Here is a 288,358-nt window from a genome sequence, read left to right as displayed (position 1 = left end):
GCACATCCAAAGTAGAGCTTCAACCCTCATCAATCTTTGTTGTTTTTGATTCTTGCACCCTCTCCTTCACTTACATGTTGCTTTTGTTTGTTTGTTTGTTTGCTGGGGTATTTCAAGACAAATTCAGACATCCATGACTACTTCAGAATATATCTTCCTGCTTAATCTAACTTATTTGCTTTTCTGCATGACCAAATGTCCCAGGCTGGTTTTGTATTAGGTGAATCCTTTGAAAGTGCCAATATTCAACCATTGTGAACCTACAAAGAGGCAATTTCATACAGCCCAAATAAGTATATTTTATTCTCCATTCTGGAGTCAGCCATTTTCTCCAAGGAGCCCTGGTTCCTTTTAGTGGGAAATGGTATTTAGAAGCCATAGGTAGTAGGTGTGTTAAATGGTACTGGCTTGTCATTACTTCGATGTATACTGTTCAGAACAGAAAAAAATAATGAATTCATAAATCATTTTACAACTCGTGAAGATTATATGATTTGATGTTTATTAAAATTCTGACTTTATTTTTGTATTTATTTTCTCTTATGAAAATATTATTTCCTAATAATATTGACATAGCGTGTATTTTCTTTATCCTATTTTAACTAGTGTGCATATATGAAATAGTTTCTAAATAATAAAATAGCAATATTGATATTATTTACAGAACAAAATGACAGGACAAAATTGTTATAGACTAAAAACACAATATAAGATTTCTTTGTGTTTATTTTGGATATACTGGGTTATAAAATCACTTAATACTTATTTAAGTCTCTCTGCCTCCTACTTGGTATACTTTTGGGTACATTTATCTCCATTTTTTCTATTTTTGGAGATTTTTTTCTCTCTGTTTTTTTTAAAAGTATATAACCTTTCCATGGTTCCAAAGTCCCCCAGCCATCTTAATCATAACATCCTCTGAAGCATTTCTATTTTTGCTCTTATTGCATGTATAATATTTTGTAACTGTATGTTTTAATGACAGTGTACCTCACTTAAGGAACTAAGTGCGGTCAGGTTTTGTGTCTATATATAGCAAAATATTTGGCACAGAGCAAGTGTTCTAAATTTAATCATAAATCCTGTATGTGGGTATGTGTGTGTGTTAAGGAAAGAATGAAACAGTTATATATTGGGAGAGTAGTGTCTATTTCTGGAATATATGATGTCTGTGTTGATATCAGAAAAATTGGGGGATAAAGGTTACTATGGTATATTTGGAATCACTGGGTACACTTCCATGATGAGTAATGAGGAAAGCAATGCTGCATTAGGTAAAATAAATGCATCCAAATAGAGTGAAGATGGGATGGCACCTTTGCAGGGTTTGTTTTGTTTTGTATTTTTGAGTCTTTTTTTTTCTATCATCTTTATTGGAGTGTAATTGCTTTACAATATTGTGTTAGTTTCTGCTGCATAACGAAGTGAATCAGCTATATGTATACATATATCCTTATATCCACTCCCTCTTGCGTCTGCCTACCACCCTCCCTATCCCAGCCATCTAGGTGGTCACAAAACACCGAGCTGATCTCCCTGTGCTACGCAGCTGCTTCCCACTAGCTATCTATTTTACATTTGGTAGTGTATATATGTCAATGTCACTCTCTCACTTCATCCAAGCTTACCTATCCCCCTCCCCCTGTGCTCAAGTCCATTCTCTACATCTGCATCTTTATTCCTGTCCTTCCCCTAGGTTCTTCAAACCATTTTTTTTTTATATTCCATATATATGTGTTAGCATACGGTATTTGTTTTTCTCTTTCTGACTTACTTCACTCTGTATGACAGACCCGAGGTCCATCCTCCTCACTACAAATACCTCCATTTCATTTCTTTTTATGGCTGAGTAATATTCCATTGTATATATGTGCCACATCTTCTTTATCCATTCATCTGTCGATGGACACTTAGGTTGCTTCCATGTCCTGGCTATTGCAAATAGTGCTGCAATGAACATTCTGGTACATGATTCTTCCTGAATTATGGTTTTCTCAGGGTATATGCCCAGTAGTGGGAATGCTGTGTCATATGGTAGCTCTATTTTTAGTTTTTTAAGGAACCTCCATACTGTTCTCCATAGTGGCTGCATTAATTTACATTCCCACTGACAGTGCAAAAGTGTTCCCTTTTTCCACACCCTCTCAGGCATTTATTGTTTGTAGATTTTTTGATGATGGCCATTCTGACTGGTGTGAGGTGATACCTCATTGTAGTTTTGATTTTCATTTATCTAATGATTAGTGATGTTGAGCATCCTTTCATGTGTTTGTTGGCAATCTGTATATCTTCTTTGGAGAAATGTCTATTTAGGTCTTCTGCCTATTTTTGAATTGGGTTGTTTGTGTTTTTGATATTGAGCTGCATGAGCTGCTTGTATATTTTGGAGATTAATCCTTTGTAAGCTGTTTAGTTTGCAAATGTTTTCTCCCATTCTGACGGTTGTCTTTTTGTATGGTTGTGGTTTCCTTTGCTGTGCAAAAGCTTTTAAGTTTCATTAGGTCCCATTTGTTTATTTTTGTTTTTATTTCCATTTCTCTAGGGGCTGGGTCAAAAAGGATCTTGTTGTGATTTATGTCATGGAGTGTTCTGCCTATGTTTTCCTCTAAGAGTTTGATAGTGTCTGGCCTTACATTTAGGTCTTTAATCCATTTTGAGTTTATTTTTGTGTATGGTGTTAGGAAGTGTTCTAATTTCATTCTTTTACATGGAGCTGTCCAGTTTTCCCAGCACCACTTACTGAAGAGGCTGTCTTTTCTCCATTGTATATTCTTGCCTCCTTTATCAAAGATAAGGTGACCATAGGTGTGTGGGTTTATCTCTGGGCTTTCTGTCCTGATCCATTGATCTATATCTCTGTTTTTGTGCCAGTACCATACTCTCTTCATTCCTGTAACTTTGTAGTATAGTCTGAAGTCCCAGAGCCTGATTCCTCCAGCTCCATTTTTCTTTCTCAAGATTTCTTTGGCTATTCGGGGTCTTTTGTGTTTCCATACAAATTGTGAAATTTTTTGTTCTAGTTCTGTGAAAAATGCCATTGGTAGTTTGATAGGCATTGCATTAATCTGTAGATTGCTTTGGGTAGTATAGTCATTTTCACAATGTTGATTTTTCCAATCCAAGAACATGGTATATCTCTCCATCTGTTTGTATCATGTTTAATATCTTTCATCAGTGTCTTATAGTTTTCTGCATACATGTGTTTTGTCTCCTTAGGTAGGTTTATTCCTAGGTATTTTATTCTTTCTGTTGCAACGGTAAATGGGAGTGTTTCCTTAATTTCTCTTTCTGATCTTTTGTTGTTAGTGTATAGGAATGTATGGGATTTCTGTGCATTAATTTTGTATCCTGCTGCTTTACCAAATTCATTGATTAACTCTAGTAGTTTTCTGGTAGCATCTTTAGGATTATTCTATGTATAATATCATGTCATCTGCAAACAGTGACGTTTTACTTCTTTTCTGATTTGGATTCCTTTTATTTCTTTATCTTCTTTGATTGCTGTGGCTAAAACTTACAAAACTATGTTGAATAATAGTGGTGAGAGTGGGCAACCTTTTTTTTCCTGATCTTAGTGGAAATGGTTTCAGTTTTTCAGCATTGAGAACAATGTTGGCTGTGGGTTTGTCATATATGGCCTTTATTATGTTGAGGTAAGTTCCCTCTATGCCTACTTTCTGTTGGGTTTTTATTATAAATGGGTGCTGAATTTTGTCAAAAGTTTTTTCTGCATCTATTGAGATGATCATATGTTTTTTACCTTTCAATTTGTTAATATGGTTTATCACATTGATTGATTTGCATATATTGAAGTATCTTTGCATTCCTGGGATAAACCCCACTTGATTATGGTGTATGATCCTTTTAATGTGTTGTTGGATTCTGTTTGCTAGTATTTTGCTGAGGATTTTTGCAGCTGTGTTTATCAGTGACTTTGGCGTGTAGTTTTCTTTCTTTGTGACATCTTTGTCTGGTTTTGGTATGAGGATGATGGTGGCCTCGTAAAATGAGTTTGGGAGTGTTCCTCCCTCTGCTATATTTTGGAAGAGTTTGAGAAGGATAAGTGTTAGCTTTTCTCTAAATGTTTGATAGAATTCACCTGTAAAGCCATCTGTTCTTGGGAATTCATTTGTTGGAAGATTTTTAACCAGTTTCAATTTCAGTGCTTGTGATTGGTCTGTTTATATTTTCTATTTCTTCCTGGTTCAGTCTCAGAACTTTGTGCTTTTCTAAGAATTTGTCCATTTCTTCCAGGTTGTCCATTTTATTGGCATATAGTTGCTTGTAGTAATCTCTCATGATCCTTTGTATTTCTGCAGAGTCAGTTGCTATTTCTCCTTTTACATTTCTAATTCTGTTGATTTGATTCTTCTCCCTTTTTTTCTTGATGACTCTGGCTAAGTGTTTATCAATTTTGTTTATCTTCTCAAAGAACCAGCTTCTAGTTTTACTGATCTTTGCAATCATTTCCTTCATTTCTTTTTCATTTATTTCTGATCTGATCTTTATGATTTCTTTCCTTTTGTTAACTTTTGGGTTTTTTTGTTCTTCTTTCCCTAATTGCTTCCGTGTAAAGCTAGGTTGTTTATTTGAGATTTTTCTTGTTTCTTGAGGTAGGATTGTATTGCTATAAACTTCCTTCTTAGAACTGCTTTGCTGCATTCCATAGGATTTGGGCCATCATGTTTTCAGTATCATTTGTTTCTAGGAATTTTTTGATTTCCTCTTTGATTGCTTCAGTGATCTCTTGGTTATTTAGTAGTGTATTGTTTAGCCTCCATGTCTTTGTATTTTTTACTGTTTTTTTCCTGTAATTGATATCTAATCTCATAGTGTTGTGGTCGAAAAAGATACTTGATACAATTTCAATTTTCTTAAATTTACGAAGGCTTGATATGTGACCCAAGATATGATCTATCCTGGAGAATGTTCCATGAGCACTTGAGAAGAAAGTGTATTCTGTTATTTTTGGATGGAATGTCCTATAAATATCAATTAAGTCCATCTTGTTTAATGTATCATTTAAAGCTTGTGTTTCCTTATTTATTTTCATTTTGGATGATCAGTCCATTGGTGAAAGTGGGGTGTTAAAGTCCCCTACTATTAATGTGTTATTGTTGATTTCCCTGTTTATGGTTGTTAGCATTTGCCTTATGTATTGAGGTGCTCCTATGTTGGGTGCATAAATATTTACAATTGTTATATCTTCTTCTTGGGTTGATCCTTTGATCATTATGTAGTGTCCTTCTTTTTCCCTTGTAGTAGTCTTTATTTTAAAGTCTTTCCACCCCCTCACTTTCAGTCTGTATGTGTCCTTAGGTCTGAAGTGGGTCTCTTATAGATAGCATATATACAGGTCTAGTTTTTGTATCCATTCAGCCAGTCTATGTCTTTTGTTTGGAGGATTTAATCCATTTACATTTAAGGTAATTATTGATATGTATGTTCTTATTACCATTTTCTTAATTGCTTTGGGTTTGTTTTTGTAGGTCTTTTCCTTCTCTTATGTTTCCTGCCTAGAGAAGTTCCTTTAGCATTTGTTGTAAAGCTGGTTTGGTGGTGCTGAAATCTTTTAGCTTTTGCTTGTCTGTAAAGGTTTTAATTTCTCTGTCGAATCTGAATGAGATCCTTGCTGGGTAGAGTAATCTTGGTTGTAGGTTTTTCCCTTTCATCACTTTAAATATGTCCTGCCGCTCCCTTCTGGCTTGCAGAATTTCTGCTGAAAGATCAGCTGTTAACCTTATGGGGATTCCCTTGTATGCTATCTGTTGTTTTTGTCTTGCTGCTTTTAATATTTTTCTTTGTATTTAATTTTTTATATTTTGCTTAATATTTGTCTTGGCGTGTTTCTCTTTGGATTTATCCTATGTGGGACTCTCTGTGTTTCCTGGACTTGATTGACTACTTCCTTTTCCATATTAGGGAAGTTTTCAACTATAATCTCTTCAAATATTTTCTTAGTCCCTTTCTTGTTCTTTTCTTTTTCTGGGACCCATATAATTTGAATGTTGGTTCATTTAATGTCTCAGAGCTCTCTGAGACTGGCATCAAGTCTTTTCATTCTTTTTTCTTTATTCTGCTCTGTAGTAGTTATTTCCACTGTTTTATCTTCCAGGTCACTTATCCATTCTTCCGCCTCAGTTATTCTGCTATTGATTCCTTCTAGAGAATTTTTAATTTCATTTATTGTGTTGTTCATCATTGTTTGCTTGCTCTTTAGTTCTTCTAGGTCCTTGTTAAACGTTTCTTGTATTTTCTCTATTCTATTTCCAAAATTTTGGATCATCTTTACTATCATTACTCTGAATTCACTTTCAGTTAGACTGCCTATTTTCTCTTCATTCGTCTGGTCTGGTGGGTTTTGCCTTGTCCCTTCATCTGCTGTGTGTTTCTCTGTCTTCTTATTTTGCTTGTCTTACTGTGTTTGGGGTCACCTTTACACAGCCTGCACATTCGTAGTTCCCATTGTTTTTGGTGTCTGCCCCCAGTGGGTAAAGTTGGTTCAGTGGGTTGTGTAGGCTTGCTGGTGGAGGTGACTGGTGCCTGTGTTTTGGTCGATGAGGCTGGATTTTGTCTTTCTGGTGGGCAGGACCACGTCTGGTGGTGTGTTTTGGGGTGTCTGTGAATGTATTATGATTTTAGGCACCCTCTCTGCTAATGGGTGGGGTTGTGTTCCTGTCTTGCTAGTTGTTTGGCATGGGGTGTCCAGCACTGCAGCTTGCGGGTCAATGAGTGGAGCTGGGTCTTAGTGTTGAGATGGAGAGCTCTGGGACAGCTCTCGCTGTTTGATATTACATGGGGTTGGGAGGTCTCTGGTGGTCTAATGTCCTGAACTCGGCTCTCCCACCTCAGAGGCTCAGGCCTGACACCTGGCCGGAGCACCAAGACACTGTCAGTCACACGGCTCAGGAGAAAAGGGTGAAAAATATATAAATAAATAAATAAATAAATAAATAAATAAATAAAATTAAGTTATTAAAATAAAAAATAAAAAAATATTAAAATATAAATTTTCAAAAGAAATTAAAAAAAGAAGAGAGCACGATACCAATAAACAAATCCACCAATGATAACAAGTGCTAAAAACTATACTAAGATAAACATAAATATCCGATACTAGTCAGTCGCATACAGCAAACCCCAATTCTACAGTTGCTCCCCAAGTCCACCTCCTGAATTTGGGATGATTCATTGTCTATTCAGGTATTCAACAGATGCAGGCACATCAAGTTGATGTGGAGCTTTAATCCGCTGCTTCTGAGCCTGCTGGGAGGGATTTCCCTTTCTCTTCTCTGTTCGCACAGCTCCCGGGGTTCAGCTTTGGATGTGGACCCGCCTCTGCGTGTACGTCGCCTGAGGGCATCTGTTCCCCGCCCAGACAGGACGGGGTTAAAGGAGCAGCTGCTTCGGGGGCTCTGGCTCACTCAGGCGGGGGGAGGGAGCGGTACGGAGAAGGCGGGCCGAGCCTGCAGGGTCAGAGGCGTCGTGACGTTGCAGCAGCCTGAGGCGCGCTGTGCGTTCTCCCGGGGAAGTTGTCCCCGGATCACGGGAGCCTGGCCGTGGCAGGCTGCACCGGCTCCCGGGAGGGGCGGTGTGGAGAGTGACCTGTGCTCGCACACAGGCTTCTTGGTGGCGGCAGCAGCAGCCTTAGCGTCTCAGGCCCGTCTCTGGGGTCCGCGCTGATGGCCGCGGCTCGCGCCCGTCTCTGGAGCTCGTTTAGGTGGTGTTCTGAATCCCCTCTCCTCGCGCACCAGGAAACAAAGAGGTAAGGAAAAGTCTCTTGCCTCTTAGGCAGGTCCAGAGTTTTTCCCAGACTCTCTCCCTGCTAGCTGTGGCGCACTAACCCCTTCAGGCTGTGTTCACGCAGCCAAACCCAGTCCTCTCTCTGGGATCTCCCTTTGCAGGTTTTTAAATAAGCAGAACCTCAGTGGTCAAGTTCTATGATTTTAGAGTTAGATCTGGAATTAAATCCTAGCCCAGCTTTACCCATAAATAAGTATGCAATCTTGTAAAATTAGCTACACTTGCTGAATCCAAGTTCCCTCATCTATGAAATGAAGACAATAAAAATTCCTATCTTGTAAGATACTGTGGGAAGCCAGTGATAGAATAAACATAAAGAGCTTGTCAGGGGCTTGGAAAACAGGAATAGTTATCACTAAATAGCTACTATCCCCACCATCATCACGATCTTCATTATTATACTAGATTTACCACACCACTTTAAAATGTACTGAAATTTGTTAATTAAGGTAGTAGTTCTATCTTAAGTAGAACTAAATGTACTCCAAATTCCTTTCATGCAGTAATAGTTCAGTTTTGAGTGCTCTTGGAAGCAGGTAGGACACTTCAAAAATACTGACACCTGGGGCCATCTCCAGAAATTCTGAGCTAAGTCCTCTAGGGTGTGGACCAAGTGTGTAATAAACTCCCAGGTGATTCTAAAATACCGCTAGGGTTGAGGACCACTGCTTAAGATCTTTGGAGTCTAAGTGATCTAGGGCGAGGCTGTTTGTTGTTGTCTGACGTATATATTTATAATATATCTGTATATATATGTATACATATGCCTAGGCTATCTGAGAGAAGTCAAAATGCTCAAAATCAAGTCCCATTAAGAGGATCGTAAGATATGGGAAATAACTGATTCACTTTGCTGAACAGCAGAAATTAACACAACGTTGTAAATCAACTATACGCTAATAAAAATTAATTTTAAAAAAAGAGGATCATGCGTAGCTCAGGTAGACTCCCACGGCCATTCTCTTTAGTAGAGAGAATACATAGAAGTTTTCATTGTCAGCAAAGGACCTCTCATGTCTAATTTGAGCTAAAATAGCAGTGAATTCCATTCATGTCTTGTGAATAGAGGTAAAATGAATTAGTACTCTAAAGGACTAGCATCCTGAGGTCAGTGGAGACCATGCTACTCAGGAAAAAGAGATATGACACGTGTTACCTTCTCTCTCAGCTACTTATCTCTAAGTTTGTTACATATTAAAGATGGATATTTAAAAAGAAAGAGGCTTGCAGCTCTACCTATTCCACCAGCATGAGCTGAATCACCAAGTACCACTGTGCTTCATCTGTTCTCTTCTTATTCCACTTGATGAATGTAAGACATTTCTGCTCAGAATGCAGTTGGGGTAATAAATAAAGGTCTTTACAAACACCCCAGTCATTTTAAAGCTCCCCATAATTACAACAGCAACATAATTAAATACAAATTTTAAAAACATACAACAGAGCAGCAAAAGTATTACTATAGGACCTTCCTGGTCTGTTCCTAACTTTATGGTTCATTAACTTTACTTGTGGTTTTCACATAAACATAATTTTAAGTGTTGAGCAGGTGCACAGCCTCTCTGTGATGGATTCAGTGGGCTGTGACCATGCTCGCCTCTGCTCGCCCCGTGTGCATGGAAGAGAACAGCACAGAGTTGAGAAAGGAAATGTTTCAACTATTTCCTTCAGCCCTCTTTAAAAAGCATCCAAGTGTACTGTTTAGAAGGAAGATGTAAGCAATTCATGAAGCTCCTGTGCTCTCATGTATGTTTTTCAACTGCTAGTGCTTTTCAAAGTCTAGCTTTTGAGTTTTACAGATTCAAGGACAATACTGTATCATAGCTATTGAAGGGTCTGAATAATAAAAATAAGTGAATTTTATTCCATTCCATATAAATGGGTATAAATATATAGATATATATTTCTTTCTGGAATTTTATTCTCATATATATACATATATATGTAATATATAGTTATACAGAGAGATATATAGATATAATTCCTTCCTGGAATTAGAGCTAGGCTATCTATTAAGAAGGAACTGAAATAACAGTGTGGACAGGAAAACCTGAAGTGATTTCTCATATGAGCAAACATCAGAGAAGACAGTCCGTGACGTGGGAAAGGGTACCAGGAATTCAGGACTGGGCCTGGGTTAGTGATAGTGAATTCTCCAGGAGACCATTGACATTAACAAAGGTACCCATCACGTATGTTTTTCTTGTGTTTCATTAAAAACAAAACATCTTGGGATTAATTATGGATAGATAGGTGGATACGTAGATAGATATAGATGCATATATATAATATATATGTACATGTGTATATATATATATATATATATATATATATATATATATATATACATACATATGACATGTAAAAATGGTTGGTGAGTGGGAGATTGATATTGTTTCTTAGGCGTTCCTGACAAACTCTTCAGGGTGTTACACTGCTGAATCATTTTGGACTTCTCATTTGACAGGAGAAGCACCACGGCTCCCTGCAGACAAGATGAGGGCATGTAGTGGAAGGGGTGTCACTGAGCCCTGAATCCGTTTCCCGCTTGCTGACTTTCACGGGGCTTGATATGAAGCTTTCAGGTCTCCAAGGCTCTCCTCTTAAGACACAAATACTTGGGTAAAGAAATGGAAAAGGAAGCAGGAGGAAAATGGAACATACACATCTCCTTATCCAATTTCCTGCAGATTGAAGCGTGGAAACTCAGTGCCCATGTGTCACTCACTGGAAAATACAGCTGCCTTTCTGGACCTTGAACATTCAAAGTCCCTGGCAGCTGTGGTCATGCACTGCACTTTCTCGTATCCGTATACTGCAGTTTACCTTAACCACGTCTTCTTTTCCTGTAGTCCCATCCATCTTCCTAGGACTCTCTTCCTATCTCTGCTTTGCTAAGTCTCAGCTCTACTTACCTCCTGGAAGGAGGAATCCCTGAATCCTTCCCTCCTCCTGTGTGAGCATCTCCCCTGTCCCTCCCGGTCTGAGGTCGGTCACTTTTGCCATCTCTTTCTTTCAAGTGTGGGCCCTTCAAAGGTAGAGACAATATTTTTCTTGTTCAGGCTATAGAACTATTTATGCTTAAAACAGCAACGTTATACCTGCTGTGCTGTGTAGATCACTGTAGGTGATGCCACGGAAGTTTTACAGCAAGCCTGTGTGTCTTGTGCTCAATTTTCATGGGGAAAATTCAACCCTGCCTCCGAGTGTATGGTCTCTGCTGGGAGGCATTGTAGACCTGGGCTCACGTGCACCTTTCCCAGCTACGCTTCACTGAAGGACGTGTGATGGAAACCACGGGGAGGGTGTGAGTGCATTTAGCTGATGTTGGCAATTTGGAGGCAGTTTGATCTTTCCCAGTACCCTCAATTATCTCAGATGCTGTATCCCTTTTGCAAGATAACTTTTGTTCACCGTGATCATTTTCAAATGTAGGTTTCCTCCTGAAAATACTTCCTCTAGTGTGCTGAATATGAATTCTTTCACGTAATGAAGGGCAGCTTAAAATTTGCAACATGCCTTTCCTGAAAAGAATTCCCATAGATTTTAACTTTGCTGCTGCCAATCCAGAAAATGTGATGCTGTGTGTTTTGCTTTTGAAGCTCTGGTGCTCTCACTTATAGAGACGTCTTTGCCTCCAATGCACTCTGCATATTGAAACTCAGATGGAGGGCCCTGAGTTCACTGGCAGACAGGCTGACGTGTTATCTCACTTGCTGTTGAGCTCACACTCAGCGTGTTGTGGAGACTCACGGAGAAACCAAGGAGGTGTTTAACAGCTTGGCACTGTCTTGGCGTGAGACTTGACTGGGTGAGAGGAGGTAGGGGACTTGAATTCTGTCTGCGTAAATGTGAAAGCTCATTTCTTAGTTTTCCTGCACCAACCCCTACACCCAAAACATTGCATAGAATGATAAAGACTGTCAGTTCTTCATAAGTACATTTTAACTGAATGTTAGTCGAATGATAGGATTGCATTCAGCAACCATAGCGACTGGTTCAATGAGGGTCGTGTGACCAAAGCCAGGCCAGGAAGTCCTCCCACTGACTTCTGCTGAAAATATTGGGAAATAACCATTCTCCCTGTGCTGAGGCTCACTCACTTTAGAGAATGTAAGCCCAGAATTGCTGACAGCCATGGATGCTCTGCTCGGATAAGGTCTGCAGGAGAAGAATCTAACCCGCAAGAACACTAATGATGGTAGCTGAGTGCCCAGAGCCATTGAACTTCTACCTCAGACATCTCAGTTTCTTGGTTTAACACATTTCCTGTTTTGTTTAAGCCCAGTTGAGTTGTCTAATGTCATTTGCAACTAAAAGAGTCCTGACTAACACACTTTTGTTACACATCCCTCTTTTGAACCAAGACAAAGCCAACTGTGATCTGTCTCCAGTTCACAGTTCTTCTGTACCTTGGACTTGGTGTTAGAAGTTATGTCCTGATTTCTCACTGGGGATTTGGACTTGAACACAAGTTACTGGTTTCCATAGTTAAGTATATCCTGGAGAGTTTATTTTATTCTAGGCAGTTTCTTGAAATTCCAAACTCCACTCTTCTGGCTGCCCTATTCCTATGAAAGAGGAGGATGTGAACACATCCCAAATGCTCTGGTCCTATATTTTCATAATTAATTGATGTCATAGCTATAGAGTCTTAGAGATACGTGTTCTGAGTTCTCTCTCTCTTCGCTCTCTCTCCCTCCTTCTCTTTCTCTCTCTGCCGATTGTGAAGAGTGCCTTAGCTTTCGAATACACAAATGCTCTAATTGTACTTCTAATGCTGCAGGTAGCCCCTTAGCATGTAGTCTCTTTCCCTTACACATATATGAGGGCACACTCCCTTCAGTAACCCTGTCACGGAAAAAAAATAAAAGGCATACAGACTGAAAAGAAAAAAAAATAAAGCTGTTCTTATTTGCAGAAGGTATGATCGTCTATGTGGAAAATCTCAAGGAACAAAAAACTAAAATTATTCCTGGTACTAATAAGTGAGTTTTCAGGTTCAAGGTTTCAGGATACAAAATCAACACACAAAGGTCAGGTACATTACGATACACTAACAGTGAACATGTGATCTTCTCTCTGTCTGCCCATTCCTGGTACATTTCTGTGTCCTCATCTCTTTATAAAGACACCAGTCAGGTTGGATTAGGGCTCCCCTGACAACTTCATTTTAACTTTATCACCTATTTAAAGGCCTTGTCTCCAAATATAGTCACATTCTTAAACATGGGGAGTTAGGGCTTCAACATACGAATTTGGGAGGAATATGATTCAGCCCACAACATTAGTCATCAGGGCAAAACAAACTAAAACCACAGTGAATATTCTAAGAAAGTAGCTCTCAAATGTTTTCAACAAAACACACACACACACACACACACACGCACAAATGGTAACTATGTGATGTGATGGATATGTTAATTCGCTTGATTTTGGTTATTATTTCAAAATGTATATATATTGATAGATAGATATCTCAAAACATCGTTTTGTACACCTGAAACATATACAATTTTTATTTATCAATCATACTTCAAAAAGCTGGGGAAAGATCTCCAATGATATACTATTATACACCTATGAAGATGGCTAACGAAATAGCAACTACACCAAATACTGCATGGTAAAGATACTAATACATTGCTGGTGGGAATATAAAATGGCACATCCACTCTGGAAAACAGCTTGGCAGTTTTTCTTATTGTTGTTTGACTAAACATGCTACTACCATATGACCCAGTCATTGCATACTTGGGCATTTGTGCCAGAGAACTGAAAAGGTATGGCCATACAAAAACCCACACACAAATGTTCATAACAGTTTAGTCATAACAGCCAAGAAAGGAAACAGCCCGCATGTCCTTAAACAGGTGAATGGTTAAACAAACTCCAGTGCAGCTACACCCTGGAATCCCACTCAGCAGTAAAAGTAGCAGACTACTGATGTCTGTGACAACCTGGATGCATCCCCTGGGAATTGTGCTGAGTGGATAAAACCAATCCTAAAAGGATTGTAAGTAAGTTTTCATTTATATAACATTTGAAATGACAAAACTGTGGAAATCCATTGCCAGGATGAAAGAGGGGGGCAGGAGTGGGAAGGAAGTGGGTGTGGCTATAACAGGGCAACTAGAAGAATCCTCGTGGGGATGGAAATGTTCCCTATCTTGACCATGTCCATGGTAACATCCTGGTTGTGATTCTGTGTAAGAGTTTCCAAGATGTTACCCTTGGAGAAAGCTGTGGAGAAGGTAGAAGGGATCTCTCTATATTATTTCTTACAGCCACATGTGAGCTTACAGATATCTCAAAATTAAAAGTTTAAGGGGCTTCCCTGGTGGCACAGTGGTTAGGAATCCACCTGCTAATGCAGGGGACACGGGTTCGAGCCCTGGTCCGGGAAGATCCCACATGCCATGGAGCAACTAAGCCCGTGCGCCACATCTCCTGAGCCTGTGCTCTAGAGCCCACGAGCCACAACTACTGAGCTCGTGTGTTACAACTACTGAAACCCGCACGCCTAGAGCCCGTGCTCCGCAACAAGAGAAGCCACCGCAATGAGAAGCCCGTGCACCGCAACGAAGAGTAGCCCCCGCTCACCGCAACTAGAGAAAGCCCACGCGCAGCAACGAAGACCCAACGCAGCCAAAAATAAATAAATAAATAAAATAAATTTTTAAAAAGTTTATTAGAATATTCTTGAATATAAAAAGAACTACTAAAGAATATATTTCATCAAGAAAGAAATTGACCCCAAATAGAAGAGAATATTTTTTCTCTGTATTTTGAAATAGTTCAGAAATAATTTTTAGCAAGAAAAGTATATACTTATCAACTATGAATTTGAAAATAAAAATTTTGCTGTGGGAAGAATTTTGGAGATTACTTAAACACTTTTTCACCAATCACAAAAATAATAACCACTTAGAGTAAATAATTTTACCAAGATCACACAGTGAAGAGGCTGCCAAGCGGGTCAAGGTCCGCTAACTGCCTCACCAGAGTTGTTTCTATTGTTCCGCACCGCTGGATCTAGTTGAACTTGAAAAATTAACCATTGCTAAATCTAGTTAAGAAACATTTTTTCAATTAGCTGATTGCCTAGATAGTGGCTTTGTCTGAATCAAGCCTGAGATATTTTGATGGCGATCAGGGAAATTAAAACAGAAATTCCAGTCTGCCTGGTGGGGGCCCTGATGGGAGGTGTTGAGGAACGTACAGGTAAAGGGCAGATGCCACAGTAAGGGCCGTGTGGCATCACTGGCACGAGGTGCCGAGGACCCCGAAGGCACGTGGTTCCATGGCAGGAGAAAGCCACTCCTTCCCTGGGGCTTCAGCTCGCTCCATCCTGAAATGAGGGACTTGACTGAGATCTAAATTCTTGACGTATTTTCTTGTATCACACTAACATATCTTACTTCTCCACTGCAGACCCCAGGGAGAAGAGGGAGAGGAAAAAGGAAAGAGGAGAAGGTAGTCCCACAGCTGTTATCTGAAGGGAGCAGTAGATCAAAAAAAGGAAAAGGGGAAGTAAACTTTACCTGCCTGTGAATTGATGGTGAGTGAATTTTGACCTCTATAGGTTTTGACATAAGGTCAAGTTCTATAATTTTACTAACCTCTCCCGAATAAAAAATTTATACAGACCTACCTCTACCAGCTATAGGGAAAGCTAAGATCCTTATGACCTCTACAAAGGATGCAATGCCCACATTCAGTGGAGTAGAAGGTTCTGGGATTTATACATAAGCTCCAAACTTGGATGTGTACTTGAGTAGAAACTTGGACATATGTGGGATCTGTACAACCTTGGATTTGAAAATAAGTAGGATTTGTACACAAGCTCCAAACTTAAGAAAGACTAGCCTCCGTTCTTTCTCATCTCATAGTTGCTATTTCATAACTCTTGTTGGTGGGCAGTTTACTTCTGCTCATTTTTCCTTATCAGGACCTTGATCTCAAATAAATGGAGAATAGTCTGTTACTCAGAAGAACACACACACACACATGCACACATGATTAAGAAGTATTTACTTCTAAAATCTTTTATTTACTAAATGTGCTGTTCCAAACATTTAATGAACACATAAATTGAGGATGTAAGAACAAAAGATTGAAGAAGCTGATTAATATTTATCCATTCATGAGAACCAGCTCAGGAGTCCATATTAAGAGCATGGTAGGGTGAAATTAATTTTAAATACAAGGAAACTAAGACCTAAAGAGGTTAAACACATTTATTAGTAGTAGTATTATAAGCAGAAAGTAAGGGGTAAAGCCAAGTCTTGAACACTTGACCACCTGTTTCCAAGACCACCTCCTTCCACTCTGCTGTGATGCTTTCATAACACACACTGAATAAGTGTCTCATGTGTAGGCTCTATCATAGCAAATTACCTCTCTCCTACTTCAGCTATTATCTGAGCAATACAAACAAAATTCCTTGACTCTTATTTTCTCTGAACAAGATGTAAGTGGATAGGTTACAGAGATGAAAAAATATTTTAAAAATTACCTTCACTCTGTACTTTCACTTGCTGTATATGCATTGCAAAATGATAGTTTGTGACATAATTGTCTGTTTCATGATTGTCTTTTTGAGCATTAAAATTCTTTAAAAATATAGCCTTGTTCATTATCTTTGATTTAAGGATAAGTTTTCCATACCTTTTTTCCATTCTCTATCCTTTAATATCAATAAATAAAAAAAACTCAACCATTAATATATTCCTCTTATAAGAAAAGAGTGATAAATCTTTAAGTGGTTCATTAAATGGATATATAATGCTCCTTTTAGCTGTTTCTTCTCATTTTGGAATACATTGAGTATAAAATGCGTTTAAATGCTCAGTTTTATTGATTATGCAATATTGACACTTGAGGGAAGTGATGGGTTTTGTCATGGTGACTGTGACTCATTCACAGATCATAGTTTAGTGGCAGGTAAATGGGTATAGCACTTTTGGGGGGAAAACAAGCAGGTTAAGAACCATAGAGGAAAGAGAAAATTTGAGTCATATTTTGTTGGCCAAGGTTTGACTTGAAATTACCTAGTCCCCTGAGAGCCAGCTGAGTTGTACCTGTACTCAGACCTGTAGGTAACTTTATGGATTTAAACTAAATAGTCCTGTGAGGATGAGGGGCAGAAATCCCTTGATAAATATATGCTATTCGGGTAAATTTTTCAAGCTTTGGATAACCATCCTCAGAATGCTCTGTCTCATCTCCCACATTGTGAGGTTGATCCTGGCACAACTGTTCCTCTCCACATTTAGATTCACTGTACTCAAACCTTTTCTGGAACTTTCCTACCATCATGGCAATGCACAGGCTCTCCCCCCCACCCCTGCCTGAAATCCTCTCCCTCCTCGTCTACCTGGTATTTCCTACTCATCTTCCAAAACAAGCTCAGATTGTTCTTGTCTCTCTCTTCTCTCAACTCATCATCGCTCTTTACATCTGTCGCCTAATGAATGCAGACACTGTATTCTAGTGATTTTTGTGTGTTTCCACACTGATCTCTTTAGAATTCTGTCAATTCTTCAAGAAAAAGGACTATTTTTTTTCTTCTTTCCAACATCCGCAAGCACCTAGTAGAGGATCAGTTATTGTAAGTAGAATTTAATTTTTAGATTGTAGATTAGGACTCTGATCTTATTCTGCCCTGACACAGAAGTACCCACCACCCTATTCCCTTGTTCGTTTCAGTCGGCTTTAAGGAGACCTCTTCCTGCCCTCTGAAGCTTAACCGTCTCTAGGGAGGAGAAAATGGAAACCCCAAGCTATGTGCACTTGGCCAGAATGCTGAGGACTCCAGGAGAGCCACAGCAGGGCAGGACTTATCTGGTTAAGCCACACGAAAGCCAAGAATATCAATGGGCGGCCTGAGTCTTTGAGTGGGTGTTCTTATCTGATACAGGATGGCCAGCCGGGTGAGCTAATCAGCCCCTGAGTCTAGCTTATCTTCTAAGACAGTCAGAGCCCCTTAAACATCATCAGTTCACAGCTTAAAAATGATCTAGCAGGAAAGAAAATACTCCACAAAAATGCTCCTTGTTGATTTTAGTAAGAGTTACATATAGTCTGTGAGGGAGAATTAGGCAGATAAAGGAGGAGCAGCTTGTGCCCTGTGATTAATGTGGTTTTTGTTGGTGGTGTTTTTGTTGTTGACACACAGATCAGGAGGGATTTGTGTCCAGAGAATGATAAATGCAAAGGCCAGACATTTTCTGCACCTCTATCGTATTCACTTACACATTCTTTTCATAAACACACTAGAGGTTATGTTTGAAAGAGATCATTGAATGCAACCATTTATATATCTCGTAGACTATTCCCAGGGGTTGGTTTTAAATGTTTTGCTCTTATTTCAGAAGCCTTTAGAAAATAAATTAGAATGCCAAGGAGCTAGAAGGAGCCACAGAGTTCATCTGACTTAAACTTCCTCTCAAAAATGATGGCGTAGGTTAAAAATGATGGATTACAATATAAAATTCTTTCTTTTGAAAGTGGAGGAGAAAACTGCAGAGATGGAAATGCATGTGCATATTTTCTCTAATGCAAAAATCACCAATGTGTAATTCACATAATAGCCCGATTGCATGTTATAAACTTAGATGCCTCCTGAAAAGCTGTTTTTATGTATTTATTTATGTACTCAATTTTTTTCATTCTTTTTTTCTTGGAAAGGCATTTTATCTTAAATATACCAGTATGTACATGTCAATCCCAAACTCCCAATCTATACCTCCTCCCGCACCCTTCCCCCCCGGTAACCATAAGTTCTTTCTCTAAGTCTGTGAGTCTGTTTCTGTTTGTAAATAAGTTCATTTGGATCATTTTTTTATATTCCGCATATAAGCGATATACAATATTTGTCTTCCTCTGTCTGACTTACTTCATTTACTATGATACCTAGAGATTATCATACTGAAAGACTGTTTTTTATAAAAAGCAAAATGAACCATTGAATATGGCAAATAATTTTCTTCATTGATTTAATTTTTAATCTGTTAGTTAAAGAGAAATCCAAGAACACTTCTATGAGGCACATTTTGGATGATCAACTTGAAGTTAGAAATAAAGGGATGGAAACTAATACTGAACATCTATGAATTAGACTGTGTGCTGGATGCTTTTATATACATTACCTCATCAGGCATAAAGGATTCATGTAAATACAAAGGAATGTGGGTTTCTTTCTATAATGTTTATCCGTAGTCTGTATATTTTATAACCCAGATTAAACAGTCAAACTGAGGTTTTCCAATCTCACTTTGTTTAATATGGAAATTAGAGGCAGCCTCTAAATATTTTATTTTAAATAGCTTATTAATATTATATTGATTACTTACAGTTTGCCTTACAGCCACTATTTGGTAAGGAAATAAGGTAGAAAAAAATTTTCCTCCTTTATAAGCTACCTTGTTTAGACTACAGATCTTCCCATAAAAAACCTATGCCAACTAATTGTGTATTGTTTACATTAAGAATTTGTACTGATTACACAAGAGAAAACTTTGTATATGAAATAATTAGTGTTTGATGCACCTTGGGCTCAGAAACAAGAGTGATCTCAATATTCATACATGGAATAGGAATGGAATGAAAACAAAAACTAACCACAGGACATGGCAACGCTGCACCCGTGTTGATCCAACATCCTCCAGCCCTACAAACTGGTGCAGTTCGCAGCCGTATGGTAAACAGAGCTGTGTCACCATCGTGTTCTTATATGAAACACACATTTCCCGTGTACCCCTGTGTACCGATTGCTTTGTTAAATGCTATGGATGCGAATTCAATCAAGGTAAACATAAGTTCTGTGCTTTGAGAATTTACAGTATAATAGAAAATGAGTAAGAATTTGGGTGAAAAGTAGCTAAAATAATTGCTCTAATGGAAGTAGGTGCATATGCAAGAGGGCAGACCTGAGAGGCTTCATTGAGGATGCAGTGCTTGGACTTCAGTGACGGTTCACGCTCTCACCATCACCACAAACACCTCTCATTCCTGCTTTAATTTAGGGAATCCTCCTTAAGTCTGTGCAGAAGGCATCAAGACATCATCCTGAGGATATAAGTGTTGCATCTTGTGTAGCTTGACTTTCCTGGATGCATCTGGCCTCCCTGAGCTAACTGTCTTTGCCTCTTCCTTCCTGCCAAATTGACACCTCCTGTATACCTGTTCTCTTGCCTCACTTGAGCCTCTGCAGAACCATCACTGTCTATTCACTCAAGTGCTGCTTCTCACAAGGGCCAGATTTGAACCTCGACTGGGTTCTGAATCAACTCCACAGTATTTCCTGGGCAGGCAGTTTTTCAGGGCCCCAAGCTTCATCTCATGTCAGTGTCAGCTTCTGCAATTAGGCAGTTTAGGCTGACATCACTGCTGTTCTCTGATTCAATAAGAGGAATAGGTCTCACATCTGTCTAAGTCAGCTATTCTTGTTCTCAAAACACAAGAGAGAAATAATTTTGCTTATTCAATAACATGCATCCTGTGTACAGTAAAGGGCTATTCAGAGAGGTCCTTTCTCTTGACCCTGGAGGTTCTGGAGGAAGATACTTCCTGTGATTAGATGGTGTAGGTGTGTGGGCATATTTTAAATGACTGAAGCCAGGAAGCTGCTGGTAGGGGGTCAGATTTCTTCATGGATATCAAGATATGCTCCTGATGGAGCTCTGACCAGAAGACAATGGCTCATCTCCCAAACTAAGACATCTTGGGGAAAATAAACAGCCTTTGCATTAGGCGGGAGTATGGAAATTAAAAGGACAGGCCAGTGGCTAAGCAGTTTCTCCATGTGGACAGTGGAGCCTCTGAAGTGTCTGTAGGGAGTAGATAGCCATCGTGCATGCCCTTTAAGCACATTCGCAAACTGAAAGCCAGCAAGTTAACACAAAGGGATCATCATTAATGTTCTTTACAGAACTTGTTTATTTTGATCCTAGCTATATTCCTAGGAAACAGGTATTTTTAAAATACATATATTTTTTATTTTATTATGATTTTTTTAATTTTTGTTTTATATTAGAGTATAGTTGATTAACAATGTGTTAGCTTCAGGTATACAGCAAAGTGATTTAGTTATACATATGTACGTATCTATTCTTTTTCAAATTTTTTTCCTAATTAGGTTATTACGGAGTATTGAGCAGACACAGGTATTATAAATGCATTTTTAAAGATTTAAAAAACAGAGGAAAGGAAAAAAAAATTTACGTTATAAATATATACACTATATATCATATATACATGCTATTTATAGTGTATATGTAGCGTATACATATAGTATGTGTGTGTACATATGCATAGTGTACATATGTGTATATATACACACACAAACTCACGTGGCTGGTATGCTGAGAAGGCAGTATTTATCTATTTAACTGAAGGTCTGTCAGAGCCTTTCAGAACAGCACAAATTACACCAAAGGCCCCAACAGCCCTGAAATGTTTGGCACAGAAATGATGATGTATTTTGCACTCTTTTCTTCTATCTACTTGGGAACTGTTCCTAATAATCAAGATGTTAAAAGAACACTTTAAGTTGCCCTAATCTTAGAAAATATTTGATAGCAGCGTTTATTTTGAAATGTATGATATTCTTTAAAATTATAGATGATTTATGCCATTTGCTCATCTCATCGGGAAGAACACTGCTCCCAGGAAAGGGAATTTATGCTCTATGTTCAATTCTGCTTCCTTAGACCACCTCTTGCTTCTATGCACAGGGACGCTAGTCCCCTTTTACTCCGTTTCTGTCTATGAGATTCTGAGCTTCCCCACCCTCTGGCCGCCCGTTTTCAGAGCCAGCACCCACTGAGTGTACGTGTAGTATTTGGAAGCAGTTGCCTTTTTCCTTTATCTTGCTGAGAGTCTGCACCCAGCAGCACCATCCTACTTCTTGGATTGTCTTTCACTGCCATCTCCTCGTTAATGGATATCAATATATGCTAAACATATCAGCTAAATGCATCATCCTGTTAAAAAGATGTGATGTTGCTGGAAAGACGACCAGCTGTGTGCTACGTAGAAAGATTGCCCAATCCGTTATTTTTTGAAAATCCTTCTTTATTACCCAATAGGCAGATTCTCAAGTGCCAGCCTCTACCTCTCTTAACTACCTCTCTTAACATTTATTTCTAATAGCATCTTCATTTAGACACTCAAAAACACCCTTAACTCACAATTCCAAACAGTAACTCTTAACAACCTGTCAAAACACCTCCTTTTCCAGTTAGATAGCGGCTCCACCACCCATGCTGTCACTCAAATCAGAAGTCTCACTCTTCCTAATGTGTTCCTAAAGGTCCTCCCTTCTCTCACCTTTTAATAATTTCATTGTAGCCTCCCACTAAAATAATTCATGAGTATTATTCTACTATTTAACCTCATTTACTTATTAGTTCGGTGCTTCTGTACTTTTTTGCCTAATGTCATCAGCGGCCAGTCAACAACATTCCCAGTTTGTTGTTTTTTTTTTTTTTTTTGCACAGGAGTTGCTGTTAAAAATATTAAATTGAACATACACATCTCTTCTACCTAAAAACTTCTTGATTCCTCGTTGCTCACAGTATAAAGTTTAAACTCCTCAAAAAAAGCGTACAGGCCCTAATTTGCACATGTATCTCTAGCCACTCTCTCCTCTGAATATCTTATTCTTCATCCATCTATGGTGAAAAGCTCTTTTTCCTAGAAAATGGATAGCACTTGACCATCTCCAGAAGGAAGGAGACTTAGCAGAATTCTAGACATGGGGCCACTAAGTAAATGTTTATTAAGGTAAATGGTGTATTGGAACTCTCCACCACACCAGCTGCCCTTGACCTCTCTTTCTCAAATTCACACTGACTGTGGGCATCGGACCCTGAAGCTGGCAGAGGGAGAGAAGCTCTCTGTGCACCTTTGAACAAATGCTGGCCATTGATCCCTGTGGCAGGTGATGCCTGGTCTCTCATGAATGCAATGGGCTGACGTGATAAAACAACCAAGGGAGGAGAGGCCACGAAGGCAGATGTGATGGTTCAGAGCCCTCTGTGGGCCTGGGAGAGTCATCCCACCTTTTCTCAAGCACCAGGGGCCACTGAGGCCAGTAGTGACACTAATGAAACCCACATGGGCTCATGGACTCAGCCATATGTAATTGGTGGTAGAACCACCCTATGCTTGGAATCAGTGAAAGCTGAATATAAATCCTGGAATCACCACTGAGTTTAATGTAAGTCCTGGAGAACGCTCATTCTCATCCCGATTCCTAAAATGAACTTGGGGATTACAATCCTCATCTCACGGAGTGGTCATGAGGGTCAGCAGATAAAGCCTAGCACAGGGTAATCATGCAACAGATGCAAAAGACTGCTGCTTTAAAAAATTATTTTCTCAGGCCCTTGTGTATGTATATGTATAACTGATTCACTTTGCTGTACGGCAAAAACTAACACAACATTATAAAGTAAATATACTCCAACAAAAAATAATTAAAAAATAAAAATTTTTTAAAAAGAAAAAAATAATAGAATAAAAACTTATTTTCCAGAAATGTTAACATGAACATCATATTTTAAGAGCCAAATTTAAGCTATTGAAACCAATAACCATTTTAGTTAATGTGGATATTTTCAAAGACCCACATCAGAAGACGCAAATTAGATTCAGTGAAATATATCTAAGAGTATTTATATCTAAACTTGCATTAATAAGTTATCTTACATGCTAGAAAGTTAATTGTAATGTGTTTCCACAAATTTAATAGTAATTCAGAATTTTTTTAAAACATTTAGTCTGCTTTTTAAAGAAGCCAGTACAAAAAAAAAATAGGTTTAGAGTTAGAAAAATCTACTAAAGTTTTAAAATTTTAACTCTATTCCTTAGAAATATGTGTTTAGTCAAATAATTTAACTCATTTTAAAACTGGGGTAAGAATGCATTCATCAGTGAATAACTCTGGAAACAAAAAATGTGCCTGGGAATTCCAAAAGTGAGTATTGCCCATTTTTCTACCCATTCTGATTTACAGTTCTCAAACAGCTATTTATAGGTTTTCCTGGAGAAAGAATCTAGAAATATTTTGTAGAAAAACAATAGCATAGGCTTGGGCAATGGTAACTTTTAGCAGATACCCAAAATTTCTATAGAAATGTAATTAAAAAAAAAAAAAGTGTCTCTTCTGGATTTCAATATCTACCATTTAATTTTATCTATAATCATTTTTATTCCTTAGAACATATCTTTTCATTGTTTAGTTACCAAATTTTAATGTTATTTCAGGTAAAAACACAAAACCAAATTGATTTCTCCTTATCTCTCCCACTGTCAGGATGTTTACAAAAATCACTGGCAGTAAACATTTCTCAGACGGCACTTCATCTTCCCACGTGTTTTAGCGCATTGGAGAGTGAACATTCTACCTGGCTGTATGAAGGGTGTTTTAGCTCGTTTGTCAGACCGCCCTGACATAAATCAAATTACCTTAGTTCGAAACAAAACTACAGCAATGAAAGAGAAACGAAACAAAAGCTCTTCAGCAAGTGTCTGTAACTTGGACCGATTACTTGGGCTCTCTGTGCGTTGGTTTTCTCCTCAGTGGTTCTGTCTTAGGTTGTCCTAGAACTAAAGGAGTTCATTTCAAAGTGCTTAAAGGAGCTCATGACACCAAATAAGCATTTAATAAGTTTGAGCTAAAATACAACTTTGAGAGACATCAATTGAGAGAGATTGCTTTTATTTAAGGTTTGCTTTTGTCTTCTTTTTGGCAGTTTTCCATTAGAGGTGCTTTTTAACTGTGAGAGATAAACTAATAAGTAAGCTGATGGTGGGGGTGGAGTTTAGGCTCAAGATGAGAAAGGAGAAGAGGTCTAGGCTTCTATTCGCTATTTTAGGAACACATATGTAGATACTTGTTATCATAGAAATGTTATTTGTATTTGATGGGAAAACACCCTAAACACACAGAGGCTCGGAGGGTGAGTAGCATAGGGAACAGATACAGAATTTAAGTCCAAGTTTTACGGCGCTAAGTCAAGTTTTCTTTTACCCTTGACCATGGCTGCCTCTATATACATGACTGTATTAATCTGTGCAAGTATTGCATATTATTTTCTACCTATATAGGTATATTCTGGTGACTAAAAGGTTACTATTCAGCAGGCCACAACTTGCACAGTTTAATTCAGGTAAAAAAAAAATACAAAGTAATAAATAACAACATATTAATTAATATGATATACCAGAGGGAAAACTTTAAAAATTCTTGAAATGTAATAGAGTGGATGAGCTTTCTACTATTATTTTCTAGTACTTGCATGCATTTTAGATAAGGGAATTACATATGTTCTAAAAATATCCATTGGCCATGGGTGTTCTTACTTGCATGCATTGTGTTATATTAGTAAGTAGCTTAAATCACGTCAACGTGCAAAATCATGTCTATCCAGTTAGCTACATGATCTCTTCTATTAAAATGTCTAAAGACACATTAGTGATATATTTGATTCTGCATCCTCCATTCCCCATGTCAAATGGCAGACGTATCATTGACGTGCTCTCTGAAAGCCTGCTTCTTAATAAGAGACCTGAGGAAGCAGGCACTGTGTCAAGGCAGTGGAGAAGCATGCTCTCTCTTTACTTCCTCCAATCAAGAAATGGTAAGAAGATCAAGATGTAAGGGAATTTGATAGGGAATCTCTCTGGTGACGCTGAAAATAATCTGAAGTTAACCTTTTGGCAGGCTCACATTTTTGCATGATTCACTCTCCCTTGTTGAAGCATGCTCAGAAATGAAAGGTTCATGATAATAGACAGAGTAATACTTTCATGGTGCAGATCATACTTCACTCCAATTTAAACCTCTGCCAAAGGCTGCTTAAATAGAGATGGGCTTGAAAACGAACATCTCTCTCAAATGGAAAGTAAAATAAATCTGATTTTAAAGTTGAAGACACAGACGCTGGTTCGAAAATTAATCCCTAGTTTCTTTTCCAAAGAGACAGATTTAGGTGAATCAAAGCATGCTCAGCTTTTACAAAACTTGGTCTCGGGTAAAATGAATTGTCTTAAAACAGGTCCTAGCCCTGAATTTTTTTTCTTGTCTATTTCTTTCAGGTATTGGATTTGGAAAGTCCTTGTACAGAACTGACAATGAAGCTTGTATATTGAAACCTAGTACCTGAATGGGTTTCTAAAAATGGCAAGTGCCGTAGAGGATATAAATGCATAGTAGTTATTTACTACACACACAAATATGATTGTGTTTCATAATATTTTATCCTGGTGATGATGCTTACCTATGTAAAGTGTGGAAGCCAGATCCAAAATTTAAGTCATATTTCCAAGAATGAAAACAAAGCCCTGACAAAGATGAGCAGCTCAGTAGATGTGGTTACATTAGCCACCAAATGGCCTGATTCTAACTGGGCCATTAGGTTGCACTGAACAGCCACCAACCACAGAGTGACCCCCAGAAACCAATTCAAAAGCTACAAAAAAAGGTCAAGTCAGTATCCAGCTACAGACACAGATTAAATGACACCCAATCTTATACCTGCATGGTTTACTTTGTAAACATAACAATATTTAACTTTACCATTACTGAAAAAGAAAAACTCTATGGTTGGTTAATGATAGATTTGAGTAGATATAAATCAGTCCTGCTGGAAAGCAGTAGAGTTTCCAGGAAAGAATTTCTTTCTTTAAAAGCCAATGCATGGACATATATACACTACCAAACGTAAAATAGATAGCTAGTAGGAAGCAGCCGCATAGCACAGGGAGATCAGCTTGGTGTTTTGTGACCACCTAGAGGGGTGGGATAGGGAGGGTGGGAGGGAGATGCAAGAGGGAAGAGATACGGGAACATATGTATATGTATAACTGATTCACTTTGTTATAAAGTAGAAACTAACACACCATTGTAAAGCAATTATACTCCAATAAAGATGTTAAAAAAAAAAAAGCCAATGCAAAAGCATTATCAGCATTTAAATTGGACCCTGTGAACTAACCACGAGGTCTGAATTAATGTGATTATTCTTGGAATTCAGCATCTGTAAGCAGCATCTGGAGGGGGTAGGGTGGGATACCGGTGTTGGTGACTGCATTCCAGAAATAATGACTCTGTTTGCCTTTAATGATTTTGAACTTCTGTGCGGCAGGGACACTGAGAGAGAGAACAAAAGAAAACGATAAATGTAAGTGAGTTTATTTTACACTCAGCCAAAATTCTTTGATCTCAGGTAATTGCACAATATACAGTGATTAGCAAACACTTATCAGTTCATCATTTTGGGGTGTCTGTTGGTTTGTGTATATTGACTATATTTATGCACATCTATAAAATTCACCCATACCTGCAAACTAGTTTATCAACATGCTTAACTCTTCTCATATATGTTGTAAGAAGTTTTATTGGGATTAAAAAATGGCACATTTCAAAAAAGATGACAATGGCTAGAGCTCTGACAGATGGCTCACCCGTATTTACCTGGGATGAAGTAGCAGTCCTAGAAGACTGGCTGTAGATGCGCTCCAGAGCTTCCTGGTGATGGACCCCATGCATTTCTGTCCGTGTGCCTTGCAGTTGACGGCTGACCCCAAGTGACTTAAAGGGAAGTCTCTTCCTCCTGTCGCGTGAAAGCACTCGTTATTGAAAAGAATGGCCAGTTTCAGGCCTTCGCCTCCTGGAGAAAGAGGTTATAAAGTGAGTCCCCGTCTACTTTGTGCCATAGTTCACAAAGGCCGGGCATAGAATAACTTGATCTTTTCCAAATCTCCTTTCATCATGCACACCTGACAGGCACCCAGAAAACACTGATATTACAAAGCAAATTAAAATTAAACCCAGAAGAAGTAAGGAGCATTTCCTGTCAAAGCAGAGACCGGGAAAAGGTGCCTCCCTCAGGTCAGCACATTGGCTCCTTGGAGAGTAGGCCCCTCTGGGACCTCACAAGGTTGGACAAGGTTGAGAGAACTCAAGAAGGTCAACATGAGCAGAACTGGGTTGAGGCACGTTTTGAACCTGAAGAGAGAAGACAGTGAGATGAGCTAGGCCTGCATGGAGTTGGTGACACGGTGCAGCTCCTGGTCAGGGCCTGTGACCCGGGCAGGGCCCCGTTGTAGGTTCTGGATGTTAGTCTATCTCTGAGGGCTTGGAGCACTCATCTGAATCACATGGGAAGCTTTTTAAAACTAAGCATTTCTTCCTCCTTCTTAAATTCCCACCCAAAGATGTCTGAACTAGTATATTTCAGGGGGTGACCTGAGAATCTATCCTTAAATATTCTGATGTATTTTTTAATATTCTGATGTAACAATATTACATTGTTAACTGGGGCTTCCTGCCTCCAGTCTAAACCCCTAATTCCATGGTTCTCAATCCTGGTTCTTATTAGAATCACAACATAAACTCTGAACTCCACGGACGGCTGACTCCACGGGACTTCGGTTTCGTTGCTTTTGAAGCAGAGCCCAGGTATCAGCAAATCCCCCACACTGATCACCCTACACAGTCCGTGCCCAAAACTCCCCCCTTATCTGATTCATGAATTCCTTCAACAACGTACCAGACAAGAAAGTAGTTCCCCACCTATGAAAAGCCTCTCGTGATATGCAATCCCTTTCCTCATTATGAAGTCCACGTCAGTTTGCATAGGTCCCGTCACAAAAAAAAAAAACAGTTTTTGAAATGAATAAGCATCTGCTTCACTGTAACTCATGTTCCTGGTCCTGATTCTACCCACTGCTGCAATCTTCCCACCCTTCCTTGGATCACGTCATCACGTAAACGTGGAGAGTTTCTTCCTACAGCCAACATCTCTGAGGCAGGCTGGCCACGCTTTCCTTACACTTCTGGAGGAGAAAGCAAGGCTGGCAGATCCTATTCACTAAACACATACATATTTATTTGGTGTTTATTACCTTCCAGGTGTGCCAGGCTTTAGGAAAGAACAGGACAGGCATGACAGGCACAGTCCAAACCAGCCTGAGGTCCAAACCAGATAGTAGAGGATGTAGTTTGTGAGAGCATGAACCTGTAGTCAAACAGCCAGATGCCAGCCCCAGCTCTGCCACGTGTTACTTTGTCACCCTGGGCAAGCTATTTCCTTGAACTCCAGAGTTCCTATCTATAAAGTAGGAATAACAGATATTCTCCATATACCCATCATGTGCTAGGTAGAAGAAATACAAAAAAAGGCATGGTCTCAGTTTAGTAGAAAATTTGCACGTAAGCACACAATGATAAGGTATACAAAGTAGCTGGGGTATTCTGAGAAAATCAAGGAAGGGAAGGTCAGCCCTAGAATGAAGGAAACCTTCCTTGGGAGATGATGTCCCTAGACTTAGGGTCTCAGCACATGACATCAGGGGACCAATGGTTAGGTTGGCCAAAGGCTGAGCGCCATACCTGCTACCTCCTTACATATCCCTAACTTATAAAACTAAAAGAGATAAGTTATGAGAAACACATGCACAGGGCAGGTCAGCTATGTGTCTTAGTTCTCATCCTATTGCCATGATTGTCCTCATCCCAAAATGGGCAAGACTAATGACAAAGCCTGAGAGCAGAACAGATCCTTCCAAGAATGGCTAACATACCCCCAGCTGGAAGAACTAAACTGTAGGACTGTCATTGCAGGAAGTGCCACTGCAGGAAGTGTAGGACACGTGGGCACTCACCTGAGGAGGAGCTTCACAATGGCTTCCCCTATTTAGACTTCTAACACACAGCATTAGCCCTATCGCTCCCTCCCCAAATATTAGTGGCTCTCAATCCTCCATGAAATAAATCCACATAAATACACAGGTAGTCCTGACTCTTACAACAATAAATACCTTTATAAATGTCTGTGTGTACAGTCTTTTCAAAACATATTCACCTCTCCACTTCTTTTTATTAGGTAATCAATCTTCTGTGTTTAAAATACCTTCCTCCAAGTTTTGTTGATCACTCCTATCTTTCTACTACAATGGTGTTTCTTAACATGGGGAACATTACAAACTACTGCCACCACGGCTTGGGCATTGGGATTTTTAACAGCCACATAGTCGATTCTATTGTGTAGCCAGGTTGAGAACTATTGCTCTACAACTCAGGTGAAATGTCACCTCTCCCATGCAGTATTCCCTGATTGCACCACCAAGAGAAACGGCCCCTGCTTCTGAATCCCCAGAGCAATCACTTCCTATGAACATTGATCACAGACATCTTCACAACACAGCTATTCATGGAAAGAGCACCAGGTCAAATCAGGAAGTTTCCATTTTAGATTAGATCACTTCTACCAAAGCAATCTTAGAAAAGTTAATCTCTGAGCTTTCGTTTCTTCACTTATAAAATAAAAGTTGTACTAGATGATCCCTAGGTGACCATACAGCTCAAGTATTTTGAGAGTCAGCATCTTGTCTCCTAGACGAATCTCCAATTTCCTAGAGGATGGGGACCACATTTCATGTTGTGGTTGTCTCCAAACATGACTAGTGGAGTGATTTAGGCAAATCAGAGATCTTATTTCCTCTGCACCTGCGCCACTACAAGCTTTTTGAGGGAGCCTTTTCTCCCCATTTCTTTGGCCGTTACTAGAAGAATAATCCACCATTCTTCACTCTATTATCTTGTGAGGTAAACATGAGTAAGTACTATGCATGAGGCATTTTGGTAATCACTTCATCTCCATGACACAAGGTCAATTAGAATTCTCAGTGGTAGGCATTATGTCATCCAGTGTCTGCTTGTTGGTTGGTTTCCAAACTGGTCTTGTTTGCATATAATATATTTTTTCAATTAAAAATAGTCATCCCAGCATGATGACGGGAGGAGCTCCACTAACCCACTTCCCACCGTGAAAACTGTTAAACAAATATTTAAGGTCTCTGGAAATGGTACTAAGTTCAAATAGCAAATGAAGAAACATCTGTTCAAGAGCATTACAATAATTCAGTACGAAAGACAAGAGTCTGTGACAGTTGAACCCAGACTGCACCTTCCTCCCCATCCCAGCTCAGTGAGGCAGTTGGAGGCTCCAGACACTGCAGCCAAGAACACAGTGTCCCCTGGCCTTGGGCTTTTCTCCCCAGTTTCCTGCAGGAGGGCTTTCTTTCCTGGAGGAGCAGTATGCCAGCACTTCTCCACTGCCTTCAGTTACCTTTTGCAGGGGCTGAGTCCTGGGCCAGTACAGCACCCCCTCATGCACTGGATGACATGCTCTACCCTGGGGATGGCAGGCTGAGGCTGCTGGGTTCCCACAGTCCCTGCCCCCTCCCTAGGTGTGGGCTCCATGCTGAGATACAAGCTAGGAGGACCACATGCAACTGCTCCCCAGGCCCCACCAACCACTAAGCTGCTAGTGTGTGGTGCCCTCAGAGAGAAGCTAGCCACGGTCCTCAACGCGCCCCAAGAGCCCTGGCCCAGAAGGTGCCTAGGGGGAGAAACAGGACTTAAAAAAGGTATCTCCTGATCTCATCCCAAAGGAACTGCCTTCAAAGGCAACTAAGAATGGAGAGAGTCAAGCCTCAGGCGCTCGCAAGGATAGTGGAGTTGTGGTGAAGGTAGCTGGAAGCAATTAGTAAGTCCAATGATGATGCAGCCTCAGCTATCAGCCAGTTAGTTTGCAGAGAGACCTGGGGATAAAACAGCTGGAAAGGTCCTCCTGGGATGAGAACTAACATGAAACATGGACCTCAGAAAGGAATTCATTCACGGAGCCACAATCTCTGAAGATCTTCAAATGGCCAACAAGTACATGAAAAGATGCTTGGCATCATTAGTCTCCAGGGAAATGCAAATCAAAAACACACTTAGATAGCTCTTCACACCCATTAAGATGACTAGAATAAAAAATTCAGATAACAAGTGTCAGTAAGGATGTGAAGAAGTTGGAACAATTGTGCCCTGATAGGGAAGATGTAAAATAGTACAGCCACTTTGAGAAGCAGTCTGTCAGTTTCTATAATGATTCAACACTGAGTTCCCATATCACTTAACAATTCCACTCCTGGGTATATACACAAGGAAAATGAAAACTTATGACAACACAAAAGCTTATATATGAATGTTTATTAGAAAGATTATTCATAATTTTCCAAAAGGTGGAAACTGCCTACATGTGCATCAACAGATGAATGGATAAGCAGAAAATGATATATCCATATAATGAAATGTTATTTGGACCTAAGAAGGAGTGGAATACTCCTTATTCATGCTTTAAATATATGCGTGCTAATATGTGGATAACCATGAAGACGTTATGCTAAATGAAAAAGCCTACATGTCATATGCTTTTTTTCATATGAAATATCCAGAATACTGATCTTTATAGACACAAACAGCAGATTAGTGGTAGCCTAGGGTAGGAGCTGGAGAGGAAGGGGGTGAAAGTGTTCTAGAATTGATGCTGGTGATGGTTGCATGTATCTGTAAATATACTAAAGTCCATTACCTTGTATGTTTTGCATATGTGAATTGTATGGTATGTACATTTTATCTCAATAAAGCTGTTAAAAACAAGAGCATGTTGGACTTATGGACATTGAAAGAAAAAATGTTAATAGCTGTCAAGATGGTGTGAGAGACTTCCCTGGAGGTCCAGTAGTTAAGATTCCTCACTTCCACTGCAGGGGGCACATGGCTTCGATCCTTGGTCAGAAAACTAAGATCCCATATGCCACAGCCAAAAAAAAAAAAAGATGGTGTTAGAAGGGAGAAATCATCAGGGGTCATGCTCATGAAGAATAGAGGGAAAGGGAGCAGGAGTTCAGAGCATGGTGAAGACCTCAGCCCTGGGAAAGGAGAGAGCAATGGAAGGAGAGAGTGAAGGGTTGGGTGACAAGACCCTCAGGGTGCATGCAGTTCCGGGGAAGTCTCACCCAGTCCAACAAGGAACTTGGTACAAAGCTGCCTGTATATGAGTTGGGTAGAAGGGGTCCTCATATTACTGAACTCAGGTTCTGCTGCTTGTCACTCAAGAATCCAATACTGAGAGAAAAGTGTTGGTAAAAGGAAAGATAGCTTTATTGGGGAAGCTGGTAATCTTGGGGAGAGGGTGGACTCATGTCCCAAAGAACCAACTCCCCATTGTCATTCAGGGGGCAAGAGCTTTTAAAGGGGAATTTCAGGGGTGCCCAGGCAGGGGTGGGGGGTGCCACATGTAGAACAGCACAGTCAGCTCGGACAGTCATCTTGAAATTGGTCATGCTGTGGTCTGATCAATGTTATCTTGTTGTTTTAAGTGCAGTTCATCTTCAGTTCCAGGGTCAGTTTGTTCCTGTTTCCTTGAGGCCAGTTCTTGGAATTGTGCAAGATGGAGCAGCTTATGTCATGGCTACAGTCTGGTCATCATGCAGTTAACTTCTTCCGCCTGGTGGGGGCTTCAGTATCTGCAAAACTGCTCAAAGGATGTGGCCCAGACTATTATCTATATCTCTTGAGGAGGAACTAAAGGTCCTTGACTTTGTTTAACGGGTAAACTATTATTATTTGGTCTCCTTTGACTGTTTTCCTTTGTTTCTGTATTTACTCAATTATCTGATTAAACTTATTCTTTGGCTAAGGTTTTTCCACAGACAAGAGGCAGGCGGAGGACATGGGGGGGGTAGAATGGGACCTCAATTCAAATGTTGTGGGGGACCCTAAGGTGTAGCTGCTGGAGGCTATCAGCTACCTTCACTTCTTGCAGATGCTCAGCAAGTTCTTTTGTGAGGGGAGTTCTGAGCATGACACCTTCAAGTCTGCTACAAAGGATGTTGAAGAGAATCGTGGTTTGGATCCTGAAATCTTCATTGTAGTGGAAATACCAATACTCTGCTGGAAAATATAGTAAACCCAGTATTATGACTGTACTGAACATATTTCCTAAATCCCAAATTAGCATAAATGGCATGACCATGAATTTGTTTTTATTTAGCAAATCGTGTAACACTTACTCCTGTCACATGGATTAGAAATATTTCCTCCTAGCAAAGCTTTTGTAACACTCTAAAAACGCTGCCCTATTGCCTGGGCACAGCTAGTACACATTTTTGCTAGCCTTCTTAATGTAAAATAATGAAAAGGAACATTAGCTATTTGACAAGTCTGGTATGAATGCATGGCATATGAAAAAGCAAAAATCTCTCAAACTAATAAAACCCCCCAAATTGAAAGACTTTTATTTATGGCTGCTGACTCTAGAGGTCTTCCACTTCCAGATTGTCCACTGGTCATGATGATATAAAAATAACTGAGATTTATCAATTCCAACTTTTTATAGACTACTTGTGCTAGTGATTGAGCTATAATCTCCCAGCTCCAAATATTCTACTTTGGTTTGGGGTGCTGGATCAGGGCTCTGCAAACCATTTTCTCTGCTTTTCCAGCTAGCTTTCAATTAGGTTTTGCCAAACGACAGTACAAGAGTGAGAAAGGCTAAAGGAGGTAAAGACTTGTTTTCCTGTTTTTGGAAGTTGTCTTAAAACATGTAACTCTCCTTTCTAAACAACTTTGCTGAGATACAAGTCACAAAACTTACAAGTCACCCATCTAACGTGTACAGATCATCACTTCTTAGTACATTTGAAAATATGTACAACCATCAAACACCATCAATTTTACATTTCCATCACCTCAAAGAGAAACCCTGTGTTCTTTAGCTGTCACTCCCCTATCTTTGTGTCTCTCATCTCACCCCCAGACCTAAGTAATCACTAATCTAATTTCTGTCCCTATGGGTTTGCCTCTTTTGGACATTTCATATAAATGGAATCATACGTAGACAGACTTTTTAACTTAGCATAATGTTTTCAAGGTTCATTCATGTTACAGCATGAATCAGTACTTTATTCCTTTTGATGGCTGAATAATTTTCCATTATATGGACATATCACATTTTACTTTCCATTTGTCAGTTTATAGACAAGTTGTTTCTACCTTTGGCTATTACAACGAATGCTGCTATGAACATTCATGTACAAGTTTTTGTACATGACACATGTTTCCATTTCACTTGGGTGCATGCCTAGGAGTGACATTGCCAGGTAACTCTGTGTTTAATCATTTGAGAAACTGCCAGACTGTTTTTCAAAGTGGCTGCACTATTTACATACCTACCAGCAGTGCACAAGATTCTGAGTTCTCCACATCCTTGCCAATGCTTGTTATTGTGTGGCTTTTTTATTCTAGCCATCCTAGTGAGTATGAAGTGGTATCTCACTGAAGTTTTGTTTTGCATTTATCTGATGACTATTGATGCTGAACAACTTTTCATGTGCTTGCTGGCAAACCGTATGCATACTTGAAAAACTGTTTATTTAGATCCTTTGCTCATTTTTTAAAAAGTGGGTTATATGTCTTTTTATTATTGAGTTGGAAGAGTTCTTTATATATTCTGGTTACAAGTCCTTTGTAGATATATGATTTGCAAATATACACTGGGAAGTGTTCCTTCTTCTTCTTCTTTTTAAAAGTTTGTGAAGACTCAATATTATTTCTCCTTAAAATATTTGGTAGAATTTGGCAGTGAATCCATCTAAAGCTAGGCTTTTCTTTGTGTGAAATGTGTTATTTTGTGGTTAGAGATTACTGATTCAATCTCTTTACTTGTTATAGGTCTATTCAGATTTTCCATTTCTTCTTGAGTCAGTTTTGGTAGTTTGTGTCTTTCTAGAAATACGTCCATGTTTTCTAAGTTATCTGATTTGTTGATGCACATTCATAGGCTGCATCATCATTAGATCCGTGAGTCTCCTCACAATTATGTTCTACCACATCCTCCCTGTTCTTGAGGACAACCTTCACCTTGAACTTCTCCAAGCTCTGTTCCTTCAAGAAGAGATTAACAGCTATCTATTTGGTCTAGTCAACCCCCTCCCAAGCAAAATCCCTGAGCCAGGACTCTGAGGTGGGAGTAGGGATAGTGAAAAAGCTCTCTGTAATGATATTCTGCCCTGAATGCTGAGAGTCTGATGGAAAGGGGAGAAACAGTAACCTTGTCCTTTTAGATTCCTCTCCCAGCATGGACCTTCCCACTTCCCACCAAGTGAGGGGAAGGACTCTTAAGCCCCAGGAATAGTCTTGCCAGACCCAAGGGCGCCGGGTGAGGAAAGGCAGCCCCCCACCTCTTGACTGCACTTGCCCGGGACTCTTCTCCAGCAAAAGTCAGCTGGGGGCATGTTGAGAAACTCTCACATCCTGCTCCTGAAAGGAATAAAGCCTTCCAACTAGGAGCTCAGGGAGAGAGTCAAAAGCCCTGTGTGCTTGGCTATTGCAGTCTGGAGTGGAGTCTTTGCCTCACTGTGCTGGGACAGGGAACGATGGAGAAATCTTGGTTCAAATATCACAGACTCTTTTGCTGTCTTCCCAAATTTTGTAGATTATTTTGAATAGATATTTCCTCACTTGTTGTTTTTCTTTAGGACCATTTTCAGACCCTTTGGATGGTTGTTTTTAGAGCATTTTTTGGCAGTTCAAGTGGGTCAGTGTATTTCCTCATGCCGTCATGCTGGACCTTGATTTGCTGGCCACTGTTTCTTGGAGGACCCCAGTGACACACCCCTCCACCATTGTTCTTTTCCTGCAGCCTGGGAAAAGCATCACTGGGCACATGATTTGCATGAGAGGGAAGACATTTCAGTAGTAGTTACTGTCAGTTCATTTGACTTTGTAAGAATGTTTCCTAAGCAGCAGCCTGCCTTTATATATAGAAAAACAGCATTAACTGAGTGGCTCATTTCTCATAGCTCCTGACAGCCCCAGGGCTTAGCCACTGTGTTTTAATACTGCTCTGCAGATAATGATCTTCATTTTGGCAGAACCTTAAAATGACCTTGATGTTTACAACAGCAGGAAAAAAATGGTGAGACGGCTGATGGCATTAAAACCAACAATTAATGGCAAAGAAGAAAGAATTCCCTCTTCTTTTAATGCACACGTATTCTTTAGTAAAAGTAAAAATTCATAATCCCTTGCTTAAAAAATTGTATGCTACTTTCAACTTCTCATCTCAATATATTTTACAACACTGGAAAGAGTGTTTTTCAGGTTTTAAACACATAAATGATGCTCCTTTTTTGAAAATTGAAGTTGAAAATACAGAGCTAGAAAAATATGATTAAAAATATAATATTATATGTAGATTGTGCCATAGGATATTCATTTCATGACTTCAAAGCAAGGCTTTTTAAACCACCTTAAAAGCCTCCCTTAAAGCTTAACAAATAAATTTTCAAGTATTTCTTTAGAGTTTCTATTTAACTTTCTAATTTTATTTTTTATCCAATAAAAGAGATTCTTAAAACTACCCATAAATTACCCCATGAAGGCAAAACCACCATTAACCATATAAATCAAGTGAGAATTAAATCATGTTTGGCTATTCATAACAAGTTTTGGCTGTGCATTATCCAAAATGGAACTAACATACACTTTGACTTTTTTTCTGGTGTAATTTATAGAAATGTGTTCTTTTTATGACTTCCATAGCTTTTATTCTTTATTTTCTATTGATTATAAGTCAGCCCAGTTTGCCTTGGGACATGCAGTTAGCGATGATTCAGATTCAGGTCTGCTACCACTGTATTTAGCTAATGTAAAGAAAATAAAACAGATGACTCTCAAGAACTACTGGGAAAGCACCAGCTAACCTTAGCTAATTATGCTTGTTTATGATGTATTATGGTTTTGATAATAAAAGCCATTAACTAATGCCCACTCAGCTGTGATCACCATATATAACAGAACACATCTCAGAAAAGCTTGCGCTCTCTCTATGCAGGTCATGTCCTAGAAATTAGTAGAGCTGAAAAACAAACCCCTTTTTGTAAACTCAATAGGTCATAGATACCTATTTATAAAAATACTAACTGTATGTTATAGATTATATAGGTTGTATATGGAGAGATTATATAGAATATATAAAATTCATAGAATATGCTATAAACATTTTTTAATCTAGCTCTGCAGTATCTCAAGTGCTTGAAAAATCAAGATCAACACTTCAGTATCTCAAGCACTTGAAAAATCAAGATCAACAATGTTAAGGTAAGAAAAGGTAGAGAGAGAATCTGTGACTATATTGTCAGTTATGGTAGAATTTTGGGCATTAATTGCCCTAGCCTTTACCATTCTGAAGAGTTCAGGCAGCAAGTCAGTAATATCAGAATCTCTTTTGATCCTTTCTCTTGTGTGAATACATGAACATTATTAATAATTTCACCCACATAAATACAAATAAAACAACTCACTGTTATTGCAAAAGGGAAATGGAATAAGTAATGTAGTCCATAGCTATTTGAGTTTTCTCCATTTAAAAGATTATTTTTTTTTAAAATTGGTACTATACAAAGAAACTTGAACAATTTATGGCCCCTATTTTGGTAATGATACTTCATATGACTCTCCTAAAGAACAAATACAAATATAGGAAAAAATTATGCAAAAAATGTACATCTCACCTTCATGTAGATTAATAAAATATTGGAACCAGCCTATGGTTCCAACTGCAGGAGAATGACTAAGTATATTTGGATGTTTTCATTTAGTGGAGTAATGTGGAGAAATTTTTAAATAATATTTATAAAGAGTTTACAGTTGCAGAGAGAATGTACATGGTATATGTATGGAAAAGTGCAGGAAACACAAATCTTTAGACAAATTGATAACTGTCTAAGCACTAAAAGGATCATAAATCAATGTTATAGAAAAATACAAGAAAGAAATACTTGCCTTGGAGTAGTGAGTTATGGATAATTATTTTTGTCCCTTTCTGTGCTTTTCTGTGTCTTGCAAGATTTCAAAATGAGTATATACCTTTTGAAGGGGGGGTGGTTATAAGGATTTTGTAATTCCGATTAGGACATAACAAGCCATTTGTTCTAATTTAGAGAGCCACTTAAAGTCAGGGAAATCAAAGTGCCGCATGATTAAATTCATTTCAGTCCCTCAGCTGTTCCCATATACGATTACAGCTACAGTGTGGGGCCGTGCATTGTATAGGTACCACAAACTAGAAACTAAGAAAAATAAAGGAGGGTAGGAATGGAAAATAAAGTATGGGAAGAGATGCCCTAAATGCCCTTTTATAGCATTGTGGAGAAGGCTCTTACTGAAGGCATATATCCCATGGAAGACAATTCCAGACAGGAAAACAAAGTCAAGTGCCCTGATGTCAGAGCAAACTAAATGCAGGAACAGAGGGAATCCAAGGCAGGACAGGTTAGGTCTAGTCTGGAGTCTGGGAGCAGAGCTGAGACTAGGATAGCCTTCTGTGGAAGAACAGATTTTTGTGTTAATTCCTATAAAAATGAGTGGATTTACAAAACAAAGAGAGAGAGAGAGAGAGAGGTGGGTGTTCCAGGTAGTGGGTGCAGCACGTGCAAAGGCACGGGGCAGGATGCAGGCAGACCTGGACCAGCAGTCTTTGTGTGTGGCTGGGTTGTAGGGTCTGTGCAGGAAGGAGGAGAGGAAAACAGCGGAAGTGTGGCTTTAACCAGGAAGCTGAGAGTTTACCCTACAGGCAGTGGGAAAGCACTGAAGACCCATAAGACCACAGGCAGCAGCGTATATGATGTCGAGATCCGCTTCTGGAAGCAAGGAGAGGCAGATTCTGAGGTCAGCTTCACAGTGATACAGAGAAAGGTAAGAGAAGAAAGGTAACAAGGGCCAAACCCGGGTAGCACAGGAAATGATCTGAGAGTCATTAATGAAATGCAACTTACAGCTCTGAGCAATCAACTGAATACCCAAATACTGAGAATGAAGGAGAGGATGTAGTTCAAGAAAAGAGGGAGCTCCGAGGGAATCTGAAGTATGCCTAAGTTCGTCTGGAGAGCCAGTGAGCCTGAGTTATTTTCCTAAGGTGTGAGGGGCAGAAGACAGAGCCCACTGGGGGTGTCACACATAAGAGCATCTCCCATAAAGCCTGGACTCTTTGTGAGGACATATCAAAAGCAAACTTCCTCTGCATCTCCACACTGCGCTGTGACCAAAAGGAAAGCTAATTTTCACACTTAGACACAATCTTGTTAAAATGCAGAAAACCAAAGGCAAAGAGAGCATCTTGAAAGAAGCTAGACATATCTGGAAAAGGAGGAACAGTTACACTGACACAATTTTTAGTATCAACGATGAAACAGATTACTAAGAAAAAGCAACTCTCAACCTTTGGACAAAAATAATAAAAAAATCATTCCAAGGCAAAGAAAAAATGGGAGCATTTACCACCAGCAGATCTGCCCTAAAAGAAATTTTAAAGGTTATATTTCAGGTAGAATGACGGTAATCCCAGATGAAAGTTCAGAGATATTACAAGGAATAAAGAGTAAAGAATGTGATAAATATGTGCATTTACATATTTAAATGTAATTTATTTTAATATAAATAAGCTTTGACACATAAAATAACATTTTATCAGGTTAAAAGTGTAATGTAGATAAAATACACAAAACAATTACATATAATCAGGAAAGGAATAAAAGGGACTAAAATATTCTCGTGTCTTTCTGCTTTGGAAGGAGGATAAATATACCCACAAATTTTATGCTCTGAAAAATTAGGAACACGGGGAGTAAATTCCAGGTTAAGTGCTAAAAGAAGAGAAAGGGAAAGTAGAGATCCCAAAGTCAAAGAAGAAAAGAAAAGAATGATAAAAATAGTCAATCCAAAAACAAAATGAGAGAAGAGAAAAAGAAACACAGGGCAGGTGTGAGGGATGGTACCAGAGAAGATGGCAGATGTAACTCCAAATCATTAAATTGGAAGTAATGGAGTAAACACAGCAGTGAAAAGACTAATAGAATCTGACTAAATTTTAAGAAACCACTAAATGATTTTAATGAGAAACCTCTAAAAAAAAAGGAAAAAAAAATCTTAGCAATTTTCCACTGAGGCAAAGTTGGTATATAAATTATAATATCAGGCAAAGTACCCTTTATGGAAAATAATTATCATTATGAAATATACTTCCTAAATGATGCAGTGTTAAAATTACTGGAATGATATAACAATAGTAAGTGTGCATGTGTCTAATACTATATCCTTAAGGATATGGTAGATACTACTATATCTATATATCTATTTATCATCTATCATCTGTCTATCTATAGGCCGACAGAAATGCAATGAACATAGAAGTATAATTAATTAAATTCTGCACGTGAAAACCAATTGGAGAAAATAGGCGTTTTCCATCCTTACTGCCCTGAGCCTGGACGGTAAGGAGATGTGCCCTGAGAGAAAGCACATACAGTGGGAGCAGGGGGGCGAGACCCACAGGGTTCAGGGGGACTTCCATAGTAAAGGAGGAGGGAGTGAAATGCTCTTAAAAAATGGAAAAAAAGTCAATGAGGTCAGAGAAAAGCACCCACCACTGGGGGTGCTACGGGAGAATCCAGGCTCTCCTTCCCAGGGCTGCAGCTCTGTCTCTGCTCTAGCTGGACCCAAAGGGGGGCCCCCTTCCTGACCTTGGGCCTCCCCAGGGGTAGGCTGATTTTGCCCCTTCTTTGGTGCTGGCTCGCATCTGGGGACGTCTTGGACTGGGCAGTGTCCACCCTCCTTTGGCAGAAACAAAACCCATCGTAGCACCAGGACAAGGTCTATCTCACCTCCTCAGGGACAGACAGCTTTGCATCTGACCTTCCCCAGAAGCAGCAAAGGCGTTTCCAGTCTCCGGGCCTGGAGGTCTTCCCGCCCCTCCCCAGCCGCGAAGGAGCCGAGTGACTTCTGAGCGGTGTCGGATCGAGTCCCCTTCTCAGCAGCAGCCGATCAGCACCTGCACGCCTGCGCCACCAGGGGGTGCACCTGAGTGAAGCCCGCCCTGGCTCTGGGGTCCCAGGTTCTCTGCGCTGTGACCTCAGCCCACACTAGGCACCTCAGGACCCTGAGGATGTGTTGGCTGCTTTCATGTATCACTTTCCCTGACTTGCTAGGCTTTACTGAAGGCAAACGGGGTCCTGCATCCCATCTGTCCGTGGTGAGGCTTGTCAGTTCTGCAGTGGACTAAGGTTGTATTCTGTCTTGGATTAGACTTTTCTTACTCTGTGGGCGTGAGCCACGTTTTCTGGCTGTTTTCTACAGCCAGATCCCCTCTAGATGTTTTCTGAAGGAAACTTTTCAGACATCAGGTCCCTCATGCCTCATTCATAAATTCAGATTCTTTTTATTAAACACATCTGAACATCAAGACCAATTCTGTGCTGAAACAGGCTGTGTCCTGAGAGAATTACTGACTTTCCTAAGGTGTTCTATGCTCCCTCAGAAGAGCTGGAGATGCCTGGATTTCACCAGGACACAGAAATATTCTCAAGCCCACCTTCTAAGAGGGCCCCAGTTATGAAGTGCCCTCTTTGTTCCCGTTCCTGGCGGGTGAGAGTGGAGGTGGGAGCGAAGGGTAGCGTTTTCTCCTTTGCAAGTGAGAAAATCTTATAAACAGATTCTTTTGACTCAGAATCCAGGGTGGCTGTGTCATCTGCTGAGGTCTATACTGAGTCAAAAGTCACTTCGTTTATAATAACTCACATTCATTGACCCACCTGGTTGTGTCAGGCTCTCCACAAACGTTTTCTCGGTCGCAAGGAAAGCACAGTTGCAGCGACCCTTCTGAGACGCAAGGGTGTCAGGATTTGCACACGGATATCTCTGCCCAGACACTCACACCTGGTAAAGCCGCCCTCACTCGCTGCCCTGCCTTACGAGGGGGCACCCAATCTGGGGACTGAAGTGGGTAAGGGGCAGAGCTGAAGCCCAGCTGGGTCCATCTAAGCCATTGCCAGTGAAAGCTTGCACCGCTGCCTCTGCAAAAACCCTGCCTTGCCTAAAAATCGTAAAGAAAGAAAATGAAGCAGGTTGTGTTTTTCTTATAAAAATAAATAAATGGCCACAGATAAAAGGCTTTAAGCTCTGCACTTAAAAGCTAAGGGGAGGGAAAGGTTATATTTTTTCATACTCAGGTGTCCCCATGGTAACATGAAAAATCCTTTCTACTCTGCAAACCACCCTTGCGCTATCAAGACTCCCCAAGAAATGTTTGCCCGTTTGCAATCTTAGGTTAAAGGAAAATAGACCTATATATACAATGCTTTCGGAATGTTTACATTTGAGAGCTTTTATTTTAGGAAAATCAACTCTGTTATCTTGCTCCCTGCGATCTCTCGCAAGGGGAGATAAAGGAGCTGCTACAAACCAGCTGAGGGCCGGATGATTAACATCTGGAGGGCACTGGGCTGTGAGAGGCCCGATGGCTGCAGGGCTGGTGTTTGTCAGCTTTGGGTGTTTGCCCTGGAGAACCCTGTGCTACATCTCCAGTGTTAAAAATGAAAGCACCAACTTGGATGACACACAGAAAATGGGATTGCAATAATTCCGGGAATTATTGGGACCGATAATGGAAAAGGTGCATTTGAGAGAGACGTCCTTTTTTTCAGCAAGTGTCAGCAATTCTGTGCAGCCCAGACTCATTCTTTAGAAGTCCTAACAATCATGTTGTCTACAAATGCATAGAAGCTAACATAGCCGGCAAGGAATGGATAAAGAGGTATTACTTTTTGCTTACTTAAAAACAGGAGATCCAACTGTGTCTATCTTTGTGTACTTTATAAACCAACAATATATTTAAAAAAAATAAGAGTCAGGGGAGAATCTTCCCATGAACTGTAAAGTCCTGATGGTTAAATCTTTCTAACCTCTATCAGGGCTGTGCACTAAATAAATAATAGCATAAGGCAATAAAGAGACGAAAGGGAGGCGTATACAGTCAGGACCACACTCGTCCTAAGACGTGCCTGCAAATGAATGGCCCTCTTTGTGACCCCACAGACTCCACATGCAGAGGACCTGATGTGGACCACGCAACAACGTCATGAAAACCCCAAAGTCACAGGCTGCTCCCCGTTTATCTTCCTATGGCCAGAACTCGGCATGTTACCCAGAAGGTGGTGGTTCCTTGATAATCATAAACAGCAGTACGAAAGAATTAAAAGCAGCAATGAGAAACACAGGACACACAACCCTCTGAGTGGATTTTGGTAATAGGCACATCATATGAAAGGGAAGAAATTACAATTTCATGTCCTGGGCTCTCTGCAGACATTATACATTTAACCTGAACAGCCCTGTGCAATGAGAATTATCAGCCCTTTTATTAAAACGAGGAAACTGGGGATCAGAATGGTTAGGTGACATGAGACCCAAGATAAGTGACAAGAAGAAAGGGGATGGATGCGGAGGTGAAGACACACAGATGTGCTTCTGGCCAGTGCGCAGAGCAGCCTCTGAACGCAAGAATGTGAAGAGGAAAGCTTGAACATCAGCTGAGTTTGAATCATGGCTCGTTCACTTACTAACTGGGATTTCAAAAAGTTAAACAACCTGTGTTTTCTAGGCTCCCCATTAAAATAGAGAAAGTATTATTTACCTCAGAGGGTGTTCTGTAAATGAGATACAAAGTGTCTACTTGGTACATTGGGGCAAAGACAGTACTTAATAAGTAGTAAGGATTAGTCACTTGCTTCAAGCTGTTCTTATCATAGGGATGCCATCTAATCCACAAATGAACCAATCTACGGAATGAGGAATGTGGGGCAGTTACTGGTCTTAGTGCGGATCTTCACAAGAAAGGCATCTGTGTTGTATAATATTTGTAATGAACATTGTAAATTAACTCCCCAAACTCTAAATGTAATAAAATATCTGCAAGTCTACTCTGTCAACGAACCTGCAAATGTTCCCTTGTTTCCTGGTCTGAGTACAGGCTGATCATGAGACCAGACGTTTCTATGAGTAATTTTTATCGTGATGACACCAGGCGGTTCTTCGGGTGACACGACACAGCTCAATGCCTGTCGAATGACCTCATGGGGTGAGTTTCCAATCTTCAGGCTTTGCTGATTTGTATCTCTGCAGTCTGGCTTACATCTGCTTATTTCCTCACCAAACTGGCTATCATGACAATCTAATAATTCAACATTGATTTTGAGATAAAATCTTACAGGTCTGGGTACAGAAGTGAGAAGCTCACTTCTTTAACAATAGCAACTACGGTGGAAGGTGTTCCTAGAACTCCTGTGTTTAATAAAGTTACAGAAAAGGCTGCAACAGTGCCAGGAGAAAAGAGAACATCAGGCAGTTTATTATTAAAAACAAGGTAACCCAGTTTGCTTAAAGAGCTGTGTGTGCACTCAGAAGGACTTGATAAGTTCACACAGGTTTCTTGGAGGGCAACGCAGCATCCAAGGAATTATTGACGAGTTAGTTTGGGGCAAGTACTATGTTGGGTCCATGTGGCACTCTCCTTAGAATGTATAAGAAGAAATGCACCTACTACATTTGATCCCAGAAATGGGACCACTGCTGTCCATTCAAGGCATGGCAGGATGGGTGCAGGGTGCCTGCTGGGGCATGCCTCCGAAACTCCGTGCAAGCCTTCCTGCCCCTGGAATGCCATCCGCCCGCTGCCCTTCTCAACTCACATTCACCCTTTAAAACCAAGCTTCAATTTCATTTGCAGGTGGAAGAATTTTCTGACTTTCTGGAAAACATAAATCACACCACCTGTATTGTTTCATAGCCTTGTAAATATTATTTTTGACACATTTATCACCGTATTTTGACATTTATTTTTTTAGAAGTCCATGTGGAATATATAGTAGACACCCAGTAGCAACTTGTTGAATCAAAGAACACCTTTTCTCTCAGGTGGTGACATGATAAGTAGCCTTACATAGATGAATGCTTAGACATTGAGACTCAACTCATAAAAGATGGCTACTTTGTTCTGTATTCATTTATTCAATCATCCAATTAAAAAATTATGTGAGCATCTATTATATACCACATATGAGGCAAATCTCTGGAGCCAAAGAAATGAATTAAGCTTTCTTATTCTATTCATTAGGCTTGGTGAAGAAAAATATTCCCATTTTTAAAAATATTTTTGAGAAAGCATCACAGATTTTTCACAGGCAAGTTTTTCATAGTGTAGATTGACTAATATTTTTAATATAATTACTCCTCTAAATAATAGTGTAAATATTTTTTGTTTGTTTTTAGAAAGAGGTTCTAAGCGAGTTTATTCCCTTGAAAATGTAGAAGGCATTTCAGTCATTATGAAAATTAAGCAGCCCAGAGCCTGAGGACAGAATTAAATTCTCACCTCTGTTAACTTAGATTTGCGGTCCACTCTCATCAAGAAGTCTGAGTACAGAGCAAGCGGCAATAACAGCTGTTCTTTGCTTGGAGTTCCCTGGGTGAACAGCATGTAAACAGAGAATAAGAGAAACATCTCTCTGAGCCTTGGATTTCTCATCTGTTAAATAAATGGGTTGGTGAAGGTTAGATGCATCCGTTCACGTAAGGGACTCTTCAATCTGCGTCTTTGTCTCACATATACTGACACAACCACCACCAGCTTCGAGAGGTGGGGGGAAGATAGAGGACCAAGGAGAGCAAGGGAGAGAGGAGAAGAGAGAACGCAGCCACTATAGAATCTTACCCCACCTGGGGCCAAGTCTACTTCCATTTTGGCAGCTCAAGCAGGGCTCTGTTTTCTAAGATAAATAACTGATGTGAAGCTGAGATCCAGATCTATGTCTCTCTATATCTAACATCTATGTCCACATCTATGCCTATCTATCTATCTATCTATCTAGCAATACATACTGAAACTCAACAATAAAACACAGGTGACAGGAGAGGGTGATATAGAAACCATCACAGGTTGAGTCTTTGCTGGCTACCCCCAATCCTAGAGCTGTGTTGTGGGAAAGTGATTGTGATAACTCATATTTCAAATGTGTGCAGGGACCACACCTTGAGAACAAAGGATATAGAAAATGAGACCGAACTAAATGAGAAATGCCTGTTCCATGTCCCAATCCCCTTTCTCATCAGTAAAAATGTACCATAGCAACCAATTTTCTCCACCTAAATTTTTCATGTAAACTTTTACACGGATTGTTTTCCCTTGTGGAGTTCAAGCTTTTGTAGAGCATCTCTTCGTTAGGCTGTATCTATTCTTGGGTGAATGAAGTAAATGAGAAACAGGAAAAAAAATCTGTAAAAACTCAGATATACTCAATATGACTTTATAAATGACCACTGTTGCATTTATAGCTTCGTGTGTGAACGCTGTGTATGGGCTTTGCCTGAACCCCTTTTAGGTGCTAAGATTTTTCCTGATTATTTGCTTTCTGATCTCCATATTTCAGCTCATGAGCCACTCAACAGGCTTTGCTTTGAGAAGTGGAGACACTCACAAGGGTTTTACCGTGATATTTTGCCAACTATATTACGGGAGATAGCAAATCCCAAGAAAGCACCTTTTCAAATGTGTGTCTCTTGTCGGCCCTACTTTCGTAGCCTTCTCTAACAAATACCAAGGGATACTCCCCCCCTATAATGTATGAATTTCTTCCATGGTAGAAAAACTATATGTACAAAACTCTTGAATCGTTCTCTTAGACTAACTTGTCAATGTTGTTTAAAAATGAACTTTTTTTTTCTTAATGGAATAGTTTTGGCAGTAGATTGTTTTGTTCTTTCTCAAAGATCTAGTTCAAAGATCTTTTGTGTGATTCACTGTGAGTTCATAGACGTGAAGATCAGAGGAAAATCAGCATATACAAGCACCTAACACTCATCACAAAGCTTACAAGCACACCTTGTAGTTGGCATGTCTGGTCCCATTTCACAGAGGAGCAAACCAAGGCAGACACTGGAAGAGTAACTTCCAATTTCACACAGCCAGAGAGGATGGTTCAGGGATTCAATCTGGGTGCGTCAAGTTTCAAAGACTCCACTGAGTACTACTGTACAGGTAAATGTACAATGAGATAAATAGTATTCAAGGCACTCAGTCATATTTCTCTAACTTGATCCAGAAAAATTACCTCCCCTGCCTCCAAATATGGTTCATAATCTTTTCCATTTGAATTTGAAGATGCCTCTATTAGTCAGTCAAAAAGATGCATGATAACGAACTATCTACATCAACTAACTGCTAATCAGAGTTTCTGCATAAAAATCATGAATCCTAGCTCAGGGTTTCCCTCAGCACGAAAAACTGTAATACTCCTTTTTTTCCCTTAGTTGCATCCTTCAACATAGGGTCTCAAACCTGCTTGTCCTATCTTGCTATAATACTCACTGGAAGATTCAGCTCACTCTTTTATTGGCATTTGCTAAGGATCTTCCTGGTATATGATTTTCAGTTGGGTGCCATGGTGATGCAAACATAAATAGGAGAAAATTTCTGATCTTAGTAGCCACCAGATCAGAGGAGGGTATGAAATGACTACCCATGATTAGCAGTTATCACACATTAGCTACTATTACATAAAAATAAACAATGTCACAAATGAGATAACATAAAAGGCCATGAGACCTTAGAAGAAATGATTCAGGGTGGAAATATCACGAGCATCTTAATGGAAGAAAGTAGCACGTGTGCTGTACTTGAATGTTGTGTCCTTAAATGCATATGCACCCACTTCTGACATGTGCAGGGTGACCTACTATGTTACAGAAAGAAAATATTAACTTTACAATTCTCTTAATTTTTATTTAAAATAAAGAAAAACCTCTTTTTATTAATATTTGATTTACTATTAAGACTGGTACTTTCATCTAGAACCAAATGTCGTATTTGACACTTAAGTTATCCCTAGGGAAGGATGGGTTTCCAGGACACAGTGGGACGGAAGGAAACCTTGCTTCCACTGGCTCATCTGTCCTACCTGTATACATCACAGAGCACCTAGTTAATAAGATTTACACATTAGATTATTCTCTGTTAATTAACAGAGAAATGTAACAATATTACCATGTCCTCAGTAAGAGCATGGCAGAATCCAGATTTCTTCCACTCTTTGTTCAGGTTCTGTTAGGGTCCCACTGTAGACAACGACAGCCTAAAACCCCAACTGACCACTAAGACTTTTTAATTATAGATTTATAGCCCCAGTTATTCATTTTATGCTTCAACCTAAATGGATATTGTGAGCTTGTATATTTAACATGTAAGTATGTATGCGTAAAATGTATTGGTGGATGGATGAATGAATGGTTAAAATCTAGAATTTATGTTTTTTCTTTACAATCTAAGTAAACTGAGACTAAACGTTAAATGATTCAGGTCAAGAGACCAAATAGACTGTTATAGAAAAATCAATTTAAGAATACTAGGTCATAATGATAGTACATGTATTTATTTTAAAAATAAGTGTACGTAAATTACATGGTGTGAACCAAAGATTTTTTTTTAACCAATAAATTTACATGAAGTTTGGAGATAATTGCCTAAAGAGATGGGCAGTATTCCATACTGATCCAGAATATTCCATACTGATCCAGAATATTCTGCAAATGGCTCAGGTCACCCTAAAGCCTTATTCAACTCAGCATTCCTAGCATAGAGCATCACACCTAGCAAGAATGGCTGTTTAAAAATTAATTATCAAATAAATATTAAAATAAAATGTGTAGTTACATGATAAATATTTGAAATAGTTTATATTTTCTTTTTAAAAAAGATACTTGAGGAGAACAAAATTACTATTCTAGATTGTCAGTAAAATGAAAATTGAAATCACTTTAATAAAAAGAAGCAAGTATTAAGTCTTTCAAAACATATGTATATATTTATATAAACAACATAAAATATTGTCACTAGGTTCAACAGTTAAAATTTTATCAAGCACATTTTTGTATCTTCTTTCTTTTTTCTCTTACAGTCATTATTTAACATCAAAATCATAATGTTTAAGTAATTACTTATTTTAATTACTTTAGGTAATGAAAGATATTTATACTTTTTAACAACAAATTCTTAATTAGCATATTAATCAAAAGATGAATAATTTACAAGTTCAGTAACGGATATGAATTATTCTAAAAGAGGCCTTGTCCATAAGGAGCCTGGAAAGTTTATCAGTTTTTTGAATAGTTCCTGGGCATCTAACCAAGAGTACCACTAACTATTCAAAGGGCTATGAAGAAAAACGAGAGTAAGAATTTCAATGGATCAAGGACATTTAAAACATCACCCAAGTTCACTCTCTGATATCTCACTTGACTCTGTCTGAAATCCAAAGCAAAAAGGAGAAGCAATTATCCCCCACTTATCCTTGAAACCATGACCCAGCAGCACCCTGAGATGGTGAGATAGATGGTCATCTACTTCAACCCAATGTACACCAAGTTTAAGAAGACCAGGGTTGTACTCAAAATGAAGTTAGTTCATTTAGTGCCTGTGAAAGCTCACTCATAAGAGCTGAGGACAGATGTGGCTGAGATTTAAAACAGGATGTTTTCCCTGTGGTCCAGTGCCAAACTCTGCAGGGCCTTACAAGCCAGTAGGACAGCTTCTCATCCTAAGACGTGTTTTTCTATCCTTAATACAATAAAGCATCCCAAACAATTTATATGCAGTTAAACAGTAGCATGCAAGCCATGACTGTGAGTGTGAGAGAGTATGCATGTGTGTGCATGTGTGTGAGCTGAAGAAGAGATCTTTTCCCATGAAGAATTATATTTAGAAGCACAAAAATTAACGTAGAACAGGTTGATTTTGGACTGAACTGAGGGTCCAGCTATACCTCACCTTACACAGCCACACCATGATGGGTACTGGAATGCTCAGTAGATGTTAATATAAGCTGCACGTTTGACCCACGTAAGTGGTGGGTGCTTCTTTGTCCTGGTTCTAGCCCTCGCTCAGGTATTCAGAACGGACACCCGCTGACTTTAGAAGACTACTAGCCTTAGAACCAATGTCACTTAGAACCAACAAAGGCCCACTTAGCAGAAATTCTTATCCTGAAAATGGCAAAAATTCTTAAAAGTTGAGGCTGTGCTTGGGGGCAAAGTCACATTGTGAGGCCCTTGGATGACCCCACTAGCCACTGCCCACTGAATTCTCCCACAGAGGCAGGCTTCTTAGTGGTTCACACAATGCTGCCCGGCAGACGTGAAGCCCAGCCGGTCCTGGTCTCCACAAGACCAATGACCTGATGGCATGGGGTCCGGCTCTGTCCTCCCGCAGGACGGCTGAGACTGGTGACCTGCGGTGACAACTGCTGGAGTTTCTAAGAGAACCCTGCTTTGCTCATCAAGCCCAAGTTTCTTGAGAGCCATAGTCCTGAGTTTCTCTCCTCATTTTTTTACCACATGAATTTTTTTTGAATTATTGAATTTTATTTATTTTTTTATACAATTTATTTATTTTATAAATTTATTTATTTTTTTATACGGGTTCTTATTAGTTATCCATTTTATACATATTAGTGAATACATGTCAATCCCAGTCTCCCAATTCATCCCACCACCACCCCCCTGCCACTTTCCCTCCTTGGTGTCCATATGTTTGTTCCACATGAATTATTTTTGCTCTGTGCTCCTTGCCCTTGGACTTGGGAAGAAAACCCAAAGGAACTCTTCCTTCTCCCCTGTGCGAAACCCTGTGGCTGATGTTGGCTTTCTGCTCTTCCCTCAGCCTGGCTTTGAAGGTGCAGCTCCTTTCTTACTTTCCTGGCCACACTCGCTAAGAACGCAAGCAAGGGGCCTCCTCTCCATGACCTGGAGGCAAACGCGGAGTCACAGAGGAAAACGTTCTTGGGACTGGGCCCTCATGACGAACCAATGTGATGTCTACACACACCACACACAAACACACGACACGCACACACCACACACACACCACCCCCACACACACACCAGACACAAACTCTCTAGGAGATTTTTAGCCTCATGTTATTTATTCAGCTCTCATGGTGGGGTTGTCAAAGCGCATCTCCTTACGTGTGAGGTGAGAATCAGAAGCTCCTGCCCTTCCCCCTTGGATGTAAGATTCAAGTATTCCAGAAGTTCTCACCAAGGAAACGTTCCACTCCTGAACTCTTCGAACACTCTCTGGGTGTTTTGGGGGAATGTTCTCAGCCATCTTCCTTTAAAAGCTCTCCAGATGGCCCGTCTCGCAATTCATTTTGGTGTTTTCTGTCCTAGTGCCTCAGTCAAAGTTGGTAATCTAACATCCTGTAACAAACGTTGTGGGAAATGCACAAGTGGTAATGGAAGGGCAGAGGAGGGGCTGCTGCTGGAGATACGTCTCCTGCTTTCTAAACTGTTCTCTTCCGAGATGCCAAGAAACATCTTGCTCCAGATTTGAAACATGGTAGAGGAGTAAGTGCACTCAACTTGCTACCACCAGAAATTTCCTTTTTCAGAGAATGTTCATTAATGTACGCTGTCACGTCAAAACGAAAGATGACCCTCAGATATTTTGGACACAGGAATCGGCAAAGGGAAACTCAATTAATTCAGTAAGATTTTAGTGTTGAGTGTATTTATTTGATTACATTCTAATTCTTAGAAAACAGATGAACAATATGACTCAGTGAAACTCGAGCTCTTTATTCATGGGAGAGACTCACATAAATTTTAGGGCAAATAAGATAAATAAATACAAATTTACGGGCTTGAGGCAAAACATTAAGTGTTTTCGGTATAGGGAAAAAAATAATTTATTACATGAAGGAGACCCAATTTTGGCACTCCACTACAGAATGACATCTGTTTAACATGCATTATGTTGGTGACAGAATAGACAAACTATAATATATAGCAATTTAACCAAACATGTAAAGCAACATAAATCATTGTCTTTTACTAGCAAAACTCAAGCCAGAACAGACTATAGCCAGATACATCTGCCATTTTTCTTAACCAACATATTTATGAGACCTGATTTCCATTGTGATGATGTATTTAATTTCTATTCTGTGATTTGGAATAGATCATAATAATATTCTCAGTCATTGTTTACATAACAAAATACTGTCTCCACAATTAATTTTAGGGAAGAGTAAACATGAAATCTACATTCCAAATCCAGGGAAAAAATTCCAACTCAAAAAAAAAATTCTTAGTGATTCAGAAATATTTGGTCATTTAAAGTATATCTAAATGCCTTTTAAATACTATAGTGGCTCCAAATAACTTTAATAACAAGTGGTTCTAAACCTTGCCTTTCCTGACCTCTCATTTCTGGGCCTTCTAGGGAAATAATTATCCTCCTCACCTTGCTAACTTATACCTTGTATGTTCTGATCTCTCCTGAAAGGTAGAGAAGATAGGAACCCAGGCATGTACAGCAGGCAAGTGATCTAGAAGTGTGGTTCTGCATAGTCCCTTGGAATATCCTGGTAAAATTTCTATCTGTCTGCCTACCGTATTTCCATCTGGTCTCTGAGGTGCTCTACTCCCCTTCTCAGTCTGTATAGGGCAGGAAAAGAAAAAAGTTCCAAAGTTAGACCCTGTAGGTTTCTTATTTAGTCCTGACAACAAACTGGTACTGTGACCCTCAGATATTTTGGGATTGTGACTTGGGGTAGGAGGGTAATTGTTATTAGCCCATTTTGCAGATGAGGTCCCTGAAAGTGCTCTCTAGGTACATCATTCACTAAAAGAGGAAAATTTGGTCCCCGATAAATGAGAAATATTGGCCAAATTTTCTACTTCAAGTACAAATTTAAATATCCTTTGGATGAGCCTTACATATTTAAATTAAAAAATATGTACCTTGGGGAAAATGCATTTAATATTTTAGGAAGAGAATATTTCCTACTTATATATTCATCATTTACCACTTGGAGTGGTATAAATTTCATGAGTATTCTTAGGATTTGATCTAATATTTAAACCAAGAATCTAATACAAAGAAATACAGTGAATTCAATAATCATTAGGGAAAAGTAAATGAAAACCTCCCTGATGGCAAATACGCTTTTCAAAGAGTAGGTCTTAACTATATTTTAGAGATCATGAGAATGACAAGCATTTTGTATGATTATGGGGAATATTTTTTAAACGTTTTCATATACATAATTTCATGTTTTTCATAGTCCTATGGCATAGGTTGAGGTAGATTTGTATATTTCCTATTTCATGTGTAGGTAATGAAAGTTCAGAGAGGTAAAGTGACTTGCCATGGTCACACAGCAAGTAAAAGTTACAGCTGGGACCTGAACCAAAGTCCTGAGATCCTAAGGAATCTCCTTTTTCCATCTAAGACACTGTTCACAGACTATAGCACACCCTGTAGGAAGGAAGGAGAGATGGTTGCAAAGTAAAGAATCAGTTGAATTAGAGATTAGTTCTCAGATCCTTGAAATTTGTAAAGCTTTCTGATTCTTGGTATTTATTAATTTGTCGGGGAACAAGAACTTTCGTGCACTAAAGGCAGGTGTAGAGACTATTACAACATCTGCAAAATTCCCTTTGGACAAAGTTATTAACTGTAACATTTACACACCCTTCTTACCTAGAAGTGGAACTCTTAGAACTTATCTTGGGGATTTACTCACCTGCATTCTCAATGAGACATGTCCAAAAATGTTTATTGCAGATTTATTGTAATTGAAAAAGAGTGGGAAAAACCTAAATATCCTTTAGCAAAAGACAACTGCAATAAATTATACTGTATCTATTCAGGAGATTTAGTGAAAATGAATTAGGTGGACCTATGTGTTTTTAAAGAACTATACCCAGCACGTAGTCCTACATGAAAAAATATTTAGGCAACGAGATTTGTAGAATAATCTCATTTGTGCAAAAAAAGTATATAATCCATGAATCTGTCTGTATCTTGTTTTATGCCCAGTAGCTTCATATGAGTGAAAATGCTCTGCTCATATTTCCAGATGCTCTCTGTCCCCTCCTCCACTCTGAGCTTTGGCCTGGGAGGATGACCTGGGTGGATGGGGGCCCTGCCCTCTGGCTGCCAGGTGTATTTGGCCAAAGGGGATGTCCTGCAAGAGATGGGAGGGATGACGGGGTGGGAACGTGGAGGTCAAGGTGTTTGTTTCTCCAGCTTCCCTGACAAACAATGCTGTTCCTCTCTGTCTTCCTGCCCTCTGCCCCTTGAGCCTTGGGGGCTGTCCCAGCCTGTCTGGTTTTCTTATATCCCACCCAGACTTTTGCAGACAGACCCTGTATTAAATCCTCCTTGGAGGACCCTAGTTTAAGGGTTCCATTTATTTCCTGCTGAGAATCTGACTGCAACTATATATTTAGCTCTCTATGTGGGTTTATATACACACACCTGTGCTTTATAGTGGGGTGCATTGTGTCCCCCAAAAAGATATTGTTCATGTCCTAAACCTCAGAACCTGTGAATGTGATCTTATATGGAAAACAGTCTTTGCAGATGTTATTAAATTAAGTATCTGGAGATCAGCTCCTCCTAGGTTTAGGGTGCACCCTAAATCCGGTGACTGGTGCCCTTATAATAGAAAGGCAGAGAGAGATCTGAGCCACACGGAGACGGAGACGGGGAGACGGCCACGTGAAAACAGAGACCGGGGTGTGGCCATGAGCCAAGACACACCTGGAGCCCCCGGAACCTGGAAGAGGCGAGGAAGGAGCCTCCTCTCCAGCCTCCGGAGAGAAAGCGGCCCTGCTGAAATCTTGATTACAGACTTCTGGCCTCCAGAACTGGGAGAGATTAAATATATCTTATTTTAAGTCATTCTGCTTGTGGTAATTAATGTTTGGAAGCTATAGAAAATGAATATGTACCTAGATTTGTCAACATTTATGTATCTTTAATATAAGCATAGGAAATTTCTAGAAACATAGTTAGCACTTGCTATGTAGTTTTCCTCCAAGACTGGAAGCTGTCTGTTCTTCATTGTGTGTATATGTGCGTGCTTAGAATGTGTTTACTTTGGTAATTTATAAAAATACACTAGAAAAAAAAAAAGAATTAGAGCCTAAACTCCCCTTGGAAAAGTGTTCGTTGGGTGACACTTACACGCTCAATAGAATGAATGAGTCTTCTCACGGCCCTGAGAATCCCCTTTTCCTGCACACAGTGTGAGTGGGGTGTGAGCACAGAATAGAAAATGCATGATTTTCTTCTTTCCTTTCTTTCTTTTTTTTTAAAACATCTTTATTGGAGTATAATTGCTTTATGGTTTATCACATTGATTTGCGTATATTAAAGAATCCTTACATTCCTGGGATAAAACCCACTTGATCATGGTGTATGATCCTTTTAATGTACTGTTGAATTCCGTTTGCTAGTATTTTGTTGAGGACTTTTGCATCTATGTTTATCAGTGATATTGGCCTATAGTTTTCTTTTTTTATGGCATCTTTGTCTGGTTTTGGTATCAGGGTGATGGTGGCCTTGTAGGATGAGTTTGGGAGTGTTCCTCCCACTGCTATATTTTTGGAAGAGTTTGAGAAGGAGAGATGTTAGCTCTTCTCTAAATGTTTGATAGAATTCACCTGTGAAGCCATCTGGTCCTAGGCTTTTGTTTGCTGGAAGATTTTTCATCACAGTTTCAATTTCAGTGCTTGTGATTGGTCTGTTTATATTTTCTATTTCTTCTTGGTTCAGTCTCAGAAGCTTGTACCTTTCCAAGAATTTGTCCATTTTTTCTAGGTTGTTTTCTTCCATTTTATTGGCATATAGTTGCTTGTAGTAATCTCTCATGATCCTCTGTATTTCTGCAGTGTCAGTTGTTACTTCTCCTTTTTCATTTCTAATTCTATTGATTTGAGTCCTCTCCCTTTTTTTTCTTGATGAGTCTCGCTAATGGTTTATCAATTTTGTTTATCCTCTCAAAGAACCATGTTTTACTTTTATTGGTCTTTGCTATTGTTTCCTTCATTTCTTTTTCATTTATTTCTGATCTGTTCTGTAGGATTTCTTTCCTTCACCTAACTTTGGGATTTTTTTGTTCTTCTTTCTCTGTTTTAGATGTAAGGTTAGGTTGTTTATTTGGGATGTTCCTTGTTTCTTGAGGTAGGATTGTATTGCTATAAACTTCCCTCTTAGAAGTTTTAGATGCTTTTGCTGCATCTCATAGGTTTTGGGTCATTGTGTTTTCATTGTCATTTGTTTCCAGGTATTTTTTGATTTCCTTTTTGATTTCTTCAGTGATTTCTTGGTTATTTAGTAGTGTATTGTTTAGCCTCAATGTCTTTGTATTTTTTACAGATTTTTTTCCTGTAACTGATATTTAGTCTCTTAGCGATGTGATCAGAAAAGATACTTGATATGATTTCAATTTTCTTAAATTTACGAAGGCTTGATCTGTGACCCAAGACATGATCTATCCTGGAGAATGTTCCATGAGCACTTGAGAAGAATGTGTATCTGTTGTTTTTGGTTGGAATGTCCTATAAATATCAATTAAGTCCATCTTGTTTAATGTATCATTTAAGGCTTGTGTTTCCTTATTTATTTTCCTTTTGGATGATCAGTCCATTGGTGAAAGTGGGGTGTTAAAGTCCCCTACTATGATTGTGTTACTGTCAATTTCCCCTTTTATGGCTGTTAGCATTTGCCTTATGTATTGAGGTGCTCCTATGTTGGGTGCATACATATTTATAATTTTTATATCTCCTTCTTGGATTGATCCCTTGATCATTATGTAGTGTCCTTCTTTGTCTCTTGTAATAGTCTTTATTTTAAAGTCTGTTTTGTCTGATATGAGAATTGCTACTCCAATTTTCTTTTGATTTCCATTTGCATGCAATATGTTTTTCCATCCCCTCACCTTCAGTCTGTATGTATCCCTAGGTCTGAAGTGGGTCTCTTGTAGACAGCATATATACGGGTCTTGTTTTTGTATCCATTCAGCCAGTCTATGTCTTTTAGTTGGAGCATTTAAGCCATTTACATTTAAGGTAATTATAGATATGTATGTTCCTATTACCATTTTCTTAATTGTTTTGGGTTTGTTATTGTAGGTCTTTTCCTTCTCTTGTGCTTCCTGCCTAGAGAAGTTCCTTTAGCATATGTTGTAAAGCTAGTTTGGTGGTGCTGAATTGTCTTAGTTTTTGCTTGTCTGTAAAGGTTTTAATTTCTCCGTCTAATCTGAATGAGATCCTTGTTGGGTAGAGTAACCTTGGTTGTCGGTTTCTCCTTTTCATCACTTTAAATATGTCCTGCCACTCCCATCTGGCTTGCAGAGCTTCTGCTGAAAGATCAGCTATTAACCTTATGGGGATGGGGATTCCTTGTATGTTATTTGTTGCTTTTGCCTTGCTGCTTTTAATATTTTTTCTTTGAATTTAATTTTTGATACATTGATTAATATGTGTCTTGGCATGTTTCTCCTTGAATTTATCCTGTATAGAACTCTCTGTACTTCCTGAACATGATTGACTATTTCCTTTCCCATATTAGGGAAATTTTCAACTATAATCTCTTCAAATATTTTCTCAGTCCATTTTTTTTGTTCTTTTCTTCCTTTGGGACCCCTTAATTCTAATGTTGGTGCATTTAATGTTGTCCCAGAGTTCTCTGAGACTGTCCTCAGTTCTTTTCATTCTTTTTTCTTTATTCTGCTCTGCGGTAGTTATTTCCACTATTTTATCTTCCAAGTCACTTATCGATTCTTCTGCCTCAGTTATTCTGCTATTGATTCCTTCTAGAGAATTTTTTATTTCATTTATTGTGTTGTTCATCATTGTTTGTTTGCTCTTTAGTTCTTCTAGGTCCTTATTAAACATTTCTTGTATTTTTGCCATTCTATTTCCAAGATTTTGGATCATCTTTACTATCATTACTCTGAATTCTTTTCAGGTAGACTGCTTACTTCCTCTTCATTTGTTTGGTCTGGTGAGTTTTACCTTGCTCCTTCATCTGCTTTGTATTTCTCTGTCTTCTCATTTTGCTTAATTTACTGTGTTTGGGGTCTCCATTTCACAGGCTGCAGGTTTGTAGTTCCCGTTGTTTTTGTTGTCTGCTCCCAGTGGATAAGGTTGGTCCAGTGGATTGTGTAGGCTTCCTGGTGGAGGGTACTGGTGCCTGTGTTCTGGTGGATGAGGCTGGATCTTGTCTTTCTGGTTTGCAGGACCACGTCTAGTCATGTGTTTTGGGGTGTCTGTGAACTTATTATGATTTTAGGCAGCCTCTCTACTAATGGGTTCTGTCTTGCTAGTTGTTTGGCATGTGGTGTCCAGCACTGGAGCTTGCTGGTAGTTGAGTGGAGTTGGGTCTTATCATTGAGATGGAGATCTCTGGGAGATGTTTCACTGTTTGATATTACATGGGGCTGGGAGGTCTCTGGTGGACCAATGTCCTGAACTCGGCTCTCCTACCTCAGAGATTCAGGCCTGACACCCGGCCAGAGCAAAGACCATGTCAGCCACATGGCTCAGAAGAAAAGGGAGAAAAAGAAAGAGAGAAAGAAATAAAAAATAAAATAAAGTTATTAAAAGAGAAAAATTATTAAAAATAAAAAAGTAATTTAAAGAAAGAGAGAAAGGAAGAAAAGAACAACCAAACCAAAAAACAAATCCACCAATGATAACAATCACTGAAAACTATACTAAAAAAAAACCCAAAATGACATTCAGAGCCCTAGGACAAATGGCAAAAGCAAAGCTATACAGACAATAATCACAGAAAGAAGCCTACACATACACACTCACAAAAAGAGAAAAAGGAATAAAAAAAATATAGATTTATGTATATAAAATTTAAAAAGAAGAGAGCAACCAAATCAATAAACAAATCTACCAATGATAATTAGCTCTAAATACTAAACTAAGATAAACATAAAACCAGAAACATATTAGATGCAGAAAGCCAACCCCAAGTCTACAGTTGCTCCCAAGTCCACCGCCTCAATTTTGAAATGATTTGTTGTCTATTCAGGTATTCCACAGATGCAGGGCACATCAGGTTGATTGTGGAGATTTAATCCGCTGCTCCTGAGGCTGCAGGGAGAGTTTCCCTTTCTCTTCTTTGTTCGCACAGGTCCCGGGGTTCAGCTTTGGATTTGGCCCTGCCTCTGTGTGTAGGTCGCCTGAGGGCGTCTGTTCTTCACTCACACAGGATAGGGTTAAAGGAGCAGCTGCTTCGGGGGCTCTGGCTCACTCAGGCCGGGGAGAGGGAGGGGTACGGATGCGGGGCGAACCTGCGGCGGCAGAGGCCGGCATGACATTGCAGCAGCCTGAGGCGCGCCGTGCGTTCTCCTGGGGAAGTTGTCCCCGGATCACGGGACCCTGGCGGTGGCGGCTGCACTGGCTCCCGGGAGGGGCGGTGTGGAGAGTGACCTGTGCTCGCACACAGGCTTCTTGGTGGCTGTAACAGCAGCCTTAGCGTCTCATGCCCGTCTCTGGGGTCCGCGCTGATCGCCGCAGCTCGTGCCCGTCTCTGGAGCTCGTTTAGGCAGCGCTCTGAATCCCCTCTCCTCACACACCAGGAAAAAAAGAGGTAAGAAAAAGTCTCTTGCCTCTTCGGCAGCTGCAGACTTTTTCCCGGACTCCCTCCCGGCTGGCTGTGGCGCACTAGCCCCTTCAGGCTGTGTTCACGCCGCCAACCCCAGTCCTCTCCCTGCGATCCGACTGCAGCCCGAGCCTCAGCTCCCAGCCCCGCCCGCCCCGGCGGGGGAGCAGACAGGCCTCTCGGGCTGGTGAGCGCTGCTCAGCGCCGAGCCTCTGTGCGGGAATCTCTCCGCTTTGCCCTCCACACCCCTGTGGCTGCGCTCTCCTCCGTGGCTCCGAAGCTTCCCCCCTCTGCCACCCGTAGTCTCCGCCCACGAAGGGGCTCCTAGTGTGTGGAAACCTTTCCTCCTTCACGGCTCCCTCCCACTGGTGCAGGACCCGTCTCTATTCTTTTGTCTCTGTTTTTCCTTTTTTCTTTTGCCCTACCCAGGTACGTGGGGAGTTTCTTGCCTTTTGGGAGGTCTGAGGTCTTCTGCCAGCGTTCAGTAGGTGTTCTGTAGGAGCAGTTCCACGTGTAGATGTATTTCTGATGTATTCCTGGGGAGGAAGGCGAGCTCCATGTCTTACTCCTCCGCCATCTTGAAGGCGCCCCTTAGATTCTAAAGAATCTAATATTCTTTAGATCTTTGAAGACATAGGATTTTATAGGCACAGCAGAAAGCCAATTTTGCTCTTCATTTCTCAGTGCATGGGCCACTGGCACATGGGGCAGTGGCTCCTCCAGCTGGGAAGCTGTTGCTTGCGCTTGGGTGGCAGCGGTGGTCCCACTGGGGCTGCACTGGGGCTTCGCCTTCTTTCCTTTCTTATGTGTGATATTTTCAGGACAACTCTTCTCAGATCTTCAGGAATATGGGTCAAAAGAATCTGGTTCAGGTCTTGCAGTAAGAAAGTTCTGCTAACTACATTCTTAGAAATATCTGCATTTTTAACTAAAACAAACAAATAAACAAAAGGCAGATTGTTCATGTAATGACATATCAGAAAAGTAGATTATGCACCATTAGCTGCATTAAACACAGTCCAGCATGAGGTTGTGCTTCTCTGTTATCATCCCCCATTTTTATTCTAAATCAGTGCAAGCCTCTGAATTATTGAAGAATCAGTATTCATTGCCTTGTGGCTTTGTATGTATGATGGGTCTTCTTCACAAAAAAGGTCCTGCTGTGCAATTTTGCAGCAGACTATAATTTAAGGAGCAATAAAATGAAGTCCAACATTTTTATAAAAAACGAACACTGTTGTGTTCAACAGGAAATAGCTCTGGCACATTGTAGACACTTGCGTTTACTTACATGTAATAGACAGCCAATTTCAAGTAGAAGAAAAATGTCACACAGAAAGAGAATTGCACAACAAAAATGCTTTTCGTCCACTTACCTGAAAATAGTGCTAACATCCCTAGCCACTTAATCTTCCCCATGCATCCTCCTTCTTTCAAAACAACATTTTTTACATTTTTATTTCACATTATTCTAAAGAAAAAGACTCATTTCAGTCTATTTTGAATGGAAATTTACTTTGTGCTGGTGGTGCAAACCATATGAGGATATGGTTGGTATAGGTTTAAATGCATCATTGAATTGGAGATCATTAAGGAAACAGTGGTTAGAACATGAGGGAAACAGAATCCATTCCTGTAAAATTTCCAAACATGGGATTGAAGAGAGAAAAAGATCCATCCACTGGGTGTTCTTCTCAACCTTACGTTAAATAACGTCTTTGATATCTTTTCACTGAGTTGATTCTTTTTTGCTTGGTGGTTGTTTCTTTGTTTTGTTTTAATCATTCAATTGAATTGATGTTGATTTAGTTCATTCATTCCTTCACTGTTTTCTTTTTTAATCACCTGTGTTTTCTGGTTCTTCTGCCAGACACTGAGGAAACAATAGTGAGGCAGGATGAGCAACGTATCATGCTGTCTTTGCCAAGGAATTTGCCCTGTCCTGCTGCACAAATTACAGAATAAATGGGACCTTAGCACCAGCTCCTCAACTTCCAAAAGATCTTTCTCTGTCATACTCCCAGGCCCAAGGGTCTTTACCCTGCAGGCAAAGGAAGCCTCCCTTTTTTTGTTCACATAATGATCGTAGACTCCTTAGCCACAGTGAAACTCCTGCTAGTGATATAATAGAAACTGTTCCTACTCTAGGCTTGTTTTGTTTTAATAAACTTAAAAAAAAATTTAGAACAGTTTTAAGTTTCTAAGAAAATAATGAAAATAGTATAGAGATTTTGCCCATGCCCGACACCCATTTTTTCCTATTATTAATGCCTTACATTAGTAATGGTGCATTTGTCACAATTAATAGTAAGCAAATGTTGATATAGTGTTATTTACTAAAGTCCAGAGTTTATACATGTTTCCCTACTTTTACCTAATGCCCTTTTTCCTGTTTCAGGATTCCACACTACAGGTAGCTGTTATGTCTCCTTAGGCTCTTTAGACTGTGTAAAGTTCTCAGGTGTTCCCGTTTTTGATGACATTAACAGTTTTGAGGTGTACCAGCCAAGTATTTTGCAGAATGTCCCTGAATTGGGATTTGTCTGATATTTTTGTTATGCTTAGATTGAGATTATGATTTTGGGGCGAGGAAGACCACAGAGGTAAAGTGCCTGCCCTTCTCATCACATCACATCCAGGGTACATGTTATCAACATGACTCACCACTGATGATGTTGGTCCTTATCACCTGGTGGAGACTGTGCATCTCTCATCTCCCTCATGGAAGATGTGCCATATGCACTGAGAAACTCTGACTGGAGAAGGCTGGTGATTTTTCTACAGAGGAAACACTTTCTTCACTTTTCATTGTTTGCTTTGGCTAAGACTGAAAGTACCCCTTGGAGACTCTATTAACATTTAAGTTTGGAAAATTCAAATAGCACATTGAGAATAAGCAGAAAACCAGCCTGGTCTATTTTTCAGAGCAGTAACAGCACTGAAAGATGCCTACAGGTTTATCACTTAATGTTGGCCTTTCAATGCATTCTCTTCTACAATTATTTTACTTTTAATATAAAGGGGAAATGATTTTTATATCAAAATAATATGTAATGAAAGATTTGTGTTCATTATGTAAATAGAATAAGAGAAAATAATACCAGTGAGTATTTTTCCAAACTTTGCTTAATTTATTTGATAAATATAGGTATCAATTTTACCAAATATTTTTTTCTCTAAATAAAACCATGAAGTGGAAAACCTCATTACTAAATTAGATTGCAATCACGTTACAATCAGGGTATAATCATATTGTGATGTAATATGTAGCAAAAGATATAACATATAAACTTTAGTTGCATATTTTATTGGACCATTGATTTAAGTATACATTCATCTTACTAATGGCATAGTGTTGTTTGGAAAGAACCTCATAATAATTGTACATTGTCCTTTCTCATATCTAATGGTAAAGGGACTGTTATAGTAAAATCTCATGAAGAAAACATCTCTCTTAAATATCAGCTGCTCTGAGATATACAACAATGTAAAGTCGCTATGACATTTAATTAAAATCTGGGCACATTCTACTAAGACTAAAACTGTCAGAAGTGAATTTAAAAAGCTAGTTATCTATTTATTAGATAGACATTTGATACTGAGGTGGAAATTTGAAGCAATGTCGTATCACCCATTAAGGATGTTATTATCCCTATTTGCCAGAACAAAGACTTCCCTCCATTCCCTACAATAAAATGAGCCTTGGGCATCAGTATGTCCCACAGCCAGGTTGAGAAATCAGAACCAGGAGGGGTGACAGGACCCTCACACCAGCTGTAAAGGCAATGTCATAAGAGCTATCAACATTGTTTCAAGACATACCTATGTATCAGTATTTCATTTCACTAACGCCAAATAGTATTCCATTGCATGGATATATCATATTTTGTTTATCCTTTCACCAGTTGATGGAAATTTGGACGGTTTCCACTTTTTAGTTATTATGAATAATGATGCAATAAGTAAGTATTTGTGTACAAGTCTTTTGTGGACATGTATCTTCACTCAGTAAATTCTTGAAGTAGACTTGCTGTGACATGTCACATTTTTAGGAAACTGTTGCCAAAGTGGCTAAACCATTTTACATTCCACCAGAAATGTTTGAGGCTTCCAATCTTTTCAACAACACTTGACATTGTTTTACTTTTTTCTTATAGCCATTCCAATAGGTGTGGAGGCAACTTACTGTGGTTTTAAATTTCCCTAATGACTGTTGATGTTGAGCACATTTTCATACCAAGTCTTTTGTCCAATTTTTATTTTTGTTGTTTGTCTTCTTTCAAATGAGTTGTTAGCATTGTTTATATATTCTTCATATGAGGCTTTTATCTGATATATTATATGCCTATTGTCTCCCAGGGCTGCTGTAACACAGTACCACAAAACAAGTGGCTTAAACAACAAATTTATTGTCTCCCAGTTCTGTAAACTGGAAGTCTAAAATCAAAGTGTCTACAAGGTTGGCTCCATCTGAGGGTTGCAAGGGAGAATCATTTCCCAACTTCTCTCCTTGGCTTGAAAATGACCATCTTCTCCCTGTGTCTCTTCACATTGTCTTCCCTCTGTGTGCCTATGTCCAGATTTCCCCTTTTTATATGAACATCAGTCATAATGGATTAGAGACTGCTCTAATGACCTCACTTTAACTAGATTATCCCTCTAAAGATCCTATCTCCAAATAAGGTCACATTCTGAGCACTGGAGTAATTAATACATTGCATATGAATTTGGGTAATGTAATTCAATCCATAACAATATTCAAGTGTTTTCTCCCAGTTTTCTATGGTCTGAATATTTGTTTCCCCTCAAAATTTATATGTTAAATCTAACCCTTAATGTGATGGTATTAGGAAGTGGGACATTTGGGTGGTGAGTATTTCACAAGGGTGGAGCCCTCAAAGGAATTAGTTCCTTTATAAAAGAGACTCCAGAGAGCTCCGTCACCCCTTCCACCATGTGAAGTTACAGTGACAAGGGCAGTGGGTTCTCACCAGATACAGAACCTGCTGGGGTCTTGATCTTAGACTTCCCAGCCTGCAGGACTGTGAGAAATAAATATCTGTTGTTTAAGCCACCCAGTCTCTGGAATTTTGTTATAGCAGCCCAAATGGATTAAGATAAAGTATATGGCCTATTTTTCATTATTTTAATGGAATCTTTTAAACTGCAAAAGTTTTATTTTTAATTTTAATAAAGCCCAGTTAATCATTTCTATGCTTCTTGCTTTTGATATCTGGTCTAAGAAGATTTCTGCCTAACTCAAGGTCATGAAAATTTTCTCCTATATTTTCTTCTAGAAGTTTATATTTTGAGTTCAAATGTTTAGATCTATGATCCTTTTTGAGTTACTTTTGTTAATGAAGTGAGATAAAAACTAAATTTATCATTTGTAGATGTATTCTTGATGTATCTGTGGGGAAAGGTGAACTCCAGGTTCTCCTATTCCACCATCTTGACCCTGTACCTAAGTCAGACAGAGAAAGACAAATATCATATGATATCACTTATACGTGGAATCTAAGAAAATAAGGGTACAAATGAACTTATCTACAAAACAGAAATAGAATTACAAATGTAGAAACTAAACTTATGGTTACCAGGGGGTAAGGAGTGGCGAGGGATAAATTGAAAGATTGGGATTGACATAAACACACTACTGTATATAAAATAGATAACTAATAAGGACCTACTGTATAGCACAGGGAACTCTACTCAATACTCTGTAATGGCCTATGTGGGAAAATAATCTAAAAAAGAGTGGATATATGTATATGTACAACTGATTCACTTTGCTGTACACCTGAAACTAATACAACATTGTAAATCAACTATACTCCAATAAAAATTACAAAAAAATGAGTTTATTTCTTTTCTTAAAAGATATAGATATCCAATTTTCCCAGCACCATTTTCCAAAAAACTATGCTTTATTTCTTTGGACTGTTTTGGCACCTTTGTCAAAAATCAATTGACTTTAAATGCAAGGGTTTATTTCTGGACGTTCAATTCTCTTCCATTGATTCATATACTGATCCTCACGACAGTACGACACTGTCTTGGTTACTGTAGGTTCATAACATATTTGAAACTGGGTAGGACATGTTCTGCAACTGTGTTTTTCTTTTTAATAATTGTTTTGGATATCTAAGTCCTTTGCATGTTCATACAGATTTTAGGAATAGCCTTTTAATTTAGTTTTTAAAAAAATAGTAGGATTTTTAAAGATATTGACTTTGTAGCTCTTTTTGGGAAGAAATACCATTCTATTAATATTGTGTCCTCTGATTCATAATCATAGATGTTTTCTCCTTTTATTTTGTTCAGTTTGAAATTTCTCTCCTATGATGCTTTGTAATTTTTAATGTAGGCAGCTTGCTCTCTCTCTTTGCAAGATTTATCCCTAAATATTTTCTTCTTCATTATGTTACTGTGAAAGGACTTTCTTATTGAGATGGTCATGTGTTTTGTTTTATATCAGACTCCATTTATGTGGTATATTATATTGACTGATTTCTAGATGTTAAACTAACCTTGCATTCCAAAGGTAAATTCCATTTGATCATGGTATATAATCTTTCTTATGCTGCTGATTTTTCTTTGTTAATATCTTGTTAGAGAATTTTGTGTATATGATTATGAAGGATATTGGTCTGTAATATTTTTTCTCATGATCTCTTTGTATGAGGGTAATGCTGGCATCAAAGAATGAATTCAGAAAGTTTTTTTACATTTTCTATAGTCTGTAAAAGTTTGTGAAGGATTGGCATTATTTCTTCTTTAAATATTTGATGTAATATGCCAGTGAAACCATTCAGGTCTCAGCTTTTTGGGAGGGGAGAGATTTTTAATTACTATTTTATTATTTTCTTTGTTAATTATATATTCATAAAATTAAATTCTCCTTGAGTGACTTTTAGTAATTTGTAGAAATCTATCCATTTTATCTAAGTTGTCTCATTTGTTGACATAAAGTTTTTGACAATATCTCATTATTATTATTTTAATTCCTGATTTTAGTCATTTGTGTCTCCTACTTTTTCTTGACTAAAGGTCTTTCAACTTTGTTGATTATTCCAAAATATCAACTTTTGTTTTAATTGGTTTTCTTTATTATTTTACCTTTTGCATTTTATTGATTTTTGTTTTATATTTATTATATACTCCCTTCTGCTTATTTTGGGCTCAATTTGCTTTTTCTTTTGAACTTTCTTAAGATTGAATACTAAAAAGATATAAATTTTCATCTAAGCATTATTTTACCTGCTTCTCCTATATTTTGATATATTGTGGGGTTTTTTTTCATTCATCTAAAAGTATTTTTTTAATTTCTTTCATTATTTTTTATTTAACTCATGCATTATTTAGAATTAATATTTAATTTTCACATATCTGCAGCATTCCAATATTTCTTTCAATTATGGATCACTAAATTTAATTATGATCAGAGAACACACTTTGTAGAACTTCAATCTTTTTAAATTTATTAAAATTGTGGCCCAGCATATGGTATATCATGGAGGCTATTCAATGTGTATTTCACAATAGTGTGCATCATACTATTATTGGGAAGGATATCCTATAAATGTCAATTAATTCAATTTGATTGATTGTATTGTCCAAGACTTCTAAATTTTGCTTTGTTTTGATTCTTTTTCTTTTTTTTGAATTTTATTTATTTATTTTTTATACAGCAGGTTCTTATTAGTTATCAATTTTATACATATTAGTGTATATATATCAATCCCAATCTCCCAATTCATCCTACAACCATCATGCCCCCCACCCCTGCTTTCCCCCCTTGGTGTCCAACTTTTGTTTTCTACATCTGTCTCTATTTCTGCCTTGCAAACCTGTTTATCTGTGACATTTTTCTAGATTCCACATATGTGTGTTAACATACGATATTTGTTTTTCTCTTTCTGACTTACTTCACTCTGTATGACAGTCTCTAGGTCCATTCATGTCTCTACCTATGACCAAATCTCATTCCTTTTTATGGCTGATTAATATTCCATTATATATATGTACCACATTTTCTAATCCATTCGTCTGTTGATGAGCATTTAGGTTGCTTCCATGACCTGGTTATTGTAAATAGTGCTGCAATGAACATTGGGGTACATGACTCTTTTTGAATTATGGTTTTCTCAAGGTATATGCCCAGTACTGGGATTGCTGGGTCATATGGTAGTTCTACTTTTAGTTTTTTAAGGAACCTCCATACTTTCTCCATAGTGGCCTTATCAATTTACATCCCCACCAACAGTGCAAGAGGGTTCCCTTTTCTCCACACCCTCTCTAGCATTTGTTGTTTCTAGATTTTCTGATGATGCCCATTCTAACCAGGGTGACGTGACATCTCATTGTAGTTTTGATTTGCATTTCTCTAATAATTAGTGATGTTGAGCAGCTTTTCATGTGCCTCTTTGCCATCTGTATGTCTTCTTTGGAGAAATGTCTATTTAGGACTTCTGTGCATTTGTTGATTGGGTTGTTTGTTTTTTTTAATATTGAGCTGCATGAGTTGTTTATATATTTTGGAGATTAATCATTTTTCTGGTGACTTGTCTGCAAATATTTTCTCCCAACTGTGGGTTGTCTTTTCATCTTGTTTATAGTTTCCTTTGTTGTGCAAAAGCTTTCAAGTTTCATTAGGTCCCATTTGTTTATTTTTGTTTTTATTTCCATTACTGTAGGAGGTGGTTCAAAAAAGATCTTGCTGTGATTTATGTCTATGTGTGTTCTTCTTATCTTTTCCTCTAAGAGTTTTATAGTGTCCAGTCTTACATTTAGGTCTTTCATCTATTTTGAGTTTATTTTTGTGTATGGTGTTAGGGAGTGTTTTAATTTCATTCTTTTACATGTAGCTGTCCAGTTTTCGTAGCACCACTTATTGAAAAGACTGTCTTTTCTCCATTATATATCCTTGCCTCCTTTGTCATAGATTAGTTGACCATAGGTACGTGGGTTTATCTCTGGGCTTTCTATCATATTCTATTGATCTATATTTCTGTTTTTGTTCCCATACCATATTGTCTTGATTACTGTAGCTTTGTAGTATAGTCTGAAGTCAGGGAGTCTGATTCCTCCAACTCTATTTTTTTCCCTCAAGATTGCTTTAGTTATTCGGGGTCTTTTGTGGCTCCATACAAATTTTAAGATTTTTTTGTTCTGTAAAAATTACATTGGTAATTTGATGGGGATTCCATTGAATCTGTAGATTGCTTTGGGTCGTATAGTCATTTTCACAATATTGATTGTTCCAATCTAAGAACATGGTATATCTCTCCATCTGTCTGTGTCACCTTTGATTTCTTTCCTCAGTGTCTTATAGTTTTCTGAGTACAGTCTTTTACCTCCTTAGGTAGGTTTATTCCTAGGTATTTTATTCTTTTTATTGCAATGGTGAATGGGATTGTTTCCTTAATTTCTCTTTCTGATCTTTCATTGTTAGTGTATAGGAATGCAAGAGATTTCTGTGCATTAATTTTGTATCCTGCAACTTTAAAAGATTCATTGATTAGCTGTAGTAGTTTTCTGGTGGCATCTTTAGGATGTATACTATCATGTCATCTGCAAACAGTGACAGTTTTACTTCTTCTTTTCCAATTTGTATTACTTTTATTTCTTTTTCTTCTCTGATTGCCATGGCTAGTACTTCCAAAGCTATGTTAAATAATAGTGGTGAGAGTGGACATCCTTGTCTTGTTCCTGATCCTAGATGAAATGCTTTCAGTTTTTCACCATTGAGAATGATGTTTGCTGTGGGTTTGTCATATAGGGCCTTTATTATGGTGAGGTAGGTTCCCTCTATGCCTACTTTCTGGAGAGTTTTTATCATAAATGGGAGTTGAATTTTGTCAAAAGCTTTTTCTGCATCTATTGAGATGATCATATGGTTTTTGTTCTTCAATTTGTTAATATGGTGTAGCACATTGTTTGATTTGCATATTGTGAAGAATCCTTGCATCCCTGGGATAAATCCCACTTGATCATGGTGCATGATCCTTTTAATATGTTGTAAGATTCTGTTTGCTAGTAGTTTGTTGAGTTTGCTAGTAGTTTGTTGTTGTTGCATCTATGTTCATCAGTGATATTAGTCTGTAATTTTCTTTTTTTGTAGTATGTTTGACTGATTTTCGTATCAGGGTGATGGTGGCCTTGTAGAATGAGTTTGGGAGTGTTCTTTCCTCTGCAATTTTTTGGAAGGGTTTGAGAAGGATGGCTATTAGCTCTTCTCTAAATGTTTGATAGAATTCACCTGTGAAGCCATCTTGTCCTGGACTTTTGTTTGTTGGAAGTTTTTAAATCACAGTTTCAATTTCATTAATTGTGATTGATCGGTTCGTATTTTCTATTTCTTCCTGGTTCAGTCTTGCAGTGTTATACCTTTCTAAGAATTTGTCCATTTCTTCCAGGTTGTCCATTGTATTGGCATATAGTTGCTTGTAGTAATCTCTTATGAGGCTTTGTATTTCTGTGGTGTCTGCTGTAACTTTTCCTTTTTCATTTCTAATTTTATTGATTTGAGTCCTCTCATCTTTTTCTTGATGACTCTGGCTAAATGCTTATCAATTTTGTTTATCTTATCAAAGAACCAACTTTTAGTTTTATTGATCTTTGCTATTGTTTTCTTTGTTTCTATTTCATTTATTTCTGCTCTGATATTTATGATTTCTTTCTTTCTAGTAATTTTGGGTTTTGTTCGTTCTTCTTTCTCTAGTTCCTTTAGGCGTAAGGTTAGACTTTTTATTCAAGATTTTTCTTTTTTCTTGAGGTAGCACTGTATTGCTATAAACTTCCCTCTTAGAACTGCTTTTGCTGCATCCCATAGGTTTTGGATAATCGTGTTTTCATTGTCATTTGTCTCTAGGTATTTTTTGATTTCCTCTTTGATTTCTTCAGTGATCTCTTGGTTATTTAGTAGTGTATTGTTTAGCCTCCATGTGTTGGGTTTTTAACATTTTTTTCCCTGTAGTTTATTTCTAATCTCATAGCTTCATGGTCAGGACAGGTGCTTGATACGATTTCAATTTTCTTAAATGTACCGAGGCTTGATTCATGTTCCAAGATGTGATCTATCCTGGAGAATGTTCCGTGTGCACTTGAGAAGACTCAAATCATTGCCAGACTCCCAGGTTGGGAAGCCTGATGGGGATTCAGAACCTTCACTCCAGTGGGTGGACTTCTGTGGTATAATTGTTCTCCAGTTTGTGAGTCACCCACCCAGTGTTTATGGGATTTTATTTTATTGTGATTTCTCCCCCCCCTACTGTCTCATTGCAGCTTTTCCTGTTTCTTTGGATGTGGGGTATCTTTTTTGGTGAGTTCCAGTGTCTTGATTGTTCAGCAGTTAGTTGTGATTCCGGTGCTCTCACAAGAGGGAGTGAGCACAGGTCCTTCTACTCCGCCATCTGGAACCAATCAAGACTTCTAAATTTAAAACAATATACTTCAGCATCATACTGATGTAATTCTGGTAAAATATAGCAACTTTGTTCCAGTATATCTTCTTTTGCTTCCCCTCCCCTTTTTTTGTTGTTGTCATAGAAATTCTTAATATCTACATATGTCAAAAACCCAGCATTACAGTGTTTAATTATTCCCTTATATAATCTTAATACTTGTAAAGGAAACAAAGGAAGAAATGCATAAAATATATTATATATATTTTATAATATATCACGTATTTATAATGTATTTTATAATAAAAAGACTCTCTCTTATTTTTTTCTTTTCTTGTTTTTACTTTTAAGCCTGATTCCAGGGTTGCCCCTGTTTCTGCAAAGCTTAGTGTTCAGCCAAAGATGTCAAAGGTTGTGCTCAAAAATCTTGAACCAGTAAGGTTTCCACTCTCTGCTAATGAATCTATGAATGGGTTAGGGAGCACATTATGAATACATAAATAAGTCATCACATTTATACATAAATAAATTAAGCCTCAGATATTTTTGAAAGTTACCAAAGTCATATAGTTACCAATTGAAATAGGCTGCATTAAATTCCAATTTCTTAAAACTTTGGAGTTGGAGATTATAAAAAGATACACACTGATAAATTAACTCCTTCCCACTTAGCTTGAGTTATTCCTTCCCCATGGTAGAGGAGAAAATGAATGTCAAATTTCAGAATGACAAGATAAAATATTGAAAAATGTTCGGTAAAAGTGATTTCTAAAATAAAATAAATATGGATTATGACAATTGCAACAATGTGAAAAGAAATTAAACCAGAGAGATATTTTTCTATTAGGGTTGTGAGTTCATATGCATATGTGTGTGTGTGTGTGTGTGTGTGTGTGTATACATATGCAAAATACATTCATTGTTTTCTTATGTAATTTATATCTGCTTAATTCCAAAATAAAAGTATTTTAACATGCTAAAATTACAATAAATTATTTTAAAATACATAAAATACACTAACACATCATATTAAATACTTTTCATTGCACTAAGTAAGAAAATTTTTTTCTACCCAAATAACTTTAGAGGATAAGTTAGAAAATTGAAATTAAAAAGTAGAATTATGAATTTTTGGCCTTCTTTCCATAAATGCACAACTGATAATAAATGTAGACACCAAAATGTCAGTCATGCCAATTAGTCTAAAAATAATTGTGTGTGTGGTGTGTGTGTGTGTGTTTGTGTGTGTGTGTGTGTGTGTGTGTGTGTATAAGAGAGACAGAGCGGGAGAGAAAGAGAATTTTTCCAAAATTCATGATCAAAGAATTCAAGGTTTATAAATTAACTTTCCAATTTTAAATGTACCCAGAAGCTAACAAGCAGTGCAAGCTACTGAGTATGCAGTTCTAGTACATCATGTTCTAAATGCAGAGGATTTCAATCAGGTCTTGGATATATTTTCTATTAAACTTGTGCCTTAGGTAAAGCTCATTTCTTCAGTATTTCTTTCTTTACTTATAGATATTTAGTACATGTAAAAATTAGCTATAATTTCCTTTTGACACACATATGTGTCCTAGAAGTAGATTCTTTTACATTTGTCCTGTTCTTTAAAAAATATAATTACTTATGAAGATCACAAAGAAAAAAAAAAAAAAACAAGTCCATGAAATTAGTCACTTGGAAATATATCTAACAGAGAGAAACTATCTCCAAGAATAAAATATATGTCCTGCTGATCACAATGGTAAATGCACAAACTCAAATTTACTTGTATTCAGGTCTTAACAAAGCTTATTATTTCAGCAGTTTGAAAGGTCCACTAACTTTGGATTTTTTAAGTATTTCAAGAATAACTACCCTGAAAAAGAAGCAAATAAAAAATCATCAGTAACTTGTTCATTCCTTTGTCTGTTTTTCACTTGTGCTAAATGATTTGTGTGTGTCAACATATATTCATGATATTTAATACAGCATTTTTTTTCTCAGTTCAATGTGTGATTTGCAGAGGACAATCTCTGAGTGTGACAGTCCATGGAGCGAGCCTTCACTGTGGTGAGCATTAGTAAATATCACACCCTGCCTCTTATTTTTCTGTTGTTGTGGCTTAAGTTTCAGCATTCAAAAGTCTCTGATACAAATGCATATCTCTAAGAGATAGCTAAATCTTTAATAATCAACTAATATCACACTTATAAGAAACACCTTTGTGGAGATTCTAGAGAGATGAAAGCCCCAGACAACCCTAAGGACTGTAGCCCCTGACTAGGAGCAGGGCTTGCCTCATCTACATGGGAGTGAGTATTTCTACTGAAATTATCAATTAAACTCTCCACAGTCAGATTCTTCACCTTAGGAATAAATCAGGAATTGCTGAATAATGAAAGAGATTAACCACCAGGAGTTGAAAAGATAACTCTGTGCCTGACACCATGCTGGGTAATTTATATATGTCGTCACAATTATTTCCATCACCCTCTGGATTAGGTAAATTACCTCCACTTTTGTCCAAAAGGAAACTAAAGCTCTGAAAGTTTTATATAATAAGATTAAAATTCCACAGTTAATAGGACAAAATAGAATTATCTCGTGAACTTATTTGTCTTCAAATTATGGGCTTTATATTTTGCTATACTATCAATATACATATGCCGAGACCAAGCGTTTGCTTAGAATTTAACTGACACTAGAGAATAATTTACAGTTTACTAAAGAGTCAATTTACACACACACACATACTCACTTATATATGCGTATCAAGTACAAACAGAACCTACATCAAGATTCTGATGTTTGCTTTAATCTCTTCTTGCTGGTCAATTTGTCTGACCCTTGGCCAATTGTCTTTTGAATTCTCCTTTCAGAGATCATAGCATGTCTAGAAACAAACTCATAATATTCCCCAAATGGTTATCTCCCAACGTTCTCTATCTAGTGAATGATGCTGCTGTTTATTTAGTTATGCAGGTCAGAAAGCTTGAAGACATCTTTGACACCTATTTTTATTCTACCTCCTATGTCCAATCAACCTGTCACCAAATACTCTTAACTTTATCACCTAAATACTTTAATCCATGCACCCCTTTCCACCTTCACCACTACTACCCAGTCCAAACAGTAATTAAGTCCTACCGGGATTATACAATGTCACCAGTGGTATCCTACAATCACCCTGATCCCCTTAAAATGTCTTTTGTTCCCTGCAGCAAAAATGATTTTCTCTAAATGCCAATTAGCCCAGGTGACCACCAACACTCATCTCCCCACACATCCAGATCCTAATCCTTCAGTGCCTCTTGCAGCTTTAAGAATTGCTCACTCCTGACCCTTCTCTATAACCACTTACCACCCTCCCTAATTTTCTCTGCACCCCAGTCACACGAACCACATTTTGTTATTCACATTTGCCAGCTGTCCTTTTTCCGAATGGTTTTGGTGCATGGTGTGGTCACCACATTTAGGAGGCTTTTGCCTCATTTTAGAACTTTCATTTACCATCTTCACTTATTCTTCATAACTCAGCTCAAGCACTTAACTCATTTAGTCATTATACATTCATCAGTGTGGTTATTTGGTTAATTTTATATTTTTCACTAGATTGTACATCCCAAGTGTTGAGGAAATGTGTTTCTCGTTGTTAAATATTGAACTTTCAGAGTTTAGCACCTAACAGTATGTGTTCAATAAAGTGTCAAGAAATAAATAAAGAGAAAGATGAAAATGAAAAATAATTAAAAAGAGAAGAGAAAAAAGTAGAATAAAGGATATAAAGAAAGAAACAGAAAAAATAGTTTGCCCACCTTCTATTTGGATATTCTTCATTAATTATTAGTATTTTAATGTTTTTCTTCATTCTGCAGAGATCTAGCCATAAATCTATGTGAAACTTGGCAATTCTTTGTATAAAGGTAGATGTAAAATGCTCAGAAAACATTCAATTACCCTATCTGTTATTAAAAGCTACAGGTCCAAACCCACAACTAGTTATTCCTTTTTATATTTGTTATTAAACTAATTTTGTGCATATGTTAGAGATAAAACCTTCCACTCTGCACAATATACCTGCTGTCACTACTTCAGAGTTCCTGTCTCTCTTTCTCAAATGCTGTGTAGCTATGGCTCTCAGTGGAAAGAGATGAACATAAAGCTGGGGACTCTCTGAAAAGGGATCTCCCACTGTTTGAAGTTAATTTTCTCTATAGTTACTTCGTGCTTTACCCTATCTATGTCCATGCTATTCCCTAAAGTCCACAGACATGAGTAAAACCATTTACTTGCCCCCTCAAAAGGTGTTCTGCTGAACAATCTCAAATCTACATGTGTATGTCCTACTAAGGCACCTGGAGAAGAACAATGCCGAGTGGGGTCAGGCAAAAGACTAACTTCATAAACAGCAACTGGTGAAATGTATTAGGAGGGTTATAAGACAGGTATATACTTATTTTCACATTTTAACAGCTTATCTTGCTTCTTTCTATGTTTTCCTTGTTATTAAATTCCAGAACAGAAAGAAGTGGCTTCTCCAAATGTCTCTCTTCTCTCGGGCTAACAATGGAAGAATATAAGTATTTTGAGTTATACCATTTTCTCCCTTGGCTGGAAGATCTTGTTGAATGTATAAAATAAGTGCATTGTTAAGTCACAGTGGCTGCATTTGTTTAAATCAAATTTCATTTGAAAAGAACTGCACCTGAAAGGAGAATATATAGATCAAGTTGTTGCCTCCTCATATTTAAAGTAGCTGATTTATAGGCCTCAAATAGAGTTTTGGATGGGAACATAGCTAGGTCCTGCCACCTAGGAGCACTTCTGGGTGCTGCAATGATATATAGGAGCCTGAGGATGACCAGAAAGTCCACATAAATGTGTTTCAAGCAAACGGATTGCTTTTCTACCAGGTGTTGTTATTAATGCAGAATCTAAATATATACCTGTCAGGTGAGACAGATTGGGAACATTCACAGGAACTATGATCCAGTACAGAAGTGCTTCTCAGATTTTAATATACATGCAGAATACCTGGGGTTCTCATTAAAATGCAGATCCTCATTCAGTAAGTCTGGCATGTGGCCTGAGAGTTTACATTTCTAACAGGTTCTTAGCTGATGTTAATGCTGCTGGTCAGCTGGCAACACTTTGAGTAGCAAGAATCTAAAATATTACAAAGGTTTTCCATAGTAATTCATCTATGAAATCCGGTATCCATAGGGTTAAAAAAATGTACACTAAAGAATTTTGTTACCCCCAGTTAGTGAAATGGATGCATATCTACAAGATCTGTTACAAAGTTAACTATGCCAAGTTAAGTTGTTTTTTTCAATAATGCTGTTATAAAAAAGACAAATTTCTTGGGAGGAAAAGAAAGACTTCTTACATATAAGGAAATACACCAGAATTTTAGGAAAGACATTCAAAATTTTCATTTAATCTAAAAAAAAAAAGAAATGATAAAATATTTGCAATTTTATGCGATGTCTTAGCCATAGTTGATATATTAATAACATGGCACTCTTCTAATAAACAACTGAAAATATCCCACCAGTAAAAAAATATCTGGTATGGGTATTATGGTGCTATGGAAACAATGACAAAATTTGACAAAATATATAAAGAATTGTTTTTAGATATTGGACAACATGCAGTGCTAGACTGTAATTCCTGAGATAAGGAAAATTAATGATGTGAGACAAACAATTGTCCCAGCTTTCTGCCTGCAGGAAATTTCTGGGCAGGGCTTCAGGAATGAGGAATCCCAGCAGAGACTCATCATCTCACTGATGCAGAATTAGGAGATCAGTGAGGCTGTGGAACTTGGAATCTGCATGGCCAATATCAAAGACAACAGAACTACACAGAAAAAAAAGACTCCATAAATGTGCATAAGGTTCTTATGGTGTCTTGGACTAAATACTGTCCTGCTCACACATAGAGTAAAACTTCACAAGACCAGGCAAAGGGCCACTGCTGAGTGGGTGTGGGGAGAAGATGTTAGACTTTGTCACAATCAAACCCAGAGACTGTGTTGAATAGCCAAAGTCAGTAGATATTCCAGAATGGCCTGGAGAAAAAGCTACTGAAGAACTTCTCCAGCAGACCTTAAAAACAAAACTGAAAGGGCTAAGTCGATCTGAAAGGAACTTCTAAAGAAACTTTAAATCTTTAAAGAAAGACAGTAAAATCCAATCATTCAACCATGTTACATTCAAAATCTCAGGAAGACAACAAAAAATTCACAGTAAAATATCAGCTGAAAGTAACTCATAACTTGCAGAAATATCAGTCAATAGAATCAAACTCAAAAATCAGAGATAATGGAACTACCAGGCAATAACTTTAAGACAGCTACTATAAATGAGTTTATTAATTTTTAGAAAATGAACATAATGAGAGATAAAATGGAGGATAAAAACTGAATGGCACTTATAAAGTTGAAATGTGTAATATTTGAAATGAAAAATAAAACAAATAAAATTAGTTGCAGAATAGACACTACAAGAGAAAGAATTGGTAAACTTGAAAGCACAGCAATAAAAGTGAGCCAAACTGAAGAAAGAGAAAATAAATGGCTGAAAAACAAACAAAAAATGAACAAAACTCACGTGACTAGTAAAACACTATAAAAAGGTTCAACATCATTTAGTTGTCACACAAGATGAAGAAAATAGTGAGAAAGTGACACAAAAAAATTTTGAAGAAATAATGAACGCCCAACAGTTTTTCAAAGTTCATGAAAACTCTCAACACACAGATCCAAGAAACAAAACAAACTCCAAACAAAATAAACACAAAGAAAGCACCAGGAAGGTATATCATACTCAGATTGATAAAAATTAGTGATAAAGAGACAATATTTAAGAATGCCAGAAAAAAAAAGATGTATATAGATTGTCTGTACAAAAGTGTATAGTGTTTATATACAGGTGAAAAGCTATAAGAATAACTTTATAGCTTTCAGCAAAAGCAAGTCAAGGCATTTACAGACAGTTCTGGGTGTACTCTGATGATTTTGCAAATATGTTCCTATAAAAGGGTTTCATCTTCAAGAAATACATGGAAAAGACTCTGACAAGTACAGGTTTCTGGTAACGGACTGTACTGCAGAACTGAATGAATAAGCATTTTCAGAACTCTAATGAAAAACTGATGAACTCATAAAAGTGCTAACAAAAGATCAAGATGAAAAAAAAAATTAATTACATGGGACTGAGTGAACTGATGAGGATGAGTATAATTTTTGTGACTTTCTGTCTGAATTTAAAAAAAAAAAAAAAAAAAAATTCCACAAGGACTCAGAGGCAAAGAATATACAAATCAATTTTCACTGCAAAGTAAAGGAGCTGTTACAGTGGAGGATTACTGGACTGAATGTCAATACTATGACATAGTATGAGTGTGTTTCATGTTTGGTAATTGCAATCATTGTTGCTTTTGTTGTGGTCATCCATGTACAATGCTTGGTGTCAGTCGATTTATCTCTTGTAAAAATAAAATACAGTGTGTGTGTGTGAAAAAAAAAAAAAAAAAAAAAGCAAGTCAAGGAATAAGAAATTTGAATATAATTTTGAAGTGCTAAAAAAAGGATTGTCAATTAGAATTCTACATGGAGTGATAATATCTTTCAAAAATTAAAGATGCAATATTTTTTCATTAAATCAAATGTGAGAAAACTTGTCTTCAGCAGATCTTTATTTCAGGAAGTGTTAAAGAAAGGCTTTCCAGTAAAAAAGTAAATGATACCCAAAAGACACACAGATCTACATTTAAGAATGAAGAGCACAATAACTGGGAAAGGTGTACATATAGATGTAAATACATTTTCATACAAAAATATAAAACCATTTTTCAGATTTTAACTAAAAATAAATAATGCAAATTCTCACCTTAAGAAATCTGGGATGATGTTTAAGGTCAGAGCAAATAACTTTCAGAATAAGAGATGTCTCCAAAGATAATCATTAACATTTTATAATGTGAAATGGTTAATAAGTTAAGAGCACATTGAAATTCTAAATATATGCAACAAATAACACAGATACAAAATACGTGAAGTAAAACTCATAGAAGTGAAAGAAAAAATAGAAAAAAATCACCATTACGGTAAAAGATTTCAATATTTCTCTATCATCAGTGATTTATAGAACAAATAGATCTAAAAAAATTCTTAAAGGTACAAAAGATCTGTAAAACACTATCGACCAGCTTTACTTAATTAATATTTATAGAACACTGAACCCCAAAACAGAATAATATATATTTTTTCCTATACATGGGAAAATTCACTAAGATAGACTTTGTACTAGGTCAGAAAACAATTCTTTCTAAATATATACAAGTTGAAATCATAAAGAAAAAATTCACTGACCATAAAAATATTATATTAAAAAGTAATAACAAATAAATCTGGGAAAATGTCCAAGTATTTGGAAATTAAATACACACTTCTAACTAACCCATGAGATGAAAATGAATATTTAATAAAATAGAAAATATTTTGAATTGATTAGGACTCCAATGGAGTTGCAGACTGGAGAAGGTAGAGAGGTAAACATGAGAACAGTCACAGAGTTCTGATTCACGTGTTTGAGAATATTTGTTGTGACTTGGGCTGTGGACAATAATGCAGTCCATAAAAGCAAACCTGGAAAAGTGATTTGGGGTGAGTTCAGAGAGAATCTTGAAGTTAACAGTGACAAATGTGTGTTTATTCTGGAGGTGATGAGAATTACTGGCTTTAGAAGGGAGACATGTCATGGACCTTTGCAACTAAATTTCTGATATCAACAAGCACATTATTATATTATACCTTGGATGACTAATCTGTTTCCATCTTAATGTTTTCCATATTTCACCAATGATTGATATGTCCATTAGTGTCTTATAGAATACTCAAATTTTGCTGGTAAATAATGGTAGAGTAAAACCACAGATGAGTCTGCAGGGGTGTTTGTATCATAGGCATTAACTGATATTAGGCATGAAACAAAATAAGGATTCAAAAACCCCATCAAAGCTATAAACTAAGAAAAAATCATTTGCTTCAGTGGATTCATGTTAAGAAACAAATATTTTTTATATTAAAGAATCTTTGATTAAATATGTGTTATACTACACTTTCCATGTGGTAATCGGACATTAATTCAGCACATTCTATATGCCAGACATTATTCCTGGCCCTGTTTTTTAAGACTTAAGTTTAGTTGCTTCATGGAAATAACTTATAAACTTTCCAGGATTTATTACTATTGTTTTCTGAGATAAGAAGTACATTGTGTGCTATGTTTAGTATATGAATAATATTCAACTGTTTATTGACTTTCATTATGTCCAGAATGTCATAAGGGAAGAATTAACATTGGAAGGATTATGTTGAGTGTTTTCCAGTCTAATATCAAAAAGTTAAAATAAATAGAGCAGGCACCATCATTTCATTTCAGAGGTCTAAGGAAGGAAAACTCAGTTCTTACTATAACTTTCTGCCAAAGATTATAAATATGATTCACCTTTCTCCTTAAATCAATGTGGAATCTCTCCATCACCGTCACTGTTCTCTTTCTACCCCATTGAGATACAACTCAGTTTTAAATAGTAGAGATAAAAATATACAAACAGAGTTTGTTGACATTGATTTTAACTCTGCATTTATGGGGTAAGTAAAATCATGGATAAATATATATTTAGAAACATCCCTGCCAGCATAACCCAAATACATAGTAAAGAATCTCATTTGTACATTGTCAACATAGGAACATAGCTTATTAAAAGGTTTAAAACCTTACTGATCTTTCTTGGAAACAAATGTAGAGCAGATATTATATTATTAAGCTCATTAATTCCAAAAACCATCTTATTTGTATGGACTTCTGCCCTGTAATTCTCTAGTTATTGCTCTAGGAAGCACATTCCCATAACAAGGTGACACCTGGGGATCCTCCCCATAACGTTAGCAGTGCTGGTGAGACCAGAAACTTAGCATCCACAATCTCAGGGTTGGTACAGATTTTTTTTTTTTTTTCATTCCATGTAATTTCCCCTCACAGTGTAATAGAAAAAACTCAGTATTTCAATGAACCTGATATTCTCACCAAATTAACTTCTTTCTTTATCAAATGATGATTATTCTGTGGCTAAATTATAGGGAATTCAATCATTAACTAGCAGAAAAAATAAAAACACTGCGAGGATAATTTGAGTTTGAAGTTCTTATTAGCTTCACTGTGATTTCCAAGGAGACCTGCTGACCTATGAAGACGTGGCATAAAAAGCGTTGCTCAGCCAGTCAGTCATGACCTCCCCATGCTAGAAACAGCAGAGAGAACCCCTTCCCTCCCCTGGTCTTCCTTCACCACACAGAGCTCATTGAAATGCTGTCTTCTCCAAATCATGGCTCAGATTTCCTGGATGGAGCCGTCATCCACCCAGCTCACCACAACACATAAGACAATTGCCTTTTTTAGATTCCACATGTATCTTTTCGAATTATGGTTTTCTCTGGATATACACTTAGGAGTGGGATTGCTGGATCATATAGTAGCTCTATTTTTAGTTTTTTAAGAAACCTCCATACTGTTCTCCATAGTGGCTGCGCAATTTACATTCTCACCTATTTACAAAACAGAAGTGGAGTCACAGATGTAGAAAACAAACTTATGGTTACCCAGGGGAAAAAGGGGAGGGACAAATTGGGAGATTGACATTGACATAAACACACTACTATCTATAAAATAGTTAACTAATAAGAACCTGCTGTATAGCACAGGGAACTCTACTCAACACTCTGTGAAGATCTATATAGAAATAGAATCTAAGGAGAGTGGATATATGTATATGTATAACTGATTTACTTTGCTGTACAGTAGAAACTAACACAACATTGTACATCAACTATATTCCAATAAAAATTAATTTTAAAAATTGTCTTTAGTTCCCTCCTCTTTCACCCTATTTTCCTCTCTGTGGTAATTGTCTACCTCAAACACAATGTTCATTTCTCACTTTGCCATTGAAATACATAACGTCGAACACCAATGGCCCATAATGTTAGATCTAGCCAATGTACACATCCTAAATCTTCAGGTTACTGAATTGGCTCCCAGAAACTGCTTGGATTGATCTCCTTCAGCACTAAGGTGCTTCCTCAAGTCATTGAAATCTATGTTTAGTACCACACTAAGCTGTAGCATTTTGTTTATGTTACTAAAGCATATTGGTTTTTAAGAATGTATTAAAGTCTTACGTCACACAGTACAAATTTCTCCTAAATTCAATTTCAGGAAGTAGAGCTTGGATGACAAGTGATTTGGTCTTTTGTTTCTGAATCTAAGTCTAATTGGCTATCAAGTAAATTGACTTGGTTTTAAGCAAGTCAGTAAATCAAATGGTCTTAAGTGTTCAGGTGTGTAAAAGTGATGACTCATAGCAGTGATGTCCCAATGCATTTGATTTAAGAAAGTGTTGATGTATAAGTATTCTCTAGTAAAGTCATGCAGTACACACTTCTGCTCAATGATCAGTCATCAATTTTGGGAAGTATCTGTGATCTCTGAATTATGGAATATAGGAAAATCTTGTTCATGGATGCTAAAATATGGATGATTTTTGTAGCTGTTCTCCATGCCAAACAATGGGATATAGTGGGACAAAATAGTATAATATTTATCAAAAGACTGGATTTCAGTCCTAGATCTGACAACAGTTTTTCATATAACCATATTAATCAGAGTTCAATGTGAAAATCAAAAACATCCTAGGTACTCTTAACAAAAAGGGTTTTAAAACATAAGTTATGTATTTACAGAATAATTGAAGAGACTTGAGTAATTGAAATTAGAAAGCCAGTGCTTGAATGATTGTTGAATGAGACTATTATTCAAGAACCAGGGCAGAGGTTCCCATTGGTTCGTAGCAAATATGAAGCAGGTGACACTTTTACCATAAAGAATCCATCTCTACAAATGTCTATGGTTTCTTATATTTGTCTCTGGGTAATCTTTATTCTACTTCTGATGCAATTCTACTTCAACTTCTTGTGACCTTCAACTAAATTATGTTAGTCACCGTGGCCATGGTTTGTTCTACATAGAAATTGAAAAAGAGAGGCAACCAAAGAAAATTATTTGTGTGTGTGTGTGTGTGTGTAAAATATAACAAAGCATAGTGTATGGGACAGAGAGTGCTTACTCAATGCAGTGTTTATTGTGTTCTTGCATATTTTAGGCTCTTTTGACTTAGGTGGAGCCATATAACTATTTTATGGACAATGGGTTGTAAGCTGCAGTGGTGAGTTTCACTTCTAATCCAAGATACATGAGAGCTGGTGTGAGTTCCCCATATTCTTTCTTCTTTTCTTGTGGCAAGTCTGGAAGCCATGTGTGCCAGGTGCTTACAGCTGGAAGAAGCCTGACAGGCAGTTGTCTTGGTGAACTGCTGACATGCATTGAACTTGGCATCAGCCAAGTGATGTATTAAATTACTGAGATTTCCAGGAATGGTTTTGTTCCAACCAAACCTGGTCTGTCCTGACTAGGTCAATATTACAACTTTCCTATCTGCTACCAATCAGGAGGCATAGCTTTCTACTGTTACTACCTGTTTTAATGTGCCCTTTGCCCTCAACCAATATTTAGGCTGAGCAGAATTTTTTATCTGGTAAGAGGGAGCAAAACTTCATTGCTGAGACGTCCAAGTCTTTATTGGGTTGATACTGTTCCATGAATTTTTACCATTATAAAGTACCAAGAAGTGCAGACAATTACCCCAGCAGTTTCCCTGGTTTCCAGATGTAGACTTCCTTCTCTACCTTATATAGCAGCAAATTATTTCCTTTTGATAACCAGGATCAATAATTCCAGAGAACTCAGTAATCTCCTTTTAATCTCAAAATAATGAGATGGTAGTCCTAACTTCTAGTTTAATGAGATAGTTATTGTGTCTCTTGGTGAATGTATTTTTCCCATGAGCACTAAGATCTCTAAACAAGCAGAGCATGAAGTCACGGAAGAGGAATTATTGTTTGCAAGTGGATTATGAGGTGTAATTTTGAGAGATGTTAGGTCCATTCCTGCACCTTAGTTCTGAATCCATATAATATATCTGAGGAAGAATAAACATAACGGATTGGTCAACAGTTTAGAGCACATTACATAGCTTATGGGCGTCACTCCAGACATTAAAATGCTGTTTCCAACCAGCATTATCACTGAGTCTTCACTAGTTCACAGTTCTCTAAGGACATTTACATAGGGGTGATGGAAAATGTGGTCAGCAGTGAATCTCGTGACTTCTACCTACTACCTCCCTACTTTTGCAGTGAGATAAATCACTTGATCAGGGCAGTAGCATGTGGGATATTTGGTGATGAATAAGACATTCAGAAAGTCCACAGGTGGTAATATCGTTTGAAGTTCACCCCTGGAAGGAGTTCCCCCTTACTTTCCCTCAGGTTTGTGTAGTCTATAACCCTGTGTCATTTCATAAGTGCTAGCCTATTGTACAGGACTACTCATAAACTAGGCTCAATTTTTTCAATAATCATTCATAAAAGTATTTCCATGATATCATAAGTATGGGTTGAGAGAGAGAGATCTCAGTGCAGCAGAAGTCGACACAGTAGGTCTAGAAATTGGTGAGAAATCACGATGACTCAAGTCTACTCATCTATTTTAGCCCAAAAGACAGTTGAGTGCTTCCTCTTATCCTCTGAGACTTCTGGGTAAATCATAACCTAAAGATAAATACTAAAGTGTTTCTAAGGATAATGACTGTCCACCACTTACCCCACTTACCAACCTGCTTCTTACTGACTCTGTGAAAGAATGGTTATCTGTATCTCCTTGGGGCCAACATTACTGGGTGGATGGGTGAATCCCACCTATTCCCTAAATGGTTTGTGTTATTACTCCACAATGAAATGAGAATATCTGGCATCTCAACCTCAAAAACAGTATGTCTCCCTAGAGTCTAGGTTTCAATCAACAACCAAGAACAAAGTGAGAACACACCCAGCTGCTTGAACTAGTGTATTAAAACTCTAATCTCTACTGAAAACATCCCGTTTATGCCAACATGATCTCAAATTATGTTCCTTCTTCACTGGTGCAGAACATTTACAGCCCATTTGCACACGTGTTACCCAAGTTTCTGTGTGTGTATAGATACAGGCATAGATATGTGTATGTTTATGTATGCATCTCCATTTTATAGCCAAGGAGATATTGATGCATTGATCTAGATAGATAGATGATGATAGATAGATAGATAGATAGATAGATAGATAGATAGATAGATGATAGGTAAAGTTTTGGTGTGTTAACTTTCTTCTTTACTGGGTGAGAAGTTGTATTTTTGCCCTGGGGTCATGCTGAGATCTCACTGTACTTACAAGTCTGGAGATAGAAAAGGGGAGAAAAATATATTTTTGCAAAAGGATAATTGGCATGCCTCTCATGGTAACTACACCAGGTGAGGTCATTATAGGCTTTGAGCAATATCAGAAAGGCCTCATTAGACATAGGAAGAGGGCTGGCTTTGCTAACAAAGGGTCATCAGTGGAAGTGAGTGTTAAGAACATGCAGATTTATTTGAATCTATTAAACTGATATTATTGAGCTGAACTTGGGTTTGCTAGCCCAATGTGCAGCAAAGTCAACTTATTGACCCTGGGTTGTGGTGAAGGAAAGTACAGCATTTATTGCAGATGCCAAGCAAAGAGAATGGGCAGCCAGTGCTCAAAAGACCCGAATTCCCTGATGGCTTTCAAGGAAGGGTTTTTAAAGGCAACATTAGGGGTGTGGGTTGCAGGTTGCCTGATCTGCTCCTGGACATTCTTTTGATTGGTTGGTGATGATGAAACAGGGTGATGTTTTGGGAATCTCAATAACCAACCTGGTTCCAACTGGTCTGGGGTCTATGTGCTTGATGTCAGCAATTTCCATCTGCTGGGAGTCCAGTTTCTGTAAAAAACATCTTAGGAATGTGCACCAGACACTATTATCTATTGTCCTTCAGGGAGAAACTAAAGGTCCTGTGACTCTGCTACATGGCTGATCTATTGTTTAAATTGTTACCAGTTTCCTGGCCCAACAGCTATTCTTTGTTTCTACATGCTCTCATTTCCCTCATCGTTAACTCTTGAGCCAGCCTTCTGAGACTCAGGGGAGGCCTGAAGCAAAGCCTGTTATTTTAAGAGACAGGAGACACAGGGGTTGGGGAGCTCATATACCCAAGAGAGTCCAGAAGGGTCCTGCTCAGTTTCATTGAGTCTGTTCAAATTTCCAGTTTCCCACTTGTTTTCATTCAATGCACTTGACATAATGTGCTTGTGAAATCAATTCTGGACAAATTGATCTCTAAGCTGCCTTAGATGCTCCATGATATGTACTGTAAAATAAAGCATAAAAAGTGGAAATCATAAGGGCTTTAAACAAGAATACATCCCTAGGAGTTCTTTGTTTAGGTAAGACTATTTCATGCACGCATTTAAAAGTATTTATTTGCCACTTATTACATGTAATGAACTCTATGTAATATGCTACTTTACCAATTATCTGTAGTTTGTAGACTCTCTTATTTAGACAACTGTTGAAATATATCTCAGAATGCAGAAAAAATACATATTCAGGGAAGCAAAGGATTTTAGGAAAAATAATTCAATTTCAAGCAGATAAATAAAACATCAAAGTGTCACACTGGATGCAAATCACCAAACACAGTTGATAGAGTTTTCCAATTGATGATATATATCAAGAGGGCTCAGAGAAAGTGAAGTAGGGTGGAAAATTAATATTGTTGGATAATGTTGCTTTATATTAATGCATGTTCCTTTCTGTAAAACTCCATATTAAAAAATGCACTTTCCATGATTTTTTCAAGAATCTTCATACAAGTGTTTGCCCTTTATTGAAATATGAATTATTTTAACATGCTTATGAAACTTAGATTAAGTTGACTTTAACATATTGGAAAGTATAATTTTACATCTTTGCACAATATTTAAAAATAAAATTTCTTCCCATCTCCTTCACCTTCCTCCCTCCCCCCTCACCCCCCACTGGTAACAGATATTCACTTCCATGTTACAGGAATTATTCTTCCTATAATCTTGCTTATTTCAAAATGTAATGTTAGGAAACTCAACACTAAATAATGAGTTGCATGTTTAAAACCTGAAAACAAACAAGAATGTAGATTTATATGCACATTATATTTGGATGGTCTAATTTCAGCAAAATCAAGGAATATTGTTTAGTTAGTGTACACAAGGTGTTCAAAAACAAAAAATAAACAAATCCCTTTTAATGAGGGTTCCACATGCTATGTAATTTGCACATAATTAATCTGTTAGAACCTAAAGTCCCTTAAAGAAATATTTTGAGGGTTTAAAGGATATATTTAGGTAACAATCCTATTGTAATTTAAAACTTAGGATGTTGTATAATCAAAGTACTCTATGTTAGAACAGATTAGAGGCTAAACATTTTAAAAAGATAAAGGTCACCACCCCATTTTTTCTATTATGTTTTTATGTGATTAACAAAGTAGTATTTCATTTCATTCCATGAAGATCATTTGATTTAGGAAATTTATCCTTAATGATGTTTAAAATAGCATTTTAATTTTTCTTAAAGAGACATTTTAATCCAATAATGTTTACTGATTTGATGATATAAGTTAAATACTCCACAATTGTATTTTGCTCTATTATGATAATAATAAAAATAGGGAAGAAAATCAAGAATGGCATTGCAGTGTTTGAAAGAATGGCCATATGTGCTAGAATAAAACAACATTTTTTTGGTGAGAAACATAATCCTATCTATAGTTGCCTAAAAATAAAAATATCAAACATATGAAATATGCCATAAATATCACCTTGAACAATTATCAGTAAATTTAAGGTGAATATAGTAAAAGTTTTCAATAAATATTATAAAGAAAGTTAGAGATTATAAGGTCTTTCAGTAAATAGATCAACTTCCAGAAGCTGTATGGGATTAATGGGCTATTTTATTTATAAAGCAAAAAATAGAAAAATTGTTGAAAATAGAGCCAGAAGGGTTAATAAAATAACAGTGTTTCCTAAAGTGTGTGCCAATTTCCTTCCATGAAGATTTTATGCTATAGCTGTTGCATGTGAGACATTTGTGTATACTGACTCTGTACAATTGTAAAAGTAAAACGTGAATAGATAATTCACATTATTTTTTTAAATAGTCAGCACACTTGGGAAAAAAAATACTAAAAGTGATCTCAAAATGTCCCCTATTCTTAATGAACAGATACTAAGATCACAGACTTTCCTTCTTGACTCACATTATTTACTCTTAAAAAAAACATGTGTGACATACAAGGTCTGCAGTGCCCACTTTAAAATATTGTTATTATCTTTTCACAAAAATACATTGAGTTTACTGAACACAATATATGTGAAACACTATTTTAAGCATTTCAAAATGTATCATTTCATTTAATCCTCTCACTCTGAGTTAGGTATCATTATACCCAATCATCGACAAGGAGACACTGACTGGCTTGAATATATTTAAAAAGTTGTCCCAGGGAGTTCCTTGGTGGTCCAGAGGTTAGGACTCTGCACTCTCACTGCCGAGGGCCTGGGTTTAATCCCTGGTCAGTGAACTAAGATCCCACAAGCCATGCAGCGAACCAAAAATAAAAAGATTTTAAAAATTAAAAAAAAATTTGTTCCAGTTCACAGAGTGAGTAAGTCAGGGTGAAAGTCAAGTTTTAAATGTTTTGACTTCAGAATCCACGTTCTTTAGCATTATTGCTATCATCTTCCTTTCCTTCCTTTCCTTCATTAACCTAACAATTTTACCTGAGAAAAAACTTTATAATGTACTTAAAAGTTTTTGTTTTTAATTTTAATTTTGGTAAAATCCACATATATGTAATTTACCATCTTAACCATTTTTAAGTGCACAGTTCAGTAGTGTTAAGTCCATTCACATTGTGGTGCATCCAATCTCCAAAACTCCTTTCATCTTGCAAAGTTTAAACTCTATTTCATCTACATTTCATCTTGCAAAACTGAAACTCCATTAAACAACAATCCCTGTCCCCCACTCCCCCAGCCCCTAGCAACTGCAATTCTATTTTCTGTCTCCATGAATTTGACTACTCTAAGTTCTGCCTATAAGTGGAATCATTCAGTATTTGTCTTTTTGTGACTGGCTTATTTCATTTAGTATAATAGATTCAAGATCCATCCATGTCATCACATGTGTCAGAATTTCCTTTTTACTGCTGAATAATATTCTGTTACACATATACATTGTATAACGCATTTTGTTAAGCCAGCCATTTGTCCACTGATGGACACATAGGTTGCTTCCACATTTTGGCTGTTGTGAATGATGCTGTTATGAACATGGATGTACAATTATCTCTTTTATTTGAATCTCGTTTTCAAGTCTTTCTCTATACCCAGAAGTGAAATTGCTGTGTCATATGGTAGTTCTATTTTTAATTTTTTGGAAACCTCCATTCTGTTTCCCATAGAGGCTGCACTACTTTGCATTCCCATCAGCATGTATAAGTGTAGCAATTTCTCTACGACCTCACCAATAATTGTTTTTTCTTTCTTTTTGTTGTTTTAATTACAGTCATTCTAATAGGTGTGAAGTGGTATCTCATTGTGCTTTTGATTTGCATTTCCCTAATGATTAGTGATATTGAGCAACTTTTCATACGTTTATTGGCATTTGTAAATCTTCTTTGGAGAAATGTCTATGCTTTTAATGTAGCTGATGGTTGCAAAAATGATTTGTTTTTAAATTTTGCTGAAATGGTACAAGCACATAACTCAAGGTATGAGATTCCAGGGAAATAGTTTGATATTCACAAACAAACAAACAAACAAACAGAATGCAAATATTTACCAAAGATGCAACAAACTTTATAAAGCATAAATATATACATATATTACACCGAAATATAAATTTATTAATAATTTTTTGAGAACTTTCAGTTTTCACTCTATATATACTTCTTTATTATGTTTTTACAGTAACCACACCCTAATTTTGTCATCAAAATTATCAAAAGTAAAAGAAAAAATAAAAATAAAGGAAAAGCAGGAATAAATAAGAATAAAAATAAAATACACATTTCAGGGTTTTATACATGAGTTACTGAGTACAAATTTTCTATTGGCATTATAGTTTCTGCTTCCACAGATTTAAATTATCTAATTCAAATGGCCTTGGATCTAACAAATTGAAGGTGATTTTTCATAATGTCATAAAGTATTGCAGAAATACCTTTTGGTGAAGAAATATCATAGCAAAAGGCTTATGCTATTATGATAAGGACCTAAGACAGCAGAAAAGATTCACAAACCTTGAGAGAAATTGTCAGAGCATCTATGCAAACAGTAGCCTATTTTACCTCCTAGAAGGAGGAATAAAGAGAGAAGTAACTTAAATAGGCTGAAACTACTGTAGCAATGCTTGGAGCCTGATACGTAAATGGGAAGATTCTGTGGTTGGGCCATTTAGGGGAAACTGTAGTGTTTTTTGTGTGTCCCCACGTACGTATACCTTCTGCAAGTATACCATATATCTTGAAGCGAGGAAACATCTTCAAATAGGGTATTAACTTCCATAAAATCCATTTGATGGAGAGAACTTTAAAGATCCACATAAATCTCAGAGTCTATGATTTAATGAAAGAGATACTAATAACTACCACTTGTATTGTTTTACAGTATGCTTACATGCAGTGTATGTGTATATATATATATATATATATATATATATATATATATATATACACATACACACACATCTGTAACATATTTTCCAAATATGACCAAACAAATCCACAGTCAATGCTACAAGCTCTTCTTACCTTGGGACATTAACACTCCTCCATCAAGAAGTAGGGTCAATTTTTTCTACCTTTGAATCTGGGTAGAGCTTTGTTGTTACCTTGACCAATAAAATATGGCAGAAGTGATGGTACATGATGCCCAAGAGAAAGTCATAAAAATTATACAGATTCTTCCTGTCCCTTTGTGTCCTGGCTCTTGTACTATGAGAGCCCTATGTCAAGATGTAGAAAGTTTAGTTATTCTATAGACCCTCCATGCTGGAAAGATCATGTGAGGAATGGTACCGCATGAGATGGGAAGATATACCAAGGATCTCTACCTGTTCCAACACTGTGAGTCTTCTGGGCCAAGTCACCAGCTACATTAATGAAGAAGTCTTCAAGTTGACCCCAGCCCCAGCTTCCTCTGGCTGCAGCATCATGAGGTATCGCCCCTGCATCCAAGATTTACAGGGATTTGAACAACATTAACTGATATTTGTTGTCTTAGGTCACTAAGTGTTGGGGTGATTTATTACACAAAAATAAATTACCAGAACAGATTTTTAAGAATATTTTTGTATTTGCTTCCAATTTCCCTTTGTATGTATTTTTTTTTTAATTGAAGTATAGTTGATTTACAATGTTTCAGGTGTACCTCAAAGCGATTCAGTCATATATATATATATATATATATATATATATATATATATTCAGTCATATATCAATTCTTTTTCAGATTCTCTTCCATTATGGATTATTACAACATATTGAATATAGTTCCATGTGCTGTGCAGTAGGTCCTTGTTGTTTATCTATTTAGAACAGCTATTCCTACAAGATATGGAATACTGCCATAACAAAAATCTAAGGATATGGCTATTTCTTCAGGACCAAATGGCAGGCAGAAGTGGACACATCTTGTAGACACTGTTAGGGCAAGCTTGCTATCCCTTCAGGATGCTCTTGGTGATGGTTCAAAAGATAGTGAAAGAAGATTTACTGGGGACTGGAGAAGAGGGGATCGTACTATGCAGCAGTGGAAAATTTAGCAGCACTACAACCTGCGTTTATATGGGAAACAAAAAATATACATGGTATATGTATTTACATATCAGTGCATATGTATATCTTTCCTAAATGTGACCTCATGTAATTCTAATGATAACTATGCACAATAAATTTTATTGCATTTTACTGCTATCTAATAACAATTATGGGAAATAAATACAGTTGCATAAATGAGTACATGCCACTGAGCAGGAGTAAGAAACTAGACGCACAGTCAGTAGAGTTGAGCGAGGCACTAAACACAGATGTAGCTGACTTTGATGCCCATGTCTTGAACATTGTAGTAGAAATTCTACATGAATTCAAAATATATCTACAAGCTAAAATATTGGAAAAATAAAATGTGAACTAAATACTAAGGATTAAGAGAATGCTTCATAAGTGGAGTACACATACAAGTTTCTTAAAGATCTGTTGGAGACATTGGTCGTGATTGTGTTCATCAAACATGTAAATTCTACAGGATGTCCAAAGAGATTTCTCCCACAGCTTACCAGGCCCAGAATCCAAAGCAAGTTGTAGCATGCTAATAACATCTGGAAAACAGCTCAGTGCTCTGGGTTGCTACGTGCCCTAAGGCAGAAAGGTGAAATGGTGAAAATGAAATTGCTCAGAAACATATGCATTAATAAAATGCATTAGTAACATCAGGTATTTCTATAAGATGCGGCTGTGACTTCCAAAAGGACTCATTTTTTAAAAATTTTGTTATATCTCATTTCTGTTTCTGTTTTCTCAAAAATTTTTACTCCCAGACCTATTCACATAGAGAAATGAAATAACAGCCATATTTTTCCTTGTTTTATTCCTTTTATTTCTCCAAGTCTCCACACCCTTGATATATTAGTAAACCCTCATTTCAGAAAATGCTGGTCAAATATCAGAGTACAGTACTACTGTACTCTCCCAGTTAGACTACATTAAACCAGGAAATGGCAGTAAGTTTGGGGAATAAAGTAGGATGATTACAAGTAGTCATGAAAGAAATGATGTATATTCATCGTTTTTTCAGTGAATAATGTCATGGAACTCTGCTTCCCACTGTTAGAGAAATGAAATAAAACTCAATCACTAGCTTTTACCAAATGAGAACAAGGTTTTTTGAGCTCTGAATCTCGTTCTTTACTCTCACCCAGCCAGTATGTTTTCTTTTTCTTACCTTTCAATTTCTCCTCTTCACAAATCAGAAATGTCAAAATACTGTTATAGTTTATTATCACTGAATCTGAGAAAAGCAACTGTTTAGCAAGTGCTGAAAATAACTCTCAAGTATCTCTTGGTTTGACAAAACCCTTGAAGCATTTTGCAAAACCTTTGCTTTCTCAGTTAGAAAAACAAAATCTGTATTTTAAGGAAAATTTAATGTTTCTGATTGATTTATATTTACAAGTTTAAATAATATTTTGTAGGGGCCACTTGATCTAGTGAGGCCTTTATTTATTTTCTATGAAGACTATTTTTTTGTCTTTAAACACTGTTTACTGCCTTGAAGGAAAAGGTAACAACGCCATGCATTTTAGCAGATACACCAACCCTGAAAAATATGAACTAGTTATAAGCTGGGAAGACTCTGTTATAAACCTTAATAGACATAACTAGCAAGAGGAGGCGAGATGTATAGAGTAATAACTTAGAAAACTTAAAACAAAATAATACCATAGTTTCCACTATTTAAAAGTTTGTTAGCAGAAAGCTGTCTTCACTACTCACAACCTTTATTTAACCTTAGCTGTAACTGGAAATAATGTGAAAGGCTGCCTTTGAATTTTCTTAGGTAGCATGGAGCATTCTAAGTGTCTACACCTCTCAGTGTGTACAGTTCTCACCACCAGCGTGAGAGAATATACTTATTATGCCAAACAGGGACGCTTATACAAATATTCTCTCATGCCTTGTCCCCAGCCAATCATTCATTGTTTGAAACTTGAACAAAATCTTCCAGTACTGTTTCCCAGGATGAGCAGAAAACGTTCCGTCTCAGGGAGAAGTGTAAGAGGAGGTCTCCAAATCTCAACAGAGCACTTTCAGCCAGGCAAGCAAGAGAATGTGTTTTCTGGCATCGCAGGCAATTCTAACCCACCTGGGAGCCCAGCAGACTTCAAATCTGTGAGTGGATTCTGATACCGACCCCGACTCCGACCAGCTGTGATTTCATTTTAATAAAATTAAATGAAATGCACACATTATCTGTTCCAAAATGCAAAGCTTACCATCCAAAGTAATAGGGAGGAAAAATAAATAAAAGGAGTGTCAGGTGGAGCCTGTAAATCTAAAGGCAGGAGGTGGAGGCTGATAGTCACATCTGTGCAGGTGGGTGACTCTGGGATGGTGTGATGTACGTGCCCAGAATGAGGGAGCACGCCAGTGGAATGCCCCTGGCCCGTCGAATACTCGCCTCTGTGACTAGTTAGGAACTAATGTAACACGTTTAGTTACTAGTAAGTTTAGTTATTAGTAAGTTGTAACACGTTTAGTTACTAGTAAGTTGTAACATGCTTAGTTACTAGTAAGTTTTTGTCAGCCCCCAGCGTTTCTGACACCAAAGACAAGTGTTTTATCCACTACTCCATTCCAGCTCCTGATTAGGAATGCCCTGAGGTTGAAATACGTTTTAAGCTTGGTGAAGTATAAGCCTTCAACTCATGCTTGAACAAAGCTTTGTAGACTCTGTGAGGATGTTTTGCAGACATAAGCAGCGGGGCTAAGGCTCATTTCAAAAACAATTGCTTAAACAATATCTTTTAAGGGAGCTCCTCTGTCACCAGGAGTTTAAAATTTCATGCAAATCCTCTCTACAGCTTAAACCAATGGTGCTGAATTAAGAAAGCATTGCTTTCCTATCAGTATTATTTTATTTAATTGCTATGACTCTTTCTGTACGAGCTCAGCTGACCAATCTGGATATCACAACTTTCTCCTATAATATTTAACATGTTATACTATATATATAATATTTAATTCTGAAAGGACTATATTTAGAACCTCAAAGGTAGAAGAATTGCAGAGACGTGTTATGCTATAAGGAGAAAAGGGAAGGTGAACTAAGATTAGACAGGAACTTTCAATTCCCATCCAAACAAAGGAAACAAAATAAACACCATACGTGTTTTATCTTTTACTTCATTTTATAATTTATTTTACTTATTTTATTTTATATTTACAAATTTATTATATTATAATTGCCAAAATAAAACATAAACACAAAACATTAAATAAAGAGAATATCAATATTTACATGACCTCCAACAATATCTCTAATTCATCAACAATATTTCACTCTGTAGTTTGTTTATGAACAAATGTGTTTATAAATTTAAGGACAGCGTAGCATCCTTGATTAAGATCATAGGCCCTAGGTCAGACTATTTGGATTTGAATCCAAGATCCACCATTTACTGCCTATATAACCTTAGACAATAATCTGATTTCTCTAAGCTTTGTTTCACCATCTGTCAAATGTGGATTATTGTGAGGATTTAACATAAATAATCCACATAAAGGATATAGCTAATAACCAGATACAAGGTAAGTGATCTTATAGTGGATAATGTTACTATTAATTGTAGTATTGCCATAGAATGTGTTTTGTCTTGGAAATCTGGATGGCACACTGGATAGAGGAAAAAAATAAAGTGATGCAGGATGCATATTATCTTCAACCAAACAAATCTCTGAGACCATTTTGCATGTGAAAATGAGATGGTCCAGAAGCCTTTCCTCATTAGGAGTTGATGGAAAGCATATCAATTACAATCCAACCATGATAACACTTTTGTAACTAGAAGAGATTAGCAATTTACATTGGGATACACCATATGAATGTAATATAAGTGCTATGAGAGACGTGAGTGTTTATTGGGTTGACTAAATAATTTTATAGACACTCAACAAATATTTTGAATTAATTACTGACCCTACACTTGAATTGAAAACACGCTCAATGCAAAGATGTTAGGTTTGATCAGGATTTATTTGGTTATGACACCAATCTACTAACAATTATTAATGTTTATATTCTGTCTTAGTTTGTGTAGATACAAAGTAAGTATAGTTATTAAAATGGCTGAAGATTAAAAGATTGAAAGTGGTGTTTCCTCAAAATCCTAATCCAGAGTCACCATATGACCCTGCAGCTCCACTGCTAGACCAAGAGAAATGTAAACACATATCCCCAAAAAACTGTATGCAATTGGTCATAGTATCTAGTAACAACCCACATACCTGTCAACTGATGAATTAGTAAACAAAATATAGTGTGTATGTGTCTATGTATATACATATATATATATATATATAGTGTGTATATATATGTGTGTGTGTGTGTATATATATATACACACAATGAAATAATATCTGGCAATATAAAAGGATGAATAATTGACACATTCTACAACATGGATGACCTTGAAAACATGATACTAAGTGAAAGAAGCCAGCCATAAAGAACCACATATTACATTACTCTCTTTATATGAAATATCCAGAATAGGCAAATTTCTAGAGACAAGTAATGGTTACCTAGGGTTTTGGTGGAGGGAATAGGAAGTGACCACTATAAGTTTTAAGCTTGATAAAATTAGATTACTGTGATTAGATTTAGGTTTAAAATTTACTAAAGTATATAAAATCTACTTTATAAAAATTAACTTTATAGATTTCTTAAAACCCATCGAACTGAATACTTTAAATGGGTGAATTTTATAGTAAATAAATTGTATCTTGATTAAATTGTTTTTGAAAAGGAAAGGTAAAAGCATGTAAAAGTGTACCTTCAAAATCTGTGAAGCAGAAATGGACAGAGTAAAAAAGAGAAATTGGAAAATCCATCATGCCAGTGGTTCTTATAAATCTCTCAGTAATTGAGGGAATGGAATAATGCAAAAAACAGGAAGATATAGCAGATTTGAAACAATTTGATTCACTGTCTCATTATAACAAGTGTACACATTAACAAACCAAATGGTTGGAGAGGATGCTTTCTTCAGAGAACACAAGAAACATTTACGGAAATGGACTGATTATTAAGGCATGAATCAACTTTAAAAAGTCACTATCACTCAAAATATACTTCAAACAAATAACTACTTTTAAAATAAATAATATAAAGATTTGTTAGTGTACATCAGGCTCCACGGAGGGCTCTTTAGACTCAAATTTCTGTCCCCTCCACCATAGATTCTGATTCAGTCAGTATAAGGTGAGTTCCAGTGCATTTCCAGCAAGTTCCCACGTGATGCTACGTTGCTGGTCAAGGGAACATGTTTTAGGAATCACAGCTTTAAACCATGCACCCAGAAACTTAACAGCACACTTCTAAATAACATGTATTATATGTGAAATAATAATTAAAATGATAAAATACTTAAAATTAAATAATAATAAAGGTGATACCTACCAAAATCAGCTGGGTGGAGGTAGCAGATAAAGAGGGTCTTATGAGGATATTTAAAGGACCCGTGCTGATACTGGGGGATAAGAGAGGCTGCAAGCTAATAGGACCAGTATTCAGTACAGGAAGTAAGTAAAATAGCAACAGAGTAAACTCAGAGATGTAGGAGAAAGGACGTAATAATTATGAAAGCAGAGATTCATAAAATAGAAAACAAAGATGCAATTCAGAGGATTCACAATACTACATTTGTTGTTTTGAAAGTGTAATAAAATTGATAAACCTCTAGCAATGCCAGTCGAGAAAAGAAAAGAGAAAATGTGCAAATAACTAATATTACAAATGAAAATGAGGAATTATCATTACATGTAATAAAGACTAAAAAGATAATGTATCGTAAACTGCATGCATTTATTTTCTTGAAAAATCATCAAGTATTTGCTCAGGTTCCTAATGCAGACAGGAAATAAAATGAAATCTTTATTTGAATGGAAAAAATCATATTTAGCTCTATATGTTGATTTATCATGGCATACACTTCTAAGCAGAGACTTTTTTCTGAATTGTTGAAATGCATTATATATCCTACATATGAATTTCTTTGCTTTGCAGTATTATATGAGAAGAGTTAAAGTGTTATTATAGAAGATTGGATGTATACAGATGTAAAGAGAATTTCTCATCATTTCTAAAATGAGGTGTAATAGTACTCAGCCCTTATCCAAATTGTTACTTTAAAAGCGTATCTAAAATTTTCTCCCAATGCGCTCAATCATTTTCGTGATCATAATTTATCTCTGAGCATCATATATTAAAACAAGAGTCTCTGGGCTTCCCTGGTGGCGCAGTGGTTGAGAATCTGCCTGCCAATGCAGGGGACACGGGTTCGAGCCCTGGTCTGGGAGGATCCCACATGCCGCGGAGCAACTGGGCCCGTGAGCCACAACTACTGAGCCTGCGCGTCTGGAGCCTGTGCTCCGCAACAAGAGAGGCCGCGATAGTGAGAGGCCCGCGCACTGCGATGAAGAGTGGCCCCCGCTCGCCGCAACTAGAGAAAGCCCTCGCACAGAAACAAAGACCCAACACAGCTAAAAATAAATAAATAAATAAATTTAAAAAAAAAAAAACAAAAAAAACCAAGAGTCTCGGCACCCAGTGCAACTAGGCTTAATTTTAAAATACTTCATTAATTTGCAGTAATGAGATATAATGAATATTTATGGAATAATAAATATACAGATAATAATACAGATAATAGTTTTATCTGTAACTATTAATTTTCCATGATGTGTCACTGATAAACCAATCCTCTAAGCTGAAACCAAGAAATGACAAAGTGAAAAGCATATAAAGTAATGCCTTATAACCACCTCTTGAGATTGCAACACAGTGTAAAAGATGATATGTTTTCTGCAAATGAAAGCTTACTGTATAATTCACTGATACACCGCAGGGAACTAAGTAATTTTCTCTGCACTCACAGTTTATTACTTTTAAATATCATTGCTCTCTCCTTCCTCTCCCACTTCATCCATAAGGTGGAAAAACAATGTCTTTCTTCAGCAGAACCCATTGTCTTCACTTTTAGACATTGAATTAAAGATCATTTGGATTGCAGATCAAAGAAAAGGACATGTCTGAAAATCTTCAGCATGTTCTATTGAGGGGTCTGAGAAGGGTTTTCGGTCTAGTTCACCATCAGTTATTCAATGGTCTGAGAGCATTCTGCTGGGGTCATTGCACCTTCTCAGTAGCTGTAGCACCATGCATGGTCACTGGGCAGCTTTCACTGTGCACTTTCTTCATGGTACCTTCATTTGCCTCAAAACACTCCCACCAGTTTACTACAGTAAAGCAAATTTAAGCATGCTGGACATCTGAACATTTTCCTGGTTGATGAGCCACGAGGATAATTCCTTCTTACATGCCGAGGTCTTAAACTTATTAGCAGTTTAAAACTGACTAACATTTCAGCCCTATTCAACTTAATCATACTCTCAAGTGCAGTTTTATGTTCTAACCAATCATTGAGGTCAGGGTCAGAACACTCAAAAATTTGTAGTAAGACGCTGTAAAATTGTGATCTTCAGGACATAAACTAAACTTTTTGTTATAATGGGAACATTTTCACGTAAGTCAAAAAGATCTGAACTACCAGTTGTAAAGCGGAGATACTTTTTCATTGATTTTTAACTTTGCAAAGTAAGGAAACTATATGCTCATTTATTTTTATTTTTGATCAGGAAAATTTAAAACAATCCGAAGGGACTTAGTGTCAATTTTGAAATATTATTGTAGTAGAGTTAAAGCTTCATAAAGTTATTTTTTGCAGCATGATTAAATAATTAAACTGCCCTTATATTTTATAATAAAGAGATTAAAATATTGATTTAATTTAGACATTGACATAAATTGTCAAAGCTGGAATTTTAAAGTTAGTTTAATACCCAGTAAAAAGATAGAATTTTGGCAGAGACCACAGAAAACAATGAAGGGGATGGAATGAGGGAGAAGGTATCAATCCAGAAGAAGGCAAGATACAAAACAGGAAGAAAATTAGAACAAAAAGAAAATTAATTAAATTAAATAGGATTAACTTATTCAGTAATTATAATCTATGCACATGAACAAAATCTTCCTGTTTAAAAAAAAAAAAGTTTGGTAGGCATACCTAAACATATGAAGAAGAAGAAGAAGAGAGAAAGAGGAAGAAAAAGGGATGAATTAAAGGTATACAGGGCAAATGCAAATAATAACAAAACAAACAAACAAATATCTATTTAGTAACTAGCACTTTGGACATTGCAGCAGATAAACCACATGCAGATAAACAGGAAAATTTCCTCTGGATAAATGCTTCAGTAACACAGGAAGATATAACAATAATAACCTTGTAAGCACTCATAAAATATATCTTTTTATCACAAGGTAGAAAATATAAGAAAAGAGAGCACTTATAACCGCAAAAAAGGTTAAAAAATAAGAATAAAATTAAATATGCAAAACTATCGTGATGGAAATATAAATGTATCTGAAAAGAAAAACACAAGAATAAGCTAGAACCAATGGCAAGCTATCTCATATAACATATAAGAATGTAGGTTAAAATTATAAGGAAGTGAGATTTCCAGTGTCAAAGAGAAAAGCAGATGTAGACATAACGTCAGAGAAGTTAAGAAAATATCCTGCAATGTTGAATTGGAGTTTAAATATGACTATAAACTCAGGTTCTTTCATAAAAAGTAACTTTCTAGCTCTCTCTACCAGAAGGCCCTGAAAGAAATAAACCTTAGAAGCAGTGGGAAGCAATGGAATCTAAATTATTGTTTCTAAATACCATTTTCCAACAAAGGAAGTAAGAAACACTTGGAGAAATTCTGGGACAAGGAAGGGCAAAGTTAGCTTGAAATGACTTGTGCGAGAAAACAACAAGGTCCCCAAGACCAAGGAGGGTACATGTAGAAGACAGAGAAGTTAGGTTGAAATTGCTCTTATTGGCCAAATATGGGATAATTACAGCATGAAAAATGAATGTTCACTGTAGTTTATTGTACCATATTGAATCAATAAAAACCCATGTGTCCAGAGTGATGTGAGCTTGGTGTGGGGTGGAGGGAGCACATCATTTGGCATCATTATTGGTGACAAATAAAAGTTTTTCCTGCTTTTTTAGGCAGACCCACAGTAGTTCTTTCTCAGTGCATGAGAAGTCTCTCTTTTTACAAAGAACAATCCAATAAATGTGGAAGGAAATAGAAAACACAATGTTTCAACCCCAAAGAAAATAATTGACTCAGTCAAGCATCATCAATCATTAATGGATACTAAAGTCATACACTGAAGTTATGTTGGGGAGGATATTTCCAAAGTGCCAAAGGTCAGTTCCAGTAATCAAGGGTTAATTGGAAAGGAAGAACAAAAAAAAACAAAAGCAAGAACCAATGGAGCAGTGCAACCTTGACCAGTATCAGACTCAGCTTAGTAAACAGTGAGACATCCGAAAACAGGTGCTTTGAAATGTGATACAATTTCACATGCACAGCATTGTCTGCTTAGAGCATTAGTTTCCTGGGGCTGCCTTGACAAAATGCCATACACAGCTTTGCTGAAATGCCTGGAATCAAGGTGCCAGCAAGGGCAGGCTCCTTCCGACACCTATCAGACCAGCCTTTCTCCTCTCTTCCTAGCTCTGGGGGCTACTGGCAGTTCTTCGCATCCCCTGGTTTGAAGCTGCCTCCCGGCAATCTCTGATTTAGCATCACATGGCTTCCCCTGTGCGTCTTTGTCTTCACGTGGCCATCCTTTTATAAGGACACCAGCCATATGGAATGTGGGCTCACCCTACTTCCATATGACTTGATCTTAACCAATTGCATAAGCGAGGACCCTTTTTCCAAGTAATGGTACATTCTGAAGTACTGGAGCTTAGAACTTTAACGTACCTTTTTGGGGGGGGACACTCTTCAACCCATACCACTTATGAAGTATTCTTGTCCAACCTGTTAACTTGATCCTAACCAAATAACCTAACTTCCAGTTTATAGGAAATAGAGGGGTTAGAGAAATACCCACAAAAACACTCAAACTCAGGGTTAGATATTCTGTAAGGCAGTGGGTCTGGGCTCTTCAAACTACAATAGCATGCAAAAATAATTATAATTATAAATAAAAATGGGAGGTGTTCTAAGTTTAGTCTCTAAAGAGAAATAAAAATCAAATGCAAGAAATGAAATTTAGACTCTTGTTTATAAATATAAAAGCAGGCATAACATATATTTTTGTGTAATTGGAAACATTTGAATACAGCCTGGATATTGTACATTGTAAAATAATTATTCTTAGTATTCTACGGTTTAAGAATAAAAATGGGGTAACTGTAGGTAGCTATTTTATTTTTAGGCATTGGCTGTCATGATGTATATAATTTGATTTCAAATGTTTCAGCAAAAAAAATAAAAGATGTATAAATAGATCAATAGGCAGAACAAATACGGCCAAATATTTTGAGTCTAAGTCATAGGCATCTTTGTTTGCTTGTTCATTGGACTCTTTCCTCAACTTTTCTCTCTGTTTCTAAATTTCAAAATAAAAAGTTGGAGAAAAAAAAAATCATGATTTTAATGCGTGTGAAATGGATTTACGCTACATGTAAGGTAACTATGACTGTAATCCCAACAAATATGTGAGGGAAACACTTCTCTAGCATTAGGGTTCCTGAGTGTCATTCTTGGAGAAGAGACAGTCCACATGCCCCTAGAGCATGCCCCCCTGTCCTATCCTGCGTGGCCAGTTGCCCTGGTGACTCCCAAGAATATTTAACCTCAGGTTCAGAAATTACAGTCATAAATGTAAGAAGACATTTTTGGAGTTTGTTTGTTTGTTTAAGGATTATGAAATAATTTAAGACAAAGATCCTTATATATGTGTTTTTGTTTTAAAAGTTAAGGAAAGTAGGCCTATTGTAGTTTAACGTCCTGCTGTTTGAAAGATGTCTGTCTCCTTTAATTCATTATCTTATTTAATTCTAACAATTTAGAGTGAGGTTGATATGCTTTTTCATGCAAGAGAAACTTGAAAGAGAGAATTTAAGTGATATGGCAATGTTCACCACCTAGGATATGATAGACGTGTTCACCATTTTTGAAATCCTGGACCCTCTGGTTCCAAAGCCTCTGACATTTCTAGGGTCTGTGCTATGCAGCGACTGTCCTGCCATCTTTCTCTCCACTGTCACCACCTGCTACTTCCCTCTGTCTTTCTTCCCTTCATGTATTTCTGAGCATCTTTTTGTATTTAAATTTTTTGTGTTAAAATAATGAAACAAAAATCAGTCCTACTATCCTGTTAGCATGATTCATGTAGTTCTATTGATTATTTTAATTCCCCTGTCTTTTTTTTGGTAAATTTTATGTACAGATTTGATTTTTTCATAGTTTTAACTAGATTTTCATGATACTTTGTGCATTTGTTTTTGACCGAATTTTGGTGGTGTTAGTGTCATTACTTAGCACCCTGATTTTTTAATGTAACCAGGGTTTCACTATATGTCCTTTTCAACTGAAGTATGACATTTCATTAATACATTTCAGTATAGTCATTCATTTCTAGCTGTACATAAGATGAGGACAGATCTCATACATGGACATGTCTTAAATAAATGGGTTGCTGTATTTTAGAATTATAAAGATTTTTCATTATTGGAAAGTGTAATGGGGACCTTCTGCAGACTGTTTAAAACCAAAACCACCATGACACAGTTTTTATAGTGTCTGTAAATTTGTGATGTAATGGTCTTGTGAAGATTTTTACTGAAAAATACCATTAGCCAGTCTTTCTTACTGACAATAAATTATTAATAAAAAAAAAAAATTTCCCCTCAATCTTTCTCTTTTAACCCAAGATGGGGTCATCCTAATACACTACTATTTCTTGATACCTCAGCAATCATACCTGTCACTTCACCTAAGCATTGCAAGACACAGACACATAGCTACATATGTATGAAATGTTATTTGCATCACCAATAAGTAAGTGTATAATTATTTGCATAGAACCTGTTTTAAGGGAATGAATAATGCTAAAAACATATGGGCATAGGGTTGCATTCAATGACTTTAACAGCTCAATTATCTGGCCTATTCAGTAGACACCCTCCAAGCCAGGACTTTGAATTCACACAAATGTGGTCAAAGGCATGTGGAATTAGTCTTGCATAGGAAGGCAATGTTGTTAAGAAGGAAGGAGAGGTAGATCTCTAAACACTCTCAAGATTGATAAAATCATGTATTGTTAGGGACAACCCTAGACTGAAAGAGAACACGTGACAGATTTCAGAACTTCTATCTCTGAGAAGCAGAAGCCCTGGCCCTGTGTGTGCAGATTTGCTTCGCTTACCCACCGTCCACATGACATTCACATTTGTTACGCTAACAGACATTTTGAATATCTTCTCTGTAGATGTCATATCAATAAGTGCTGTGGGGCATAAGGGAAGGACCCCACTCTCAGAGAATGTTAGCCATTTTTTAATTAATACAAATTTATTGAGCTTCTATGGTATTCTGCTAAGAGTCCTAGCAAAAACCAGACGTGAATCACAGCATAAATTTTGGCATGTTTCTAATCTCTTCAAGCCTTAGTTTGCTCATTAATCAAGCAGGAATAGAAGCAACGCTGATGTCATGCAGTTGTCATGAAGATGATATGACAGAGTTGTATGCAAAGCCTGTCGCAAAGCACCTGGCTGATCAGAAGTCTTCACTCGATATCTCAGAAGGTAGTGAAGAAGAATGTGATGATGCCCATGATGAGGAGGAGGAGGCTGGAACGGTAACAACCTGTAGACTCTCTGCCATGTTCAGTGTTCCTTTTTGTGAGGTCTGCATAGTCCAGTGACGATGATGATTGTTCCGTGAGATACAAGGAAGAAGAGGCTACTGCGGAGCCAATTTCAAAACAGTGGCTAAAGCACATGTGGTCAGGAAAGTTTTCCTGGAGGAAGTGACACTGGAGCTAAATTTTCAAGGCTGGGTATAAATTAAGTTAGGTAAATGTATGTCCAGAGAATATGTTTGGGCTAAAGGTGTGTGTCCTCCCAAAACCATATGCTGAAGCCTTAACCCTCAATGTGATGGTATTTAGAGGTGGAGTCTTTGGGAGGGCTTTGATGGGACCCTCATGATGGGATTAGTGCCCTTATAAGTAGAGGTGCAAAAGAGCTTGCTTCCTCTCTCTCCCCCTGCCATGTGAGGGCACAGACAGAAGGTGGCTATCTTTAAACCAGGAAAACAGCCTCCCCGGACACTGGATCTGTGGTACCCTGGTCTTGGACTTCCCGCCTCCAGAATTCTGAGAAATGAATTTCTGCTGTTTCAGCCACTCAGTGTGTGATACCTCAATTTATCACACTTCTCTTTATAATTTTTTGCAGATTTTTTACAAATTGAAGGATTGTGGTAACACTGAGCTAAATCTATTGCTGCCATTTTTCCAAAAAGCGTTTGCTCACTTCATGTCTTTGTGTCATATTTTGGTAATTTTCCCAATATTTCACACTTTTTCATTATTATTGTTTTATTTGTTTTGGTGATCTGTGATCAGCGATCTTTGATGTTACTGTTGTAATTGTTTTGGGACACCACAAAACTTGCCCGTATAAGATGGTGAATTAATTGATAAATCTGTGTGTTCTGACTGCTCCATCACTAGCCGTTCCCCTGTCTCTCTCTCCTCAAGCATCCTTACTCTCTGAGACACAAAAACATTGCAATTAGGCCAGTTAATAACCCGAAGTGTTCAAGTGAAAGAAAAAGTCCAACATCTCACACTTTAACTCAAAATGGTTAAGCGTAGTGAGGAAGGCATGTCAAAAGTCGACGGGTCAAAAGCTGGCCTCTTGTACCAAATAGCTGATTTGTGAGTGCAAAGGAAAAATCCTTGAAGGACATGAAAAGTGCCATTTCAGTGAACATCGGAAGGGTAAGAAAGCAAAACAAACTTATTGTTGAGATGGAGAAAGTCTGAGTGGTCTGGATGGAAGATCAAACCAGCCACAACAGTCACTTAAGCGAATGTCTAATCCAGAGCAAGGCCTAACTCTCTTCAATTCTGTGAAGGCTGAGAGAGGCGAGGAAGCTGCAGAAGAAAATGTTTGAAGGTAGCAGAGGTTGGTTCACAAGGTTTAAGGAAAGAAGCCATCTTTATAACATAAACGTGCAACGTGAAGCAGTAAGTGCTGATATAGAAGCTGCAGCAAGTTATCCAGAAGATCCTGCTAAAATAATCAATTAAGGTGGCTGCACTAAATGGCACATTTTCCATGTAGACAAAACAGCCTTCTATTGGAAGAAGATGCCATCTAGAACTTTCACAATTAGAGAGGAGGAGTCAATGCCTGGCTTCAAAGCTTCAAAGGACAGGCTGACTCTCTTTTTAGGGGTTAATGCAGCTGCTGAATTTAAGTTGAAGCCAATGTTCTTTTACCATTATGAAAATTTTAGGGTCCATAAGAATTACGCTCAATCTACTCTGCTTGTACTCTCTAAATGGAACAACAAAGCCTGGATGATAGCACACCTGTTTACAAGATGGTTTACTGACTATTTTAAGCCCACTGTTGAAACCTACCGCTCAGAAAAGAAGAAGTTCCTTTCAGAATATTACTGCTCTTTGACAACGCACCTGGACACCCAAGAGCTCTGATGGAGAAGTACAATGATAGTAATGTTGTTTTCATGCCTGCTAATACAACATCCATCCTGCAGCCCATGGATCAAGGAGTAATTTCAACTTTCAAATCTTTTTATTTAAGGAACACATTTCAAAAGGCTATAGCTGACATAGACAGTGATTCCTCTGATGGATCTGGGCAAAGTAAACTGAAAACCTTCTGGAAAGTATTCACCATTCTAGATGCCATTAAGGACATTCATAATTTATGGGAAGAGGTCAACATACCAACATTCACAGGAGTTTGGAAGAAGTTGATTCCAACCCTCATGGATGAGTATGAGGGGTTCAAGACTTCAGTGGAGGAAGTAACTGCAGGTGTGGTGGAAGTAGCAAGAGAACTAGAATTAGAAGTGGGACCTGAAGATGTGACTGAATTGCTGCAATCTTAGGATAAAACTTGGAAGGATGAGGAGTTCTTATGGATGAGAAAGTGTGTCTTTGGGATGAATCTACTCCTGGCGAAGACACTAAGAATATTGTTGAAATGACAACAAAGAATTGAGGATGTTATAAAAACGTAGCTGACAAAGCATCAGCAAGGTTTGAGAGGATTGACTCCAATTTTGAAAGAAATTCTGCTGTGGGTAAAATTCTATCAAACAGCATTACGTGCTAAGGAGAAATCATTCATGAGAGGAAATCAATTAGTGGGGCAAACTTCATTGTTGTCTTATTTGAAGAAATTGCCACAATGACACCGATCTTCAACAACAACCACCCTGATCCGTCAGCAGCCATGGACATGGAGGCAACACCCTCCACCAGCAAAAAGATTACGATGCTCTGAAAGCTCAAGTGACAGTTAGCATTTTTCAGCAATAAAGTATTTTTAAATTAAGGTATGTATTTGTTTTTGATATGCTATTGACACTTAATAGACTATGGTATAGTATAAACATAACTTTCATATGCACTGACTCAATAAAGTGAGTCAACATTGTGTGATTCACTTTATTGCAGTATTTCCTTTATGGTAGTGGTCTAGAACAAAACTTGCAATATCTCTGAGGTGTGCTTAGATTCTGTTGTAGCAGCCTGAGCAAACTGAGATAGAAGGTATGCCAGGAAAATGGCCCAACTCACTCATGCATATGACTTGAGGTAAAAAATTAAAAAACACTTTTTGAAAGTGACCTAAGAAACAGCTAAGTGAAAATAAAGTTATACACTTACATAATAGAAACTATGGTTTAGACCTAGAAGATCACCCTCTGCTAAGCTAAACAGCTCAAGTTAGGTTGAAATATAAGATAGTCATGGAAGGACCCATGTCAAAAATGAAAATTACAGAATGCTTTTATTCCTTTAACTTTTATTTATTCCCATAATCTCAGACAATTTGTGTGAGGTGTACTGTTGCCACTGCACTATAATGTCACTGAGTTTGATGCATCTTTTTACTGTCTCCTATTTGTTTATTATCATGGACATGTTAGAGATATAGTAGCAGGATACAATGAATATCACCACAAAACACACAACAAAACTGACCATATAGGCAAAAGTAGTCTCATTGTTCTTAGCTCTGACTGTGAGGGCACAGCCTGTTTTGCAGGCAACATTGCCACATGGGTGATAGTTATAGGGAGTGACGAGGTAAGGAATTATAGACCGACCAAGGAACTTCTCAAAAAAGCAGCACCCTTTGCTTTGGCAGAAAACAGCTAAAGTGAAAGACAAAGAGGATTGTTACAGTTGAGCGGTCCGGTCCTATAACAGAAACGTTGGCTTTTCAATTTATTTAGTAATCAAAGAGGTCAGTCACCTCTTTGTTTCCAAGATATGAAGGTCTCCTTTGGCTGACAAACTCCTACAAAATCATAACAAAATAAGAAGCCTTTCCAGGCTGGAGAAAGGCTAAAAAAGTGAAGTGAGCTGGACATTTTGATAAGTTATAATTTTACGGCAGAGGGGGAAGCACATCACCTCCAGATAACTCTCAGCCATGTGCTGTTCTAGGAATTCTATCAAGAGCTCATGTGAAAATAGCTACATTTCCCAAAGTAAAAATTAAAGCAACTTCTTTGCAAAAAGAGCAAATGTTGAAATAAGGGGTTTACTCCTAAAGTGCCACACCACCTTGGTGGATATTGTATAACAAGATTCTCAGGGATAGTAAACATTTGATTCAGTTGCATTTCCACAGTCATGGTGTCTGTATTCTGATGTCCAGTTTGAAGCTGCAATATTTAACATTGCACATCCGTTTTGCTTGCCTAAAAAAAGAAAATTACAAAAGACTACATGCGTGAGTGAACTTATTCAGTAAGCAGGTGTGTTGAGATTGATCCTATTTCACTTGTGAACCACCTGGTGTGTTTGAGGGATTTGGCTCACATTCCGTACAAGGTGATTTTATATGCACAGGAATGCTCTTAAGCCCTGTAAGGCTCGCCGTGAGCAGATGAAGATGATTTATATGTTCCTTTGTGATAGTAAGAGGATGGGTCAGAGAACTTCAGAGCTCAATGAATCCTGCAAATTTAAGAGACAGTAGAAGCCTCCACATATGTAGACTAAACCACATGTGACGGGTAATTTTATGTGTCAGTTTGACTGGGCCACTGGACCCAGATAGTTTTGGCCAAATACTTTTCTACATGTTCCTGTGAAGGTTTTTTTTTTTTTAGACAAGATTAACATTTAAATATGTAGACTTTAAATAAAGCAGATTGCCCTTCCTAAGGTTAGTGGGACTCATCTATTCAGTTGAAGCTCTTAACAGAACTAAGATTGACGTCCCCCGAAGAGAAGAGAAAATGGAATCTTTTCAGCAGACAGCCTTTGGAATCCTCAAACTGTGACATCAACTTTTCCCTGGATCTTTTTTTTTTTTTTAACATCTTTATTGGAGTATAATTGCTTTACAATGGTGTGTTAGTTTCTGCTGTATAACAAAGTGAATCAGTTATACATATACATATATCCCCATATCTCCTCCCTCTTGCATCTCCCTCCCACCCTCCCTATCCCACCCCTCTAGATGGTCACAAAGCACCGAGCTGATCTCCCTGTGCTATGTGGCTGCTTCCCACTAGATGTCTATTTTAGCCCCCAGGATCACATGAGCCAATCCCTTAAAGTAAATCTCTCTCTCCCTTCTTCTCACTCTCTCTCCCTCTCCCTCTCCCTCTGTCTCTCTCTCTCTATAAGCATAAGTAGAAAGACAGATAGATAGATAGGTAGACATCCTACTGTATCCTATTGGTTCTGTTTCTCTGGAGAAGCCTGACTAATACATCACACACCCTATTTGGTTAAAGGAATGGAAAAAGAAGATTTTTGACAAGTGTATTTAGAGCAAACCCTCTCCTGTTGGATGTCAGTGGCCAGAGCTACTTTCGTATTTGTCTTTGACGCACAGGAGAAAATTTCACTGAAGCTGGGTCCTGGTAGGGGTCTCCTTCTGTGCAGTGTCCACAGTTCCATTTGCACAGACAACCTCCTTGCCCACGTCCCCTTCCCCACTGTTCTTGGAGAGGCTTGAGCTTTAAAGAAAACAAACACAGCAAGATGGACAGCTGCAGCTGGAGGTGCTCAGGCATCATTCTGGGAGCCATTTGAAGTAGGTGCTGCATGTTGGAACCCAACTGCCCTGGCCTGAAGTTACCAAGAATTTCTTTTTAAAGCCAATATTTCTGAATTTATCTCAGAGCCTGGTGGATCGGCCCTGAGGATAATACAAAGAACATTGTTTTCAAAACCCCCAGCCTAGCTTCCTATAGTCACATCTACACCTACTGAAAAGGTTCCACACTTGAGTTAAGAGTGCCTGGGGCCATAGCGAATTCCACAAATTCCAGCAAAATTCTATAAGCCTGCATTTCTCCAACCTCTGAGCCTGGGAGACTGTCTTACTTATTTCAAGTGAATAAAAAGGGAAATCTGTATTTAAAAGTGCATTTTTCAAAAAAGTTAGAAAGCTCAGTCTTTACATTCCTTACTAACCTTTATTGAAGGGTATGTTGGTGATATGATTAGAATGATGGCTCTAAAGAGGGCTGGACAATGAGAGCTAAGAAGAACAGAAGGATAAGTACTTGAGCTAGACAGCACCATCTCTGCCACTTCAGAAGGTTGACTGAGTTTCCCCATATGGGCCCATATAGTCAGCAGCATTATTTGGGGGAGAAAGCATGTGCTTGGGGTCCGATAGCCATGGGTTCAATTCCTTTACTGCCACTCACAGCCATACGATTAATTAAGACAAGGTATTGAAATTGAGCCGGACCCTGTGGGGCTCCTGGGTATAGAAGCCTTTCTGTCCCCCTTTTCTTATGTGTAGGGAATAGATTCCAGCCTCCATGACCTTCCCTGAGTTCCAAAGGGCAGATTCGAACAGTTGCTAATGAGGGAAGGCAGGGGATGGGGGAGGATGCAGAGACAAGGGAGGAGACCACCTGAGGCCAGATTAAAGGAGTGCAGACCCTGCACACACCCTGATCTTTATCAGCAACTCTGCCCTTGAACCATTGCTATAAAACTCCTCACCAAACCCTCCCGGGTTGGGACACACTGTTTTTGAGGCATGAGTCCTCTCTTTCCCCCTTCGCCAGACAAAGCAATAAAGCTATTCTTTTTTACTTCACCCAAAACTCTGTCTCGGAGATTCGATTCGGCACCAGTGCACAGAGACTTAGATTTTGGCATCAGTATCTAGAGCCTTGAGACATAGATTTTTCTTTTATAAAATGGGGATAATAATTCCAACATTAGAGGGTAGTGTGCTTATGAATTGAATTAGAAAATGTGTGCCTGTGACACTGAATGGTCAAGAAATATTAGAATCTTTCCACTATATTTCCTGGGGATGTAGGTCTTTAATAATAGACAACTCGATCAATAGTCTAATTTCCTGTTTATCGGCGAAACTTTATTCACACAATGATCTGGAGAAGGATGTAAGGTAGATTTATCAGCATAGATAAGTAGAAACAGAGATATTCTACCTGATGAAAGTAAGCTGATTACTTACAGAGGTATCAGGTCCCCATGATTCTTCCTCTATAAGGCTCTGTCTTTTACACCATAGGCACTAAAAGCTCTTAGTACATGCAAAGCACAAGGCAGGTACTCCATAAGATTGGTTATTAATAACTCATCCTTGCACAGAACTCTCCCATTTAAAACATGGGGTTCGGGTCCATGACCCTCAGAACAACCCCTGAAACAGGCGTGATTGCTGTGGATTCTGTTAGTTTCCTACCCAGTAGCCATGACCCCTGCTCTCATTACTTTCTCTTAGTTTCTGAAGCTGTGTGTTTCCTGGTAGGCTTAGGTAACCAGATCCCCAGGGGTAAATCTTGATTAGTTTAAACCTGTAGTGACAAAACCATTCCCTTCCTGTGGTCACTTAAGAATTGAGTATATTATGCAATTCTGGTGTCTTAGTATAGTCTATTCAGGTGGCTACAGCAAAATACCCAAGACTAGGTAACATAAACAACAGAAAGTTATTTATCACAATTCTGATTGTTGTAAGTCCACGATCAAGTGACAGCATGGTTGGGTTAGGGTTGTCTTCTGGGTCTCAGACTTAGTGAGTCCTTACATGGCTGAAGGTATGAGGGAGCTGTATGGGGTCTCTTTTACAAGAGCACTAATCCCATAAAGAAGGGTTCTACCCTCATGACCTAATCACCTCCCCAAAGCCCCATCCTTTGGCACTTTCACATTGAGGGTTAGGTTTCAACATATAAATGGGGGGCTGCACAGATATCCAGACCAAAGTGTCTGGTCAATAGCAAATTAGATAAAATTGCTGGCAACGAAAGAGGAGATGCTGATTCCTAGAACGTTTTGCTGCCCCTGCAGAAAACACACAAGGGACATCCTCTCTTCTTGTCTTCAGGTATTGCTGGGTGAGAATTAGTTTCCAGGAGGTGCTGCAGCCATCTTGTAGCAGTGAGAGAAAAACTTGAGGATAAAAGGCAAAACATGGAGGATGGCAGAGAAAAAAAAGACAGAACTCTGAAAATGCTACTGAGCCACTGAATTCACCAACCTTAGAATCAAGCTATACTGGGGAGCCTAGCGATGTAAGGTCACATTTCCTATAACAAAATTTCCATCTTTTTAAGTCACTTCTAGTTGCTGGTTTGGTCAAGAAAACTGTCTATCACATACACCATTCAGCATTCATTCTGAAAACATGAATTAAGCACCAAATGTGTGTCAGATGTGGAGCTAGATGCCAGGAAGTATGAAAATAGCATGTAATCCATATCCTGAAAGAATGCCGTGGGGTTTTACGTGTGTTTTACTGTGTGACTGCTGGGTGCCAGGAGCAGTGCCCTAAACTTGACTGGCCTCCATATCTGTAACCATTACCACCCACAATTAGCCCCTCACGCTGTTGGTTGAACCATCTTTTCAACGATTTAGGTTCCATCATGTCCACCTGATGCAAAAATTTGCTCCCCAAATTTATTCAGCATCAGAATCACATGGATGACTTGTTAAAACACACATTAGTGACCCCACCTCCCAAATCCCTGATTCAGCAGGTCTGAGGAGGAGCCTGAGAATTTGCATTTCTAATAAGTTCCCAGGTCATCCTGATGCTGCTGGGCTAGGGACAACATTTCAATGACTACTGATCAATAGGATCAAGTCCATATCATTTAGCAAAACATACTTGTCCCTGACCCATGGGTCAAGCTTCTGTGTGTTTTCATATATTTATCACTCTGGCTAGAATAGGTTTTTCCACCTTACACAAAAACTGATTTTTTCCCTAGCCTTTTATAAAGTCCCAGATAAAGCATATTTTACTTAGTGTAGATTTCCCATTCTCTTTAATCATATATACATATTTGTGGTTAATTAATAGACCCTTCTGTATTTTCTCTTGTTAAGTTTTTTACAGTTTCCATATCACATTGCTATGATATTTTGCTGTTTGGCTTCATCATTTGTGAGTAAGCTGGATAAGAAACCCAGCTTATTCATTGCATTAAAATCAGGCATTTATTTAGGTTATGAATCATGCAATCTATTTTTGAACCTCCATATCTAGACGCAATATATGACACATAGTCTGGCTTAATGTTTGTGAAATGTATGGTAAATTGTGTAAGTGACAGACAAGAGTGCCTTCATTTTAAATTCTGTTTGAAGATATAAGTGAAATGTTGAAATATAGTTTAGAGATATATTTTTAATAATAATAGACCACAAAATTGTTGCCTCTAGGGTAAATCTAATAACTGATCAAGAAATGAAAGGAATTAGTCTCTCCAAGCAGTATCAAAAACATTGAATTTAACATAAAAGTCTTTCTTTTACTTAACTCACAATATCTTTTTTAGCAGAGATTTTCATTGTAAAGGTCACCCAAAAGAATTTCAAATAAGCTGTTTTACTTTATTCCCCCAGAACTGTTCAATAAGAATGTGGAATTTGTTAAAACAAGATAACATTTTTATTCACAGTTCTTTTTTTTTTTCCCAAGGAATTAACAGTCTCCAAAAGTCAATGACTTCCGTGAATTTTATTAACACAAGTTGTGCTAGATTGACACATGCACATATTTGTCTATTTTGGTTATAATTCAATCTAATCAAATCTGTTATAATTTAATTACATTTAACCCTTGGACAACAAGGGATTGAACTGGGTAAATTCACTTCCTCAAGGATTTTTTTCAATAAGTACATAATACAGTATTACATGATCCAGGATTGGTTGAATCCCCGGATGCAGAACCACGGATACGAAGGGCTAACTGTGAAGAAAGACAAGCTCACACTGGGAGAATATATTCGCAAATCACCTATCTGACAAAGTTCTTGTATTCATAATACTTTAAAATATATTTAAAGTTGACAATAAGGAAAGAAATAAACCAACAGTAAAATGGGGGAAACAATACTAACCTCATCAAAGAGGATATAAGTTTAAAAATAAACATGGGAAGGATGTTTAACATTATTAACCATTAGGGAAATAGGCATTAAAATATAATCAAATACTACTATCTACCTATTAAAATGGCTAAAATTAAAAAAAGAAAGAAAGAAAAGAAAAAAAAAAATACCAACCAACAATACCAACTACTGGTGGAGATTTCTAGCAACTTTTAACTCCCATAACTGCTGATGGGAATTTAAAGGTATTCTGGACTAATTTTTCAATTTTGTAAAATGTTAAACTTTCACCATATGACAAAACAATTCCTCTCCCAGGAGAAATGAATACTTATGTTCACTCAGAAATACCTATACATAAATTATGAAGAAAGCCATATGATTTCATATATAGGATATTCTGTAAGTAGCAAAATTATAGAAATGGATAACATGCCATTGGTTCCCAAACTTATGACTGGGAAAAGCTTAACTACAAAGGGTCAGCATAAGATTTTTGGAGTATTTGAACTATTGTACATTCTGTTTGTGGTTATGTTTCCAGGATTCTGTGTAGGTTGTAATACTCATAGAATTGCACTAAAACAAACAAATCATATATGAAATTATTCATGAATATATACACATATATGCATTTTGTATAGTTAGTAAATAATACTTCAATAAAATTGTTCAATAAACCTCTTTGAGGCTATAGGAGAGCAACTAGAAATACAAATCCCAGGACCAGGGCTCCTGGAAAAAAGGAACCAAAGAGCGTTACATCAGACAAAGCAAAAATGGTAAAAAACCAACGAAAAAAGAGACAATCTTAAATTCAGCCCTAGCGGGGGGAAATAAATGCAAATCTTTGAATTAACAAAAATAAGATGGACAGATGAATTTTTACAGGAAGGATGAAAGACCAAAGAAAATAAAAGGTTTAAAGTGATGGAAAAAATGTAACTATCAATCTAAAATTCTCCACCCAGCAAAATTCACTCTTAAAAATTCAGATGAGGGAGTTCCCTGGTGGTCTAGTGGTTAGGACTCCAGGCTTTCACTGCTGTGGTCCAGGTTCAATCCCTGGTTGGGGAAGTGAGATCTCGCAAGCCATGCAGCATGGCCAAAAAAACAAAACAAAACAAAAAATCAAGATGAAATAGAAACATTTTGGATAAACACAAACTGAAAAAAAATATGTATCACAACCAGAATCTTAGAACAATAAATACTAGAGAGAAGTCTTCAGGCAGGAAGACAGTGTCTTAAAGAGAATACTTAAGAAGTAAAGAGCAATAGAGTGGGAAAGTAATTAGGTAACTAGTGATATCTTTAGGAGTTAAAATATGTGGAACTAAAATATATGGCAAGATTAACATGAAAATGTAATGGGATTAGGGAATTCTAATGTCCTAGTAAATATTATTAGAATGAAGGAGAAAAACTAATTTGCTTTACATTATAGTAAGGTAATGATGCATACTTCCATCAGTTAAGTAACACTTAGATGAACAGGAATGATCAACCTGGGGTCTGTTCCTGCTAGTGAAATCACTGGAACATACAATGTTTGAAATCATGTTCTCAATAGCACGTATTATTTTTTTATATATACTCATATAGTCAAGTATAGAAAGTGTTTGTTTTGCATGAGATAAATATAACTTCTAAAGTCATAGAGAACAATTTTAAGAGTTGATGGGTGGGAAGGGAGGTGGCCAAGATGACAGAGAAGGGAGACCCTGAACTCACCCCCTCCCATGGACACACCAAAATTACAACTACTCACAGAGAAATTATCTATGAGAACGACCTGAAAACTAGCAGAAAAGAATTTCCACAACTGAAAACATAAAGAAGGAACCACAGTGAGAAGGGTAGGAGGGGCAGAGATGTGGTATAGTCAGTCAGGACCAACATGCAGGGTCAGTGACCTACAATCAGGAAGAATGTCACCATCATAGAGGTCCTCCCCAAGGACTGAGGGGAGCATCAGGTCAGGCTCCCTAGCCTGGGGGTCCTGTACCTAGAAGACAAACCCTCAAAACTTCTGGCTTTGACAACCAGTGGGGCTTATGTTCAGGAAAGCCGAAAAGATATAGGAAACAGAGACTCCTAGTGTAAAGGGTGTGCAAAAAATCTTACATGCTCTGAGTCCCAGCACAGAAGCAATAATTTGGAAGGAACTTGGGTCAGACCCACTTGCTGATCTTGGAGAATCTCCTGGAGAGACAGGAGGCAACTGGGACTCCCCCTCCCCCCCAAGGATGGAGACACCAGTGATAGCCATGTCTGGGAGCTTGTCCTACTGCAATCGCCTGGGTGTGGGCAAGTGCCACTTTAGAGCCTTCCCTCTTTTTTCTTGTAAAATTCTGGCTGCAATTTAATCATACAAACTAGTGAAGTAAGTTCATATGTCTAAAATAACTTGTTCATTTAATGTCAGTTCACCTTTTAGCTCTCATTGCTACAACTGTCTATGATCCTGATAGCTCTATCAGTATTAGTAAACTTTACCCCTGCGTGTTTGTGCTGCTCAGCTGTCACTGTCACACACTGCTTTTTCCTGAGTCATCCCCCTGTGTCCGTGTGCAGCATCTTCACGAGTCGATGACACCTGTTTGAAGCACAAGCCATGCTTCTTACATTTTCAAATACCCTGTTATGCCTGGCTCAGTGTTTTATGAATAAAATATTCTGTATTAATATTTGCTGAAAGATTCTAAAATGATAACTTATTATCGGGTTTTAAAAGCCATGATATCATTTGGAATTTCGTTAGAAAAATTAAGTGAGTTCATTTCAGGAATGGAGTTGGATAAGACGTACTCTCTTGGGTTCTGTACAGTTCCACGAATTTTCACTTTTAATGTCCGAGGGTCAAAACTTTTGACAAGTTTCTGAGCCTATGCTTTTCTATTCTCTGGTTTCCTCATTTAACATTTGTTCAGATTAATGCTCAAATGGCTTTTAAAATATTCTAATTATGCATATGCCATGACCTTCCACAATTCTTGCCTTACCCTTTGTGTGGGGGAAGGGAAGATGTGTGTAGTAAGGATCTAGCCTAAAGCACATTTTAACCCATGGTAGGAAGAGGGAATTGGCAATTAACATACATTCTAATTCTTTCACTAAATTCTCTGAATTTAGCGAAGAAAGAATTAAAGCAAATTTCAGTGACATATGGGAGAGTGAGAGAATTCACGAACCCGCAGTTTGTCAACACAGAGCGAACTCTTGTGTCTCCAAGATTTGTTTCTTTCCTTCTCCTGCCTGGTCTGCCTTTTCCCCGATGTATTCTTAGCAAATTCCTTCGAATCTGTTCAGACCTACCTGAAATAGCACTGCTTCTCCAGATTCTACATAGATTCTCTACAACTTGCACCCAGCAGAATTAATTGCTCTCTCACTTGTGCTTTTTGGCCCCTTGAGTATATTTCTAATATAGCACCCAACACATTGCGATATTTTCATGTACTAGCTCACTGTTATTTCCACAATCTGGTGAACTATCCCTAAAGACAGGAACCCCGGCTCAGTGTAGTGTCCTTGGCACCCACACCATCCCTAGATCATCATGTGTCTCAGCAAATGCTTGTTGAATAGACATTTCACTCCTTTGAGGAAATTCTTATATACTCACTTCTACTTCCTTCTCAGGCATTCTCTGACACTGTAAGGTGTTTTTAGGAAGAGGGAAGCTTGGCTTTTAAGTACTTTAACACAGTTTATGATATACTACTCCTTGGATATCCACAGTAATAGCTACGCTTGCTGATCCAGATGATTTAAGGGAGTAGAGAATAAGAGAGTACAGATCAAACCATATTCACATCTGTTCTTCATCCACAAGACACTTTATCCAAACCTGATCAGCTCCCAAACTATTTTTGCCTACATTCAAAAAAGCCACGTACACGTATTTGAAAGTTTTTCCAGATAATCACTGATGCATAGGATTCTGTCATTATTTTAAAATGTGGCACCGGTGGACGTAAATTTCATAAGTAAATTTATAATTTTCTTTTTACGTGTCACTGAGGACAAGGTTGTTCACCTTGTCACCTTTGTAAAATGACAAAAGCAGAGAGTGTTACTTCTATGATTAAGCATTTAAAAATCAAGAGATCCTTAGGTGAAAGTCAATAATCCTTTTTTACAACATTAAAAAGGAAGTGAGATGTATTAGAAACAATAATTGTAAGATTGGAAATCAGGAATGTGGATCCTTGACCTAATTCTTCTGTAACTCTGAGATCTTGGTCAACTCTTTTGACCTCTGTGGACTTCAGCTTTTCCATCTACATTACTGGCTTTCTGCTGTACACATATGGTACATATTTGGTGAGCATTCTTTCTTCACCAGGCAGTTTGGACCTGTGCCACAGTGGATACCGATATGAATCCACCAGAGACCTTGCTCTCCAGACGCAACATGGCAGATGAAGCCTACATGTAAGTTACTACATAGCTACTATGAAAGTTAGTAAGTGCTACAGACCAGTGCAGATGACATGCTGGAGGGTTTCAGGGAAGGGAAGACTTTCTCCTCCTAGGGACAGAGGAAGAGGACAAGTTCTATAGATGAGCTTTTTGAGAAATTAGAATGTTACACTAGATAATCTCAAAAGTTCATTCCAACTCACAGATCCAATTCTGTGAACTCCTGGAAAATCTCAAATCAAGATTGCCCAATGGGCAAGTCTAAGCTGAGATAGTTGGTCTTTGAATAATGACATCCATTTCTTCAATTTTCAACCCCTCCCACTTTTGGAAAGCACTTTTTCTGTCAACAACAGGGACCATCATCGCAAAAGCATTGGCACTTGTTTACAATTCTTGAACGTAGGAATAAATAAGTACTGTCTTTGTTTTCTCAGGTGATAAAATGGAACAAGCCCAGTTGAAGAAACGTACTGTATTTGTGGATACAACTGTGTCACTGAGTTCATGTAGATGGAATAGGCAACTTACTTGCAAAAGAATATGGGGAATGCCTTTATGTAATTTTATCTTTCAGGGAATCTTTACACTTAGGTCATTTTAGGGGAGTTCATTAACATACTTCCTCTGTCTCTTCTCATAAAACTGTAAGCTCTAATTTCACACATGTCTAATGAAAATATCTTCAGCATTAGCATAGAGGAAAAAAATCACTACAGGGAATCTGGTTTTAGATGTAAAGTTGTAGATCATACTTAGTGGATTGTAGGCACTTAATGTAAGTTAAAAAGTGGGATATTGGAAAAAGTAGGCCACAAGTTTCACTGTGAACTAACAAGGTTGCAAGAATGTCAGAGGATCTAGCATAGGTGCAGACAGGTACAATTGCTGTCCACTGCCTAGAAATACTGCACGGCAAGTAGCTATAAGATCTGGTTAAGTCACATACAGAAAAGTAAAAAGATATTAAAGACTAACTGATGATTAATAATACAACATAACAATGCCTTTGTTATTCAGTTATGATTCTTTAAATTATTTGTTAACTGTTATACCTAATGAAGACTTTTGTAAGAACCCATAAATGAACACTAATTTGTTTGCTTGAAGGGGTTAAATCAGCTTAAGCTAGAAATTGAAAAGCACTATTTCACCCTGAGTGCTGTTCATTCTAGCAACATGTACAATTTTTTTTTTAAATGTAGTCCCCCATTACAAAAAAAAGTGATTTTTCACTCTACTGGTGCCTCACCATCACCACCATCATCCTATTCTTCAAGGCCAACCTCTTGAAGGAAATTTGATGTCTGGTGTTATGACCACTTCACATCCTGTCAACTCCTGATTCTGTTCCAGGCTGCTTTGCCCTGCACTTGAGTGTAACTGTGGAGAGGTTACCAATGCCCTTCTGCTCCTAACTCAATGACCTTTTGCAAGCCCTCCATCTCTTTAACCTCTGTGCACTTCTGTCCTCATTGACTCAGTTCCTCCTCAGGAAGTGCTCTCTTTCTTCCCTTTGTTTGACATAATGTCTCCTGGTTTCCTTCCTGAAGAGACTCACTCTCTTAACTCTTTCCTCCTTTCACAAATGTCTGTTGTGTACTTCATTCTCTTCTATTTGTCTTAATTCCATTCTTATCCCTAACTCAGCAACCACATTATTTCTCCCCTGAACTGCTGTAGAAACTTGCATGTAGATAAAAATGAAGAAGCCTAGAAGAACAACAAACTTGAGCAAAAATTAAGGAAGTGTGCCTTCCAAGTGTGATGAGGAAACTAGCTGGTTTTCCTCCTCTCTTCCAAACACATAATGGGTAACAGAGGAAATCTGATAATATCCATAGCTAAGTCCAGCAGCTCACATTCAGGACAAGGCTGATGCAGATCTGCAATCTATAAAGCAGGGAAAGGTGCTTTTGGAGCCTCAGACTCATTCTGTTTAAGACTGAAATGAGAACCATAGTCTCTAGAGTTTCTCTCTAATTCTAAAATAATATCACATTTTCCAAAAAAAAAGAAAAAAAAAGTAGAGGGAGAAAATGTTGAAAGAAACCAGAAGGAAATAATACCACTTTAAATGAAAAAATAACTGTTTTTGGTAACAATAGTAACAATGTATTGGGTGGTTTTATAAGAGAAATAATTGTGTAAGAAAATAGAAACATATGACAAGCAATATTACAAGGCATGGGAGGGAGTAATTAGCAATTCTCTGTTATAAAATATAAAAACATGAAACAGTATAGTGTTTTTTGAAGATGGATTCAAATTGTTAAAAAGTTAAATTTCAAACTCTAGAACAACCACTAAAATGCTTTTAAAAGAAGTACAATTGCTATGCTAAGGGATGAAGATAAAATCGAATCATATAAAATGCTCAGTTAAAACCAGAGAAGGCAGAAAAAGAGAGGTGTGGAAGAAAAAACCAAAGAACAAATGGAAAACATGTGCAAACATGGTAGCTATTAACTCAAATATACTAATAATCACTTTAAATATGAATTGTCTAAGTACACTAATTAAAAGACAGATTTTTCAGAGTGGACAAAACAACAGGAACCAACTGTGTTGTCCCTCAGAAATCTACTGTAAATGTAAAGACTCAAATAGGTTAAACTAAAGGGAAGGAAAAAAAATATACATGCTAACTGACCCAAAGGAAGTAGAAATAGTTATATTAACCTTAGGCAAAACAGGCTTCAGAATAGGAAAATTTATCAGGGATAATCAATGGCATTATGTAATGATAAAGAGGACAAATTTCCAAGAGGACATAATACTAAAAATGTAAGCACCTAACAATAGAGACAAAAAATGTAAAACAAAAAAAGTGGTAGAACGTCAAGGACAAATAGAGAAAGCCACTATTGTAGTTGTAGACTTCAACGTTTCTCTATATTAGTAATTGATCTATGAATCATGCAGAAAATAAAGATATGGTTGGCCTGAACAACAAAACTGATCAACTCAATCTAATTGATATTTATGGAATACAGCTTCCATTAATGCAGAATGCACAATCTTTTCAAGTTTACACAAAACATTCACCAAGATAAGCCAAAGTTTGGTCCATACAACATACCTTAAATTTTAAAAAAAGAGAAATCATACAAAATATGTTCTAAGATCCACATGAAATTAAATTAGAAATCAATGACAGAAAGATAGCTGAAATAGCCCCAAATATTTGTAGATTAAACAATATATCTCTAAATAATACATGAGTGAAAGAAGTTTCAAAATAAATTTTTAAATGTTTTAAAATAAAAAAAAATATAAAAATTTTTGAGATGCAGCAAAACAGTGCATTGAGGGAAATTTATAGCATCTTGGAAAAAAAAAAAGAAAAAAGAAAAAAACAGATCCATAAAGTTTCATTAGTCAACTATAGTAGAAGTTATTTAAAGAAGTATTGATAGTAATTCTCCATAATCTTTTCCTGAAACTAGAAATAGATGTAACAATTTTTAGCTCATTATCATTACCTTAATAACAAACCAAGCTATATACATTACAGGAAAGGAAAACTACTGACCAAATATCTCATGAACATAACTAATTGAATCTAACAATATATACAGATAATTCTACATCACAACCAATTTGGACTTATTCCAGATATGCAAGGTTTACTCAATATTTGAAAATCAATCAATGTAATCCAATACATCAATGGGCTAAAGAAGAAACATCATAGGATCATATCAATTGATCCAAAGAAGAGCATTTGCCAAAACACAACATCCATTCATGATCTCATCAAACTAAAAATAAAGGGTAATATCCTAAACTTAACAAGGAACATCTATAAAAAAACTGTAGTCAACATCATGTTTACTGGTGAGAAACTGGACTATCTCTTCCTAATTTGGGGAAAAGGCAAGAATGTTCTTCCTCACCACATAGATGCAACATCTCACCAGAGGTCCTATCTAGTGCAGTAAGGCAAGAAAGAGAAAGTAAGGAAGTACAAAGAAAACCCAAAAAAACCCAATATGGTGGGATATACAAATGGACATAGTAGTCCCAATGGTCAAAGCCAGAAGGAATCGGGCAACCATGTAAATAGTTTGTATTATAATCCAGAGTATAAAATAAATATCCATGAGTTAATACTAACATAAATAAGTAAAAAAAAAAAAAAAATGGGAAAAAAGGGACAAATCTCCTGTGTAGAAGAACCACAGCTAATTTATATAGCTACTTCACCATCAAGGAGTTGGAACCCCTATTCCTTACATGTGGACTGTGCATAGTGACTTCATTCCAAAGAGTGCAGTATGGAAAGCGGGGGGGAAAGAGTAACTGTACAGTGGAGGAAGCTGATAAACCTCACTCAGCCATGTCATCAATGTTAACAGTGAAAACCATGTTGGTAGAGTGTACCTGTGATATTCCGTGATAAAAAAGGTACTTTATCTATGTGGTCTTCCTCCTCAAACCCCATTATTCGAGTCTAACCGTGAGAAAAACATCAGAAAAATTCCAAGAAGGACATTCTACAGAATATCGGACAAGTGTTCCCCAAAGCTATCAAGATCATCCAAAACAAGGGAGGTTTGAGAAACTGAATAACCAAGGAGAGCCTAAGTAGACATGACAACTAAATGTAATGTGGTGTCCTGGGTGAGCTCCTGGGACAGAAGAAGTACAATGGTGAAAGCACAAGAAGTCTGGTAAAATATGGACTTTAGTTAGTAATAATGTATCAATACTGGGTCATTCATTGTGTCAAATGTACCATACAGATGCAGGATGTTAACACCAGGGGGTATTAACTGGTGCTGGGTTTGTGGGGCCCCTATATGCTTTTTGCAAATTTTCTATAAATCTAATGTCGTGGCCCTTCAGAGCACTTGGGAAAAAGTGGTCATTAATAAATGATGTTGTATCAATTGTATTTCCTTATGTTTAATAACAATGACAGCAAAAATCATCTTGGCCTTTACTTCACACTATACACAAAAATATATTCCAGTGGGATGGAAAATCTAAACATAAAAATTAAAATAGTATAGTTTTTTTTAAAGGATATTATAAAAGACTATCTTCTTGACTATAGGATGGGCAAAGATTTTCTTACACAGAATGCAAAAGCACTAATCATTAAAAAGTTTTGATTTTGACTACATTAAGAAATTTTGTTTATCAAACTTCACCATAAAGAGCATGAAAGAACACATCACAGAGTGGGAGAAGATATCTGCTCTCCACATAATGGACAAATGACTTACATCTAGAATATGTAAGCAGCTCCTACAATCAATAAGAAAAATTCAGACAATCCAATAGAAAAATGGGCAAAAGGCTAGAACAGGCATTTCATAAAATAGAACATCAAAATGGACAATAAGGAGATAAAAAAGTATTCAACCTCTTTAGTCAACAGGGAAATGCACATTGAAACCACCATGAGATACAACAAACACACAACAAAATGGCTAATATTAGAGACAATAATTGTCAGAGACTGACAATACCAAGTGTTGGCAAAGAATGTGGACCAACTAGCAGTTTCACACCTTGTTGCTGGGAGTGTAAATTGGTGCAAAGTCTTTGGAACTCTGAAAATATTTAGAACAACTGAACATACACAAATGCAATGATCCAGCATTTTTACCTCTGGGTTACCTACCCGACAGAATTGGCATTTTGTGTGTGTGTGCAGAGAATTGCTCATAAGAGCCCCGACTGGAAACAACTTAAATGTCCAGAGCAATAGAGGAAATGAATTGTCCTATATCTGTAAGCTTTAGGGATGACATACAGTTACATATGACATGATTTAATCTCACAAACTACATTGAAAAATAAAAGCCAGACACACAAAAAAATATATACTGTAAATTTCATTTACATAAACTTTAAAAACAGGCAAAACTAATTTACAGTGTTAGAAGTCAGAATGGTGGCTGTCTTTGGGGAGGACTAATCAGTAGTTACCAGGAGGGGGCTCATGGGGATTCTGGGGTGCTGGTAACACCCTAGTTCCTTATCTGGTGATGAGAGCAATCATGTCGGAGTCGATCCTGAAGTTTTATTGAGCAAGACGCTTCTCATGTGTGCAGTTTTCTTCATGTATTAAACTCCATTTAAAATTTCATTTAAAATAACATTAAGAAAAAACCTCCCAATGTTTCTCATCACACATGAAATTAATATTCACACTCAAGACGACAGCTTCACCAGCCCTGATTCCTCTGCTCGCCATTTGCCTGCCTGATGTTTGCCAGTTCATTTCTGAACATCCTAAGAAGCCTCCTTTCCCCTTCCATCCCCATCCCTTGACTCTCAAAACCCTCATCCTGATTCACTTGTCAGTACAGTACTTAGCACTGGAGGAAAATACATTACATCCTCTTTTATTCATGGTCCCTCTTCCTCTGCCTGATGCAGGTTACAGGAGAACAGTGGCTACACCCATCCTTTCCTTGCCCCGGGGAAGTGCCGGAAGCAATTCATTGAAAGGACTAAGTGGATGAAAACGATAGGAACACAGAGGAGAGAAAATCCATTCCAACCGGAGCTGATGGAGACAAACTCCCACGTGGAGAGACAAGTGAGCCAGGCCTTCAGGGATAAGTGAGATTTCATCGGTTGGGAAGTCCAAGAAGGAGCACACCGGGTGAGAGTTCCACGTGGACAGGACAGTGCCTGTGTGGGGCTGGTGTCTGCATAGCCACGTGCTAAGGAGGGCTGAGCATGGGGGTCTGAGCCGGCACATCCGTGCTCAGAGAGGAAACGTTAACAGACGTCCTCAAAGGACACAGTAATGACGGAGTCATTACGCATCTTATAGGGAATTTGTCAAAATGGGATTCCAAAATTCTGACTTTAAAATGCTCAGGAAGGAAAGTCTAAAGCCTCTACTGGAAACCCAAGAACACTTGAACGAGACTGTGAAAACCCTCCTCATTTCACCCATTTATGATAAAGTGGGGAAGAGGGTTTGCCGCCACCACAGGCTGCTCTCCAGCCCGAGGGACCCAGGGAGCTTATTTCATTTTCTGTACCTGTAAGCACGCTGCCACTTCTATAGCATCTTGATGTTTATCAGAAGATAGCTGTAAGGCATTTATAAATAAGCCTGACTCTAAAAAAGCTACATAGTTTAGAAAGTAGTCTATTTTTTTCTTATATTAGAAAGGAATGCTGTTGCTATTTAATGGTTGGGTGCCCTAGCAAAGCAAAGTCGTGAAAATATTACCAATTATCCTCACTTCAGGGGGCATGAGGAAGTCTGAAGACTTAAAGTCCATGACTCCAGTATGCCAAGTGTGGGTAACACATTAAAAGCTATTTTTAAGTGAAGGACAAAAGGTAAACCAATATATCTGGAGTCTTATAATCCTAGGTAAATGGCAATTATGACTATAAGCAATCAGAAATTTGAAACAAACCTTTTTACTTTCAGCACATAAAAATTCTATATGAATTACTTATTTTGATAATATAATCCTAATTTCTCTTTTATTAATAAAAATAATTCATAATTCTGATAAATTAACACCATATAATAGATCATGATTTCTTCTGAAGGCTGTTAAGAAAAATACAGATATGGTTTTACTGATTTTATTCCACAGTTCTGTGTGTATTACCGTAAATATTGCAGGAAGCTGGCCATTTAAGCATAACTCTACATTTTTTTTTGTTTATCATTTCTTTGCCAGACTGTATTACAGCATACTATTTAGTTACTGTCACAAAACTTCCCGAAAAAAAAAAACAAAACTCTTACCATGCAAACTACAGAAGGACAGGTTATGGAATGTATTACTTTTGGTGGCTTCTCAGGCTCCAGTTTGATCATCAGAATTCATAAATAGAAGCCAGAAGTTAGGTAGTCATGAAAAATTAAGTAGAGGTCTCTGCTAACTTCTGTTTGCTATATTCTTAGTCAGATAATTGTAAAATAAAATAAAATGATAGTTTTTCCCTCAAGTTGAGTAAAGGTTATAAACTTGACCAAGGAACAAGGAACTGGTCTCCTAAGGTTTTATACAAAGGAAGCAATGGTCCATAAGCATCATTTATTTACTTAATCTGATACATCTGCACTCTGCAAACATCAGTGGGTATGAAATATAAATGTATATATACACACATACACATATGCACGACTGCATGTCACTTAGAACAATGAAGTGTCCACTCATAAGCCCGAGTGTTGTAATTAATTTCCTTTAGGGCATGCCTAGGAATGGTTATGTGAGGAAAGTAGGCTGAGGGCTCCCATGGCCTCTTGCAGTGGGACTGAGGCCGAGTCCAGAGCATAGAGGGGAGCTGAGCGGTTAAGGGAAGCCCTGTGCCGGCTCCACCCAAGACAGAGGGTGTGTCTGCCCAGATCATCGTCCACAGATTGGACAAATGCTAGGCACAGAGTCTTACACAGGAAATGCCCCAGGAGGACCTGTGGAGCTGATTTGTGGGAAAAGACTGTGTGGAAGAAATTCAAGGAGAGAAGACCATGGAGCTGGAAGAGAGGCAGAAAAAAAATAGAAAAAAAATTGTAAAATTAGAAAATGTTCCCACTTTTTATTTGAAGAAAACATGGCTTACCATGTGCCAGGCCAGTGCTAAGTGCTGCATATAGAGAAATGTTGGTAGAAAAATAAAACAAGGACCTGTGGCATTTAGGACACAGCAAGTGTAAGACTTTGTTCGAGGAGACGTCCACCAAGTCACTTGCTAAAGCTGTGTAAAACAAGAAACTGGTTTCTTCACTTATAGTACAACATAGCTCACAGAAATTGTCACTGTTTTAGCAGTAACTTTGCTCACCAGCTACTGGATTTCCTAGGATACATCTCATTTTTTTAAAAAATGTATTTTTGTAAAAATTAACTCATCAATTTCAGTCACCAAAGGAATTTGCCACTTTTACTGACAAAGGGAAGCATGCCTTTAAGCTAAGTGATTTATGTGCACGCTCTAAACTGATTCTTGAAACAATCCTTTTCTAGACTCAGAGCCAGTTACCTTGCCTCCCAGAGTATTAGTTAGTGGGACAGCTAGATGAACTGAGAAGTCCCAAATATGCAGCATGTGCCACCTTACAGAATGACGACCAATATTTAGTGACATGGGAAAGGACTTAAGAAAAAAATCTGAATATAAGATTATAGAAAATAACAAAACATGAGCGAAATTATATAACAATTTATGAATTGTAAAAATCCTAGAAGAAACTACTCAAAATACTAACAGTAACTTGTTAGCTTTAATATGTTGAGAGTATAGGTTTTGTTTTATTTTCCAAAGTTTATGCACAAGAGGATATGACTTGTATTATAAAACTATACACATGCAATGTGCATGCACAGACACACATAAACACATTCACATGCAAAGACTGCTTGTTACTGTTGTTTGCGTTTTAACCTTTTATTAGACGTTATTTCACATTTACCGAAGTTTCAAGAATAGGACAAGGAACTCTAAACACCCTTCTTGTATGTGTACATACACAGAGACATATACACACATATGCCTACTCACATACATACATCACACATGTGTGTATGTCTCTGCATGTATATTACTTTTCTGAATCATTTGAGAATGATTTTAACCCATTGTGATCCCAGTACTGCAGTATGTATTTTCTAATAAGGATATCCTCATTCATAACCATAAAACAGTTACTATAAAACCCACGCATTGAATATTGAAACAACAAATATTTTCTAATCTTCAGTCCATTTTTAAATTTTCTTGATTATCCCAGGGATGTCCTTTTTAAAATATTTTTTATAGTATATTTTTTATATTATACTTTTTCCTGGTCTAGTATCCAGTGGTTGTTCCTCTTTGTATCTTCTTTAATCTGGAGCAGCAATTCACAAAGGCAGCTTTTAAGTAAACATAGCAGCACATGTGGGTTTGTATAAGTTTTTCCTCTTCCAAGTAATTACCCTAAAAAATTATATCCTTATACCAATTATGTTTCCTTTCATTTAAAAGTTTCTAGGATTTTTCTCAGAAAATCTCTGTTGCGGTCGTCTTATTAATTACACCATGGGTCCCCGACCCCCAGGCCACAGGTCTGTTAGGAATCGGGCTGCACAGCGGGAGGTGAGCGGCAGGTGAGTGAGCGAAGATTTACCTGCCACTCCCCATCTCTCCCCATCGCTCCCCATCTCACCCCATATCTCCCCATTGCTCCCCATCTCACCCCATCTCTCCCCATCTCTCCCCATCTCTCCCCATCGCTCCCCATCTCTCCCCATCTCTCCCCATCTCTCCCCGTCGCTCCCCGTCTCACCCCGTCTCTCCCCGTCTCTCCCCGTCTCTCCCCATCGCTCCCCATCTCTCCCCATCTCTCCCCATCGCTCCCCATCTCTCCCCATCTCTCCCCATCTCTCCCCATCGCTCCCCATCTCTCCCCATCGCTCCCCATCTCTCCCCATCTCTCCCTATCTCTCCCCACTGCTCCCTGTCGCTCCCTTTACCACCTGAACCACCCCCCTACCCCATCCGTGGAAAAATTATCTTCCACAAAAACTGTCCGTGGTGCCAAAAAGGGTGGGAACCGCTGAACTACACGACACGACTAGGTATCATTGCCTTCAAAACTCAAGTCCATTTCCTTCAGCTGTAATCACTCATCTTTTTGGCAGTCTTTGCTCAATGTCTTTTGCTGTTTCCAGAAATCATACCCATGCTTAACAACAAAAATAATTTGAAGATGTTATCTCCTTCAGACACAGAAATCATTCATTCTGATTTGAATTCCTGAAGAGGAGAAAATTATCCTGCAAAATCAGAAGAGACACAAAATGCTAGGAAACAATTCCCAAGGTGAAGCCTTTCAATTCTGTACTGTAATCTATGCAACTATATTTTCAGCAGAACCTATGAATTTCTATAGAACAGACTGTGAGAGGTTTAGCACCCAAACTTTGAGACTTTAGTATGGTTAAAAAGAGAAATCCAAAAAAACAGTTCTTGTAATTCTAAATAATATTCAGGCTGATAACTTTAATTTTGCTAATACTTCCCCCAAATTTATAAATTACTCTTCCTCTTTTTTTTTAATTTTTAGAGACTATTTTCCTGTCTTTGTTCTTCTTTTGCTTTATCTTCTTATTCATTGTTAATTAATTTTCTCTTTCATGAAGTGTAGGATGCTTTGTGAATTAAAATATTTGGGAATAAAATTTCATATAAATAAATGATTAAGTTAATCACAATGAAAGAGAGAACTTTTCTGGCAGCTTGCTCAATGAATGAATTTGACATTAATTTAATTTCTACATCTGTAATGTGTATTCTTGGCCTGTTGCAGGCATTCTTCTGGGGAAATCTTCTGGAATACTCTATCTAGAAGCTGTCGTATCATAGCTTGGCTTTGTTAAATATCTAGGCACATCTACAGCCCATTGTACAAATAAATTATATGATGTTGGAGCAACTTCCTTCTGTAGTTTTACCAGGAAATACCTACTCTTATATTCTTCATACTCTCTGTAGGTTAGAAATCTACTAATTTTCCAGACACAGGAAAAATAATTTAAACCATATGTTCAACAAATGTTTTCCGGACTCATAATCCTTGACTTGAGACTGAGATTTATTGTTACTGAAAACTGTCCAGGGGCTATGACAGGTGATGCCAAAATGTTTGAAAAATATGATGGGCGCATGGAAGCTGAGAGAGTCCAAGAAGGTAGAGAAACACAAATGTTGGGCAAGCAGAGCTGCAGATAATCCCCCTCAGTCAAGTTAATGGTTCTGGAAGTCACTGCAAAACAACAACAGGCTTTGGCTTGTCTCGACTAAATTCACTTCTATTCCTGGCTCTGGCCATTCATGATCTGTTATTTTTTTCAGTGATTAGTTACTCCATCCTTTCTAGATTCAATCAATCTAGCATTTCTGTTGTTCCTTCTTTTTTGTACTTATCCATTATTCTCATCAGAGTCTGACCAGTAGAGAGCAATGCTTACGCTGTCCTGGAAGGAAGAACGTGGACCCTCTGCTGCCCTCCCCACCTCCTCTATTGCTGGGGATATATCTGGCACATGTCAGGTGCTTCTTTGAGATCTGTGATTATACATTTCAAGCAAGAACAATTGAAATGGTTGTGAGAGTTTTCTCCAGCAATGTTTAGCTTCTTGGTATAAGAGGAAAATTAGGAGGCTTTGCATTGGCAGGAAAATATATAATCAGGAATGTGTAAGGAAGTTTAAGATGTTTTTAAGGGAGTGGTTTATGTTCAAACCACGAGGTCTCAGAGGGGCCAGAAAGAATGTGCAAAGGTAAGGATAATAAGAAAGTGAGGGATGAATGCATTGGGGATTGAGGAATAATCGGAAGGTTACCCCAGCTGGAAGAATGAGTTGAAAAATGACAGGTTCAAAAATGCAGATTTCTCAAAATGAACATTTCAGAAATGGTGCAGCTGCTGCTAACTGCAAGTCTGTTGTCTGACCTGAGACTGAGTTGCTGAGGTGGAATTGGGAAGGACAAGGGAGCAGAGAAGATGGAGACACAGGAGCCTAGTGTTGGGAGATCACGTGTCACATTGAAGCACTGCGTGAATATGTTTCAGTTTACGCCCTGCACGGCTGTACAGTTGTCCATGGTACAAAGACACCAGCCTGCTCCACAACTATTGAAAATGGTGCGTCTTCTGTCCAGAGGAGGAGCTAGCTTCCTCAACCATCTGAGCACAGAGGTGCAATTTTCTAATTTACACAAAGGTGATTTATAAGTTGTTTGTTTATTTAACCTTGTTTAAGTTTTATAAGTTTGACCTTACACAAGTATTCAGGAGGACATTACATATGAAACTGGGAGTACGTCTAAATTAAAGCATGACCTTCCACTCTTCTAGAGCTGTTGAACATCTTGTCTTAGACAATAAAACGAATATTTGCAATATTGGATATAGCCCATCATATTTAAATACACCTTGCTATTTTTATAGACTTTTAGAGCAGTTTTAGGTTCACAGCGAAAGGGATCAGAAAATACAAAGTGTTCCCATTACACGCACACACCCTCACCCACTATCAACATCCTACAAGAGTGGAACGTTGGTCATAAATGATGAGCCAATATCGATAAGTCATTACTAACTAAAGTTCATGGCTTACATTAGGGCTCACTCTTGGTGCTGGGTTTGGGCGAATGTGCAATGACACATATCCACCATCACGGCATCATACAGAGATGTTTCACTGCCTTGAAGATCCTCTGTGTTCTGCCTATTCATTCCCCCCTCAGCTAGTTGTATCTTGATATAAAATAAGGAAAACAGCAAATGTTTATAGAAAGAATCAAGAAAATTTTCTACATTTCAAGAGCACAGTCCTTTCACCGTATCACCTCGTTCCTCTTGTGGGACAGGACACGTGCTCCCAGCTCCCCTTCCAAGAGGGACCGTCTGGCTCTCAGCTCCTTCAGGGTTTTCCTCAGCTGCCCAGAGATGCCTTGTCCAAGGCACAGGTTCACAGGGCCACCCACATCCAGGCTCTGGTTGCAGAGGGGTATAGATGGCCAAATCACTTAGGCACAACTGTGACAAGTGATGTCTGCTACAGAAGTCCCAGTAGGCATGGCAAAGCCTTATGTTGCTTGCATGGATTTTCAGCTTCTTTCTCTGTCTGATCCTGCTTCCCCTACTCCCTGCCAGATGTTCACCTACAATAAATATCCTAAATGCCACACTCAGTCTCCACAGCTGCTGGAGAGAATCCAACTGGTGGAACATAGTGGGGTGGGAAGATTATCTCCCACTTCTCATATTTTATACATGAAGAAGCTAGGTGTCAGAAAACTTCAGTTAAAGATCAAGATTATGTGGTCAGCAAGTGGTAGAAGCATTAGTGGAAGCAGGAATCTGTGCTTCTTAAAATATCTTTAAAGGAAGCCTCTCCTGGAGACCTCAGAGCTGAACAGCAAGGCCAACATGTTGATATATCTTACACCTCTCGTGTCTTCCCTAGGAATTAATGGATACTGAGGACGTTGCAGGGTCTGGAAGAGAAAAGAAAAGCAAGCATGAAAGAGGTTGAAGACTTTGCATACTGTGACCCTGAGCCCCCAAAACCAAAATGTTGTTCTGAGCTCACCACTGTGGTGCAACCCATAGTGTGTGCATTCTTGACTTTCTGAAACATTCCATGAGAAAAAAACAAAAAAGCATAAACAAAAACATAGATCGGAATTGCTGCTATTTCTAAGACTGGTAACTAATCCAAAGAGAGGTTGTTTTCTAGGTTAAAAATGTTGTGCCACCAAGGCCTTGGAACACAGTGGTGTAGAGCTGGTGCTCTGCCTGCATTAGAGCGTAGTTACATTTAGTTACAAAGTTAAATCAGCCGCCTAAGGAACCCATTCTGGTGTCCTTACCAAAGATGACCGTGTAGTGGACAGAGCTGAGCAGACCATGCTGAGTTCTAGGGACACTTTATGACCCAGGTGATTCCTGCCTTCTCCTGCTCTGGTGATAATGGCTAAAAGTCTACTCCTGAGGACTAGGATATATCTATTCCACAAAGCATCATGAAACCCAACTTGTCGCACTTGAAATGTGTAATGCAAATCTACAAAGAGTCATTGTCACATAATAATGGTAAGTATATAAAATCAAGTCTCATACACACTCAGGAATTTATAGTTTGCAAAGCAGTTGCAATGATAATACCCTAAGCCTGGCTGAGAGCAAGACCCTGTAAAAACAGCCCACACAGGCCAGGCCAAATAGATAGGTTATGGCCAAAGTAGATGATTTCTTTGGCACAAAGAAGGTATGCTACCTGAAAATCCAAATTCCAGCATTACCAGACTTTGAAAGCTTATTTTCAATATTCTGGTAAATCCTATTGAAGTGCAAATACCTTGGAATGACTGAACACCTTAAGTCATTATATTAGCACGTATAGATAGCCTATCACTGCTGAACATGATGGAGCCCCACACACACACACCTACACACACAACACACACACACACACACACACACACACATTTGCTAAATCACAAAGAAGTTGTCCTAGATTAGGAAAAAGTCCAACATTAATTTAACAGTGCTGTTAAAAATCTAGATCAGGAATACTTGATATCAAGAACTTGGCAGCTAGATCAGGAACGTGACCAGATAAAACTTGGTACTCAAGATGCAAAAGCACGCAAGAGGGTTAGGACAGTAGAACAAGGAAGGTGACCCAAGACATAGATATAAACACCATTAAGGAATGGCATATAGAAATGTTTTTGTTTTCTCAGACATTGCAACAATGTTGGCAAATCTATAAATAACGTTTAAGAAAAATTATAAAAAATATTTTCATGGGGTCATTTCACCTACTGAATACCCAGGTGACCCTAACAACATGATAGCAACATGATTACAAGTACGATTTTAGTCATCTTTTATTTAGTTCCCCTCTTGAAATAGTAACACGGCAAAGGTGAAAATAATTCTAGCCCATGATTCAACTGACAAGAGCTGAACGTTTTTTTTCTAATAAAAGATATTTCTTATTTCTAAGTCTAACAAAATGTAAAAGAAAAAGAGCCTAACTTTTTTACATGTGTAAACACTTCAGTTGTGGTGTTCTCTCAATGTCTAAAATGGTGATAAGCATCATAATGATGGCAATGATGATAATAAAAGATGAGACATGCCCTCTGGTGATGCTTTTTCAGGTTTCAGCTTGTAATGGGCCCTCCCCTGGCGGGGCATGTGTTATCTGAGGGATCTGTAGTGACATGCTTCACAATAGATGAGCATCTAGGCTCCTCTCATGACAACAGCCTTCTAAACTCTTTTTCATAACATATGCTTTTACATTTATCACATTATTCTTATGGGCATACTCTGTTGGAATGATGGAAAGGTGAAAGACACTTGATGCAAGGTTTCAAAGCATGCTTTTCTTTGGATGTTGGCAATTTTCAAGACATTGTGTCTGCAGGAATTAAGGTTTCATATGTACAGAAGAAAATTCGATGGAATTCAGAGCTAGACAGGGGCAGTTCAGAGCCCTGGAGGGAAGTGCTCTGTGTCTACAAGAATTGAGGGCTTTATTTTAACTTCTGATTCAGAACCAGAGAAACAGCGGAAGTTGATTCATACACAGACCCCTGGGCCCGTGCTTACAGTGATGGCCACGGTGGGTGCAGTTGTGACTCTGGAGTCGAGAGCCCCCTGTAGTCACCTGTTGTCCCCAGGCACTATGATTTCAAAGAGCATGACCAACAGTGCTTGTGGCCTGACTCTTACCTTTTAGAGGAGGGTGAGATGATTGAAGTGAAGCTGCCTTCAGGAAGCGCTACAGAAGCAGAATCAGGTTAAGGAAGGTTAGAGAGAAATTTTTCCTCCTTCTCAGAAGGAGTGATTTGCTCATCCATCCGGAAGCAAAGTAGAGTTTCAGCCACACCTACTCACATGTATAAGACATGGTTCACAGGTGATAAATGTACCCTGGTGCCTTGGTGATAGAAAGAGAGAACTTTTTTTCTGGGGCTCCCAGGTTATTGATGGCCGTATTTAGAGAAGACTCCCTCCTAACTCTTCCTGGCTCTCTTCATACGAGGAAAAAAATCACTGGAATAAGGAAATTTTGAAAGTGGGAAAGTGAAATTAAAAAGAAAAATAAATCTTGGCAGTGGTATAGAAGAGGATGAAAAATGTTATGCCTTAACATTTCTTTTTTATTAAAAGTAAAAGAGGTGCTATGTATTAAGATGAAAAAAGTAAAATTTTAGCAGTAATACAAATACTAAAAAGTGATAGAAGTATTGGTAAATTCAGTATAAGATTGCTCATTTTATGGGCTTCTTCCTTCCACTAAGCTTGAGTAAGCCCACTGGTCAGTAAGACTTGACTAATCCTTCCAGGGGGTGATTTCTCTTCAGTTAACATGTGAGGCCAGTTCTACACTGTTTACTTAGGAAATGTAAGGTTGACTAGCCTCTGATAAACCCAGATTTCAGGAATAGTATGGTCAAATTTCTCCGGATTAGGAGACTCCTGTAAAGTTTTATACTAGCTGGATTCTCTTCTTAGTGTCAGTTGTTTAAAATGTTCATTTTCAGTGGACATTGCTTTATCATTGTTTCATTTTAGGCTGACAAGGGAAGTTAAGGAAAGATCCAGGGTGAAATAGTACCCAATGCTTTTGTATTTTCATGCTCTACTAATACTTATGGAATAAGAAAATTTTAAGCATATAATATGCCTTGGAGATAACTCAGTTCCACAGCGCTTCTCATACAGTTTTAGAAACTGAGGCTCAAAAAATTAGGTGGTATGTGTCCCCAAGAACATGTAGGGAGGAGCAGAATCTCATCTGTAATCTCCGGCAACAGATGGCTTCTGTGATGGGGACCTCCCAACATAAAGACCTTGTATGTGATCCTTCCACTGTCACATAATCCACTCACAGTGAAAAGAAGGTATGAAGCATTCTCTAAACAAATTAGCTAACAATATTCATGTTTAATATGAATTTGATACCCATTTTAATTCTAATAAGTTCGTGTATTAATGAGTGAATGAATGAATGAAAACTTCCTTAATGAAAATACCAGTTTAAGGTCCTAAATATATTTAAAAATAAGTTTAAGAAAACTTAACTCTAGCAAACCACAGTAAGCATATTTTTATTAGAAGGGAGTTAGGAATTTAATCATATAATTTCTTCACAAAGTCTACATATTACCTAATGAAATAACACTAACATAAGAGTAGTTGATATGAATAAAAGAGAATGGTGAGAAGAACAGGTGTATTTCCAATATTGTACCAGATCTGGCAATACTGAAATATCTAAAATAATGAAAATATCCAAAAATATTTGAAAAAGTGATATATCCCCAAAGGACAAATACGTGAAAGTGTAAAACAAGAAATGAAAATAATAATACATGAAGCGAAAGCTATCAACATTATGGGTCATTTAAAATATTATTTTAGAAGTGTATCACATAAGTTGATTTGTGATCATTATTATTAATTAAGCAATAGGCTAATGAGTACATAAAATATGGTACATTTATTCTCACCTTCCTACCCAACCCAATATCCTCATTTTTTTTTTCCTAAAGCCAGAACTTGTTTGGAGTACATAATATATTTACTTACTCAGTAACTCAAAACCTTCAAGTTTTCACTTTTAGACACTATTTCCACTTAAAAAAAGATAAAGACCTAAAGTCTTGTAAATGGGTTAATAATAATGTACTTCTAGGTCTCCATGTTAGGTCATGGAGCAAATCTGGGGGGGAAGTTTATTCAACAGGTGTAATGCACATCACTTCCACAGGGAGTGTTCTGGTCTTCTCTTTCCTAAGGCACTTTCCTGGCTCAAACATGATATGCTAACATTTGCATTAACAGAGATGACAATATTTCAAATATGTGGATTTTTTTTATCACTTATCTTCATATGAACAAATTGACATATTCTGGACATGACATGGTGCCCATTATTCTCAAAGCTAATTTTTACTATTAAAAATTATTTAAAAAGTTAATTTTTACTATTAAAAATGAACTAGCCCACATTGATTTTTAGAATAAATCAGCTTTCATTCATCTAATTTCTCATGAATGGGATGTGTCTTTCCCCTCATTATGGTTACTTTTAAGGTTTGCTCATTATTTTGGGTTCTCAGCAGTTTGAGCCTTATGTGCCAGGATGGGGTTGTCCATGCATTTGTCCTGCTTTAGCTGTGCTGAGCTTCCTGGATCTCTGCATCAAGACCTTTCATCAGAGAATACATAAAATTGTCATGATTTAGAGATGGCATAGTTGTATATTCAGAAAATTAAAATGTCTTGGAGGACCTTCAAGATGGCAGAGGAATAAGACGTGGAAATCACCATCCTCCCAACAAATACATGAGAAACACATCTACATGTGAAACAACTCCTACAGAACACACATTGAACGCTGGCAGAAGACCTCAGACTTCCCAAAAGGCAAGAAACTCCCCACGTACCGGGGTAGGGCAAAAGAAAAAGAAAAAACAGGGACAAAAGAATAGGGACAGGACCTGCACCTCTGGGAGGGAGCTGGGAAGAGGAAAAGTTTCCACAGACTAGGGAGGCCCTTCACTGGTGGAGATGGGGGATGGGCGGGGGAAACTTAAGAGCCACGGAGGAGAGCAGAGCAACAGGGGTGCAGAGGGCAAAGTGGAGAGATTTCCACACAGAGGATCGGTGCTGACCAGCACTCACCAGCCCGAGAGGCTTGTCTGCTCACCCGCCGGGGCAGGTGGGGGCTGGGAGCTGAGGCTCTGGCTTCGGAGGCCAGACCCCAGGGAGAGGACTGGGGTTGGCGGTGTGAACACAGCCTGAAAGGTCTAGTGCACCACAGCTAGCCGGGAGGGAGTCTGGGAAAAAGTCTGGACCTGCCTAAGAGGCAAGAGAACATTGTTTTGGGGTGCGCGAGGAGAGGGGATTCAGTGCACAGACTAAATGAGCTCCAGAGACAGGTGCAAGCCATGGCTATCAGCGTAGACACCAGAGACGGGCATGAGACGCTAAGGCTGCTGCTGCCGCCACCAAGAATCCTGTGTGCAAGCACAGGTCACTATCCACACCTCCCCTCCCAAGAGCCTGTGCAACCCACCACTGCCAGGGTCCCGTGATCCAGGGACAAGCTCCCCGGGAGAACACACAGCACAACAAAGGCTGTTGCAATGTCACGTTGGCCTCTGCTGCCGCAGGCTCGCCCTGCACTCCATAACCCTCCCCCCCACCCCACCCCCCGGGCCTGAGTGAGCCAGAGACCCCTAAACAGCCACTCTTTAACTTCCTCCTGTCTGGGTGGGAACAGACTCCCTCAGGCAACCTACATGCACAGGCAGGGCCAAATCCAAAGCTGAACCCCAGGAGCTGTGCGAACAAAGAAGAGAAAAGGAAATTTCACAGGGCAGGCTCAGGAGTAGCAGATTAAATTTCCACAATCAACTTGATGTACCCTGCATCTGTGGAATACCTGAATAGGCAATGAATTATCCCAAAATTGAGGCAGTGGACTTTAGGAGCAACTGTAGACTTAGGGTTTGCTTTCTGCATCTGATTTGTTTCTGGTTTTACATTTAACTTACTTTAATATTTAGATCTAATTATCACTGGTAGATTTGTTTATTGATTTGGTTGCTCTCTTCCTTTTTTTGTATACATATATGTATATATATATATATATTTTTTTTTTTTTTCTTCCTTTCTCTCTTTTTGAGAATGTGTATGTGTATGCTTCTTTGTGTGATTTTGTCTGTATAAGTTTGCTATTACCATTTGTCCTAGGGTTCTGTCTGCCCATTTTCTTTTTTTTTTTTTTAGTATAGTTTTTTGCTCTTGTTATCTTTGGTGGATTTGTTTATTGGTTTCATTGCTCTCTTCTTTCTTATTTTTTATTACTTTTTTATATTTTTTAATTTAATAATTTATTTTTTATTTTTTATTTTAAAATAACTTCATTTTATTTTATTATTATTATTTCTTTCTTTCTTTTTTTTCTCCCTTTTCTTCTGAGCCATGTGGCTGACAGGGTCTTGTTGCTCCAGCCGGGTGTCAGGACTCAGACTCTGAGGTGGGAGAGCTGACTTCAGGTCATTGGACCACCAGAGATGTCCTGGCCCCATGAAATATCAAACAGCAACAGCTCTCCCAGAGATCTCCATCTCAATGCTAAGATCCAGCTCCACTCAACGACCAGCAAGCTCCAGTGCCGGACACCCCATGCCAAACAACTAGCAAGACAGGAATACAACCCCACCCATTAGCAAAGAGGCTGCCTAAAATCATAATAAGTTCACAGACACCCCAAAACACACACTGGATATGGCCCTGCCCACCAAAAAGACAAAATCTAGCCTCATCCACCACAACACAGGCACCAGTCCCCTCCACCAGGAAGCCTACACAACCCACTGAACCAACCTTACTGACTGGGGGCAGACACTAAAAACAACAGGAAATACGAACCTGCAGCTTGCAAAAAGGAGACCCCAAACACAGTAAGTTAAGCAAAATGAGAAGACAGAGAAATATACAGCAGATGAAGGAGCAAGGTAAAAACCCACCAGACAAAACAAATGAAAAGGAAATAGGCAGTCCACCTGGAAAAGAATTCAGGGTAATGATAGTAAATACAATCCAAAATTTTGGAAATAGAATGGAGAAAATACAAAAAACGTTTAACAAGGACCTAGAATAACTAAAGAGCAAACAAACAATGATGAACAACACAATAAATGAAAGTAAAAATTCTGTAGAAACAATCAATAGCAGAATAACTGAGGCAGAAGAATGGATAAGTGACCTGAAAGATAAAATAGTGGAAATAACAACCACAGAGCAGAATAAAGAAAAAAGAATGAAAAGAATTAAGGACCGTCTCAGAGACCTCTGGGACAACATTAAACGCACCAACATTCGAATTATAGGGGTCCCAGAAGAAGAAGAGAAAAAGAAATGGACTGAGAAAATATTTGAAGGAATTATAGTTGAAAACTTTAATATGGGAAAGGAAATAGTCAGTCAAGTTCAGGAAGTGCAGAGAGTACCATACACGATAAATCTAAGTAGAAACACGCCAAGACACATATTAATCAAAGTATCAAAAATTAAATACAAAGAAAAAATATTAAAAGCAGCAAGGCAAAAGCAACAAATAACATACAAGGTAATCCCCATAAGGTTAACAGCTGATCTTTCATCAGAAAGTCTGCAAGCCAGAAGGGTGTGGCAGGTTATATTTAAAGTGATGAAAGGGAAAAACCTACAACCAAGATTACTCTACTCAGCAAGGATCTCATTCAGATTTGATGGAGAAATTAAAACCTTTACAGACAAGCAAAAGCTAAGAGAATTCAGCACAACCAAACCAGCTTTGGAACAATTGCTAAAGGAACTTCTCTAGGCAGGAAACACAAGAGAAGGAAAAGACCTACAATAACAAACACAAAACAATTAAGAAAATGGTAATAGGAACATACATATCGATAACTACCTTAAATGTAAATGGATCAAATGCTCCAACCAAAAGACATAGACTGGCTGAATGGATACAAAAACAAGACCCATATATATGCTGTCTACAAGAGACCCACTTCAGACCTAGGGACACATACAGACTGAAAGTGAGGGGATGGAAAAAGATATTCCATGCAAATGGAAATCAAAAGAGAGCTGGAGTAGCAATTCTCTTATCAGACAAAATAGACTTTAAAATAAAGATTATTACAACAGACAAAGATGGACACTACATAATGATCAAGGGATCAGTCCAAGAAGAAGATACAACAATTATAAATATTTATGCACCCAACATAGGAGCACCTCAGTACATAAGGCAAATGCTAAAAGCCATAAACAGGGAAACTGAAAGTAACACAATAATAGTAGGGGAATTTAACACCCCACTTTCACCAATGGACAGATCATTCAAAATGAAAGTATATAAGGAAACACAAGCTTTAAATGATACATTAAACAAGATGGACTTAATTGATATTTATAGGACATTCCATCCAAAAACAACAGAATACACAATCTTCCTTCTCAAGTTCTCCTGGAACATTCTCAAGGGAAGATCATATCTTGGGTGACAAATCAAGCCTTGGTAAATTAAGAAAATTGAAATCATATCAAGTATCTTTTCTGGCCACAACACTATGAAATTAGATATTAATTACAAGACAAAAAACTGTAAAAAATACAAACAGATTGAGGCTAAACAATACACTACTAAATAACCAAGAGATCACTGAAGAAATCAAAGAGGAAATTTAAAAATACCTAGAAATGACAAAGAAACCACGATGACCCAAAACCTATGGGATGTAGCAAAAGCAGTTCTAAGAGGGAAGTTTTTAGCAATATAATCCTACCTCAAGAAATAAGAAACATCTCAAATAAACAACCTAACCATACATCTAAAGCAATTAGAGAAAGAAGAACAAAAACAACCCCAAAGTTAGCAGAAGGATCATAAAGATCAGATCAGAAATAAATGAAAAAGAAATGAAGGAAACGATATCAAAGATCAATAAAACTAAAAGCTGGTTCTTTGAGAAGATAAACAAAATTGATAAACCATTAGCCAGACTCAACAAAAAAAAAGGGAGAAGACTCAAATCAATAGAATTAGAAATGAAAAAAGAGAAACAACTGACACTGCAGAACTACAAAGGATCATGAGAGATTACTGCAAGTAAATATATGCCAATAAAATGGACAAACTAGAAGAAATGGACAAATTCTTAGAAAAGCACAACCTTCTGAGACTGAACCAGGAAGAAATAGAAAATATAAACAGACCAATCACAAGCACTGAAATTGAAACTGTGATTAAAAATCTTCCAACAAACAAAAGCCCAGGACAAGATGGCTTTACAGGTGAATTCTATCAAACATTTAGAGAAGAGCTAACACTTATCCTTCTCAAACTCCTCCAAAATATAGCAGAGGGAGGAACACTCCCAAACTCATTCTACAAGGCCACCATCACTCTCATATCAAAACCAGACAAAGATGTCACAAAGAAAGAAAACTAAAGGCCAATATCACTGATGAACATAGATGCAAAAATCCTCAACAAAATACTAGCAATCAGAATCCAACAGCACATTAAAAGGATCATACACCATGATCAAGTGGGGTTTATCCCAGGAATGCAAGTATTCTTTATTATACACAAATCAATCAATGTGATACACCATATTAACAAATTAAAGGAGAAAAACCATATCATAATCTCAATAGATGCAGAAAAAGCTTTTGACAAAATTCAACACCCATTTATGATAAAAACCCTCCAGAAAGTAGGCATAGAGGGAACCTACCTCAACATAATAAAGCCATATATGACAAACCCACAGCCAACATCAGTTTCAATGGTGAAAAACTGAAACCATTTCCACTAAGATCAGGAGCAAGACAAGGTTGCCCACTCTCACCACTATTATTCAACATAGTTTTGGAAGTTTTAGCCACAGCAATCAGAGAAGAAAAAGAAATAAAAGGAATCCAAATCAGAAAACAAGAGGAAAAACTGTCACTGCTTGCAGATTACATGATACTATACATAGAGAATCCTAAAGAAGCTACCAGAAAACTACTAGAGCTAATCAATGAATTTGGTAAAGTAGCAGGATACAAAATTAATGCACAGAAATCTCTTGCATTCCTATACACTAATGATGAAAACTCTGAAAGAGAAATTAAGGAAACACTCCCATTTACCACTGCAACAAAAAGAATAAAATAGCTAGGAATAAACCTACCTAAGGAGACAAAAGACCTGTATGCAGAAAACTATATGACACTGATGAAAGAAATTAAAGATGATACAAACAGATGGAGAGATATACCATGCTCTTGGATTGGAAGAATCAGCATTGTGAAAATGACTATTCTACCCAAAGCAGTCTACAGATTCAATACAATCCGTATCAAAATACCAATGGCATTTTTCACAGAATTAGAACAAAAAATTTCACAATTTGTGTGGAAACACGAAAGACCCTGAATAGCCAAAACAATCTTGAGAAAGAAAAATGGAGCTGGGGGAATCAGGCTCCCTGTCTTCAGGCTATACTACAAAAGCTACAGTAATCAAAACAGTATGGTACTGGCACAAAAACAGAAATATAGATCAATGGAACAGGATAGAAGGCCCAGAGATAAACCCATGTACATATGGTCACCCTATCTTTGATAAGGGAGGCAAGAATATACAATGGAGAAAAGACATAAGAAAAGACACTTCAATAAGTGGTGCTGGGAAAAATGGGCAGCTCCATGTAAAAGAATGAAATTACAACACTCCCTAACACCATACACAGAAATAAACTCAAAATGGATTAAAGACCTAAATGTAAGGCCAGACACTATAAAACGCTTAGAGGAAAACATGGGCAGAACACTCTATGACATAAATCACAATGAGATCCTTTTTGACCCACCTCCTAGAGAAATGGAAATAAATAAAAACAAAAATAAACAAATGGGACCTAATGAAACTTAAAACCTTGTGCACAGCAAAGGAAACTATAAACAAGACGAAAAGACAACCCTTAGAATGGAAGAAAATATTTGCAAACAAAGCAACTGACAAAGGATTAATCTCCAAAATATACAAGCAACCCATGCAGCTCAATATTCAAAAAACAAACAACCCAATCCAAAAATGGGCAGAAGACCTAAATAAACATTTCTCCAAAGAAGATATACAGATTGCTAACAAACACATGAAAGGATGCTCAACATCACTAATCATTAGAGAAATGAAAATCAAACCTACAATGAGGTATCACCTCACACCAGTCAGAATGGCCATCATCAAAAAATCTACAAACAATAAATGCTGGAATGGGTGTGGAGAAAAGGGAACCCTCTTGCACTCTTGGTGGGAATTTAAATTGATACAGCAACTATGGAGAACAGTATAAAGGTTCCTTAGAAAACTGAAAATAGAACTACCATATGACCCAGCAATCCCACTATGGGCATATACCCTGAGAAAACCATAATTCAAAAAGAATCATGTACTACAATGTTCATTGCAGCACTATTTACAATAGCCAGGACATGGAAGCAACCTAAGTGCCCAGTGACAGATGAATGGATAAAGAAGATGTGGCACATATGTACAATGGAATATCACTCAGCCATAAAAAGAAACAAAATTGAGTTATTTGTAGTGAAGTGAATGGACCTAGAGTCTGTCATACAGAGTGAAGTAAGTCAGAAAGAGAAAAACAAATACTGTATGCTAACACATATATATGGAATCTAAAAAGAAAAAAAAAAAAGGTTCTGAAGAATCTAGGGGCAGGATAGGAATAAAGACACACAAGTAGAGAATGGACTTGAGGACACGGGGTGGGGGAAGGGTAAGCTTGGACGAAGTGAGAGCATGGCATTGACGTATATACACTGCCAAATGTAAAATAGATAGCTAGTGGGAAACAGCTGCATAGCACAGGGAGATCAGGCCTGGGCTTTGTGACCACCTAGAGGAGTCGGGTAGCGAGACGCAAGAGAGAGGGGATATGGGGGTATATGTATACATATAGCTGATTCATTTTGTTGTATAGCAGAAACTAACACAACATTGTAAAGCAAATATACTCCAATAAAGATGTTAAAAAACAATAAAATAAAGTAAAATGTCTCAAAAATTTGATAGAATTAATAAATGGGTATGGATGCAGGATGCAATGCCAAATACTAAAAGTAATGTTATTTCTGTACCAGTGACCAAAGACTGAAAATAAAATTTTTTAAACCAATATTTAAAAAAATAACATCAAATGTCTGTTCTGTATTTGAAATATTTTTTTATATTTATCCTTTTATTGTTATGAAAATGAATTTATCAAAAGTTCCAGTTTAGTTTTTTGATATGTCTAATTTTCATTTATGGTAAAATTTTTATTTCTATCTTTCAGAATGTATTATAGAAATCATGACATTTCACCTAGTTTTTAGGGAATTCCCAGAAAAAAAAAAATGTTTTTGAGATACAATGGCACTTCCTAGATAAAAATTTGATTGTTTAGGTCAGATTTTTTTCCATGTATGATATGTGTAACTCTGGTGTCTTATATGTAGTTAGTACGTTATTTTAATTTAATTTAAAAGTCATATATACACAGATAATCTATTTAATTTTAGTAGTTATAGAATTATATATAGTAGAAAAACATATTTATCACCTCAAAGTTATGATTTTTATGATGATATAAAATTTTCTTTTCAGAGTGAAAATTTTAAAGTAAAATAATTAGGTCTAATTACAGAAAATATTAATTAGATAAGAGTATTCCTTTCCCTCTGATATGGTGCCACTAGCCTCATGTTATTAACGAGCTGTTGAAATGTGGCTAGTGTTATATGTTGAAATAATATTTTTGATGTACTGGATGATATAAAGTTTCTAATTAAAATCAACTATCCATTTGTTTAATTTTTAAATGTCATCTTTTTTCTTTTTAATCATTTTTTTCCTTTTTTCAGCTTTTTTTAATTAAATTTTTTTTTGTTTAATATTTTTTAATGTGGCTACTAGGATTGCATATGTCACTTACGTTACATTTCCCATGGACTGCGCTGGTCTATGTGATTTCAACAAAGCACATGTTGTGAAGATGCTACACCAAAACCTAGTGGTGGAGAGACATGGGTCTAAGATACAGTCACAGAAAATCTATCATCACATGATGGCCACAGGACATAACCAGAAGGCTGGGGCTCATCAAGTCACTCATTCATCCAGCGTCTCAGGGGACGCTTCATGTCCAGCCTGGAAATAAATTCCTCCTGCCAAGCGTAATGACTGATTCTGGACTCTTCAGAGGCCTGGCTACTTAATTCTGCTTCTCGCCCTGCATCTGCCGGGAGTGTTCACTGTTACAAGGTTGCCCGTCGGCCCCCAGCTCCCCATTTGTACTGGATTTCCTGCCACCACGTAGAAACCCACCAGAACAGGGGATGCCGTCCGAACCCTGGCTCAAAGAACCATCCAGAAAACACCTTCAATATGCCTCCGCGGTTTTCTCTTATGGGCTCCCTCCGGCCCTCGAGGAGGCTGCTTCCGTTCTCTGCCTCCGGCTATTTTCGGGTTTGGCCTGTGTTCGCTACTTAGCCACGCGGGGATTTAGCAGTCCTGTGGTTTGTGGCTTCCTTTCTTGCTCTGCTCACTCAGATTCTTGGTTCTCTCACATGCAGAAATGAGTGAGAATAGGTGACAGCTCGAGTGTCTTCAACTCCAAAAGGAACAGTAAGTCTAACAGTGAGCAGTGCCTCGGTGGGACGTTAACACATTTGAAGAAATCAAGTAAACATCTGCAAAAAAGGTCAAATTGTAAGAAGGTTTTCTTCATTGTACACAATGGGTGGCCGTGCTTTTACTGTGTTTCTTTTTTAAAAAATCTATCACATCTAGAAAAAAAATGTCAATAGAAACTTTCATTGAAATACTGAGTTACTAAATTTTTTTCTCTGAAGTGTGGTGGTAATATAGCTTGATTGATTTAAAAGAAATTGAAACGTTGGAAAGAAAAGGACCGTTATGAATGTCATCTGTTTATTTTGAGACAAAATTCAACATGGCAACTTGCACTCATATTAGTTAAGAGTTCATCACTTCCTTAGTAGACATACATCATGTTCCCTCTTCAGACACTCAGATGGCATTTTCAATACCTGACACCAAATTCAGAATCTCCAAAAAACTTTTGAGGGGTTATCATGTCCAAGTGATTCATTTTTTCTCTGCATCACAGAGAGAGGAGAGAGAGAGCTTGAGATGTATAAATTATTGAAAGGAGCCCGTTAAAGAATAGTCAAATAGCAGCTTCTCAGGAAATATAGAAATACGTCATTCAAAGGTAAGCTTCAATGAAACAAATTAATATTTTAATGAACGAATTACAAACCAGGCATAAAAGAAAAGGGAAAGACCACTCAGCCCTTCCCTTATTTATAGTAAAGCACAATCTATGCTCAGAATAAGCAATTCTCCCCCTATTCACATCTTTTTTTTTATACATTTATTTTTTATATTTGGTTGCATTGGGTCTTCGTTGCTGTGCGTGGGTTTTCTCTAGTTGCGGTGAGCGGGCTTCTCATTGCAGTGGCTTCTCTTGTTGCGATGCACGGGCTCTAGGCACGCAGGTTTCAGTAGTTGTGGCTTGCGGGCTCAGTAGTTGTGGCTCGTGGGCTCTAGAGCACAGGCTCAGTAGTTGTGGCTCACGGGCTTTGTTGCTCCACGGCATGTGGGATCTTCCTGGACCAGGGCTCAAACCCGTGTCCCCTGCATTGGCAGGCGGATTCTTAACCACTGCGCCACCAGGGTTCACATTCACATCTTAATCACTACCAGATGCACTTTTAAAAAATGAAATGTTTAAAGTCCCAACATATCCTGTCTGAATTTAGAGGAGAATTGAGAAATATTGATGTTACTTTTTACTTCTGTGCAATGTATACATCTTAAATATCTTGTTTTACAACAAAAAATGTGATTTTTGCTTCAAAATTATCCTATTCTTGTGACACAAACTTAAATGAATATTTCATGTAACGTTGCTGTGACCATTACAGATAAATAAGTAAATAAAAAGCATGTGTTCCTTTTTTTACCTTCAGCTTTTCCAGATGTTCTGAGTGGTCTCATAGAAGTCTCTTTTATTATGAATAACAGGAATCCTTACATTTAGCCACTTTTATACCCGGAAACATTTTCCTCACCTTTTCTCAGGGCAAGTGAATTAAAATAAAGGACTGTTGCTATTCCTTTTTAGCTTAGAAGTATTTGATGTTTTCCCCAAATAAAATACACTAACATTTTCCTCAATAATTCCAGGTTCTTAACTCTTGTAGTTTCCCATTTGTCTTAATTTTAGATTCTCGTAGTGTGCTCAGAGCTCATACTTTACATCACACATGCACCCATAGATCCTTCAGCACTGTTTCTGCGGTGAGGACTCTTTTCATTCATTGGAGCGGGCCAGCATGATTTAATGAGGTTTCATGGTTTCTGCATAGTTTCAGCAGCTTCACATGCTGATCCTTCCATAAAGGGAAAGCCAGCTTCAGAGTTTACATACAGCTGCGGTAGGTCACTCAGCTTTTCATTTTATATCTCCTTCCTTAGAAGAAGAATTTGTTTATTGTTTTATTCTGTAAGTTCTAACCAGCCTGATGAGAATATTTGCCACTGAAACATGCACACAGTGAATACCATGTTACAAAACAAGCAACGTCACCCTGAGAGCGGAAAGGACGTCTTATCATGGCTTTCATGGGCAACTGGTAGCAGGCCCCCCAAATGCCCACACTTGTGATTAATCAGCCCCTACTCTCCTTCACCCCATCTTCCCAATTCATGGCCAGGAGACGCGTACCTTTCCTGGCATGCATTTCTCCCTAAACCAGGGAATGTGCCTGGGGCCAACCCATCTATCTGATCCAAGGATAATGAGGCATGAAGCTGCCCCTCGCAGGAGCTCTGATGTGTCAGGAGCTCCGATGTGTCAGGGGCTGATGGGCATTTCATTTGTTAACTCCCAGGGGCCCTTGTGCCTCTCTGGGTTCGTATAGTATTTATTTTAGGCGCTCATATTTCTCGTCTGTGATCTTCACACCGTATGTACACCGAGAAACACCATCCCGGTGAGAGTCCCTCGTGAAACAGAGAAGGAAGGAAACATTTCATCTCAGTTCAAAAGAAAAAAGAAGAAGAAGTGCAATCTCGTACTCTAAAAGGTTGACTTGAATATTGTAAGGATGTTGGGAACAGCAATGGCTTTTAATCCAAAAGGTGGTTCTCCATAGTATGACTCACTCCCCCAACATAAATGAGAGAAATGTTTCATTAGAATAGAAACCATTTTAATGTATTTTCAATTAATGTTAAGTCAAAAACAAGCCTGGCTTCTATCTAAAGTAATAGTAGAATGGTAGGGATGTTCCCTCAAATGCAAGCTTGGAAACTGGGTTATAAAAAAAATGTATGTTTGATCTAGGCAGAGCTCCCTAATTTTCTCAGTAATTAGATGCTGAGACAACTAATCATTTGTCCAGTCAGTAGATAGCAATTCCATCGGTTGTAGACTGCATCAAGATAACCTGTAGGATCCAAGGCTTCAAGACTTACCTTGTGAATTGAATTCACTTTGCCATCTTAATTTGTTGATTTATGATGAGCTAGCCCTCTGAAAAAGTATATGAGGAAACCGGTTTTTTCCAAATTGCTACAATTTCTATTACAGGTGATTCGTTACCAGAATTTAAAAACTTAAAGGAAAGAAGAGAAAATATCCTCCCTTTCTTAAGTATTTATTAAGTGAGAGGGTATTAAGAAAAACTATATAAGTATCAGGTTCCTACTATGTGCCAGACTCTACATAATGTTTTCTCAGATAAATCACCTACTTTAATCTTTACAACAGACCCAAACAGCTGAGATTTAGATCTCAGTCTGCCTCTAAATATGAGATCTTTGGAAGAATTACTTCTTAACTTTCTGCAAACACACTTATTAAGTGCCTCTTCTAGACACTCCTTTGTAATGTGAAAAGAATGTGGAATAAGATGAATAGTTTCTTACTTCTTGGACATAAACCTCAAGGACTTAAGACCAAGTCTATTAAAAACGTTAAATCTTTATCCATTTATAGCCAGATCTTTGAAAAATACCAGAAATACTCATTAACAATAAAAAAAACAGAATAATATGATTTGTGTTTATAATGGAGTGGTTGAGAGCAGAGAGAAGTTCTAACAGACATAAAAATATATTATAACGGTACTCTTGAAGTAATGATTCGGTACTAGTATATGAAAGGGGAAAGATAGTAATAACCTAAAATAGAAAGTTCAGACAGAATCCCACATAGAAATTAAGATTTAGTAGGTTTTTCAATGTAAAGGTGAAAATATATATTATTTGATAAGTGGTATTGAAAAAACACAGTAGATTCCTACAGGAAAAGTGATGAACATTTCATTGTAAATAATGAAACATGACAGAGATAAAGTTAAAAAATTTCCCTGCTAAATCCTGCAATCCCATTCCCTTAAGGAAGTTGGCATTGTATCCCAATGTGCCCTATTTAATAGCTGTCTTGATATGCCTTAAGTATATATACTCATGTATACATGAATATGTGGATTTGACTTTCATGTATTCTTACAATATTGTACAATACTCTATGCATTATTCTACAATTTGCTTTCCCAGTTTATATGGCTATGCCTTGAGATCAATAGGTACAGAGATAATCCGTCTGAAATACCTGCATACAATTACACCGTATGAACTTTATATACATGAACACATGTTTTCCAACCCTTTCCCTACTGACAGAGAGTAAGGATGCTGCTGCTCAGCCTCTGTGCACAATGCTGTAACAAACATCCTGGTGCACGTTTCCGGACATCCTGCTGCAATAAGGTCTATAAGAGAGCTTCCCAGAACGGAATTGCAGAGTCAAAAAATCTGTGTATTTTCCACTTTAATAGTTATTGACCTGAAGGAGCCAGTCCTCAGGGAATAAAATGGAACCTCATGATCTTCATGGATTTTTGTTTTGTTTCTTAATATCTTTGTGAGTACCAAGGGCAGAATCAACTCGTTCTTTATACTGATTTCACTGTCTCTTTACAAACGCCAGGACGCAATAGCTATTTCTACTACTATACTGTATAAATACTATGCTTTCACCTTCATTGCTTATTATCCCCTCTGGGTCAATCACTGAAATAAGTTTACTTTTAAAACTGACAACATTCCTATTGAAATTTCCAAATTTTAAATGTCCAATGTTACACAGCAAGTAAGGAGAAAACCCGATGTCAAGGTCCAGTCTTCCTTGATATACGGCTGCTCCTGTGAAAACGGGTCATCGTGGAAACAAGCCCTCACGTTGCCCCTCCCTGAAACAAAACTTCATCACACACAAAAAGATCCACAGAGTTTCCCTGAACGATGATGAGAAGGAAACCCTAATGCACAGAGTGACAGACGAGCACCATGGACAGAAGAAAGCAGATGTGAGAAGCCCCGGAGGAGCAGTAGACGTCGCCCCTTCCCAGGCAGACAGCGGCGGTGCGACTGCAGAGCTGGGAGGAGAGAGAGGTCCAGAGGTGAAGAGGGAAACTGGGATGAGGCTGGGCAGGATTTTGTAGAAGCCGCTAAGATTTTAGAAATGAATCTTCGAGGAAATGAAAGCCCTTGACAGCTTTGAGCAGTCGGGTGGTGTGACTGGACGTGAATGTCTATCCTGGGGTTGTTGTCTGAAGCATGACTACAGAGAAGAAGGGCGTGCAGGGAGCGGGGGGCGGGAGTTTGGGGGGCTTTGGGGCAGCCCAGGGGGACCTGCTGGGTGAGGGCTGCTTTCCAGAAGAGCGCTCTGGGCACTCTCAGCCTTGACATCACAGACGAAGCCTTTCTCCACAGATGAGATCCTGCAGGGCGGGACTGAGGGAGCACGAGGTATCTGTGAAGTCTGAGACACCGTCTACCCTTAAAATCAGGAATTGCGAAGAAGAGCTTAGCAACAGTAACGGGAAAAGAGGGGAAAGGACCGAGACAAAAGAAAACTGAACACAGAGTCAGGGAATCAGCCCCCAGCCTGAGCTGGCCTTACTCTGGTCCATCGGAATACATTTCTCTCCTTTTGCCTCCTGGCAAACTTTAATTCATCCTTCCGGGGTTGTCCTGCAAATCGGTTCCGTGAATACTTTCCTAAACCTACTCAAAGTAAGCTGCTCCCTTGCCTCTGCTTCTGTGCCATTTTTTTCTTAATTTAACTTTTTTTTAAACTCTCTAGGAGTTAAGCCAGTATTTTATTTAGTTATTTATTTATGGCTGTGTTGGGTCTCCGTTTCTGTGCGAGGGCTTTCCCCAGTTGCAGAGAGCGGGGGCCACTCTTCATCGCGGTGCGCGGGCCCCTCACCATCGAGGCCTCTCTTGTTGAGGAGCACAGGCTCCAGACGCGCAGGCTCAGTAGTTGTGGCTCACGGGCCCAGTTGCTCCGCGGCATGTGGGATCCCCCCAGACCAGGGCGCAAACCCACGTCCCCTGCATTGGCAGGCAGACTCTCAACCACTGCGCCACCAGGGAAGCCCCCTTCTGTGCCATTTCATACATACATCTGCTAAAGCGATACACCTCACATTGCATGTCCTTGTGACATGCGTCCATTTGTATTGTCGATTGCGAGTTACCTGAAGCCAGGGGATACTCTCTTACTTATTCCTATGCACTCAGTCACTGAACCAGACATTCAGGAAGTTTGTTTTGATTCGACATTTATTAAATCTCACATCCACACTTTGTCTCAGGCACCTAATATACCCTACATCCCTGGGGTCTGAGCTCTGTGATTTCCTATGTTCTCATGATAAATGGCAGGTAACATAAAATTGTCATAAAGAATGACACACAAGGACACTTTTATCAGAAACGTATGTCCTTGTGATTTACTTTCCTCAGAGAAATTTAGCCACACTCTCACGTTCTTCTCTCTAAGCCTAAGTGGAGTTCCGTGTAGATTCTGTCCTTCACGTTTGGTGACACACATCCAAGAATTCCTCAGGACGCAACTAGGGATTTACCAAACAATATCAATGGGTCATTTTCAATACACGGATCAAACATCGGTCCACTAGCTCTATGTGCAACATGGGGCTAGAAAAATAGAAAGTTAAAATGACTTTGTAAAAATAAATATAAAAATAAATCTGAGCCCAGGGACATTTCCAAACAGTAAAACCTATTTAACTATGAAAACGCTTTCCCAGAAGGAGTGAACAATATAATTTTGGAGATATTTTAAAGTACTATAAAATGGGCTTGTCCAAGCCAGAGCTGGTGAAACATCTCATCAAGTCAACTGCAAGTGAGGCAATGGAGAACGCAGGCAGACCTCCCCATCTGGTTTGGGCACCTCCTGTGCAAACTGTAATCAAGGCAGCAAGATGCCAAGGGTGATACTGACTTCTTCCTCATCCATTATGTAAACAGAAGAATGGAGTGTGTGAATGGGGCAAGGTGGTGATCAGAGGGAAAGAAAATAGAAGCCCGTGTTGCCAAAAGGTGAATCCACTAAGTGAAACTTACTCCCATGTCTTTAACAGAATCCCTTACTTAAAACAAAAAGAATTCTCATTTCCTTGGTTTTAGGGTAGCGGTTGTAAAGGGTATGAGTGGACAGATTGCAAAATACCATCAGAACCTGTAATTTGACAGATGTCCACTATTTGACAAAGCTATAGTGCTCAAATTATTTTCAGATTACCCTGCACATTGCAAGTAATAAAACAGAGTAATGACTTGAGCTCCGTTATTTATTCATCTTACACTGAGTCTGAAAAACCATAAACCTTGCACTGATAGATGTAAATCGTCTCAGCCAATTAGTTCCAATTGTCTGATAGCAAATTTGAACTCTCTGCAGTTTAATAATCAGAAAGCCTTGGAACTCAGATGGAAGCGAAGTCGGGGGAAGAAACCATGATGCTGCTTTGGAGGCGACGTGTAAAGACCAGACTGCGCCCGAAGAGCAGTGTTAGAAATATAAACCTGCAACCCAGGACATCTTACCGCAAACAGACGTTACAAACCAAATATAGACGGGAGGCTCTTATGTGTACTACTGGATGATAATAAAATCCTTGCTTTAAGTAAGCACAAGTGTTTTTTCTTCCATGAATGCCTCACCTAAGTTTCTTCCAGAAAGTAGAAGATGCTGCTTGTAGAATAAGCGTCTTCTGCTAGTCTTAGGAGCCTGTGAAACACAAAAATAAAAGGTCTCTGTGTACGTATCACATTCCCCCAGATGTGAAGCTCCAGTACGACCCTAGTGCAGATATTTTCCAGGGCGTTTTGCACTGACCAAAACTAATACATGTGTAAACTATGTAGGCTCACTTACGAGTAGCTTATGTAGTCACAGCATATTAGATGAGGAAAACATTTTAGATCTGGGTTGTTCTAAGATTCTGTTTTATAAGTGCAGAAAATGATGGCCTGAAGAAGTTTCAGAGTTTTAGATGGCAATGCTTAGACTAAACCCACATCTGAATCCCAGGCTGGTCTCCTTCAAAGCATATATACACTCACAGGGTTAAAAAAAATAAAATTTACCCACCAATGCATTGGGTTGGACTTACTAGATACAGTGAAAAACAGAAGGTGGAGAAGTAATCCCTGCCCAGGAAAATTATTATAGCACCTCAGTTTACAAGAACCCTAAGAGGGCATCCATTTCAACGCCCATTTTCTGTATAACTGATCCATAGCCACACACACATGCACACACACACACACACACACTCACACACACACATGCACACACAGGTACATACACACACTCTCAAACAGGTACCTGATGTTCAAGCACCCCTTGGTCCTCCCTGTCATCCGTGAACTAGCTTATTCTGAGTATCTTCAGTGACAGGAAGTTCATTTCCTCCTGAGACAGCCTAGTCCCATTCAGGAAGCACTAACTATTAGAAAATTCATTTCACTGGGAAAAAAATCGGTCTCCCTCTAGTCGGGGCACTAACCTCCAGGGCCCGGGAGAACTTTTCAACCCCATGCCTGTGACAGCCTTCGCAAATTTGAAGACAGCTCTCCTGAATTGCTGAATCTTCTATTCTCCAGGGTAAACTTCTCAGATGCTTCAGTCTTCTTAAAGCATGTTAACTCTTCTCTGGATACACCCCCAACTCTTCTGTGTCTGACACTGTGGCAGCCAGGAAGGAGTGTAAAATGTCAGGTGAGGGTGCCCATCAGAAAGTAGGGAGGGCTGATTTCATCCATCCATCTACTGGATTGGCAGAGTTTGCTTGCTACGATATGGTTGCCTCCAATAGCTATTTAGTCCTATAAATTTTTTTTAAATCTGTCTCTATCATGCCATGATTGTTTGGTATTTTAGAACCAAATATAAATATATGTATGGAATATATAGCATGGTATATGTATTATGGAAATACATACAATGTATGAGTATGTAAATGTCTATATTTGTAGGTACAGCTATCTATAGAGATGCAGATACAGATATATAGATATGGACTTTTCTTTGATTATCTAATTAAATCCTCCAAGTAATGCTATCCCTATAAGCTTAGAGTCATCCCCAAATTAAAGTCATGCCTCCCCTACATTCATGCAAACCACGATAAGGGCTGAACAGGACAAAGACCTTCTAAGTTTCTCTATAAAATTTTATTCTAAATTCACACTGATGTATTAAAAGTGAGCTTATAATCCTGCAGGCATTTCCCTCCAATGAGTATTATATTTAATAATGAATTGTTGCCAGATCGCCGTTTCCTTTTGCTTTGGAATCTGGCACACTGTGAAAGATTACAAATGCTGAGAAGTATTTCTGTGTCCTTCCAGGAGAAGGAGAAGCCAAAAACAGAGTTTTGATTTTGTGGCTTACCTTTGGCTGGGAAGAACTTGCCAGGGGAATTGTGGAGCAGGGAAGTAGGATCAAGCATAGAGGGAGGCTCCTTCGAGGGTCCATCTACCGCTCTGCTGATGTGGGGTTGTCTTTCCTGTCTCTGTCGCAGGGCAGCACAGACAGCCATGTGGAGCTAGAGCAGATGATGCCAGGAGCCGGGCGGTCAGACTAAAGCCGAGCGAGGGCCAGGGCAGCCAGACAGGGGGACAGACGACACAAAGAGGATACGGGCAGTGAAACCTGCAACTCAGGTTACTCAGATTAGGGGGAAACTCCTAGATCATCATCAGAAGAAAGAAAGTACCTGAGAAAATTAATGCAGCACTCATGGGCCAGAGGCATGAATGATGTAGCAATAAAAGGAAAATAAGTTAACAAAATCTGTCAACGAGAACAATAGCATGAAGGTTTAGTCACCTCTTTGACAATAATTTACATGGATTGCTCAGTGTGTGTGTGTGTGTGTGTGTGTGTGTGTGTGTCTGTCTGTCTGAACAGGAAGAAAGTGAGCCCCAAGCACTGGCTCAGGAGCAGGAGTGTAATATATGAAATTTGGGCACCTGTGTCTACCGAGATAGCCAGAATTAGTTAGAATGCTTTCAGCAAGCTATTTAGTGAAATGTGAATTTATTTAACTCATGCTGTGATTTAGTTATTCTTTGGTAATTGCTTTGTCTCTGAAATGCCCGTCTGAGAACTCTGCTTAGTAATTATCTAAAGTAATAGTAACTGAACCCAGGTGAGCCTCATGACCACCACATTCCCCTGGCAGGAGTCAGAGATGGGGACCAAGCTGGCACTCTAGCCATGGCTAGGGAATTGCCAGCCCACATCGAGAACATTCTAAACAGACCACAAAACAGGGAAGCAAGTGTACACATTGTACCTCAACAGGTATCTGCTGTCGATCGTACTGGTGTCAGGGCGACCGACCAATGACAGAATTACCCAACTGTAGGTCTTGCTTTCAAGACAACATTGCTGTAAGCTGTGAAATGGGTACCAGCTTTATGAACACACAGAACATCAATATGCCTAAGAAAGTACCAACTACACACACTTTTGAAATTATTCCCAGTCATGTAATTGTTTCAAGTGGGCTTTCCTCTCTCTGTTCGTTAAATGCCAATATGCAAAACGATTTTTCACGTGAAAAGGAAACACAGCCAATAAAATAACCCAATATTGTCTTATTTGCTTGATTTTTTAAAAAAAATTATTATTTATTTATTTTATTTTTGGCTGTGTTGGGTCTTCGTTTCTGTGTGAGGGCTTTCTCTAGTTGCGGCAAGCGGGGGCCACTCTTCATCACGGTGCGTGGGCCTCTCACTATCGCGGCCTCTCTTGTTGCGGAGCACAGGCTCCAGACGCGCAGGCTCAGTAGTTGTGGCTCATGGGCCCAGTCGCTCCGTGGCATGTGGGATCTTCCCAGACCAGGGCTCGAACCCATGTCCCCTGCATTGGCAGGCAGATTCTCAACCACTGCGCCACCAGGGAAGCCCTGCTTCATGTTTTGTTTAGGTTTTTTTTCTTTTTCTTATATAATTAAGTTTCTGCATTTCTTCAGGCGTGGTATCTAGAATATTTTGTCAAATAAATGAGTTATTGAATGAATAAATCACATTCCAATGTTTGTGTAAATGATTACTCGAGTGATCATACTGACTTCCATAAAGACAAACAGAAGTTATCAACAGACTACAACTGCCGGTCAAATACTTTACTAATCAAAAATTAAAAGGCATTACATTCATAAGGTAGTGTGAAGGGATTTGAAGAGTTGAAGAATAGCTCACTTTGAATTCTAGCTTGCATATTTGTACAGAGTTGCATATTAATTTATAAACATAGGAAAACTTGAAAATATGTGGAATTATAGATTATTAATTTTGAAAAGGGCTTTAAGGAACATGTCCTTTACATCAGTGAGAACACAGAAGACAGAGGTGTGCTGTGTCCTCCATCTCCAAGGTCATTGGCTCCAAAGACAGGACCGGACACAACATTGATTCCATCCTCTTCAGTTTCCTTAATTTCTTTTTTTTAATTAGAAGTGTCCTCTAATTCTTGGAAAATGTTTTCATTTTCCTCAAGAAGTTTAACCATAGAGCTTTTCACATCAAAGGGCAATCTTTCCCTTTATTTCCTAACTTGTCTGAGAAAATAAAAATGTCTGTTTGCAAATCCTGACAGCTGGGAGATAATAAATGAATCAATGGCTTTAGACTCCTTTCTGTACTGCCGAATGCACACAGGATGTGATGCACAGGCCTGAGTTTAAGCCCAAGCCCAGACTTTCTGAGCAAAGTGGATGTGACCTCAGGCCAGTGTCTGTAGCCGTGCTTGACTTCCCTTACGTATAAAACGGGGGTGGTAAGACTTCACTCACAGGGTTTTGAGGAACAATCAAATGACGTGATGACTGTAAAAACACTTTGTAAATAGTTAGAAGGTAGATACAGATTAGGTTCTGTATTTCTCTCGCCGAAGACCGGATAGAGGAGGCTCATTTCAGTTTCAAGCAATGACTCCCAACCTTCCTCGTGAACGCCCCCCGACCTTGTAAACAGCAGTTTATAAACACCCAGTTTTTCACAGGTTTTCCAAAGCAGACCCCACCATGTGACACAAATGTGGATTAATAGTGTCCCATCTAGAGAACTCAGACTGAGTACTATTTGGTGTCAGAGTGGTAATTAAATACAGCGACAAAGCGAATCAGGTCCTCTGAATGTTAACCTCATTATCGCCCTCTCAGAGCTACTTGCCAAAAAGTTAACAACCGTTAAAGCTGTGCTGCTCATCCAATCAGAATATGAAATTAATCAGCCTGGCCCTGACACAAACATCACGGATGGAGTTGATCCTTTGTGTTGTACATATCAAAAAGGATATGTGGAAGCTTTGGGGAAACTTGCAAAGTATTTTTCACCATTCACATGATTTCATGTGTTTTTAGAGGCAAAATAATATGACTTTGCTCTCCTCCCTTACTCTGCTGCTTTCCTCAAAAATCATTGACAAATTCCTTTTTTTGAAACCTATTTTTCCTTCACAGATGGAGATACTGCTTCACAAACCTTGATATGAATTAAAACAAGGAAGGCTGCAAAGTTACCATGAAGCAACAAGCGTCTATGTTTGGAAATCTCCCATTCTTGCAAAAAACATACATGTTGATGAATGCAATCTTTGCAAATAAAGAATACTGTCCAAAATTGCATCCCTTTTCCTGTTTCTATATCTACCTGTTGTAGCCATCTTTAGGCACATAGGGTACCTGGGCAAGGTGCAATTCTGCTGGAGAAAGTAATACACCATCTTCTATCTCTTTGCTAATAAATCACATTGCATTCTCAGGGAGGAAAAAAATGCCCAAGTGAACAAAACACTGTTTGACAGAGGTCCTTGCCCTGGTTCTGTTATGATAGTTGCAGCTATGTCATGACCCCATCAGCATTAATTATGCCTGAAAGATAAAACGTGGACACTCATCCACGGGGCTGTGCTTCTGTGCTTACTTCCATTTATTTATCTGGCATAATCTGCATTTGTTCATGTTGACTAGAATAGAATGGTTAGCAGTTTAGCAAGCCATGGAACCCTAAAAAGAGTGAATAAATATTTTCCTTTCATGATTACTTTTTCCTAGAAACCTTGTACCTGGCTGTCCATGAACTAACTTTGTAAGAATACCATATGGACGAATAATTGCTGCTTCCAATCTGTAGCAAAAGCCTGGAAAAAAAATCAGTTCCACAACTGTTCTAGTCTACTCATATTCATTGGCTAAATGTGCATATTTTCTGTTAATTGTGATTCTGAAGCTAGAGAGGGCTTCTTGGAGGTGACAGACAAACAGCAGGATACCATGAATATGTATGGTGTGTCTGAGAAAATAAATTAACAGGGGCCAGCCACTCTGGTGACCCACTTATGTTGACAGCAATGAGTGTGACAGTGAAGGTCTGTACTGCATGAATTTGCATGACAGAATTTCCTCCCGATCAACTAATTTACTTCATGCATTTGGATTATTTTAAGCACTACACAGCAGTCAGATAATTAATTACTAAATCACCAATACTGACATTAAGGAACAAGCAATACATTATTGCTGATTTTACCACTTAAAAGCAGAGCTGGTACAGCTACATCTCAGAAGATAGGAGAGAAGGAACGGGTCTAACACATGAATTCCCTTGAGGCGCATTGATCTGGGTGTTGTTGAGACTTGGACAAGCTGGTGAAATTCCTCTCCTCATCCTGAACCATCTCACTTCAGTTCTGAACCTTATCTTTTTTAAAATGTATAGTCATTCTAAATGAGACATATTAACCCAGCCTGAAGCAAAAAATAGAAATTGTCTTGATAACTGTGATAAAAATAATTAGTTAATACCTAGTTATTTAGGGTCAACATACTTTTTGGCCTGAGTCACCAGAATAATTTATATAAATATCCCCAAACATAATAGTTCTAGAGTTTAATGATATAAATTACATTGTCACCAAATTTGTAGAATAACCAAAATTGATATCTTATTTCTTATATGCATTTTTGATTTATAACTCTCTCTGTTATTCAGAGGGTAGAAATAATGTCTTATTTGCATTTCTACCTCTAGCATCTGGCCCAGCTCCTGGTGGCTGTAAGCATTGAACAAATATTGGTTCTATCAACTTTATAGAATCAAGAGAATTAGGAATAAAGTATATTATTCAAACCAAACACAAACTATTTGCCCACAGGAGGTGAGGTGATAGGACTAAGAACCTGCCAAGACTTTGAACTGAGAACTCTTTATGAATCACAGCCCCCAGACAAGGAACTTAGTTTTTTGGAGCCTAATTTTTCTCATCTTCTGAATCTCTGGACTGTCTTATCATCTGTAACACAGAGAGATTAATATTTGCCTGAGAGGGCAAACGCAAAATTAAAAGTAAAATGCTAGCATAGTGATTGGCTCATATTAAGTAATTAACACATTGTAGCTATTATTAGTAGACCCCTAAGTATAGAAAAGAGGAAAGGATCTAAAAAAATATTTGGGAGACAAAGTCCTTAAAACTTTGTAATTCATGGAATGTGGGGAAAACGAGACAGGACAGAGCCAACTGTGACCATCAGCACATCGGTTTGAGACTAGATAAATGGTAATTTTACCAACCAACATAATGACATAAGGAAAGAAAGACATTTATGGAGAAATATAATTATATCCAGTTTGGGTTGGACAAAATGTGAAGTGCTTAGAAAGAATGCAATGGGTGAAGACTGGACGTGAGTTGCATGTGTGTCTGCAGCCTGGGAGAAAACTCTAGTCTGAAGACGTATCTGAGAGACGACAACACAGGAAGCAAGCATGACAGTGGCTGTAATCACAGAGGACAAGGTATATGGTAGAGGAACAGGGGCTAATTGAGAACTCTGAGCAACGCACAATTAGAAGGATGGCTAGACACACAAGGGTCGCTAAATAAGCAGAAAAAATGGCTGCTGATATCCAACAGGAGCCAGCAGATGGTGGCACTCCAGAAGCAAGAAAGTTGAGCCTTTCAGAAAGTGGACAGACAATGGTATCAAGTCAGTCTCACAAAATAAAGACCAAGAACCATGCATTAGAATTGACAATAGACCATCAGTGACCTTGATGAGAACAGCAAGGCAGAGGTCAGATTTCAGTGGGTGGAGGTGATGGATAATAAATTGAATAGTGGACAGGTGAGAAGAGCTAGTTTAGAATGTTTGATGGAGGAATGGATAAAGAAGATGTGGTACATATACACAATGGAATATTACTCAGCCATAATAAAGAATGAAATAACACCATTTGCAGTGACATGAATGGACCTAGAGATTGTCATACTGAGTGAAGTAAGTCAGACAAAGACAAATATCATATGATATCACTTACATGTGGAATCTAAAAAAATGGTACAAATGAACCTTTTAAAAAACAGAAATAGAGTCACAGTTGTAGAAAACAAACTTATGGTTACCAAGGGGGAAAAGGGGGAAAGGATAAATTGGAAGATTGGGACTGACATACACACACTACTATATATAAAAACTATAAACAACAAGGACCTAACATATAGCACAGGGAACTATACTCAATACTCTGTAATTACCTATATGGGAAAAGAATCTAAAAAAGAGTGGGGCTTCCCTGGTGGTGCAGTGGTTAAGAATCCACCTGCCAATGCAGGGGACACAGGTTCAAGCCCTGGTCCGGGAAGATCCCACATGCCACGGAGCAGCTAAGTCCGTGCACCACAACTACTGAGCTTGCGCTTTAGAGCCCGCGAGCCACAACTACTGAAGCCCGTGCACCTACAGCCCATGCTCCGCAACGAGGGAAGCCACCTCAGTGAGAAGCCCGTGCACCGCAACGAAGAGTAGCCCCCGCTCGCTGCAAGTAGAGGAAGCCTGCGTGCAGCAACAAAGACCCAACACAGCCAAAAATAAAAAATAAAAATAAAAAGGAGTGGATATATGTATATGTATAACTGACTCACTTTGCTGTACAGCAGAAACTAACACAACATTGTAAATCAACTATACTCCAATAAAAATTAATTTAAAAAATGTTTGAACATGAAAATTGGTGAGAAACATGGGGTCAAGACTGGGGGGGATCAGCAAAAACTTTAGGTACCACCTTTGTGACCAGTGGTGTGCTGGGTTCTACTGGACTTCAGAGGAAAAAAGCTACATGAGGGGTTAGTTTTATATCTGTTAAAAATGCTTATGGAATGCTTACAGGATGCCAGGCCCTGTGCGACAGTGACCTCCACCCCCGAGGGCTTTTCTCATCATTAGTTTTTCTGCTCATGTTTGTCTTCATAGGCAAGCACGTTGCTCTCAGTGAGCACTGTGACTTGGGATTCCCATGTTTGGATGTGAATGATAGTATCTCCTTTTGATAAATTTACCCTATAACCCTGGCGACTTTTTAGCAAAGCATAATGAATAACGACATATAGCAGGTTCCACAGCCATAAATATATGAGAATCAGAAGCTGTGTTGAATATGGTTTAATAAATGGGGTTCTAATGGAAGTGGGCTTATAGCTGCAGCAAAGAAAAGTTCACAAAATTTTGTGCAGATACTATTTTTGGTTAATTGGTTTAGTGTTGTCATTTTACCTTTGCTCTGTGACTTTGCATTGCACTGCAGTGGGATGTACATTTCTCCATATCTTTGATGTTGGGCTATGACTTATGCAATGTTAGCAGCTGTGCTTTAGATGGAAGCTTCAAGGGTGCCCTTGTGCTCTGCCATTAGAGGAACACACCCCACGTAGCTTCTAGACCAAAGAAAACAGGAGGTCGGGGAGCAGACCTGGAAGCAATCCACAGCCAGAAACAAGACCAACTCATCCCAGGTAAGACCAGGGGAGCGCCTGCAAACCCACAGCACTGAGAAAGACCATCCATGTTTGTGTAGTAAACCATAAAGGTTTTTGAGGTTTGATGCTATGCCATAAAAAGTGATCAACACAGAGTTAATTACATTAAGATAAAATAGGCAATGTGTTGATGACTAAATACTACGGAAAGAGGATATATCCAAACTGCACTTACACGAACTTCTTGGCAAAGCAGGTTGTGATGACAAAATCATTGATAAGGCATATTGATCACTGCTCAGTTTTTAAATGTGGGACATAAATTACACTTTGTCCTAAAGGAAATAGGAGAGGATAACTTATAGCTTCCCCTTATCCACAGTTTCACTCACCCATGGTCTGAAAACGTTAAATAGAAAATTCCAGCAATAAGCAATTCATGGATTTTAAGGTGTGCGCCATTCTGAGTAGCATGATGAAATCACGTGCAGTCCCTCTCTGCTTAGCCCAGGATGGGGACCGCCGCTTTGGCCAGCACATCCACTTCCTAGCTGCATGATTAATATAAACGTGGAGATGAGGGTTGGTAAGGCTCTGAAGTTGATTCAGTGAAGCCTCTCCTCATTTGGCACCAGATTCCCTCCTATAAGGTCACCAGGTATCGCCCAGACTCTGCCAATTTGCCACCTTCCAAGGCCCTTTTAAAAAGTCCATCCTTATGTTTAAATGCAAACATGTTTCCCAGTGTTCATAACCCTTTTCCACCATTTGAACTCCCACTCGGAACAATTATTTAGAAACAACAATCATGAATTCTTGGGTCTTCTTTTCTTTAAGGTAAACATTCTCAAATTTCTAAAATATTTTTGTGGCATGTCAGTATTCCCAAGCCATTGAGTTTGGTTTCTTTCCTTTTTTTCCTGTTTTCAATATCATGTGATATTTTTTCAGATCTCCACCTTATTATCATATCTGTATTTATGTGAGGGTGATTCACGAGTTTTCCATATGTTCTGAGTAGCATAAATAAACTATGGAGTCTTTTGAATGTGGATGTTTCTGTTCAGTAAAAGAGCCAGCTGTTTCTCCTCTGTACACTTTTCCTTGCTTTGAACCGAGTTTTAAAAAACAAAAGTAGTATTGTGTTTTCTCTTCACTGTGCGATATACAGGGTTCTTTTTAAAGAATCCTTTGCATGGTCTTATAGTCTCTTCTTTTCTTGCACCCACACCCCATTCTTTTACAGCTGGTGACTGGTGTTACAGGTTTTGGAGAAAGCATGCATGAGGGTCAATCCAGCTCTCTCCTCACCAGCCACTGTGGTAGGAAACATATATGGGAGGTGCTTTGATGAAATTCAAGAACTATCACAATGATATGGCCTCAAAAATTAGCCTCATAGCATGTCATCTATATACTAAACAGATTTCGCAAGAAATGTCTGCTGTGCTGGAGTCAGGTCCTGCCAGTTTGTGAGACCAGGTTGCAGAAGCTCGTTTTTAACTCTTCAGGAATTTGGGAACCATTTCTTAAATAGTTGGTAGGCTAGCATCAGTCATGGTGGAATATTTACACCATGGAAAGTGGCAGATGCAACTATTCCAGGCCTTTTTTTCCTGCCACAGGGGATTGGTTTACTAACTTACCACTGGTTGTTGAAACAGATTTCAATAATTATAATCATCATCTTTCTCCACGAGAAAATTCAACCTAATGCCCTGAAGCATCCATTGTAAGTAAGGAACTGAATTCTCTCCCATGCACTAGAAAATTACTACCTATATGTCATGTTTGGAGAATTGAGAAAATAATCATTGAAAACATTTTTTGATGGCGTTTTGTTTTTTGTTTTTTGTTTTGGTAGAACCCTGGTTGAGAAAAGCTGATGGGCAGGTCAAACAGAGACTATAAGCCAGTGGTTCTTAACATTGATGCACGCTAGAATCACCTGGGTTTTTTTCTTTTTTTTTTTTTAATGCAGATGTCTAAGCCACACTCCAAACCAATAAAATCAGAATCTCTGAAGTAAGCATCAAAATTCCCAGCAGTTTTGAGAACTGCTGCCAAAAACACTTTGGAAGGAAGGGATGGCAGATCTGTATGTTTTCTCAAAGGATGGAGTGGGCTGTGGATATAGATGAGCATTCAACACGTGTTGAGTAAACACTGACCACGTGACAAGCTCTACTGAATGCATTTCTACAACAGTTCTTTGGAGCAGAAATGTCTCCCTTCCTATCTCACAGCTGCGACTCGGAATAGAAGCCCTGATTGGAATAGGATAACGAGTCACTGGCAGGTAGAATCATCCTCATCAGCAGGGGTAGCAGTTGACGTCTCCACGTCTCTGCAGAAGGTTCCCAGCAACAAGTCTGGTCCCAGAGCACCTCAGTCCTTCACACCAGGTGCCTTACACGTGAGTTCCTCTTCATTTCTCTTTTCTCCAGATCTGGTTAAATTCATACTCATTCCTCATGACTCACCTCCGGTGTCAACCTTCCAAAAATCTTTCCTACTTGGCCTCTTTTCTTCTGACTCAGTTAGAAAACTTTTGCATGGCTTTCGGGTTCCACAGTGAATATCCCGCTCATGGAATGTTCTACAGGGCTCTGTGCAATCCTTGAGGGTCAGGACTGCATTTTATCTCAGAAGCTTCAGGATGGAGCCTAAGCCATCCACAGTATGTGCTCACTAGATGTATGTTGAACAAATTAGTATTTGTTTCACTCTAAAGAGCTTATATTGATAAAGCATTTTTAGAAGGGAATATATATGTATATATTACATCATTACACTTATGTACATTTATGTATATTCATTCGGTAAAGAATGTTTACTATGGTAAAGAATATTTGCTTCATTGGAAAAAGAATGTGTGCAAACCATAAAGCCAACACAATAATGACATTTTCTGACAAACAAAATTTAAAACTCTAAAAATGTTTACCACAACTCTCATTAGTGCAACACTTAAAGAATATAATCAGGAAAAATAAAAATTGATCCCATAAGGGAGAATGTGATGCCAGAAGAAAATGTGAGTCAAAAAACTTGGCAAACATAAGTAAATGCAAACAAACATTGACTTTACAATGTTAAAATAATAAATTAGTTTTGTGGCTAAGAAAACACAATGGAATTAAAACACTGGGCAAGGATAACATTTTAGACAAGAAAATCAATACCGTACTGAATACATTCTCTTAAAAAAAGGTTATTAAATTAAAAATGAATAATATAAAGTCAAAAAACATACAGTTGCAAGTTTTAAAAACATACTTCTAAAAAAGCCATGGATCAAAGGAGAAAATAAAAGTTTTTAAATAGTAGTAATAAAGAGGATAATGGCAATACTACATATCAAATCTGTGGGATGTAGCTAATGAGGTTCATAGTGAGAAATTTATAATTATGTTTTCATTAGAAGAGAAGGGCTGAAAATTGATGAGCTAAGATTACAATTCAAGGGGTTTGAATAAGAACAGCAGTCTAAACCCCAATAAAGGTTAAAAATAATAAAGAATAGCAAACAAGGACACCATAATTGAAGATTCACGTAGCCTAAACCTCAGCAACTCAGCTCCAAATATTTAAGGAACAGAATTCCCCACAGGGGCTTCCATGCCTCTGTTCAGGCTACTCCTACCACCTAAAGTCCAACTAGGATCCCTACATATGTCTATATTCACATCTGTTTAAATATAAGTATTTTAGAGACAACATTTCAATATATTTATATATTTATAAATGAATACAGATTTTATTTTTTGTTATATATTTGTGTGCGTGTGTTTGTATGACAACTTAATTTTGCAGCACTTTAAATATATTGAGGTGATTAAAGACCAGGAGCTCCATTAAGGACTAGACTTCTGGAATCAGTCTTTGATAAGAGAGACACGATGTTTGCTCATTAGAGGACATGACTTTCCGGCTGGACATCATACCCTGACCTCAGGTGGAACTTGATGCCGTTGTGGTCTCCCATTGCAGGAGGTCATGGTCAGCAAGAAGTTCACGAAGAGGGTGGTCAGGCTGGGAAAGCACTGACTGTCTTGCCATCTGAATAAGCAGGGAAACTAGGAGTGTTCAACCGTGAGGTTAACCTCATAGCTGCCTTAAGATGCAAAAGTCAGAAGGGATGGTAGGCATTCCATGTGGCTTCCAGGTCACAGCTGGCAGTGATGATGAAAGTGACAGTGGGATTATGATAAAACTGAGAAGTTGGAGAAAGAAATATCTCAGGTTTACACTAACCAGCTTTAAGATCCTGGAAAAATCACTTAAATTAAGCCTTTGCTTCCTCTTCTTAATAAAAAGAAAATACTTATTTTGATGGCTTGTGGAGGGGTTGCATGATATTAGACATAAGATGTTTAGCACAGAAGCAGGTACCAAGTGATATTCCACATATTCCCCCTGAATCTCAACAAAAAGAACCTCATAAATTTTGTTTCTGCCAGTCCAACAGCATAGAATCAACTCTGAAAACTGGTACAATCCTTGTTAATAACCAGGTTTGAGATGCCTGTATGTCCAGTTGGTTTTTAAAGGCATTTATAACCTTGTTCAAAAAACCCTCAATACCTAACTTTTACAGCAAAACCATTGGGGAAATTATTGACACAAGAAACGTTTGTACTCTTCTTAACTCTTGAAATTCACTTTCTTCTTTGGCAATTTCTTACTGATTACTGCCGTTAACACCAAAACCAAGCTAACTTCAGCAAATACTGGTCTCCGTTTAACACTCTAGACCAGGGTTTCTCCATCTTGCTGCTATTGACGTGTGGGACTGGGTGATTCTTTGCAGTGGGTCTGTCCTACACATGTAGAATATTTAGCAGCAGCCTGTCCTGTACCCACCAGATGCCAGTAGCCCCTCTTCCAGATGTGACAAGAAAATTGTGTTTCCAGACATTACCAGTGTCTCCTCCTCCCAGGTGAAAATCATTGCTCTAGACTAGCAAGAACTCATATCTTTTTCCTTAATTCCTATCTGATATTGGGTTATACTGAGACTTTACTGAAAGTTTGGAGAAAACAAAATGACAACAGTCAAAAAAAAACACCATGGAATTGAGTTAATCTATTTTAAATGCACATGGTTTATTCAAGTCCATCTTGAACCCCCTGCAAGTTCAGGGAAGGAGACTTCTTTCATGATTCCCAGCCTAATTTTTGGAGTAGAGGCCATGTGTCCCTACCATGTAGAAACAACCTCAAAACCATCCAGACTATTCCCCAAATACTGGATCAAGAACCAACATGAGACAGTGTTTCCTAACCCACTTAAAGTCAGTTTCAAATTATCATTTTTGGTAAAGAACTTTCCTAATTGCCAGTGATCAATGCCAGAAAATTCTATTGGGTTGCCCAAAAGGTTCCTTCATATTTTAAAGTAAAAATAAAAGACACATTTTTCATTTTTACCAAGAACTTTACTGAAAAACATATTCACTGCTTTGTTCTACTACCTTCTGCCATTTTTCAGGCAACTTTATAATTCCATCTTCCCAAAACTTTTTGTCTTTTTGAGCAAAGAACTGTTCCAGGTGCCTTTTACAGTCTTCCAGGGAATTGAATTTTTTTCCATTAAGAGAATTTTGTGAAGACTGAAATAAATGGAAATCTGAAGGTGCAATGTCTGGTGAATACAGCAGATAAATCAGAACTTCCCAGCCAAGCTGTAACAGTTTTTGCCTGGTCATCAAAGAAACATTTGGTCTGGCGTTATCCTGATGGAAGATTATACGTTCTCCGTTGATTAATTCTGGATGCTTTTCATCGAGTGCTGCTGTCAGTTGGTCTAATTGGGAACAGTACTGGTTGGAATTAATCATTTGGTTTTCCAGAAGGAGCTCATAATAGAGGACTCCCTTCCAGTCCCACCGTATACACAACATCACCTTCTTTGGATGAAGACCGGCCTTTGGTGTGGTTGGTGGTAGTTCATTTCCATTGCCCCACGATCTCTTCTGTTCCACATTATTGTACAGCATCCACTTTTCATTCCCCATCACAATTTGTCTTAAAAACAGAACATTTTCATTACATTTAAGTAGAAAATCGCATGAAGAAATACGGTCAAGAAGGTTCCCCACCCTTGACCCCACTTAACTTTTGTGGAACCCAAACACCAAAGCGATTAACATAACCATGTTGGCGCAAATGATTTTCAGCTCTTGATTTGGATATTTTGAGTATATCGGCTACCTCCTGCATGGGATAACATTGATTGTTCTCAATTAATGTCTTGATTTGATCACTATCAACTTCAGCTCGTCTATCCAACCCTGGAGCATCGTCCAGCACGAAACTACTCAGATCACTTTTGACACGTTCGAGCAGTCACAGCACCTTCTCCATACACTGCACAAATCTTTTTTTTGCATTTCAGTTGCGTTTTTACCTTTCTAAATAATAAAGCATAATATGCTGAAAATTGCTTTTTTTCTTCCACCTTCAATATTAGACTGGCTTCACAAAAATTCATCAATTTTGATAAGTTTTTTTTAAATGCACACTGATATGACAGCTGTCACAATACAATCTAACGAAATTGTTTTGAATGAAGTTATAGACAACTAAGTGCTACTGGAGCCATCTTACCAAAAAAAAAGAATGGACTTTTTGGCCAGCCTAATATTTTCCTCATAAAAATTCCCCTTTGCTCTCCTTTTTCTCTATGACATCAGTGGGACAAATACTTGTGGACATTATGAGACAAGACTCTTTATTCTTTCAAGAAGTGCACCCTTAGAGAGTGACAGGGCTGAGGAGGAATTGTCTCCCTAGAGACCCTGTATCCCTGTGCTGCTGTACTGGCAGAACAATGGTACATGCTGAGTCACCTTCTTAGTCTTTACAAAAGTGTCACTTTCAAGTGTCTCCTGGTTCATATCAAGGTTTCCTTAACTGTCCAAACGAAAGTGTTTACTGTTACTGTATATGCCAGCAATCTTGGTTAACACTTTAATCATCATCACATATCTTGAATTATGAAGGTACTAACATTTTATGAACATGGCCCCATCCCAATACTGATGTCTTGAAGCCTCTGATCATAAGGTCCTCTGTTATCAGGTCCATCACTATATGAGGAATGTTAAACTGACAGATAGAGACCAACTTACTTTCTTTAGAAAGTGAGTTATTTTTCAACTGTTTTTCCAAACATGGTTAATCACTTTCAGACACACTGTTGTACTGGATTGAAGGTTGTGATGTTCAATTTGGTTTCTTAGTTTATGCAGGAAATAGAACAACCAATCTGAAAACATATGTTTCCCTTTAAAATTTTTTTAAAATAATATATTTATTAATATATTATTAATTATATATTTTTATAGAATTAATAGAAATTATATATTTTATATAATAATACATTATCTTAATCTAATGTATTATTAATACATTAATATAGTTAATGTTTGAAATAGCAAGCGCACTGAAGCCATTAGGAGCCAAATTACTCAAATGTTTTTCAAATAAGCTGCTCAGAAGTCTTTGCTCCTGTTAGCTGACAGCACAGTGGCAGCCATGGCGCTGGCCTCTTCGGACTGCGTGCGGGGAATCTGCTGATGCGTCCCACGCCCTGTGGCCTGGGAGCCTCCTTGGGCGCCGAAGTCAAACAGAGGCCCTGAAAGGAACACTTGGGCTACATTATAAGCCTGACATTGAAGGAGAGAGAAAAGTAGCCTTTCTACCATTTTGGATGACTGTTAGCCATTTGCTGAGTTAGCCAAATTCTACTCATTTTGGCCAAATCAATTCATTCAAAATATAGTGTTTTAGGAAAGCACTCTAACCTCAAAACCTAGATCAAACAAATGGTGCTGAGAAAAGAAGTTCTGACGCCCTCCTTCCTCTCCTCCCCTCATCCTCCCTCCACCCCTTGCCCTTGGCTGCCCCGCACCACTCCACGCACGCTTCTCCTGAAACCCCACCCTCCCCTGAGCCCCGTCCTCCCAGCGCCCGGCGTCCTCCTGCTCGGCACCCCCATCAAGGATTCCTGGGCCTGTTTCTGAGTCTCTCACGATCCTCTTGGACAGACTGGGAGGACCTCCACAAACCAAATCCAACCCAAAGTTAACAGCTAATAACAGATTAGTCTAGAAATTCGTGGTGAGAGTTGCAACTCTGTGGCAGGAAGGTGGGAAGATGTCACCTCTGAGGCATCCTCATGTAGGAACACCCACCTGCCTGCACGTCCCACCCAAACAGCTCCAATCCATCATTAAAGCTTAAAGCTTGCCCACCCAGGAACAGCAGAACTGCCCAGCCTACGTGGGCGGAGGTCCAGGCTGCAGTTTATCATTTGTCTGTAGCATCATGTCTTGAAATGCTGGGTAACATCCCAAAGAGAGTCAGAAGGACCCCCCTCAGCACGCAGTGCCCCTCCAGGGCATGTGGTCATTTGTATTTTATCAAGCAAACGTACCGCAGTGCGGGGAGTGTGACAGCGGCTCTATAACTCAGCTGGCTGCTGGTTTATCACAGCTCTCAGCAGCCCTCTAATGAATATTTCCGTATGCGTGTTTTTGACTGATAATAAGACTCAGAACAAGTCCTAACTGGGTTTTCCAGTGATAGAGAAGTGTCCATATTAGCCTGGCAGATGTCTCACTAATGTTAGATTAAAAGTACAAACATGGAAAGCTTAAAAATCATCCTACTTTGGTTGGGTCTTAAACATATACAGAGAACAGAATTTATGGATGTTCACATGTTCAAACAGTTTTTAAATATGGTCTGTCCCAAAAGGGTAAAGTCAGCAAAATGCCTGGCATGGGGCTGTATGTCTGACTGCTAGGAAGATGAAAAGTAATCAGAAATTTTAAGGGAAAAAAAAAAAACGCTGGTTACATTTATTTATTATTTTTAACTTTTCATTTTATATTGGAGTAAAGCTGAATATTTCCTAGCTGGGTGTGTGACCATTCTTGAATCATTAATGTAATTAATCAACCTCTTGTTCTCACTGGCAGCCTCCTTCTTCCATGGCAAGAAATTCTTCATAGAGAAAGCAGTTTAGGGAGCTTAGAGTAAAGGAAGAAAACGTAAAAATTGCATCTCTCCTTGCCCTTCACTGTGTCCTTTAAAAAACTTCACTCTCATACCTGTGATGCTTTAATACATTCATTTGCATACTTGTCTCCAGCAGCAGAAACTGGAAACGTTTTAAATTGTCATTGTAGCCCATGCCTATGGCACTCTCTGGCCAAGAGTATGGCCTCAAAAATGTTTGCTAAAAATTGAAGGAGTAAGTGGGACACAGAGGAGTTTGGAGGCAGCGAGACTACTCTGTGTGGTATTATAATGGTGGATACTTGTCATTATACATTTGTCTAAACCCACAGAATGCGCAAAACCAAGAGGGACCCTAATGCAAATTGTAAACTTTGGGTGATGATGGTGTGGCAATGTTGGTTCGTCAACGGTACAAATGTACCCTCTGGGAGGGATGCTGGTAATAGTGGAAGCTGTGCAGATGGCGGCAGGGGGTATAAGGGAAACCTCCGTACCTTCCTCTCAATTTTATTGTGAATCTAAAACTGCTCTTTTTAAAAAATATCTGGATAAAAACAATTGGCAACACTGAAAACGAATGAATTAACAGCAATTAAATCAAAACACAAGTAAATTCATTTCCATAGTGTACTTTATTAAATTTTGAAAAGCCTTTGATGAAATGGATGTGTCTATTTTTAAACTAACATCATAAATTCTCAGGTCTAAAGGAGTCTCAGACAACACGAGATTTAACATTCTCTTTTTATATACGCAAATTTGGGGCCCTGTGAATACTGACAATTTGTCGTTGGTCACACAGTGTGAAACTAGAATTCCTTCCCTGTTACTCTGATGCAGCATTCTTTCCTGTATCTGTCTCATGCCCTGCATAGCAACTCAGTCAGAAAACTAAGACGGGCCTGTGTGTGTGGACGTGTCCCCAAACATCTGTAGATCTTACCCTCAGGCCTCCCCCTCCAGTTGAGGTTGGTCTGAACAAGAAGAAAGTCCATCTTCCATCCCTTCAATTTATTAAACTCACATCCTTTTGTTGTTCATTCAAATGAGGTGTTGATTCTTCATTTACTGGAGGACGTGTCATCAGCTCTCGGAACCTTCCATAACCAGGAGTCTTTACTTCATCTTTACGCCAAACAGTTGAAAAGCCAATACCTCTCAGCAAAGCCCTGAGGCTCTCCTGCCCCATCCTTTCTTCCCCGGTCACCCTCCCATTTCATCCTCAGAGATAGAACCAAAGCAGAGGGGTGGTGTTCCCGGGACCTCTCCCCCCTCTGCCTGGCCTCAGAACTGTGGCTGATACCACTTCTCCTCTGAGGAGTCTTGGACCACAGCTCACCTCCTTCTGTGGAAACCGTATCTTTTTCTTCATACCCAGGACCCCACAATGAAGGCTTTGGGAAATGTCAGCAGTACGCGGTCTCTGCGACCCTGAGTATTTTGTTGTTATTTTGAGCCACTATTCCAGTATTTTCCTTTGGAAACTTTGTATTTTTTTACCTGAGTATTTATCTTTATCTCCATCACTATAATGTCTTTATAGACTGGAGAGACCCCACATATTCATTTACACAGGGCTGATTATTTGAATTATTTAAAAATGTTTTTGCAAGAGCAGTGAAATATGAACAAGCTCCTGGACAACCTGGACGGATGATAAAATCACCAAACAGATTCCCACCAGCTAAAGACCAGACCCGCTCCTCTCCCTGGAAGTGTCTAGCACCATGTATTTCCATAAAAGATCATAAACTACAGAGACAGATTTGTGATTGACTCTCTACAGTTTAATTTAATATGGCTGGATATGGCCATTGCAGATGGAGGAAACGTTATTTTGGGCTTGCTCTGGCCTTCAGTTGTATCCTGATTTCATACTTTATGATTCAGTTCAACACGTGGCCCCTCTGACGTGGGTAAGGCAAGCTGTGGACGGGCGGGCCATGGGAGGAATGTTAATCTGAAGGGGACACAGTGTCAGGAAGCCCAGCTGTGGGTCCACTCAGCAGGGCCGTGCCAGTCTCATGGATGAGAGGGCCTCTGAGAATGTGGGCAAAGCTACAAAATCCACTCCACTGCTACCCTCCGCGCATGGCCTGCTGAGGGTAACCAACAAACGCATGGAAGTCGCAGACTGGAAAGCTGGCTCCTCTCATGAGTGTGTGGATCACGTAGGGCCTGAGACTTGCCTCTCCCAGGCCTGGGCACTGGGAGGAGGTCAGTGGAGTCTATTTATCCCACGGCACCTGCAGACCTGCCCCTCTTCTCCACACAACCAGGTTGGCCTGTGTTCAACAAGGAGAAAAGGAGAGAGTCTAACTCTTTGAGTATTGTTATATTTTTTCACCAATAAACATAAAAAATAATGTGAGCTGCAGATGGGTTCAAGAAAGGAAATAAGAAAAAGGAATAAACAAGATGTAGGAGATCCGTTAGCGGATCAGAGTCTGGTAGGCACCACCTGGGGCAGCCGGCTGTCACAGGAAGCTCAGACCAAGGTCATGGGCTGCAAGTGGCCCTCCTGGCACTGTTTTGTCTGGTTTGGCCAATGTGTGTTATGCGTCTGGCTTCAGTTTTTATAACAGCAAATAGATATGTCTGGGTATTTTCAAAGGTTTCTGCAGGATAGATTTAATTTGATGAGATAACTTTTATTATTACTTCTAACAGAAACAGAAGGATACCTTGTCTTTATTCTGAATGGTGTTTAAAAGCCTTGAAAGCACGTATATGATCTGCCAACTTTGTCTTAAACTGCTCTCCGTACTTCATTGCATAACAAACATTGTAGAATCTAATAGTATAAATATGAAAATTAGTTAAAACCTGTTTTCTATCGCCAAGAAGAGACATCTTCTTCTGGGATATTTATTAAAATAGCCCAAGAAGAGGGACAAATTATATTTCAAATCACCACCACTTGGAACATGATTCGTTATTAGGAGTTCAGAGAACTGCTCTAATTAATAACTGCTTCGAGAGTGGCTCAGTACATCCCATGTCCCATGTGTGAGGCACAGATTAAAAGCCTACAGTAGCTTCACATTTATGATTTCTCTGTACTTGGAATACGTATTTTAAGCCACTTTGTCAATGTCGTCTAGATCAAGATCTAACTATTCATTACCAACATGAATTTTAAATATAGATCGTATCCCACATGCTGCTGTGTTCTGGAACACGTATGCCTTTTTCTGGCAGCAGAGGTGTTGGCCCCAGCTGCAGCACTGACGCTGAGCTGAGTTATTGGAGAGAATCACTTGGAACCACTTAGCTCCCTGCAGCTCCCCCGCTGAGAGAATCTTCTTATCAGCTTCTCCCACTCACATCTAATTCATACTGATCCATTTCAGAAGATAAGCCCTGCCTAGATCAACTCTGTGAATGGAATTCATAGATGAAAGCTTTATTCAAATTTTCTAATGTTTACAAGCAATGGGAGCACACCTGCAGAAAAGGTAAACCTCCAGAAAGGCAGAGAGAAAATAATATATCGTTGGCGAAAACGTGGAGGATGGAGTTCATTTTCTGCCTGGCGGATAGATTACACAGCATTATGTCTGATGAGTAGGGAAAGACAGTGCTCTGGGCTGCTTGGCAAATGCTGGGAATCTTAGCTGTGCTCTGTCCCACAGACTACACACCCATCAGGGTCTGCATTTCTCAGCGCCTGCCCTTGGCAGCCAGGAAAGTCAGTACTTCCCCAACTTTCCGCATCCCTGTACCCATGAAAGAATTAAAGTATTTGCATAAAGTATTTGCACCAGGTTAGCCAGGGACCTGGCTGCCCCATGAAGAATGAGAGAATCAGTACTTCTGTATCAATTAGTAATACTGATTGAAGTGATACAATTGATTGGAGTAACTTACCCTCTCACTGCATACCCATGTGCACACACCAAATTGTGAACCCAAGGAGTACCATGTAAATAATTTGTGTAGAGCCAACACACCTCCTGAGAAAATAATTGAAAACGAGCATTCAGATTCTGAGAGTTTTTAAAAATTTCTTTCTCTGTGGGGAATGGTATTTGTCCATCCTGAGACTTTTAAATACAACTGTCCCAACTCACATGATTGCACCAAATTAAAATCTCAGGGCTTACCCTGTAACAGCCCTGATGATACTTGGGGACACCGCTCTTCCCATTGGCATCTCCCTGGTCACTGGCACCTGCCTTGATGCTACTTCAGGCCCTCATCCTCCTGGCTGCCACATAACAAAGGATACCTGCGCTCCTGGCCCTGACCATGAACTTCAAGAACATTATGGCATCAACTTCACAAAACACCAAAGTAGCCTGTGCTCCCTCTTACAACCAAGGAAGCAGGTGCTGACTTGATGCCCTCAGGTTTATAGAGCTGATTGCTGGAGGCTGGTCAAACCCCAGTTCTGTTTGTTCTCCAAGCCTGTGACGCTAATTCGGTTGACTTCCGCCATTTTTCTACGTTGCCTCGTTTGGGCAGCGGCATCGAATGACTCTCCTCACCGCTCACATCCAGTCTTTCCACTTGCCTACAAGTTAACGTTCCCTTCTGAATTCCCAGGTAGGAGGTAAGGTGAATAATCTTACATAAGAGAACTTTTCTGTCGCTTCCATCTTGAGGGGACCCACAGAACTCCCTCCTCCTCACCTCAATGGAATAAGAACTGGTCAGTGATGTGTGTTTGCTGGTTTAGAGAAAGAAAGAAAGAAAATCACCAGTGACATTAGAAAATGAGAAATGTTCAGAAGCTCTAATTTGAAAAGATACATGCACCCCAGTGTTCACAGCAGCACTATTCACAAAGCCAGAACATGGAAATAACCTAAAGGTCCCTAAACAGAGGAATGGACAAAGAAGATGTGGTACATATATACAATGGAATATTACTCAGCCATAAAAAAGAATGAAATACTGCCATTTGCATCAACATGGATGGACCTAGAGATTATCATACTAAGTGAAGTAAGTCAGACAGCGAAAGACAAATACCATATGATATCACTTATATGTGGAATCTAAAATATGACACAAATGAACTTATTTACGAAACAGAAATAGACTCACAGTCATAGAAAACAAACAAGGTTACCAAAGGTTAAGGGGGTGGGGAGGGGGTAGGAGTTTAGGACTAGCAGATATAAACTACTATATATAAAATAGTAAACAAGGAACTACTGTATAGTACAGAGAACTATATTCATTCAATATCCTGTAATAAACCATAATGGAAAAGATAATATATATATATATATATATATATATATATATATATATATATATATATATATATATATAAAACTGAGTCATGTCACTGTACACCAGAAAGTAACAAAACATTCTAAATCAACTAACGTCAATAAAAAATAAAAAAGAAAGAAAAAGAAAATGAGAAATGTTCTGATTGCCAGTTATTTCAAAAATTAGGAGTCTACCTTCATTCAAAAATCACTTATCAGGGACTTCTTTGGCGGTGCAGTGGTTAAGAATCTGCCTGCCAATGCAGGGGACACAGGTTCGAGCCCTGGTCCAGGAAGATCCCTCATGCTGAGGAACAACTAAGCCCGTGCGCAACAACTACTAAGCCTGCGCCCCAGAGCCCACGAGCCACAACTACTGAAGCCCGTGCGCCTAGAGCCCGTGCTCCGCAACAAGAGAAGCCACCGCAATGAGAAGCCTGCGCACTGCAACAAAGAGTAACCCCTGCTCGCCGCAACTAGAGAAAGCCTGCGTGCAGCAACAAAGACCCAACGCAGCCAAAAATTAATTAATTGATTTTTAAAAAATCACTTATCAGGGGACCTATGTACTTAAGAATGTGCTTTCCTGTATATTACTCACCAAATCCTGACTACCACCCTAAGAAGAGAGTATTTTGCCTATTTTATGTATGAGGAAACTACATCTTAGGAGCATAGATTGTTAAGCTGGTGAGGTCAGTGTGTCCGGGGTGGGGATGGGCAGAGATCATGGATGTGTCCAGTGTAGACAAACCACCAGACAAAGGCAAAGGGTCATGCACACTATAAGCATTTTTTAAAGTGCATTGTTCTCAGAGATCTCATACAACAAACATTTATTGCATCAATCCACACAGATTCTAGGTAAGCACTCACAAATACCCCAAATCCCACTATTTCTCAATCTAATTTTGGGTTAATTTCTTTTAAAGCTTCTCAATATACGTGCACATTCTCCTAAGAAAAGGACAAATGTTAAGATGCGAAATGTTACTGTTTCTCTTCTTCTTCCTTCCAAAAAGCACTAGAACAGTGGGTGTGCCCTGGAGGCGTGGGCTGTGCAAGGATCCCTGGGTGTGGGCAGCCAAGAACCCCTGTCTCCTTGGGCATTTGCTCCGGGCAGGGGACACCTCAGGTCAACTGCTTGAGGGCTGCAATTGACAGTCATGTTTGCATTAAGAACGAGGTCAGATCCCATGACCTTCTGACCAAAGCAAGTACACTTGACTTCAGATGGTTACAACCTCTCCAAGGTGAGCTTCAGAACCCTCAAAGGTGCAGTCTCCTGCTGAGCCAGAGGTCTAGCCATGGCACCTGGGACAGGCCAGCAGATGTGCCCTTTTAAAGAAATGCAAATGCTCCTGCTGTTTTGCTTTGCCAAGTCCCAAGTTTCCTGTCACTAGGTCTTTCCAGGGGGTCTCGCTCAAGTCCCTGGTGCTATTTTCCTGCCCCAGAGTCTCATCTTTTTGTCCTCGTTTCTCCTGCAAATCTGCAGAGCTGGGGATTCCTACTGACATATACAGGGATAAATCAACTTGTTTTTTCTCCCTCAAATCACTGTGCTTAAACCCCATGCACATTTTCATTCAGTAAGAGTCCATATTTTGAAAATAATTTCAAATATGGAATTCTGGAATAGCCTTATTTGGGGTTTAGAAGGAGAATAATAAAAATGATAACTCAGATTCATATCGGTGTTTCCAAAAAATCTCTAGTCAACAGGATCTGATAGGTAACATAAAAACTAATAAGTCCCCATCACCAACACTGAATGATTTCCACTCAGGATGTACATCCTGGTGCCATACCTGGTCGTCACATCCAAGCTAGTTTCCTGTCCCCATACAGGTAGATTCTAGCATTAGAGCAGTGGCCCAGCTGTAAGTCTTGCAAAACAGAACTTACAAGTTAAAGTCAATTCAATCCCTACAAGGAGATCCCCACCCCTTGCTTGTGCCCCACAAGAAAACAGAGACAATTTTTTTTGTGTTTTGATACAATTTTTGAAGTGTCATTTCAGCAAGGAAATAGGATGCTGGACCAGTTTACTGCATCCCCTGGAGCTCAGTTTCAACCCAGACTGTCAAGAAATTGAAGGCACTTCAAAGTAAGACAAAATGAACCTCACCTCGGTGCAAGGCAATGCATCTATGAAGCGGTAAATCAGAGGTACCGGCACCTCGACATCAGACACCAGCACAGCCCAGGGTTCATCTGTGTCTGGGGCTTCAGGGCTTATTTTTTTCCTTTTTAAAGAAAGAACCACTTGATTAAAGATAAGATTTCCTTTACTGAGGAATATTTTGTTTAATATATTTTGAAATGTATTTCAAAGTTAGCTGCTGTATGTCACATAATTTGCAACTTCTAAAACATCACACCCTCTGAGCTGAATCCCTGAGGAAAAGATAGTGAAGGAAATCAGGATCTATCAGAAATGAGAGAACAAATCCATTCTTGACCTACCTCTGACCAGAGTTGTAGAATTTTAGGACCTCAGAGCCAGACAGGAAGAGTCTCAGACATCATTTAGCTCAGATGAGGGGGTCCTATCAGCTCTGGGAATCTCTGTTATTCTCCTATGCCCAGGGACCCTTATGGCAGGACAATGTTTATTTACTAAGCAAGCTGGACTTACTAAGGAATAATTTGCTTGGTATTACAATACAAATATATATATATGTCTGCCAGTCAAAGCTCTTTCTTGTCCTGAGATAACCGTAGCAGTTATGGTGATGCAGGTGCAGGAAGCCCCCTTCACGCTGGTCCTGCGTCCGCCCCAAGCACCCTGCTCACCAGTAGACACAGGCCCTGCGCTGGGCACTGGCCCTTTGAGAGCCACTTCACCTTTCTAGGCCTCAAACTCCGCATTAGTAAAATGACTCATCTAAGAATTCAGTTTACTTTTTGTGAAAACTGCTCAGTATATAATAACCTGACCTCCCTAAAAGCTAATTTCATCAGAAATTCTTTTCAGCAAAATTTCAGCAAAAATTTAGTAGAGAATGAGCTGTCCTGTGGCTACAGCAAGAGTCGAGATGCCCTTTCAATCTCCACGTGGAGGAAACAGGTGCTGCCGGCTCCTGGGGTTCGAATTGGAGCCACAGGAGGGGGAGAAGGGTAGGGGCTGAGCCATGGTCAGGTGACTCCCACGGTGATCTCCGCCATGGCCTTCTCCCTGCAAGGTCCCTAAAGGACTTTTCCAATGGAGAAAATTCCACCTTAATTTGCAAAACACATTACAAATCCAATGTAATTTGCTTCATGTTGAGCTCTGCAGTAGGCTGGACAGATATTGTTTTCAGATTTGACAGCTGAGAACATGAGGTGCCAGAGGGCAAATTGCAAGTCCCACATCTGAGGGCTGGGAGGCAGCCCGGTGTCACGCAGGGACACAGCCTGAGTCCCAGAGTCCTCCCAGTAACTAGCTGCACGGATTGACACAGGTACCCACAGCCTCGAGATGCAGTTTCATCAGAGCAGTACAATGACATCTAACTTATGAGGTTGTCTTGAAAATTACTACTCAATGTCTAGAAGCACCTTTCATAATATTTGTATTTGATAAACTGGTATTATGTTGTTGTTGTTATTATTATTTATGCCCAACTAGAACTACAACCTGAATGTCTATACTTTTAGCTTTATATTTTTTTCTGATTAACATGTTGTCTACCTAGTAAATGATACTATGTCTTGGTTACACACTCTAAGTTGGTCTATTTGCATAGTTGGCTATTAAGTAGAAGAACAAAAATAATAATTAGATATATATGTGTGTGTGTGTATGTGTGCGTATATGTGTGTATGTGTGTATATGTGTGTGTATTATATATGTGTGTATGTGTGTATATGGTGTGTGTGTGCATATGTGTGTATGTATGTGTGTATGTGCATGTGTGTATATATGTGTGTATTTGTATGCACATATAAGTGTGTGTATGTGTGTGTGCACGTGTGTGTGTATTCATGTGTATGTGAGTGTATGTGTGTGTGTGTGTGTGTATGTGTGTGTAGGGAGGCTCATATTCATCGAGTCCCTGACACCAGACATTTGCACACATCAGATGGCTTAATCCCCATGCTATCTCCCGGACATAAAATTAATATTATCAGTATAAACGACTAAATGGATGCAAGAGACATACGACCTTGCCAAATGCTACTCAGCCAGTAAGAACCTAAGTCCATGTGTTTGATACAATGTGTTTTTGGTTCACAGACTCTATCCTCAAAGTCCCACACACACCTGGTACTTCCTGAGTACTGATTATTTGTGGAAGAAATAAATGAGCTAGGATTCAAATACTTATCTGGCTGACTCATCTCACTGCCATTATGACTTCCTGACTCTTCCAGTAAACTCTGGCTTCAGTGGTCCTCAGTCCTGATTGTGATTCTTTTTTTTTCGGCTGTGTTGGGTCTTTGTTTCTGCGCGTGGGCTTTCTGTAATTGAGGCGAGAGGGGGCTACACTTCATCTACTTTTCATTGCAGTGCACGGGCTTCTCATTGTGGTGGTTTCTCTTGTTGCGGAGCACAGGCTCTAGGCGCACGGGCTTCAGTAGTTGCAGCACGTGGGCTCAGCAGTTGCAGCACATGGGCCCTAGAGTGCGAGGGCTTCAGTAGTTGTGGCGCATGGGCTCAGTAGTTGTGGCGCACGGGCTTAGTTGCTCTGCAGCATGTGGGATCCTCCCAGACAAGGGATCGAACCCGTGCCCCCTGCATTGGCAGGTGGATTCTTAACCACTGTGCCACCAGGGAAGTCCCATGATTGTGGTTCTTAATCATTTGTGAGGTTTTTTTACGAGCCTGGCAGCACCACTCCCTAGACTTACGGAATTAGACCTCCGTTTGTGGAGCTGGGCACGTGCATTTTTCCTCACCAGAGATTATGATGCTTTGGCAGGGTTGATCACCCAGTGGACCTACGTGAAGAGGGAAACTTCCTCTGGGAGAGTATACAGAATCTGTAGAAGATTCAGTTCAGTCCACTAGTTGTACACAGTTGGAATTTTATTATCCCTTTGTTTTCAATCATGGGAATTAGGTTTTTTAGTGTCATTTTGATCCTGATTAGACTACTTTGCATTTCACATTGTTTGTAAAATTTACTATTGGTCTTGTGGGAAGGCAATGGCTCTGCTGCTATTTGGTTTTATTCACACAGGGTGAGTGAGTTAGGTTAATAACTATTTTCTCCCTTTTAGAATCCCTGGAAAAAACGGGCAGAACAAAGACATGTTTGTCCTTGATTAAGTAAAAGCAATAAGACTTCATCATATCCAGAACAGGACTGCATTTGCCCTTGGAAAACTAACAACATCCAAGTGGCACAAACTAGTTCAAAGACAAATGCTTTGAAGGGATGTCTCTGCAGACTTCCAGGATGGACATCTACCCCAGGTCCTCAAATTCAGGTGTAAAACCTCTACCCTGGGGTTCTCACCTCTAAGCTGCTGTCTGAATCCCAGGGTCTCCTGAGGAAAGAGGCACCACCTGTCCTGAAATTTGAGGGCACTTTTAAGTCATGTAAGATTTCACCTGGGCAGGGGACAAAGGGAACAAGGACATTGTTTTAGCTCAAACTTTTTGCTCCTGCAAAGTAGGTGGCTGTTTGAAAATAGATGTTAAACATTATGCTAAGAAATTAGAAAGTCAGAAGTATGGTAAAAGCAATCATTTTTTTACCAGAAATTCTAAAATCTATTCCTATCCAGCCACGTATTTTTACATAATTGAAATCTTATTGCATGTACAGAGTAAAGTACAGATGATGATAACAGATTTCTTCTATCTAAGTCTCTCATTTTGGTATCAAAAGTCAGATATTAGTTCTGACTCTACTGATAAGTTATGTGACCTTGGAAAAGCCAAAATTTCTTAGATATCACATATAAAATTACTATATATTGTCAATGATCTTTTCTGCCACTGGTAAAGTATAATTTTGTAATTGCACAATAATATATAAAATAATTTACTTATCACTAACAAGCACAAATGCTATGAGAAATCTGAATGCCAGACATTGAGAACACATACAAACACAATCATTAAGAGTAAACAAATTTAGCTTAAAATGAAAGCAAAAGTCATATCTCAAATAGACTTCATTCCTAGGAATTATTTTTTTAACTCCAATAATGCCACAAGTTGTGCATTCTGTGAATACATTATTTGCAACACATATGACAGTTTAAGAATGATTTTTTGTCTCTCCCTGAACAGTCGATTTTAAAGGGCATTTTATTATTTCAAATGTACATTTACTTACTGTATTAGCTTTAAAAAAAACCAGAGATTTTATAAAGGCAATATAGGACAGATAATGCTGCCCTTCCATGGTGGAGTAAAAATATTCCAAAACTGGCTTCTCTTTGAAATCAGTGAGAAATATAGAAAAAATGTTGATAACAACTTTTTTCAGATCTCTGGAAATTAACAAAAGGCTTAATAACAATCCAAAGAGTGTTTATTCAAGAAAAATTATGTTTCTTCAAACATTCTTTCTGCCTCTTCTCTCCCCTTTTTCTGGGACTTTTTCTGTGTGTATTTGCTTAGTATAGAATTTTGGTTGAGAGTATTTTACTTTCAGGAATTTAAAGATGTGGCTTCATTGTCTCTTCTCTTCATTATTTCTAACAAGAAATCTACTGTCATCTTTATATTTTTCTCTCTTTGCAATGCATGTATTATTCCTCTGGTTGATTTTAAGATACGGTTTTTCTCACTGGTTTTGAGCAATCTGATTATAATGTGACTCAGTGTGGTTTTTTAAATATATCTTGTCCTGGGATTCATTGGACGTTTTGGATCTGTGGTTAGAGTTTTCATCAAATTTGGAAATGTTTAGTTATTAATTATTCAAATATTTTTCTTCCTCCTCTTTTTGCCTCTTCTTCAGTGACACCAATTATATGTCTATTAGGCTTCTTAGAGGTTTCCCACTACTCCCAGGTGCTAATTTCATTTTTCCAACATTCATTTTCTCTTGTTGCTTCATTTTCGATTGTGTATTTTGCTATGTCTTCAAGATCACTTTTTTTTTTGTCTCAAGCATCTAATCTGTTGGTAACCCCATCCACTGTATTTTTTATCTCAAATATTATAGTTTTCTGTCTAGATGTTCAATATGGTTCTCTTTTGTATCTTCCATGTCTCTACTGAACTTGAATGTGTGGAGTGCAGTTATAGTAACTGCTCAGTGTCCTTGCCTGCTCATTCCAACGTCTGTGTCAGTTCTGGGTTTTGATTGTTTCTTTCCTCATTATGTGCCATACTTCCCTGCTCCTTTGTATGCTTGGTAATTTTTGATTGGGTCCCAGAGGTTGAGTAACTTTCCTGTGCATCAGCTAAATGTGACACAGCCAGGAATTGTGCCAGAATTTATTGCCATAGTGTTACCAAACTCAGGTTCAGCTGCTTGCTGCTTGAAAGCCAGTACTTGAGAGGCAAATGTTGGTAGGAAAGGAAAGGTTGCTTTTTCAGGAGGCCGGCAACCTGGAGAGAAGGTGGACTTGTGTCCAAGAAAGAACTCTCAGCTTCCAATCAGGGGACACGCACTTTTAAAGGGGAGTTGCAGGGGTATATAGGCAGAGGGAGGGAGCTATGTGCAGAAAAGCATAGTCAGCTCTGATAATCACCTTGAAACTGGTCACGCAGTGGTCCAATCAACATCATTTTGATTGTTTTAAGTACAATTAATCTTCGGTTTGTTCCCATTTCCTTGAGGCCAGTTCTTGGAATTGTACAAGATGGAGCACGAGGTATTTTCAAGCTTGTCTCTTATTTCTTTAAACATAGTGAACGTGGTTATTTTTTATGCTTTGGCTAATCATGCTAATACATCAAAACTTGATAAGATGTTTCTTTGAGTCTTGTTTGCTTGATTCTTAATCACGGTGTCTTGTTTCCTTGTATACTAGTTATCTTTGATTTGTGTTGTGATTGTATTTTCAAACTTATTTGAAGGTATAATTTGAGGGTTATAATGTTGTCCTTTTGTCCACAGATGATATTTACTTGCATTTATCTACCAGGTAACATTGAGCTGTATCCTTTGATGTTGATTCTATGTTCACATCAAAGAGATGTGAGCAGTGAAATTAAAAGTATTTTGGGAAATTTCATATTCATGAAACATTGAGGATCATTCTTCTCATACATTTCTCAGTGAGCATTTCTGAGCACTCACCCAGGACAGAATACTTGGCATTTTAAACTAGTCATCAACTACTTTCCTAGCCATCTTTAGCAAAATCTATTTTAAAAAGAAGTGTGAAATTTCTATATTAAAATGTTATTATAAGGAAATGTCAGAGACTTGTAGGTTTAATTATATTTTAATTTAAGACATGGAGATCTGATGTCCAAGATGGACACCAATAGAATTTAGGGTTTTGTGGCTGTTTTTGCTTGTTTATATTATTAAAGGGAAGTGTCCACCCACTGGTGTGAAAAGTATTTTCCATATGTGATCTTGATCAACTTTCTTATCTACAAAAAGAAGGAAGGTCCTAGAAGGCAGTGGATGCCACTTTGTGTCTCACTGTCTAGAAGAATGTCTGTATCATAGTAGATTTTTTTTAAAAAGAATCATTCAGAAAATAAATATCTGGCTGGTTGAACAGCTAACTACTAAACAAATGAATAAAGAACTAATTATCAAAATTCATTATAAAGTCTTACCATGTGCCCTTACATTTCATTCTCATTGTTAACACACATCGGAAAAGCTGGCCTTACAAGTAAATAAAGACACAGTCTACAGATTCACACTTACAGGTAAATATGATTAGCTAGAACCATCGCTCCTGGCCACATGCCATGATTAGAGGTGAGATGGACGGGCAGACACTTACAGTAGATGGGGCAATGGAGGAAGCTGAGAAGAGAGTGCCAACAATCGCAGCATATCTCCTGAACATTTCAAGTTCTTGCCATCCCTCAGAAGGCTTTCATAGCACTGAGGAAACTTTGTTTTTGATACTAGAATGGTGGAGCATGGGTTACAGGGATACAGAGAAAATAAGTTCAGTGCAAAAATTGTTCCTGAAAACGGATCAGTCTCTCTCTCATTATTAAATCATGTTTAAGGTTGTCTTAGTTCACATTAGGTTTAAGAAACTTAGATGCCGCAAAGATTCTTAATTCTTATAATCGTGTTTTCTGTTTTCCAAATGTCAACCTTAGTGGCAGCCTTTAACACAATACTTAGTTGATAATGCTGAGTCCATCTGAGGTGAGAATAGATCTGATCTCCACATGTTATGTAGCCCTGTGCTGGAGGCTCAGAGAGTCGGTGTGGTGTTTCTGGGCCTCGATCAAAACCGCTCCCATGACTGTTGTGATGGGTCTGAGAACATCTTCGCTCTTGTCAGAGACCCTGATTTAGATGCCAGGCTGGAACCCTTGACTGGCATAGAATCCATGGAGAAGAGCTGGGACCCTGACCTCAGTTGTGGGTCAGACATGAGCATAATGGTCCCTGGAGAACCTGAAGATCAGATTGAAGGAGCAATAACAGGACCTGGGGGAGGAGGAGCTCCTGAGTAACCGAGCCAATCAGAGCACGCGGGAAACAAGAAGAGGAAGACGGTGGAATAAAAGGAAAAAAATGCATCAATAGCAACCTGCTGGCTCAGCAGTGGGATCTGCTTATGAAAGCGTGATCACACAAAGCCAACATTTTCTTCCCGGACAGGGAGGGACAGATAGAGTGGAAATCCATGCTCCAAAGGGGCTGCTCCTCAGAAGCAAGGCAAGTTCAGCACCACATAGCTGAGGGATGGAGCTGAGCAGCAGATACCAGAACAGAGGAAGGTGGAGCCGGGCGGAGATGTCTGACCTAGTAGAGAGACACCCCGCTCCAGGCACCTAATTCAGTAATGAGACACAGGGAAAGACGTTCTGTGAGGTAGATGGGGATTAGAGCATCGAGATCCAGAGTATTTCTGCAAAGATGTCCATTTTTTTCTCTGATAAATCAGTTACGTACGTAGAAGTGAAAAACTAGATGCAGCCTGTAACTGGGTAACAAGTAAGAGGAAAAAGAGTTTTAGGCACCATTAAATATGTCTTTGCAAAGAGTCTTAAGTATGATGGAAACTAGTTGTTATATGATATTAAGTGAATAAAAATAGAACAATATATTGTATGTATAAATATGAATTTATGTTTTCCACCAGGTAATGGGCACAGACTCCACACTTAATAAAGTAATCACCATTAAAATAATAGAAAAACCTACAAAAGGCATCCTAGCTCAGATGCTGAGGACTGGGAGAAAGGGAAGGAAGCTTTCTCATGACTTATTTTGTGCTGTGTACCTGGTAAACACTCCCACATCCACTTATAAGAGGGCAGGAATGAGGTACTCAGACACGTGCTACTGGTTACGGCTCATACCCTTGTTTCTCATAAGACAATGGATGGCCATGCTTTCTGGGCAAACCCAGATGCTGTTTCCTCCCTGCCCACCCTCCCTTTCTACCTTCCTGAACCTAGTTCTGGGCAGCAGTGGCTAGAAATGGTTAGCAGCGCAGTCGGGCAGTGAAGGAGTCTGGAGGACTGGCCCATTCACGGTCACTGTGCTGCAGGACCTCAGGCCTGTCCGGCATCGCTCTCTGCAGTTGATGGGTGTCAGAGAGCTGGTCCCTCCCCCATTTGGTTTTCTTCCTTTTTCAGGAATGTGTTGCTTAACAATGTCATAGAAGGCTTTGTGGATATTGAGAGGTAGGTCCTTGGCACTGGTTTCAAAGCTGGGATGTCGTGTTTCAAAGCTGGGATTGTCATTTCTTTTGCTTGTTCCTTGGTGATTTTCCTCAAGTCCATCAAATCAAATTTCCCTCGTTGGCCACAAGAATCATCAGGAATGACTCCTTGACTTTGACGCATAAGATGGGCTGGTCGAAGGAAGGGGTTCATGTGTTCAAAGCCAGCCTTGTTAGTGACCAAATACATAAGGAGGAAGTTGTTAATCATCTCGTGTTCTGCTCTCACCTGGCACAGAATTCCTCCTGCCTGGCTGTGTCCAGAATGGAGCAGAAGTTTCCGGAGCCTCCAACTGATAGGAACACTGATATTACCATCTTCATGAATTGTTAAAGACTGAGCTGGACCAGCAGGAGCCTGGGCATCCCCTGGGGACCTGGGGTGGGGCACATCCAGGCTGCATCCTCAGGACCCCCTCCAGGCTCTCATGGTGAAGAACCAAGAAGAGCTCTATATATGATTTTAAATTATAAATATAATTTCCTTGCCATATGTGTGTGTAAAAACCTCTTTCTTTTTAAAATTTTGCTGTACTCTCTAAACTTACAATAATGCTATGTATGAATTTAACAATATAAAAAATAAGTTTATGATAAAGCTGATCAATGTCATTTTTTTTTTTAAAGAGAGTTTATTCTTTTTTTTTTTTTTTGATTTATTTATTTATTTATATTTGGCTTGTTGGGTCTTCGTTTCTGTGCGAGGGCTTTCCCTAGCTGCGGCCTGCGGGGGGCCACTCTTCATCGCGGTGCGCGGGCCTCTCACTATCGCGGCCTCTCTTGTTGCGGAGCACAGGCTCCAGACGCGCAGGCTCAGTAGTTGTGGCTCACGGGCCTAGTTGCTCCGCGGCATGTGGGATCTTCCCAGACCAGGGCTCGAACCCGTGTCCCCTGCATTGGCAGGCAGATTCTCAACCACTGCGCCACCAGGGAAGCCCTCAATGTCATTTTTTAACTCCACAGATGAACTACAACTTCCTTGAATAGAAAGAAAATAATTTTAGCCCCCAGATTGGTTTATTGGGAATTAAAACTCATTCATTTCTTTCTATTTCTGGAATTTGGGTTATCTATTTTGTCTTTATCTCTGAGCAGCTCTTATCTTGGCCTGTTTAAAGTCACCTTTGTGGTGCATGTGACATGTGACTATTGCCTAGAAGCCCTTGTCCACGTGCATAAGTGTGATGGAGAAATGGAGAAGAGGGGGTAGTGAGGACAAGTCTGCTTTGCTCATTGACTGCCACAGTGGCCGAGCTCCCCGTCTGCACAGCCAAAGCCAAGATGAACGTTAAAGAAATTGAAAACACCATGAGCTTGATTTCTAAGAGTCTTGTTTCTGTAGGCAAAGCAGTCACTGGTTCAATGTGAACTATTATTGGCCCCTTTGGCCAAGCCCAGTGCTGTGGCGCTCTTGTGACACAGCTGCCCCCCTGCCAGAGCATGATGAACTAACTGCATCCCTCTCACCCGATGCAGCATCTTGACCCACAGTGCGCCTGAGCACACACTTACTGGGCCTTGCCGTTTACTTCTCTCTGATGGTTCTTTTTCCTGATGTGCATCAGCCAGATCCTCTGGGCGGTATTTTATTCGGGGTGAGCCCCTCCATGCCGAATCATTCCCTTCGTGTTTTGATCCCATGCGCTATGTAAATAAGAGAATGGCCTACGAATTCCAGCCAGAAGAAAAGAGTTGGCCAATTAAAACGCTAACCACTTGATTGAAATGGTTCCATTATGAGAAGACCATATTGTAAGTTCACAGGGAACAAAGCTTTAGCACAAAATGTCTTCTAAGGTTGAACATTCTGCTAAAACATGTTTGAAGTAAGCAATAAATAAACAAAATCTCTGCTTCAAAAAGCTAGAAGCAGGGATTAGACGGAAACAGATAAATGACCCCTTTGTAGAAATGATGCTTTCTCCCCTTTTACATTGACTAATTGACAACTATGTGGGCCTTTTTTTTTTTTTCCTTTCCAGAGGATAGAAAAGATTTGAGTTGGCTCCAATCCCATTAGCACAAGTAGCTGGAGACAAGCCATCTGTCACAGCTGCTGCTTACTTTAACTGCCACTCTAATCGACAATGAACTCAGAGGCCTATAATAATTGTTGCTGCCCAGTGACTTCGGCAGGTAATGCCTTCCCTTTAGGGTCCATTAAGTCCCATCTGTGCCTGCTCGGTGCCTTTCTCCCGGGACTCTGCTCTCTGTGAGCCTGCAAAACTCTGCTCAAACCCAGGCTTTGCCTCATTAGGGAGGCTCTGTGGGCCTGGGGGACGGCCAGCCCAGGATGAAATTGCAAACCTCCTACAACTTGTCCTAAGATTTTAATCCCACCGCCAGGCATTCACAACATCTGCCATTCAGCCTGAGCTGTTTGGGGGAGACTCGCACCAACTGCTTTTGTTTGTACTTGTTTTATAAGAAATATTTATTTCCATGAGTTTTCTCGACCAGTGTGTTTTGGTAAATTTTCCTTACATTTTTTTCTTTTTATGTCTGGTTGCCTTTAAGGCAGGCAGGGGGGTGGGCGGGGAACTGCGCGCTCATTGGAGACTGGCCTGAACATAGCGATGAGGTCAGCAAAGACAGTGTATTTCATCAACTGGAATCACGTGCTGACTTGCACCTGGGCAAGTATCATGGAACACAACTTGGGTTCCATGCACTGGACTTGATTTCCAGAGATATTTCCTTCAGAGTTGATGTTACAGCTTAAAAACATTCCTTCTCTTGGAAAGTATCGCTGTTGCCCCAGTGGTCCTGCTGGCATTTCTTTCCAAGCTTTCTGGTGAAGCAGCAGTGACCTGGTGGGAAGGCGACCATAACAGTGGCCAGGAAGGTCAGTCCTCTGTGACCAATGGAAGACACCCCTGCCCACTGAATGGCAGGCAAGTGTTCCGTGTCTTTGCTCCCTGATCCAGGCAGAGGAGACTCCATTCATGTTTTCATTCATCTCAGCTGATACCTGCTGCCTTCACTTGGAAAACAAAAACAAAAGTAAAACGTGATTACCTGTAGCACCACTACAAACCATGCTTTGCTCAGTGGAGCTGAAGCATTTATTAAACAAAGATCCAGAGTGACAGGTTCTGTACTGGTGTCTCACTGGGGAGTGAAACGTAAGGAGGAATGTCACGTGATCTCAGGGGTTGGCAGGCTCCATGAGATAAGTGTATAACAACAAAGAGCAAAGCACAGCGCTGCCCTCGACTTTAGGCCACAGCCCCCCCATGCTGCCTGTGACGCCACACGTGGGAAGCTGGTGGAAAAGCAAAGTGCAGCGTCACTGGACCTGCTCAATCAGAACCTCTGGGAGGAGGTGCCAGGAGTCTGTGCTCTTCAGGAGCCTCTTGGGTGAGCCCCACTCAGGGAGACCAGCCAGTTCTGCAAAGGAGTGCTGGAATCAGGGTAGAGTCTCAAGAGAAGAATGAAGCCTGTAGGAGCCTAAGGAGAGGACAGGTCAGGCCCCCTCGGCAGGATCACGCACGCTGGAGCTGCGAAGTAAGAGGAGATCGGGCTGAACTGTGGGGCGAGATTTCAACCGATTGAGATTGGGGATGAGTGTTCTAAGGGGCAGGGTCTTCTCAGCAGACTGACTGTGCAGGAATGGGCCTGGAGGAGGGAGAAGGGCCAAGGAAGGCAGTGTGGCTACTGCCAAGTAAATAAATGGAAGGAAAATAGGAAGGCGCCCTCTGAGCAGTCGGGTCTGATCCCCGACGGAGCTGGAGACCCCTCTTGACATTTCACTGAATTCAATCTGTGTACACTAGGTTCCTCCTTTATTATAGAGACACTCCTCATTAAGCTCTCAAAATTTAGCAAAAATAACAAACAAGAAAAGGCAAACAGCTCTCGTCAGACAAGCCAGGTAGATTTCTTAGACCAAGCTTCATGTGAACGTGAGAAAAATACAACGAAAGGGAAGTTCTTGCTTTGGCTGGTTTTATTTTATTTGTTTAATTGTAAGAGGAGACAAGTAAAATTTTAGACAGAAAGCCCCTTTGCGGTGAGATAGTAAACATTGGCTTGTTTGTTTGTTGATCCTGAAAAATGATGTGAATCCTTCCGGATCAGACCTCAGATTGAACTTGTCCTAAAACTAGACCTGCAGATCAGGGAGGTCACGTTCCAGCAGAGCAGGCTCTGTGGGTTTGCAGATCATCTGTAAATAAAACTCACCATCAGGACATCCTTGCATGGACGAATTCTCCCGATCCAGCTTGGTCGGCTCATTCTGTAGCTCTGAATTCAGATGCCCATTTTCTGGCCTCACAGGCTGCATTCTAGCATTTACAACCAAAGGGCAATAGATGACCCCTTTCCACCAAGACACTGCTCCTCAAAATGGGGTATTCTAGGGCTCTGCTGAGTTAACTGCCAACATCTTGGCTCTGTCAGCACCATCTCGGAACATTTGGGGATAATTTCCTCTTCATTCCTATTATTTTAGGTTTTACCCCCTGATTTCATGATAATTAGCTCTTCTCACTCTAGGGTCTTCCCGCCCTTGTGTTTAAGCTGCAACCGTCTCCCTTAGCCAGAGCTTAGCCAAGCTGAAGGCTTGCTACTGTTAAGTTTTTCCCCCTTTAAGCCAATTCTTCCATCTCCTTAATCATTATTCTTGCAGTTTGGAACCCTTCCAATTAGTCTACATCTTTAGGAGCTCAAAAGAAACTTGGCACTCTGAAGATAAGCCAGGCTTTCTGTTTCTGAAACCTCCCCATAGCGTGCACAGCCCAATACTGGTTTGTAGTTTTGTCTTTCATTCTCTCCGATATCTACCGTTCCTTATACTTTTACCTTTTTACTCATAAGCATGCATAACTTTTAAAATTGATTTTATTCAAGTATAATTGATTTACAGTGTTGTGTTAATTTCTGCTGTACAGCAAAGTGATTCAGTTATACAAATATCTACATTCTTTCTCATATTCTTTTCCATTATAGTTTATCACAGGATATTGAATATAGTTCCCTGTGCTCTACAGTAGGACCCTGTTGTTTATCCACACATGCATGATTTTAGTTTATTCATATAATGAGAAATTCTTGGAAGAAGCTATCTAAGCACCTGTTTCTGAGGACAATCTGTTGGGGGAGAGAGAAAAACAAATTTTTCCATTGGTTCCAGTCTGTCATTGGTCAAACGTCTTATGGGTGGTACGGCGTCCTATCCTTCAGCAACATCAGGGCAACCCTGGAGAAGGGGCGAGATGTGCAGTGGGCTTCAAGAAGCCAGTCTGAGGAGGGCACTGTGCAGTTGTGCCTGGGTACCACCTGTCAGGGCATGAGCTGGGACAAGAGGCTACGGCCGTGCAGATGGGGCACCCAAGGGCACGTGCAGAGGAGTATAAGAAGTGTCTGATGCAGCCATATTACTGTCTAACGGAGGAAACAGAAAAGCTTAATGCAGCAAGGTGAGTTCTTTGACCAGGAGGCGCATGAGATGGTCTGGGAAACCCAAAGGGACAGCTAATTCAGTCTCCAGGAATCAAGGAGGAATCCCCAGCTGGAGGGAAGCCGAAATAGTGATGTGTGTGAGCCCGCATGTGTGTGCAAAGGAAAGAAGGACGGAAAGGGAGATGGGAGACATCAGAAGAGAACACTGAACCCTGCAAGGGAGAGGAGCAGCGTGTTCAAGTGCTGGAAGGCAGGAGAATCTATGCTCTTTTCCTTATTTTTTTCACAGTTTGCAAACCTTCACGGTATTAATACAAGAAAATCAGATGGGTCAAGTCAGCTGTCCTTTTTCTGGTACGCAAGTTTTCCTTCACCTCATTAGGTGCTCGAGTTCTTATTAAACTTGGAAGCATCACGATAGCGAACATTTTTTCTAATGTATGTAGACCCTGAGATTACAAGTATCATTGAGGGTTCTTCCCTGCTTCTTTGTCTTCTCATCTGTAACATGAAAAATAACCTATTTGTATAAGGAAGAGCTGGTTGTATAACTGAGAAGCTGAGCTCATTCCTACCTCTGGGTCTCCCTGCAGAGAACATTACCAGGGAAAGCTCAGCTTCAAGCAGGAAGGAGAAACCTGAGTGGTCCCTCACTCCCCAATTTCCTTTTCCTGAGATAGCTCCTGCTTCCCTGATGCATTTCTGCCACAACTGTCCTTGTCAATACCTCTCAAGTAAGATAAGTAAGATCTGATATTCGCCATTGAGTCTTTATGGTGAAGGCATTCAACTCACATTTCTTTCTTGTTGCAACAATTTCAGGTACCAGCGAAGAGCCGGACGGGTCTCTGCAGCACCCCTCCCCCCAGGCGCCTGCCCAGACACCACACCTAAGTCCAGCCACGTGACAACGTGAGGACAGATCGTGGCACTGGGGTTCATTCTGGAGGCATCCTGAATCAGTACAAAAAGCAGTACTTTTTTCTTAATTTAGTTTTTTCCCCTGCATTCATTCATCTGCAAACACCTCTTCTAAATCAGGCATTCTGCAAATAACCTTTGTTTCTCAGGTCTGGTTGACTTTCTTTTTTGTTGTTGTTGTTTTTGTTTGTTTGTTTGACTTTCTTAACCGATGTATTTGAAATGTGGTCCAAGCATGAATGTGTGACTTCAGGTGCAGTCCTGGGGGGTCCACCCAGGTGCAATTCATCCTGTCACTCAAGAATCAGTGGTCATTTACATTTGTTTACACTTTAAATTTGTGTTTAAATCTGTACAAATATGGCCTCAGGTTGTGTTTACGGTGTTATAATCTACTTTCTCAAGTCAAGAATATTGTAAATACGTTCCCGTGTTTTTAATATCCTTTGTCATAATTTTATGACTACATAATATTCCATATTTCATCTCATGCCCACAGTATCATTTATTTAAACAATTCCCTATTGTGCTTTGTCCTGTTTAGTTTATTTTCAATGCTTCATTGGTGCACTAAAGATTTTAATATATAGATCTTTGCCTCATGTCAGAATATTTCCTTACATAAACAGTTTGATTTAGAATTATTGTGTCAAGGATTTCTATTTTGATATATATTTCCTAGGGTGCATCGCCAGTAAAACCCCTAGGAAGTATTTTAATATAAGAAGGATTTGTTGGACATCTGTGATTTGCAGAACACTATGCTGAGAAACATACAAACAAAATATAAGACACAAACCTACTTTTAGTAATTTATAACCCAACTAGGGAAATCTATTCATTTCCATATATGTCACATGTATACATATATACATAATATGACATGTATATGATTTACCCTCATTTATATCATATATATATACATATGTTTTTCCTTCAAGTTAGAAAAAATTAAAGTGTCAACAAAAAAGTCACAAATGGCAGAAGAGGCCCTTACATTCTGTGCCTTACGTATTTCTAAGCATCCCTAGGCACCTATTTCTTTATAATTCATAGGCCAACAATACACGATCACATGTATTTATTTTACCAGCCCTTGTCTTTCATCTGTCTCGAATGCCCTGCATTCCTCTGTCCACCAGGACAGCTGTTCGTGTCTCACAAACTATCTCTTGATTCTGAGTGAAGGTTTTGCTCACCAAGGAGCCCCAATCTATAGGATTTTTAGCCTTAGGGGGTCCTTGAATAACTTTCAGGAGGAATCTATAAACTTGAATAGAAAAGAATGCTTTTTTATGTCCACTAGCCTCCAACTGAAATTTACATTCAGTGAATACACCCAACAGATCCCAGGAGTTTGCACGTTCTTGTGATTCGGTCCCCAGCATGGGTATGTCACAGAGATCTTAAAATGGGGTTTCTGTCCTCAAAACTGTGGTAGTCATTGGAGACACCACTAAATCTCATTAGTTAAGTATTTAATGCATTAATAAAGCAGCCCATATATTTATTTACCACAGATTTGTTTTTGAAATATTCTGTACCTGGATTTCAATGTAACAGAATCGGTTTCTTTTGAAACCCGATCATACGTGTGTGAATATGCGTACATGTGTGAGTGTGTGTTTGTGTGTGTGTGTATTCTAAGAAGGGGTAACTAAGCTGTACCGAATTTCCTACGCGGATCCAAGGCACACAGAAACGCAAACACCTCTATCCTAAACAGCCGCCTTCCTGCCCTCCCTGCACGACCGTTCATACAGATGTTCTAGTGTTGCCCATTGCGTGTTTTGCTGCTGGTACCACTGTCTTCCCTGCTAGACTGTAATATCCTTAGGGTGGAGACAAGTCTCCATTTTACATCTTTAACCCACAGTTCAGAGTCAAACGTGAATTAAGCATGTGAGTGCTTATTGAACTAAACCAAATGAAAGCAAATCTTTAGGAAAGGCTTTGAAGTGAGATAGGACTTATCAGGGACCTTGGAAACAAAGGATTTCGATTAACAAGGAACATCAAAAAGGAGATGTAAAAAAGAAAATGTTATGTAAAGACAAAGTTACAGCTTACACATAAGGTAAAAGAGGGTATAGACTAGGGTAACAGTATGCATCCTCTAATCCTGAAATTTAGCTAAAAGTGATGAAAGGAAATTAGCTCGTGGTGAATGGTCATGCATGCAAATTGATGCTTCAGTCCACATATGAAGTAGAATCAGGGCTAACTTTAACGTCTCTTTGAGCTTCATATTATTTTTTGAAAGGACAAAAAATGGTACAACTAGTATATTTTTAAAAAAGAAGAAAATGACAATGGTCTATAATTTTCACCTATAAAAAGCATTATTAAAATATGTTCAATGGAATAGTCTTTGTCATAAAAATTGTTTGTCTTGAGCAATTATCTGGAAAACGCTGGGTTAAGATAGTAAAACAGAATTCTTTATATCAAAATCCATTAAGCCTTATTTGTGCTAAGGTTTGTGGTAAATCTCTAAGGAAGAGAGAATACACACAGCCTTATTCACGTTTACCTGAATCAGGAAGACTTTTATCCCTGGGCATCTCTCCAGGCTAGTGCTTCTTAGAATATATTTGGGCAATGCCTGCCTATACCTACTTTTTCCCTGTCTTAACATGCTAAATATGGAAGTGCGTATTTATTTATAGAATAGTGATGCTTATTCAGCCAAGGAAAATGCAGACAGTTTAAAAGGACCTCTCAGCTGTCTCTGCTGGATTTAAATCCTGCAAATCATTTCTCACTCTAGTCTCTTATCAATATTTCCTGACATGTCTTGTGGACATTCTCTACTTAAATCTTGGGAATGAAATGACTAATAATTGGGGAATTACTGTATTCATTTCATGCAGAAGAGTGTCTGAGTTTAGTTATTAGTGGGTCATAGAGAGAGGACCACCACCTCAATCAGAGGAGGCAGCAGCTGGGTTTTCTTTGGAAACCTCCCATCTGGGTTACTTGATCTTTAAAAAGACACAGATGGGAAGAAAAATGTGAGCACTTATCACCAAGAACAGGGATCTGATTACTGGTTATGGAGAATTCTATCTCTTAATTCCATTTTTCCTGGAGTATAATTATAAGCCAGTTACTAAATCTTTGCTGTCGTTGTCATTTTAATCTGGCAACGATGTGGTAAGGACTGTTTGAAATAGAATGTTTGAATGACTTTTAAAATATGTCATATCCACCATGACACTGTGCTTGCTGATGAGAAATGACTTGTTTACCTTCTTCCTTAGAAGGAAACATCAGAAGCAGAAGTGCATCTGAATTTAATTGTTTGGAAGCTCCATCCCAACTTTTTCAAAGGATATGTATATAATACCACCCAATAAAATCAAAAGCATAGTTTGTAAGCTCTTGGCTAAGGACTGTCTAGCAGGTAATAATCAGAGCAGCTGTGATTCCAGTTGGACTAATCTGATCATCTATGAAAAAATGATAGTAAGCTTAAACCAAGAGGACTCAAGAGAGAAATAGACTTAATATAGTTTATTATCCTTTATTTTTTAAAAAAAATCTAGGTGTTCCTGCAGATCAGTGACACGGTTTTATGTTATGCCTGTATTTCTATTAAGAAAAGCAAAAACAAAAATAAGAAGAACAGGAGAGGTATAGCTTAGATAATTCCTGTGTGGTTTGCACGTACTGATTCTTCTGGGAATCCCTCCCCACCCATGTGAGGGTGTACAGAGGCCCAGGATTTACATAGTTTATCCTAAATTTCTTAGACTTACCCTACATCTCACTTTCTTCTTCTATTTCCTACTTCCGTAGTCTTTCCACCATTTATACGTCCAGGTAAGTCCTTCTAAACAAATATACAATTGTGTTTCTTCCATAATTCTGTGCTTCATTCCAGCCTCTGCAGAGAAGACTCAGATAGATCCGGGTTTTGATCCTGGCTTCTGTCATAAACAGCCCTGTGACGTTGAATAATTGTCTCAAACTCTCTGAGTTTCAGCTTCATGAAAAATGGGGACAGTCATTACATCAGAGGTTGTTGTGGAGTTAAATGAGAGAATACCTATATGCTTGATAAATGGTATCTACACATTACCCCTCCCCCCATGGCTGTGTCTCGTTATCTCCTCCCCACCTGTGTCCATCACTTCAAGCTGTGATCACGCTCTGTGCCTGGACCTCCCCCTCCCCCCATCTTCCTCTGTCCACTTCTTGCTGCTTCATCAGATCTTAGCTGGGAGCCTTCTCCAACCTCCCTGGCAATTTGCATCCCACCTTATTCTCTTAGACCTCTGGGTGCCTTATGTAGCCTTTCTCACGGTTGTCCTTTTTCATTTAATCCCACGAGGCTTCAGATTCCACGAGAGGAGGTTCTGCTGTCTCAACCCCACTGCCTAGCACGGCGCCTGGTAGACAGTAAGCCAGATAATTGGTTCACTAAAGGAATATCTTGTAAATCTATGATTCTCTGAACGACCTTCTGAGTAAGGTCCTTCCCCGGCGTCTGGTCAGGCCGCTCGGGACGGCTGTCCTCTTGCTCTCTGTGCATCCCCTGCCGGATCAGTGCCTGCTTCCCCTACTCCCTATGCACAGGACTGACCTTCTGCATACTTGCCCCGGGCCCCAGCTGGTGACTGCTCTTATCAAAGGGGCCGTGAGGGGCCTGCCCCTCTGCTGGTTTCCCTGGTAACCGATGAGCCCACCTGACGTAATTCCCCCTATAACTGGCAATCTTCCCTTCCCCTCCCCACCCCTGAGAGCCACGTCCTGCCCTCTGCCCACCACACATGGTGGGGTGTCGCTCCAGGACCCTGCTTCAGACGTGTAAGCTCCCCATGCATTAAGCCATTGAAATCTCTGTCGCTGACTCCGGACTCTCTCTTCAGTCTTAAAGCTGCGCAGGTCCAGGCGTGGGCAGAGCAGCACCCACCAACTCAAGCCATTTCGTGGAGGGAAGAGCTCTAGATACTATCCCTAAGCCGTTCTTCCCACCAGAGCCGTCAGTGCCTGTGGCACCCGACGAGAGATCCAGCATGGAGGCAGTGAAATTTTCCATAAGAGAAGGAGAAAATTGGGAGTGGTCGATTCAGAGTCTTCAAGTTGATGAAGGACAGTATTTAGAAAAAAACGCATCTAGAAAAGTGGCCCCAGTCATGCATAACAATTGTTTTAGTACCAAGTTGCAAACTGGCCGTTTGGTGACCGCGAAACAAGGCAGAGCCACATCTACAGGAACAGGGGAACTCAGCATCAGAAATGCATTGATCGTAAGATGGTGGAAGGCTAAAAAAAAAAAGGGAAAGTCATAGATCAAAATGGGATCAGGGAATGCAAGTTGGCTAAACACCAAAAGAAGCCAAAGAAGCTGAAGATCAAAGAGCCATTAGGCCAGAATCCTCAGACACGAAGCGCCAGGAAAACTCAGAGGCCCCACTGGGACTTAGACAAGGTGTCTTGTCAAGGGCCCCCTTGTATTCTGACAAACCCACAAATGTCCTTTCCCAGAAGAGCCTCTCCCAGGCCTGGAGACTTTAGGTTGGTGTCGGTGTGGCCACCTTCTGATGGCTGCAGCAAGGTTTTTGTGTAATTTCTCAAATCCCTGCATTTTCATCTTCTTAGATTCAACACTTTTCACAGATAACAATACTGAGGCTCAGAAAGGCTATTTGATTTGCCTTAATCGTTCATTTACATCTTCAGCAAAGACATGCATTTATTGAGTTCATTCTATGCCAGAGACTGTCCTCCACCCTGGAAATACAGTGAAAAGCAAGGCAAACTCAACAGTGGACCTCATGTGTTTGGGGCCTCTATGCCAATCAGCAATAGGGTGAAATTCAAGTTTAGGACTTTTGGCGTTAACACCTAAGGGCACTTTCCACACACACTGTCCCCCATCCCCACTATATTTTATATCCTTCTATGATTCATTAAACAGATAATATTCCAAATACTAATTTTCATAAATCTTGACTTTTCTGCAGGTGTTTCAGAGGATTCAAATGGTTAAAAATATGTATTCTCCCCATATGAAATTGTCCAAGTTGGTGTTTAAAAGGCTTATATATTTGGGTCTCCTTTCCCTCCCTCGTACTCAGGGATACATTTCCCTGTGTATATTTGAAACGTACATTAACCGTAATGTGAGCCAAGAGGAGTGACCCAGAGAAAAGGACCTCCAAGGCAGAGCACAGAGGTTTTTAACAGCAAGAGTTTATCTTAGTATTTTCTGAAAGTCCTATTAATGGAAAATAACAGCTTGTCTGTGTGACATATCTAGGATAGCTGAGATTTATATTAAGGAGACTCTTAGTCTTGCGGAAAGAAAACAAAATCATTTAATTCTTCTCTATATTAAAAGAAAAAAAACTTTCAGTAAAGATTAATATTTCAAATTCAAACCAATTATAACTGTCAGTGGTTCCTATCACCCAAATGCTGACTCAAAAGTCAGATGACTATCTGGTTGAGATTAGCTGCACATTTAAATGATTATTGATTGAGCATTTGAGCCAGGCCTTAGGTAAAAATGGGTCTTTGAAAATGCAGCTTGAAAACTGAATCTGTGCCATTGATTAAAGAACCTGCTAGAAATAAAATTAAGGTTTTGCTTGGTCTACTGATTTTTGACCTTAGTTCTGTGAGCCACTGATATTTCTGTCCTGAGATTTCAGCAGAGAAGTGAATGCTCTCATGAATATGATCCCTTGTTTATACAAGAACTTAAAGCAAAATGTGCTCTTTTCCTATAATGGAGCTGGGAATGATTTTCATATGTTTCTGCAATAATGTCACAGGTATTGAAATGTGTAACTAGGCAAAGTTGCACAGGTGATTTAAATGAGTAATTCTGATTTCAGGCTGTTTATTAATAAAGGTCATTATACTTGGTTGATAAAAGCAATATTGTCTTTGAAATAGCCTTAAAGTTGAAATCAGCCTAAAAAATCTGTAGCACTTATATAATTTATGTGGCCTTGATTGTTGTCTAATGATGTAAATTGAAATAAACTCACATTCCAGAAATCCAGCAACATATTCCTTTGTATAGAGTTGACTGTAAAAGAAACAAACAGAGAAAGTGCTTTTCCATGTCCCAAGATTTCTTTGGCCCAAGAACATGAATTATTGAACAAATTTTTGAACCCATGGAAAACTTAGATTTACTCACTTGTCTAGCCTGAGAAATAATGATTGTTGTTGAGCGTATTCATTGCATAATATATTGGAGAGGGTTTTTTTTTTTGTTTTTTTAACAAACAAACAAAAACGTTTGTAAGTCAATTGTGTTGGTCCTTATTCTAATCTAATTTAATATAACTGCTTCATATTCAAGTGGTTATTTTTCCCATGGAATACCAGTAGCTAATGATAGAACTGCAAGGAAAATCCAAGGAGAGGAGATTGGGGACGTATTCTCCCCTTGGCTGTAGCGGTGACAGCCCGGGAGACTGAAATTCAAGGTCAGGGAGCAGTCCTGGAGGCTCTCTCCAGAGGAAAAAACTGAAATCACTCAATCTGGGAGCTGAAGCCTGCGTTTAATTTTTGTCACAGGCCATTGATCTCAGTCAGGAAGAGGGATGGATTTGGCAACTAGGAATGAACGGTCAGTAGCAAATGGACTGGGGAAAATCTCTTGCTGTGTTCACTTCAGGAATCAAGTCAGTTCTCCCTCCAAAATGACCTGAAAGCAGCCAAAACTGCCCACTTCCTTAGACAGCATATAGTGAGCCCGCGTGCGTGTGTGTGTGTGTGTGTGTGTGTTTGTATGCGTGCGTGCCAGGACTAGTTTAATGAAAGTGGACATTTGAAAAGAGGTAGGGGAATGTTGATTTCTTCCAGTGGAAGGACAGTTTCCTCTAAGTATTAAATATATATCCCCTATTCCCTTCTGTTTGAGTGAATATTTTCTGTGAAGTTATTAGACTCAATAATGTGACATGTTGCTAAGTGTATTCTCAGGGCAAGTATGTTTTTATGACGTAGCAAACAATCCTCTTTTATTACTTTTGTATCAGGTTTGATAGTTGTGACATCTGTCCCTCAAATAATAATATATTTAAGTAGATGCTTTATAGCTAGAAAAGATCCCAGTGTTTTCAGAGACCAAAATGTGTGCTCAGTGCAAAATAAAAGCAAAACGAAACCCTTCTAAGATGAATCGGTATATTAACTGTAATGTTTTTCTATGCAAATGGATCACCAAAGATCTGACAATGATTTTTAAATAGCTCTCCCAAATAACTCGTCTAGTTTTATTTTTTTATTTTTTAAATATTATATTTATTTTATTTTATTTTATTTGGCCATGCTGCGAGGCATGCGGGATCTTAGTTCCCCAACCAGGGATGGAACCCGTGGCCCCTGCAGTGGAAACACAGCGTCTTAACCACTGGACGGCCAGGGAAGTCCTTCACCTAGTTTTAGATGTTCTACAGAGTGATAAGGTCCACGAAGTATCCTCGGTTCTGCTGAGCCGCTGTGATTCTCCGAACTTCTGCGATTTCCTCAAATCCCTGGAGCTTAAGCTGGGAGATTCTGTGTCTCCTAGCACCTCAGTTCACTCAGGAGTTCACCCAAGTTTTGGGTGTGCCCTCTTTCTTCTGCAAGGGGTAAGATCCTCAAGAAAAATTGAAGGGGAAAGCTACCATCTGAATGGATTGCAGCGAGAAGCCTGGGGTGGCCGGAGAACTTCCTGGGTATGAGGAAGGGGTTCTCCGCTCAATCCCCGTGGTACACCCTGAGTTGGCAAAGATGAGGCTGCCAAGATTATTTTCAAAGTGGAGGAACCAGAGAAATTCTGACTTGCATGGCTTTCCATGGGGCTCTGGAATTTGCACTGCTTTTCTTTTTTTATGTTAATCAAGCCTTTTTAATTGAAATACAGTTGATGTACAATATTATGTTAGTTTTGGATGTATTACATAGTGATTTGACATTTCCACACATTATGAAGTGATCACCACAATAAATCTAGTGTACCATCTTTAATCAAGTCTTGAGAAAAGACCCAGATCAGAAAATGTTGAAACTGGAAGCACTCCAGATTTAGTGAAAAGATATCCAATGGATCTTGGAGAAAACTTCTAAAATGATACAAATGAACTTATTTACAAAACAGAAACAGATTCACAGACATAGAAAACAAACCTATGGTTACCAAAGGGGAAAGAGGGGAGAGAGGATAAATCAGGAGTCTGGGATTAGCATATACACACTACTGTATATAAAATAGGTAACCAACAAGTACCGACTATACAGCACAGGGAACTCTACTCAGTATCTTGTAACAACCTATTATGGAAAAGAATCTGAAAATGAATACATATATATAGAGAGAGAGACTGCCTTTCTAAAGACCAAGCAAAGTGACTTCCTCCCTTGCCCACAGGTACATCAATGCAGGGAACACCATAGAATCTCTGACCACTAGAACCCAGAGACTTTCCAGTTTGATCACTGTATGTAAAGCACAGGAGCACTCAGGCTCAGAGAAGGCAGGTGACTGAGGGCAGGACGGAGCCACGGTCCCCCTAAGCTGGCACTCCCCACTCTCATGTGGCCCTCATTTAGATGTGTTAGCGTACAAACAGTGGCGATGGCTAGCACTTATGGAGTGGGACAGCAGGCAGACTCCTTAGCAATTCTGGGAATGCTCTGTTACTTAACTCACCTAAATACCCACAACAACCCATGAGAACAACTCTGCTGCCACCCCACTTCGGAGACCAGCCTCACCCACTGCATCCAGAGCCATCAGTGGGAGTAACGTTGAAGACAGTTTAAGCATCACAAGCTCCGCCTAAGTCACCTTCTCTTCTAGGATGCATCATTTCTTGCCTTGGCCCCTGAGTTATGGGAAGATGGAGACCCTGCCTCACCCACCTTCAAAGGGTGCAGGAAGCACAGGCCACTGCCCCTGGGCTCCTGTCCACGAGCTTTGATGTGGCCACCACACCTTTACCAGGCAATGTGGTGCCAATACTAAGAGATTTACGATAGCCAAGACACAGAAACAACCCAAATGCCCATCGACAGATGACTGGTTTAAGAAGATGTGGCACATATATGTACACACAATGGAATATTACTCAGCCATAGAAAAGAATGAAATATTGCTATTTGTAGCAACATGGATGGACCTAAATATCATATGAAGTGAAGTAAGTCAGAGAAACGTACATGTGGAATCTAAAAAAATAATACAAATGAATCTATGTACAAAATAGCAGTAGTCTTACAGACAGAAAACAAACTTACAGTTACCGAAGGGGAACCGGGGGGATAAATTAGGAGTATGGGATTAACAGATACAAACTACTATACATAAAATAGATAAACAACAAGGATTTACTGTAAAGCACAGGGAACTATATTCAGAATCTTGTAATAACGTATAATGAAAAATAATCTGAAAAAAAAAATATATATATAACTGAATCACTTTGCTGTACACATTAGACTACCACAATATTGTAAATCAAGTATACTTCAAGTAAAAAAATAAAAAATAAAAATCAGAGCAAAAAACAAGAGAGGTTAAGAACAAGTGATGGTAAAAGAGTTTGTTGGGAAGAGAATGTAAATCTGCACGCCCTGAGGGCTAGCGCAGGGGTGAACTCTGATTTTAAACGTCTCTCAGTTTCCTTAGAGCCCAATATAGATGATTAATCCTGCTGGTTTGCTGATGAATAACTTCATTAACTACTGTAGGGGAAAATCTCCTTCTGCAGCTAGATTACAAGGCAGATATATGTAGTCCTCTGTTCTCCGTGAAATTTCTCACACTTTTCAGCACTGTTATTCAATGTCATTATCATCATTAGACTCATTATTGCCTTTAATGTTGTTGGGTGTCTTTGTGGCATTTCTACTGATCGTATTAACTCATTCACTCAATGCATATGTATTGAGCTTCTACTCTATTCCAGGATCTGTTGGCAGAGACAAAGAAGAGAGTTCCACCCCTAGAAGTCCACTGAGTAAGATATGTACATAAATCCTTACAAAAACATCTTCTAGGAGATGTGGAAAGAGAGCATGAGATTTAAGGCAATTTTAAATGTTGACCAGAAGTTGATTGTTTTTGAGGAGAAATGGGAGCTCATTCTTGGCAGAGACCAAGAGTTGAGAAATAACAGAACGTGTGAGAAGAATTAAAATGAGCTCAGTCTTCCCAGATCACAAACAGTGAGGCAAAGGAAGGCCCATTGACACCGGGGGAAAGTCAATAGGAGTCAGAAAATGGGGAGCCTTGCTTCCTATGGGAACTTCATCTTTTGACAGGATTAAGGGCAACTTAAAGCCCTGCAGTTGTGTGTTGCTGGTGTCCAGACTTTCCTCCCCACTTCACTTGAGTGAAATGCCTGTCTTGGGTGGTGAGGGCAGCGTGAAGCCTCCGGAGGCTGCATGCCCACCTGGAACAGGAGAGAGACTCTGATTTGCTCTAACATCCCCTGCCCCGCTCACCAACCAGCCTTCGTGTCCAGCCTGCAGATCTTTGGCCAAAGAAAATGTTGTCAACATGGGAATCACGTTCCGGTTTCCAAAGGCTCCGTCCGTCAGTGTGTGGGAGCCAATTCTGCCTGGAGAAGCTGACTTTGGGAGGCGTATTATCATAATACAAGCCAGAGATAAATATTTAACCTTTCTGATGCTGAATGATTTAACAGTTGCCTCTGCCATGTCTGAGGAAATGTGCTCCTTCAGGGCCTAATAAAAATAAGCATTGTTTCCACAGGAGTACGCAGCAATAGGAGAAATAAGGGCTTCTATTCATACTGGCTGAGTGTCTTCTGCACCCTGGATAGGTCCCGGCAGAATCTGGAAATGAAAGGGAAATGACCACCACGTACACCCAGCCCATTAGCACCCACAGCCTAAAGGCTTGAGCTGAGGCAGCTAATTCACCTACTACTTTATGGTTCATGGTCCAGATGTTCCTGAGGACTGTTTACAGGATCCCTTTTAGTGCATGATAGATTAGCATCCCATTTTAATGAATTCCATAAATAAAAGATGACGAAATGCCAGTGTTTTGCAAACTGTGTAAGGTTAGATTTATCTCACAATCTGGCTGCAAGATTTCTGTAGCCAGCCTTTTCTTTTTCCTTCTTTGGCTTTATTTTCTGAGATGATGTGCTTGTATTTAATGTACAAGAAAAGAGTGTCACTTTGGTTATAAAAGGTTAGTATTGAATCCATTCTTTCACGTGGCCTAAGTTTCACCTGTCACACTGGGGAAATTGATCAGCTGAGGTGATCTGTCAGATATAACATGCTGTCCCCTTTATATATTTAGCTGCACCCCAGTTAACTGACCATAGAAAACTATTGGCAGAAGAGCCAACGCTAGGGAAAAAAAAGTTTATTTATGCCTTTCTAAGGAAGCATTCAATAAATGATTTTTATTATTGGATGCATGTTACTTCTTAGAATTCAAAAATTCTTTGCAAATAGAAATTCAGTTACACAAGTGATTGGAAAATGGGGTGTCTTGGGTTATCGTACCTTTAGGAGCTCCATAAATTGGCCCATGAATTATTAGTGCTCACAGAATAGGGCCTGGCCTTAAACTATTGATACCTTAAGTATAGGTTGGTCCTTGGGATAGGCAGCTGCTGAAGGTGCCCCAGTGGTCCTCACCCACTGCTGGTCACACCCAGTGTGATCCCCTCCCCTGCAGTGGTGCGGTGCCCTTCTGAGCCGAGGTTACAGCACCGGGTCATGTGTCTTCTTGCTTTGGCTCCCACTTGCTCACTGAGGTGAAGCAGGGCTCATGCTGTGAGCCGCCCTGTGAGAGGCCCAACTGGCAAGGAGCTGAGGGCTCTGTCCAACACTCCCCAGGACCCGAATCCTGCCAACGGCCACCGAGTGAGCTGAGACGCAGAGCCTGTCTGAGGTGAACCCTGGGAGGACCGGGACCAAGATGACACAGGTGATTGGACTGCATCCCATCCGAGCCCCCAAGTTGGGAGATCCAGCCAAGACTCGCCATGTTTCCTGACCTCAGAAACTGTGACATAATAAATGTGTGTTGCTTTAAGCTACTAATTTGTTTCACAGCTATAGTAGATAGAAGCGTTAACAAATTACTCTAAAGAACTTCCAAACTGACACTGTCTAAAGGTCATCCTGAAAAATATATCTCATTAGTAATACACAGAACAAGGATGGAAATAGCTTATTGTTCATTAGATAGATAAAAGTTGAAGAGTTTAATATCCAAGACCCTAGATCAGAGGTCTGCAAAATATGGTCACATCTAGCTCATATCCTGTTTTTGTAAATAAAGTTTTATTGGAACATAGCCATGAACATGTATTTGCATGTTACCCTAAGATGCTTTTGCTGGAAACCGCAGAGATAAGTTATTGCAACAGAGATTGTATCCATTGCAAGGCCTAAAATATTTATTAAAATATCTGGTCCTTCACACACTCACACACAAAATTGCTGATTCCCATTGTAGCTTAAACTTACTCAAAGAAACTGCATGCATTGCAAATGAAGAATACCATCCTATGTGTAAGCATAAAGGAAAAAGTCAAGCTCTGGGAACATATAATAAATGAAACATGAGAGTGTGAAATACTGTAAGTATTTAAACATCACCATTGTGATCTGGTGGTGGGAGCAGGAGGCCCTTTTGTTTATAATAAATAGTACCCCACCAGCAGGTGAAACCAGCTCCGCTCTGATCATATCTGCATTCAGGAATTCTAAATGTTTTAACAGAGTGTTGCTTTGTTTCATCTCATATTTCCAACTGAATTGCCAGCTCCTAGAAAGAAGAATTTTAAAGCAGAAATGGACCCCACAGCTCATTAAGTCTAACATCTTCCCTTTACCAGTGAGAAAGCTGAAATCTGCATGCATCATATGACCTACATAATAGGCTCACCACTTAGCAGTAGAGGCTGAAATAGAAGTTCTTTTTTCTCCCTTTTAATTTCCTATCTTGCTGCCATTAGAATCTGGCATAGTAGTCTATAGTCTACAAAGCACACGCCTAGTCATTTCTTCTTGCTAAATTCACAATACCTCAGTGTAATAGTTACTGTTAGTGCTCACCAAGTGGCCATGTGCTCTTGGCTTCACGGGACCCCTTTGAGTTAGGTTGGGGCCAGGAGACTGGGGTCAGGCCAATGGGAAGTAAGCAGAAACAAAACCAGCTGCTTACAGGGTTGGCCTTCTTCACCTTGCTTTTGTCCCAGGGAACTGAGAGTTCCAGGTGGCTTAACTGCAAGAGGAAGCGCCTTGGGACTCTTCTGCTAAGGGGAGAGCCCACAGGAGAATCCTCAACCCTCCCCGGTCCAGGATATGAACAAGAAATAAACCTTTGCCGTGTTGAGACACTGATATTCCAGAGTTTGTTCACTATTATAATAAGCCTGTTATTACCGTGATTGTGTAGAGATCGGCAGTTTGGTAACCTTTTTCGACCAGGATAAAAATGGAGGATAAAGAAATAAGCCAAACAAGTACTCTGAGAAATAAAAACAAATATTACAAGGTCACTCAAGGTCATTCACTTTGCTCATAAACCAATTTGCTGCTTCTCCAAAGCCAAGTAACATACTCTCTGTGCACCAGTCTAATGATTCCACATAAGTGCCATGAAGCAATGTTCTATAATAGGTTTTGTTCATGCATGTATCCTCAGTAGTGCATAGTAGACACCAAAGAAATATTTGCAATAAATGAAAATAAACTTGATGATGTGATTTCCCAGCCAGTTACACCTTAAATGGTAAAGGGGAGCAAAAATATGAGTATAATAACAGGGAGCAGAGAACAAAATTAAATAAGAGGGCTCCAAGGTCACTGTAGGTGCGGTTGGCTCCACGTGTGGCATCAGCCTGTCTGCGTGATTTTGTTTTAGACTAGGATAGTGGTGGATGTTACGCCAGCTCTCTCAATGATTTGTGCCTGTTTTATTTGCTCAGTTCAGGAAAGAGTGAAAAACAATTTGTCCTTGCCATCAAGGAGCTCTCAATGTAAATAGAAGAGTAGTGCTTAGGAGGTAAAATTTGGGGTGTAAAGGCAAGGAGGACACAGAGGAAAGAAAACCCAAGTCTCACTTTGAAGGATACATGTACAGATGAACTTATTTGCAAAGCAGAAATAGAGACACAGACTTAGAGAACAAACATATGGATACCAAGGGGGGAAGGGGGTTAGGATAAATTGGGAGATTGGGATTCACATATATACACTACTATGTATAAAATAGATAACTAATGAGAACCTACTGTGTAGCACAGGGACCTCTACTTGATACTCTGTGGTGACCTAAATGGGAAAGAAATCCAAAAAAGAGGGGATATATGTATACCTATACCTGAGTCACTTTGCTGTACAGCAGAAACTAACACAACATTGTAAAGCAATTATACTCCAATAAGAATTAATAAAAAAAAAAATTAAAAATAAAACTAAAAAAAATGTTTAAAATAAAATAAAGGCACAATTTGTAACATAACAGTTAGAGCCTGAGGCAGCCTGACTCCAAACACACAATCTTGTGCTTAAAAGGCAAACAGTTTTCTAAAAAGCCAGTTACCTCCTTCTCCAAGGGGACTGTATCTAAGTACAGACCAAAAAATTAAAAATTAGAAATATAAAAGCAATTTATTTAAAATAAAGACAAGAATAAATAAAGGTCACTTGACAAATAATAATAACGTTATCAAATGCAGTATTTCTAAACTTTCTTCCATTCCATTAGAATTCTCAGTTCCCATCTGAGATACTCACCAGTGCCGACAGTTGCTTGCCAGTGTGGTCTAACCACCCCATGGTTATAGGGTAGCCATATACAGCGATTTGCCCAGGATTTCAGGATTTCAAGATTCAGGTAATATATTAATATTACCTTTCTAGTCCTAAAAAGTGACCCCATCTGGATAATAAATCATAGAGTCACCCCAAATCTACAGCTCCTGACTAACTAAGCTACAACTTTACCATTTTCTCATGACTGCTCCAAATACCCTCGTGGTCACCATACCCTAACATGTTCCAGATTTCCAAGAAACGCAAAATAAAAGGAAACAAGCATGCAGCAAATGTGAGAGAATTCATATTACAAGGAAAGCTGCAACTCTCTCTGCAGATGCAAACTCTAGAAATGGATAGATTTTCCTCTCTTTGTAGAAAACCATGATAGTTTAGGCAATATTCGTCAGCACGATTTTTGAGATCTGCATTTTATTGGCTCCAGGCCTGATTGCTAGTGTGTTGCACCCATCAACTTATAGACATCTGCTTTCAGAGTCAGTGTGGAAGCATTTCAAGCTCTAGCTGATGATAAAAGATGATATTACATGATAATAAATATCCTCTGTCCATTACAACTGATATATAGGTGAGAGTACTCCATTATATGTAATGCTGATAATATTAGAACCTAAGTTTTTTCACGTACTTTTGTAGAAATGAAAACTGCAGTCATAGAAGAAACTTTTTAACTCTGTTAAAAAGTTCGTTGACTTTAAAAATAAAAGTTGGTCATCCTACCAGCAAAATGAATTTATTTGGGAATAACAGAGAATTGCAATCTGGGACAAACAAATAATGGCAAACCATAGGTATGTCTGGAGAACAGAAGAGAGGCGCTGGCTTTTTCAGAGGAAAGGAGGAAATTGGGAGGCTGCAGTGCTTCTTCATTGGCTGTAAGGGTGGGAAGCTGGTTTTTTTTGGGGGAGAAGGAGCCCTTTCCTTTCCTTCCCCAGGGTCCATAGGCTGTGATGGGTGATGCCTGTGTGAACGCTCCCCTCAGGGCTTCCCAACCCCGTTTTCAACAAGGTTTCCTTTATTCATTTTCACAGGTAAAAGGGTTTGGAAAGCTAATATGAAAAGAGTAATTTTTCCCCTAATTTAAGGAAATAGCACTTTAAGAACTGGTCACCATCCGCTGCATGACTGTGCTCTGTGCAGTCTGACCAGAGCCAGGGAAAACCGTGTCACTTCCGGAGCCATCCACGGAGTCAGGGACCGCGGACCCTCCAGGAGCACTGCTGGTGTCACACCTGCCTTCGGTCACGGTCACTCTTCATGGAAGAGCATGTTCTGCTGTCCCTCTCCCCCCCCACCCCCTCGCTTCCCCTGACTGTGCTCAACACAGATTTTTATGAAGTTTTAAAAATTTTTTACTACTCTGCTTCCTTCCTGATTCAGGGATAAAGGACTTCTTTCCCAAGCAGGGAAATGATGCCATGTGAGCTAGGAGACCTAAGATGGTCCCAGGTGAGGAGTGTTTGTGGTTCTTCAAAGCTGCCGGACCCTGGAACATTTTCCAGCATCTCCCACCTGTCACGAGGCTGGGGTCCTTGCCAGGATGAGTATGGTGCACAGGCCACCAGCCCACAACCAGGGAAAAGCTGATCATTCTCCCCTGATCAACCCTCCCGGGTAAGGTCTGAAGGAAGGGAGGGTGGAAACACGTCCTGTGACCCCAAACTCATAAGCTATGGCTTGGAGCACAAATTTCAACTTCATGTAGAGCAATACTTCCCATCTACTCCATATAAAGCCTTGAACTCAGAGGTCAAGGAAGCGAGAAAGCATGTTAGCCATTTAATTCCAAACAGTGAGCTCCAAGGAATGCTTAGGAGATTCCTGTGTTCCTGATCCCTCTGTAGGCTCGGAGACTGCAAACCAAACTGTCCTAAATCCCCAGCTGGTTCTGAATTTGTTTATCCATTCACTCAACAATTATTTATTGATGACCTCTCATGCACCAGATACTATTCTGCACATGAGTTGTAAGCAACTCAGTCAAGGTGGGGCTTCTATTTTTAATGGGAAGAGAGAGAAAGCAATCAAAAAACAAATGAACAAGATGGTTTCAGCTGAGCTCTCTGCAAGGAAGAAAATGTGTATTGCGGTGGAGTGGGGTTTCTGGAGACAAGCTAATTTAGATGGCACTGCTGCGGAGAGAGAGGACACTGGAGAGGTTGGAAGGGGGCAGCTTGTGCAGACCCTCGGAGGCCCTGGGAAGGAGTATGGGATGTGTCTATAACCAAAAAGCATAGGCTAGTGGCTTATAAACCACAAGACTATTTCTCACCATTCTGGAGGTCATCCTTCCAAAAACTGAAAGTAACTAGTTGTTATGTTTCACTCCAGAAGAAATTTGGGGTGGTGATGAGATGGCCTTCAAGGAAGACATTGAGTCAGAAAGGTCTGCACACAAGGCTGAGCAAAGAGCAAAAACAAAAGTGTTCAGAGAACAAAGCCTCCACTGATTATGGAAAGAGTTCTCACCGCAATACTCTCATACTCACTGCAGGTTTTGGCTTTTCAAGTTCTAGCCTTCATAATTCTTGAAAAGAAAAGCCCAACCCTTGTCATTAACCAGATTCCAAGGATTCCTGAATCCTCAAAATGCACCCCAGAATGTTTGGGAGGAGCTACGCAGTTGATATTTTTTTTTGGTGTATAAGCAGAGCTTTGGTGAAAATGTCACGTGTGGATGGAAACAGGCTCTCTGGAAGGGTCTGTGGAGAGCATGGAGCTGTTGGGATAGCAAATTGCTCACAGGTATGTGTCTCAGTAGACAGGATGTCTTAACACTACTGTTACCTCACCTACAGATCCTGGCTTTGCTGAAGACTGGAATGTAAGAATGCCCAGAATGTCCTGGGTTTCATAGGAAAACATGTGCAAATACACGTGATTCAATTTTCTAGTAAATCATATTCAACACCTTTCAGCATGAAGGTTTCTGATATTAATTTCACACAAGGAAGAAAAAAGGCTAAAACATTCCATCTTCTCGGTAGGCTTATGAAAGTAAGACTGAATGTCTACCCAGTGGCAATCTCCTCATTAAAACAAGCAGTCTGGAGCCATTATTTTCACAGCAATGTATTAATACAACTCCATTAAATAAACTGGGTATTCTTTGTAAATGGGTGATGAGATTCATTTCAGATTATGAATATCATATTTACTGCTGTTTTATGCTTAATACTCAACTTGATGGCTAATACTTCCTGCAGAAACTCATGGTGAGGGCCATTAAAAAGAGTTTTCATTTTTTATTTTCTTCTACAGTAGGTGAAATGTGACCTAATTTTTATGAGCATTACTTCTCTACTTAATAAATACTGAAAACTTAGTGAGTATACAGAAAAATCTGTTATGTCTGACATTGTATTCAGAGTCGCTGTGATTAAAACCCCAGTGTTATTTCCATGGGTCCTGTTTGGGACTTTTAGGACTGATCTAGGTGGCAGATTAAATAGCAGGGCTGGTGGGTGTGGAAGAGATTTATTCCCTTGACATCAGAGAGAATAGGAATATGCCAGGAAGATCCTGGAAAATAAGGATAGCAGCTTGGGAGCCAAGAGGTGGTCGATCTGGGGGTGCTGAGCAGAGTTGAATGGGAGAACCCAGGAGACCCAAGAGAAAGGCAGATGAGAGAGAAAATAAGCCAGGACTAATAGCTTCACCATTTAAGTAGTCCTTAAAAATCATGAAACTCGAACCACAATGAGATATTGCTTCACACCCATCAGAAACAACTATTATCAAAAAATGCAACCAACCAACCAACCAAACAAACAAACAAAAAAGTGGAGAACCAGAACCCTTGTGCCTTTCTGGTGGGACTTTAAACTGGTGCAGCCACTGTAAACGATGGTATGACAGTTCCTCCAAAAATTAAATACAGAATTATCATATGATCCAACAATTTCACTTCTAGATCTTTACCCCAAAGAATTCAAAGTGGGAACTCAAACAGATATTTGTACACCCATGTTCATAGCAGCATTATTCACAATAGACCAAAGGTGGAAACAACCCAAGGGTCCACTGACAGATGACTGGATAAGCAAAATGTGGTATATTTATACAATAGAATATTATTCAGCCATAAGTAGAGGAAATTCTGACAAGTGGATGAACCAAGGACAATACTGTGAGTCCACGTTTGTGAGAGTCCTAGAGTGGTCAAATACACAGAGACAGAAAGTAGGATGCTGGTTCCCAGGGGCTGGGGGAGGAGGGAATGAGGAGTTAGTGTTTAACGGGTGCAGAGGGTCAGTTCTGCAAGACGAAAAAGTCCTGGACATGATGGTGGTGATGGCTGTGCCCCAGTGTGAATATACTTAACACCACAGAACTGTACAATTTAAAATGGTCATGATGGTATACTTTGTGTTACATGTATTTTACCACCACAACAAAAAAATCATGGAAAAGAAAAAAGATAAATACCTTCTTAGGAAAAAAGGGATCTGACGTGGAGGGGCAAATCATAAAATTCTTGAAACACTCTTCTCTCCAGACCTGGATCTACTATCATTTACTAGTTTGTGTAACTTTTCACCAATTTCTTAACCTCATCAAACCTCCGTATATTTATCTGTAAGACGGTGATGATAATTCTTCCATCCCAGCACCATAATGAGGATTAAGTAGGATAAAGTACAGTAGAATGTTTATTCCTGTCCCTGACAGGGAGTTCTGCAAATGTTTTCATTTCTCTCTCCCATTTCTGTTCCTGTCTTTCAAGTGCCCTTGCTTCCCTTTCTTTCCTTTTACCACTTCTCTGATGGCTTTACCTTTAAGTCCTTCTACAGTTTATATTATGGCCATCTCTGTCTGTGTCTTTGTCCTGCCCTGATTTCTGGGTTTTCTGTAGACTGGCTCATCTCCATCTGGTCTGTGCACCTTCTACTGGATAAGTCATGCTTTGCACACAAGAGGTGCATACATGTAATACTTGTTCAGTGAGTAGAATCTTTCTGGGACCTCAGATGGTGTATCTTCTCTCAATGAATCATTCATTCTCTTCCATGGAGCTTGTTATTCTTCATTCTCTAAATTTTTTATTCTTTAGTTTTTAACATGAGAGTGATAAATTTTAAATACACCCTATAATTAATAAACATATAAATAAACACAACCTTTTAAAACCATAGGGACTATTCATACTAGGCATCATTTTTTCTCATTTTCATTGTTCAAGAAGTAATTCATAATTTCTAATCACAGAGTTTTGGGTTTAGAAAGAAACTTAGAGGTACTCTGCCAATGTTTTGCAACAGGGAGGCCATTGACATTTCAGGTCCATTGGTCCAGGGCCGATGGTCCAGGTGGATTTTAGAACAGGTGGCATCCTGGCCCCCAAACACAGAATCTCCTAACCATTGTGACAACCAGACAGCTCCAAGCATCCTAGTTTGAGAAGCATCAAAAAGAGCAAGGAGGGCCAGTGTCCCACCTGGAGCACATAGTCAATGTGAGCAGAGCTGGGATTGAGGCTCCGGGAGCTCCAATCCCCACCCATGTCCTGTCCTTCAGGACTTGCTGTTTCCTTGGCTGTTATCAAGGGAAATAGGATGTATGCTCATAGTGAATCGTGCGCCTCTGGGGACGATGCTGGCAGCACTTTGAATTTCACTCTGTATCATTCATCACTCCAGCAACTGGCACACAGAATAATGCTGGCGAGGGATGGGCAGCTCATACCACTCCCCGTAAGTAAACATCGGGCTCACAAACTCCAGCCCACGGCCATGCATCTGTGTGTGTGTGTATTTGATGTTTGTTTGTGAAAACCCTGGAGATGCTGGGAGTGGAAGGGATTGACAGAAGGCAGGGAGGATGAGCAAGAGAAGGAGAAGAGGAAGCACCATGGAGAGAGGGGCCGGGAGGAAGGAGCTGCAAAGGTGTGGACGAGGGAGGTTGGGGTGGAGGACCAGCTTGCTACGTGCTCCTGGGGCTCGTCTAAGAATCCACGGGACCAAAACCTCTTCAACATCCACACTTCAGAACCAATCGATCAATGTGAGGATAAACAAAACCGATAAAGGATACATAACCCTAAAAAATAGTTCCTGCTAATACTTAGTTTTCCTATGGCTTTTTAATATTAGCTTATACATTTTTAACCAAGGGAAAGACTTGATAGGAGAGAGAATCTTGAAAAGAAACTATAAAAATTATATTAGGAGCTATTGCCACCTAAAGCTCCATCATAAATTAATGTAAATTACGATACAATGAAATCATTAAAGATGACTTAACTTATTGAATATGAACTAATATAAGCACAGTAAAAAGAATATCTGTGACCTTGGCAGAAAGAATGACATATCGACTGGCTCATTTTTCAGCTGATTAGAAATGATAATTATCGCAACTCTTTCCTAGAAAAGAGAGACTGTTCTTTGAAAGCCCTTTCTACAACTATAAAGCACAATATAGATGAAAGTGGCTGTTATTTTATTACCTTTAGACCAGCAGCTTCAAATATAATGCAGTGAAAGAGGCTGCTGAGAGAGACAAATAAGATACTACAAGTGGAACGTTTCTTAAAAGCTGACTGTTTTTATAAGCACCATTTGGCCAGTTATCCTAGGGTCTTACTAAAGCATCATGAGCAGTCAAATTCCTCTGAGCTGTCCCAAAGCAGGGCCGCCACCTCGTAGAGTGGTATTTGGAGATATCAGCTGTGAAGCTGTGGGTTATTACATTCCGGATGACCATGGATAAGGATGTTTGCAATTGAGATTGTGTGAATGGGATTTAAACCAGCAAACGGCAGCCTTTATCTCAAATAGCTCTCCACATCAAAGCTGTTAAAGCAAACCACTTTCCATAAAAATGTGTTAAGAAAGTCCCCGGAGCCACAGCCCAATAGGAAGAACAAAATTTATCAGCAAAGTTGTCTGAAGAAAGGAACTGCTGTGCTATGTGATGCCAAAGCAGAAGAAAATCAAGAAGGATGACCAATCCTCGGGGGAAGCAGCAGAGAGAATGCTTCCAACACGGCTTGACAACCCGGAGCTTCCAGAAGGACCAAGCGGCCTCGTCTATTAGAACTTGCTGCAGTGATGGACAAGTTCTGTACCTGCACCGCCCAGTTGGAAGCCAGCAAACACACGTGGCCACTGACCACTTGAAATATGACTGCAGCCACCAAGGAACTCAAGTTTTCATTTTCTTGCAATTGTAACTAATTTAAATTTCAATAGCCACACATGGCTTGTGGAGACCATACTGGATAGAGGTCGCAGTAGCATTAGGAGACAGAAAGTATCTCCCATCAGCTGGATATCCATGTATTCATTCAACCAAGCAGAATTCACTGGATACACCAGCCACCATGTTAGGTACCGGGACTCAGGCATAACAGACAAATAAACTTTTGCCCTTGGAAGTTTAAAGTCTAATAGGGGGGCTTCCCTGGTGGCGCAGTGGTTGAGAATCTGCCTGCTAATGCAGGGCACACGGGTTCGAGCCCTGGTCTGGGAAGATCCCACATGCCGCGGAGCAACTAGGCCCGTGAGCCACAACTACTGAGCCTGCACGTCTGGAGCCCGTGCTCCGCAACAAGAGAGGCCGCGATAGTGAGAGACCCACGCACCGCGATGAAGAGTGGCCCCCACTTGCCACAACTAGAGAAAGCCCTCGCACAGAAACGAAGACCCAACACAGCCAAAAATGAATAAATAAATAAATCCCATTAAAAAAAAAAAAGTCTAATAGGGAAGGAAAGCAAATACTGTACATTTTTTCATGATAAAATGTAAATACAGAATGAAAGACATGAACAGGTCTCTGTAGAGGTAAGAGAGGTGAGTGGATGGTAGGATTTGGGAGCAGGCTTTGCAGAGAAAGGGCTGTTGCTGAGTCTTGAAAGGTGAGTAGGAGTTTGGCAAATGAAGGAATCGAGGTAGAGCATTCCAGACAAAGGAAATGCTTACAGACGACCGGCAGGATAATGCACCCTGGAAGCTGTAGGTACAATAAAACCTGTGCCGTGAACTACATTCCTCCAGTTAACTGTGGGTCTCCTGAACCTGCAGCAAATACAGATCCTGATGCCCGTAGCTCATCCATCTCCCAGCCTGCAGGCTTCTCTCAAGCCCCAAAGATATTTCCACTCTTTTCAATTGGCTTATTTGCTTACCAAGAGGTCGCTCTTGTTATTCACAACCTGCTTACCTGAGGGGTTCTTGTTATACTGTGATGTAATTATAAATATCAAGGAAACCAATTGAATAGGAAGAGGAAAGATACAAATTAAGTGTGAGCAAAACCACTGTTAAAGTTTGGGAGAAGTCTGCAAAATTTGAAGAATTATGCACTCAAACTTTTGTGTGTTCCATTTTAAAGTACCAAATCAGGAAATTATATAGAAGGCATTATGTTTGTGGTTTATCCAAGAAAATTGACACATAACTCTGGTCAGCCAATCTTCACTCAAAGCAAAGTTTTTGGCCTTACATCAGAACATTGGTAAATGCGTGTAAATGTATATCTTTTATGTTATAATAAATATTGAAGACGTTGTATCGGTTTTCTGACTCACTGTTTACTCCAATTTTTCAATTGCCGCTCTGTTTGCATAGTGTGAGGCCTCTATTGCAGTTCAGGGTGGAAGAAGCTTAAGCTGGCAGTGGTGACGTGAAGGGGCTGAGGAGGCAGTGGTACCCAGCATCTGCATGAGGCCTTGGCACCCCCTGCTGGGACCCAGGATGCTATTGACTTAGGAGCAGAGGTGAGCAAAGGGTAGATTTTCCAAGCAGTGGTTATATTGCTTTGTAAAAAGATGAAATCACAGCTAAGTGAACTAAATAAACGGTTTAAAAATATTGTAGAAAAGTGGACCCCAACAGATATCCTGGTGATCACAGTAAAGAATAGCATAGCTTTGTTGTTCAGAAACCCAGCCCAGGGTGTGGTATGTTCTAGAAGGGTGAGCAGAGAGACAGCCTTCACAGACTTTCAGGGGGACAGCTGTTCTGCCTTTCAAATCCATGGGGCCCACAGATGATAAGCTTCAACTTATAACCGGAGCACAAACCCTGACTAACCCTGTAAGAAGCAGGGGACGATCACGGCTGACAACCAGCTGTTACAGAGAAAAGGGAAAATGTGAAGGAATGAAAAAGTGACAAGACCTGTTGATTGAGTAATTGCGGAGGGTAAGTTAAGGGATGACTCCAGAGTCTGCAAATACACATGGCTTGATAAACCATTGAACCTGTTAAATACATTTCACATGTTGACGGGAATGCTACTTCTTCTGTGAAGGGTAAGAATGGGGTCATTTGAACATAAAAATAGACATTTTATATTTATGTAGAGTAGACCCTTGTGGCAGGATTCCCTCTTTTTCTGTCTCAAAGTTTATAGCTCAATGTTACAACAGGGAGAAAAAATGCATATATATATATATATATATATATATATATATATATATATATATACACATATATCTTATATATACACTATGTATAAAGTTATATATATTATATAGAGTTATATAGCTATATAGTTATATTTAGTTACATGTATATATTTATACTGAAATATGTTATATGTTTTTTTCCAGAATCATGTTACCCAACAGCTTCCCATCAAATGGATCAAGGACACCTGCGTCCTGGGAAAAGGATAGAAACATCCTAGAACAAATAATTTATCGCACAGCTTTCTTTCTACATTAAAGTTGATGTGCTAAATTTATAGCCATCAATAGTCTTGAAAGCCAAACTTTGTTAAAAGAGAAAGGTTTTTACTTCTTGTAAATTCCTAATACTTATTTTTAAACACTGAGAACTTACATTTGGAGAACCACAGGTCCAGGAGGATGGGGAGGGCACGGCGGGGAATGGATCCACTCCATGAGGGGCCTAGGCTGGGGACTGAGCTGGGCACAGCCTGGGGAAGAAGCCAGGGGCTTGAAGATGGAGTTATGGACTTGGATGAAAGGGGAAGCAGGAGGCACCTTCCTCGGGAATGCCACTCCCAGGACAGCTGGGTTCTCGGAGCTCAGCAGACGTGAAGGAACAGAATCCAGCATAAGAAAAGGCCCATGTGGGAAGGTAGATGTGGAGGTGGCAGCTCTGATGTCCTCCCTGGGAGGGGACCCTCAGAGTTGTGGGACGCAATCAGATGTTTGGAAGCGTGAAGTCCACTTACCGGGCTGGTGGGTTGCGAGTTCCCAGGATTTAGTCTCAACTAAGTGAATGTTACCAGCTTTGCAATCACAGTCTGGGGCGGTCTGCCATGTCTCGGGCAGACTCAGCCTGACTCAGGCTCAGCAGAGGAAAACTCAGCATCCTGAAAGCCCCACATGAGAGCCGGGGCAGCGGAAGGGCCTGTCTGCTTGCACATTGTCTCTAAAATCTGAACACAAGTCCCAAATACGTCCATCGGAAAAGCAGCCCACTGTTTTTGTCCCTCGCTTGGTGCATGGGCTATTAAATCTTCAGAGACAGAATTTCTTGTTAATATGCTGAGCACACTCGAGGTATGCCTAGTGCCTTTAGGTCAGAAGTTAATCACAGTTAATCTATTTTTATACAAATACTGACATTGCTAAATTTTCAAACACTTATGTGCAATATTTATATAAACGACCAAAAATGAGTCTACACAGCATCTCTAAATGTGATGTGTATTTTTCCCAATAAAAGGCATATATATTGTGACAGGGTATAAGCTAAAGTTATAATGACAGTCATATGTAAAGGATACAAATAAGAAATTTGGAAGACGAGGTGGGTTGTAGAATCAGTGCATATGTCAGAATGCCTTTTCTCAATTTATAAAACACAGTAAAGATACATGACATTTTTGTTAGCCATGATTTTTAAAAGATTAGAACCTGCATTCAGAGTTCTTGTATATTATTTTCTATAATAATCATAGTTGCAAAGCTATAATATTTGAGAATATGATTTATTATATGATAAAATAAAAAGAAAGACGATTTTCATTTAAATCAAGTCTCCATTGGGTGTCAGTGGTGGGTTCAAATTCCACTTGTTATGTGACCTTGGGAACATAATAGCTTTTCAAAGGTGCAGTGTCCTTATCAGCCAAAGGAAGATAATGAAAGCATGTACCTCATAGGTTTTTGTGAGACTAAAAAGTAACACATCACATAACTATTTTGCAAAGTAACTGGTACCTAATAAGAAGCTGATAGGTGTTACTCATTATCATCATTGTTATTATTACATTGAATGGAATAATTATGTCTAAGATCATTATAAAGCATGGAAACTATGTGTTAAAGATAATAGTGAAGGCCAAATCTGCGTCTTCGTTTCGAAATATTTGATATGTCACAGCAGGCCGTGAGGACTTGATTTTCATAAGGACCTGGGACACCATATTATTCATGTGAACAACAAGAATTTATAAAAATTGCATTATTACATAAACTTCGGGATGGTGAGCTGAGCCATTCCAAAGGAGTTTTCCAGTTATCTAGCCATTAGTAAAGCATGCTCTGGAGAAGCAAAGAGTCACTCTCGAGAAGGGAACCAAAGGATTCTCTCGTTGCCTCATCCAGAAATGGTACAGGGATGTGTGGAAGGCATCCTCTGTAGCCTTGGACAGAATCACTCACATACGTTTAGACGTCAGTGCTTGAGAAATTTATAGATGATTTTTTAATCAAAGGGGAAAATTTGCAAGAAAAGGCTCATCTGTTGAGTTCCTCCAAGAGCTATGGTCGCTAAAACCGGGCCATCAGAGATTGGTTTCAGGACCATGACCAGTTGGTCGCAGGACAGAGGGGATACAGAGACAGGGCATCAGCGCATCACGACAGGTGGTGGCGAAAGACAGCTGCTGGGAGGCGGACAGACAGCCGCTGCAAGGCTGGACCTGAGTCATAGGTAGCCCAGGGGTCGGGTTGGGGTGATCCGTAATAACTAATGCAGATGTCGGCTCAGGAAGCCCACACTGATGGCCACAGAAGCCCTGTTTGTCACCAGGTTAGGAAGAACCTCAGGGAAATAAAGAAAACGCCCACCTACATTCCCAAACTGGTTGAATATAAGAAAGCCATTTATCTGGGACCTAAGAAATGATTGGGACACAAGAGAACTGTGAATCTAAACAGAGATTTCCTTCATGTTACAGAACATATTTCACGGCCATTTGGCCACGTACTGTGGCTAGCATGACCATCTTCTAAATTTACCATCTTGGCACATGGATGTTTTAGGCCCAAATAATTACTTACTATGGGCCCTGATCTGTGCTCTGCATGATATTTAACAGCATCCCTAGCCTATACCCGCTAGATGCCAATAGCAGCCCACCCCCATCCAGAGAGAGAGCAAAAATGTCTTTGTATCCTGCAGATGCCTCTGGTTGCAGGGAAAGTGGGGACACAAAAGAACCCCCAGCTGAGAACTACAGCTTTACAACAATGACTTTCCATCTTTGTCGGGGAGCATTTGCAAGGCAACTCATGGAGTTTGGGAAAACATCCGAGGACGTTGTGATTACTGTCTCCACTCTTTCAGATGTTATGGAAACGAGTGATGGCAACTTTTCATCGCCCACTATGACAACGCATACACCTTGGAAGTTATTCATTTAGTTTCTGTTCTCCTATAACACTACGTCAGTACATGAAGCCCATTGCACTGGGATTATTCACCTGCGTGTCTTTAGCTGTGGGTTCTGCGAAGACAAGGCTATGTCTTACCCACAGTTATATGCCTGGAGCCCAGCAGAGTGCCTGGAAAATTCTATTTTCTCAATAAATATTTATTGGCTGATTGACTAAAATAACAAATGAATGAAGCAAAAGGATATAAGGAAATGTGCACTTTCTACCCAATATGAGAGAATTTACACTAAGGGCAAGGGTACAACACCAGCTCTATCACACAGTGAATTCTTCTGAAAGCAGCAAGTTTAGAGGATAAAACAATGATGTGAACATTTACTGAAGCTGAGCTGAATAACTAGAGCAGAGTGGCAGAAAACTTTTGTCCAAAATGCAAGTCAATGACTAAATCCGTAAGCCATGGGTGTGCAAAGCATGGGAGCAACAAAACCAAGACATGCAGGGTGTCTGTGCATTTATCTGCACATTCTATCTGCTTGCGAATAGCCAGGACAGAGCTCATCTTTGTACTGTCTGTGTTAAGCAATATGCTGCTCGGTAGAACGTGTCATACTGGTGGAAGCGGCCTTCTCCGGGCAGCTGGGCAGCACCTGAGCCAAAAGGTTACTATCCTTCTGAAGAATGAATGGGGCATTCTCCAGTACTGTTGGAGATTATCAAATCAATCTCCATGCGCTATCAAGATAGACTGCTTCCAAGGAGAGTATAACCTGCCCAGCCCCAAAGCCTATCCTCCCCCAGGACCCATTCAGTAGGTGCTGGGCACCAAACACAGCAAGAATAGCTTTTAAAGCACTATGAAATTTTTAGCCAAGATTAGCAAAATCAAACTTTTATAAAGTGACCGTCAGAGAAAAATAAATAAGCTGTGAATAAATAGAGGCTATTTATACCTTGTACTCCAGGGAGGGGCATCAGGCTACCACACCAGTTTGAGTCACGTGCTTGGATCTTTATTTTACGAATAACGTGGATATGCCCTCAAATTCTGCCATAAATGTCACTGGGGTTATTTTAAAATGCATTTTAATTCAGCTGACATTTACAAATTTTATTTTATTTTTACACAGCACACACATGAACATGCAATGATGTCACCCCCAGCCTAAAATTCCTCAGTGGTTCTTTTCATAATGAAATCTACAGTGTGCACTTCCTACTAGCATCTCTGTGTCCTGGCTTCTGGCATCCACTCACTCCTTCTCTGTAACACAACAGGACTCTCCTATAGGACTTCTCTGACCTTGGTAAACTCGTTCCGATAACCTTGCCTTTCCTTCTGGGATTTTCTGCCTACAACAGAAAATGTTTCCCTGAGAAACAACTCTTATTCCTTCTAATTTAGTTCACCCTTTGCTTCATGCCTTTCCTGATGCTCCCAGCTAACGATTCTTTCTCCTCCTTCCCTCCGCACTACCTTGTACTGCTCTCCATTATGTCTGGTATCGTAAAGCATCACGATTGTCTGATTATATCTGTTCCCCAACATTCAGTAAGACATTTGAGGGTTGGAAACCTGACAAATAAGAGGCCTTCAGGTAGGTGAGGGAGAAATACATATATATACCTCGTTCCCTTCAAAAAAAACCACATATAAGAAATCAATACGACGTAAGCAAACAGGAATAGACTGCAAGATCACGGAAAAGAAAAACTCAAAAATGCAGACCAGGAGCGACACGACATTTGGCATGGTGGAGCTTTATATTCGATGGTAACCCTGTTTGTTGCCAGGGTAAAATGTTAAATTTATAATTCTTAGTTGTCTGAGAGAAAGGGAAAGTTTGTTTCTTGAAACAAGCAGGGCCTTTTCTGGCCTCGAGTTCCGAAGGAAATTTCTCACTGATGGCTTCCTGGGCAGGAGGACAGGGGGACTAGGGTGCAGCCTAGAGAGAGAGCACCATCGGCCATGAACTAGCCTTAGAAGTCATAACCATCAAATCTGCCACAGGGGAAGTGGGAGCCATCAGTCTCCTTACCCTCAAAGGAGTGGTGTCAAGCAACGGTAGTGTCAAAACTATTGCCATCTGAGAGCTTTGGCCAGCAGTCCAAGCTTAAGCCAGTCCTTGCAAAAGCACTATACATCCACGTGTTTGCTGAATTTCACGGCCTTCTTAAAAGTGTGACATTAAATCACATAGGCACCCACGTTTCCTGTCTATGTGTAATGTTGTCCACGAAGCCATGTGATAAAACGAATCTGTGAAAGTTCTGTAAGTAACAGAGAGAGACTGACCTGCCAAACATGCTTCACGTTCAAGGTCAGTTTTGCCTGGCTAGTAACATATTTTAGAGTGTATTTAGAATTTATAGCATGAAAGTCCTAGCTCATGTGCAATGCAGAATCCAGCTTAATTTCTCCCACATAATCTTATTGTCTCCAGATACTCAACTCCTGTATTGAATTATTTAATCTCACCTTTTAAAGGCACCACAGGTTAACCACGCTTATTTTAACATTAGGATACAAAGATAGGAGGTGGTCCATTCAACAGCCCATGCTTCTTCACACTTCTCTCATTCAGATGGAAAACGATGGCCCAGGTTCCCAGGTTTACAAAGAAGATAAAGATTAAGGGGAAGAAGAAAAAGAGGAGGGGGAAGAAGGGGAGGTAAGCAGAAAATATGGAAAATAAAAAGGGGGTAAGATAGGAGAAGAGGACGGAGAACCTGGTAAAAGCAGTCACTAGACAGAAATTGTTCCAAATTGTTCCATTCCAAGGCTTAAAAGTCATCAGAGAAGTCTTATCTCTGGTGAGTCCTCAAGTTCTCCTCAGAACTGATGCCAAATTGGCACAGAACTTTTCAATTCTGCTCATATTTGCAACGAAGCAGCTTCATTGTCAAGTGAATTCCGATTATGATTGAAAATGTGAGTGAAATGTGTAGACAGGTAATAGAGTAGAATTTTATTGTCCCTGTGATGTCTTAAGAAAGCTACCTTGCAACAGAATGTAGAAAACTGAGCATAACAATATAGCACATGCAGAGGGTTCATTACAGCAGCAAAGGACTAGATTTGCTAAATTATAATTGTTTTTATGTTTACAATTTCACCAGTAAATTAAGGTTTAGTACACTAATTAGATTGTCTATTACAGTACCTGCACGTGCTATCTTTTGCTCCCTCCGCAGCTGGCAGATGGTGTAGAGCAGGTGATTCTGCCATTAGGAACCACAGAATTTTAAAGAGACAAGTATAATTGTGTGCGTTGCTTTTCTGCTGTTCCCCTAGACGTGTGTGAGATTCTGGCCCATGAATGCACATCAGAGCTTCAATATTACCGCAGTGCCTTTCTTTTGAAAACTGCTCATACTTTATTTTTTTTTCATAAAATCTATGTTGCTCATTATTCCAAAATTTTAGACCGAATTATGCTGTACAGACAATCATGTTGCTGTAGACCATTTCAAGGCAATTCACGATAAACGATGAAGTCTATTTTTTCTTCTCCATCAGATGGAGGAGTTGATCTAACCAAAGTTTCTGTATGCTCAAACTGACTCGGAGACACATTCTTCAGATTACTGGACATTTATTGACTGACCGAATTCATGGCTAACAGAACAGAAAACTGAACAGATGCCATGGAAGGGCGTGTGGATTAGTGAATTGTAACTACTGCAAAGTGATAAAATCGTGAAAAACTGATAGGTGAAGGGGGTTTAACAGAGTGAACACTGCTTGGTTCATGCCGGGTGTTTTCAAAGCTTACTGCAAATTCTAATCCTTCTCAGGGAAAATATGTCCTCTTGTAGATGGAGTCCTAAGCCAACATCTTCCCAGACGTGTGAAACTCTCCAAGGGCAAGGAAACCCAAATGTGAAGAGAAATCCGCGCTCCACCCTCACATCCCCAAGCTGTCACAGGTGGCTGAAAGGCTTTTAAAACGTGGGATTAGTGATTCAGGGCGAACTAGGATTCCCCAAGCCATTCCATTTCACCCTTGACCACACTCGTACGCTCCCTCACATTTTTCACCAGCACCAAGCAATCCAGAGATTCTAACAGAATTCGCCCAGTGAGTTTGCCTGTATGGCCCTGGCTGAAGTTCAGGTGGTCACTCTTTGTTCACTCATAAGCCTTATAATAATATTATTATTATTATATATAATAATTATTTTATATATTATAATATATAATATACATTTTATATAATAATAGATAATATATATTTTCTATAATAATAATTATATGTCTTTCAACAAATTAGTAAATAAATCTAAAAATTTATAAAATATAAAAAATTAAAAATATAAAGATATGTAATTATAGTCATTTATTTATATTTTTATTATAAACCTATTTTATTTATTACATTTTCCATTATAAACTAACATTCATTAGTTACCTGTGACTATTAGTAATCCTGCCCCAATTACAATCTGAATGATGGAATTCAGCATGAACGCGAAATATATCTTCATTATACCTCTAGAAGGAGCCATAGAGAAGAGTTTTGCAGTACAGGTGCCCTATACATAAATCCACAATAAGTGACAAGTGGTAGTGTAGTCTGCTTTTCTGTATCTTGGCAATTTGACAGAAGTTAAAACTTGTATATGATTTTAAATGTTTCTCCTTGAATGACAGTGCAAATCATCTACAACACGAGCTCACAGAGTCAGAGTTTACATAGTTTTTACACATGAATAGAAAGTTGAGTCAAACCTTTTTAAAAAAGGAAAATGTTTTTAAAAACAGTTATATATATAACAATCTGAACTCAAGACTTGGTTCACTGAGAAAAATAAAGATCATAGCCAAGTTTGTGTTTGCAAACAATGTTGACATTTTTAACCAGTCCATCTAAGAGCACAGGCCTTTGTCTTACTAGAAGCTAATTCTTAAGGCCCTTCAAATAAAGCTGTGCACCTTCCCAAAACAGGGGGGAAAGTGATGGTGAGGGTCTGCGAGACAGTGTGACGAGTGAGATCCACAGTCTGGGCTACATCCCATGATCGCAACTCTGACTCCTTTCCACCTTTTGGAAAGACATAAACCAGCTGTGGGTTCAGAAGGTCAGGATTTGACTCAGTCTCTAGTTTACTACCTAAACCTCATCAAGTCTATTAGCCTCCAAGTTTATTCATCTGAAATAGGAGTAATCTTCGTGGCTTCATCGTGATATATGAGGATTCAGGACCAATCTAAGTTTCCTGGCCTCTGTGATTGTTAAAATCTTATGCAAATATTAATTATTGTAATTATTTATATTTACACAATTAAATATATCCTCCTTACTTACCCCTGGATGAAAAGCCAAAACTTAATTTTTATCAAACTAATTTTTAATAAGTGCTGACCTAATTAAAGCAACTGCCATAATATTGAGAATGATTTGTATCCCTCAGAAAAGCTCATTAACCTGAATAAATGCCAGTTGGTAGGTGGGTAGGAAAAGATATTTTTGTTGCAAGAGGTCTCCTGGTTCTCACCTTGGGATGAGAGACCATGGCGGAGCCACATTTCCCTCCCTCACTCTTAACTCTCATTCACCAGCACTGGTGTCACCTCCAAATACACCCAACAACAAATTGGCCACCAGGTCCATCAGGTGGCGAAATACAAGAAACTTGGAAATTTCCAGCACACTCCATCCCTCTGTCCCTGTGCCTACAGGTTTACACTTACCGCCTGCAAATGCTTTGATTGATGAAATCAACAGGTTCTGCTACAAAGTCATTACTGGGAGAGAGGAGAATGCCTGACATATCAGTTATTTAATATTTTTAAGATTAATGTGTGTGTGGTGGGGGGGACACCCAATAACAGAACAATAGCTTGGAATGGTCCTTAGAGTCATGGATTTATTTCCCCCTCTAGTTGGTCAGATTAGACAGTACATTAGATAGCAGCAGACATATTTTATTATTTTGGTTTCTTCAATATCATAATTTCCACCATAATAATATATACTCGATGAGTTAACAAAACAGTCATTTTTACCCTTAATATAGCAGGGACGAAAGAAACCCATAGAGAATAAGTGATTTGCCAAACATAATACCATTAGTAGGATTCTGAACAAAAACCAAACTGCTCCAAGTAGATCTGCTTTACATCATACATAGTACTTGCAATATGTCACATAATAGTTAAAACATGAAAGGAAGCATGAGAACAACAGTCTATACGTATGGAGTACAGGCTATGTGCAGTAAGTACTTCAATCCCAAAGCTTCCTGCATCCCAAAATAAAAGGGACAACATTGGTTCAAAAAAGAACAATGAATTAACTGTGCCAGCTTCTTTCAGTAGCTTCAAATGAACTGAGGTCTGAGAGTTAACTTTGGACTTAGTGATAAGGGAGGTCGCCAGTGACCTTGTCAGGATCTGTTTGCTGGAGTTGAGTCTCGGAGAAGGAAGCCTGATCCAGGGGGACCCAGGAGGTCATTGATTGAGGGGGATCGCATGAGAGGCACAGGAGCATTGAAGACAGTCTGTGAAGACAAACGTTGATTGGACACAGAGAAGCTAGGAAGACTGATGTGACTAAGGCAGGCGGCATCCCATTTGCTTCAATCTAAGAGGAATTAATCAGTAGAGCAAGAGAGCAGGACAGAGAGGAGACCTGAGCTGCAGGTTTATACCTGAGTAGACCAAGACGGAAGCCCCAGTGGCAGGACGGGACTTAGACAGGAAGACAGTTCATGCATTGGGTCAAGAGAGAAGCCCTTGTGTGTGGCACAAATCCAGGTAGGTTAGGGGATGTGATAGGCACATGGGTGCAGGTGGAAAGTCTCTGCAGATTGCTTGTAAATTTACAAGAATGAAGAGGAAGGAGGGGGTATCTGAGGCTTTAGGAGAGGGGAGGACAGGTGGGAAGTAGTCTCTAAGAGCCTAGAAAGTGACTGGACTGGCCAGCCATCCTCTGTGGTCTGCAGACCCCTGGGTGACAAGACAGCTACAGGATATGGGCAAGGTCAAAACTGTTTTCCTCAAAAAATTAATATGCTACTTGCTTTTTTCACTATGCTTAAATTTGTACTGAAGGTGCAAAAGCAACTGTGGGCAAAAAGGCTGGCCAAGCAGAAAGCAAAGCAGAAGCACCAAAATGCTCTAGCAGCCATGGCGTTCTCTGTGCCGTGCCCTTGCAGCTCAGTGTGTGCGTGTGTGTGTGTGTGTGTGTGTGTGTGTGTGTGCGCGCGCGCGCGTGCGCACGTGCCCTCAATAAGGATGTAGATACGGTTAACATTATTAAGTTGCAGGCTTTATGCATGTGTCTCCTTCCTCTTCCGTGTGGTAAGCATAGTGCACACATAAGGCACTTCTACTGGATACCATCTCATGGTGCTTTTTACCACACTTGTGTCAAGGAAAAGAACTTGTCACGCATTTCAGCTGCTGGCCGAATTAGCTGCTTTTTTCATAGGACAGCATTTTTATTTGAAAGAATGACTGACAGACAAACTGGTCACTCAGACTGAGGTGTTTGGCAGACATTTCCTGGAAAATAAATGAATTGAGCCTGTCACTACAAGAAAAACAACGGACTGTATTTGTTGCCAATGATAATATTAGAATTTTTCAGTTGGAAATTAGAAATATGGCAAACTTGTATCCATTACTCTGAGCTTGACAGCTTCTCAATGCATAAAGACATTTCTAATGAGCTAGGTGGTGATAATAACAAATGTGATTTTTTTTTCCTATTATATAATGATGTGTTGACATGTGGAAAATCTGGATAATTCTGAGAACTAAAATTTTCCAAACAAAGCAACGCATAATGTTAAAAAATCCTACATCGGTGAAAGATCCCAAGTACAAGATAGATCAGCGCAACAGAGTCCAAAACGTTCACTGATGTGGGTCCAGATTCCACACTGCCACTAACTTTTAAGAAACAAACACTGTTCAAGTTACGATGTGCTATCAGAGGAAAACATACACAATCACCTGAGAAGGCTATTAAAACACTGATCTCTGTCTGAACCTACTTTAACCTAACAATTTACTGCAACAAATTGATGCAGAAGGAGAGATGAGAATCCAGCTACTTTCTAATAAACCTGACATTGACATGATTTGCAAAAATTGTTGCCGCTCTTCTCAATACATTTCATAAGAATATGTTATACACACCGTGAACTTTTATTATTTGTAAAATTAATAACTATTCTAAAATTTCTCTCTTTTAATTACTAACAGAGTACGTATCAATAGATATAACCCACATAAACACACACTCATTGCTGTCCTCGATAATAGTTAAGGGCACAAGGAGTTCTGAGATCAAAATTGCTGAGAATTGATAGATCATGGAAAGAACCAGACAGGGATTGATGCCTTGTTCCCAGGGTTGAGGAGTTGGTCATATTTTCAAGTGTAGGTGGAACGTAAATAGAATTCACTTCATTCATAGACCCCATACTTAATGTCTATATCCATCATGGTGTTTAGTTGTAAGACACAAAACTAATATCCACTAATTTGAGTCTAAAAGAAATTTAGTTAGGTCACAGAATACCCAAGATTCTGTAGAGCCAGACCTTGAAGGACAGAGACGACAAGAGGTAAGGTGTCCAGAGATGCAGGTAGGAGCCCCAGGGCTGGAATGGGCAGGAGAGGGCATCTCTGCCTCTGGCATAAGCTGTCACTGCTGGCGCCTGGGCTTCAATGGAGACAGATCAGCCCAATTCCCGTGTCCTGCTTGCTCTGGGTGACAAGTCCTAGACCAGAGCATGGGATTCATTAAGCAGGAGTCATGTACCCCGGTACTGCTGACCGGAAAGTGAGAAAAGTGGTTATTCTGCCCTTTTTTATGGTGTGGTAGGAAATAGGCCCTGCGTCCTACTAAGAAGCAGGACCTCTTCAATACAGGGAAGGTTCAGATTTTATGTTAAAAAATATGCCCCCCATTCCTGCAAATCCCTTTCTCTGTCGTGTTCACTTCCTCCCCACACTCTCTACCTTCCCCTAAGGTCTTGGGACTTTGTAATATTCACACCGAAAAGAAGTCCAGTACTTCTGCTATTGACTCTGAGATAATACAATTCATAACCAGCTTCCTGGTTAATTCTGGAGAAAATCCAAGGAAAACGGAAAGGAAAGGCAGAATACTGGGGAAACTGACACCCTAAGTTAACATTAATTATTACCTTAGGACTCTTTCTGTTCTTGTGACCCACTGTGGCCAAGCCAACCTGGGGTCACAGCCGCAGCCATTTGTCCTTGGGTCTAATACATATGGAAACATTCTTTGGTTTACTTTAACGTCCAAGTTCCAAAAGAACCAGGATCATTCATTTGTTTGTTTGTTTTTTGTTTGGTTTTCATAATAAAGTGTGAGAATGTGTGGCCAGCGAATGTGATTTTAAGGCTGAGTTCTGCTGTGGCTTTAATCTACCCACATAGGAATATACCAAGATGGTATGTATTTTTTTTAAGTGGCCAAATTTATAGGAAGCTTCTCCTTTTTTAATGGAAAGGACAAAGATGATTCTGAATGGGTTATGAAGCCCTATTTAGGTATGTTGTATGTTCCATGGTTTGAATTATCCAAAACACTACCCCAAAGAATGACAAAATTAATAAGTTAACATTTAGCATCTGAGATTTATATGGCCTTTCAGCCACAAGAGATTTTCTGTACAACACAGACATAAACACAGACATAATTCTGGAAAGATCTTTTCATCTTTAGAACCATATCTTATTAGCTTTCTTCATTTTTTAAAGGTGCATTCCTTTTAAGAAATAATGAAGATGGCCAGCAATAAACGACCCAGAATCATGCCTTTTTTCTTAGCACCAAATCTCCGCTGAAAGATTGGGTCTCTATTGATCGGTGTGTCTTGCTGTAGAGGGGAAGACAAAGATATTAGGTTATTTTGGGGAAGTTTGAGGCCTCCAGACATTCACACCTGTTCACATAGTAAATCATGTCTGCCTTTTCCTAACATCTTTCTAGCACTGTACTAAAAACTTGATTTTAACATACACAGTTTGGGGAAGATTATGATGGTAGGAAACAAGAATGATCAAAGCTTAAGATCTCCTGTGAACAGATGAAGCAAGGGGAAATAATTTGTTATTTTCTAGAAGATGATAGTGATGATGACACATGGATGGATAATAGATACATAGATGGATAGAGAGATGATAGATGGGTAGACAGTTTAGATAGATAGGCAGAGGGATAGATAGACATGTGGATGATAGATGATAAATAAATAATAATACAAAAATAGACAATAGATAGGTGATAGATAGATGATAGATAGATAGATAGATAGATAGATAGATGATAGATAGATAGACAGATGACAGATAACTTACTAGGCAATATCTATGTGCTAGAAGGTAGACCACCACTGGGACAACATGCTAATTGTCTCTAAGGGAACAGAGGAGAAGTCCTGCAATTATACAACAACATTAATTTTCACAGACCCATTAAGTTTGAGCTTTGGAAGGAATATTACAAAACCGTCTGGTCCAACCCCTTTATATTGGGAAAATGAAGATTCAAAACTTTTAAGTCAAAGCCAAAAATAAATCCAACTCTTCTTTTTCTTTCCCATTAGATCATTCCCTTGTGCCCTCACACACACACACACACACACACACACACACAAGCACACACCACACATACTCACACGCTGAGACCACAGCTGGCTAAAAAAGGCAGGAGAAAATGTGTCTCAGGCAATTGGATAGTGTGTAAGGGGTAATAGATCTAAATCACAGAAGTTGAAGAACAAAAGAAAGACAGAAAGTCTATCTAAATTTCTTATAATGTTTATTTTTTATCATTTTTAAAAGCAGCATCTTGGTTTCATATTAATTGGACACCAAAATTTAAAAATAAACTTCCTCTTATCAAAATCTAAACTTTCTAAACTAAACTCTGTGTGTTATCCTGATAAACTGAGGCTTAGATTCTCTGTTAAATTATTTGACATTAAACATGAACCATGCTTAAGACATTTGGTAGGGGAGAGGGGCTAGAGCACAAATCATTACTGAAAAAACTAGTGCTTTAAAGCAACAAATAAACTAGACCTTTTTCTAATAGTACTTAAATGTCTATTTTAACTCTTTATAATAGTCACTGAGGGGAAAAGCTTTTTTTTTAAAGCACAACAATGCTGAGATTGAGAAATGCATTGTTCATTTATGTACCTTCGAAAGTGCTTTTCTGTTTCAGCCATTTCATATCAAAATATGCTGCTGATCTTAGCCCACAAGCCATGTAGAATATTCATTTCTCTTTGTATCATGTAAATCTTTCATTATAAACAAAAATTGTGGAAAATCACAGTATTTTTATGATTCCAAATTTAGAATCTGCAGGCTTGAGAGTGGCATTAAATTTGACTGTATTCTTTTTCATAATCATGACCAAATGTTATCATTAAAAAGATTTTAAAAGCCAGGATCATTATGTACTGTCCACTGGCATGTGTTAATTTGATGGACTTTTCTGGAAAAAAATAGCTGACAAGAAATGTTCAAGATTGAACACTTCTTTTAGCCAGAGTCTTATCTACTTTTTAGACCTCTTTAAGTTAATGAAGCTTAATATAAGCATATCTGAAATATTACAATGGATTGATTTTATTACTATTTGTATAGCTATGAAACATTATGTATTCACAGGCAACAATTTTTAAAACAAAGTGTTGTATTTGCACCCTTTAAAAATGTGATTCTCTTGACATACCAAAATAATGTCATTGTAGAAAGATTATGGGGTTCCTTACTAAGGCCAGTATCTTCCATTGGGCTGTTTACAATCAAGTGGTTTAGAGCATCTGCACTCTCTGCTTTCAGTGGGGCTGAGCACCCCCCTGGCGCACTTGCACAAGCGGTCTTGAACAATTTAGTTGTAAGTCTGGTAAGGAGGAGAAGGGAGCTTCTTCCTACTCTGCATTTAGTAAACCCCTCTAACTTGCCTACATTTTTATACTTGTCTCTGTGGATGCGAGTTGTATGACAAGACCACATAGCAGTTCTCCGAAATCTGAAACCACTGGTCTCCAAAATGAAAACTACAGACTTTTAATGGGGATTCGAGCCAATGTAATTTATTGGCTCACCGGTGTGAAAAACTAGCAAATTTTGTGGGCTTTGTGACACGGAGTTTGTAGGGAAGGTGATGAGAGATGACTCTGAACTTCTTCAGGTTGTAAAGAAACCCATCCCTGAGGCCTCTTTGTTCTGTCCCACCCTGAGAGAGTCACAGGTGAGGGTACAGAGGACACAGCCCTTCACCACCATTCTCCGGTATAGCAGAAAGTTTAATATTTTTAAAACGACCAATTTCCATCTGCAGATGATAAAGTGATTTATGAACTTAGATTTTTACTTCATCTAGCCTATTTCATAGGTGAGAAAATCCAAAGCCCAGACAGAATACAAGATATTTCTGGTTTAGACAATCAGACAGAACATGAAAAAAGTTCTCAGAGCCCTGGAATGACAACACGATTATGGGGTCCTTGCTGGATTTATCTTGATTTTATTTTCTTTTGAAAAAAAAAATCCACACAAGTTTCTTTGAGAATCTATAACCCACATTTTTCATTTCTCTCTAGAGAAGAACGCTGATGGATTCATGTCCTCTGCAACAGAGGGGGAGGAAAAAAAAAAAAGTCTGCTTTGGCTTTACAATTTGGAGAAAAGCAGATCAAACACTGAAATAAGATCATGGAAGTGGTGTCTTTCGCCCCCAAAAGACCACATTTCGTAAACATGAAATCGGAACACATGGTTTGCCAAGGGGACACTGCACCTGGGATCAGGGTGTTCTGTGAAATCAAGGACACTGAATGCCCCGCCCTCAGAGTCACCAGCCACCGTCCCAGGGAGGCGTTTCTTTGGGACAAGAAGAAGCTTGCTCTTCAGTAAATGGGGGGGAGGGGGGAGGGGGCCATATGAGAAAGGATTAAACAGGAGAGTCCAAAAGCTTCAGGAGGAATGCAAAGGGCTCCTCCTCCCCAAGGAAACAATCGGCTGAATTCTCAGAAGCCCCGAGGCTAGGATTTGGAAGTGGGCAAGGGCGCTGCTCTGCTATGTCCCATAAAATGAGTTTCCAAGTTAGTTTGCTTTCTTCTGCTGAGCTTTGGGCAGGTTTTATTTACTCTGAGAGAAAAAAGTAAAGACTGCTGAGCTAAAAGAAGTTTGTATTAAGCAAAGACATATACTTTGCTCTTAGAGTCTATATTCCGCATTGTCCAACGAAAAAGGAAAATTGAATATCTGAAAATACGACGGTATATTCCCTTTGAATACCAACTGAATGTGTGGTATAGCAGTCAGTGCTGAATTGAGTAGGACACTGAAGAAATTTTTTTAAATCTATAGTTTTATTATATCCCTTGGGGAAAAAGTATCACAAACATTCAGATTTGTTAATATAAAAATATGAGACTGTGGCAGTGTTTAAGGAATAGATGCACCCACAGTATTTTTTAAAAAATTAAGAGTCCAAAGAAATGAAGGATGGCATCACTGAATAAATATTTTTGAGGAAATTAAAATACGTGGATTATTTCAAAATATTATTTAAGAAGATATCACGAAAGAATAGAATGTAAGTGGGAAAATAAATCAAAGAAACAAAGAGTAGTTCTTAGTAAGGTGTTGCAATCTTTAAAATGTGTCTTCAATGTATAAGGGTCTTAAAGACCAAGCCCTAAGACAGACAGGAAAGAGGGCTGTGGGTCTCTGCTGAGCCTGACCTCTGCTGAGTCAGCAGAAGCTGGGGGACCACTGGCATTCTGAGTATCCCCGCACGTCTCAGAGATACTCAGTCACAGCGCAGGGTGACTGCTGCCGTCTTCCATTTCTATCCCTTTTCCTTGCAGACCTTTGGAGACTTCTGAATACCTGAGGTCTATCTCCTCCTTTAGGGTCTCACATTTCTCCAAATAACCTGCAAAGAAGGTCCGTCCGCTAAAGAAGAATTCCAACTTACATTTTTGCTTCTTCAGCTATGCCTGGATTACATGTCCTTACTTGCTCACCTATTGTTTGGGGAAGAGACATTTTCTGATAACTTTCAAAAGCAGCCTAAAGAAGGATGTATTTATAAAGTGTATTTATAAAGAAAGATGTCTTCATGAGAAAGAAAGCCCTTTATTACTTTGCAATAAAGAAGGACTAAAGCCTTTGTTGAAGTTAAAGTAGAATACATCACAGTAACTTGATCCCAGGCTGCACAAAGGTTAGCATTGCATCTCATAAGGCAATATTGCAGCGTCCTGCATCAGCCCCGCAAAGAGATTTCTGAGAGACCGTTTTGCTTGCTAAGTCTGACCTTACAGTGTCAAGGTGTAAGAATACATTTCCTGGCGCTTTTCACAAAAGACTTCAGATTCAGGATGAACTGAAACTCATTAGAAGCCCTCCTCTCTCTCTGTCACTCTGACATGTGACCACCTTGTAGATGTGACATAGTAGAAATGGTCTGATGGAGGTGCTGTGCTAGTGAGATGTGGCTTATCTTCAGTGAGGGAGACATGCACGGTACAAAGCCTTCTACTAGGAATCAAAGAAATCATTCTGAAAAACGTTTGCCTTTTCAGAATGAGATGCCAAGGTTATGCAGAAATATAATTCTCTCAGGCTCCAGAAGAGCGCAGGGGCTGAGGCAGGTCCTCAGCAGGAGGTGATGAGGAACAGAGAAAAGTGGAGGAGAAAGAAGGTGGGTGGAAGGCAGAGCAGATGAAAAGGGCAGGGTACAAACCCCTAGAACCTACAACATGCAGAGTGAATGCCAGTGCAGACTGTGGGCTTCAGGGTACGATGTGTCTGCATAGGTTCATCCATTGGAACTGATGTCCCGCTCTGGTGCAGGGGGAGGGTGGTAATGGGGGAGGATATGCTGGACAATGGACAGGGGTTGTACAGGAAATACCTGTGCCTTCCTCTCAACTTTGCTCCAAAAGATGCAATCTTTTTAAAAAATAAAGGAAAGGGGAGATATGGCGGAACAAAGGAGATGGCAAAGTAGAAGCTGCAAGAAAGTGTAAAGAGAACATAAATTACATTTGTCAGGGTACAGGTCTCCTAGTTCTAAAACACAGCATGGGATAGAAGTCCGAGGCCCTCCCACAAACTTCCGTCTGTCACTGATGAAAATGTCAACTGACGCCAGCTTGAACTTGGGTCGGTGACCTAGTCTCCAAACAGCACCGCAGGACTCGGCGCTCTGGTTCCTTGGAGATGAAGTTTTTCTCCATCTCCACCATGTCCGGCACACTGACAGCTTGCCCAGCAGCTGCTCACACGTAGGTCCTGCTCTCAGTGGGTCACTCATCATTACTGACCAATGAGGGGACGCACAGAGGTTCTGGGGTGGGAAGGAAGTGACAGACTTTCTTAGACTATCAAACCCTTGAGAGCTCCAACAGGAAGACCGGCTAGCTTCTTTATTTTTTTCCCTGATTTTTTTATTTGAAGTATAGTTGATTTACAAGTACCGTGTTAGTTTCAGGTATACAGTACAGTGATTCAGTTATACATATATATATTCTTTTTCAGGTGTTTTCCCTTATAGGTTATTACAAAATATTGAATATAGGTAGTTCCCTGTGCTATACAGTAGGTCCTTGTTGGTTATCTGGTTTATTTATAGTGATACGTATATGCTTGCTAGCTTCTTATCATGGCATTTCCCCATTCTTTGGGTAGTTCAGGTCATAGCATAAAATAAAATAATATATAACATTATAATGAGAATATATAACAACATTATTATAATATATGACAATAGGTAATATTATTATAATACAAATACAATATCCAATGTCATAAAAAAAATATGAGAGCAGCAGAGAGCAAAAGGCCCTCTCTGAGCACACATGGATCTTGTCAAATCTCTAACCAAGTGGGTCCCTTTGAAAGGAGTGCCTGTACCTCTCACAGCCTTGGATGTTCTGTAGCTTGGCACCTGTTCAGAGCTGTGATCCTTACGGCTGTGATGTGATGATGTGTGTTAGGATGATTGCTATGGGTATTATGCCTGTTCTTCCACGGTGCCAAACTCAGTGGGAAGAATTTTAATACTCTGGGATAGAAGGTCGGCTCCTGTGGCTGCTTGAAGAATACTGATCCAGAGTAATAAATCTGGAATCATCCCAATTCTCATTCTGCCCACAGACCCCTGCTGGAGCTCATCTGCATGTGTCAGACACGCCCCTTTTGATCCGCTGCCTTCGTTTGTCACCCTGGAGCTGGAAGGAATGTTGATGAGTCGGACTTCTCTGCGCTCTGGTTAGCAGAGCTACTTGAGAATATGCAGACAGCAGTGTGTTTTCCTCTCTGCCCCCATCCCCCTTAGGTGAGCAATCTGTGCACAGTGGCCTGAGGCTTGCTTTTCTGCATCCCGGCAGGGGACAGCGTTATGCATGAGCCAAGGAGGCAGCTTCATAGAAGTTGTGAGGTAGCACCTGACACTCAAGGCAGAAAGCTCTTCTGCAACATCCCCAAATCAAAGCTTTTCTTGCCTTTATAATCCTTAAAGATTCCAAATTCACGGTTTCATAGGGAAGCTCATTTGGTTTTTATAAAAATTTAAATACTAGAAAAGTCTTCCTTATGTTAAACCAAAATTGGCCTCTCCCTACCTGTGCCTCTTCATACCTGCACAAGGTAAGTCTTCTAAACTTTACTCTTCAAATATACAGAGATGACCAAACCATTGTATTTGCTATAGTTCAAGTTCACTCATCGTGCTGTGTCCCTCAGTGGTTTATACATGTCACAGACACGTACAGTGATCCCTCGTAGCCAGGCCAGCCCTGTTTTATAAATATCCTCTCTGAAGCAAATAGGATCGCCAAGCCTTCTGCTGGACCCCATTCTTGTTCTATCTCAATATCTAAATATGATTTGATGATTACCGTGAGGCAGTAATTACCTCAACTTTCTAGTAGAAAGGGCAGCCACAGTGCTGCTTACACACACACACACACACACACACACACACACACACACACTTCCATTACCTCAACAGATGGGTGGGATGGGGGAGGGTGGGAGGGAGGACCAAGAGGGAGGGGATATATGTATACGTGTAGCTGATTCACTTCGGTGTACAGCAGAAGCTAACACAACGTTGTAAAGCAACTGTACCCCATTAAAAAAAAGAAAAGAAAAAAAATCCCACCTTTGGCACATCATAGGATTGAACCACGAAACTGGAGACTGTTGTCTAGTTGAAATGTACATATTATTCAAAGGACAAAATCTCCCTTTTCGAATCTAGCTGTCTACCATCTTATTATTTTATATTCTAGAATCTAATGGAAACATTTGTTAACTCAAAAGCTTTCTAGAGACAGAAAACCCCAGGGGAGAAGGTATACAATAGAGATAGTATTGATTAGGACAAGTTAGTGATTAATGAAAAGCAGTATAATGAAAAAAGCACTGGCTTTGCAAATGATTTCCATTGTGAACCTCCAAAATCACTTCTTTCTCTGGACCTCATTTTCCTCTTAATAAAATCAGAATATTGAACCCATGAACTGAGCTATTCCTTTCAGTTTTTAAATACTCTGGTTACTACGATAGCCTATATTTCAGTGGGGAAGATAAAGAACCACAGAAGAAAAAGTAACATGTGTAAGCGCTTAAAAAAATACTTGCTGGCTGGATCCATGAAGACAGTGGTAGACTTCAAAGTTGCATTGAAAGTTAACCTTCCTTTAATTATATGTAAGATATGAGGTAATCCAGTCCCTCTAGGACAATTCTCTGCATCCCTAAAATGCCATTCCTTTAATATCAATCGTCAATTGTTTAATCACTTTGGAAATTTTCTTTTATGTCTTGGTCATAGTTTTATAAATATCCTCTCTGAGAGCAAATGGCATCCCATGAGGATTTGACTGGGCAGGAAGGAGAACACTTACAGAGCGAGATTGTGGATATAAATTATGTTTTGTTATTTGGCTGCAATTATTTAATAGAGTCTGAATAAGAAATTTTTTTTTACATGGTTTTAAGCAATGATGATGGCAGAGTTGAAACAAGTGTTTTACTCTTTAATGGCAGGGACCGTATCTCAAACTGTACTTCCCTACATGACGTCGAGTATCATCTCAAAAGATCCAGGGGCCAAAGACATGATATTTGAGAAGTTGTCCTGAATGTTAGACATTTGAATGAATACCTTTATTGGTCACCTTCAGAAAACCTCAATTGATATACAGATCATGACGACATTTCCTTAACTAAAAGTTGTGAACACTTTGGCAATCACAAATGAAAGCATTTGCAAAGAGAATATTTGAGTCTAGAGCTCTCTGGAATCTATGATCGTTACAATTATAAGATTATTTTTATTAGTAAACATACTTCTATTAGTATGTTTTCTACAGAGTATTATGGATGCATCTGAAGTTTCTGCAAATGATTTTACAAGCTACATGAGCAGAAGAAAGTGTCAGGGAGAAGGTTGGAGGGCAGAGTTTGCAGATTTGGTATCTTACTGGCATTTATATATCTTATTAATATGTATGTGATGAACAACAAGTTCTCACAGGAGATCGATGTTAACAAGTATATGAGACTATTTTTATCAATAGCAATGTGTATAGTTAATAACATTTCAAAGAATGTTTTCTGCATAATATTGTTTTTCAGGTAAAGTTATAATTTAAAAAAAAAAAGCAAAATGCCCCCCCTCAAAAGAAGAAAACCCCACATGTTTAATCTCTAGCATTCATGCAACAAAGTCAGTAGGGGAATAGAAAATGCTGACAAGCAAAGATGTTAAAATGCCAACAACAAAAACAAAAAATCATGTCTGTGATGGAGTGGCCTTAGAGGACGTTGTGAGCTGTGTGCTTGTGTCTATAGGAGGAGAAAGGGGCCCTGGAAACACCACCCTTCTCCATCTCCCCCCAAACAGCCTTCACAACCAGAAGTTCCTGAGTGTGACCCTTACTACAAGCCCCTAATGACTATTTTGTTAATGCACTGTAAAGATCCTCCCAGAACCCTGGAGCTGGGCTGAAAAGGTACCCTTCCCTGCCATTCAGCCACTGGGATGGAAGGCCCCTGTTGGAGCCCACAGCCATCAAGTCCCCACCAAACCTCCCCTGGGAGACAAGGCACCAGGCTTTGTGCCCCAAAACCTCCTGCAAGGGCCAGGACCCCCGCCAAATCCCGGCCTGGATCTGGATGTCTGAATGCGACAGCGCTGGAGCTCATTTAGACACTCGTTTCAGGAGCCCTAGCTAATATTTCCAAACACCAAACCAAAAGACCACCCTGCCCTTCTGTCTGTAGCCCAAGTTATAGAGACACATGCTAACCCAGGTGAGAAACCCAGTTCATCTGACCTTCCTGACTTCATTGTGGAAAGGACAACAGTACACAGGGCACAGGGAAGAGAGGGGGTGATGAGGTGCATCTTTTAGTTGCAGCAAAATAAGTTAGTAAATAAATAAATGAAAGCACAGAGATTCTTTTCCCTTAAAACTGTTTTTAAAGAGAAGATCATACTTAAACAGTTTCATGGAAATCACACTTGGGATTTTAAAGCTAAAGAAAGTTGTATATTGCTTCTCAAATGTGGGAAAAAGATGGATAGAAATAAAATTTCCAAATCTTGCTACACTAAGACAATTTATCACATCCAAGTAGAAGACAAATGTGAATATAAGAAAAGCTAAAAAAATTCTCATTTGGAAATTTGTTTGAATTTATCTACTTTAAGAATATTACAAGATCCCTGACTTTTTAAGGTAAGATTCTTTCTTTAAGCTATCTGTTTTGCAAATATGTTTTAGGCTTAACCTATTAAAATTATAGGATATTATTTTGTCTTGAGCTCTGCTGAAATTAAATGCAACCGCCCCCTATTTGAAATCAGTAAAAGCCAAAAAAGTAATGGGCCTCAGAAATGCCAGATTTCAGAACATAATGGGATTGAAATTGTAACACTCATTCCCTCCTAAAAATTATTTCTGGGAAGAGCTGGATTTCTCAAGTGTTTCTTAGAAAAAAGCTGTCGATGGTAGGCTGGTTCTTTAAGGAGTTTGAGGACCGTCCCTGAGGTGAACATGTAAATTTCTAGAAGATGTTCGATGGTTCCGCTCATATGTGCCTTAGCGGGCACTTACCTGAGTGCCTTTGCAGGGCACTGGCACAGATACCCTAGGGACCCAGAGGGGATGGTAGGTCCCCCTGCCTTACAGACCTTCAAATACAAGGGGTAGAAATATACACAGAGCAACCCATGAAGAGGCATAGTTCACTTTTTTTTTTTTTTTAACAATTTTTAAAACACTTTTAAAAATGTTTTCTTCTTCTTTGTGTCTCCAGGTAGCCCTGCAGAACAGGCCAGGAAATTATTTTTTAAGGCCACTTGACAGATGAAGGGACTGAGCCAAAGCCATTATGTGCCTAAAGTCAGAGAATAAATGCTGATAAACTTGGGATCCAGATAGCGTGGCCACAGTTACTCGTCCCTTCCATGCCGCGGGCTGCCTTTGAGAAGTAACAGTAAAACTCCTGACTTCTGGAGGCAAGACGGCCCTTTCCTCTGCAGGACGAGCCTCCCACGATCTCTAGAAGCTAACACCCTACCAGAAGAGGCTGCTTCTCCCTTTCCCATGGTGCTACCAGCTCTCACAGCCCTGTGATAGGTCAACTCTCCAGTAAAGACACTAGTGTAGAAAACAAAACTTTCCAACAGCTTCCAGCTCAAAGTGGAAGAAAAAATAACCCATCCTTGGTCATCCCCCCTCCCTCTCCGAGGGGCTTCCACTGAGCCCCTGGTTGGGGCCCGTTCAGCTCCTCCTGCCCTGTGGTTACCACGCTGGGCTCGTGCACGTGTGTGTGCGTGTGTGTTTGCACGCTTGGGGACACATCTCTGACCTCCCACATATCAGCCACCAAACGCTTCCTTCCCCCCACTGAGGGACCTTTGCAAATTCTGATTCAAGCAGGAAGCCTACCAGCCAGGCCGCCCAGATGAGACTTTCTATTTCTGCTCAACTTTGTTTTTACACTGGACCCTAGGACCCACTTCTACTTCCACAGCCATGTCCCTCAGGCCCCATAAGGAAGGTTGGGAGCAGTCATCAGATATAGGTTAGGGAATCAGAGTGACAAGTTCAAATGCAAAAGATCTCAGTTTAGATTTCAGATGTGTGTGTCTGGATTTGTGTGTATGTGGGTGTATACATAATGTGTGTATATGTACTATATATAAAATGTGTGTACATAATATATAAAAATATTATATATAATATAGAATTAGAGTATTATCAAAGTATAATGATAAATAATATAAATACATTAATCATTATATATTACCTATAATTATAAAGATATAATATAAATGCATTATATAGTATATAAGTATAGTATATATTAGATATTAGGCAATTGTATTATATATTAGATACAGGATAGTTATGTGTCCATGTTATAAATTTTAAATATATACACATACATATATATTTTAAATATATACACATTATATATACACATCATCTGAAATTTTAACTGAGATCCTTTGCATTTGGCTTGTTACTCTGATAATCCCATAACAGTTATAAATTACAAATACCATGGCAGCTGTCCAGTGCAAGGGTCACCTCTCTGCAGTATCTACAGCTTACTTGGTAGTCAGCAGATGTTGCTTTGTCGTTCTTGGCAGTTTGCTGTGGAGTGAATTGAAACTAGCTTTAAACTATGAAAAACTGGCTGGTTAAAGCAATCATGCATCAGGAACACTAGAGATGAGATCAGGCGATCTACACAGTTCAGGAATAATCGCTGGTTTGGCTGATTTTACGCTCTATGGCAATATTCAGTCAACGTGTTTTTAGTGAACACCTAATGCATCTCATCTGCCCCGCCGCCTGCTGCAGATCCAGACTGACATTTGGCACCTGGCTCCAGTGGTCATGCTCTAAAGGCACAGAAGGAAACATGATTGCAACCCAAGGAGAAAGCCCTGAAATAGCTGTATTGATGACATGTTTTAAGACATTAAAGATCAGCCTTCTTGGTTATTAAATACACATAAGAATAAATGCATTTAAGTATCATAAATCTTGAGTTACAATAATCTTTCTCGTGAGTATATTACAAGGACTGTCTTCCTATCCGTCCAACGAATAAGCTACTTGCCTTACGTGTGAACTTGACAGGGGGACCTGCTGAATAATGTAGCTTCGACACCATCCTCCCAACACTCACAAAGCTGCATACCAGGCACCAGGCAGGTTGTCAGATGGGCAGCAACAGAGACATAGCCCAGCCTCTCGTGGAATTTAGAGTGAGAAGAGAAAACAAATCATTAAATAAGCAGTTGTAAGAAAGTACCTAAATGCTGTCATGGCAGAATCACGGGGAAATGGAGAAAAGGAGGCATATGGGCAGACATTTGTGCCTGCCTCTTGTTTTCTTTTTGACAGTGTCCCTTTCCGTAGAATAAAGTCCCTTATTTTTGCAAGCAGGTGGCTCCCCAAATACTGAGTACCTTTCCAAGCCTCCCTTGAAGACAGGCATTGTCATGCGGTGGAGTTTGTCCCCTTGGTGAAGGAGCAGAAAGCATGTGCACAACTTGCAGATACCACCCTAGAGGGCCTTTCCCTGAACTGCCTCCTCCTCCCCACAGGCCAGGAGTTAAACTCAGGAGCTGCTGCCAAGGCCACATGCTCAGGATGCCGCCCCACAGTGTGAACCCTTAAGGCAGGGAGAGCTAAACTTGCATCTCACTTAAGCCCTGTGTTTTGGGATCTCTTTGTTACAGTAGCTTAGCCAGCGTCCCAGCTGACACAGAGATTGGCCCTTGGAAGGAGGGTGCTTCTATAACAAAAACAAAACTGAACTAAGTGACACGGATTGACTAGTTGGATCCTGGGCAGTGTAGACACAAATATCACACCCAGGGAATCAGGTGTGCCCTGTGATGTTAGGGCAAAATACCAAATATCAAAATATCATATTTATCAAATATCAAAAAAATCAAACTGAAGTCATCTGAAGTCACTTGAAAGACTGACAATGCTACCCTAAGAAAAGGTTGGTCAAACTCAGGATGTCTGTGTCTGTTGACTGTTCCTTGCTGCTTTTAGTAACATAGCAAACGACAGAGATGTGTTCAGGTTAAAACTGGGCAGTTTTCAAGTAGAGATGAAAGGGAATATGGTTCTCCTCTTTTAAATTTCTCTGCCTGTGGCCAACAGCCTAAACTGATCGGGAGTTCAGAAATCAGGGTTCTTAGACAGTATAAAAATAGCACATTGGCAATTGTCTAATTCCAGTTATGTCTCAGATGCTGTTCTAGGCGGTGTAGATATATACTTAACCTCTGCAACTAGTCTTTACTTCCATGCCCTTCACCTTGATAATAAGAATAATTTATTTTATAAAAGTATTGTTATGTTCAAATAATACAAACAACCCCGCACAGTCCTTGGTATAGGTAGGATCTCAAAGAATGCATGTTTTTTTTGGTCCCTATATCTGGCTTTTCCAGGCTATGCCTTGCCTTTGTCCTTCCAGCATACATAGGTCCCAGTCCTGAAATCTGATATAATAGCTGAGTTCCTACTTCTGCTTCTAGAAATATCTAACTGAAACCATATGCCTCTATGCACTGGCAGCGTGCCATCTATGGGTACTTCTTTCTAACTTATCCTCAATCCCTGTCTTCAAATTCTCTGTCCCTTCGTATGGACCTATGTTCTACCACTTCTAACCTCCCAACACTATCCCCTTCCTGTGATCCTTCACACTCGGCCACGTTCTCTGCATTATGTGTCTGCCTATGGGCTGTGACTTCCTTTTATCATCAAGGAAAAAAGCACTTGTTCCTCCCTTTGGGATCTGCCTAATTTCAGTGTCCTGGGATCTCTTGGCCAAGCTGACCCTATTCCTACAGAGTGCTTTTCTGAGACACGGACCTCAGGTCATTTTTAAGTTTTTTGAACGTAAAGAATATTGGTCCAGGTCCATCTGGTAACATTGCATATTCAAAGTTCTGGATTATTTGGATAACAAGTGAAGCAGAATAAATTCATCCACTGCCTAAAAACATCTGGTCCCTTTTAATGAAAACCTACCACTTGGCTGTCTGGAAACAAGTCTATTTGTATCCAACAAATATCCCGAGAGTTCTTTTAATATTTTGTTTCCTTTCCCAGCTGCAAAGCCACATAAGTAAACATGCTCTTTCATGTAATTCCCCATTGAAAATGATCTGAAACTATTTCCCAAGTTGTCTGAATAGATTCTGAATGTTCAAGGGACATTTTGCATATTTGAACCAAAAACCTACACTACGTGAAATTGGTGACTGCTCTCAAAATACCGCCTTTTGGCAGATGTCAAAGACAGCACAAATCCTATCGACTGAGACCTTGAATTGTCAATAAGTCTATGTTAACTGCCTGGGTCCCTCAGTGTCCCAAAGTAAAAGGCATTAGTCTCCTTCCATGTGACAACGTTTCCAGCCTTTGGTGATGGATACAAGTTATCACATAGGACTTCCCATGCTACAGTTTTGCATTTTTATTAAATGTTACGGCTTTCAAAGCATGTCAGATACCTTATCCCACTTGACTCTCTTGACAAACTTCTGAAGTAAGCAGGGCAGATAGCGTCATATCTACACTGGAGAAGAGAAAACTGAAACAAGATAGATGAAATAACTACAACTCCTTGCTAAGATGGAGGCAGAGTTCTCTTAACCAACCCCTCTGCTCAAGGCATCTTAATGGGTAGAATATTAGCAGAGAATAACAGTAAGTCACCGCCTTACTCTCAGACAGGGCCCTTGCATTCTTGTGAGCCAGATGTAGAGGTCAACAGGCAAATGCAGCTGGGGCAGGACATCTGCTGGGTTTGGAGATGGGTCGGCCCCCAGGTGTGAAAGGAGCCTGTGCCCCCTCCAGCCTTATCCCTTGATGCCAGATGTCATGTGAAGTCTTTCCTTGTCTTAAAAGGAGCCTGAAAACCAAAGATGGTTGTCAATTCCACCTCCCACAATAGCTTTAAAAAATGTGTCTAGAGAGGGAGAGGACATAGGACAGTCTGTGACAAGGAGCTGCACCGAGACCCCAGGGGCTCGTTGTAATTGGAGCAACGATGTCCCCAGCAACACTGACACAGTCCCCCAGTGACAATTGTCAGAAATGGTTCTGGCCTGGGAGGTACAGGAAGCCAGGCCGAGGCAGAAGAAGCTCTACAAACAGATGAGAGAAATCACAGAGGGAGAGAGAGAGGGAGAATAATTAAAATGCACTCTACGTGACTACAGACCAAATTATCAGAGCAAGTTAACCAGCATTTAATGCTGAGAAACCCAAAGTAAATGATCAGAAGAGGCATTCACTCTAGATGGAGTTAATTCTATAGACTATGACCTTCAGGTGAATACGCAGAAGATATTCAGAAGGATAAAAACTCAACTTTTGTTACAAAGATAAAGACGTCCTTAAACAAAACAAGTCTAAATTACAAGATTATCTAAACCACTAGATACTAAATTACTATATAAAAAAGAAAACAATTACAAATTTGAGGAAAAAAATGTAGACATTTAATTTTTTTCATATAGTCAATAGAGTATTAGTTTCCTATTGGTGCACAACAAATTACCACAAACTTAGCTGCTTCAAACCACACCTTTTTATGTATAAGGCAGAAGGCCAGGTGAGCTCTGCCGGTGCTCTGCTCAGGAAATCTCAGGGCAAAATCAATGCATCTGGAAAAGCATCCATGTCCAAGCTCACTGAGGTGGCTGGCAGAGCCCAATTCCTGGTCCCCATTGGTCGGAGGTCCTGTTTACTTGCTGGCCCTCGGCCGGGACCACTCTGTTCTTGTTGAGGCTGCCAGCCTCCTTCCCACTTGGCCTCCTCCATCCTCTATGCCAGTGATGGCACAGCAAGCCCCTCTCATGCCTCAAATATCTCTGATTCCCTCTTCCGCTAACAACCAGAGGAAACTCTGGGCTTTTAAAGGGTTCAGGTAATTCCACTAGGCCCCTGCAGAAAATCTCCCTTTAGCCAAATAATTCATAACTTACATCATTTTCACAGGTTCCACCCACACTCAAAGAGGAGAGGATTTCGCAAGCCTCAGGGGTCATTGTGGGCCTTTCTTAGAATTCTGCATCCCACACGGGAGGCTGGAAAGAGACAGTTAGTGAAATGGAAGATAGGACTAAAAACTCATTTGAGAAAGTAGCACACAGAAACCCACAGTTTATTATTTTTTAATGAATATTAGAGAAATCAAGAAAAAGTTTCCAACCTATTCTTCCAACAATTGAAAAATGTCTCCAACATTCTTTTAATAAGAATCCCAGAAAAAAATGAAGAGAATATCAGAGAGAGAATAGAAATAACTCCTAATTTTTATAAAGAAGTCAAGAAATATATAATTATTTTTCAGAAAGTATACGCAAGTACAATAAATAAAAATAAATTACCTCCAAAGACCTACAATTAGACTGATGGCATACTTCTTATTAGTAGTAATAGATGTCAGCAAGTGCAAATGAGGACTAGTTCTCATGCAGTCAAAGACAGGCCAGCTTAGACTCGTGCGTGCAATTAACGCTCATGCAAAAGTAATGGCATGTGGAAATGTCTAATTAAGGTGAACAACCAAGAAGGGAATAAAAATAACACAGGAAAGGGAACTATGATTAAAGAACTGCGGCTGAGGAGCCATGAAGCTATTGAAATATGGAACCCAACCCATGTGTATTAACATCAGAGAGCGTACTTTGACATTATCTACTTTGAACACTTAAAAAATAATATAACTAATAAACATCATGAGGAAGGGAGTTCAAGAACAATAATATGTTTAACTACCTTATCTTTCCATCAATAGTGTCAAAAATTCAGACATGAAATTTTTAAAAACATGTAAGTACAAAATAAAGATATTTTCTGATATATACTGACTATGGGAGTTCCCCTCCCTTTTTTCCCCCTCCAGGACTCACACCCTCCCCAGAGAAGCTGGAAAAATGACAGGTCACCATGTGGGAGAGACCACCAGGGAGAGGGTGCGGATGAAAGAACAAGAGTGAGAACATACATTGAATATACTTGTGCTCGATTCATCCTTCAAAGAAAACCATTTCTTATTGTAAAAGGCCAAAAATAAACCTCTAAACAACAATGATGTGGTAGGAAGGAATATTCAATGAGTAAAGCAAGGTCAGGAGGAAATACCAAATAACTTTAATCATAAGCACAAAATAGAGTTACCTATGTCAGTGGTATACAGGTCCCTTTGAAAGAAGAGAAGTACATCTTAAGCAGGAAAAAGATGTTGTAGAAAACCATCAATCCGGGAGAAGGCAGTGCAAAAAAAGAGAAAAGATAAAAATAGAAAACAATGAAAAAAGACAGGAGAAATAATCCCAGATATATCAATCCATAGTAACCATGAATGTAACGGTCTTAGACTAAAGCTATTGGAAGACAGACTATCAAATTGGATGATGGATAAAGTTAAAACACACAAAATACCAAATGGTAAGTTCTGCCACGTGAATATTAGGCAAATGTAAACTGGTGTAAAAATATTAATATTAGGAAAATTAGAATAAAATGAATCCTATGTAATAAGGCAATTATTCTAATACCAAGAATACGTACAATCACATGTTTTACCTCCCTGACACCATAATGTCAAAATACACAAAGCATAAAAAATTGAATTATAATCATAGGAGAAGATTTTAACATAGCTACATGTGAAATGAAAAGCCAAGAGAGCCAACAAAATTTGTCAGGCCAAAAATTTACTTCACTTGTTCTTTTCTGATTGACACAGAACCTCATGATTCTAACAGTGAGACCATTAATCAGTTCGATAAAGATGCCAACATAAACACATAGAGGATGGAACAAGTCTGAAATGAAAGCTGGTGTGGAAATGAGAAGATGCAGCCAGCCCACGTGCTCTGCTTACAAGGATAAGGTCGCCAAGGTCTTCTGAGGGCACAGGTGTGTCCACAATTTTAGATGAAGCAGCTACATGGGGTGAAGGTCTTGCCAGGTACAGGAAGCTGTGCCTTTTCTTTTCAATCTTAATTTTGCTTTATGTACATTTTCATAAATTTCCGTATATTTTCTCCATTGCAGATATTTTATATCTATTAACTGTATGTCTCTCCTTTAATCAATTACCATCCGGTGGTGAGAAAATCTACAAAGATTGACCATAGACCAGGCATTCTCAGTGAATCTCAGATAACCCATATCCCACAGACCAAGTCCTTGGACCCCAAGAGAATATAATCGGCAACAATTATAGAAGGGTTCATGATAATAACACCACTGACAATAAGAACAAACGCTGGTCCAGCGCTTACAATGTTCCAGGCGTTCGGTCCTCACTGCAGCACTGAGACAGGGGCTATGACTGTCCACAAATGACTGAGGACTCAGCCGAAGTTCAGGGTGGTTGGCTCGCCCCGCATCTTAGAGCTGAGACCTGCTGGATCTGGGACGCCCCTCATTCACACCCACAGTGGCCACACAGCTTCTGTTTCTCGAGAATGGGACCTACAGTCCAGAGCTCACAAGGACCTGGTGCTCTGGGTTTAAGGCTCTGCTCTTGTCGTCTTGAAATTCTTAACAATTTTGTCTGTGAATCTGAGCTTTGAAAGAGAAGTTGGTTGGTCCAACAGAGCACTTACCAGGGCCTTGGGGCCTTGACTCAGGGATGTCCTACTTTCAGCCACTTCTTTGGGACGGGTTCCTGGCTGCCTGATCCTGACCCCCTGACTCACTGGATCCAAGCCAGCCTCCTCCCAGCCCCTGCCCAGACTCCACTGCTTCGGGGGCCACAGGTGGGAGCCTGTACACAGCTGTACTGGTGGCCCCCCCACCCTGGGTGGCAGCCCCATTGCCTTTGGAAGGCAGCTAGGCAGGTCAGCCTCTCACCCACCCTGAGCCAGCATGAAAGGCATCCCCATGCGGAGGGTGCAGTCCCCTGAGGGGCACAGAGAGTAGGTCCTTGCAGCCGGGCAGGGGGGTGGCAGATGACCTGCTGTCATCGTGAACCCCAAGTGGCAGAGTGGAGGTCTCAGGCACCCCCAGAGTCTGCAGTCACCCCACGAAATTCCCACTCCAGAAGGAGAACAACGTTAAATTACAAATAAAGAATTCCATATCAGGTCAAGAGAGAGCTACAGAAAAAAGAAAAGAAAATATATTTTATTCAGTACCTCTAGTTACAATTTTTTCTGTTTTATTAAACAGCCACCCCACTTTTATTTTGCACTGGGATTACTAAATGAGGTAGCCCCTCCTCTATGCTACACTACAAAAGACCTTAAAAGTCACTGGGTTTATCTCTTCTTCCACATCTTGAACTGTTCTCTCATTCAGAGCCACGCTGAATGAGTCAAATCACCCTATCATACACTGGTAAGCACTTTTTCCCTGACTGTTCTCTTCTCCAGGTAAACATCTTCACCTCTTAAAATGGCATCATTTTTAGGTGACCATAGACGACCCATGACCACCTCTTTAGATAGGGCATCTGAGCCAGTTTGGGTCATACCAAGTTATTTTCACATCTATCGACAAAAGCCCTCAAGGTGTACAAAAAAACTTAAGGAAAGTTGGAGGAGTTCACAGGTGACTCTTCCTGGGAGGGAAAAGTCACAGATGCCAAGATTTAAACACGAATGAGAGAAAAATGTCTCCATGACACATTCTGTCCCCAGATGGAATGGGCTGCATGAGGGGGTGGTGAGCTCCGTCCTATAGGACATGCCCAGCAGAGTTGCACAATGGCTACTGTTGAGGGGTGTCCTGGAGAAGAATGTCCCGTTGGAGTTGGACTCAATGGCCTTATAGCTCTGAGGGCTAGAAATGAATGCAATTACTGTGAAATTACATTTACATGAGTGGACATATTAAACTAGGGTGAAATATATCATCCTCCCTTTTAATCACTAACATATCTAATACTTGGAAACTGTGCTCTGTCTATATCCCAAACTGATTACGTAAAGCTCCTTCAAAGACATAGATGAACAATAGCAAAAAAGCACTATTAAAACCTCTGCAGATCTGAGCTAGGGAGGGAGATCTAGTTAGTTATGAGCAGAAGCTAAGGAAAGATCACCACGAAAAATTAAGAGAAATACACCTTGTAACCATTAAGTACTTCATAAATTCTGTTAAGTATCAACATTCTTATATTACTCCATGGTTAGTGAATTCTGGAAATAACTACTTCTCTTCTGCCCTCTCCCTCAACAACAGAAATATCCATTTCATTCTCAAACTTACAGTTTCTTAGCAAGAAGCCAAGACTATACAATATAACAAGAGAGATGGCTTTTCTGGCAACGTGTGTTTGCAATAAAAGAAAAGTTAGAAAGGAAGTCAGATCTGCATGCTTGAGATTGCTAAAATCCAGTTAATGTTGATTAATGCACAGAAATTACCCAAGATCAGTTCACTAGGGAACATTTGTAATAGAGCCAAGGTAAGTGAGATCTTTCAGGACCTACTAGATGCCAAATACACAAATTAAAATTGCTGTAGGATTCAACAATGCTGGAAATCTTTCTTTTTTTAAATTTCCACAAGAACTTTCTTTGGGAGAAAAGTACACGAAATTTTGCTAACTGGGACCCTTCCCTGAGAGCCGCCCATCATATGGCATTTCATTACTTTTATGTCTCACCATGTATGTTCCAAGGTTTGATCTGATAGAGACTTTGCATCAATTATCATGCAAATTCCATGCACTGAAATGAACAGAGCACCAGTAAGAGCGACACAAAGCTGTCTGTATCAAAAGGTTTGAATAAACGCTAAGTATCATTAGCAGTCTCTCACCTCTTCCCAATCAATTCCCAGAATCTTGATTTCTTTTCAATCTTTCTTTAAAAATGATCTCATCCTGATCTAATGATGCTGATTCACAGACACAGTGAGGTAATGCACTTAAGATAATGCATCATCTCGATGGCTCACACAAGTGTAAATATTAAGCAGAATTTCAGTACAGCATTAACTTTTACTGTAACAAGAAACTGAAAACTAATATTACAGTGCAGCCACCAGCACAATGCCACGCTGATAAGATGGCATTAGAAAGTATAAGAGAGGATGATTTTTCCCTCCTCTGTACTATAGGATGTCAACTAATTTTATAGTTTATTTAGAAGAAAAGGGAAAATAACATTTTTAGGTGGTAAATTAAACTTTTTTATATAAAAAGCAATGTGTAAATCTGCATGACCCAGTGACAAACTAGGCATTTTTTTATCCTGCCATTTTTATAAGCACAAAGAGGTTCAGTTTGTAAATAAATATGTATTAGAAGCACGTTTGAAACATCTGACTATAGAATGAGTTTTTACTGGTCCTAGTAATAGAAGCCAGACTCTCAGAGAAGTCTCTACAACTTACAGTTGCATTCAGATTACGTTGTGTGTATTTGTGGAGCAAATTGATATTTCTACTTCAATTTTATATGTATAACCATTATATGTAGTGTGCTTTCTCAAAATGTATGAACATGGGCTGTAATGGAAAGCATAGAGTCTGGGAAAAGGGGACATAAAACGTCAGAGCTCAAAGGGGTCTTAGGAATTACATCCTCTAACATCCTCCTGTTTCATGAGGGATGAAATTAAGACGTAGAGATGGTAAACAATGGACAATGCATTCATGCGTTTGATCCCCTCAGATACTAATTGAAGGGGTATGATTAGTGATAGGGTTATGGTGATGAATACAGTTTGGTTCCTGTCCTCAAATAGCTTTCAGCATAGCAGGAAACTCCAATATGTAAACAGCCAATTATACAGGAGGCAGAAGAAACAAGTGCTGTGAGGGAAGTGCCACAGGACAGCAGAGAAAAGAGCAACTCACTGCAAATGGGAGTGAGACAGAAAGTGAAGGCTCAGTGGAAACTTAGAGCCTGAGTGAAATGCGGATAATGGAGGAAGGCAAACAAGGAAAAGGGTAGACCAAGGGGACAGCACACACAAAACCCAGAGGAAAGATGGCGTTGGGCATGAGCCATCATTTTGATGGAGGGGATACTGTGGATAGTAAAGTGACCAAGAGTGAAAGTCACCAGACTGGCAGAATCTTGCCAACAAGTTTGGTTAGAATTGTTGCGAGCACAGCAGCACAGCCCGCCAAGTAGTTGGAAGTTATCTATTAGTCCAGAGAGAATTAAAACAGAAGTCTTCTGACTCTAAAGTTTTCCTTCACTACATCATATGCCTTTTCATGAATTTTTGTACAATAAAATGGTTTTGTCTGTCAAAAAGAAAAAAAAAAAAAAAAAACAAGATGTAGTGGGTGCACCACCATTACAAAGAATACCATTTTGATAAAGATACTTATTTCGTACCACTTTCTGGTTTACAAAGCAGGATCCTGCATATCCTTTCATTTGATCTTCGCATTCTCTCTGAGAGTAGAACAAGTATTATTTTAATTGTGCAGATGAACAAATTGTGCCTCTAAGAGTTTTCTGACTGGATAAATTGTAGATCTGGGACTAATAACCAGGTCCTATAGACCAAGTCAAGTGATCTTTCCAATATACTATATTGTTTCTCAAAAATTACATATATATATATATTTGCATAAAGATGCATCTAAAAGGCCAGAGTGAAGTTTGAAATGACTGGGAACCCAGAGTTATTTGGGAGAAGAGTCTCGAATCGTACAAGTGTTGCCTCCACTTTCAGAAGGGTTCTTCTCTCCCCTCTCCTGCCCCTGCTCCCTGAGTCCTGGAAGTCTGGCTTTCATTCTGTTCTTTCAGCAAATGATAATTCCCCAGGGATCAGATCCAGGGGCCTTTTCCCTCTTCCAACCTCTTTGATCTCTGCAGCATTTAAAGCTGGTCATGTCATCATTTCCTCTTCCTGGAGGCTCAAACCATTCCTTCACTTCCAGAGCTGACCTAGCCTTTTTGGACCTGACTTCCCACTTCTCTGCCTTCCCTTTCATCTCCCCTGTGGGTAACACCAGCCTCTGACCAGGGCTCACCTGTAAGTTTGACCTTCCCCAAGGATGTGAGCTTGGCTGTCTCTCCTATCAAGAAAACTTCCCTGGGTGAACTCATCATTCATTCATCACTCATTGGTTCATTTATTCAGTACCTACTCATTTCCATGTAAATATCTCCTCTGTAAATTTCTACATTGACCAGGAATGAACGGGAAATGTAGCACCATTTTTTCTTTCAAGAATAAGCTTCTCTTTGCAACCACTGAAAACAAACCCAGGGTGGGGTGGGGGGAACCTTCTATAGTATATTTTAAAACTTTAAAAATATATAGATTAAGTGTTTAAAAATATTTATAAAATAATATTTATAAAATTTTTATTTATACATATAACCTTTCAGACATCCTATTCAAACCTGTAATTCTGCACCACACCCCACATTCCCTAACTCCCTTCTCTGATTTTCTTTCTTCCATAGAACTAATTATATTTGACGTCTATGCACTACTTGTTTATGTTCTTTTGTTTTTTGTCTCTCTACCTTGGAATATAAACAACATGAGGGCGGGAATTTCATCTGTTTTGTGCATTGTTGTATCTCTGGTACCTTGAACTGCAACTAGTATTTTGTGGATACTCAAGAAATATCTGTCAGATGAAAGAACAAACAGGCTTCGGGGAGTATCCACCCAGTGGAATTTTCCACCGTCACCGGCAGGATCAGTTTCACAAGTCATCTGTGCTGACTTCACCTGTCCTTCAGCAAATATGATGTAAGGAAGTTTATGGGAATAGATATCTCAGCACTATGGAAGCAGCAGGAAAGGGCTGTGGTTAGGGGTGATGTTGGGAGTAGAAATGGTACACTGGACTCTGGGACTCTCTGACACATTCATTATCATTCCCCAAAGTGGTAACAGAAAGCCCAATGAGAATTGTGCTCAGCTTCCCCTAGGTCAAGTCCACGTCAGGGTACCTAGTGATGATCTTGGATAAGTGTTTCCCAAAGTATCCATGGTTGATCATGTGTCGGGGAGGGTATCCTTCACTCCTGGGGTTCCAATCAGAGTTGAGTCTTCAAACAGCCTTGTAAGGGCGACAGCCATATTCATTATTATTCTCTGTTGTGCAGTATTTCCATGTGCCTGTGTTTAGAAAAGAACCTATAAATACCCAAAATTTCCTGAAGGGGTAGCTAAGTTGTAGAAAACAAAAATTCCTCTCCTCTCTACACAGGACAAACATGTTTTGTTTTGTTTTGTTTTGTTTTAATATACCAGATGCTATTTTTTCAAACGGGCATGTAGAATTAAGCCAATTGTATAGATATTATATCTTTGTTAATTCCAAATGATAACCACTTGATATAGGGGTATATAAAGCTAGGTACCTGTCTCTCTCAATCATAGTGAAACACAAACTCAATTCTTGATTAAGGATTGCTTTTTTAAAAAGCAGTTCTCAAATCAGATATGATAGGACCTTTATCATAGAAACTCTTGGTGTTAAACAGCTGGTCTTCTGCTGTAGCTGTCCTGGTGCCAATGAACTGTCAGGGCAAGGAGTGACTGAATGTTGGCCTCGGTTCCCTGGATCAGAGAGAAGAGGATGCACATGGGGTGCTGGAAGCCAGCCAGCCTTGACATTCACTTTCTCATCAAAGGAAGGACTGATTTATAAAGGCGCCCCTGATGTAAAGAACCTGGGGACTTAAGGACCCAGCAAGTTCCTCCTCCAAGTCAACACCAACATTTGCTGCAGAAAAGAACCCCAACAAGATGATCACCCTTTTCTAGGACATTACAGAGACGTGATGTCTGGCTCACCCACAAATATCAATGTGTTCTTGACCTTGCTGGAGATGAAAATAAATGAGCTAACTACAGCACGGCTGGCAGGGCTGAGGGAAATGTGAGGAAGCCTGTCTCTATGTAGACACAGAAGAAGAGAGTGGTGGCAGGAATGTGTCCAAGAAAAAGCCAAAGGGATGATTGTAGCATAGTTTTAAAAAAATAGATTATACTCAATAATTTTCAAATAATTAGATATTTTTCTTAAACTCCATTTCAGAGAAACTATTAATTAAATCACAAATGTGCATAAGAGGAAACAAATAAAATTACAAAGAACCAACTCTCTCTCAGATCTTATTTTAGTTTTAATTGACCAACCAGTGTGGAATACCCCCGACACTTACATTTTGGTTGGAGAGACCTATCCTCCTTTGCTCACCAGCCACTTGAAGAGAGAACAAAATGAAGGTTTCTCTAAGGTTCCTACGTGGGACTATGACCATGGTCTTCCTTCTTTTACTTTATTATTATTATTTTTTCCCGTAAAGAAGAAACGCTCTGAGAGAGAAATAGGGAGGGGATGTGAGAAATGAGAAGAGGATGCCAACAGCGAGAGGGAAGGCAGGACGCAGTTCACTGCTTTCTGTCAGCGGTCAGGGGTGAAGTTTGGGTAGTATTGAGAGAGTGTTAAGGTCAAGACCCACGAGTGTCTGCAGCCAGCCGCCACCCCCAGCTACCGGTCCTCTCTGAGTGACGCATGAGAAACTAGGGCCCTCCCCCACTCCCGGTGCTGGGTTAGAGCCGGAGCTCTCATTTGGGACCACTAATCTAAGATGGGGGGAAGGGGGTTGGGATGAATTGGGAGATTGGAATTGACACACACACACTACTCTACATAAAATAGATAACTAATGAGGACCGACTGTAGCACAGGGAACCCAACTCAATGCCCTGTGGTGACCTAAATGGAAAGGAAATCTAAAAAAGAGGGGATGTATGTATACGTATAACTGAGTCACTTTGCTGTACAGCAGAAACTAACACCAAATTGTAAAGCAACTATACTCCAATAAAAATTAATAAAAAAAGGAAGAAGAACAGGAAAGCAGAGTGGTGCAGGTAGGAGCTGAAAATGAGAAGAGTTCTTACCCAGCTTTTCCCCCACGTAAGATGCTCGGCTCCCATCACATATGGATTGAATGGGACCACAAAGGATGTCTTGAAGTTGGAGCTGAGTGAACACCAGGAGACGAGGTCAGACAGGCAGGGTAGGTTGGGTGGAGCCTGAGCTCTTGTGCTTGACTTTGCATGAAGTGGAAGAGGAGGGACAGAATTGGACTTAGTTTTCAAAGGGTCCCCCTAGCTGCCCTGTTGGGACCCAATGGAAATTGTCTCAGGACAGAAGTAGGGGGGCATTCAGGAGGCTGAGACAATGACCCAGGTGAGAGAACATGGTGGCTGGTAGTGTGAGCTCTGTTTCCATTCTTTTCCAACACTTCTACACCAATTTTGGTGGCTTCCTATGTTTTTCCTGCACAGTTTTCACCCCTCACTCCTTCCTTTTTCCCAATATCCACCCTTTTCATTTATTCTCTTGGTCACCCTGACAAACTGCATCCATGAGAGAACATTTCCCCTTGTACTTCTTATCTAGATATTTTCTTTTCTTTTTTTTAATATAGCTCATTTTTATGCCAAAAAAACTAGTCTCCATTGATTTCCAGTAAGCATTTATCAATATCTGATAAACTATATATATATATATATATATATATATATTATATATATATATTTATATATATATATATATAATCATCTTCTAAAGATGAGACTGCCTTTATGAGGTGAAATATAGTTTAAAAATATATAGAAATTCTTATTTTATATATGAATTTATACACACATGTAGAAAGATCAGCCTTTAATATTATTGTCCTTTCTTTCTAAGTCAGCAGAAGAGTTAAAATTCTTCTCAGTGTGGAAATTGCATTTCTTGTGCTTACACATATTTCCTCTCAGCTATACCTCCAAGCCACGCAGCTCATTCTGTATCTGTCTTTCCTTGTTTGTTCTTTCATTCCCATATTTAATGAGCATATTTATCATGGATTATGTCCCAGAATTATGCTAAATTTGAGGGATCAAAGATGAATTGATTCATCCCATGCCCTTAAGGAGTTTACAGATGAATGGGGAAGACACACTTGAAAATCGCAAACTTTGTAAAAGTGCAGAAATGTACAAAGGCACACGGTGTGTTTGAATAGGTGTGGCCAGGCAATTTCTCAAATAAAACTTAACGTCCAAGAGACAGAGAGCAGTATTATGTACATAGTCCTAAACTAGGCTGTTTATAGAATGCATTCAAACATGGGAACCCTGACTTATAAGTTACTAAATTGTGCATATCTTGCTTTTGACAAAATAAACCCAAAATTGTTCACTGAGGATTTTAGATGAATTTCTTTCTATTCCTAGTATTTCTGAACCTCTGGAAGCTACACATAGCCTGACTTACATTACTAAATATGCAGCATACATGGAAATAATGCTTTTCGTCCAAAACTATTTACTCCTTTTACCTCATCTTGATATTATTTCTAAGCCTACACAGTTCCTGCCAAAAGGGAAAAGGATACAGATTCATTTGCATCCCAAACAAGCACTAGTTGCTCTCAAATTGTAAATCTGGTTCCTTTCAAGCCCTATCACTCCTATCAAGTAAGTAAATCCAAATCCTTCATATTTTAAAACCTTGTAAAAATAAAAGATGAGAAAGGCCTAAAGTTGGTCCAGCTTGCAAAAAGAGCTTCAGTACTCTGTTCTTATATCCTGTAATTCGCTGGAGCTTGGGTTCCAACTCCAACAATACCGTGTTGGACAGTGAAAGAGGGAACACGTTAGCTCCAGTTTCAGAATTAAAGCAGTAGAACCACCACTGTGGGAATGGCCTCGATGTCTCCGTCATTCTGCTTGCTCTCTGGAAAGAAGATGCGACCAGAGAAGCATTAGCCTCATTTTCTGAAGCCTCAAGAGGTGGGGGTCCACGCATTTTTTTCTATTTGCCTTGCTGACGTTTATCCTGTGCCCTGCCTGCCCCCAGCCCACGAGTTTATGGACCTTAAACAAGATCAATTTAACAGTTTACACCTGTCTTCCCTGGAAGAAGAGCCTTCACCTACCCAATGACAGGACCTCGGTCCTGCCTTTCAGTCTGCTGGTTTCTGGTGTCCCAGTGGCCACGGGGACCCACAAGCAGTTGAGCTGCAGACTCCTCCACTATCCTCCTGTTCCAGTTGTGAATCTCACCCATGTTATCTTCTGGGCCAGATGCTGCCCATTTCACCCAAACTGGCTTCTGAAGTCAACATCAGTCCTACTGCATCCAGAGCACCATCTCAGTCTTCAGTCTTTGCCACCAATCACCAGTATTTTCACCCTCCCAGGCCCCTAGTTCCCAGCATTTAGGATCACCGGTATTGCAGAGCCTACATTCGGGTTGCATCTAAGACGACAGTAAAACTCCCTTGATCAATGGTGGTTCTGGAGCACCATCATCACCTGACTCTAGAAGCATCTGTGACGGGGTCAAAGGTAGGGGTTAAGGATGGATTCTACCTGTCAAGGAATTTGAGTCCTTGTGATATGGTTCCAGCTACCTTCGGGCAGGTTCCTTAGATGCAGAGCCTGAGATAGGGATTGTTATGCAAATAATTCATTGGGGAAGCTTTCCTGGGAGAGGGGGCATATAGAAAACATCAAATGAAACTAGAGAAAGAGGTAGTGTCTGGTGAGTTTAGACTCAGGATGATACCACAGGGAGCTCAATGGCACCAAGGAAACCAATGTTATTTTATCTTTAGGCAATAAAATCTGGATCTGTGCTCCCTTTTCAGTCAGTGACAGTCTATGGGTGTGGGGCCACCCTCCATGTATCTATGGGCTGGGTTGTCAATATTCTTGTCTGCTGGATGGATACGCCAGTTGGTAGAAGACCCCTGGGCAGAGCACCAACAGCTCCGATTATGCAGGCTTTCTGCCACAGGTGCCTCTAGGGGCTGGTACAGGGTACCTTTAGTACAGCTCCCACTCTTCTAGGCAGAAATAGTATTTAATTTCCCCTTTAATATGGCTGTTAGATTAGGATCTCTCTCATTAAAGACATTTTTTTAGAAACCTCATCTTACATCTGTGCAATGACATTTTTTATGCCTCTGCCAGTACATTGGACTTGTCCTTTTATGATCAACTCTCATTTTCAGACTGGCTTCGATCTCTATTCTATGGGGAACCCATGGTTCCATACAAACCAAGGGATATGTTAGGGCTGCTAATTTAGAACAAGGGGATCTTAAATCCAAGGAAGGAGTCAAAAAGTGTTCAGATGTTCATCATCCTTGCATATGTAGAAAGGCCTGACTTCCAATATAATGTCTATTCCTGTACAAAATGTACAAGTACATGATGAAAACTAGATGTAATAGCTAACTATCAGGGATTTTACTGAGGTTTACAGGCTGACATGGCAGAGGCTCACTTCTAACCTGACCTACTATGGTTGACTTAGTGATAGAAACCAGCCAGAAGTGACCAACTGCTCCCAACCTATGGTCAATGTCAGTGGCAGAGACACTAGCTTCTCTCTAAACTCGACTTCCTCTGCTTCCTGAGCACAAAACTGGACAATGTTCTCAACCCCCTTGACCACATTTCTCAGAGTCGAGACAGGCTATGTGACAAGGTTCCAAGGAATGTGATGTGAACTGTGCCATTTCAGGTCCAGTTCATAGAAGACCCGGCATGAATTTCTTCATACTTTATTTTCCTTCCAGGCAACACCCCAGGGCACACTTGTGTTGAAGGTTAAAGAGTCCGTGTCATCCTTGATTCTGGAATGGCAAGTGTGACCACCTTGAACTGTTTCTTGAGTGAGAAATAAACTTTACGGTTGAGCCAATATCCACTTATCAATCAGCATAGTAATAGAAATCAGGTAACACACTCAAATTAGGGTAATTTGGGGATAGTTTATGTGTAAAGGGACCAATGGCATAGGTCTGGGCAGGGTGGAGGGGACCCACGTGGGACAGTGCAGTAGCCCAGGTCTGGCAGAGGCCTGAAGGATAAGGGAAGAAAATGCTATTGGAAACCAAAAAGGGGCCTGGAGCCAGTTCCCTTGAGAAAAGTGATGTTCTGTCAAGGACACGACCAGCCCAAGATGACTCCCTAGGGAGGGAACTGGAGAATAATGCCTTGCCCTCCCTCTGGTCTCCTCTGGTTCATTTCACTCCTCTGGTCCACTCCCTCCCTCTGGTCTCCCCAGGGGCTCCCTATTGGGGGAAACCAAAGGGAATCCAGGGGTCATGGGATTGATAGGTCAGCCTCCTGGGGCAAAGGGCAAGATTGAACAGGGAATCTTAGGCAAATAGAATTTATCAACAAATTGCACTTTGGGATCTGTTTGTTATATCAATTATTCTACCACAACTAATACAGTCTCTAAGTAATGGGGTGAGGAAAAAGTACAGATCCTCTCACATGAATATTCAATGAGAGGAAGCTAATAATCTCATGGAAATTTTTTATTGTTAGAAATTCTATCTATTACTGTGTCAAATCTAATCTCCTACATCTTCCATCCACTGGGCATCTACCTTCTCTGTGAGGTTACATAGAATAAACCTAAACTCTCCGGCACATTAGAGTCCTGCAAACATTTGAAGGCAGTTGTCATATTCCTCTCACACTGTTGTTTTTCTGTTTGTTTTTTCTCTACAGGAACTCCAGACCCTCAGTTCCTTGTACACCATGGTTTCAGAATCCTTCAATACGTTGACTGTCTCCTCTGTGTGACCACTAGCTTGAGGGTCCTCCTCATAAACTGAACTGCCAAGAGCTGAAGAAAGTACTCCCAGGATGACCCACTTATTTTACATACAAGAATCTATTTCCAGACCTATCGCTTAATTAAATAAAGTAAAAACGACTCGAGTTTTTAAAGTCATCATGTCATAGAGTGGATCAGATTGACTTTGATAACCATGACATCCTCTAGGTCAGAGGTCAACAATCTTCTTCTGTAAACAGCCAGATAATGAATATTTTAGGCTTTGTGAGACAGACGGTCTCTGAGAAAACTACCCCACCCCGTGTTCCAGCAGGAAAGAAGCCACAGGCCAGATGTAAACGAATGAGTGTGGCTGGCTTCCAACAATGTGTCTGTAGGAACCAGCCAGGCCACTGGGCAGATTTGACCCATGGACCAGAGTTTGCTGACACCGGCTCTAGGTCAGAGGTTCTCAAATTTCGCTTCATCCTAGAATTTCTGAGGAAGATTTTAAAATCCTGATTCCAGAGCACACTCATAACAATTCAACCACATTATCTGGGCAGGGGATGGCTGGCTAGGGCAGTAAGTTCAGGCTCCCAAACATCTCCACTAACCCAGTGGGGGCAACTGCCTTGGCTCCTTATGTGCCTCCTCTGACCCCAGGAGAGCAGCTGGGGCAGCTCATCATAGGCTGGTGAGAGGCAAGAGTGGAGGTCTGGCCCCCCCCCCCATGCAGAGTTTGCTAGTTTTTCAGGGGTCAGACTGCAAAGCTTCCTCTTGCATTTTTCTGAAGTAAAGCAGGTATTGTCTAAACATTTTCTGTCTTGCTAGGCTGCCCTTCTCTTGGTCCTTTGGCTGGAGAGAAAAGGCTTTGTGTTTTTTTTGTTTGTTTTTTGCTTTTTGTTTTTTTGTCTGCTCTTCGGCATTTGTAGGTTGCCAATGTCTTCAGCTCCAAGTCTGGAATATACAGGGCTTACATCCTTACCAGGACACTCGCCACCCTGAGTTCCAAGTCCTCTCACTGGTCTGCCTTCTTTTTTCAGAAAGAAACACCTTTCAGAGTCCCTTATGTTTGTTCTATTTAGATTGCCCAGGGTTTTAATTCTACCTAGTGGGAGGAATAGGGAAACCTGCTCCATCTTCCTGGTGCTGAAGTCCCTCTGGGTTGTTTTTTAACATTAAATGCTGGTAGGCTTGTTTCCTTCCATATTTTACCTGAGCCATTGAATTTTTACCTAAGAGTAAGGCGGTATGGCCCTCAGCTAGGCAGCTCACTCCGGGAAGCAGTCAGGAATCACATTAGATGTGGTTCTTTCGACAGGAAACTCGGGAGAGCATTGCTTGAATTTGTGAAGGTCTTTCCTGCAGACCTAGATGTTCTGTGGATCACAGGGTTGGAAGTTCCAAGCTCATCCTGCACATGAAGACCTTCGAGCAGACTCTGTGTTTGCAGGTGTAGGATATTTTCACTATGTCTTTTTCTTCAGTATCACATTCTCTAATCCAAGGGGTCTCCAGACCTGTAGCAGCTCCTTGCTAGAAAGGTCATTCTTTGGCACCATCAAGAACTACAGAACCAGAAGCCCTGTTTGAGAATCATTGCCCTAATCTACTAACACTCCAACCCATTAACATTATTTCGATTTATTTTACTTACTGAGTATTTTCTTTCAGTGGTTCTCAACTTTTTCTGTCCATTGGAATCACATGAGAAACTTCAAAGCAAGCCGGTCTGCCTTTGTCACCCCTGGAGACTGTGAGTTAATTGGTCTGGGGTGTGGTCCGGTTTTCAGAAACCTTAAAGGGTCCTAATATGCAGTAAATAATTATCACTTTCCCCCAAAACCTTTCATCCCCCCTTCAATAGGAGCTCCATCTTGTTTTATAATCAGTTAATTAGTGAGTGCTGCCAATTTGATTTTGATCAAGCAGATCCGGTGGACCCAGGAACTGCATTTTTACAAGAATTTCAAGTCATCTGTTGCAGAGAACTTTTTTGAATAACACTGGCTAGAAATATCTGCCTTGATCCCCAAAGGATGTGAAATAGAAATGCCGCTGGCAGAGAGAAAATCATTGACTGTCTGCATGTCTTGGAGACGATTCTACAGAACCCAGAGACTCGGGGTCATCTCCGTTTGAGACAGATTCCTTCACTACAACCTCCTGGAACTTCCTTCAACCCTCCACTGTGTCTGTGACCTTATTTTCCAGGAACTGTTTCTTAGAGGGCTTGTAGCTGCAAGAGGTTTGCTGAAAATAAACCTTTAAGTCAACTTGGCTACTTTCTGCCTCGGCTTTCAGTAACCTCTGGTGATCCCCCAGGAGTTGGTAGTGAGAATTAATTTGCACTAGCTTCACATCAAGACTCATTCTCTTCTGCAAACACTATATTTCATTCACCTTTCCCACTATTTTCACCACAATATTTACCAGAGGATACCTCTCGAACACGATAACACTATAAAAACATGTCTGTGCACCCAAATAAATCCCAGATGGGTTAAAGATGGAAATGTTAAAAACAAGAAACTGAAGCATATAAGCCTCAGAAATAATTCTTTAATCTTGAGGTTAGTGATATGGCAGAGCTCCAATATCAATATCTTCATGCTTTCCTCTGCAGCCTGTCACATTCCTCAGAGGAGACTGGACCTCCTGCCCGCCCACCCAGTGGGAGTCCGTGGGCAGGGCCCCCAGAACTCTGGTGTCCAGGCTCCTATGTTCTCCGATCACCTTGCCTTTAGGGTGGGTCCAGGCTGCACTCCACCTGAGGTCTCAGGCCGGGAGACACGATATTGTAACGCGTGTGAGAACAGACTTCTGGGTTCCTGCACGTGGGGAATTGCGAGTGGCCCAGATGCACAGGGAGAGAGGGTAGCCCCATCTAACTGTCTTAACAAGCTCTCAGCCCTTCTTCTCTGAATTCACTGCAATTTCGTAGTGTCCACTGCTGTGGGGCTCGTCATGGTCAAGGTGACCCCCTCACAGGCTCCTCACTGGGGACTCAGCACACCACTCTTTGAGGTCCTGTGGTCCTTTTCTCCTTCTCTACGTGTTTCCCGCTCCTGAACGCTGTTCCACTTGTACACAATGCCCTGGCAGATTTATGACCATTTATTCTAGTTTTCATAGGGTTTGAAGAGAGAGAAAAAGGAGATGTATGTATTCCAGTGTCATTTTTACCTGGAGAAGATGATGATCTATATTTTAATGCTTTTAAATAGGGAATAAATACAACAATCCTGTGAAAGGCATCGAGAGTAAGTATTTTTTAAAAAAAGAAAGAAAACTTCTAAGTACGTCAAATTAGAGAAGTGTGGTCACAACAGAGAACCAATCCTCGTGAATGTCCACCTGGGTCAGAGGGTGCTCAGCCCTGTTACTCAGTTGCTCAGAGGCTGGCAGGAAAACAAGAGCTGCTCCTCTGTCCAGATAGCCTTTGCTCCCAGGAAGGCCCACCCATGAACGTGACAGTGGGGGGTCTCCTCCCACCTCCAGCACCCTGCAAAAAAAAAATAAGTCCTCTTGCAAAGAGAACTCTAGGTTTCCTCAGTCACATGCTACTATTTTAAAACCTATCTATCTTGGCAGAAAAATCCTTCCCTCAGTTTAAATAAAAGTCTTCATGCATAAACTCAAATCTAGCTTTGCTCAGTGGGCCAGTTTCTTTTCTAACAGTCTGTTGATTATATAAAGCCTGTTATTAGGTCTCCTCTGCATTGTCTCTCTGGCAAATGAAGAGTAAATAATCCTTAACACTTGCTGGTTCTTATTTCCAAGTTTTGCTTCATCTCAGTTATTTTTCCCTCAACCTCCCCCAAGCTGTGTGCCACTTCTTAAGTTGGTAATGCCTTAACTACGCTAAGGTCACGGCCATAAGCTGACCAACCAGGTTCCCCACATTCCCCACACATTTACTGTAATTTTTGCACCTTAATATATTGTTGTCCCAGATATTGCTAATGAGTGTTTCCTTTATCACCCATTATGACTTTCAGACTTTTGCACCAAATTTACTCACCATTCATCCTTTGGTTAGTGTTTATGCTTTTTCTTTCTCTCTTAATTTACAGGTACCACATCAGAGGATCTTAGCTTTTTTTCAAAGCTGAAGTGGTAATGGTAACACATGGCTTGATGGGAATCAAGGATTAAAAAGCATACTACAGAGCTAAAATATGCTTTGGTTTCATTAGTTTGTAACGAATTTCATTTGTATTTGTGTAGCATTACCGAATCAAATATTGGTTGGTGGGGGGAGGGAGAGTTGATTAGACTTTCCTTCTTTCTAGTCAGAAGTCAGTGCTGAAGAACATCTGTCAGAGCACTGGTGGCCCAGGAGACCTGTCCTGATTGAAAGGGTCACAGAAGACAAAGCTGTTTTGACTTCATTGAAAAAAGTGCTGAGAGACAGAGAGGCTGCTTCTGTGTAGTCCTGGTAAGAAATATTAGAAAAAACTTAGGTAGTGATAAATAATAACTTAAATTCAGTTATTAAAGCTGTGATATAATACCTGTTGATATAGTTGCTCTGTTTTGTCTTGACTTATAATTGTAATATAAATTAAATATAATACATAATGATGTGTATCAGTAGGTTGATTATAATGTTTATCATCCAGTTCAACATTCTTTGAGAGTGAAAGAATATGCTACCCATAGTTATGCAGGGTCAACAGAAATAAACCAGGACTATCTTGGGAAAACAGCACCAATTGGCCATGCTTTTTATGAAGAGTGGCATTGTTGAAGAAAGCACAATTGACTGAATTGTGCTCTAAATGCCCAGACACTGACTTGGCCACGGTGGAGAAAAATCACATCAGCTTTCCCTTCCTTTGTAACTGACAGCTGTTCTTCAAATCCGAGAATATCACAGAGCAGAGAAGGACACTGCTGTGTGGGGCTGTTTTGAAATCATGAGAAGCATCACTGGGGAGCTGGAGCTAGATTGTGGGTGGTTCGTCTTCTTCTCTCAAGATCTAGTGGGGACATGTGGCCTGACAAGTCTGTGACTCCATGTAGCTGGAACTCCTTCTCCATAGCTGCTGCACAGTGTTCCAAATGTACAAAGCCAAGAGAACATTGAAATCACAGATGAAAAACTAAGCAAGCACTCATCGTTTTGACCATAAGCTAGTTTTGAACTTGAATGAATTATTTTTCTTCTCTGAGCCTCAATGACTTCATCTTTTTTTTTTTTTTTTTTTTTTTTTTTTTAGACTTCATCTTTAAATTAAATTGAATTCTTAAAATGTGTCTGTAGTGTGATTTGAAGGAAATAATCAATGTATTATTGATACATAGTACACACATAATGCATACAATGTACAATTGTAAATAATCATACATTTGCTTTTTAAGTTTAAGATAATGTATTGACTTAATCATGATCTTCTTTGTAAGATAGAAGTCAGTTTGGCTTAACACTTTATGGCTATTACTCCTTCGTGTGAATAGATCAATCCTGTCTTGATTCACAATGGCTAAAATTGTATTGTCACAGAAAATCTTTTAAAAAACACTACAGTGTCCCTTATGAAGTTCTTAAAGTTGTGAACAACTGGTTGTCATTTTTCTGTTATCTGTTTCTCAATAATTAAAACATATTTCTGTTAGAATGATCAAAATCATATTCGTTGGAATTAAAAATTATAAAATTTATATATATATATATATATATATATATATATATATATATATATATATATATATGTTACTAAGCAGAAGCTTGCCTTTTAATAGGTTTGGAAAACTGAAGTACCCAGAGCTCAATTCAGAAAATAAGGGACCAAAGGATGCTACAAATCTTGTCAGAAAGCAAAAACCTGGAAAAAATGTCAGGGTACATGAAAGTGAAATGTACCCTAAAAGATCACTTTCCTATTTCGATGCACCCTACGGTTTATATTTTGTCAAGTTGACAATAATTTGTAATCAAGCTGATTGTAATTGACCAAATGAGATTCATAAATATGTAAATGAAACCATATCTTATGGTTTAATCTCTACTTTGACATAAAATAATGAGGTTAGAAATTTTGAAAATATGTTTTTTATTTAACTTTCAGCTATGTCAATTGGTGTGTGAGGTCTAAGTGGAAATTATAAGGCTATACTGAAGTTTATGTTTCATAAATAGCTGTTCCTATATATTTCATATTTCTAAAATTTCTTAGGGAGTATCTCTGATCTTTCAAAGTATAACAGGACACCCATTTTTCTAGAAATCAGGCAAAGTCGAGTGGCTGTTTCATCCTTCAGTTCACACCCTATGTGTGTTCTCAGAAGTGCTGGATTTCTTTTTCTCTTAAAGTCTTTTGCAGACAGGGCATTATTTCCCCTTGTTGCTGATAAGGGGACCAAGATGCATGGAGAACTGACCAAGATTCCATAGGATCTGGTGAAGCGCCTCACCACTTGATGCCCTGTGACTCCAAATCCCATACACTTTCTGCTAAACCAGTGGCTTTTCACACTGTGCTCCTGAATTTTAAGGATTCTTCATACCATGCCAGGAGCTATGGGGAAGGTGTGAGGGGGGCCTGTCGTGGGGAGGAAGGCCGACCCGACGGAGGATGAAGCCACCACCTGACTCCAACCAGCCCTGCATTCCTACACTCTGTTCTGTAGACTGAATGTCTTAGAAGCTGACTTGAAAAAGTGTTCTGTTGCTTAAAAATATTTGAAAACAAGTGCCTTAAGTCATGCTGTCTCCACGTTCTACCCGCAAACACGCAAGCGTACGCACCTACCCACATACCCAGACTGTGAAACAGGGGAGGGCAGCAGGATTCCGAGGAAATAACATCAGAGCAATACTTCTGCCATTTGGGGAGTCTTTCTAGGGAGCTTGACCTCTTCATGATGTTCTGCCACCGCTGCTGCCCTGGGCCTCCGGGACCACATGTGTGGTCCAGCTCTGCCAGGCCAGCTCATGGCCAAAGCCTCCATTTCCACAGAACAAGGAAGAGGGAGAAAGGTCAGAACAAAGAGGAAAATCAGTCTCCAGCCTTCTCAGCCTCCATTCACACTGCACAACCTAAGCCAGGGCTGCAGCTCTCAGGTGTGGGCAGGTGTGTCAGGTGGAGTTGTTTCTATAGGGCATCTCAAGTTGCCTCTTAGTGATGCACGGAACTGAGGTGGGTTGTTCAGGAAGGAGTCGCAGGGTCAGGGGAGGCTGTGATACAGCAGGAGAAGAGAAGGAGATGTGGGAAGCCAGGCTGGTCTGAGTTTAACTAAGTGAAGCTGCGGAGAGTTTCAGCCCACTCCATCTGTCTTCCTGACCTGATTCTGTAACAGTGCTGACTTCTCTTCTAAGAAGCCATGCACAGCAAAAGCAGCTCCGGCCATTCTTCACGCTGACACTAACCCCTGAGGAGCTCCAAAGAAGGGAGAAGCTCAGGCTGAAACGCATGGTTGGCTTTACCTTTATTTTCAGTAGGAGAGCCAAGGCCTCACCAGCACAAGAGGGCCAGGATGTAAGCCAAAGGGGTTCGCTCTAATTTCTCACAAAGTAGCCCTAAAACTAACATGACTCTGAGGCTATATCGCCTCATTCAGGACAGAAAGAGAATATAACTACCTTGGTACAAATGCAACTGTTCCAAAACCTGCATGAGCAATGCCGAGGGCATGCAGTGAAGGAAAAGCTACTATAATACTTTTAGCTCTGAAAATGCAGGAACATGGCTCTTCAACGCCCAACAGTTACCAAATTGATGACTGGCGTACAGGTAAATTCTCTGACAGACAGACCAGGTAGAAACCAGTGGTTAGATGTTGTATGCCTCTCCCAGTGTGGGTCACGCTGGAAAATAAGCCTGGGGAGTCACAGAGTGCTGGGAATAGGGTGTGTGAGCTGGCAGTCCCGAGTGGGTTTTGGTTCCCTGATGTAACCGCCACAGAGCGAGACACCAAGCATAACTCGGCATGCACTTTCGCACTTCCCAGCACCCATCCTAAATCCCAAGTCACCAAAGGACAAAGAAACACATTTTCTTACATTCTCTTTTAGGAATTCTTTCTCTTCTCACCATGCCAATCCCAACTTGCGAGCATTTTTAATATGTTTAATAAATATAAATAAATAAAATGTAATCTATTTAATAAAATAGGTCTATTTTATTATTATAAAATAAATCGATTTAACAGGAGAGATGGTCAAAGAGGTCCAGTATATATGACAACGTGAAATCATTAAAAAATAGGGATTAGACAGTATGTAAAAAAAATATATATATATATATTTTTTAATCTGGAGGTCTGTTCATCATAAATATTTTGATAACTCATTTGAGAATTATTTTAAATAAATTAAAAATATAGTTAGATAATTCTTATTAGACCATTAGTAGAATTGGTTGAAAAAATATGACCTAATCAGGAACAATGAAGCCAGTGAAGAGGTTCTTTTAGAGCTAAATAATTGTCGAATTTCCATGGATAAAACTTTGCAATTTCCGGACTTTGCAATTGCTTTTGATTTTAAGTGTTGAGGTAATACTAAGACCTAGTCAATGAATCACGGTTCTACTAGAAATTTTAAATTACTTTTATATTAATTACACATTTAATTTATTTCTCTCTATATACATCTAATATGTACTTGCTACTTTACAAAAAGCCTTTAAAAATACGACAATTTTTACAAAATATGAATAACATTTTTGTTTAGAAAAACTTTCTGATGTCTAGGTTTATGCTTTTATGATTATTTTTAGGGAAAATAAACAATATTACTTTTAATTATGGACACTTTAAATCTAATATATATCTGTCTAGAGTATATTTATAGATGAATAGGCTTGAAGAATTAGTGGAATAATACACCATGTTTTCTTTATTTTGTCAAAAAATTTAAAATGTCTATTTAGAGCTTGCAGTACTATTTGGATGGATGTTCTCATTGTGCTTATTTGTAACACTTTTATGAAAAAACAGAACTACTCATTAAGTGCTATTTCACAGAGAAATGAAAAATTAAGTCAAATAGTTTTGATGATAATAGTTTAAAGCTGTTGCTTGTGCATGAGCACAAAGATATAGACTTCAAATGACTGTTGCTTTCCACCCATTTGAAGCAAGCAACTCTCCACATGAACATGAGACATATGTGTATAAAACAGATGCTTAGAAATATATTTAGGTGACTGCAGATTTCTTTGCCTATATATTCCATTTAGGTATTTAATTTTTATGGAAATATTATCCTTTAGTTTTAATATAATGTCAGTGTCTTAATGGCAGTTTTCATATTCTACAATACAAATCTACATAAAGTCTTTCTATCCATTTATAGACAGATAGCCTGTAATAGCACTTAGAAAATGACAAAAATGTGTCTGTCCATTTAAAAAAAAATTCTATGCATCCAATTCCCTGAATGTCAGTAATAGACCCCAGGGAGGTTTTAAATGTGTAATATTGACCCGATTTGAAGACTTCTAAAAATCCACTTTCTTATTGGCCACACATATGGGCAGCACTAGCTTTGGAATCAGGGTCTTTCCTGCCCCCTAGAGCTGGCTAAAACACTCGGTGGTCTGTCAAGCATTAACATGAGAAAGTGTAGTGGCTTTTTTGAAACCATTGTAAGCTATTGGGTCAAAGCATGTTTCATTAAGACAATTTTGCTTCTTCTGCAGTCAGGCAGGTCTGCCAGATCAGGCGAGACACCCAAAACCTAATGAAATATTTAAGAAGGGCCTTCCTCCGTGCAAACACAAATCCGTCTTCGCAATCAAATGGCTGAGACACTTTTAAATGTTGAGGTTGGGAAGGTAAGAAGCAAATAATAAGATGGAATAACAAAATCAAGGAAACAGAACATCTCAGATGAAAGAAATAGGTAGAACGTCTGTCAGTATATAATAATTCTGTAAATGTGTGGGTCTTATAGGGCTGTTAATGATGCAACCTTAACAGTGATCTTGCGTGGTGCTGAATGAGGGGTCGGGGGGTGGAGTGTAATACAAACACAGTTATAAGTCTTCATTCTTTGCTCGAGAAACACCCACATGGACCCTGAGACTTAGGGAGCCTGACGGTCTGTTCAAAAACATGCCTATCTAAACGATTGCATTTGTCCAAGAATTTCTAAAAGATATAAAAGATCATTTGACAAGCCCAGCTTTGTGAAAACCACTGCAAAGCGGGACGCTCTGTGAATGTTTCTGTCTAGTTTACACTCACCATGTTTTCTGAAGAGAGAGAACCAGACCAAGTCAGCAATCTTCTCTCTCTGGTCAGATGCTTCTCTGACATTCAACCTGCTCCTTGACCTTAAGGAGCCAGGATTTTGTCTCTGTAATAGGCAAAGAGATAACAAAGACACCTATTACCTATGGAAAGGAGGAAGCATGAAGTCTATACAAGGCTGGGTTGGTTCTGCCTATGATTGCTTGGCTTTGAAAAAGCAGCAAACTGGATTTCTCCAAGGCAAAGATGACCACGCTAATAATGCTTTCTGTCTTTCTTCTTGTAAAATGGAAATGAGAGACAGTCCCAGAGCAGGCTCTGGCTTTCAGAAGCAGGAACCCTTGGCCACCCCTCCCCTCCCCCATGCGCCCCCCGCCCATCTCCCCTACCCTCACTCTGCATTCATTCTAGCCCAGCCGTCTTATGATAAAAGAAGGATGCCATGCAGGGTAAATTCAGTCGGATTGTCAATGTATCCATACACATTCTCAGTCTCTGTTCAATGTTCCATGACAACAAGGTGAGACGGCAGAGGTTATCCGAACAGCTGCTGCCTAAGCTGGAAATTCCAGGCATTGAGGACCATCTGCCTATACATTCACAGATGTATAGAAGAGCCATCTATCAGACTGCAGCATGCAGCTGCCTCCCCGTCAGGCCTGCTTCCTTTCTAGGCGAGGAACAATGAGAGCTAGTTCTTCACTTTGTGTCACACAGAATGGCTGATTTGATTAAGTCCCCAACTCTCATTATGCTAGGTAGGGGTGTAGAATTTCAATGATAATCCATAATGCATGACCAGTTTGTCACCATGGCAACATAAATTCAAGGTTACTAGCTCAGACGCATAATTGGGTGTGCATTGAGTACTGAGAAGGGCTGTTAAAATTCTTGTCATAGAAAAGTCACATCCCTCATGCTGCCTGAAATTGCAAAGTACTCATAATCAGACAGAAAAATCCTTGGAGAAAAATGTTAATAAAATAACTATTACAGTCTAATAAAATTATTAAGTTTAACCACTGTGGTTTTTAAAGTATTTCAGTTAAGAAGAATGAAAGAGACACCTCATTAAACACCGAAGACTTCGATTTCACCTCCCCCCCGCCAATATTTGCATTGAAATATGGATCTAAAGAATTTTTCTTCTCAGTGTCATTGATTGATCAAAATAAATCCCATATAATAAAATATACCACCACACATATTTATTTCATTTCTGTATTTCGTATTGTATTTTTCTTAGCTGTGAGAATATTTCCTTAATAAAATGCTCTGGGGAAAACTAAATCTACTTCTTTGCTTTAATGTTCAAAATTAAATTATGCATGTTATTTGCTGTATCTCTCAAAGTAGAGATATGAAAACTAAGGTGGTGACAAGAAAATGAAAAAGAGTCAAAAAGAGACAAGAATTTGTTAAATTATCAGCCCATCCCACTAAGGGTTCATTTTGGTATTTATAATTATTCATAATAGAATTTTTACTCAAATGTGCGTGGCTAATAAAAACCCAACACAAAATAAAACGTGTACTCTATAAAAGGAGTTCATCTTGGACCAAAATAATTATGGTAATTACTTGTTTTGGTGTCTGCCTTTGCCAATGAAGTAGAAACAGGCAGAGTTATAAATGAGCCCTGTATAAATGGTTGAGAATTGAGCGCAGAGGGTTATTGGAGGAGGCACATCATGGCTCGTTGAAGATTTCCCCCCATTTTCTTTGATTGAGTATAACCAATGCCTCCCCACGTTGTTGCCTCTTTGGATTTTAATTTAAGATGCTTTGCTCTGTGGTATTATTGGCTAGGATTTTTCATAAAACATAACCCATTTTAAATATGTGTCTTTTCACCACATAACACAGTAGTGCATATATTTTTAAAACACAAATCTATTCTTTGTTACTGAGATTCAGCTTTTCTTTAATTCTGTTGAAGAAATGTAAGATCCATTGACTTAAGTGATAAGAGAATTCCTGCCAAATAAAAGCAGACATGGCCACAGGAGCATGGAAACACTGCTGTGCTTTTGCATAGACATCGTAGGAAGAGAGATTACTTGATCCTACATTTCTCTCATATTATATTTCGTGTTTTCTTCTCCGACTACACTCCAGGATATGCACAAAATCAGTTATTTTCCTTGGTATCAAATCTGCTATCATTATAGAATAACTAAAATACGAGGTAAAGGCACAAACAAAACTAATTTTTAGGCAGCTGACATTATGTTGTTTACATCGTTTACCTTCTAGAATTTCTCGTGCTGCCCTCAATTTTCTACAAAGCCAAGTGAGATTCCATGATGTTTTAAAGTGAAAAACAGAGATTTATTCTTTAAATGAAGATCACATACCCAGGACCCTTGAAATGTTTTAAAGTCAAAAGTAAGAGAAAAGCAAGAATCAAAATCAGATGACCTAATTCAGAATATAGATGTAATTTTATATTTTTTTTACGTTGTGTCTAATCATCCTAATGGCTGTGTCCTTTGGAATTTTTTTTTTTTTTAATTGAAGATACTTTGTGTGGTGTACTTTCATTTGAAATATGAAGGGGTTTTCGTCTGAAAGAGCTTGCTTACAAAAGTCACATCTGGAAGTATATTCAGACCCAACTGCACACATGTAACTCCAATTAGCATCACGAAAGCGCAGGAAAATATACCCGCCAGCCGGCGGAGGGGGAGGGGCGAGGAACCGAAGAAAGAGGTTTGTGTCTCTGATTTAAATACAAGTGACTTTGTGGAGAACTCCAGCACGGGCTCAGATGAGCTCCTATTGTGGAGAGCCCTGAGTCTCCAGACAGAATAGCATTTCTGATGTGATGTTCAGTGAAGTGCAGCTGTAATCAGGACCAAATACTGAGCTGGGATGCCTCAACCAGAAGGAAATCTCTCCAAACTGCTAGGGTGTGGGTCAGATTTAGTTTTGAAAGCCCCTAAGGTAATTTAAAACTGTATTATTTGAGGAGTTTGGCTTTAGTAGATTGAAGGAAACAACCTGATCAGCACTAATATATACTGATTCAAAACATCCTATTGGCTATTATTCAAAATATTTTATGCCATATACACTCATTATAAGAAAAAAGCACGTTTAATTAAACCAAAAGTGTAAGCCTCAATAATATGGATTTCATTATAAAGTATTCTTTAAAAAAAATGAATGGCAATCCATAATGTTTTCTGTTTATAGAATTAGAGACACAGTGGGGAGATTACAATGAGTCTTATATCCCTTGTGCCTCAAATTTTTCATCAGAAAAATCTAAATTTCCAATTTGAAAATATGCTGCAGTTAATCTTCATTTTTAACAAGCTACAATTTGATTTTCGTCAATCATTCCAAGTCTGAAAGGATTATGAAATTAACACATGATAAATATCTATGAATAATAATGTATTAAACCTCTAAATAAATTATGGGACAGGAAGACAGAAATTCTTGGTGTGTTTAAATTAGGAAGGGATTCTAATGTTCTCAGTACTGCTTATGTAAAAGATACATATCAGCCAAGAAGAGTAACCAGATAAATGTGCTGCTCCTGGAATCCACTATGTACACACTGGAGTCTGGCCTTCATCCTTCACATGATTTCCTTCTGCATACTGATTGTTGCTTTTAATCACTTCATATTCTGATGCTTTCCCCTTCATTGGTTAGCTTTACAGAATTCAGAAAAATTAACACCCAATATAGTTGGATATACTTGTTCTGAAAACCTGTTAAATGTGTGAATTATATTTTTCATACATATGATGAAGACCGTTAACAAGTTGTTCTCTGTGAGATGTACTTTAGTAATATGATATTTTAAAACTTTTGGAAGCCGTTATCTATAGCACTTCCAGAGGATGTGTTATATTCAAGTTAACAAAAAATATATCCCCCAGTGTATATGCACATATGAGTATGTACATAGTTTATCTATGCATATACGTATAATCTATGTATGCACGCAAATCTAAGACCATTGCTGCTTCTCCTTTATTCTCATGATACACATTTACACTTGTATCTCTCTTGTGTTAATTCTGTAGTAATTAGATACAAAGTTAAGTGTAGCAATATGAGGACTAGTTTTGATTCATACCTGTCTCCATGTCCTTCAAGTTACAATTGCAAACAGGTACGAGTAGCCCCTGATCCTTCATTTTTTGTGTAACATTCAGTATCATCTCTACAATGTGGTAGCCAATCATGCTGTACTGGGCAAGAATCCCTGCCATGGTATACAGGACAGCTGCTGTGATAAACCCTGTGCCAATGTACCCCCTCAGAATAACAGAGTGCACTTAACTACCATCTTAAACAGTTATGATGCACAGTCATGCAGAAAAACACCAACCAAAAATCTGATTTTTAACTCAGTTTTTTGAAATCACAGAAAAACTACAAATATATGTGGTACTCTTACTAGACCATATTATAGAAATATATCAAAATTGCTGATCAATATATATCCAACAAGGACCAATTAGATGTGTGAAAGTATAGTAAATGTGTGATGAAAAGGAAATGGGTAATAGAGAGAAAGATATATTCCATATGTATTCCATACTTTCAAACAATTACCATACAATAAAAATCACCATTTAAAACCATGCTGAGTATAGTTTATTTCCATTGTTAAAAGGCATTAAGTGTCTTGAAGAACATTTGAGTCACAGAACTTTTGGTCTGAAATTGATTCAAAGTTTATCTGCATTAGTACATTAAATACATTAAATATTTGAACCTACTTTTTTTTTTTTTAATAAATTTATTTATTTATTTTTGGCTGTGTTGGGTCTTCGTTTCTGTGCGAGGGCTTTTCTCTAGTTGCGGCGAGCGGAGGCCACTCTTCATCGCGGTGCGCGGGCCTCTCACTATCGCGGCCTCTCTTGTTGCAGAGCACAGGCTCCAGACGCGCAGGCTCAGTAATTGTGGCTCATGGGCCCAGTTGCTCCGCGGCATGTGGGATCTTCCCAGACCAGGGCTCGAACCCGTGTCCCCTGCATTGGCAGGCAGATTCTCAACCACTGCGCCACCAGGGAAGCCCTGAACCTACTATTTTAAACCTCCAAAACTGACCCTCTAACTTATATATGAACATTTGCAGTGATGAATAACTTATCATTTCTTAAGGAAAGTCAAGATTGTTTTCATACTAACCTGGACTCTTTCTCCCAAACTTTTGGTTAATCAACCAAATTTCTACATCTTGGCACCATACAGAATAAAACGAATACATCTCATACTCTACTATTATTCTCATATTGAGGAAAATGCCATCTTCTCTTTTTAAAATGAAAAAAAAAAAACAAGTCTCTTCAAACATCCCTCATTTGACTTGTAAGCATATGGATATATTTTTTAAGGTCGGTACGTTAAAAACAACAATCAAAGTACAGAACTGTATATGGAGATGCTATAATGTCAGACTACACTTAAATTCACAGATATAGGACCTCTTATAGTAGTTTAGACACCAAATCACCCACGTCTTCCTTCTGACAAGGACCCCTAATACTCTACCAGAACTCTGTTCTGATTTATGTGCTCACTCAGTGAGGGTGGAGACCATAACCAGATAACCATGGAATACTTCGCACCCATCACAATGCCTGGAATATACTAGCATCCAGCAAACATTAGTTAACTGAAAAAAAAATGATTGAAATACGTGAATTCTTATAGCACCCTGATTCCATCATTGAAAATGTTTCCAAAACATGACTCTTCCATTTCTCCTTGAGCTTTTTTTTCGTCTCTTTATCCCCAGGGTCTTCCCACAGCACTGCTACAAAAAAGATCCCAGGACACTCCTACAACGATACTGTTTGCAATGGCCCCCCTCTTAACAGCATTCTGATACAAAAAATGGAGTTAGAATCTGCAAAGGACTCAATGGAACAATAGGGTTTTTAGTATTTCCCAGAATCAGGTAGAGAAGAGGAGAGAAGAATTACAAGATAAGATGAGATAACTTGCCTACTCAGGTGTTCTACAGTTCTTGAAATGTTTCCAAGTAATGGAAACATATAACAATATGTTAACATATTGTTATGTTAACGTATATATATGTTAACAATATGTTAACATATATAACAATATGTTAACATTGTCCGATAACAATCCTTTTCGGACCAAGCCCGTGGAATAGTCTAGTGCATCAGAGTCCTACTTTTGATCTGAAATAGCTTCTTTCTGTTGGGTCACATGCATGGAAACCATGAGGTAACTGAAGACCAGAATATGTCTTTCAGATGTTCCCCTGACCCACTTCACAGCCAGTGTCAACTAGGGTTCAGATCCCTCATGTGGTGATGGAGGGACGTGGGCTTAGCCCTGCAGGAAGCCATAGTGAAGGTGGGGATACACAATGTAAACAGTAGTTACGAGAGAGAGTACCTAAGTGCTGCAGTGGAAGTAAGTACCAGGCACTGCAGCAGCAGAGAGGGAAAAGCAAAGAGCCAAGAAGGACATCGGGCAGGGAAGAGGGCACAGGAGGAGCCATGAGACCAAGTGAAGAGGAGAAGAGGCAGCAGGAATTCCAGGCTGAAGAGAAGGATAAGAACAAGAATACGGGCGTGTGGAGAACTCCTTTTCCTTGGGAACGATTAGGAATGAGTTGACTGTGGTTGCTGAACACGATGGGCCGGGGAGCAAGCGTGAGACTGCAAAAGACAGGTTGGCCCCCAAGTAGGGCAAGTCTCGGGCAGGCAGTGAGGAGCTGGGAAACCTTTAGGACTGTGGCTATGGGTCATTTCAGGCAGGACCAAGGGCTCATCCACTGCATGTCCCAGCAGGACCACAGAGCCAAGCACATGAAGCAACCAGCACAATGTATGTTAATGCAGAAGAACAAGGAAGGTGGTTTTTCCTGGCGATGTAGCGGCAAGCTCTAAGATATTCTCATTTCAAAAACACATATGCAAAGGTTTTTCACCAAGTACATTCTGAAGAGTTTTAAAACTTGTAAAAAAAAGATTGGTATTGATCAAGATGACCTCTAAGTTCCCTTCCAATTTCAACAATCTCAAAGTGTTAGTTACCCGCAAGAACAGCAATGATTTTCCCACATGTGGCACTGTAGTCTTACTGCCTCACTGGTCTTGTCTACACTTGGTTTTGTTCTGTTGTACATTTGAGTCTGAAAGTATTATTCTCAGAACTACAACTGTTTGCATCCTTTGCAAACTCTGAGATCAAGGAAATGAATTTAAATAAAATATTACCTCTTTTTGTTTTGCTCCTGAAAATATGTACAACTAACCTCTAGTAGTAATATAAAATACATGTTCTTCGGATTAAAAATTTGGGTTGCTCTAGTTTACCTGTATAATTAAAGGGTTTGGGTCTACTAAATATTTGGTATTAATGGTTTTCTAATCGGTGTAATCCCTGAAAGCGTGTGGTGTTCCACAAACAATTTTGCTGGGGAAGGATTACGGAAATGACATTTTTATTCTGATACTCAGTTGTTCTCAGTTCATGGTGAGGTGAATTGGTGTAGAGTTACATTTAGATTTTCTTTATGGGTTATTAATGATAGCTTGCAAAATTAACAGCCATGCCTTGTGCTAAATTATCTCAGCTTTTTTATCCCATTTGTTCTCACCACATCCCTGTGAGAAATGGTGACCACTGATTAGGAAGCTGAAGGAAGAGAGTTACATCAGCAAGTTGAACAACATCATAGATGAGGCTGATCTTTAACCCCAAGTCCTGTCAAATGATTCTTTCCCCTGTAGAAAATGCTACACATGAAAGATATATTCTTCGTTTACACTGTCATGTCTCCTGACACAGTTTGGCCTCCATGAGTGATTCTAAGTTCTAAGTTAACTCATCCTGAGAGAACTTCTCCAGTGATCTCACATAGGAAGCTCACATGAACTGCTTATAGCAGAAATCAGTGTTTATGTAGCTAAGCCCCAATTAAGCAATTTGTGCCTGCTGCCTTTTCCTATAGGAGTACTATCATTTCCTATGGAATACCCAAGGTTTAAATACTGTAATTAGAGATCAATTACTCAGCCAATAGTCACTGAGTGTCTACGGAGCCGAGGAGGGGCTTTGTGCACACCCTACTGTGGAAAGAGCACTGCACTTCCAGTTTGTGTACCTTGGGCGTCAGAACCTTGAGCACAATGGTCAGCTAGTTTTTGTTCCTCTCTGTAGCAATTCTTGAAGTGGCTTCATTTTCCACTAGGTTTGTAATGTGCATAAAAAAGGTTAATTGAGAAGTAAATTTCACAATGTCCTAAATAACAAAATCATAAATGCATAAACTATAGTGAAAAATAAGCAGCTAGAGCTTTAGCCTGATTCTGACGTCAGTATAAACTAAGGTGTGGGTGTCACTTCTGAAAGTTGAGTCTAAAATAAATATTTCAGCCCATTCCTGGCTGACTCTTTCTATTCTCCTATTAAACAATTCTGAGTAGTTAGGTGATTTTCTACATAGTAACCTGGTTCCCATTCTCTTGCAATTTCCTTGTCTGAGGGCAAGTGTAAACTGGACAAAATTTTCAATCTCTTTGTAAGCAATCGTTGGGAGGATAGGTTTTAAAGTGCAAAGTCTTATCAAATACATTTTGACAAATTTACCTGTATGTCATTTCCTAGATGTGAGCTGACCTAGAGAATGGAGGAGTGAGGTTCTCCTCAATTCAGTAGGACATCCCAGGAATGTGTCTCTTTTTACATAGCAGGGGTATATATTTTACATGCTCTTTGGGGAAATAGGAGAACAAATTCCAGGTTGACTTCTCACTCAAAATCCAGAAAGTGAATCAGATAAAGGATTGAATTCATCCTGTAAAATGGTGGGCTTTAATTACTGAGGTGGGAGAATCTTCTTAAATGAGAAACAAAATCCAGGACCAATAAAGAAAGAAGTTGAACTAGTTGACTACAAAGCTAAAAAAAAATAAATAAATTTTTAAAAAAATGACAGGTTGGAAGATAATATATAAAACATATAGAAGAGATGGCACTTAATATCCAATGAATTTAAAGAGGTCTTGTGTGCAAACAAGCAAAAGACCAGCAAAAAACAAACAAACAAACAAACAAACAAACCTAAGCAAAGGATAAGAACAGGACATTTGCAGAAGAAAAAATGAAGACTAATAAATATATGCTCAGTCTCATCTTGTCAGGGAAATGCCAATTAAAAATAATAAGACGCAATTTATTTGCCTATCAGGCTTATAAAAATTAACATCTTTGACAACAACCAGCATTGACAAGAGTGTAGACAAATAGGTGCTACTGAAGAAGCTAATTTACTGCAACCTTTCGAGAGCAAAGTTTGGGATCATTGATTAAAAACATAAATGTCTTCATTTTTGACCTGGAATTTTTCCTTTTAGTGTCTACCCTACAAAAATTTTGCAATTATGTACGAAGAAGCACATGTGGAAAGATGTTTAACACAACATTTATTGTAAAAGAAAAAAAACAAAAAACTGTAGGCAACCAAAGTCTTTGAAAAAGCAGGTGCTCAAAAAATGAAATGTTTCTGTTATGAAATAGCATGAAACAATTTAAAACATTTATATATATTGAAAAGAAAGGTTTTCTGACATATACATTTTTGGAAAGAAAAACATATAGCAGACTATTTTATAGAGTATCATCTTAATATTTTATACAATATAAAGAAGAAAGAAATAATAAAGTGTTTATCTATATTCCTATGTAAAAGCCAAAGGAATGCTGCTAAGATACACTCAAAATTGTTAAAGCTAAACTCTCTGGGGAGGCAAGTGGATTGGGGCTTGTGGAAACAGTGGTGGGAGGGTCAAGAGAGGAATGAAAAAAGACCATCAATTTTTATTTTATATGCTCTGTACTGAGTACATTGTTTTACAACTAGAAGACAAACTATAGCATCTTCTGATGGTGATTGAGTTGGTTTTATTTTTTACTACCCAATAGTTCAGAATATTCACAAAACCAAGAACATTCACAAAATCAATCAGGCCCATAGTGATAAGCTCCTGGAAACGAAAAAGCTAGTAAGAGCTTCTAAAGTGTTTGGGGGAGAATCAAATACCCTTGGACACTAAGAATCGACCAAATTCAATTTCTACAATTTATTGACAACTAGTGTATTTGAGTATATCTGTTTTGTTTATGAATAAATAGAAGAGAGTAAACATAAGTGAAAGATCTTATAATGTTATAAGTCATAATTCTAGTTATTACTTTAAAATGTATATCTCAGAAATAACTACATTTCCTTGTCAATTGCGTTATTATGAACTTTCATCAAATTTTTTTTTTTTAAAAAAAGAAAGATCTCAACAAAAAGAAAATAGATTGATCACAAACTTCAGTAAAGCTCAGCAGAAACCATCTCAGAGGAAAAAAAAAATTACCATAATAAAAGTTTTCAAAAGTCTTGTCTTCATTGGTGAAGTCCAAGAAGTTAACAGTAGATGATCAAAAAAAGTACAAAGCCTTTAAGAATCAAATGACAAAAACAAAAACAAAAACTGAAGAGGAATAGGAAATGGGTGTAATAAGGCAAATCTGCAACAAAACAGAAAATGAAGGAGCAGAAGTACACTTTCCAAGGATATTCATATGTCAACATATTTATAAATCAGATGCAAACACAGAGTAGGTAAATAAAAATTACATACACCACACAATAAAAACACTCAAAGAAAATAATAATGGAGCTGGAAACACATTTATTAATAGGCAGACTCTCCACAGTTGAGCCAATCTGCATCCCCACAATCCAATTATACACTGTTTGTAAGAGACACACCTACAACTGAGTGGCAACCACTTTTATCAAAAGGCTAATGACCAAAGTATGAGAGTTACAGCCCTGGTCCCCAACTGGGACTTGGAGACTGAATAAGAGCTCCTGTCAACCTGCTGAAGTATGGATACTTCTTTCCATTATATGCCCCAATGCATTTTCTCACCTGACACTCCCAATAACTCTTGAATGTAGAGAAGACAGATGGTTTCCTCAAGGTCAAACAGCTAATGGATCACATAGTGGGGGACTCAAACCCAGGGTTTCTGATGTTAAATCTAGAGCTTATGTCCTTGTGCTGAACAGCAGGAGTGCTGCCATTTCTACCATCTTGCTCAACATTCCACCAGATTTGGTGTCATGCCTGAAATTCAATGGTATCAGAATCAATATGCTTTCAAAATATTTCCAGGTGAAGTTGGACCAATTTCTTACAGATCTGTAAAGTGTCATACACATCCTCTTCAGTTAGAGGGCACAGCTTGGGAGTGTGGATGAAGGATGTCACCTGCCTTATCAGTAAATAAAGGATATTGAGACCATCAAGACATCAGCTACTGTAGCCACCCTGCCCCCCAAACTGTGCAGTCTGAGGGGACTCAGGATGGAGGAAAGCAGGATCCTGGCCCCAGATATTTAAGGTGCAGATCAAAGGAATGGTTTTAATAAGCCCAGATTCTTGCATCTTCCTGTACATAGAAAAGTACTAAATTCATTAACTTAAGATATCTGGGTTTTCTGTAATTAACAGTAGTATTTTGATGTTCCAGCTACCTGGGTTTTTTGTTTGTTTGTTTGTTTTGTTTTTGTTTTGCAAAAAATTCCTATATGTCCCGGCTCCTCCCTGACCTCTTTGGACCTGTCCCTCAGAGCTCTGAGAGCCTGTCTCCCGGGCTTAGGTCCTCTGTAAGTCCACCAGATAAAATATAATTCTCAACTTTAGGTTGTTTAAAAGGGTAATGATGAGCTTCAGGCAGATCTAGGAGTGAGTTTCTCAGGTACTATTATTCACTCTGGCAAAATTACTAAGCAGACAAAATTGAAAAAGGAATATATCTTGGCATTGTTGAGATGCTCCATTGCGAAGTAGGCTGAATTTGCAAGATACACACTCTCGAGGTAAATATCCTTTCCTAAACACAGAAAGTAGCTTAGACTCAAGTGGTAGACAAAGTCCAGGTGCATCTTATTACTGTTGGAGATGAACCTTCCCTCCTCCATGACAAATTAAGATGTTCCTACCAAAATATGGAGTTCTTTAGTCAAATCAGATCCTCAGTATTGACTAAACGTATAATTACTTTCACTTGCATCCTGAGTAAAATTTCCTTAGTAGTGAAAATGTAGCTTTGTCAGCTTTCTGAATTTAACCCCTTTTCCCTTCTTCTCTCAAGATTTGGTGCTGATGCATATGGCCAGTAACTCTGCCCTAAAGGACGAGCGTTTCTTTTTATATTTTTCTTTTAAATGAGCGCCGCCCAACCAAAATGAAACAATTGATAGTCTCAAAGAGAACCATAAAGTCTTATTTGTACTGTTAAAATTACAAACATCTACTCCATTAATTTAATAGCATTTACTTTTACAGTGGAACAACCAAACCAAGCAATCTAGCTTCATTTTGCCAGGGGGCCAAGTCCTCCAAAGTCAAGGGAAATTGACAGCTTTTGTACATCAATGGGCTGTATCTCACCCTAAAGCCCATTTGATTGTGAGCCCCGAAGATGCTGCAGAGTCTAAAGGTTCTAAAATCTCAGATCCATTCCTGTATGATCTAGTGGAACACATCCTTGTGTTTTCATGAAAAATAAACCTTTTATTTCAAAATAAAATTGAAATTGAGTGTTTCTCAAGTGCTATGCCTTAGTCAATATTAAAGCATCACAAAGGAACTGTGCATATTTTAGAAATCATCTTCTAGGAAGTTGAGTGTTCTTGCACACGAACATTCCACCTCGATTGAATCCATATCAACATGCAAATGTGTTCAGAGCACCTTCCCAGAGCTTAGGACAAGGATGCATTTGAACATTAGAACGATTCAGAATGTTTTATTTCTATATGAAATGCAATGACACCTAATTTTTAGATATTTACTTGAGCACAGTGAGAATTCAAGTTTATCAGTTTTACCTGATGTCAGAAAAAATGCAAAGTGAATCACTTTGGATTCACAAGGAATATGAATTTAGCAGCACAATGTTACAAATGTCCTTACTCTGCTTTCTTTTACGTGCATCTGCATCTATATCTATACCTGCATCTGTGTCTACACGCAGACGTAAATTTAGTATGTATATTACATTGCCTGCAAATGACAACTAAAATTGGCATGTTAAGGTCATGAAACAAAGCTGATGTTTCATATTTTCTCCCATAAGCACCAGGATCAGTAAGAATTCCGATGTGTAAAATACAAGTTTCTGCAGAAAAGTTATCATGTACTTTTTAAACTTTTTGTTGTGAAATCATGCACACTCAGGAAAATCCATAAAATGTAAAGGCATACTTTAACAAATAATTGTAAACACCCTGTAACCATTATCCACAGAATAAGTTCGAGCACTGCTGGTACCACAGGAGCCCCTGAATCTTCCTGCTTCCGTTCTTGTCCTAACTCTTTCCACTGTACACCCACTATCCTGACTTAATGATAATCATTCCTTTCTTTCTTAATACTCTTGTCATCCACCTGTGTATCCCTACATACTACATTTCAGTTTTGCTTATTTTTTAACTTTATATAAATGGAATTGTACAGCACATATTTTTGCCCCTTGCTTCTTTTACTCAACAATATATCTTTAATTGATCCATGTCCCAAGTGATGCAGTCTTTGCATTTCTGTGTTGAATTCCACTGTCTGAATATTCACAAGGTGTTTTCCAATTAGGCTGCTGATGTTGACTTGAATTCTTTCCAGGTTTTAACTATCTATGAACATTGCTGCAATAAACATTTTTGTACATGTATCTGGTTGTACTTGGTTGTACTTAACTTTCTGCTGAGTACACATATGATCAGAAAGAGAATTGCTGGTTCATAGTATATACATGTTTTCACTCTGCTAGAGATAACCCAACTGTTTTCCCAACATCAGAGAGTGTGTTCCCGGAGCTCTGTGCACCTCACTCAGCAACATTTTGTTTTGCCATTTGTTTTATTTTTTTCCAGTCCGGTGAATATGTACTACCTCGTTTTCTAGTAACACTGAACACCTTTTCACATGTTCTTTGGACATGTATTTGCTCCTCTCTGAAGTGTCTGCTTGTATCTTTTTCCTATTTTTCTTTTATGTTGCTTGCTTTGTAATAATAACAATGATAACAATAACAATAGAATAACTTGTGAAAGTTCATTAGATATGAGTCTTTTTGCTAGATAAATTAGTTGCAAATGTATTCCCCCATTCTGTGGCTCATTTTGTTTCTCTCTCTTTTTAATTCCTCTAATACATAAAATTGCTTATTTTTAATTTATTGCAATTTATCAGTCTTTTGCTTTAATCTTTGTCCCTTTGTGTC

Source organism: Balaenoptera ricei, chromosome 13, assembly GCF_028023285.1.
Source record: "Balaenoptera ricei isolate mBalRic1 chromosome 13, mBalRic1.hap2, whole genome shotgun sequence".
Taxonomy (NCBI): Eukaryota; Metazoa; Chordata; class Mammalia; order Artiodactyla; family Balaenopteridae; genus Balaenoptera; species Balaenoptera ricei.
The sequence above is the reverse complement of the archived record's forward strand: the minus strand, read 5'-3'. Positions refer to the sequence as shown.